The sequence below is a fragment of the Dipteris shenzhenensis genome, chromosome 4 (genome assembly GCF_047967505.1).
Source record: "Dipteris shenzhenensis isolate YYH24624 ecotype China chromosome 4, Dip_SZ_1.0, whole genome shotgun sequence".
Taxonomy (NCBI): Eukaryota; Viridiplantae; Streptophyta; class Polypodiopsida; order Gleicheniales; family Dipteridaceae; genus Dipteris; species Dipteris shenzhenensis.
In genome coordinates this window covers 53190724-53459693 of record NC_141599.1, presented here as the reverse complement: position 1 = coordinate 53459693, position 268970 = coordinate 53190724, and the positions used below count along the sequence as shown (strand labels likewise).

Here is a 268970-nt window from a genome sequence, read left to right as displayed (position 1 = left end):
TACTATCCAGTTTGTCCACCAGGGAAAACTTATTGAGCTAACTGGTTCTAGGGATTCTCCTTCAACCCCAGTTGCCTCTGCCCTACAAGTAAAGAAGTGGGTTCGTAAACGCCAAGCAAAGACTTCACTTCTGTTGGTTACGGCAGTCGAGGAGACACCAACAAAGGATCCTCCTGAATACCTCAACCAACCTTTTTTCCAGCCTTACCTGGATCTTTTTCCACAGGAATTGCCAAAGCAGTTACCACCTCGACGACCAGTGGATCACCCAATCGACCTTATTCCAGGCAGTAATCCACCGTCAAAGCCTCCCTATCGGGTTTCTTACACTCAAAATGAAGAAATCCAAAGACAGGTCACCGAGCTACTCGACAAAGGTCACATTCGGCCCAGTCGCAGTCCTTTCGGATCTCCTGTACTACTTGTGGAAAAAAAGAACAAGTCTATGTGCCTCTGCATCGACTACCGAGCCCTCAACAAGCTCACTATCAAAAACAAGTATCCATTGCCTCGCATTGATGACCTTTTCGATCAACTTCTACATGCAACACACTTCTCCAAGATTGATCTTCGTTCAGGTTATCATCAAATTCGTATACGAGAAGGCGATGAATACAAGACAGCTTTTCGAACAAAGTATGGACACTATGAATGTTTGGTCATGCCTTTTGGGTTAAACAATGCCCCGGCCACATTCATGACATTAATGAACGACATCTTCAGGCCTTTCCTCAATAAGTTCATCATCGTTTACCTCGATGACATCCTCGTTTTCAGTAGATCCCTACATGAGCACAAACAACATCTTCACCAAGTTTTTGAAGTTCTCCGCGCAAATTCTCTCTACATCAACATTGAGAAGAGTGAGTTCTTCAAGACCCAACTTGAATATTTGGGACATGTTATTTCAGCTCAAGGTATCTCTGTGGATCCCAAGAAGGTCGAGGTAATCCGAAACTGGCCTACTCCTAAGAATGTTCATGATGTCCGCTCTTTTCTCGGATTGGCAAACTTCTACCATACAAAGGTCTATCAGTTTTCCGAAATCGCAGCTCCTATGTCCGAATTATTGAAAAGCACAGCAATTTTTCAGTGGCTTCCCGAAACAGAGTATAGTTTCCAACAACTCAAGCGAGCACTCACTACCACACCAGTTATGGCTATTGCTGACCCAAATCTTCCATTTGAGGTCATGACCGACGCTTCCGACATCGCTACTGGAGCAGTCTTGATGCAAGAAGGCAGAGTCATTGCTTTTGACAGCCATAAACATTCTAATATCCAAACCCGATATCCGGTTTATGATAAGGAGTTTCTTGCTGTTGTACATGCTTATCGCTCTTGGAAACATTATCTCATGGGTGCCGACTCTGTGGTCAAGACAGACCATCACTCTCTCAAGTATATCTTTACTCAGCCAGTCATGAATGCTCGACAAGCACGCTGGGTTGAGTTTCTGGCCAACTTTCACATGACCATTGAGTACATACCAGGACTACGCAATGTAGTTGCAGATGCTCTCAGCAGGTTACCTCTAGCATCAGCCATGGTAATCTCTACATTATCTGTGGATGTTCCGAACTCCTTCAAAGGCAAGTATTTCAATGATAAAGACTTCGGCACCGCAGTACAGGTTCTTTCCAAAGATCAACCTTCGATTTCCAAACAAAAGATTTTCTCATCCTATTCTTATACGGACGACCTTCTGTATTATCAAGATCGCGTCTGTGTACCACATGACAAGGATGTTCGACGTCTTTTGTTAAAAGAGCATCATGTAGTTCCTTATGCTGCCCATCCAAGCATCAATAAGACTTATCGGTTACTCAGTGCAACATACTACTGGCCTCAGATGAAAAGAGATGTCATCAACATGGTTACATCTTGTCTATCATGTCAACAAATGAAAGCAAGTCAACGACTTCCAACAGGACTTCTTCAGCCTCTTCCAGTTCCAACTGAAAGGTGGGAAAGTATTTCCATGGATTTCATTACAACACTACCGCGATCCTCCAGAGGTAATACTCAGATTATGGTAATTGATGATCGCTTGTCCAAAATGGCACACTTTGTTGCTTGCAAAAGCAGTGCACAGGCCCCGGACATAGCCAAACTCTTTATACAACACATCTTCCGACACCATGGATTACCCAAGAATATCATATCCGACAGAGATCCTAAGTTTACCAGTCACTTTTGGATTTCCCTGTTCGAATCTTTGGGTACTACTCTACTGTTCAGTTCAACTTACCACCCCGAATCAGATGGACAGACTGAAAGAGTCAACCAAGTTCTGGAAGAAATGCTTCGACATTATGTTCAGTCACGCCTCGCAGCCTGGGAAGAGTATCTACCACTCCTTGAGTTTGCCTATAATAACTCTTTCCATAGTGCCATCAGCATGACTCCGTTCCAAGCAGCTTATGGACACACTCCGATTGTACCAACAAATTTTGTACTTCGACATCGAGTGGCCCTAGCTGATCAATTGGTTCAAGAAATGCAAGATATTCTACTGCAAGTCAGGGATCATATGCGAAAAGCGCAAGAGCGGTATCAACGGTCTGCCAACAAACATAGACGTCACCTGGAATTTAACACTGGTGACATGGTGCTATTATTTGTAGCCCCACATCGCTATAAGACGGTTAAGTCTGTTTCCTAAGTTGCGACCCAGATACTATGGACCTTTCCGGATCGTCAAGAAAAATTCACCTTTAAGTTATAAATTGGAATTACCACCATCATGGGGTAAAATCCATCCAACATTTCATATTTCTTGGCTAAAGACGTACATTCCAGGCGATGAAGCAGTTCCTCCTGCAGGTGATTATGTCCCAGAAATCGAAGACGATTATGTTCTCCTTATTCCTGAGCGTATTCTGGACCATCGACAGCGAGAGACTCGACATCGACTTATCACGGAATTCCTTGTTCTTTGGCGAGATCTGGACGACTCCGACGCTACTTGGCAGTCTGATGAAGACTTACAGCAGTACCCTGATCTGTTACAGCAGTATTTTCAGCATCTACCATGATATTTTCTACATCAGTTCATTATCTCGACCAGGGTCTTCTTTTGAGTGGGAGGGGATGTCACGATCTGTGACGTATTCCTTTCTCTTTCTAGACTTATGGATGGTTTAATGAATGGACACTTGTGGAAGGGTATGACCTTTCGACGGGACACTTGCCCTTTCGACGGGACACTTGCCCTTTCGACGGGACACTTCCTAATGAGGCATAACCCTTCACAAGAGGCATTCTAATGAAGAGACATTCCTATTGTAATGTACCCTCTCATCAAGGGTCACACCCTTCACAAGGGGTACACACCTCTTCATGCACATACCCTTTGGAGTACACACCTTTTCATGTGTGACTCTTCACTCTCTATATAAGAGAGGCCAAATTGTATGGATGACAATCACATCCACCCTACAGACATTCAAGCAATACAGTTATTCCTTTGCTCTCTGCTATCTCAGTCTCTTTTCTGTTCCTTAGCACAGTTCTAAATATAGTAAATCTAGGATTTCTTACACACAAGCTCAAGGTCTAACGAAATGGCATTTGCTTATCTACTGCATCGGAAAATTGTCATATGAATTCAAAAGTAAGACATTTGCAGCAAGGTCTACACAAGAAGGGTGTCCTTCGACCACCACTGCTATTTGCTTTATGTACTGCCCCATTGGTAGCCAGTGTTAAGAAATGGGTTCAATCTGGGGAGAGGGCTTGAAATTATCTTTTGGGAGGCTATTGGTTGTACAGTTGTTTGCAGATGACATGGTGGCACTTCTGATAGCAAGCAAGAAAATGTTATCTTGGTGGCTATGCAGAGGTTCTGTGATGTGTCAGGCTTGGTGTGCAGTCTGGAGAAGAATTATGCATCTTGGGTGTCCAGTGGTGATATGCCGGCATGGGCTGTTGCTCTTTCGGTAATGCGGATCTTGTGGTTAGATATGTTGCTCCTCTAGGCCTTGGTAGGCAGCAGATTCTGTGGTTTCTGAGTAAGATCAGGGAAAAAACTGTCCCTGGTTTGGGAAAAGTTGGGCGGAATGCCAGAGCACTGGTTTTGCAGCATGTGCTTTCTGCCTCCACGGTGTATGTGGCTATTGTGTGGAATACAATTTCAATAGGACCCAATGGTTTCAAATTGAGAAATAATTCAAGAGTTTTGGGTGGGCTGAGGAGCCTGGTAAGAGGAGGCTTCATTCAATCCCTTGGGATTCCCTTTCAGTGCCTAAGGGAGCCGATGGACTAAAGACTCTTGATTTCAGGTTAAGAGGTATGGCTTTAATGTCTTATTGCGATGCCCCATGGGCAGACTTCGTCAAATGGATTATTGAAAGAGGGAGTGGGCAGGAAAGTGGGAACCTGAAGGGGTTTGATTGGTATGATAGGCTGATGTCAGCCTTTCCCTTCAAAGTCCTGGGTTCTGATTTTTTAGCTGACCTAGTTTCTGCATGGAAATAAGCTGGGGAGCTACTCCAGTGGAATGGTAAAAGGGCCTTCAGTGGTTTGAAGGAGGGCGTTTGGTGTAGTGCTATAACCAAGGATGACAAGCTGCTGGCAAAATTAAATGTGTCTAGTGCAGTAAGGCTGCGTAAGAAGGGGATATGTAGATGGGAGCATTTGTGGGATACAAACAAGTGGATTGGTTCTGTACAAGGGAGATGAAGTGTCATTATAGGCTAGATGAGAATGATTTATATTTGCTTCAGCAGGTAGTTGGTCAGGCTTGGCCTACCAATTGCATCATGGCTGATCGTTGGTGCGTGAATCAGGGGAGGCTGTCGCAGGGAATAAATCTAAAGAAACACATGATAGCCAAGGCTTATAGGTGTTTAGTGGATGAATTTTCTTATGGCAAGCCAAATTCTGAGTGGAGTACTCAACAGCGATTAAGTGGTGGACGGATCTGTTTGAGGGAATTTGGTAGGTTTGCCAATTCAGAAGATTCATTTTTTTCTTACACGACTGGCTACCTTTTAGGGGAGGCATTGCCTCATGGTGTTGGATATCGAAGCCTTGGTGTGAGATGTCACGGGGGCGTGAAATTCTAAGTACTTTAATGTGCTACAAGACCGTGACAACTTTGGTTTTAAAAGTCCAAGCGTGAGTTGAATAATGTGTAATTAAACGCGGCATGGTGCCTAGCACATAAGCGTAATTAATCCCTAGGCCCAAAGGCATTCCAAGGAATTAAAAGAGTGGTTGTTGGGAAATGATGATGTGGCATTTTTAATGGGCTCCCTAGAGGGCCATGTACCTTCAGTGGCCCCCCTAGAGTTCCAATTGGCTCTAGTGCCTTCTACATGCTTCTTTGTCATTCCTGGACCTTCCTGGGCCTTCTAAACTTCACATGTGTGGTTTTCTCTCTCATCTTCTCCTGTTGTTGAGATTTTGGATTGGTTTTTCAGCCTCCTTCAGCTGAAGTCCGTTTTTCTTCATAACTCCTCACCTGTTTAGATTCCTCGACTTCCGTTTGGCCCGATGGCTTCCCCTCTGCCTCCCCTTTGTAGTGATATGCTTTTCCCTCCGTGCGTTTGATAGAACGGGCAGAGCTGAGCACTTCTTTTGCTGGTCGAATTTGCAAAAGTTGCTTTTTTTGGACCTTTTTGCTTCTATCGCCTCCTGGGCCTCTCCTCTTGCAAAGCTATAGCTTTCTGTTGAATTTCGAGTGGTCCCACGCGCTGGTTGACTGGTTATTCTCAGTTTTGGAGGACTTTCCGACGATGAAACTTTTCCAAAACCTTCTCAATGCATTCCTCTCTGAAGCATGCTTCTTTTGAGCCCAAGAACCCCCACTTCTTCGCGACAGAAGCGCTTCTTTTCGCATTTTTCAGTGGAATTCTTGCTGGTCGGCTCTTGTAAATGCTCTTTTTTCATGCCTTTGCACTCCTCTTTGACTGAGAATGCAATTGGGCATTGGCTACTATGTCCTCTTGGCGATTGAGGACTTGGTTCGAGTTTTCAGGGCTTGGTGAGTTGTGATTTTGCTACTGCAAATTCTTTTTGCCATAAGCTATTGGTTGGCCTCGTGTGCCGCCTCTTTCTTGGCTCACAGGTGTCCAGGCAGTGCTACATGAGTCATTCTTTGGTTGGGTACTTTGCTGATTTTATTTTGAAGCTTTGAAAAGCTTTGTGAATGCCATTTGGAAACCACTCAAAGAGAGTGCAGCTGGGGTGCAGTGTGATTGCATCTGGACAGCCAATGGAATTGCACTTGGAAAAGAGAATGCCTTTGGGTTGAGCCTATGGGTTAAGTGCACTTATGTGATGGTGTTCTATGCTTGAAAGCCTTGCGAAGGCTTAGTGAATTGGGGCTGCGTGCTCAGTTGCAGGGAAGGTCTCCCAGATGCAACTTGTAATCATTTCTCTGTGAAATATAAAGAAATACCGAAAGGGGTGCCACGGTGTTTGGGGCCAATCAGGTGCACTTGTCTATGTTTGTTGAGCAGGGGCATTCTAGCCTCCATCCCTTTTTCAGTGGTTTTGTTTGTGAACAAATGGGTAAATGCCAAATGGTGATCATGCAATGGTTAATGGTTGTGATATATGCTTTATGACCTGTAAATAAGTGCTGAAGTGATTAAAGGTTTAGTTCCACTGCCCTCTGAGTGATTAGAGGCCGGTTTCATTGGTTCCATTGCCGGGACACCACACACTCTTTCTCAAGAGGTGGGCCTCGGTAGTTTGGTGGAAGGATATCTTTCCTGCACTTTTTGACAGCTGAATATTACAACCATAAACATGGTGAGTACCCATGAGCAAGAGAGCTCCACAACTCCTCAAAGGAGAAGGCAGGAAAGCCTTAATGATCCAGCTAGTGTACAGTTGCAGAAAGCACAACAAATGCTTTTTGAGAAGGCCACACATGAAGCTACAACTGAGCTCAACGGTGATACTAGTTCTAGTAGTGAGTCGGATGATGCTACTATGTTGAATGCACAGCTTGCAAGTGCAGTGACTGCTTTGACTCAGCTGGCTCAAAATTTGGCTTAGATTGTGCAAACAAATGCCAAGAAGAAGAAGAAATCAAGAAAGCACAAGCACGAAAAGAGTGAGTACACACATGCATTAGCTTCTCATGGCGGACCGCACACTCATGCATAAGTTTCCCATGAGGGACAACCATCAAAAATGACTCAGAAAGTGACTTCCAAGAGAGAGGAATTGCCCAAAAGAGCACTTGAGAAAGAGGTACAAAAAGTACAGCCAGTGCAACAGTATGAACAACCAGCACAAGGCCTTGGTTTGGGTACTTCTACTACTCAAAATAATAATGTGCAGTCCATAAATGTGGCTCAACCACCTCAGTCATATTTGAGGCAGCAACCTGAATATTTTCGTACAGATTCTATCTTTGATGTTATGTTGATTTCACCGCCAATTGGGCATAAAAAGCAAGCCATGTATGACAATGTGGGAATGCAGCCAGGCATGCAAGCCACAGCATATGCTCCCATGCCTAATGTTCAGCCAAGCATGGCTCTCCCTAGTGAAGGGAATGCTGCAAATATACATCCATCTTTGGGACAGCCAATATCAAATGTATATAAAGAATTTAAGGATGGTGGTTCTCATGTCAAGTTTGATACATATAATGGAGTACAGGACAGGTACAAAGCCCTCACCTTCCTTCAACAGTTTGATGCTGCATTTCTTGGGGGTTTGTTTACAGAAGCATCCAAGATGAGGAAGGTTGCCACATTTTTGAAAGGCAATGCACTTAAGTGGTACACCAACCTTATGCTTCATGGAGATGCACTTGCTACTTGGCTGGAATTTAAGCAAGTGTTCTCTTCTACTTGGCTTACTCCAACTTTTGAAGTTGAAGTACTTTCACACTGGCATGACTTGTCATACAAACTTTGCAAGAATCTTGATGATTACACCCAGAGGTTTTGGGATGTTTTGTTGCCATTGAGCTCTTACAGGCATGTTTCTTTGAAAGAGCAAATAGAGAGGTACTGTTGTGGATTGCCTAGTGAGCTACGTAGGTGGGTTCTGTGACTCAATTAATTGAGAATGCAAGGACAGCATATGCATGGATGCAGGAGTAGAATTTGGGCTTTATGGACAGCAAGAAAGAAGACAACAAATGGGCTGCCAAACACCAAGATAAGGACATCAAATATGAAAATAAAAATTATGGCAAACGACCGTTTCAAAAGGGAGGAAAAGCCTAATTAAAAGCTGGTCAAAGGCGTGGATAGCCTAATAAACAACCCCGTACCAAGTTATCTGATGAAGAGAAAAAGTCACTCATGGAGCAAAACAAATGTTTTATATGCAAAGGAGAGGGACACCGCTCTTATGATTGCCCATTCAAGAAAAGAGACAGGTCAGATGATGATAAGAATGATGATAAACAGGCTGATCGGAAGGGCAAAAAGCCTAAACCTTTCGTAGGACTTCTTTCAGATGTGATTGGGAGTTTGCCACATGCACATGATGAAGAGGAAATGAAAAAGACAGAGATGTGCAGAGCATGGGGAAAAATCAGAAATCAGAATTGTTTGTTTTTCTTTGATTCTGGGGCAAAGGCAAATTTCATAACTCCTGATATGACAGGAAGGCTTGGCATCAAGCCTGAGGAAATGGGGCCATCCGGCATGTGTGATATGGCCAACCTTGAACTCAACACACCTGTCACTCCTATCATTGGCAAGTTGAGGATGCATGTCTAGGGATATCAGGATGCAGAGGACTTCTACATTATGCCTTTGCCAGAGTGTGATGCTTTGCTTGGGATGCCTTGGATGTACAGGGTGGGGCCTGATGTGCAGATGAGAAACAAGAAGATTTCTTTAACTCATAGAGGCAAAAATCATGTACTTGATGTAAAGTTGAAAGGGGAGTCCATCCCTGTAGTTTCAGCTTCTTGTATTTCCAATGTAATAAAGCGTCATATTTCAGCGTACTTGATTTTTGTCAAAGAGGACAGCCAACCAGTTCAGGAAGGCTCTACTCTTTCTGCTTTAGATAGAGAAAGGGTTGCTTTTATTTCAGATTTTCAGGATTGTTTCTGAGATGCACTTCCTCAAGAATTACCTCCCAAGAGGCCCGAGGATTATCAAATTGATATAATTCCAGGAAGCTCACTGCCTAATATACCTCCCTATCGTGTCAGTAAGGCACAACGGGAAGAGATAATGTCACAAGTGAAGGAACTCTTGGAAAAGGAATTAATACAGCCAAGTAATTCTCCTTACTGTTCCCCTGTGTTGCTTGTGCAAAAGAAGGATGGCAGTTGGAGAATGTATATTGATTATAGGGCTTTGAATAAAGTCACAATTAAGAACCGTTTTCCAATTCCATGCATTGATGATATATTGGATCGGTTGGAAGGTTCCTCAATGTTCAGTCGTATTGACCTTAAAAGTGGATACCATCAGATAAGGATACGGCCTGAAGATGTCTACAAGACTGCCTTCCGCACTTCATTTGGCTTATATGAGTTCCTTGTGATGCCTTTTGGTTTGACTAATGCACCTGCCACTTTCAATAGAATGATGGACATAATTTTTAGAGCACACAGAAAGTTTGTGGGCACTTTCTTCGATGACATCATTGTGTTCTCTAAAAATGAGCAGGAGCACAGGAAACACCTCACTATTGTGTTTCAAGAGTTGAAAAGACACAAGCTATTAATAAACACCAAGAAAAGTGAGTTCTTTATGCATGAGATTCATTTTCTCGGTCATATAGTGTCAAAGGATGGAGTCAAGATGGATCCTACAAAAGTTGAGGCCATAAGGAGTTGGCCAATTTTGAAAAATCTGCATGAAGTCAGAAGCTTTCTTGGGTTGTGTTCATACTATCGGAGGTTTATAAAGTACTTTGCAGAAATTGCTTCTCCCTTGCATGCTTTACAAAAGAAAGCTGTACCGTTTCAGTGGGGACCAAAGGAAAATGCGGCTTTTGAAGAGCTGAAGCAAAAGTTGTGTTCTGAACCCGTTATTATCTTGCCAGATCTTGCAAAACCCTTTGCTGTAACTTGTGATGCATGTGGAAACAACATAGGAGGCACTTTGATGCAGGATGGCAGAGTGGTTGCATATGAGAGTAGAGTTCTCAAAGATGCTGAATTGTACTTGCAGACATACGAGAAGGAAATGTTAGCAGTGATACATGCTTTGACCACATGGAAACATTACCTTCTTGGAGCTGATTTTTATGTACAAATAGATCATCAGTCACTTAGATATTTTCTCACACAGAGAAAATTATCTAAAAGCACATGAGATGGGCTAATTTCCTTTCAATGTTTCATTTTTAAATTGTACATGTGCCGGGTAACAAAAATGTCGTGGCTGATGCACTTTCCAAGAAACCACAGCCTGAAGCAGTCTCCAAGAAACCCAGTGTTTCAGCAGTGAGCATTACTTACAACAATGTGTTAGATGTGATGAAAGATCAGTATGTTAATGATGCTGATTTTTCAACTATTTATGATCAGCTTTCTAATGGTCAAAGGCATGATCACTATATGTTGAAAGAGGGTTTCATTTTGATGCATGGACGACTCTGTGTCACTGATCAGATGCGACAGAAAGTCATAATGGAAAGTCATGCTCCTCCATATGCAGGACATAGGAGAATTTGGTTTGTCAGAAAGTAAAGTTTGACAGGCAGACCATGGCAAAGCATAGCTATGGATTTTGTGTTTGGTCTTCCACGTACTCCTACTGGACATGATGGATTGTGGACAATAATTTGCAGGTTTAGCAAACAAGCCACTTTGTGCCAGTAAGAAAGAAAATTACAGCAGATCAAATGGCCAAATTGTTTTTGCAGCATGTCTTCAAGGATTATGGGATGCTTGAATCCATAATCAGTGATAGAGATCCGAGGATGATCAGTCTCTTTTGGAGAGGACTGTTTGAAAATATGGGCACTACGCTGAATTTTTCGTCATCTTTTCACCCTCAGTCTGATGGACAATCAGAGCAGGAAAACTCTACCATCTTGGATATGTTTAAATGCTATGTCTCAGACCACAAAAGAAAATGGGAGCATTATTTGCCTTTGCTCGAATATGCTTACAATAATACGGTGCACACATCCACAGGTAAAGCACCTTTTGAAATAGTGGAAGGTGCCAGGAAGATACCTCCCATTTTGCATACAAAAGAGAAAATCTTCGAAGCTGATCGTTTTTTGTGGAAAGCCTTGAAGAGGCTTACAAGAAGATCAAATATGCCTTGCAAAGAAGTCAGGACAAGCAGAAAAGAGCAGCAGATAAGCACCGCAGGGAATTGGTATTCACAGAAGGTGATTGGGTTTTGCTGCATTTTCAGAAGGCAAGGCTGAAAAATAAGAAAGGCAAGGAAAGGTTGTACACAAAGTTGAACATGCGTTACTATGGTCCTTTCCAGGTTTCTGAAAAGATAAACGAGGTAGCTTACAGGCTGAAGTTGCCTCTGCATTGGAAGATACATAATGCCTTTCATGTGAACTTATTAAAGCAATATCATGGAGATATTCTCGAGGATTTACCTGATGAGGTGCAGCCTGAAGTGGAAGAACAGGATGAACTTCTGGTCCCAGAGCAGATTCTGGCACACAGGGATAGAAAGCTCAAGGGTAAAGTTATCCGTCGCTACTTGGTAAAATTTCAAAATTACCCATCACTTGATGCGAAATGGATGGAGGAAGGTGAACTGGCAAATTCACCTGGGATATTGGAGCTTTACCTTGATGCTTTCCAATTAGAGCTGACTGCGGTCTGGGCTCCTATAGGTAGTTCAGCAGAGCGAGCGTTTGGAGCATTACCTAGTGTTTGAGAGGGGGGTAGCACCTCCACTCCCTCAATATAGACAGTGTCACTGTGATTTCATGAGGTTGCTTGATGACACTGTATGTTTCATCCGAGATACTGAGCTGACAATATTTCTGCTGTGAGACTTCATGATATTGATGCATCTTGACTATTGATCGCTGAGGATCACATAGATTTTGAGTAGTGTATATGGATGGATGCATGCCTCTCCTAGCCATATTTTCACTGTCTCTGTATACTATAGCTGCGGCTTTCTTGTATACTCTTTTATGCTATATTTCATGCTCGCTCTTGTGTTTTGGGGTAGCAAACTGTGGTTTGCTGTTTCAAGAGAGGGGTATATCACGAGGGCGTGAAATTCTAAGTACTTTAATGTACTACAAGACCGTGACAACTTTGGTTTTAAAAGTCCAAGCGTGGGCTTAATAATGTGTAATTAAACATGGCATGGTGCCTAGCACATAAGCGTAATTAATCCCTAGGTCCAAAGGCATTTCAAGGAATTAAAAGAGTGGTTGTTAGACAATGATGATGTGGCATTTTTAATGGGCCCCCTAGAGGGCCATGTACCTTCAGTGGCCCCCCTAGAGTTCTAGGTGGCTCTAGTGCCTTCTACATGCTCATTTGCCATTCCTGGACCTTCCTGGGCCTTCTAAACTTCACATGTGTGGTTTTCTCTCTCATCTTCTCCCGTTGTTGAGATTTTGGATTGGTTTTTCAGCCTCCTTCAGCTGAATTCCATTTTTCTTCATAACTCCTCACCCGTTTGGATTCCTTGACTTTCGTTTGGCCCGATGGCTTCCCCTCTGCCTCCCCTTCGTAGTGATATGCTTTTCCCTCCATGCGTTTGGTAGAACGGGCAGAGCTGAGCACTTCTTTTGCTGGTCGAATTTGCAAAAGTGGCTTTTTTGCTTCTACCGCCTCCTGGGCCTCTCCTCTTGCAAAGCTACGGCTTTCTGTTGAATTTCGAGTGGTCCCACGCGCTGGTTGACTGGCTTTTCTTAGTTTTGGAGGACTTTCTGGCGATGAAACTTCTCCAAAACCTTCTCAATGCATTCCTCTCTAAAGCACGCTTCTTTTGAGCCCAAGAACTCCCACTTCTTCGCGACATAAGTGCTTCTTTTCGCATTTTTCAGTGGAATTCTTGCTGGTCGGCTCTTGTAAATGCTTTCTTCATGCCTTTGCAATCCTCATTGGCTGAGAATGCAATTGGGCATTGGCTACTATGTCCTCTTGGCGATTGAGGACTTGGTTCGAGTTTTCAGGGCTTGGTGAGTTGTGATTTTGCTACTGCAAATTCTTTTTGCCATAAGCTATTGGTTGGCCTCGTGTGCCGCCTCTTTCTTGGCTCACAGGTGTCCAGGCAGTGCTACATGAGTCATTCTTTGGTTGGGTACTTTGCTGATTTTATTTTGGAGCTTTGAAAAGCTTTGTGAATGCCATTTGGAAACCACTCAAAGAGAGTGCAGCTGGGGTGCAGTGTGATTGCATCAGTGTGATTGCATCTGGACAGCCAATGGAATTGCACTCGGAAAAGAGAATGCCTTTGGGTTGAGCCTATGGGTTAAGTGCACTTATGTGATGGTGTTCTATGCTTGAAAGCCTTGTGAAGGCTTAGTGAATTGGGGCTACGTGCTCAGTTGCAGGGAAGGTCTCCCAGATGCAACTTGTAATCATTTCACTGTGAAATATAAAGAAATACCGAAAGGGGCGCCACGGTGTTTGGGGCCAATCAGGTGCACTTGTCTATGTTTGTTGAGCAGGGGCATTCTAGCCTCCATCCCTTTTTCAGTGGTTTTGTTTGTGAACAAATGGGTAAATGCCAAATGGTGATCATGCAATGGTTAATGGTTGTGATATATGCTTTGTGAGCTGTAAATAAGTGCTGAAGTGATTAAAGGTTTAGTTCCACTGTCCTCTGAGTGATTAGAGGCCGGTTTCATGAGATGTCCTAGAGTGGATGTCCCTCACTAGAGTCTTATGGTGCTAATGGGACACTTGTGCAAGTTGAAAAGTCTTAGATTAGAAAGACTTGCATCAATCACCATAAAAAAATATTGTGCATGGCTTTTGTGTCCAATTGTCTCTCCTTCTACCATGAATGCTAACATTGTATGAGAGCCTCTTCAGCCGGGATGAGCCACGTTCCTGCTGCCCCTCTTACTCATCGTCACTGGTCCTACGCATACCTCTTCTCCTCTCCAACTTTGTCTCCTCCCGCCCTTATACACTGCCATGCTGCACCGTTCTTCTCACCTCAATGCCTTCAGTCAGTGTTTGTAGGTCCACGCCACTCTTGCTCGTGAGTCGTGACCATCCATTACTTCAGTGTTGACTTCTGTTTCTCCTTCTCCGACCATGAATTCCAACGTTTGCATCTGATCAAGATATGTGCCGCCCCTTTTGTTCACGCCTTACTACACAGCAGCATGTCTACATGCTCTTGTGAGCTGACTTTGAAGAAAATGCTTTCCTAATCTCATTGTCACTTGAAGAGTAGCTTGCAATCGACTGTATGAACAAACATTCTTTCAAGCATCAGCCTCTCAAGCATACCAGCAGATTCCACAGAAATGTCTATTGTGGAAACGATGGATGCTTTCTTGGTATGTACATTTTGCTGAGAAGCTTTCTTCCCTTGCTTGAAGGCATCAAACCAAGTGAAGGAAAGTGAGTTTACGTGCTCTCGCTCGTTCGATATTTCAAAGGGCTATTTGAAGTATCTTTGAAGGAGATCACGTCAAGCTTCGAAGGACGGCGCTTCGCATCTGCTGCATGCAGTGCAAATCTTCATCGTTGTCAAGAGCGCCACGTTCACAATAGTACTGAATGGAGAATCAATAGAATTCGTCTTCTTGTTCTGAACGACGAGCAGGATATGATCAGAGTCGCCATAGTTCAGAATCACTATTTTATGATAGAATCGAGCTTCAAGAATGGAATTTGAGCAGCGCGGATCCTTTCCTAAAGACTTTAGCAATTGAAGTACTGACGGCACTCTCTCTAGCCTCCTCCATGATTTCATAGTAGAGAGCAGAGCTGCTGCCTGCGTACATTTTTCAATAGCTTGCTCCTAACGTCTCCAGCTAGCTACCCGCTCCCACATTTCTTTCCTTACTCCATACTCTTTTGTCTTTTAATAAGTCTTACGCTTGGGTATTTGTGACCTTTAATTTTTGTTAGTCCCCAAGGCCACTTTTGATAGGTCAACCATAGCATTGACTGGTCATTTTTAAAAGGTCTTATACTTTCGTTTTTTTATTCTGGGGAAATTCAAATTTGTATTAAAAGAAAAAGGAACTGTATATGAAAGGAAATTCTGACTGCCTTGAACAAAGGCAAGATCAACACACGACATTTACATCCAAAGAGAACCTATAGTTCTGAAGGTCGAGCTTGTTCTTATGACAAAAATGCTGAAGAGTCCGCTTGACATCTTGAACTACTTCAGGCGCTATTTGTCTTCGGAGCTATCCCAGAGTCGTAGCTCCAAATATTAGCCAGGGTTGTAGCTCTAACCACCTGCCAAATGGAATACAAACTTTCATTTAGTCCCCTAGAGTCCCCTAGAAGGGCCATCTTCCACCTTCCCTTCATGTAAATATGGATTGAACTAAGACTTTTACTGATTTCCTTCCAAACTTCTCTCGTGTAAAAACACTCCCATAAAACATGCATATGTGTCTCCTTAAAAGCATTGCATAAGGGGCAACAAAGGCTAACATCCGGTTTCCATTTAGCAATTCTTTCTTTGACCGGTTGTTGTCTTATGCTCTTGTTGGCAACCTCGTTGGAGTTCTATTTCTCACATTAGCAGCATCTATCTACTTTTAAGTGCTGGGGATTCAAGCATATATATTGATCTTCTATGAGAGATTTCATCCATTGAAGGTGTCCTATCGAATGCTTAGGAAGACACTTTAAGCTCACGGGTTATTGTTTGAGGATGTGAATCCTTATTAGTAGCACATTCACAAAGCTTTCTAGTATTCCCAACCAAAGCTATTGTGAGATAGTATATGTTTTTCTTTGTGGTAGGAAATAATCTCCTTGCCTTTTCTCCACCCATGGATACTTTGACAAATGATTTTGTGGCCCCATTCGTTTGCTCTTCTACCTTAAGCTTCACATGTCCATGGAATCCCATATCTTGAAGCAACTCCCCAACTTGTGCAATGCAATATGTTTTAGAATCAAATTCAAAGCATAAAATGTGATGCAAATATAGCAACCTGTCAAGTATGTGTAGTTCAACGTGTATCTAGTTGTATGGACAAGATGAGATCCTACTTCAAATCCTTGCTGTTTTGATTGCGGGCTGGATAAGAGAGAATGTAATTCTCTTGATGTAACTCTTCCTTTTGCATCCATTGAGAACACATGCACTGCAAGCATTATTTTGCATCCTCATTGTATAAACTAAGAGTGTAATGATAAACTAGTATCGAAGCTTGATTGGGAGGGTGAGAATTTGGATGATGAACAAAGTCTTGCCCTTTGTTCAAAGGGATCAGGAAGTTGTGCAACAATTGTTTAGTCAAACTTGAGAAGGAAATATAATGGCTTGAAAATTTGAGACTCCAAAAGAGTAGAGAGAATATGCATCCATTAATTATTCAAAGACAAGAGGCACCTGACAAACATTGTCGCTGGATGGAAATGGAACATTTCGAGTTAAATGTTGTGTTGTTGACAATTTGAAGACACAAGTGTAAATGGAAAATATGTATGCTTGTATTGTATGTGTTCTCAATAAAGAATATGCATGCCTGTATTGCATGTGTTCTCACTATGACAAAAATATGGAAGGGTACAGTTAGGATCCAAAAAAAGAAACTAAGTGCAATGCAAAGATGGACTTCCTCTTACCATCTCCTCTCATTCCATAGAATTTGACCATGCTTCTTTGCAGGTTCTCAACATCCAAGGAAGAAAGCAGTCTTCCCAATTGATTAGATACCATATATTTTTAGACTATTTGAATTCCTTGTTTTGCTTACACAATGCCATCATACAAGCATTTCTCTACCACATGAGTTTGTTTCTTACTGCACTAGCTTACAAATTGAAGTTTTTGTAGTGTCACTTAAGTTTGTTTCATATTGCACTAGCTTACAGACCAAGGCGGTAGTGTCACTTACTAATATCATATACTTTCCCACAATAGTAGACATGAAAATTTTAAAAATAACTATGTAAGTTTTAGGACTTAAACAAGCCCCCCAAAGTGCACCCCCCCTCTCCCCCATAGTCCCCCCACCAACTCCAAGCATTTACTTCGCATCCACAATGCCCTTAAAATCTTGCATCACCTCTTCTCACCTCTTCAGCAACAATTGGCACATGCAGGACTTGGGGTCTTGGGTCCTTTAACATTCCAATGACATCACTTAAACTTTTCAAAGGGTATGAAGAGTTAATATCATCCATGCTCATTGTTTCCATCACATCCTGCATGAAGTTTCAAAAGAAGAGCATAAGTGAATGTAGCACCATGGATATTCGAAAGTAACAATTTCATTGAAATACTAGAGATCGAGCCTAATAGCCTAAATTCTTCTCTATTGAGCACCACTAATGGGTGCCAATGCATCCATATGTTGTAATATTATTTTCTGATCCTTCAATCCCAAACTTGTTTCGTTCAATTTTTGCACTCATTCTATTGTCCTCTCCAAGGAGAGTTGAATTTGGACATAAATAGATCTTCCATAGACTGTTTGCTTTTAGCTAGCTTATGGAGTGAGTCTTGGAGTTCTTGTCGGTCCAAATCCAATGTATTGGCTTTGACATGAAGATGCTTGTTCTACATCTATGGAGTTGTGCATTGTAAAAATCAGTACTATTTCCCAAATTTGCTAGTTGTTTTGTTTGGGCTTTGAGTACATTGGTTGCTTGCATAGCCATTTTCATAGCATGTTTAATTGTTGCAATAACCAAGCAATCCATAAAGTCCATTTTCAAACAATTGAACAAGGTCATTCATTGTATGCATACAAGGATTCTTTTCAGTGGCAAGGTCCATAGGATACTAGGTCCCTTCCACCCAAAGATCAAGATGCTTCTTTCCTTCATGAAAGAAGATTGTGGAGCATGCAAGAAGACTCTAAGGCACATTTTTAGGAGTTTCCCTGAATCTCAAGCTACATGTGCTTTCATATTGAGATTGAAACTATAATTTCACATGTTGCTTATTTGAGATACATCCTTCCATGATTAGCCGTAGAATGTAGCGAGACCATGGGAGGCCCTGAATGTAAGGCAGGTTGAGGCAGGAATGACGAGGAGTCAGGAAGATGAGAAGGCAATAGCAAGTATGAGCAGGAGAGAGAAGACACATGCATGAGAAAGAGGGAGGAGGAGGAAGCGTGAGGAGGAGGGAGGGGGAGCAAGGATGAGGAGCAACATGATTAAAAGGAAGGAGGGAGGGGAGGAGGTAGCAGAGAGGAGAGGAGCAAGGACAAGGGAGGAGAGGAGGAGGTAGAAGGGAGGAGAGGAGGAGGGAGGGTGCTAGAATGAGCAGGAGGGGGGAGGCACATGCATGAGAAAAAGGGAGGAGGAGTAGGCAATAAAAAGCATGAGCAAGAGGGAGGAGGGTAGGCATGAGAAAGAGGGAGGAGGAGAAAGCATGAGCAAGAGGGAGGAGGGAGGGGGAGGAGGGGAAGGGAGGGGAGCAAGGATGAGGAGCAGCATGATTAAGAGAGGAAGGAGGGAAGGGAGGAGGAGGTAGAAGGGAGGAGCGGAGGAGGGAGGGTGTTGGAATGAGCAGAAGAGAGTATATATGAGTAGGAGAGAAAAGGGAGGATAGAAGGGAGAAAGAAGGGAGGAGGATAGGAATAGGCATGAGTAGAAGAAAGTAGGGAGGGGTACGAGGAGGGAGGGGAGATTCCACATGGATAAGTGATCTTAGAGTCCAATATGCAAATAAACGGTAATTGACTAGTCAAGGATTTGAACTAGGTAGATATGGGGTGCATTTTGCTTAGCTCATATATAGTGCAATAGGTCTTCGAATGAGCTAGGAGGGCATGAGATTATGCCTTGTATATATGAATGAAAAATGTCCACCATCACCCTTGATGCATCTAGCAAGTCATGTTCTACTCCTTCGAGACTCCATCTGGCTCTTCTTATATAATCAATCGTGACATGTGATATGCATGTAGTATTAAGAAATATTCTTGTTGTAGTAGAAGCCATCACGTTATCTGACATGTGGTACAAGGATCATTAAAGAGATGCAACAAGACATGATGATCAGTGTAAAATACAAAGTCAATTGCCAATAGATAATGTCAAAATTTCTTCACAATGTAGACCATTGCTACAGCTTCTCTTTGTGTGGTGGTGTAATTCACCTTTGCATCATTCAAGTGCTTGCTTGCAAAAAATATTGGGTAGTGTTTAGTGTATTTTCTAGGCTCACATAGTACACTACCTGCTGCATTCTTGGAGCCCTTAATATTTACATGGAATTCAATGTCCCTGTTTAGGGCCATTAATATGGGAGCTATGATCAATCTCCACTTGAGGCTTTCAAATGCTTGCTCACATTCTTCTATGTAGATGAAATTTACCGATAGTCTATATAGGGGTCTTGTAATCATGGCATACCTAAGGATAAATCTTTTATAATAGCCTGCATCGCCCATGAATACTTGTACACCTTTACTATTTTGTGGGGGTGGCATTTCCATGGTTATCTAAAATTTTTCCATGTTGGTAGCAATCCCATGTCTAGAGACTATGTGTCTCAAGGCTACTTTGTATATGTAACTAAGAATTGGCATTTCAAAGGGTTCAAGAAGATGCCATACTCCTTGCATTTTTTTAGTTCATATTCAAGACATTTCAAGTGATGATTTTGACCTAAATATATGCACCAATCATCGAGGAAGACTTGTAAAAATTTGTTAAGGAATGCTCTGAAGGCTATGTACACGAGCTTTTGAAAGGTGGCTGGGGCACTACAGAATCCAAATGGCATGACTTTGTATGCAAAAATTTCCCATTTTGTGGGAAATGATTTCTTTGGCTAATCTTTGAGAGAAATCTATGCTTGGTTGTACCCACCGAACCCCATGAAGCTATATACTTCTAACTCAGCTACTGGTTCTAAAAATGCTTCTACCAATGGTAGGGGTAAAGAACTCTGATTGTACTTGCATGGAAATTTCTAAGATTTGCACATATTCTAAGCTTCTTGTTCTTTTCTGGCACAATCACAATTTGTGACACCCAACCCATGTGCTCAATTTAATGAAGCCAACATCTAGTAATTTTTCAAGTTCTTCATAGACATGGGTGGCATACTTTTTGTATGGTTCACATACCTTAGGTTTGGATCCTTCCCTAGTAGGTATGGTATGTACTCAAACTTTGAGGAAATCCTTTTCATTTCTTTGTAGGACCAAGCCATACAATCCCTATATTCCATTAGTAGTGCTAAATTTGATTAATTTTCTTTCTCTTGTGTGTGTTCTTCACTGATGTACTTTCTTTGGCCAAAAGAAAGATTCAATTTTATTGTCTTGGCTGGTCTCTCATACACTAGGATTTTTGACTCTCTTATTAATCTAGACATTATATTTTTGCTCATACACTAGAGTTTCCCATACACTATCTATTTCCTTGAGTTTCGGCTCTCTACTAGTCTATAGACATTATATTTTGTTGCATCGTGCCTTGTATAAGTTTTGAAATAGTTAGGAACTTCTCTTAGGCCCTTATAGCATTGTGAGGTGCTTGCGTGACTAGTTTTTCTACTCGATATTCTTGAAGATGCTTGATTCATTTCTTTGGAATTTTATTGATTTTTTATTTTGATTTGTGTTTGCTCTTTTAGTCTTCATTCTCACATTGGTTTGAAAGTTCAAAATTTCTTACTTTGTGAGACTAGTGATGGAATTTCAATGGGCATATGGCTTGCAAGTAGTGGTTCCTTTGTCATGCATGCACCCTCAAGTCCTTTTTGGGTCCTATAGTGGCTCAGTGCTTGTGCGGGATTTGTTAAGTACAATTCCACCACTCTCTCTTGTATGCTTTCAAGTGCCAAATAATTATCAAAGAGTTCACCTTCTAATATGGCATTGTTAGCTTCTATTTCTAGGTCCCAATCAAAGTCTGCACCATAGCTTTCAATAATGGCCTCTTCTTAATCACTATCCTATTCTACGCTTGCCATGAAGATCAATGCTTCCATCACATCTAATTCTTTATCCCATATTGTTGGGTCTAGCTATATCATTTGTGCATCTACATCTGGCAACATTGGATGTGTTGTCTTGTACATTATCAATTGTGGCCAATGTCTATATACAATTATTGATGTCATTTTAGGTATCACCTTCGGTGGGCTTGAGCGCTTTCAATGCTAAAAGTGATGCATGACTGGTGGCTATGGTGGAGGAAGTGTCATCAATGTTTTTGAGATAGTGGTGGAAGAAGTGTCATTAATGTTTTTGAGATAGTGGGTTTAATTTTCCTATTCCCAGATGTATTTTGATAGCAGTATCTCTATTTTTGGTTGTGATCCTATTTGTGCCCTAATCATGCAGAACCAAAGTTTCTTTAAGCCATGGTCTTCCCAAAAATATTTGGTATGTTGTTAGTCCCTGGGAAGATCCATATAGTGGGCTATGTAGTGAACCTAACTCCAACAATTTTTGTTGGCACATTATCAACAATTCCCATTGGCTTCATCTTGTTGTGGTCAATTATTCATATATTGAATGTGGAATTCCTCACTCGTGGTATTCTCCATTTTTCATAGAGCTCTTTTGCTGGGATGTTTACTCCTACCCCAAGTCCATTATTGTAGGATATTGGCCAAAGGCTTTATGCTTTTGATTGAGATGTACTTATCTCTTCCTCTTCTAGCAATGAGGGACCTTGTGTGGATTTAATCCAACACTTGAAGCTCTCTCACATTGTAGGATAGTTTTTTAGCAAGGTTCCAACTAGAGTTGTGATAGTGAAGCTAATCAGGCTAGCTAATGTGGTGCCTTCTAATTGGCACAAGGTGCATGTAGATCCCTTACCCTTTTGTTAGTGACGAGTTCAATAATTGTGTTCATATTAGCTAGCATTAGCACCCTTGCCTCTACTACTTCTATTTTGTTTTCCTGCAATTGCTCCTTACCCATTACTTGAAGGATTGATACCAAGATTCTCAATTTTTGGCATTGGGGTAGACTTCTTTTCATTCTTGAGTAACACTAGGGGAAAATGTGCTTGGCATTACTTCACACTTTGTTTTGGGATTGGAAGGTCCTTTCAGCTTTTGGAGTCTTCGCTTGTTGAGCACTAGCTAGTTTTTGTCGTGCTGCTTCTTTTTGCTTGCTTGTTATCATAAGTGTAGGTTAAGTTAAAAAAATTTGCAGTGCCACACTTTGATTTTCAATGCCAATGATTCCAAGGGGTACATATAGTTTTACTTCATCGCTTTATTGAGGGTTTTCCACGAGTAAACAATCCATGCATGCAAGCCCAACTCCACAATCTTTGCACACAAGTTGAAATGTATTCGGACTACCCCTATGTGGCAAATATGATATTTGGTGGTTTTCCCCACATCTTGAGCACTTGATTTGTGTTTGGTACTTGGTCTCACTTGATTTCAAAACATCAAGATGAGTCCTTCTACACCTTCCTGGTATTATTCAACTAGGACTATTGCTAGAGTAGAATTGGGAGCTTAGAGTACTGAGGAGGATTGGGATTCTTGATAGTTGAGGCTCTTGTGTCCTCATAGGGATGGGGTTAAGCCTCATCATTTGTACATTGGGGCAAGTGATTTCTCGATAGTTGAGGCTCTTGTGTCCTCATAGAGATGGGGTTAAGCCTCATCATTTGTACATTGGGGCAAGTGCCGACTACTTGTATGCTAGGATTGGTGCTTGTTGGTATTGTTGCAGCTTGAGTTATGAATCCCTCATATTGCAAAAGTAGGTATCTACATCATGGCCTAGAACATTGCAAATTTAATACCATCGTCTTGGTGGTTGGGGCATTACTAGTGGGTAGACTCTATTTCTCAAGATTGGGCACTCATTTGCAGTGTGATTAGCCATATAGTGTGGACATTGCACATTCTCTCTTCTTCAGCATTGTGCCCAGGAGACTCATTAGTTCTACTATATGGCCTACATAATTTCTTCTTTTACTCTTGAGGCCATGGCTTCCACTTGGTCCTCGTTGGTGTAGTCCTTGGAGGAAGTACTTCCCTTCTTGGAAGACTTACTATCATGCCACTGAACCAAACCAATAACCTTAGAAATTGAAACCACTCTAATAGCACTAGGAGTTGCACTTATTGCACATGAAATCATAGGCACCTTTTGGGCATTAACTAAGGCCCCTGGCCTAGCACCCTAGGCTAAACTTAGTGACAATTAGTTTGGACACTTCACCATCACCACCATGTCCCCGTGACAGTTGCCCCCCCTCAATGACAAATTCAGCGAGGTATGGAAACCGAGATAGGACTCAAGAAGAGAATTCAGAGTGGTGGTAATCATCTCTGAATTTTGAATAATCTCATCTATATTCAGCAACTGTTCCCTCAAATCCTAAAGTTTTGTGAGGTGAGCATTCATAGAATCTCCCTCTTCCATCATTTCTTGCTACAAACATGCTCTCTAAAGTCTCCCAAGCTGCCTTCGAGGTCTTGCATGACCGAATGTGAGGAATGATAAACCTCTTGACAGAAAGAGAAATAACTAAAAGAGTGTGCATCCTGTGAATTCCACCTTTTTTGTTCTGCTGTGGGAGCCACCAAAGTAGCAGATGTTGTTCCTATCACTTGTCCTACATTTTGACCTCACTCTTCCCCTCCACACAACAAGATTCACCAAAAACTTCTCTCGATCCCCCTCCACCAGTAGGAGTGACAGATGTAGTCATAGTTTCTAGCCTTGTCTCATATCCATTGACATTATCCCAGAGATGTTTGCCAACCAAGATGTTGATGAGGAACACACTTGGGTATCACTTCATTCTACCCAAGTATATTTTGACTTTCTTTTCTCTACCCTATTTGATACTCCTAAGTTGGAGGGCAAGGTCATCTTGTAATCTTTTGGTTTGGAATCAGATTTCAATTGATCAAAGAGAAGATCCCATGTGGCTCTTTCCTCCATAAAAAGATCCAAATACCATTCAGAGGCCTGGTCGATCAACGCCATGGAAACGCAAGCTACTTTTGTGTCACCTAATTGGTCCCCTCTAGCATGGCATGTTATGCCAAAGAGTTGGAGGAATGTTTTAGGATTTCCTTGTCCATTATACTTTGTCATGTCTAGTTTGCCAAAGTGTCTTCTCCCATTGTTATGTCATTAATTAAAGACATTGTCAACATCGGTGTCTTTATGTACTTCTCCTTCATCATGCTATCCTAAGGCTTTTGCCATGTTGCTTCTCAAGGGAGAGAGGTTGAATTGTTGGGGAGCATTGAGGGTATAAGGATCTCCTCAAAAATAGGTAGGTTCTAGCTTTCTTTTAAACAATACTTATTTGTAGCCTCCTTATCTCTTAGGTATAGATAAGCATAGACATGGCGAGCATCAATAGAAATTGTGGGAGCTAGTGAGTGGAGACAGAGAGGTAGAGTGTGGGCAGGAGGTGGCAGATAGGCGATGGCAAGATGGTGGCACATGGTGGCATGGCCAGTGGATGGTGGAGGTAGCAAAGATAGAGACCAATGGAGGAGGCATGGCAGCATGAGAGGCAAGCACAATGCCCATAGGATGGCAACAATGCGAAGACGATGTGGCAGTGTGAGATGGGCATGATGCCCAAAGGAGGACAATGATGTGGAGGTGGTTCATGTGGAAAGACATCCAAGGTAGCAAAAATGAGCACAATGTCTGATAGGACTTTAACAATGGGCAGTGTTGTGCCCACGTTAGGTGGGTGGAAAATGAGAGGGGGATGCTTGAGGTGAAGAGAGGTGGCCATTGATGCGAGGGAGGAATTTTAAAGAAGGGAATCTGATCGACATGGAACCAAAGGAGGTGAGGCAACTACCTAGTGCCCAAGGAGGAGGCACCACATGACAATGCACAAGAGGCATGTAAGGCATTGCACACACTACCCAAAGAGGCACACCTAGTGCATTGGTGTGAGGGTGGGACACTAAGGCCATACAATAGCATGTATGGAGTAGGGAATCTCTAGTAGGGGTTCATTCCAGAGAGAGAACTGCCAAAATCGACGATTGTCCAATAGACTGAGCCTATTTCATTGGTTTTCAATTGAGAATTGTCGACCATCATTGATTATAAGCTATCGATGGATAAGGATGTGGGTGTCTATTTTGCAATGTGGCATGGCGATGTTGTTGCATGGGTGGTAGCTACATGTGGTTTTGTGTTTGTGTGGATAGTGATTGGGTGGTTGATTGGCACATGACATGGGCGGAGTACCAAGTGGTGCTTTGTGGTTGTTTTGTGTGGTGGTTGAGGGGAGGCTTGCACGTGAATTCCACCATTTGCCATGCTGAGCATTAAACCTACTTCTTAGACTTTAACTATTCACTCATTTTTAATCAAGTACTAGGATTGTTGTAAATCAATGGATTGTCATCTTGAATCGCATATCCTCATTATGCAAATTTTTTTATCAAATGGATCTAATTTTCATTGATCCTAGCCATTGAGAGTGGATGATGGACGTAGCTCCACACAGTGATGGCATGGTGCCCAAGAGTAAGCTAAGTTGCATGAAGGGATGTGACAATCAAGTGGAGGAATGGAACCATGAACAAGGGGTTACAAAGAGGAGGAGGGGTGGGAAGGGAAAGGCGGTGGGAATACGGGAGGGAGTAGGAAGGGAGAGGGGGTGGGAAGGGAGGGCAGAGTGAGAGAATGGAGGAGGAGTGAGAGAATGAAGGGGGGAGTGAGGGAATGATAAGGGGGTGAAAGAATCGAAGGGGGAGTGAGAGAGTGGAGTGAATGAGCGGGAGTGAGCTAATGGAAGGGGGAGTGAGAGAATGGAGGGATGAGAGAATGGGTGAAAGATAGTGAAAATGGACCGGGGTTGGATGGAAGAGGGGGGGACAAGATAAAAAAGGGTGTGGGAAAGGAAAAAAAAAGGGGATGATGGAAAATAGAGAGGAGGAAATGAAAAGCAATGAAAAAGAAGGGGGCAAGGAGGAGTAAAAGTAACATAGGGTAGGGTCTACAATGGTTGAGATGCTTGAAGGAAAAGTGGGGTGATAAAATGTTGAAAACGGATAACCGGAGGCCTAGAAAAGCCAAAAAGCCCAACAGAATGCGATTTGACACCTGTCAAATCGCATTTTTTTGTTCACTTTTTTGCATTCTGCTATACACTTTTTTTTGGGGCCTTTTTGGGGCCTCCGGTTGTTTGTTTTCAGCATTTTCGAAGCCATTTTAGAGGTTTTGGTCCAATCTAGATGCACTGGGGAGGTCAAAAACACCAAATTCTGCACTCTATGTCAGATATAATAAAGTAGCTTAGGTATCCTCATTGAATGCATGTCTTCCTAGAACACATACTTTGTCAGTTTGCTTGTTGATATTATCCATTTTTGAAGCACAAAAAAAAGATAAATACAAAAATTTCTCTCAGGGCCCCAAAACGAGTTCTCATTTTTCCTAAAGGATTGAAGGAGCCAGAACCTTGTCAAGGGTTTTCACCTCCATAGGAGTTCAAGGATTGGAGGAGGTTTTCACCTCCATAGGAGTTTGTGTAGTCTCAATGGTGATTCACGTGTCGTGGGGATCTTGAAGGAATGCTGATGGAGCCTCCACTCCAAGCTACTACTTGTGAGAGCAATGCAAGGCATGAGCCATCTGCATGTGTCACGGCGGCTCTCGGATTGTTGCAATGTGTTTCCACAAGAGAAAGTGGGAAGGGGGAGAAGGGAGAAGAGAGGGGAGAAGGAAGGCAGGAGGAGAAGGGAAGAGGAGAGTGAAGGGGGATGGAGTGGCAAACACAAAGGCACTACAAAGGAAACAAGAGAACACCCAAAGACACTCTTGGAAGAGAAGAGGGAGCTTGTATTCCAAACTTGTGCATACAATAATGAAGACCAAAGTCAACCATTTGGCCTTTTATATGTCACCTTTTGAAGGTAGGGCCAACCCTAATCTCTTTATACCACTCTCTCTTCTCATTCTTTTACCATCCTCTTGGGACCATCTAGCTCCAAGACACAATCCTGGCTCTACGAACTTGCCATTGTCAATCAAATCACATCACTAACCAGTGGTGGCATATTGTTAACCAATATGTTAACATGCGCCCCTTCTTGATCTCGATCCAGTACTCTGGATCGAGCAACGTTCATGGTTGAAATCTGAAGTGTTTTCTAGATTTTAAGAATTCAAAGCCATGGTAGAAAACCAGACAGGCAGAAAGATCAAGGTCATGAGATCAGACAGACGAGGTGAATACATGTCTTCAGCATTCATGAACTTTTGCAAAAATCATGGCATTTGAAGACAGTTCACATGTGCAGATACTCCTCAGCAGAATGCAATAGCTGAAAGGAAGAATGGGACTTTAGCAGACAATGCTAGAGCAATGCTTAGTGAAAAGCATCTTCCAAATCAGTATTGGGCAGAAGCAATAGCTACAGCTAACTACTTGCTTAGTCAGCTTCCTACCGAACGATACATGGTATGACTCCCTATGAAGCATTCACTGGACATAAGCCACGCATTGGGCATCTCCGCATATTTGGTTGCATAGCATATGCCCACATACATGATGATCATCGCAGGAAATTGGATGCGAAGTCACGCAAATGCATCATGGTTGGCTACAGTGAAGAAGGCAAAGCATACAAATTGTATGATCCCATCAACCGCAAAGTCATTATCTCCAGAGATGTAATCTTTGATGAGGAATCAGAATGGAAAACCTCACCTATATAGGAGATAGAAGCATCGACTTCACAGTCATCTACTGAACAAGTTGATGAAGAAGAGCAAGAATTGCCAGCAACACCATAAGCAGAGCCACAGCAGCTCAGATGGTCTACTAGGAAAAGCAGACCACCAGCCAGATTGACATATGCTCAGAAAGGCAAAGCATTTCAGGTGGAAACCACCAACTATGCTCTTATGACTACCATCATGGCTACAGAAGAGCCAGTGTACTTCAAAGACATAGTAGACAAGCTAGAATGGCAAACTGCTATGAATGAAGAAATGGATGCTTTGTATAAGAATACTACTTGGGAATTATGCAACCTTCCACCAGGAAAGAAGGCCATAGAAAACAAATGGGTATACAAAGTGAAGTACAATCCACATGGAAGTATTCAAAGATACAAAGCAAGACTAGTTGCAAAAGGATTTGCATAACAATATGGTCAAGACTATGATGAGACTTATGCTCCAGTAGCAAAGATGGATTCCATACGGTTCTTGATATCACTAGCGACACTCAAGAAATGGAATGTGTATTAGCTCGATGTCAAGAATGCATTTCTCAGTGGTTATCTAGACAAGGAAGTCTACATGCAACAACCAGTAGGTTATGTTGAACCAGGAAAGGAGAATAAGGTTTGCCATCTCAAGAAGAGTCTCTACGGCTTAAAACAAGCACCCAGAAGTTGGTACAGCATAATTGACAAGTATTTTGCTGATCTGGGATACATGAAGTCCAATGCAGATCATACTCTCTACTACAAAGTCCAAGGGGAAGAGATTACTATTGCACTTTTGTACGTAGATGATCTGATTGTGACAGGAAGCAAGGATAGCTTCATCAGAAAACTAAAACAAGACTTATCTACAGAGTTCGACATGAAAGATCTTGGACTTATGCACTATTGTCTTGGAATTGAGTTCTGGAGAGATTTAGATAGCACATTCATGAGTCAGCTCAAGTATGTTGATAGTCTCCTGAAGAAGTTTCATATGGCAGATTGCAAGATTGCAGCCACTCCCATGGAACAGAGTTTGAAACTTACTAAAGATTCAAAAAAGCCTATAGTCAATGACAGATACTACAGGCAGCTCATTGGATCTCTTATATATCTGACAATCACACAGCCAGATATTTGTTATGCAGTAAGCTCACTAGCACAGTTTATGGCAAATCCAAAACAGTCTCACTGGAATGCAGCCAAAAGAGTCTTGAGATACATCAGAGGTACAAGACAGTTTGGGATAGAATACAGAGGAAGTCATTCACGGTTGCATGGATACTATGACAGTGATATGCCGGAGATCATGAGACTAGGAGATCGACACAGGGATATGCATTTTTCCTTGGTCAAGGTGCTATATCATGGTTGTCCAACAAACAACCAACTGTTTCTTTGTCTTCGACTGAAGCAGAATATAGAGCACTCACTACAGGTGCATGTGAGGCTATATGGCTCAAAAGACTATTTTCAGAAACAGATTACTTTGATGAGTCAAAGCCAACAACAATATATTGTGATAATCAATCGGCTCAAGCATTGGCCAAAAATCCAGTATATGACTCCAGGACAAAGCACATTGATGTTAGAGAGCACTTCATCAGAGAAAGAGTGTTACTTGGTGACATCACATTGCAGCATTGTGATAGCAAAGAAAATGTTGCAGACATCTTTACCAAACCACTCGGTAAAGAGCTATTCGAGAGACACCGACTAGCTCTTGGTTTGACGCAAAGGAAGGACATTCCCATGAAAGGGGTGTGATGGAATGTAATGCTCCGTCCTTCTTTGATTCCCCAGAATCATCATCTTGAGGGAAGGCCTACTTTATGATTTTGATCTTGAGGGAAGGTGTTGAGAGTTCATGCTCAACATCATGTGATCATGTGTGCATAGCACCATCACGTGATCATATGTGCATAGCACTAACCTTATAGAGTGCTATAAAGGAAAGGGTTAGATCCCCTAACCCTAACCCTAAAAGGGTTTGTATATATTCTATTGTTTAAACTCCCCCTCGGCTCCCACCTCCATCCCCTCACAACCCCCTTCCAGTCGCGACCCCCCCTCTCGCCACTGCCTGGTGGCCCCCCCTCTTTTTAATCAAAAAAACTAACCCTAAAACTAACCTAGGTTAAGTTATGTTAGTTGACTAAGTTAGGTTGGTTTAACTATAGGTTAGTTTAAAGTCAACTAGGTTAGGTTAACTGAGTGAGTTTAAGTTAGGCTAGTGTAAGTTAGGTTAGAGTAACTAACAGTTAGTGTAATTGCCAGTTAGAGTAACTAGCTAGTTACAGTAACTGGCCAATTAGACTAACCAACCTTACATCTTAAGTCCATTCACATTGCACTTTTAGCCAAAGGATGACCCCCCCCCACACACAAAAAGGCCACATTTTAGATGGTCCCTACAACACTAATGCATCTTTAACCCTCCTAACACCTGCACTTGCAACAGAGGAACCCGTTTCACCTCTCGCCAAATCTGCATGCGACCAATACCTCCGACAACTACACTCGCCAAATTTGCACAACTACACTCCGTCCAATACCTCCGACAACCCTCTTCCCTAATTCCACCCTTGAAATTCAACAAATCCCTTTGAATCCTCCATGACACGACATGGCCATGCACACCATCGCGATGATGAGGACCTTGAACTCGAAGCAAAGGGGAACAATTTCTTTAGTTCCCTTGCAATAATTTTGGCAACAATAATAACAATCAAGGCAGGCGCCCCCTGGGCAAACTCAAACTTCCCAAATACAATGGTAGGGGTAATCTAACCCGATTGCTCTAGCATTTTGATGTAGCATGCCGAGAGGGTGGAGATCAATCCAATGAAACCAAGGTCACCTGGTTCCCCATGGCCTTAACCAATGAAGCCTCAGAAACAACAAATGAACCCTTACTTGGGAATACTTTGCTAGTGGAAAAGTTACCGCACAGTTTCCAATGTAAGAAGTTTCAAAAGTATAAGCCACACATGTGGATGAAGCTCAATCAAGACACTTCAAAAAATAAAGTCCCCAAGAGCCTCAAAATTTGATTAATGATACTATGCCACCCAATACCTATAGCACATGTCAGGCTAGTTCAACTCCATCAGAGGTTGATCTTTGAGAAGTGCTGGAGTACTTCAAGAACCACACAAGTGGTAGTGTCCCCATAGCAATGCCAAGACCACTAAGAGAATCTGAAGTTCAAGAAATTGATAGCATCGGAGAGATTCCAATCTATGAGGGACTGGCAAAATCTCGAACAATAAACCTCGCCCTTGAAGGGGAGGAAGAAAAATTGGTTTTCATTGGGAAACAGCCTACACAAGAAAATGAAACCAAGCTCAAAGTCCTCCTAATGGAATATCGAGACTGCCTAGCATGGTCATACAAGGAAATGAAACGAATTTCACCAGAAGTGGTAGTACACACGATACCTATAATGGAAGTGCCCACCCTAAGGTATGTGGACCTTATCGAACAAATCCAAAATATGACACCATAGTTTATGAAGAATTGGAAAAACTCTTAAATGTCAGATTCATCTATGAGATCAAGCACAATGATTGGGTTTCACCAATCATCATCGTGCCTAAATGCAACAAGAAGCTAAGAATATGCATTAACTTAAAGAATGTGAATGCTGCCACAATCAGGGATCACTATCCCCTACCCTTAACAGAAATAGTGTTGGAAAAGGTGGCAGGTTTTGAGATATATAGCTTCTTAGATGGCTTCAGTGGCTATAACCAAGTGCAAATTGATCCTGCTGCTGCTGTAGACCAATCAAAAATAGCATTTGCTACTATAGAATGGGGTATTTTTGCCTATAGAGTCATGCCATTCAGCCTTTGTAATGCCCTCAGCGAGTCATGTTCAAAGCTTTCAAGCCATTTCTGAATAAGTTTCTATAGGTGTTCTTGGATGATTTGTGCATCCACTCAAACAAAAAAGACCCCTTTAAATGTCTTGAAGTAGTTCTAATCAAATGCAAGGAGCATGGCATCTCCCTAAATCCAACAAAATGCCAGTTCATAGTCACCCAACGAAGTTGTTTTGGGACACATCATTTCTCAACATGGGATTGCAACAACTAACATGGATAAAATCAAAATCATCATGGAATTTCCTCCTACAAATTCCAAAGCCATACATGTCTTATTGGACATGCTGACTATTATAGAAGATTTATCTTGCAGTATGCCATGATAGCCAGACCACTTTACAAATTATTATTGGAATTCTTATGGATAGAAGAGTGCGACCAAGCCTTTGAGCTTTTAAAGTGGTGCCTAATCATAGCACCCATCCTTATATCTCCTAATTGGGATATTGATTTTCATGTTCATAGTGATGGACCCAAGTATGCAATTAGGAGTGTGCTTTGTTAAGCTAGTGAACATAAGAAAGACTACCCATTCTACTTTGCCAGTCATCAACAACTCAATGATGCGGAGATCAGCTATACGACCACAGAAAGAGTAGCCCTAGCAATGGTGTTTAGTGTTATGAAATTTCGGCACTATCTATTGGGAAATGAGTTTATCTTCTACACCGACCATCAAGCATTGCTTTATCTTATGAATCGTCCATGTACAACAGGAAGAATAACCAGATGGCTCCTCTTGCTTCAAGAAGTCAACTTCAAAATAGTGGTCCGCAAAGGTGCCCAAAACTACATTGCCGATCACATGTCTCGTGTCAAGTTGGGAGAAGAAGCCACTAGAGTAGAAGATGACTTGCCAGATGCCACACTGTTTCAGATAGATGATATTCCAAATTGGTGTGAAGATATCATTGGGTACTTAATGGCAAGAAGACCACCCCCTGAAATAAAAGTAGTGGATGCCAGAAAAATAATTTTAAAAGCTGCACCGTATCAACTCATTGCTGGATAACTATACAAGATGGGCAAAGACCAAGTTTTAAGAAGATGTGTAATGCCTCATGAGGTCATGCCAATCCTGAGTGAAGTCCATAAAGGCATTGTAGGAGGACACTTCCAAGGGAAAGCAACATCAAGGAAAGTCCTCCTAGCAAGCTACTGGTGGCCAACACTTTGGGTAGATGCCTATGAATATGTCAAAGGCTGTGATGTATGCCAACGGACTACTAAACCACAACACAAGGACTTCAATCCCCTAACAACAGTTGTTGCAAGAAAACCATTTAAAAAAGGGGGGATTGATTATGTACGTCCCATCCATCCAATAGCAAAGGGAACATGGGCATGCTACATCATTGTGGCCATTGATTACTTTACCAAATGGCTGAAGCTAAAGTAGTCAGAAAGGCAGATGCTAGAAGCATAGCAAGATTCTTATACGAGAATGTGATCACCTGATTCAGATGCCCCATTGAAATTGTGTCAAATAGAGGCACACATTTCGTAAGTGAGGTTATCCAAGAAATCTTGTGTGGCTTTATGGTAATCCATAGAAAAAGCACACCCTACTACCCCCAAGGGAATGGACAAGTCGAATCCACCAACAAACTATTATGCATTATCCTCACCAAGGTAGTAGAACCACAATGTTTTGATTGGGCAGAGAAACTAAATGCAACCTTATGGGCATACTGAACCACACTCAAGGTCAGTACAACGAATACACCTTTTCAATTCGTGTACAGCCTTGAAGCTATGGTCCCACTAGAATTTGTAATACCAAGTCTACGCATAGCAGTATAGGAACACATGGGAGATCATGCATCCCTAAAAGAAAGACTCTATAAATTGGAGAAGCATATAGAAACCAGATTAGTCGCCTACCATGCCATGACAATAGAAAAACGTAGAAGAAAGGTATGGTTTGATAGAAACCTTAAATCAAGGAAGGTGACCTGGTCTTGTTATACAACGCCAAAGTACACAAGGGAAAACTCAAGTATCTAGTTCAAGGACCCTACCGAGTAAGAAAAATGAATCCCATCAAAGCTATGCTGCTAGAAACATTGGGACGGAGTCCAATTAAAAACAACAATAAACGGGAGCCGATTGAAGCGATACTACATCAACACGTAAGCCATCCCTAATAATAATGAAATTTTGGAACCCCAAGTCTTCAATAGTTAGCACTAGATTGTTACACGCACACTTACTAGCATGTGCATGCACACTCACTGGCATATGCATGTTTTTGCACATATAGGCAGACCTAATCAATCTCCACTTAGATATAATTGAGTCTTAGTTGCCCTATGAATCCCACAAATAAGCATATAGTTAGTCCCTAACTAATCGATAGATCACGTGCACTCACACCATTTTGCATAGGCACATAATATATTGCATGAACAATAGTATCCCACAGTTTCATTCCATACTCTCAAAGCATAAAATGAATTCACAAGCAGGACAAGAAGCTATGCCAAAACTCAAGATGACTTGGCAAAAGAGTCTGCAGCCTCAGCCAATGAGACCCCCACCAAACATCACAACCGTCTCCTAAATGCACAAATATCACACTTGCATACAAACTGATCTACAAGCTCAATGGTATGGGTGCAATCGCATCCAACATGTATGCAAGATAGCAAGAAATGCCAACCTCAGCAACAACGAGACCCCTGCCAAACCTCTTCCCAAGAAGATTTGATGACAAAGTCTGCAACCTCAGCAAAGAGATTCCCTCCAAAACTCATAGCCATCTACCTCTCCTCAAGAGGAGATCAGCTTCTTAACTACATACCATAAATTGTATGGTGCAAAAGCATTATAGCATGAGCGACTAGCATGCCACAATCTCAACAGCCATTGGGTTACCCGCATGGCATCCCAACTACGAAATCAAAATAAACCATAACCTTAGGACGGGTAATAAAATGGATCTGAGAGTATGTTGTCTCTATGCCAACATGGACTTAGGTACCATAGAATGTGTGTGTAGAGTAGCAGCAAAGCTTTGCTTGTACTTGCATAAGGCTAGGAATAATCCCTCTTAGGAATCCAACTTGCATGTTCTACATGCAAGTTCTACATATGATTCCTAGAGGATTACCAAAGTTCGAGTGACTACGTTCGAGCGAGGTGGAGGTTTGAGTGAACATGGCTATTGATTTCCACATTTCAATGCAAATATTTATGTTGCAAAAGTATCATTTGACTTTGAATAAAATATGTTCTTATGTAGAAATGAAACGGCACCCTTATAATTTGGAAAATGAAAAAATTATTTCTTAGCATTCAAAAAAAAAAAAGGTAGCAATGTCCTCAATAGAGCAATTCAATCCATGATATATTCAATACTTTCTTAAAGATAGGAAATAGGAAACCTTTAAGCATCTGATTTAAGCATCTAACTAATACTACAAGCATAAATTTTTAACAAGTCTAACAACATCGGCCAAATAACATTAATTAAGTAGCATTATCCAAAATAGCTTGAGCATACAATATGCTTCCATAAGTTCCCAAAGATAATCCAAAGCTTCCCCAAATACATTCCAAAGCCACTTGAGAGCTTAATATACTTGTATATGTCCCAAATTGACACAAGAGATATGCCAATTGTACAAAATGGTTTTTCAAAGATAAACCCAATCTCAAAAATCAACCAAGCATGTGGCAAATAGTTGCTTGGTTTCCTTAACAACTACAAAGGTAAGCTTATGCAAAATAGTCCCAAAGTTCAACCAAGTGGATGTGACACACTTGGCTGGTTTTTGCGAGAACTAAGGGCTTGAAACAATTCAACTTTTGTAAGAGCTACCTGATGCATAAACTGATGCACTTTGTCACTCAATTGCAAAACACCAATGAAGACAAAGTACATGTGTTTGCATGGAATATACATCCCTTTCTTTGCATCTCATTGAATGAAGTCCTTGCAAGAACACCATGGAAACTCTGATATTATCGCGGCGTAGGTAAGGCCCTTTCCAATAGAACTTTATGCATTTCATTAGGACATATAATTTTCTCTTGCACCACTTTTGCAATCAAACATTGAGGTTTTTTAATCCTGTCTTGAAACTCCTTACTTAGCTTGGATCTCCATCTCACTATCCTATTATCGCTTCTACTGGCCCGATCGTGACTCAATGGTGTTGTAGTCCTCTGCAAGTTAGGTCCTTGCACATGAAAACTCTCATCCTCCTCAAGCACAAAACCTGCCTCCTTCAATTGATCCTTTTCATGTTGCTTTATGGAAGTCCTGAGGTCACCTTCCACACCCAGGCACACCAAGTATAGACTGATCAACACACCACGTATGGGCAATAGAGGTATTGCAAAACCACACAAACTATTCTTTGATACTGCTAGGATGTTGTCTTCTCCCCTTGAAGCAAGGTGCAGGTACACCCTCAGTTGCACTTCAACCCAATGTATTTATGAGTGCTCCACAACGAGACTTAGATTCTGGCACGGCTTGTATTCTAGGTGATACTAATATTTCTATCCACCCTAAGATTTTATTGTTATGAAAAGCCTCATTGATTGTCTGTCAATGCTAAAAGGTGCATTTTGGTTGCTTTCATTATGTCTTGCAGGTGAATTTAACACTAATGTCAAGAGAGCTCTAGAGAGGATCAAATCTATAGTTCCAGTAGAGGAGCGAGCAGCGGCAGAGAAGAAGGAGATAGATGCAGTGCAAAGAAAAATATCCGATCGGATGGGACGGGTAACTTCACTCTTGGTTTATGGCTCAAGGACATTGGTCAATTTAAAAAGTTCCAGAAATCATGCCCAGTAATGTTTTGTAGGTGCTCAATTGTCTTGACCCCCAACTAGGGGATGTTTGGAAAGCCAAGTTATTTTCTTTGAACTTTGATGCTGCGGAGAAGGTTAAGATTAAGTGCATTGCCCTTGCACCATTGAAATTGGAGAAGAAAATTTAGTACTTGTCTTTGTTGGAGGCTAGCACAATCATGCGGAATATGTATCACATGCCTCCTTCAGATATTCCATACCCAGCATAAGCCAAACAAGTCTCCTATTTTTGTGCTATTTATTCGGCAATCATAATATTACTTCTTGTGTTTTGTTATTCCAATGTGATGGCATATTGCTATTACAGGTGGCTGGCTCAAGAAATTTTCTTGGAGAAGATTGAAAATCATGCCATTGGTGTGCTTGAGGAGCTAAAAAGCATTGGGCGGTTGTTTTCCCTACCTTCTGATTATAGTCTTGGTCAGTATTTTGATGACATCAAATTGTGAGAAGAAAGTGTATTTTTACCTCTTTGAAAATTAGAGAGTCTAGTGAACTCAGTGGTGTTGGGAAGGAGAAGGTAGCTACCAAGATGACATAACTAGATCAAGCAACACACTGAGTCATCTTTAGGTGAACACTTTGTCGATTCTTCCAACATGTAATCTTTTCCATTCATTGTTTGCCTCATAATTCTAACCACTATTACCATTGGGAATGGATCAAATATCTCACATGTTTAAAGAATGAGGGCAAGATCGATGAGCTTCTAAGACATTGCAAGGGTTGGATAGAGATGGCCAATCCAACTACTTGTATGTATCCTAAGTCCATGCATTGACACTCACAGTGGGAGCTTGTCAATTGCCCTTGGTGGTTAGATTTTTCAGGTGGTAATGTGCTTACACGAGAGCTTGATTTATACAAGCAATATTCTACAACAAAAAAGACCAAAGAAGTAAGCAAGGATCAGGATAATCCAAGAAGAACAACACGAAAAATAGAGAAGAAAGACTGCAAGGAAGGTTGGTTTATTTGGTGTGTTTGAAACATGCTACAGGGGGGTAGGGTAAGTCAAACTAGTTGTAAATCAAAAGTATTTTGAGCTCATTTGCCCTTTTTTTCTTGACAGCCAAGGATGTGGAGAGGACACCATCTCCGCCGCCTACAGAGCCTTCTATTGACGTTGGTGATGGGATAGATAGTATTATTTCAATTCCATCAACCTTTGAGTTTTTTTATTTGAAGTGCATGACTTGGGATGAGCTTCTTGCATATGTTTAGCAATGGATTGTTTTTTTCAATAGGAAAAAAGATAATGAAAGTTGTCACTCCATTTATCTTCTGTCCACCACTATCGCTAGAACATGCTATGCAATATGGAGGGTTGGCTACGTATGGATGCTCTGTGGGAGACTACATTTTGATGGGCCATGACTTTGCATGTGCTATGCTAAGATTCATGAGTTCTTTTTGTCTGCACGTGACCCTTCTATGGAATACAAGAAAAAGGGGAGAAAAGTTAAATGGGCAGCAGATTTTATTTTCCTAGACTTTCCCACGACAGAACTTGGGTGTCAGTAATCCATTACCTCCCTGGAATATTCTTTCTGAGGACCATGTGAAGTATGGTTTGGCCACAGCCGTAGCCACCATAGGAGACAATGGATGGCTTGCCATGCTTTGTCCCATTGCAGGTGGTGTAAGATGTTAGTAGGATTCTTGATATGTATATGTGCATTTGTTAAGATTTCTACTATGATTTGAACTAATGCAACAAATTTCCAGGCCCTTGCTTGACATGGATGAGAGGTATGTCAAAGTCGAAGACCTTCAGATTAGCAAGAAGAGTGATGGTGTTAGACAAGAATGAGTACGGCTTCGTTAAACAATCAGGGGAGAACATGCCGGTATACGCTTCATCTACTTTTTTGAAAGCCTTTCGCAATTGGAAAAGTGAACAATGAAGCTGATTTAAGTATTTTTATGTAGATTTGTACTTCCATGCTGGTATTTGCATGTTGCAATAGAGCCTCCACACCCATTTTCAAGGCCGAGAGCCATTCTCTGTTTGATATACATGGGGTGCGAGTGAGCGATGACATGTGGACCCACTACATGCCTGAGATAGAGTGGACTCATGGTGCCTCATCTTCCAGCTGGCAGCTTCAAGGTGCTAGGAGTGCTCTCGAGCACTCCTTAGGATTTGTCTCTATGATTTTGGCTTTGGTATGTGTGCCAAGAGGTCTGGTTCTAGAGATGGGATATGGCACAGGCCCTCTCATGAGGGCATGCCAAGCTAGTGGAAGATGTTGTTATTCATTTGATGTGGATACAATCATGGTGGATACATATGTGCTGCCACTAGTGCAGGCATCCCTAGCAAAGAGGCCTCATAGGGATGAGAAGGATATGGGGGAGGATGACTATTCTTCAAATCCCACTTATAATCCCTTTGATGACTAGTGAGACACTTTGCTTTCCTATTGTCATGCTTTACATTGGCTAGTGGCACACTTTTTATATTTTGTGCTTGAAAATTACATTTTCAGAGCTTATGTCATCCTTGAAGTTAGACGTTTGATTTTCATTGGCATGGTGGAATGGTTGACTTGTCTTCATTATCTTGTTACTCTGTGGTCAATGTTATGCAGTTCCAACTTACTCTCTATTAATTTTGCCCCTGTAGTGCTTTGCCTACATATGCTAAAGGAATGGCTAGAGCCATGGCGAACGACAAGCGGTTTGATCAACTTGGAACACAACATTCACGCATTTGTAGTCCTTTTGTAGATGATGAGTGTGAAGATAGTGGTTGAAGTGTTTTGTGAATCTTTGTGCCTTTTGGAGTATTGAGTATATTGTAGGCCCCAAAGCCATATTAGCATTGCATAATGTAGAATGACATGGATTGGATGAATGAATGGATTTATATTGTATTAAAAGCTACTCTTTATTTTGTGTTAAAGAGTATATTGCTGTCTTGGACTCCATTGGGAAACCTACACTATAGAACACCATGGAGTTATAAACCCCAAATGCATATTGTGCCATTTGAGTGCATGGAAATAACCACCTGTCATGCTATGTGGTTTCATTGAGATTTCTTGTTGGAATCATGTCCACCTCTCAAGAAAATAAACTTCAAGAATGCAATCTATTTCCATATGATCAATGTGTCAAAAGAATCAATTGGAACCATGGCTTTAAACAAAGTTCGTCACAAGCATCGCTCAACTCTGGACTCGCTCGAATGCGGTCGCTCGATGTTTTGACCGATTCCTACATGCAACATGCAACTCCTACATGCAACTTGCAACTCCTACATGCAACCTCTATATGCAAGTCCTACATGTAGAGAGAGAATGTCTTACAATTCCTACATGCAGAGAGAGAAGGTCTCCAACATGTAAATACCCCATAATGGAATGAAGTCCACACTCTTTGGGGACATTGTGTTAAGTTCTACTTGGTATGCCAAGCAATTGTCTCCAAGTGTCCATGCTTCCTTGCACTCCACGTCCAAAAGCATGTCCTAATCTTGCAACTCCTCCTCCCCTCTCCTCCAACCTTGCAACCCATTCTCTCCCTCTCCTTCTCCCCCCCCCTCCTCCTCCTCCTCCCTCCTCCTCCTCGCTTCTCCTCCTTCTCCTCCTCCCCCTCCTCCTCCTCCTCCTCCTTTCTCCTCCCTCCTCCTCCCTCCTCCTCCCTCCTCCTCCCTACTCCTCTCTCTCCTTTCCTCCCATGCTCTTACACCTTCTTCCTATCCCACTCCTATGCTCCCCCTAAACCCGTAGTCCCTCAACCCTTGACCCCCATGATCTACAAGGGAGACAAGTTCTCCACCATGTACTCTACCTTGAACCTTGGATCCTCCTTCTAACCCTTAAACCCCTTCTAGACCTTGGAATTTTTTCTAAACTTTGGAACATCTCTCTGAACCTTGGAACCTTCTTCTAAACCCTGAACCTCCCTCTAACCCTTAAACTCCTCCTAAACCCTTCAACCCCCAATGAAGGTGAAAGCCTTCATTACCCCAACCATGATGATGCACGTTCCTGTCACACATGCATGCACTATGTTTTCTTACCACACTTAAGCCTAGGTCTCTCACCAAAATACGACCTGAGGTGGTAAGCTACACGTATACTACAAAGGACAGCACCAAAATATCTGTAGGTGACAAAAAGCCTCGAAACACTGCATACTTAGAATACTCTGCTCTTCATGTGGAAGCCATGGGAAAGAGCCAACAGGACTCCCCGATGGGATGAGCCGTGCTTCCATCACAGCTAATTTAACTACCAAGGAAGTACTCTCTGAGTTGGGACTTCCCCACTTTTCCCAGCATTGTTTCATGTTGATGCTAACACTTGCTCCTCCATCTAAGATTGCCATAGCTTTCTGATCATGGAAGAAGATGGGTAACACTGCATTTGTGTCATCACTCTCAAAGTATTGGCCCAATTTGTTGACTGGCACCCTTGGAAGGTCTTGAGCTTGATTGGGAGATTCAATATTCGCAGGATTTATGGATTGGGGTGTTACTATTTGCCCATTCATCCAATCAGAGAGGTCTCTCCATAGAGTAGGATTACCCATAATAGTGTCGCGATGGGCATGTTGATCTCAGTGGACAAGAATGAGGCTAATGCTATGATATCGTGAGGACCAGTGGTAGGTTCCCTCCCTATTTTATTTCGACTCTTCTAAGCCATATAAGGACATGTTGTCATCCTCCTTTAGTTGTTGCAAGGTGGGGTCTTCTTCAAACATCCGTTTCATTAGGGTGGATCCCTCTGTTGAAGGGCATGACACACCTTCCTCCTCTACCCTTTTAGGTATTTGCAAGGATTTTGAGGCTCGAGCATTCATCTCATGTCTTGGATGAATTGTAATGGTACTCTTGCTTGCCTTGAGCCTCTACTCACATTCCTCTTGGCACTTGTGTTCCAATTTATGCGCCTTGGTGAGACCTTGTTTCCCCATCCATGGGTTGGGATATTCACCATGACCCTTAGGTGTTGTGGCTTGGCCATAGGTTGAAGCCATTATCATTGCCTCATTGCCTCATTTGCCTCATGCAGTTGCTTGTTGATGCTTCCATTTGAAAAGATACCACCAGAGGAGGAGGATGTTGCTAGGGAGGCCGTGTCTTCATCCGACCCATCTTGGACGATGACCTTATTTTTTCCCTTCCCAATCTTTGTTGCACCCTTGGTGCTTACTCGTGCTAATTCAGTTCCCTTTAAGGAGAAGGGAAGAGGAGAGTGAAGGGGGATGGAGTGGCAAACAAAAAGGCACTACAAAGGAAACAAGAGAACACCCAAAGACACTCTTGGAAAAGAAGAGGGAACTTGTATTCCAAACTTGTGCATACAACAATGAAGACCAAAGTCAACATTTGGCCTTTTATACATGTCACCTTTTGAAGGGATGGCCAACCCTAATCGCTTTATACCACACTCTCTTCTCATTCTTTGACCATCCTCTTTGGACCATCTAGCTCCAAGACACAATCCTGGCTCTACAGACTTGACACTCTCCATCAAATCACATCACTAACTAGCGGTGGCATATTGTTAACCAATCTGGTAACAGAGTTCAAGGGTGTAGAAGAGATTTTGCAGGGTTTACAAGGAGGATAGGATTGAGAAACCTAACTATGGATTTGAGCTTGAGAGAGGGTTGCAGGGTGGAGATCAATGTTAGGGAGTGGAGACCTAGTGTCTGTTAAGGGATCATAAGGTTAAGGGTAGAGAAGAAGGGAATAAGGTTGAGCAGGAGGAAGGAGAGGAGGGAGGAGGAGGATGATTAAGGGAGGAGGAGAGAGGCAAAGGAAGGAGGAGGAGGAAAGAGTTTGGGTTACAAGGGAGAGAGCATGCTAGGACATGATAGTGTAAGGGAACATGGATGTGAGGAGATCACAAGTGAATCGAAAATTGAGCCCCAAAAGAGCGAGAGATTCTTTGCATTAAGAGATATTTATACATGTTTTTGACTTTTCATCCCAACACAAAGTGTATGGAGTTCCTCTCTCTAACACAAATTGTATGGAGTTTCTCTCTCTGATACAAAGTTTATGGAGTTTCCCTCTATGATACAAATGATATAGAGTTTCTCTCTCCAAAACAAAATTATGAATTGTAGGATTTCTCTCTCTAGAGATCATGATTTTGCAAATAAGTATAAATCTTTTCTAGAGAGCACTTTGCTATCCCTCTACCGTGTTAGATCCACCAAATCCACCTTCAAGCTCAAGAAATTTACAAGTGAAGCTTTGTCTCGCTACACCACACACACAATGATCTCACTTTGGTTGCTTTGGATTATGCTTTTGGCCCTTTTTGCCACAGGGTTAACACCTCAGAAAACCATTTATTCTCTTGTTGGTTCACTAGTGGCTAGTAACGTTGTTATTGGTGGTGTTGTCCTTGTTGTCACCATTTGTGTTGTACCACTAGAAAAATTTGTTAACCATCTCCATTTAGCAATATCAAGGATCTAGGATTTTAATTGTGTAATGATACTAAGTTTAAGCTAGATAGTGACTAAGAGCATTTTTAAATACTAAAGTAAAGTGATGTAAATGTGTTATTTACATGTGATAATTGTACTATTGAATGCTATGATGAGACATTGCTTTCCATGAAAGGATAAGATCAATTTTTAATAGAGGGTCTTACTAAAAGAACATTTCATTGTGGTCATACTAAAGTCATTGTGACCCATGGAGAGAAAGAAGACACTACATACATAGTTTATCCTATGAGAAGCTAGGACTAATTGGGGCCTATAAGAAAAGAAGCTTCTGGTCATCACAGTGAACACAATTATGACACACGGTAATGGAGTGAGGGTGATTTTTCATTAAAACAAGAACTCAAATTTCTTTTAGCAAGTGTAATAACAAAATCTATGAGCGATGTGAGCTTTCTTTAAGAGCCTTATTACATGGTTTGTTCTAATAATATGTCATAGAGCGGACTGTTGTTGCAACTTCATAACTTTTTAAACCAAGTTTGTCAAATGTATTTGTGCAAGTTGCATTAAATGTTCTTGGAGAGTATTGAGAAGCTTCAAAGTCATCTACCTTGGAGAGAGAATCACTCATTGACACTTCTTGCATTGTTGTCACAACTTTACAAGTTTTTTTGTCAAGTTTGTCAATTGTAGTACATCCACTTGCATTAAGTGTTCTTTCATAATGTTTACAAGGTTGAAACACGTCTACATATGAGAGATAATCACTCATTGAACACCTTGCATGGTTGTTGTAACTCCACAACTTCTTTCACCAAGTTTGTCAATATACATGAACTCATCCACACCTGATAAAACATTACTATTTGGAATCTTCTCCTTTTTCAGTGTGTGAAGTTATCCACTCTAGATAAGGCATCACTTTTGGAACCTTTTAAATCCTCAAATTAAAGTTGTTTTTTCCTTTCCATATTGTAATATATCTTGCCATTGTCACTGAAACACGTGTGCCTAGAGATTGCATACACTATCATAGTAGGGATCAACATCATCTTTAGTGACTTTCACAATTTTCATCTTTGCAAATGAGAACTCCTCCACTTGTTCAAACACCAATACTTTTCCTTCTCCTATACCCTGGTTTGCAAATGACTTCATTTGTACAATATCTCCAACGGTAAAATCCAATGAGATATGTTTTGCATCTATGATGGAGTCCTCTAGATAAGTCTCATCATTGTCCCATGCAATGAAAGCTTTGTTTGATGTATTATAGGCCATAACATGTCCAAGTGATTCCATAGCTCTATACTTATGCTTTTGCTCAACATGCCGGCTAAGAATCCTCGATACCATAAGAACCATCTTATCTTCGCCAAGTTTTCTAAAATGGCAAATAGAATTTGGATCCCTATCATGGATAGTTGCAAAGGCAACTACTTCTCTCGTGTAGCATGAAATCACCTCCATCCCAAAAACAAACTTTGTCGTCATATCATCGCCATCTCCTTTGCAAGATGCACTAACAACTAGACAAAAACATTTCTCTCTTTTGATTTATCTACAATTTTATATGATGTCAAATTTTCTTTTCATTTCAATTTCATTGTGATAGAGGGAGGGGGATGAGCATGGAGGGAAGGGGGGGGGAGAGAGAGAGAGAGAGAGAGAATAAATTAAAAAATAAATACACATATAAGTGTTGCAAATCTAGCAGTGCCACACGTCAACACATGACACGGCTTGGACATGTGTCACAACTGGGACCATCCAGATACCATGCCAAAACTCAATTTATACCGTGATATTTTTGCATAAAAGTTACAAAAAGGTCCCTTTCCTTGTTTTCTCTCATTTTTTGTCAAAATCTCGCTTCACTACTAACCTTTTTACTCTTTTGGTTTTGGTGAGTTCTTTACCTTTTCTTGTTGTTTTTGTGTGTCAGTCGATCCATGTGATGGTCCGCTTTGACCAGTCGGAATCACCTTGCCCTGGTTGACCATACGATGCTAGTAGAGAGAGAGAGAGAGAGAGAGAGAGAGAGAGAGAGAGAGATGCATGTTTGCATCCGAGTTAGTCGAGCCAGGTGATGGCTTGCTTCAGCTGGTCAAAATCGCCTTATCCTAGCTAATAATAGGATGCTCTCTCTCTCTCTCTCTCTATATATATATATATATATATATATGTATATATGTATATATATGTGTATATATATATATATATATATATATATGTATGTATGTATGTATATATGTATGTATATATGTATATATATGTATGTATATATGTATATATCTATATCTATATATGTATATATGTATATATCTATATCTATATATGTATATATGTACATATATATGTATACAGGAAAGGGGTCTCAATATCATTGATCCAGATTTACAGTGTAGAGCTTTACTTTGCAAGATGGTGGTGCGAGGACTTATGCTAGGGCAGGAGCCGTAGAAGGCATTTCTTATTAGCAGCATTAAGACGTGCAAACCTTCTTTTGGAGGAGACTGGATGAGCTGTATCAGGTGGATTTTCACCACAGCACACCTCAGATCACCTTCGTTCCCTTTCATGGTTGCCATATGGAAAGCATGGGCTAGTTTCAGGAGCACTCTTCAAAGGATTCCTCCTTCCTCTCGTCAAGAGATTGATAGGCAACCGATCGTATGAAATGAGAGTATATTACATGATCATGGCAGACCACTTGGTGCCTCACTCTACATACAGTGGTCCAGGTGGGAGAGGGGATCCGCATCATCTTTGGGGTCATGGAAAGCTTTCCGCAGGCTTCCAGAGGAGACTCTCAGTTGATAGGACATCTCAGAGGGAGTGCAGGATCTTGCAGATTGAGGCAGCCCTTCTAGTAGATTGGGTAGACACAGATGATATGTCATATATCTATATGTAACACTTTAATTATATTAATCATAAAAAGGCAAAACTGAGGTTAATACATTATTCATAATTTCTATGTTGTTTTATCTATAAAATTATTAATAATTTTATCTCTATCTATATCATGTCATAGCTCATCTTATTTCGATCACAAGAAAGTAGGAAACATTCAATTAGAGTTCATGGAGCAAAAGTTATGATTGATTTAGTCCTAGTGGGGAAAGTCAAATACCGATAGAGGAGAAAGGAGATAAAAAATAAAGACATCAAAAAAGTTTTTAGGAGGGATGTGCATGAGAGCATTAATTTAGGCCAAGAAAAGCTTCTTATCTTGGCATAAATCACATCGACACACATCCAAATAATTTTATTTCAAAATTTTCTCGTTTTTCCTTTCAGACATTCAACTTCTTCCCAACATGTTGCTCCCAAACTTTGTTTCTTCTATGATTGTGATGGGAACGAGATGATCTACAATGTGATAGGATAATAACTAATATTTTGAGTTTGTTATCATTGACCTATGTAGATTACAAGTGAAATCAAAGTAATCCTTCATGCAAACCTTGATTGATCTTAACACACTATATCCACTTGATGCATAAAAACTTTCAAAAAAACCTTATTTTATATTACTAAATATGACAAAAATAAAACAAAGAATTAATAATTTAATTATATTGATCACAAAATTTTGAGAAATAAAATTGTTGACAATTAAGAGCAATTTATCCCAAAGTGTGGACAAGGTTTTTTTTTATAGAAGACTTGGTTAAGAGAGACATGCAAATCTTGAATACAGTATGAATCACCTTGAAAGGTAATTTTATTTTTAGCCTTCTATGATGTGGATTCTAAATCCCTTTTGTTATTTGGAATTATACTCTTTCTTTCTAAATCATGACCTTCATAAGCGAAATCACAGTAAGAATTTGAAGGTAACGAGTCGGGGAAAGCGAGTGAGGCTGCATGCAAAGATGATGCTTTAAAGCTACGAAAGTTGATTGTTAAAATAGAACTCCGCCACCATTTTCCCTAACACTTGAAACACTAACCCATACATTAATGCACCACTACATTTGTTTCTTGTTAAGACTCCCCAAAAAATTGACGGATGCATTTTCTCAAGTATTGATGGCAGATAATGATTGAATGAAATTCAATTTTTGACCATAATAAATGGATGAACTTTTTCCTTCAAAAGTTTGAGCTTGGACCAAAATGCTTGTGTGGTGGTTTTGAGGATATGAGGAGCACAAATACATAAGTGGGATACATGCCCTTGATGCATTAGACAATCTTTCCTCTCCAATCCCTTTCTCAACCTCTCCCATGTCTATATTCTTGCTTTCATCTTTTAGAATAGAAGAAATATTAAACTCTTATGGTTATTATTTTTTCCATTCCATTTCTTCAAGCCTCTCCCCAAACATGAATACGTTGCTCATTGAGGCTCAAATCAAGTTCTTAGATTTGCAGAAGCCCTTTCACTTCCAACTTCCCCGTACCCATGCTATCCCATTGCATGCATCCATGCCTCACTATGGTCTCACTTTGGTTTTGGAATGTTTTTCTTTAGTCATGCAAATTCACTTTCTTCAAACTTTGCTATGTAATCTTGCTTCAAGTTGGGTGTTTGATTTTTGACTTGGTTCTTTTGTCAGTTCTTTGAAGTTGTGGAGGTTTTGTTACTTTCTTTAGTGGTGTCTTTAGAGGGGATGCTCTAGAACATGGAAAAATTCTTTTGCCAACTCTGCACCTCATCGTCATCCTACCGAAAGCTTGCTTGTTTAAACTATCTTTGTTGCTTTTAGTTCACCAAAAAAAGCATTAGCAAGTCAAAATTTGGGAAATGACAATGCTTAGGGAGGGCAAGAGTTTCATGATGATAATAAGACCTAGCAAGTTCTCAACCTACAAATGATGTAAGAGAGTGCAACTTCTCAAGAGGAGGTGGTTTGTTTTGAAGTTTTCTTTTTGGCAAAACGCATTTAGTCCCATTGGTCATATGGATGTTCTCTCTCTCTCTCTCTCTCTCTCTCTCTCTCTCTCTCTCTCTGACAAATAGTGACACTCATTCGTCGTAGGGCCATAGCCAAGAGACCACAACAGACCACACAAATCAATCGTCGTCATCGCTTTATAGGTTTTTTGCCACCACAACATCCTTGCTCATCGCCGACCCCGTCTTAGGTTTGACATTCCCGCACGGATCGTCATCACAACACCACCAGCCTTCATCCTATTCATGAGCTTGGAGATTTTTCTCTCTATGTATTGGTATAGTTAGGATTGTGACTGAGTTTTCTTTGTATTCATCATGGGTGTTGATGCCAATTTCGTGGCTCCATCCCCCAGTTCACTGTATCAAGTTCTTTTTAGTCTCATAGACCTTTTGGTCTTCTAAAGACTTTTAATAAACTCTCTCTCTGACCAGGAGGTTACATGAGTTGCAACTCCCAGAGATCATGATTTGGGGGGAGATGAGTCTATATGAGTCGTGTCAGAGGGAGAGAACGTGCCCCAAGAGGTCTATCGAATTGGGTTGAGAGAACTGTTGGAGTGAAGCAAGGATGCCCCCTCTCACCAACTCTCTTCGGGCTCTATATTGATAAGATTGCATCCTTTGTGGATCGTCTAGGTTGAGAGGGTTCACTTCTGGCTGACCTGATGGTGCAGATACTATTGTACGTAAATGACATTGTCCTCATATCATCCTCAGAAGAGGGATTGCAGAAACATCTAGAGGCTCCCTCGTGATAGGAATTATAAAAACAGACCCTTTGGGGGAGAAGTGGGAACTGTTAAAAAAGCATTTATTTTTTATAGAAAGTGTGAGGACAAGTAGTACTTTATAAATTGAATGGCCTGTAAGAAACAAAGAGAGAAGAAAAGCCTATTTGTACAGGCAGAACCTTTTTTTTAAATACCACTCAGTTTTAGAGGACAAGTTCCTATTTGGACTCTTGAGGATGTTGATACACGCATCTCTATTTGTTTGATCTTGTTTGACAATATTTTATATGCTACCAGACTCCTGGTTAGAATTGGAAGGGGTAAAGTTCAAAGTTCATTTCTGGGTAATCTAATGCAGCCAAAAGAGCTCCTTTCACCACAGGACCTGCAAGAACACCGCCTACAGCATAGCAAGAGAGCAGAGTCTATCTCACATTAAACCTGCAGAAGCAAACATACCTGATGATTGCATCACCTGAAGGCTGGTGCCTATCGTCCGCACACTTCTTGGTCTATTTTACGATGGGCCACCTCCATTTGAGGATGAATTCCCCTTTCAGCCGTTGAAGCAAGCAAGAACATATACTGGTCACCTGTATATATTGTCCCTCAAATCCTTTGCATCCATGGGATAGCTCATCCCAAGTCAGTCCCTTCCTGTCCTACATCTGATTTTTTACCACCAGAATGGTCAGAACATATTGTAAAATTCTTTCGTTGGACCACAGAGAGATGTGCCCTATCTAAGCTAATATATTATCCTGTCGCAAATGAGCACGATGCCAAGAACCCTCGGAGAATAATGATGCAATCACCATCCCACACAACAGAACATTAACTTAGCAGTCCATTAGGACTCATTGAGAATTGACATGGGATCTTGAACCATCTTTGAGAGAAATAGGTTCAGTTTCAGGAAGAACCCATTTCTCCAATCAAGATAGTGCTTAAGAACGCCTTGACTTTTGTAGTGGTATTGGAGCTGCCTTAATTAACACATGAAAGCCAGCTTAACACACCCAAAAAGAAGCTGACAATGACATTCCTGAAAAGTACATCATCTGAGTTTCAATATATTACAAGGAAACTAAGTCCAAACATAACTTATTTGGTCGTCTCTCCTTGTTCACCCATGTTTACAAATATCATTACCAAAGGATGACAAGGATTGTGAAAACTTGATCATGCTGTTCCAAAACTTGGCTCAGTGTGATTTTCTGGGCAACCAATTACCGTTCAAGTTTGCTTACCAAAGCATCTAAGGGAGGAAGTTCCTTTGTAAGTTCTTGCCAGTCGGGCATGCCCTGTATGAAAAAAAATGAAAGAGAGCTAGCAATTAGAACCTCCTCTCAATGACACCCATCTTTTAATATCAAATGATTTTATCTTTATGTTGACTAACTTAAAATGCAATTTTAAAGGCACTGATAGCATCCCCAGAATTCAGAGCTGAGGTGACAAACTTTCACAAATTTTCAAAAAGCTGGGCATACACGTTCAGGATCCTAGTCTTGGACTCTCCCATCCTAATTCCCATCCAAACTGCCTGTCTAGGGATAAGCTCGCCCTGATCATAAACCTTTGGGGCCACTGTCTGTGAGACTGAGATGCAGACCCCTCTGCTCCATCCTACTGTAGGGGACCACACCTCCGGGCCTCTCCCTGGAAGGAGGTGGTGTCGCCCTCTAATGTCTGATGCTGAGAACATATGCTCCTGAATCAAAAGGATGTCCACTGCCCGCCACTACCACTGCCCTCTGTAGATCCTGCTGAAGGATCAGGTACTGTAGTTGACTACGAGCACGGTCATGGAGCCCATGCACGTTCCAACTCACTATGGTCCAACTCATGAGGATGGGGATGCAGAAAACAAGGCTCTCCTGTGAGTGGGTGCTTGTTTCAGAAAGACTCCCTTATGTGACTTTGCCGGGGGTTTGGAGGGCGAGTAGTCTGTGTCTGTACGCGAGTGTACCAAGGTGGACATTGGCTCAATGCCAATCTTCCGTACCCACTCATCATGAAGGAGACTTCCACCCCGAAAAACTCCGCAGACATTTGGAGTGGCCAGTAGTATGCTTGATCAAACTTTGCCTCAAGCGGCAATCTGATAACACCTACCGCCAAACCGCACATCGGCTTCTCCCGCGTGAAGCACAGCTGAAAATTCACCTCAGCACCATGGGTGTGTCAAAGGTTAAGTCCCTGTGGCCCCATCCACTCGTCCATTATGCGTGAAATCTTATCTCCCAGCATAGCATCAAACACCACTGGGGACCACGTCTCCAACCCAGTGGAGGCGAATTGGGTGTGTCTGGGAACCCACTTCGTTGATCAAACCCCCTTTTCGGGGCTGCAAGATGACAAGCATTACCTCCAGCAGGGTAAGAGTCCGGAATCTCTAGATAATTCTAGGGTCCCAATCCCCTGAAGTCCCGTGGTAAGGGACGCCCAGGCTGGAAATTGGAAGCTGCTGGCCAGGATGACGAGCTTCTTCCATGTGGCTCCCTCCCCGAATGGAGAGAGGGGACGGGATGCTGCGATGAGGAAGCGAAAGGGGGCATTGTCTTACCCTTGTCCGCTGGCAGGGGAGGGGGGGGAGGCTGAAGAACTTGCTAAGGAGATGGAGGGAAGGGCCGGGGGGGATGGGGGGGATGGGGAGGCCGAGGGAGGGGGATGGGTGGTGAGGATGACCATAGCAGGAGGGCCAAGGGGGGGGGGAGGGGGCAGGGGGAACTCAAGAAGAAGGGGGGGAGTGGAGAGGGAGCGGGATCTAGGGGGAGTAGGGGCGACTACAGGCTCTCCTTACTCATCAAGCTTGCCGGGGCTCTGAATCCGCTTCTCCTCAACCACTGTCGGTCTAACGTCCTTAGTCTCCGCCATCGCAGCATCAGGAGCACCTGGGGCTTGCTGTTGATACAAGGGTGAATGCAGACGTTGGACCTCCATCACGGAAAGTTCACCTGGCTGAGCAGTGGCTCTTGCTGTTTGGGGGGGAGGGGGGGGGTCCCCACGTATGGGCTCCTACTGCTCCTCCTCCTCAAGTGCCTCTCGAAATACTCTCTCTCTCTCTCTCTCTGCATCAAGGCCTCTACCTGCGGTGCTTTCGAGCCTGTTTGCTTGGTTTCTTCTTTTTAGCCTGGGTCTAGTCCCCTTCTGAAGGGGTCACCAAGGGGTCTGAGACTCTTGCTGCTCCCGTCTAGGGGGGTACTGGGCTCTAGCCTACTGACTTTGCCTGCTCTATGGGGGTGGAGGGGGAGGAGCTCGGCCTTGTCCACGGGGGCAATCTTTGGCTAGGTGACCCATCTGTCTGTAACGAAGACATTGGCTTGGTAACCCAGAAATCTCCACTCGCTGGCAAAGTGTACTCCCTTCAAGGGTCTCTAGGAGGATCAATTTTGGGAGGGACTCTGAGCTCTCAACCACCAGTCTGATCCTGGGGACCCCGTCATTTGCTACCAGTGATGTGGCCGAATTTGGCGAAGACTCCAGCACAGTGCCAAATGCTCAACCAATGGAGGGGAGGATGGCTCTGTATTCCTTTGGAAGCCCCAAAAGCGAAGCGTAACCGAAAAACGGGGAACATGGTCTGTCGTGTCCATGTCCTCCACTGTAAAGCCATGGTACCAAGGAGAGAGGTACACCAAATGCGGGCCAAGAAGGAAAAAGTCGGGGAAGAAAGTGGGAAAGGGGCGGTGGGGTGGCAGGGGAAGGTAGGGAGGAGGAGGCGAAGAGGCGAGGGGAAGGAGGTGGAGAAGGCGGGGAGGAGGAGGCAAGGAAGGCAAAGAGGAGGCGGGGGAAAAACGGAAGGAGCAGGAGGGGGGCACGGAAGAGATGGCGGGAGGATGGAAGAGATGGCGGAGGGTGGTAGAAGAGCAAGCGGAGGAGAGGAGGCGGGGGGGAGGTCGAAGAGAAGGCGGGGGAGGGGGGCGAAAGAGACAGGGGGGACGGAAGAGATGGCGGGGGGGAGGAGATGACGGGGAGGAGGCGGGGGAGGAAGAGATGGCAGGGGGCAGCAGGCTCAGCCAGGCAGCAGCTCCTCCTAAAGCTTACCTATCACCAGCATACATGTAGTGAAGCATTTTTCTAAGCTCGCATTGCCCTAAATTTGCTTGTAGTTGTCGTGCCAGAATCTGTTGTAAGTCATTTTCTAATAAAGCAATCCTACCTGATAGTGTGTGGGCCGCTAGGCGCGACACCTGTGGGGCTAGTTGGAGACTCGATTCTACGGGATCCACCCTTGAGGCCTCTTCTTCAACCTCCATTGCTATAGCTTTGCCTTTATCCATAGAGCCTTAGATCTAAAGTTTTTAAAAAAGAAAACACTCATACTAATCAAAGTGAAATCTTCAAGAAAAACTCACACCACCATTTCCCTGTACTAGGGAATGATCTGCAATACTAAACAACTAAAAATAATAAAACCCGCACTTTGAATGCACAATGAAATTTCGAAACTTAAACAAATCAAGTGCATAAAGAAATAGAGAGCTCCCTGGTCCAAACTTCTGTGTACAGCTCCCCAATCACCTTGATTCGACGTCAAGTCCTTTTGTGACAACAAAACCCACCTAAAAGCGCCTCCAAACTGGTTTTTGTCAAGTTTCGTCCAATTCCGTCAATTTATGGACGGGAAAAAGCAGGATTCCGTCACTCACTAATGGAAATTCCTAAACCATGAAATTTAGGGCACTTTCTGATTGAAATTTCTCTACTCATAATCTGCTCATGATCTCACTAGATCTAGACACCCAATATTGCTTTGCAATGGAAAATGGTGTACTCCTTTCTAATATAACGCAAGCTAAGTCAACAACCACAACGTAGGTCACATAGACATAAATATACCTCTCATCAATCGAATTCTTTGAGGCCTGTCCGCTAATTCACACTAATCATGTACGACATGGCACTGCTGTTTGAAGACCCTTAACCAAAGGCAATCAATTTCATTTACAAGACTCTGACGTCGATACACCAACTGAGCCTCTACGTTGCGCTACAAAACTTCGATATCACACTACTGTGCCATGCTCGTTGCCACGCAGTGCCCACATCATTCCACTTCATTTGTCTGTGTGAGAACTGACCCCGATATACAAACCCTTTGCTCACCGATAGTCAGTAACCTATGAGCCCTCGTGGCACTCACGCAAAAATTGCAAGTGGCTTTCACGGAACAGATCGTGAACAGAAGGAAAGAAAAGTCAGAGGTAAAGTTTTCCATCGCTATTTGGTGAAGTTGCGCAATTATTCACCATTGCAGCGAAGTGGCTGGAAGAGGGTGATCTGGCAGATACACCACAGTTGTTGCAACTTTACCTAGAAGCTTTTCAACTTGGGAAGGACAAGCAAGGCGGTGTCTCTTTCTCTGGGGTGGATTTGTTTGATCCGGAAAGGGGGAGATAGATCAAATGTCCAACAGTGGAGATCGATCACTTTGCTTGATACTACATACAAGATCCTCGCCAAGGTCTTGATTTTGCAATTACGGCCTCATCTTACCGACATCATCCACGACACACAGACAGGGTTCGTTCAGGAGCGTAGCATCCTGGACAACATCTTCACATTTTGGGAGGCAGTGGATTGTTCTAGGGAGGAGTCACAGCCGTTGGCCGTCGTCCTCTTGGATTTTGAAAAGGCTTACGACAGGGTGGAGTGATCTTTCTTGGAGGGTACTATGCGGAGATTGGGTTTCTCCGATAGATGGATTAGAGGAGTTTCTGCGCTTTATGCGGGGAGCTTTAGTCAGATGCTTATTGGTGGACACATGGACGAGGCCTTTCCTCTCTCTCTCGCTTGGTCCGCCAAGGCTGCCCCATCGGTCCCTTCTTCTTCTTGTTTGTTGTGGAGTCTCTGGGCTACTACTTGAGATGACAAGTGGCGGGCCTCACAGGATTGAGGCTCCCAATCAGACAAGAGGAGCTCCTAGACTAGATGACACAGCCTTGTACCTAGAGGGTACCACAGCAAGCTTGTAGAGAGTCAAGGGAGCCCTGGCTATCTACTGTGAGGCCTCCGGTGCGCGGATCAACTGGACAAATCCCATAGGTTTCTTCACACGCTCTAAGGAGACACAGGAGATTCAAGAGTGGGGAAGCGACTTGGCTTCCGTTGGGATACCGCGGGGCCAGACAGCGAGATACCGCGAATGCCAGGTGGGTATTGATATCACAGTAGAGCAACAGATCACCCCAGTCCTCGAGAGTGTTCGGCGCAAGCTTCTCTACTGGAGCTCGGCCAAACTCTCCCTAGTAGGTTGTGACTTAGTGGTATGCCCATCTAACTAGGGGCAAACATTTGTCTACATGGCCCTCCCGCTATTGTCTTGCCCTAGGCGGGCTCTACATGTACTGCATGGTAGGCTTTTACAAGATACCCCCATCCGCTTGTAGTGCTTGAACACTGCCTTAGAAGTTTAAAAACCTTGACTCTCTGGAAGAGAGAGCTCCTCTTGTCTCTCCTAAGCTGTCCAATGGAGTTGGCCCCACAAACAACATAAATAGGTCCAGTCACTCAGATGGACAGCTGATCGATTGGTAGATGACCAAAAGCTCCCCCTCGATGTTTTCCCTCTCTCTCGATGACAGCATGATGTATTTACGTTTCTCTCATCACAGACATCAAAATTGTGTATGGGTGCTCGTTTAGTGGCCTCAACCTTAGCTTTCATTGTATCTTGTTTTTCTCCAATCTAATAGACACTTTGGTCTTTTGTAGATGTTAATAAACTTTCTTTCTTTTTTCTTTCTTTCTTTCGAACCCATGCTAGTTGCCATGACAAGGCCTTGTTGATAGCTACAAGTTAGTTGGCTCAACACACGCTTAGTCAAAGTCTTGCCATCCAGTAGCTCTTCAAAGATCCCACAAAACCTTAGTCTTTGGTGAGGAACTCTTCCATACCTTAACCCTTCCCATCTTGTGCGAGTACAACTAGTTTTAACGGTTTAGGATCCTCATTGAGTTGTCAGCGGTCTCATACCAGTTTTTCAAAATATCCACACCTCGTGAGTACTGGGAGCCATCTAGATCAATGACTCTTCATCATCTAGGTGAGAACTGCATATTGATCTGTGCTATCCTCCTCCCATGCTTGCCACACAACTAGACCTATAGGCACCGAGGTGGTGCTTGTCCCCATAGGCAAGAACTTTGAAAAGGTACCATAGTCTTTGTGAAGTCGAAAGACTCTTTAACTTACCTTCCCTAAAGTGTGAGATAGGTAAGATCTTTGAGATTGCAGCCATCTCACTTCTTGCTGCAAATAGAAGAACTAACAGCTTGTCCAAAAAAAGTAAATTGAAGTCACCTCTTTTTGTAGAAGGGTGTGTAAATCCCCCTGATGAAACATGCAGGGTTTGCTGCCCAGTTTGGTGTAACTTTCTCCTACGGATAAGTGCTCCTTGCTCTTGGTATGCCATCAAAATCTCTTGGATGAGTTAGATCAGTTGGCTGAAGTAGATCAGCCCCTCAAGCCCAAAACTTGCAAAAATACTTTTGGATGTCCTCGATCTAGCCAACCCTAATAACAAGCTTCTCGTAGACATCCTCCCCAATCACCTCAAGTGAAAACCATGCACTTATGCAAGACAATGGAAGCAATCCAAACTCGTGAATAATTCACACGCATGATGAGGATGAAGATCAGTAAGTGAATCTGAATAGATGCTACCCAATCAAGTTGACGTAGAAGCTCCATTAATACAACAAGTAGCCATGCTCTCCTACACTAGATGATAGTAGCCGCAAAAACACCATCCTGAGTGTTGTCCAAGTGCTTACTTGCTTGTTCTCTCTACTCTTCAATTGATGAGGGACTGATGTGAAACTGTGTAGAAGGGGAGTGAAACCCCCACTTTATATAAACCATGTGAATGCCAACTTGATCTAGAAGTAGACCAACCTATCACGTGGCCTGATATGAAGTATGCTTTGCCTCCGCTAGAGCTTTCCCATTATTATAAAATACAACATCATCCCCATTATATAACAAGCACCACACAATCCATCATCACCAATATGTTCTGAGAAGTTATTCAACTCATGTTAAATACAAATTAATTTAAGAGGGCTATCAACATGCTAAAACGCTAAAACCATAGGCTCACCTAGAACTCCAACAATCTTCAGTCTTTATAATTCAAGAAAGTTTCACAACTCTCTAAACTGAGGGAAATGTGAGAATTTGGAGATGGATAAAGCTCAAAAACTTGAGCTGAATTAAGAATGCAAGAATGAGATCAAGAGAGCTATCAACATGCTAAAACACTAAAACCATAGGGGGAGAGCCTAGGGTGAATTAGAACTCGCACAACGGCTAATTCAAACACTAGTTGTGGTTAAGGGGAAAAACCTTGAAAAAGTGCCCCTTGCCTCCTAATTAACTAATATATTGGCCACTACCTAATGACAATATTTCCAACAGCCCCCTGCAGTGACAATGTCCTAGTGTACAAGAAATCATCTCAATCACCAAATGGAAGTCAGCCCAAAGCTTTGTGGAAAGCTTCAAAATTCTCTGTGAATAAGGCCTTGGTGAAAAGATATATAACACTAATGTCTGATCCTCCTACATGTAACCTCTCTCTAACATAACGATATTGGATCTCAATGTGTTCGTGCGTGTAGCAAACAAAGGATTCCGTGCCACCACAATAGCACTCTAGCTATTAGTGAGTATAGGACTACATGGCTGCAAACCACCACGAAGATCAGCCATACCTATTCAACTGTAGCAGTGAAAGCTGCCATGTATTCAGCTTCACAAGTTGAAGTTGCCACAATGGATTGTTTCTTGCTCAAGCAAGAAATACATGAAATGCAAATGAAGAAACAATTTCCCCTGGTGGAATATCTAGTACAATAGCCCAAGCTGAATCACTGAAAGCATGCAAGTTAGAGTTGCCCCATAGAACAAACCAAGAGACTATGTACCTTGCAAATATCTGAAAACACACTTTACAACACACCAATGTTGTGTCTTTGGGCTGTGCATATACCTGCTCAACTGGGATGTCATTGGCTGTCCATATACCTGCTCAACTGCGATACACTAAGCTGAATATCTTGAAGGTATTGCAAAGATCAATACAGCATCCAATAGCTTAACGGTATATATGGCTACATGGGAGTTGAAATAGGTTTGCAATCCTAAAAATTGAGCCTTTGTGACAGTCCCTGAATGTATTTTGACTGGTCAAGCACAATGCCTTTGTCTGTTTGCATAAACTGAATGCCCAAATAATAGTGTAACAAACCCAGTTCAGACATCTCAAATGAAGCTTCGAGATACTTCTTGAATTCTACAATTTTCTCTTCATTTGTGCTTGTAAGCAGCATATCATCCACATATAGGATGATAATCAAAAAATCCTTCTTGTCTTTCTCGACCTAAAGGATAATCTCAGTTGGACAATTCTGTAGACCTTGATTGGTAAAAAATGTTTGTATTTTCTCATACCATGCCCCCCGGAAGCTTGCTTCTCCCGGATTGTGATTCTAATTCTAAGCATCTTTAAAGATAACTGCACAAACAGTCCCAAAGATTCATGTGCTGGGAATTATACTGCAACAGCAACAGAAAAGTATTCCATAATCCAATACTCAGTTAGGCAAATGCAGCCAGAAAATCTCAGTTCTGAACTTATAAAATGGAATTTTCAAACACTACGAAAGAGAATCAAATCTGCCCCAGACAAACCAGTGCTTGGCTCAAACAAAGCACCTCCAAAAGTGATTCAAATGTAACTAAATCGAATCAGAAATTTTCTGTTCCGAAGGTGCCACCACTCCCAACGCAAGAGCTCAACACGGCAGACCTATAATTGCTGATTTGCAACTGTTTTCTCAATTGTTCAACTCCTTGAACTGTGGTCGATTCTGTTAACAACAGTAATTTAGCGAATAAAATCGAGCTAAAAAAGGAGTGTATGTGCTGTTTCCAAGATGAAAACACCACCAGCCAGTGGAACAATTGCTCCAACTCAAGGGCAATCTTGAAAATCAGTCAAAACCCTCCTGAAAATGGATAAACCAGAACCAAAACAGAGGCAGAGGTCGCCTAGGTCAAGGAAGGGCCTAAAACAGAGCATGCCAACAAAAGTATAGGTGCTGCATTAGAAAACCCCAAAGAAACCAGTCAACCAGCTACCAAATAGCTCAAATCAGCTCCAAAAAATGGGGTTTTTGCTGTAGGTGTGTTGCCTCAATCCAACCAGAATCATAGCGCAGGTGCCTCGATCCTCCCGACCACCCCCGAGCACGTGGGCTACAGCTCGACTCATCCATAGGCCCGTTTCTAACCCAGGCGTCCCATACCACCTGAGCCCGTCCAGAGGACCTTCGTTACACCACCTATGATCCGCCATGTAGATGGCCAGAGTCCCGTCCTGTTTATGCTGTGCAAATGCACCATAGGAATGTATAACTATTTCTCTTATGCTATGCAAATGTTTAATGCACCATGGAAAATAAGTGGGAAATAGGGTGGGACCATGGATTTGCACAGTGGGAATGTATAACTATTTCTTTTATGCTATGCAAATGTTTAATGTACCATGGGAAATAAGTGGGAAATAGGGTGGGACCATGGGAAATAGCACTCCGTGCTCTAGACCTCAAAGTGCTATTTCCCACACGCTTGAGAACCATTGAGGCAACATTTCCTTTAAAGCATGTCTCATTTTCCCTTGGATCCTTATGTCATGCACCAAGGGAAAAACATCCAAAGTATGCTTTTAAATAATCCAAAATAGCCATCCTTATTTTTGTTGGGATATCTCAAGGTGTATGCCCCAGGCACACCTTGGTTTCTATGTGTGTGTGCTAGAGGCACAGTTAGGTGCCCATAAGCACTATTAGGTGGTGGTAGAAGCCACATAGGATGATTGAGAGAATTTAGGAGCAGATTGAGGAGATGATTGTGGAGCTCAGAGGTCATCAGTGATGTCAGTGATCATGTAAGAGATGCCTACTTAAGGACCTCATCTTTCTTCATTCCAAAAGCAAGAATTCTGAGTTTGTGTTCACTCCATGCTTTCCTTTCAGTTTACCAACATGGTATCAGAGCCCTTTGATCCCTCCTTGAGCCCATTTGTGCCACATCATCTTCTTCTTCTCCATCTTCTTCTTCTTCATCTTCACCATTTCTTCCCCTTCTTCCCAAATCTTGCTAAAGCTTGTTCTCCTCTGTTTCTCCGCCATTCTCCAAGCCCTTCCTGCTGGAGATACCTCTTGAAGGGGCGAACTTCCACCTACAAGCAATTGAGGAATCATCGTCGCTACTAGTCGCCATTCCACGAAAATCGGCGAACCTGTCTTCTGCGATTTCTCTGTATCTGCTCCGTCTCTCTCTAATTCCTTTCAGAGAAAGCTTCTCCATACCTTGGGCTATCTTGTGTTGAAATCTGAGCAGCAATGGCTGCATATTCAAGGAGAAATCAAGCAAAAACCAGTCGACTTTGACGACGCTCCAGCCAACAATATCGCGCACCATTTCGCCCAACCTCTGTGCTGGATCCTTCAGAAAGCCCCTTTTTCTTTGCTTTGGAGAGTGAGATACAAGCCCTCCAAGTTCAGGCCTCTGTTTTGGACAGTTTTGACAAGGTTATGAGTGTGATGCTACATTAGATGCTACTTTAGCATTTCTAATGTTTTAAAGTGTTAAATAGCATCAGTACAACTGTGGCTACAGCTTTGCTTTAAGTTGCTACACCTGGATTTGCTTGGAAAGCTTTCTTTTAGCTACCTCTGTGAAGCATGCAAGTGAAAGCATCATTGATTTGTAGTATGAAATTCGGTCACAAGTCTTTGCTACATTAAATGCTTATACTTTGAAGCTTTTCAGTTATTTCTCTAGCCTTGTAAGAGAGAAGACACTGCCCAATTCTTGGGTTAGACCCTCTCATGGCTACCATCTTGAATATGGATAAGTTCAATGGTAAGGGCTTTCACACATGGCAGATGAAGGTTAAGTTTGCATTAATGAGAAAAACCTCTGGGGGCTTGTCAAACCGGCTTCAACTTCTTCTTCAACAGCCTCCAATGCTGAAGAATCCTCAGCTCCGACACACCCAGCAAGAGATCCTGCTAGAAAGAAGAAAGCATATGGCATCATTGCTCTTGCTTTAGGAGATGACTATATTCATCACATCTCTGACTTAGAGTCTCCTTCAGAAGCTTTGCAGAAGCTTGACATTATTTTTTGTGCTAGCTCTCACATCTCAAAATTATCACTTAAGATTGCTTTCTTTGAATTGAAGATGGTTAGTGGCACTCCTTTGGCTGCCCATGTCAATTACATGTGGAGTCTCATGACTCAACTTGCTTCTATCAACTCTCCTATCACTACAGATGATGCTATGGCAGTGTTGCTCAAGAGTATGCCTGAAGATTATGATCATGTTGTTACCACTTTGAAAAATCTTCCTAATCCTAATCTTGAAGGTCTTATCTCTGCTCTTCAAGAAGAAGAAAGGCACATGGAACTCCGGAGAGGCAATGACAGCCTATGTCATAAAAATCCAGAAGGGCAAGTTTTCACCTTGCAATCATTGTGGGAAGTCTAATCACCTCTCAAAAGACTGCTTCAAGATCAATCGATGCAAACACTGTGGCAAAAACAATCATCATGAAAATTTTTGTAGAGCCAAAAAGGAAGCAACTTCAAAGACAGAAAATGCCAATCTACTTTCAGTTGATGTGCCTCCACAAGATGAGGCATCCTTTGAAGATTATGCTTTTTGAATCATCTTCATATATGCTCCAGATCTCTCTTTTTTATGTTGAGTCAAGGTACTCAGCCTGGATAGTCCTCCAAAATGAATGAAATAAACTATTGTGTTTTGTAAACACCTCTGGTCACCATATGATGTAGGCCATGTGTATGTGTTTTTTGCTCCATGGTACCTCCTGCAGACATTGTGTGCATGTACATGCAGGGGAGATAACCATTGGAAGGTCTTTTGTATCCCTTTTGTTTACCTTACACCCATGGGGACCCTTGCTAGCTTGAGATCCTAGCCATTGATAGATCCATGACCACCATGAGATGGCATGTGACACCTTGTGCTAGCTGTATCCTTGACATAGCCTGAGGCATTCCCTTGAGGGGGGGTATGTTGGGATATCTCAAGGTGTATGCCCCAGGCACACCTTGGTTTCTATGTGTGTGTGCTAGAGGCACAGTTAGGTGCCCATAAGCACTGTTAGGTGGTGGTAGAAGCCACATAGAATGATTGAGAGAATTTAGGAGCAGATTAAGAAGATGATTGTGGAGCTCTGAGGTCATCAGTGATGTCAGTGATCATGTAAGAGGTGCCTACTTAAGGACCTCATCTTTCTTCATTCCAAAAGCAAGAATTCTGAGTTTGTGTTCACTCCATGCTTTCCTTTCAGTTTACCAACAATTTTCCCGTTTTTTTCTCCATGACATAAGCCCCTAAGTCCCCTAAACTTTCAAGAAAGGATTTGAACCTAAAACCTTCAAGTACACACGATTTTATTTCTGAATGATTAGTAAAAGCAATGAATCTTAACCAACACATTAAAAGGATAAAGCTGCTTTTACTGAAGCTAGATATAATTGTTTGAGTGACGTGAAAGATTTAGAACTCACAATTAATCCATACAAAGAAAAGAGAATTTCTTAGTGGCTCCTCTAAGCGAAAAAGATATAATTATGGGAATGCCATGGCGACATCAATTTAATCCTGGTGTTGACCAGAACACTCACCAAATATGGATCACACATAATGATAGAAGAATTTGTTTAAAGGAACAAATAAAGAATGAAATGAATTCTTTGTTGAATCACACAAAAGCTAAAAGGACTTTCAGGAAAGGTGAAAGATCATTTTTTATTTTGGTTAATTCGATTACGGCCACACAAATTAAATCAAATGACGATTTTAAAGATTTTATCTCGTAATTTTTGGATTGTTTCTTGGACAAATTACCCCCAAGTTTACCCAAGTTTCACCTCCTTGTAGAGCTCCATATCGAGTAAACATTTTAGAACTAAAAGAGATTCAAAGACAAATAGACGAATTGCTAGAAAAGAAGTTGATTAGACTAAGTAGCTCCCCTTATGGTACTCCAGTCCTTTTAGTGAAACAGAAAAATGGCACATTTAGGATGTGTGTGGACTATAGAGTACTGAATAAACTCACCCTCAAGAATCGGTATCCAATTCGAAGAGTTGATGATTTACTTGACAAGTTGAGAGGAGCTGAAGTTTTTAGCAAGATTGATCCTAAATCTGGTTATCATCAAGTTAGGAAGATGTTTACACAACGGCTTTTTGAACACAAACGGATCATTACGAGTTTTTGGCTATGCCATTTGGTTTGACCGACACTCCAACTACTTTTAGTAGAATGATGAACCGAATCTTTCTAAAGCATCAACACTTTGTAGTGGTGTTCTTTAATGACATATTGATTTTTAGCAAGAATATTTATTGATTTTTAGCAAGAATATTGAAAATCACAAGGACCATTTGAAATTGACTTTTTCTCTTTTAAAAGAAAATCAATTATACATCAATCTTGAGAAGAATCTATTCTTTCAAGATCACATTGAATATTTGGGTCATATAGTTTTAAGTCAGAGTATTCAAGTAGACCAAAAGAAAGTGGACACATGTATTTTGAAATTATCTGCACCTAAATTCTCTCAATCATCCTATGTGGCTTCTACCACCAAAAAAGACATTGTCTGCACCACATGCTGCACACATGTATTTTGAAATATGTTTTTCTACATCATGAATTACCAAAAATTTTAGTATCAAATCGAGATTCCAACTTTTGTAGTACCTTTTGGAGGACTTTATTTCAAAATCTTGGTACTAAAGTAGATTTTACTTCAGCTTTCCATCATGAAGCAACTGGATAAACAAAAGTAACGAATAATACTATCTTGGATATGCAACAGATATATGCTCATTCTCAAGGCTAAAATTAGAATAACTATTTCCATTCATTGCAATTTGCTTATAACAACACAATCCATTCTGCTACAGGAAGAGCTCCATTCGAAATAATATATAGAAAGTTATTAACAATTCCTATTATAAGAATTAGTCAAAAGATTGAAGCTGCTGATGATTTTATAAGAAATTATGATCAAATCATGAGAGAAGTAACTGAAGTCATCAAGAGAGCTCAAGAAAAGTATTCTAAACAAGCAACCAAGAAAAGACAACATATGATATATAAAGAAGGAGATTTTGTCCTTTTACGAATTGAAAAGAGGCGTTTAAAGAGTGTTGATAAATGCCCTGCAGTGAAATTAGCACCAAGGTTTTATGGACCTTTCAAGGTCCTTTTCTAAGATAAATTATTTGACTTATCGTTCGGAATTACACGATCATTGGAAGATTCATAACGCATTTCACATTCATCTCTTGAAACCTTTTAAAGGAGAATTACCAACACATCCTATTTATGAAGAGCCACCTCTAATTGTGGATGAAGTTGAAGTTCTTGAGCCTGATTGTATTGTAGATGCTCAGCAAAGAACAACGCGCAAAGGAAAGATTTATAACTCTTATTTATTGAAGTTTAAAAATCATCTAAAAGAAAATGCACAGAGACCATCTTGATATCCTTAACTCATATAAACAAAACCACAACTGAGGTCAGTTGCACCTTAAGCAAGAGCAAATGTTACGAGAAAGTATTTCTCAAAACTCTTACTTCAAATGACGTAAAGTATTTATAAGATCGCACCAGACATGACGGGGGTTCTATTTAATACTTTGGTTTACTCAAGGACACCTAACTAAATGTGTGCCATTAATAATTATCATGGGTGATGCCATTAAGAAATACTCACATTAATAGGTAGTCATTTGTAAAGACCATTACTTAGCATGATTGGCTAATCATTTGATATATAGCATTGCGTTAAGTATTTGACTAATGGTGAATTGGTTTATTGAGTATAGGATATGAGAGTAAACAAGCTCGAAAGAATAAAGGCTAAATGCCATGGTTTTATGCTAGTACTACTAAATGTATTAAATGGCCAAGAGTCATTACATTTTGATAAGGCAGAGTGCTTAAAAGCCTTCCCACTTTTTGGCATGTAATTTTGGATGAGAACGTGAGTAAAGGAGTGATAAAGAGAAAAGTATGGTAAAAGGATGCTCAAGAGAAAAGCATGGAAAAGAGATGTTCAAGAGATGAATACGTAACTTTGTATCAATGGCTCATGCTCTTATTTCAATATTATAAATACTCTTGGTGTGGGATCATGAGCCACACATCTCGAAGGGGGAGATTGTACCCAGTGATTGTCTCTTGTCTTTTCATGAGTTTCCGTGCATATTCAATTTTTGATGCTATTGTATGTGTAGAATTGTTATTCACGTTTCAGTGGAGCTGCGCTGAATTCAGAGATACAAGAGAGCTATCAACATGATACAACCCTAAGGTGAGCGTAGAGTGAGTTAAAACTCACACTGCTACTGAGTCTACCACTAATTGTGGATAGGCGGGGAGACCTTGGAAGGAAAAAGTGCCCCTAACTATCCTAATTAACTAATCGATTGGCTATTTCCTTAACTATTACAATATTTTCAATAGGAAAGCTTGGTCTACAGTTTATTTTTCATCCAAAGCATATTAGCATGGCACACGCTCTTTGAATTAGGGAAGCAAGTTCAGGCCCAATTGCTGAAACAATATATATTTTAAATGAAGATCAATAAATTGGCTGCCACCTCACTGCTATGTTATAACTGGAAGAAAGGCATATCACTTGTATCTAAGAGGATGCCATGCAATTGCAAGGCTACCAAGCTTCATCCGTCTGTTTAAGGGGTAACAACAGCAGATACCCAAGCAGATGTATTTGCACATGAAGAGTTTTTCCTGCACCTGGGGCAGAAATCAAGGATCACAAAGCCGGGTTGCAACAAATCCATCTAGAAAGCTAGCAAGGGCCGCATAATTGTGCTAGCCCAGAGGTGGCAGAAATCACCAAAAGGAGAAGCTCTTATTGCTGCCTGCTCTTCAGCTAGACGGCCTTGAGAGGGACCTTTTAAGAGGAAGGACAATGAAATTTTCAATTAGGACTAGAGTTGCAAGAACCTCAGACATGCAAGGGAGTGAAATCGAAGGACAGTTAAAAATAGAAACAGCCAGGAAGACCGAAGACACCACAAAACAATGACCCTGGTAATCCCAGCGGAAGGGTGGATCATCCGTACTAGGGTTTCTTTGCCATTCACGCAGCCTCCATCCTACCATCTCCTTTACTGGCACATCTAGCTTGCAAATACCAAAACAAGGTGTACAACAATTAAAACACTCTAGAATTTCAGAACAGTGACCCTTGTTAATCACATGAAAGTAGGTAACGTCAGTGCACATGTGCCTGCTTATAAAGTCACAAGAATGTAAGGGATGATTGGTGCAATTACACATAGCAAGTCTTCCAATTACATAGCAATAAACCTTTTGTCTGGATATTCAAGAAAGCCCCAAATCAGCTATAAGAAATTGCATACTGGGTTCTAGTAGATACCACTCCAGATTTTCGAACACGTCCATCAAGGCGCAAAACAATGTAAACATCCTCCCCAGGTTTCAACCCTTCTGCTTGTTGTTGCTCCTGGATCCATCTAAACATATGAAAGTAATGGTGTTGCTTAAAAATTGCTTATTAACGCCTGCAATATTGCTGGGGTCTACAAAGCACTCGAATAGCATGAAAGTGAGGGATTTGAACTTGCACGCCTTATGCTTGCAAACAAAAGGCATTTAGAGTGGAAGCAAAGCAGAATCAAGAATGAATAAAGCGCACATCAATCAGATTTAACTTCCATAACCTGTAATACATCAGTTTTTTCATTTTCCCTCATGCCCTTGACTCCCAAAACTTCAACTTTTAAACCCATAACATAAGTATTCCAGCTAAGTCAATGGGCCTTATGGATGGCAGTTTAGCTCTCTTCCCTAGTACTTCCATGTATTGTCGGAGACCTCATTTTCTGTAGAAAAGAGGGGGCACAGAAAATTAGAGGAAGGGGATAGAAAGAGCAAGAGGCAGAGAGAGAAAGGGGACGAGGGAAGGAGATAGGAGATGGGGTAGAGGGCAGGGGGGCGGTGAGAGAGAGAGAGAGAGAGAGAGAGAGAGAGGGCAAGTATCAGGAGGGAGGAGGGAAAAAGGATTAGATGTCACATCAAAAAGTACCTACATGAGTGGTGGATGCGGACGTATATACTAAATAGTCCCTCCACATTTCCCTCTAGCTCCCACTAGAGTACTACTAATTTAGCAGCTTTATACCCCTTCATTACAGCCATCCCTTCCCATATAATTTTGGACTCAAAATTACATTGTCCGGCTATCACACAAGGGTGCTGAGACAGCAAAGTGATGGTGATCAGCCTAGTAAACGACAGCCGTACTTCTAGGCAAGGCTCTCTGGCTGCCATGATTGTGCATCCCCAGGTATCCTTTCGATCTGATGAGGTATTCAATGTATACCTTGTTTGTGGAGTACTCTGTCTCTGCAACCCACAATGTGCGAGAATATGACCCTCCTTGTCCATAGGTGGCACTCTGGAAGAATGTGCACATGCTGACCCTGAAACACATTGTGGATCTATAGGTGCTTGGTAGCTCCAATCGATACGCTACCTCCCAACCTTGCGGATGATCTTGTAAGGGCCATAACACCGATGAGCTTCAGCAAAGCATAACGATTTTTATGGAGACGTAAATGTACATAATCTCTTTCCTTGAAAACAAAGTGTCTATATATCTAGATGAATCCAGGAACATGCTTAAACTCATCCTCTAAAAACACAACACAGTGCAGTTTCAATCTCATGATAGTCACTCATAAGGTTGAAAACCATAAACTCCAGCATGTATAGCAAGGACTAGCTACTATCACATCCCCACTGACGTCATTAGCGCCCAACAATGGGTGTAGACTATAGTACAAACATATGCTCTCGCACAAACAAATCCACACACCCACACATACTCGAGCATCCATTTATACAAAGTCTTTGTATTGAGTTTCTATAGGCACTCGGAAGGTGAAGGCTAATCAAAAAATTGTCCAAAATCTCTTCATTCAAGCTAAAACTGACTAAACGATTTGATTTTAGTCTCTCCCAAATGAGCATCTACATCTAGTTGATAGGGCATCTAAATCTAAACCAAGTATCTCCTATTTCTGCTTGGCTTGGGCATCTTGCATATTCTCCAAGTCATCCCGTGCTTCCTGGTTTATTACAACCATGTTTCCAATCGAGGAAGGCATTCCCACTTTGCACCCATATATTGCCTCAAACCAGCTCATTCCAATCAAGAGACCTTAGTGCTGTTGTGGCAAATTCAGCAAGTGCAAGACACTTATCCCACGACCTCTAGGTGTCATGACAAAAATGCCTCACCTATTCCTCTACCCATTTGATCACTCTTCCAGATTGACCATCAGTCTCAAGGTGGTATGCAGTGCTAGGGGTGAGTAAAGTCCCCACTACTGTAAATAATTCCTGTCAGAATTGACCTATAACTTTTGCATCTATATAACTGACAATTTCCTGAGGGAATACATGATGCTTAAACAAATGGTCAATGAGCTGCCAAGCAACCTGCAATGCTGAATATCGGGCCTTAATGGGTATGAAATGGGCCTGTTTTGTCAACCTATTCACCACTGCAACAAACCAGCTGGTAGTTTGCTGTCCACTTTATTTTGCTGGCATGGCTGATTACACCTCCCCACAAACCTTCCTAAAAGGCACTCTATCTTACCCTCCCATACGCCTTTGTGACACCTATATGTCCTCCTTAGGGGGGAGAGTGCATTTCCCTCAACACCAGCTGCCTATATTGAGAATCAGGAACCAGGTAAATTTAGTTCAAGAACCACGACAACCCGTTATGCAATTTAAAGTTAAGATGATCCTGGCTTTAGGGCTCCTGCAATTCTGAAAAGATGGCTGCTGTCTTTGAATTCTCTTCTTGAATGCTTGAGTTGACTTCAGTCAAACTGACTTGGCCTTGGTCAAAATGGCTTGACCCAAAGTACTAGTTTATTTTTGCATTGGGTTGCCGAGCAAGAATTATTAGCCATAGTGCATGCCTTAAGCACTTGGAAGCACTAGCTTTTGGGAGCTGAACTTACGGTCAAGACAGATCATCAAAGTCTTAGATATTTCTTGGCATAGACTAAGCTCTCAGAGAAGCATATGAGATGGGCAGATTTGCTGTCCATGTTTCATTTTCACATTATTCATACACTTGGGGCTCAAAACAGAGTGGCAAATGTACTATCTTGAAGGCCTCAAGTCAATAATGTCACTGTTGCTTATCATCAGAACTTAGCAAATATGCAGGCTCAGTGTGCTCAAGATACAGATTTTGGGGAGACTATGCAACGGCTGCAACGTGGGGAATCAACCAGCCACTACTCTTTAAAAGATGGATATCTCATGAGGGATCATTGTTTGTGTGTCACCCGGAATATGAGAATGAAAATCATAGAAGAGTGTCAAGCTGCACCATATGCAGGCCACACGGGCATTGTCTCCACAACCCAAGCTTTGGAAAGATATTTTTTTTGGTCAGGAATGCGAAAGAATATACATCAATTTATTTCAGAATGCTTGGTTTGTCAAAAGATGAAGCATGATAGGCATAAGACACTTGGCTTGCTAATTCCCTTACCACCAAGGCGCCCTAGGAAAGTATAGCTATGGATTTTATTTTTGACCTTCCAAGATCAAGGCATGCAAATGATGGCATATGGACTATCATCGATAGATTCACCAAGCACACACATTTCATACCTGTGCGGAAGACCATAAAGGCAGACCATATGCCAAGGTGTCTCTAGCACAAGTTTTTAAGAACCATGGTATGCCTAAGTCCATAGTAAGTGATAGATACCCCAGGATGACCAGCCTATTCTAGACCAACTTCACAATGCTTTATTTACTGAAGTGTTATGTGGCTTATCAGAAAACAGAGTGGGGACAGTACCTCCCACCGATTGAGTTTGCCTGCAACCACACTATCTACAGCTCCACAAGAAAGCCCCATTTGAGGTAATTTATGGGAAAGTGATTTTACCACCTATCTTGAGGACTAAAGATGAAATATTCACAGCTGATCAGTATGTCAAGGATCTCAAGACAGCATTCAGCCAAGTCCAAACAGCAATTGAAAGATCTCGTGAGAAACACAAAAAGGCTGCAGATAAACATAGGAGAGCACTTAAGCTCCAACAAGGTGATTGGGTACTTCTAAAGTTTGAGAAGGCTAGGCTCCAAAAGTTAAAAGAGCTGAAAAAAAGCTGTCTACCAAGCCTTATAGTCCTTTTTGTGTCAAGGGAGAAATCCATGAGGTAGCTTATAGGTTGGAAATGCCAGAGCACAGGAAGATTCACAATGCATTTCATGTGAGCCTTCTTAAAAGTGTCATGGACCCGAGCCTATAGACCTGTCTTGGAAGAGCCCCCAGAGGTGGATGAATTCGAGGAAATCCTCCAACTTGAGTAGATAGTTTATCATACAGTAAAAGGGTTTATCAATATCTTGTCAAGTTTAAAAATTATTCAGCTTCAGATGCCAAGTGGATGGATGAGGATTCACTTTTAGAATATCCATCAATCCTCAATGTGCATGTCACGAGGGTGTGATTTATGGCACATGCATGTTGCCCTGCATGTGGGCAGGACCGTGGGAAAACAAGAGGCGAGGTCAAGGGTTGCTTGATGTGCTACAACCCTAGCATTTGTGCCTTGGGGGCAAATGAGAGGTCTATGGCCAAGAGGGGCCCAAAGAACCTTAGGAATTGAAGTTAGTCATTGGTGGGGTTTTAAAAAGGCCCCACTAGAGGGGGCCTAGGGGCAAATGAAAGCCCATGGGGGCAACGTAAGACATGGGCTGCCACGTGGCATGCCCGACAAAGTTGGACTCTTATGCACAAATCAGCCGTACAGTTTGCATGGGCCTGTGAAGGGGCTGGTGTTGGCTTACTTCACAGCTCATGTGAGCTATTTGCAGAGGCTTTGGGCTGCATGTACAAGCATTTGGGTCAAGGATGCTCGGTGCAGCTAACTACTTGGCAATGTGAACAGAAAACTAGCAGGGAGTTGTGCATTGGCTCGTGGAAGAGCTTGGGATGAACTCCGGGCGGTAAACGGTTCACAAATGCTCTCTTGTGTTTGCTCGTTGTAGGAACTCATGCATGCATGCAATAATCAGAGAACTAGAAACACAAAAGGTGGCAATCCTTTATTCCAAACTTCACAATGCAAAAGCACTCCACTCACTCTAACAGATGCTCATCCATACGGGACTTGTTGCATCTGTGTACAATCAATCTCCTATCACAAGAGAAGACTATGAGCTTCTAGCACTCCGAGCTCATCCACAAACAATCAGAAACGATAGCTCCAAGATCGATGTTGATATAGAAGTCATGGAGGATCTGCATGCAGTCGTAAAGAGGCAGAGACCTGTGCCTGCGCTTCCATCAAGTAGCAAGAAGAGGTGTGACACCTTAGCCGCTTCTAGAGTCACCTGAAGGTCAACTCTCATGAGAGCTTAAGGGCTCACGACCCTTCCATGTTGCATACGCCTCAGAGAAAATGACCATCACCTTCTTATGGAACCACGTAGAAGGTCCTTCTAGATTGTGCCACATGGCACAACTCCTCCATCCCTTCATCGACCTTAGCAAAGCCCACTACTCCTTAGAGGTTTACTTATCACACTAATCATCACAAAAGCTAACATACCCCCCAAAAACCGAGAAGGGGTGAAACACAGAATACTATGAACTACTACAAACAATTGCCACGTATAGCAAAAGAACTGCTCTCAATCAAAAAGTAAAACTGTTGTCGTGCTCCAGATCGATCACTAGCATTGCAAATGCACTTGATACATTTTCTTTTGCCAGACACGCTTGTTTTCTCGTCCCTTGCTTCCAATCAAAAGCTTTCTTGTAACAATTTTTCTCAATGTGTCCTTCTCGTCCATAGTAGTTGCACGTAAATTCCTTCTTACCTTTGGCCTTGACTTTTACTGAGAAATCTTGATCTCCTGCACCTTGTTGGATCATTAATGCCCGTCTTTCCTTGCTCAGTAGCATAGCTACAATATCATGAAAGGTAAGCGAATCTGAATTGAGCTTGTGACGACCTCCGAATACCTTGAAAAAAGACTTGTCAGTAAAATAGCCTTAGCATCATCATCCTCAATACGTACATTGAGCGCCTATAGTTGCTTCATAATGTCTTGCATTCTATTCAGATGAGTAGCCAGAGAATCTTCATCACCCATTTGCAATGCAAACAATTCTTGCTTCAACATTATCTTCGAATTTCGTATTCTAGATCCGAATAGCGTCTCAATCATGCTCCAATTTTGAGCAGTAGTCTTGGCAATATCAACATGATGAAAGAAATCAATCCCAAATGCTCGACCCAACAGACCTAACACCTTTTCATTCTTTAGATCCCAGGCTTGCATTTTTTCAAGCCCTTGATTGGTTGTTGACATGACCCCCCACAAGCCCTTCTCCATGAATACTAAGCGAACAAACAGTTGCCAAGAGGGAAAATTTCTACCATCAAACTTTACCACCGAGGTATCGGGAAGACCAGACTTGGTGGGCTTCGACCACGCATCCATTATTGCAACAATAGTTGTCCACACAAATCAGCAAGTAAGTCTATTGCAGGAACCTTCCTCCTATGATTGCTTCGAGGTCTCTTGAGATGTCTAGGAACTCTGATAACCTCAAAATGTGGTGACCTTCTAAGAATTATTTTCTTCACATGCAGATGTCGATTTCTCAAACGCATGAGACCTACTCTCGACTACTTAGAGAATCGTTGCAACACTCTCCCTACAAGTCGACTTGCTCTGATACCATATGTAGGAATTGATGCATGCATGCAATAATCAGAGAAGGAGCAACACAAAAGGTGGCAATCCTTTATTCCAAACTTCACAATACAAAAGCACTCCACTCACTCTAACAGATGCTCATCCCTACTGGGCTTGTTGCATCTGTGTACAATCAATCTCCTATCACAAGAGAAGACTATGAGCTTCTAGCACTCCGAGCTCATCCACACACACTAAAGAATGACAGCTCCAAGGTCGTTGTTGGTATAGAAGTCGTGGAGGATCTGCCTGCAATCGTGAAGAGGCAAAGACATGTGCTAGCGCTTCCATCAAGTAGCAAGAAGAGGTGCAACACCTTAGCCGCCCCTAGAGTCACATGAAGGTCGACTCTCATGAGAGCTTAAGGGCCCACGACCCTTCCATGCTTGCATACGCCTCAGAGAAGGTGGCCGTCACCTTCTTATGGAACCACATAGAAGGTCCTTTTAGATTGTGCCACATGGCACAACTCCTCCATCCCTTCATCGAGCTTAGTCTGGAGTTTAGGGCCTCTCAATTAATTAAAGAAATACCCCAAGAGGCGCCAAGGTTTGGGGCCACTCTGTGTCTTTGTCTTGGTACAGGGGCACTCTAGCTCCCAATCTGCTGGTAATACTTTTGCTGAATTGTTAATGTAACAGTGTTTCTGGTTGCTTGTTAGTTTTTACTGCCCCTTGATTTTATTGAAGGCCGCCTTTAGTACATAAAGAGACTTTTCAGTAAGGAACAACTGACTAGAGCCGAGTGACTAATAAAGAAAATATATTAACTTTCACCAAAGAGCAATTGCATTGAACCCAGTCAAAGACCCACCCTTGGCCACGATCAAGGAGGGTTGACTATGATCAATCGAAGAATTAAATAACTGACTGAGTTGACTTCGATCAAAGTGACTTGTCCTTGGCCAAAATGGCTTGGCCACAGTCAAGCACGTTTGACTTCGGCCAACCAAAGTAACTGCTTATTTTTGCATTCGTTTGCATGGCGACGTTTGACTTCGGCCAACCAAAGTAACTGCTTATTTTTGCATTCGTTTGCATGGCGGGGACGCTCACAGAGACTAGGAATAGTCTAGAGTATTTATTTGGAAGGGACCCTTGGTTGGAAAATGTTCTAGGAATTGGTCAAAGGCACCAATTATAGTAGTTCCCAAGGGAAGGCATGGGCAAAGATAGCTACTATTTTTAGAGCCCTGTGTCGCAGCACCTGATTCAGTTCTGGCGGAGGCTTGTTTAGTTGGCGAAGATGTCGAAACCATTGTAATCCTTCTTCCAAGCTCTTTCTATAAGCTGTATGTAATAAAAGTGCCTTCGGGAAGGGTCCAGCCCCTTTAGTTTTGGGCCCTTGATTGGTGCACTATGAATAAATCTCTCTCAACATTCTCTATCAAGTCCTTATTGCTTGCGCTTAGGAGATGGAGCATGAAGGTGAGTGATTGATGCGAATGTTTAATAGAGCAAGCAATGGGATCATGTGATAGAAACCCTCTCAGTCGGGTGTGACTACGAACGCATTTTACCCCGCGAGGTCCACTAGAATCCCATCTCTGCTCCCCATGTGCCATAAAGGTACATTTGCTGGCTTTTGCATAAAGCTGAAGCAACCTCAAAATTTCCAGCATTTGGTTGACATGCTCAATGTGCTCCTATTTGCTCTTGCTGTATGCCATGCAATATTTTGTTCATGATTGCCTAGAAAGTAGCTAGTACATTCGTAAACATCATCTGCAAAGTCATAATCATGAGAGAGTTGGATCCTCACATTTTGGCATCTGCTAATCATATGATGTCCATTAGCAACCTCAACTCTCAGCCCATGGTCTAATAAGTTCCACCTTCTACAAGGTCTGGTGTCGATGAAACTGTGTGCGCTCCCGCTGTCCACAAGGATGTGAACAATCCTGCCCTTGATGTCACCTTGCGATCTGAGTGTCTTGATAGTCCTAACACCCATCAATGCATCAAAAGATATTGAATAAAGTACCGGCTGAGCATCCCAATATTGCTCCTCCTCATGGACATAGGGGCATGCCCATCTACTAGTATCATTCCGTGCATGTCATGGTACAGCAGCACGGTGCTGAACTAGGAGTGCGACAGAGAGTAACTCTGTTGGGCTGAAACCTGGGTGTGCCCTCCAAGCTAAGTATTATTGCTTGGATCAAAGGGAGAATCAGAAACACTCCTTGACTCAGGTGCCTAGAGTTTGTCCCAACTCTTGTGCTCCACCTGTCTCCTCATGAGTCCAATCAAGGATCTCAGAAGCATCCACCAACTCCTCATCATCAAAGAGCTCAATGATCATGCTCAGTTTGGCTGTCCTAATGTTTCGCATTTTGCAAATCTCCTTGTGCTTGGGAGTCCATTTCTCGCCACACTGAACGGATTGATTTGTCTCTTGGCTAGGGATTAAGCATGTGAAGGAATCTTGTGAAAAACCCTCTCCCTCAAATTCTCTTTTTAAAAAAATTTCATCTACATATGTCTTAGCTCTATCCATAGCTTGGCAGATGATTGATCTAGCCAGTTCCAACATTCTCTGCATCTGGATTATACCTCCGCGTCACTAGGTACTTTTTGTGGAACTCCCACTGTAGTTGGATTAGCTGGTCTAAATCCATAATTCAGTTAGATTATGGGTCTCATATTATGCATAATGTGTAACAATGCATCAGTGACTTTAAAATCCTTTCCTCTTCAGTACTACTGAATCTCCATATGGAATTCTTGCATGAGTTCTGTGCACCTCCCTTGGCAGCCACTCAAATCAGGTTGCTTACAAAAATATTTCAGAGTATCATGATCAACATAGACATAAAGCTCTATCCAAGAATGTCTTCATGCTTTCAAGCATGAATCACGGAAAAAACAACTATGTTACATAAATTGGCTAACCTTGCTTCATCTACGCACAAGTAGAATCTGATATCAAGCTTCCTTAAGAAACATTCAATAATTACAGGTTGACTCCCAGGCTTGTACACACATGTCGCCTCCTAATCTGCAATATATTGCTCCTCATCACAAATCCACCCAAAACCTCTCATACAATTGTTCATTACACACTTCATTTCCCTAGCGCCCATGCTGCAATGGCATTCTTTGTAGCCGGTATCTTTCCGATAAACCAGCTGTCACTAATATGAAAGATTTCCATTAATTCGGAAATGATCACAAATCATCGGCCCTTTCTACAATCTCCCACTCCACTCCTCAAGCTCTCAGCTATCCAGATAGGCGTCCTTGCCCCTTGAATAAAATCTCTAAAGAGTTAAGGCATAAATTTTAATGGCATTGGCATTATGTGTCAGCATCCTATCCCATCAGGAATATAAGGTGCATTCTAGAAAACCTTTTTTCTCTCCCCAAACATTTTGAAAGAAAGGAAAACTCAAGCATGAGATTGATCCTGTACAAACAGTAGACCCATATCAAAGGTCCATGCAATAGATCACATTATAAGAATTTATTATCTGTTAGAATTATAGATATAATTCAGCAGTGACCAATGTAATTTAATAAGCTAGTTAGGGGCACTTTTCCCTCTTTAAGAGGTTTTTCCCCCTAACCGCAGTTAGTCCACTAACTATGGTTAGTGACTACTAAGGTTTTGTCACTAGGACAAAACCTTATCTCACTCCTTCAGTTGTATCTCTCTTACTCTCATCTATTTGCAACTAAGCTTTCAGCTCTCACTCTCTCCTGCTTCTTGCTCTCATTTGCTCTCTCTCTCCCATTCTCACATTTGGTATCAAAGCAGATCGTGCTCTTAAACCTGCTCCCTGCTCCCAGACTCTAGCTCCCGCGAGCTCCCTTTGCTGGCCGTACCCTCTGTCTGCTGCAGTCTCGTCATCCCGTACAGTTCTGTACTACAGTCCGTGTGCCGTACAGGTCCGTACGGCCCTGCTACTCCAGTTCGTACTCTGCTACATCTCGCCCGTACAAACCTGCATTCGATCGTACAGATCTGCTCGAGCTCCACGATCTGTAGATCCGTACTGCGCCGTACTGTTTCCACCATCCGTACATTTCCATACGATTTCGCTCAGTCCGACTCGATCCGTACTGCAGATCTGCCGTACCTGCTCGTACCTGCTGCTTCCGTACTGCACGACCGTACTTCTCAACCCGTACTGCATTTCGATGGTACTGCCGTACAGTCCACTCCGTTCGTACTGTGTTGTACCTACTCGTCCGTACATCCGTACCTGCAAGGTCCGTACTACACACCTGCATCAGCCGCCGCACTGTATTTCGTACAGCCGTGCTGTAGGTGTACGGATTCCGTACAGGATTCATTGAGCAGATTCAGAGTTTCAAGCTCAAAATTTGGGGCTTTCACTTTTGCTGTACAATTTCTTGCAGAAATTTGAGGATTTTGTGATTACACTGCAATTTCGCAGTGAAATTTGGGGCTTTTGCAGACAGAGCGCAATTCTTGCAACATTTGGGGCTTTTGTTTAATTTGCTCCTTTCTGGTTGCAATTTCAGGTCTATTTTGGGGCTTTTGTGTTGGAGAAACAATTTTGGAGATTTCACACTGCCTTTCTTGAAGTGTTTTGCAGCACATTTGGCAGATTCTGGAGAGTTTTTGATGCTTGGACAGATTTCTTGTTGGAATATGGAAGCAAGAACTAGAACTAGAAACTGGAAATGAAATAACAAGATTGAAAGACAAGAAATACCTTGAGAAGAGTGTAGACAAGACACAAGCTAGACAGATAGATTACAATGATGTGACCCATGAATATATGGGCCAAAGTACAAGACATAAAGCAAGAGTGCTTATGGGATAATTGTAGAAGTGCCACATGGCACACACTCAAGACATAAAGACTAGACTTAGACTTACACAAATGTAGACTAGGAAATAGTACACTTAGTGTGCACTTATCTCCAACACCCTCCTTAAGTGGACACTAAGAGTAAGACAGAAGGACAAGACTAGAACACAGACATAAAGACTGATAGACTGAGAGACAAGATAGAAGACATGACAGACAAAAGATCCTGAGACACCCCTCCTCAAGTGATATCCTCATATGGGTCCACAAGGGTAGGGACAAGATGGATCTAAAACAAAACACAGTCAGATTGATAGACAAATAGACAGACACACAAGACTAGATAGACACAAGACTGACTGTAGACTAACAGAAAGACCAAGACACTAGAACTCCTTGACCTACATCATCGGTGGTCAAGGTGATAGACAAGACATAGAAGCAATCAGAAAGCCCACTTCTCATCATGTGAGGAAGGAACAGCAGGATCAGCTGACGGAGATGTTGCAGCAACATGGGCTGAGGTAGATGCAGGGGCTGATGTAGAGGTTTTAGAGTAAAAGTCCCTCTCCCAGTGATTATCACGGCCACAAATGGTGCATGGATGAGCCTTGAAACAGTCCTTCTCCATATGATTAGTTTTGCCACAATGGGTGCAAGGCTTTCTTACCTTAGAACTTCCTTTCTTTGCTAAAAATGCAGTGTCAGTTACCTTTCGTTGTTGAGTTCTTTCTTCCTCTTGGAGAGCATTGATGATACTCTCAAGAGAAGGATTATTATGATACTTGAAGGTAGTGACAAGAGTAGCATAGGTGTCAGGTAAGCTTTTGAGAAGCACAGCAATAGCAATATCTTCGGAGATGGGAGACTTGACTGACGCAAGCTGAACCATAAGACTGCGAAGATAATTGACATGAGAGGCTATAGTAGCTCCTTCCTGCATATGTAGATCAAAGAATGAGATCATAAGTGCAATCTTAGAGTTTTTAGATCGGGCTCCAAAAAGGGTATCCAAAGTGATCCATGCTTGAGGAGCAGACTGTATGTCGGAGATGTGATGAATGTAATCATCTCCAAGGCCGAGCAATATGATAGCATAGGCTTTGTCGTTCTTGGCAGTGACAACTTGCTCAAAGGGACCTTCGGGAGCAGCACGGTGAACAATGTCCCAAAGACCTTCTTTCATAAGATGGCACTTGATTTTAATTTGCCAAGTATGAAAGTTGGACCCATTGAATTTGTCGATAGATATGAGAGAATGAGAGGAAGATGCCATGTGGGAAGGTCTTACCTCTTGCTAGGATGCAAGGGCAGTGTCTATTCCCTTACAATATTGCAGAAATAAATGAGAGGAGAGATCCAAGAAGCCGGTTCTCTCACCACTTTGTCAAGGCCATAGCATATGACAGCCCATCGAAGCAGGAGGAACCAACAAAAAAGAGAGACTGCTCAGCAAACTGAAAGAGGCAAAGCACAGTACCTTAATCCCAGGCAGAGGTAGAGGTGCAAAAAAGGGCGCAGTCCAGGAGGTCGAACAAATGGCGCAGATCTCCGTGAAGATGGAGCAGATTTCGAACAGCAGCCGGAGAAGTCGGCCTGTGCAGGTACGGATTCCGTACAGTCGTACGGAGTGCGGAGTACGGACGGCGTACGGAGTACGGACGACGTACGGACGGCGCTGATCTGTACGGATAGCAGGTACGTTGATGCAGGAGTGACAGCAGGACTGCTCAGATCTGACAGAAATGGCGCTCAGATCTGTGGCTGAACTGCGCAGATCTGGCGCTCAGATCTGGCAGAAATGGTGCGCAAATCTGGCGCGCAGATCTGGTGCAGATCTGGAGCGGAAATACACAGATCTGGCACGCAGATCTGGAGCGCAATGGCGGGGCAGAAAGAGGGAGAAATGAGAAGAGGGAGAAATCTGAGAAGAGGGGCAGATCTGCAGCGGGGGAGAGATCTGAGAAGAGGCAGACTGAGGGGAGAGAAGAGGGATCAACCTAGCTCTGATACCATGTTGGAATATGGAAGCAAGAACTAGAACTAGAAACTGGAAATGAAATAACAAGATTGAAAGACAAGAAATACCTTGAGAAGAGTGTAGACAAGACACAAACTAGACAGATAGATTACAATGATGTGACCCATGAATATATGGGCCAAAGTACAAGACATAAAGCAAGAGTGCTTATGGGATAATTGTAGAAGTGCCACATGGCACACACTCAAGACATAAAGACTAGACTTAGACTTAGACAAATGTAGACTAGGAAATAGTACACTTAGTGTGCACTTATCTCCAACATTTCTGACAGTGCAAGTGCAGAAATCTGAGTTGCATTTACAGCCAATACTTGGCTGTGTTTTTTGGAAGTTGTGCATTTCATTCCCAGTAAGGGAATTCAGTTTTGTATCTGCTAAAATCTCTTTCTCAAATATGGCCCAGCAAAATCAGAATGATTTCCCGTTCGGTGGTCTTTCACAGGAAGACAAGTTGGATGGTACCAACTACTCCCTATGGAGTTTTATGGTACGCAATATTCTGATTTCTCGCAATTTATGGAATTATGTGAATGGGGATGAGATCCGACCAGCAGGTTTGGCACCTAATACCCCTCCCTAGCAAGGAGGTGGAAGAGGTCGTGCACAAGATGCAGTTGCAGGACAGGTTGTTGGTGCAGCTGTAGCCACCACTCCAAAACAAAAGAGATGGGATTCACGGGATGCCTTAGCTTTGTCATGCATCTCTCTTTCAGTGAAAAGATTTATCATTCCGCATATCCAGTCGTGTTAGACCTCGAAGGCAGCGGTAAATCCTTAAAATGATATAGAGAAGAGAGGGGGAGGGGGGGGTTTAAAACTAGTAAATTAGAAGGTAGGGTGTTTAAAAGAACTAAGAAGCTATGAGTGTATGAGAGGGACACGTGTCTTTGAAGGCGGCATAGAGAAGTGCAGACGATGTTCGGAATACATGGCGTGGATGGTGCTAATAGAGTAGCCAGAGGATGGCGCAGTCAGAGAAGCTCGAGGGACGAGCAACGTGGCAGTGCAGAGCGGGGACAACGAGTCGGGCAAAGCTCAGTGGGATTAGATGGCGGGGTATCACAGTCCATCAGTAATCATAGAAGAGGCCTCTTATATAGGTAGGCGAAGATCGCACCATTAATTGGCCAATGATCGAACCATACTCTGCTGTAGAATGGAATATCCAAGGCACAATGATCCAAGCACTTCAGCAGCATGAGCAAATAATATGTGGCAACATTGATTACTTCCTTCGCTTAAGTGCTATCTTCTGCAAAACATTGGAATTCATTCTGGAGGTCCCATGTTACCTCGATACCCATTTGCCTCCACTCAGTTTCAATCCCAATGAACGAGTCGATGCTCAGATTCCAAGCCGACTCTATCAAAGAGTGATCTTGTTAGAAGCACGCCACATATCTCTGTTCGAACAACTGGTGGATACAGGCTACCTGGAAATTGAGAAAAAATTGTATGGTGCCAAGGCATTACAGCAAGATCGACTGGCACAACACAAGTTCCACAGCCACTGGACTAAAGACATGGCAACCCAGCTACATGCTTGCAATAAGCCATAACCCGAGGATGGGTAATAAAATGGATCCGGGAGTATGTTGTATCTGTGCCAACATGAACTTAGGTAGTACAGAATGTGTGTGTAGAGTAACGCAAAGCTCCGCTTATACTTGCATAAGGCTAGGAATAACCTCTCTTAGGAATCCTCAACATGCATGTTCTACATATGATTCCTACATTCATGTTCTACATGCGAAGAGGGTGACTCCATGTCAGTCCATCTCACAAAGCTACAGGATCTCAGAGAGCAATTATTGAACATTGATGAGATTATTCCTGATTCAGAGATGATTACCACCACTCTGAATTCTCTTCCTGAGACTTATCTCAGCTTTCATACCTCGCTGAACTTATCATTGAGGGGGGGTGCAAATCCTCTAACTTTTCATGAGTTGATAGAAGACTGTAAGATTTGGGGGAGAGAGAGAGCAAGAGAGTGAGCTGAGAGCTGAAAGCTTGAAAGCTTAGTTGCAATGAAGAGTGTGAGAGTACAACTGAAAGAGTGAGAGATAAGGTTTTGTCCTAGTGACAAAACCTTAGTAGTCATTAACCATAGTTAGTGAACTAACTGCGGTTAGGGGGAAAAACCTCTTAAAGAGGGAAAAGTGCCCCTAACTAGCTTATTAAATTACATTGGTCACTGCTGAATTATATCTATAATTCTAACACCCCTGCAGTGCCAATGTCATGTACAAGTATGATCAATCACCAAACGGATATAAGTTCAGGGCACTGCGAAATGCCTCAAACTTTTCACGTGGTAGTGCTTTGGTGAAAATATCTGCAACGTTGTCATGTGTGGACACAAAGATCATATTGATCTCTCCTACATGCAACTTCTCTCTGACGTAGTGATAGTGAACCTCAATGTGCTTCGTGCGAGCATGAAACACTGGATTCTTTGCCACTGCAATGGCACTCTGACTATCAGTGAGAATTGGAGAAGGACCCTCCAATGACAGATGAAGATCAGCAAATAGACGTCGCAGCCAGACACATTCAACTGTTGCTGTGAAAGCTGCCCTGTACTCAGCTTCACATGATGAGGTAGCCACTGTAGATTGTTTCTTGCTCAGCCAGGAAATGCAAGATTTACCCAAAAAGAAACAATTGCCACTAGTGGACTGCCTAGTGTCATAATCACCAGCCCAATCTGAATCACTGTAGGCATGCATCTGCAAGTCACCCCCCCTGGGAAATAACAAGCCAAAAGACTTCGTGCCCTGCAAATAACGGAAGATGCGCTTAACTGCCTGCCAATGCATAGTTTTTAGGCTGTGCATATACCTACTCACCTGAGATACTGCAAACTTTATCAGGTCTAGTGTTGAAGAGATATATGAGGCATCCAACAGCCTGACTGTAAGATGTGGCATCAACTGATTCTCCTGCATCATGCATTGTGAGTTTCAGCCCCGGCTCCATGGGAGTGGCTATGGGCTTACAATCATGCATGTTAAATTTGTCCAAGATTTTCTGCACATACTTGGACTGAGACATAACAGTGCCACGTCTCTCTTGAGAAAACTGGATCCCAAAATAAAAGTGAAGCAGCCCCAAATCTGACATGTCAAAGTTGGTTTGCAAATCAGCTTTGAAATCTGCAATATTATCTTCATTGGACCCTGTGAGCAGTAAGTCATCGACATAAAGAAGGATGAAAAAAATTTCCCCCCATCCATCTTGATGTAGAGGGTGCTCTCAGTAGGACTATTGTGCAGCCCCTTGCTGGTCAAAAAGGCATGAATCTTGGCATACCATGCACGAGGGGCCTGTTTCAGCCCATACAAAGCTTTGTTTAGCTTGCATACCTAAAGTGCGTTTGCTGTAATTTCAAAGCCTGGAGGTTGTTTGACATATACCTCTTCCAACAAGTCTCCATTTAAGAAGGCTGTTTTTATGTCCAACTGATGAACATTCCACTCAAAATGTGCAACCATTGCAATAACAGATCGGATGGTGGTCATCCGGGATGTAGGAGCAAAAGTCTCCTCATAACACAATGAGCATATGCAAGGCATCCAAAGACTCAGAAATGATCCACTGAAGGCTTTCTCCCATTCCATACCTCATAGGGAGTTTTTGTTTTCAAAGCCTTAGTGGGAGCCCGATTTAAGATGTAGTTGGCACACATCAGACCTTCAAGCCACAATTTGTGAGGCATGTGTTTGCTTTTCAGCATACATCTGTCCATCTCCATAAGAGTTCTATTTTTCCTCTCAACTTTGCCATTTCGCTGAGGGGTCAGCCTCATTGTGAGCTGATGCACAATACCCTTGCCTTTCAGAAAAGCATCAAAATCTACAGACAAGTATTCCCCACCTCTATCTGTGCGCAATGTCTGTATCTTGAGTCCAGTTCCATTTTCAACCATGGCTGAAAAGTGTTTAAACACCATGAACACTTATGATTTGCGCTTCAGCCCAAAGACCCAAGTGAAATTGGAGTAATCATCAATAAAAGTAACAAAGTAGAGATGACCACCCAATGATGGAGTCCTCATGGGACCACAGACATCACTGTGTATATATATGCTGTAATTTGCGGACAGCTTTAACTGAACCATCCTTTTTGAAGGGGAATCTATGCATCTTGCCTAAAATGCACCCTTCACAAGCATGTGGAGGAGGTATCTCAAGAGGTGGCAATGCATCAACCATAGAGTGCTTCTGAAGTGTCATCAAGCTGTTGTAATGCATGTGGCCATATCGGGCATGCCATAATTCTGCATTCTGCATGGCAGCAGTAGGAGTAGAAACTGCAAGAGCATGGGCTGCTCTTTTCTCAAAAGGATCAAGCTGAAAAAGCCCACGCAGCAGAGTACCAGATAATCTCAAGGCATAATCATTTTCTCTGTCTCGGACAGCAGATTTGTCATCCTCAAAGATGACCTGAAATCCAGCCCTGTTAAGAGTGGACACTGAAAGGAGATTTTTGGTGATACCAGGCACATACAAGACATCTAAAAGTCTGAAAACTGAGCCATCAATGGCGGTAAGCTCAACTTCTCCTGTACCACGTACTGAATATGACAAGTTGTTGGCACAAGTGACTTTCTTACCAACGGGAGGTGGATGCAAGGAAGTAAAGAGACACTACCTAGAAGTGATATGCTTGGAGGCACCGCTGTCAAAATACCAAGTATTCAGTGTTTCATTGACACTGAAAGCTGATGCATCCGTAGAGGGGTCATAACTGCAAGTCAAAAAGGCATATGTATCATCATTACAAGTGGCTGTACTGTCCCGAGCATTTGGAGCAGCCAGCCTAGAATCTGAAATGCAAGATAAAAAGGCATAATCCTGTCCAATAAAGTTGGCTGCAACATCCCCACTGTCAGATGCATGAGGAGCTGAATCCGAAACAGCCATATTCTCTTTTGCAAGCCTTTTCCTGCATTCTGCAATGCGATGATCGGGCTTTTTGCAGTAATGACAAAAACCCTTCTTCTTGGGCTTACTTGCATCATTTTTAGCCTTTTGTGAAGGCTGTCCTGACCCACTGGAAGGCTGATTTACTGATGTCTTTGCCTGTCCCTTTGTTTTTGACTTGAACTTTGAGAGCATAGCTTGTTCACCTGCACGTGAAGCCAAGTTTTTGCTGGTCTGCTCTTCCTGAAGCAGAAGTCCTATCAACTCATGAAAAGTGAGAGGATTTGCACCCCCCCTCAATGATAAGTTCAACAAGGTATGAAAGCTGAGATAAGACTCAAGAAGAGAATTCAGAGTGGTGGTAATCATCTCTGAATCAGGAATAATCTCATCTATGTTCAATAATTGCTCTCTGAGATCCTGTAGCTTTGTGAGGTGGACTGACATGGAGTCACCCTCTTCCATATGTGTATTACTTAACTCTCTTTTGAAAAAAGAGACCCTTGCATCATTCCCGGCTGCATACATGCTTTCTAAGATATCCCACGCTGCCTTTGAGGTCTTACACGACCGGATATGCGGAATGATAAATCTTTTCATTGAAAGAGAGATGCATGACAAAGCTAAGGCATCCCGTGAATCCCATCTCTTCTGCTCCAGAGTAGTGGCTATAGCTGCACCAACAACTTGTTCTGCAGCTGCACCTTGTGCACGACCTCTTCCACCTCCTTGCTGGGACGGGTATTAGGTGCCATACCTGCTGGTCGGATCTCACCCCCAATCACATAATCCCATAAATTGCGAGAAATCAGAATATTGCGTACCATAAAACTCCAGAGGGAGTAGTTGGTACCATCCAACTTGTCTTCCTGTGAAAGACCACCGAACTGGAAATCATTCTGATTTTGCTGAGCCATATCCGAGAAAGAGATTTTAGCAGATACAACACTGAATTCCCTTACTGGGAATGAAATGTACAACTCCCAAAAAACACAGCCAAGCACTGGCTGTAAATGCAACTCAGATTTCTGCACTTGCACTGTCAGAAATCTGTCCAAGCATCAAAAAACTCTCCTAAATATGCCAAAAGTGCTGCAAAACACTTCAAGAAAGGCCATATGAACTGAAATCTCCAAAATTGCTCTCCCAACACAAAAGCCCCAAAATAGGCCTGAAATTGCAACCAGAAAGGGGCAAATTGATCAAAAGCCCCAAATGTTGCAAGAATTGCGCTCTGTCTGCAAAAGCCCCAAATTTCATTGCGAAATTGCAATGTAATCACAAAATCCCCAAATTTTTTCAAGAAATTGTACTGCAAAACTGAAAGCCCCAAATTTCGAGCTTGAAATTGTAACCAGAAAGGGGTTACTAAAAGCCCCAAATTTGCAATTTTTGAACAAAAGCCCCAAATTTCAGACCAAATCTGCAGATCTGTCTACAATGTTTGCTCCAAGTGCAGCCCCAAATTTCTTCAACACCTGCAACTTGACCCTTGCAAAGAATCCTTTGTTGAAAAAGACCCTACAAAGAAAACAACTGATGCAAGAGAATCTATGTACGGGCATGCTGATACGGTTGTACGGATGACAGCGTTTACAACTGTACGATTGTACGATCAAGCTGTACGGATGAGCGCCCTGCTATGTACGGACGACCTTTTACGGCAACTGTGCGGACTGGCTGCAGGAACTGTACGTTGTACGGGAGTTCCTTACAGAGCAGCTATACGGCGAACTGATTGCATATACGACTGGTACGGCGAACTTATTGCAGGTGCAAGCAGGTACAGCACGTATTGCAGGTACGAAATGATGCAGGGTATGGCAGGTACGCGTATGTACGTACGACGCTGATGTGGGATGTACGGCGACGACAGGCTCTACGGCAACGACAAATCGTACGGTCGACAATGTACGGACGGGACTGGCGCTACAGTTGTACGATCGTGCGAAGCAGCTTCGACTGGCTGTACGGAACTGACAAAAAAATGGTACGAATGGCGACCACACGTGCGGTACGGCCGACGATCACGATCAGTACGAACATCGCAGATGGAGCAGGGAGATGTTGGGCTGGAGCTGGAGGCAGAAAGCAACAGCTGAAGGGAGCACGGAGCACAGAGCTCTTGAACCTGCTCTGATACCAAATGTGAGATTTGGGGGAGAGAGACAGCAAGAGAGTGAGCTGAGAGCTGAAAGCTTGAAAGCTTAGTTGCAATGAAGAGTGTGAGAGTACAACTGAAAGAGTGAGACATAAGGTTTTGTCCTAGTGACAAAACCTTAGTAGTCACTAACCATAGTTAGTGAACTAACTGCGGTTAGGGGGAAAAACTCTTAAAGAGGGAAAAGTGCACCTAACTAGCTTATTAAATTACATTGGTCACTGCTGCATTATATCTATAATTCTAACACAGACCAGGAAAAACTTGCCTTCACGTGCAGGTGAACAAGCTATGCTCTCAAAGTTCAAGTCAAAAGGAAAGGGACAGGCAAAGACATCAGTAAATCAGCCTTCCAGTGGGTCAGGACAGCCTTCACAAAAGGCTAAGAATGATGCAAGTAAGCCCAAGAAGAAGGGTTTTTGTCATTACTGCAAAAAGCCAGGTCATCCCATTGCAGAATGCAAGAAAAGGCTTGCAAAAGAGAAGAAAAACAGCTCCGGTATGGCTGTTTCAGATTCAGTTCCTCATGCATCTCACAGTGGGGATGTTGCAGCCAACTTTGTTGGACAGGATTATGCCTTTTTATCTTGCATTTCAAATTCTAGGCTGGCTGCTCCAGATGCTCGGGATAGTACAGCCACTTGTAATGATGATACATATGCCTTTTTGACTTGCAGTTATGATCCTTCCACGGATGCATCAGCTTTCAGTGTCAATGAAACACTAAATACTTGGTATTTTGACAGCGGTGCCTCCAAGCATATCACTTCTAGGAAGTGTCTCTTCACTTGCTTGCATCCACCTCCCGTTGGTAATAAAGTCACTTGCCTCCTCCACATGCCTGTGAAGCGTGCATTTTAGGCAAGATGCACAAATTCCCCTTCAAAAAGGATGGTTCAGTTAAAGCTGCCCGAAAATTACAGCTTATACACAGTGATGTCTGTGGTCCCATGAGGACTCCATCATTGGGTGGTCATCTCTACTTTGTTACTTTTATTGATGATTACTCCAATTTCACTTGGGTCTTTGGACTGAAGCGCAAATCATAAGTGTTCATGGTGTTTAAACACTTTTCAGCCATGGTTGAAAATGAATCTGGACTCAAGATACAGACATCGCACACAGATAGAGGTGCGGAATACTAGTCTGCAGATTTTGATGCTTTTCTGAAAGGCAAGGGTATTGTGCATCAGCTCACAGTGAGGCTGACCCCTCAGCAAAATGACAAAGCTCAAAGGAAAAATAGAACTCTTATGTAGATGGACAGATGTATGCTGAAAAGCAAACACATGCCTCACAAATTCTGGCTTGAAGCTCTAATGTGTGCCAACTACATCTTAAATCGGTCTCCCACTAAGGCTTTGAAAACAAAAACTCCCTATGAAGTCTAGAATGGGAGAAAGCCTTCAGTGGATCATTTCCGTGTCTTTGGATGCCTTGCATATGCTCATGTGCCAGTTGAATTTCGGCATAAGTTGTCAGATAAGGCAATTAAGTGCATATTTGTTGGGTACAGTGCAGAAAGCAAGGGGTACCGTCTCTACAATCTTGCTACACGCAAGATCATTGTCAGTAGAGATGTGATATTTGTAGAAAATTCAGCTCACACTCAAGCTGAATTTCATATGCCTTCTTCTTCAGAGGATGTTTTTGAGGGGTTGCTACCCATTGCCTTGGGTTCCCCTGCTGATATTTCTGATGCAAATTAGAATTTACAGCCACCTCCCAATGCTCCAGTTCAGCCACAGGATGTCTTGCCACCTCCACAGGCAGTGGAACAGGTGGTTCAGCAAGAAATTGCAGACATACATGCAGCAAAAACAGTCCCAAACTGGCTGTTACACACTCTCAAGGAGAGTAAGATTGATGCTCCATTACCTGACAGGACTCGTAGTGCAGCAAGGCACATGGAAGGTGCTAATTCAGTGGAATCAACATATGCAGGTACTCTTCTCGATGAGAAGGAGCCTGCAACATTCGAAGAAGCAAAGGACAATGTGCATTGGATGAATGCCATGCACGATGAGTTGCAGTCCATTAAGAAAAATCAGACTTGGGATATTGTAGACTTGCCACCAGGTAAACATGCCATTGGCACACGATGGGTTTTCAAGGTGAAACGGAAGCCAGATGGCTCCATTGACAGATACAAGGCAAGGCTGGTTGCTAAAGGCTATGCTCAGAAAAAGGGCATAGATTATGAGGAGACTTTTGCTCCTACATCCCGGATGACCACCATCCGAATTGCAGTCCATTCAGAAAAATCAGACTTGGGATGTCGTAGACTTGCCACCAGGTAAACATGCCATTGGTACACGATGGGTTTTCAAGGTGAAATGGAAGCCAGATGGCTCCATTCACAGATACAAGGCAAGGCTGGTTGCCAAAGGCTACGCTCAGAAAAAGGGCATAGATTATGAGGAGACTTTTGCTCCTACATCCCGGATGACCACCATCCGATGTGTTATTGCAATGGCTGCACATTTTGAGTGGAATATTCATCAGTTGGACATTAAAACAGCCTTCCTAAATGGAGACTTGTTGGAAGAGGTTTATGTCAAACAACCTCCAAGCTTTGAAATTTCAGGAAATGCACTTCAGGTATGCAAGCTGAATAAAGCTTAAACAGGCCCCTCGTGCATGGTATGCCAAGATTCATGCCTTTTTGACCAGCAAGGGGCTGCATAATAGTCCTACTGAGAGCACCCTCTACATCAAGAAGGATGGGGGGGAAATTTTAGTCATCGTTCTTTACGTCGATGACTTACTGCTCACAGGGTTCAATGAAGATAATATTGCAGATTTCAAAGCTGATTTGCAGACCAACTCTAACATGTCAGATTTGGGGCTGCTTCACTTTTATTTGAGGATCCAGTTCTCTCAAGAGAGACGTGGCACTGTTATGTCTCAGTCCAAGTATGTGCACAAACTCTTCGACAGATTTAACATGCATGATTGTAAGCCCATAGCCACTCCCATGGAGCCGGGGCTGAAACTCATAATGCATGATGCAGGAGAATCAGTTGATGCCACATCTTACAGTCAGGCTGTTGAATGCCTCATTTATCTCTGCAACACTAGACCTGATATTCAGTTTGCAGTATCTCAGGTGAGCGGGTATATGCACAGCCCAAAAACTATGCATTGGCAGGCGGTTAAGCGCATCTTCCGTTATTTCCAGGGCACGAAGTCTTTTGGCTTGTTATTTCCTAGAAGTGACTTGCAGATGCATGCCTACAGTGATTCAGATTGGGCTGGTGATTATGACACTAGGCAGTCCACTAGTGGCAATTGTTTCTTTTTGGGTAAAGCTTGCATTTCCTGGCTGAGCAAGAAACAATCTACAGTGGCTACCTCATCATGTGAAGCTGAGTACAAGGCAGCTTTCACAGCAACAGTTGAATGTGTCGGGTTGCGTCGTCTATTTGCTGATCTTCATCTGTCATTGGAGGGTCCTTCTCCAATTCTCACTGATAATCAGAGTGCCATTACAGTGGCAAAGAATCCAGTGTTTCATGCTCGCACAAAGCACATTGAGGTTCACTATCACTACGTCAGACAAAAGTTGCATGCAGGAGAGATCAGTATCATCTTTGTGTCCACACATGACAATGTTGCAGATATTTTCACCAAAGCACTTCCACGTGTAAAGTTTGAGGCATTTCGCAGTGCCCTGAACTTATATCCGTTTGGTGATTAATCATCCTTGTACATGACATTGGCACTGCAGGGGGGTGTTCAGCAGTGACCAATGTAATTTAATAAGCTAGTTAGGGGCACTTTTCCCTCTTTAAGAGGTTTTTCCCCCTAACCGTAGTTAGTCCACTAACTATGGTTAGTGACTACTAAGGTTTTGTCACTAGGACAAAACCTTATCTCACTCCTTCAGTTGTATCTCTCTTACTCTCATCTATTTGCAACTAAGCTTTCAGCTCTTACTCTCTCCTGCTTCTTGCTCTCATTTGCTCTCTCTCTCCCATTCTCACATTATCCTCATGCAAACATTCACATAGCTAATAGTATTACTTCATCTTAACTTATGAATATATGCTCATATAACAAGATCTGAAATGTGCATTCCTCTGAAGGGCATCTTTGTCACAACCACCAGTCGCATGAGACGAAAACCCACTTAATGCACTCAAATGGTGATTGTCACACATGGACCAAAATTCAACACCCTTGACTACTATGATAATCAAGCATTTTCCTTTCTTTACAACTAGATGTGATAGTAAAGTTGGCAATGTGGCCTTGTAAAAATTCATTTCCAGTGCAATAATAGATTCACCTTTCCCATTCTACTGGAGAGACCACATCAGCTTTGAAACGCTTCTCTGCTTGTGCAACTGCTTTAGATGCAATATCTCTTGTTCTTGTTTCAAAATCATCCTGCCACACAAAACCTCGAATATGAGTCATTGTCACAGTCCTTAAAATTTAAAAAGAATAAAAAACTAAAGAAAAACATTAAACAAGGAAGTTCCAACTCCATGAAGGGATCCACATCATTTTACGTACACATAATAACAATATTAGCCCCAGAAAATGCCTAGGTTCATCATGACAATAAGAAGTGCAAGAAGTGCAGCTGCAGCTTTCAACCTTATCACAAATGCCCACAAGGTTATATAGCATCTACTCCATCACAAATAGCAAGAACTAGCTAACATCCTCCTGTTACAAAACTGAGGAGCTGATCTCTCAACCTCCCTAGCAGTGAATAGATCTAGAAAACTTTCTTTCACTCGCACATGAGATGCACACAAACACACACACACACTAATCACCACACAAAGAAGAGAGAAGATTTAGAGAAAGGATGCCAATAGGTATTTGTCCACAACTGTGGGAAAGACAAAGCTCAAGAAAGCACCGAACCTCTAGCAGATCCTCGCCTAAACAACCACACAAAATCTAGCCAAGGCTAAGCCTCTCTCTCTCTCTCTCCTCCTACACTGCCAAAGTAGGCTTCTGTGGGATGGGAAAACAAGAGCAAAGGCATTCATTTACAAGGAGGAGGCTAGCCTGCCCCCTCCTGCTGCCAGCCAATCATCGAATCTATAGGGTCAACTAGTCAGCCTGCTGACCCGCCAGCCAACCAAGTGGCCGACCTGCCTTGATCTAGCCTGGGGATACCAGGCCTACAAATAGGCCATGCTGCTGCGTTGCCTGTCCACCCTGCATCTACCCTAGCCTACTGCACCCAAATCCTCCTCATACTAGGGAACACAGTTGGGGCACTGACCTCTTCTAGAACCCTTTCTCAACGACTCAATGTGGGCCTATAACCATGCATCATATAAGGTGCTCCACCTGGTCGTTTGAAAGAGACTTCATGAACACATCTGAGAGGTTGTCAAAAGTCGAACAATACATCAGCTCCATTATCTCATTAAAGATCAGCTCCCATATAAAATATTAATGGACCCTTGATATGTTCCATTTGTGCATGAAACATGGGCTCTTGGCAATCGCTATGGAACTTTAATTGTTGCACATAATCACCGTCACATCCTCTTTAGGAACATCCAAATCTTCCAAAGACCACTTGAGCCACTACAACTAGCATGCTGCAGCATACGTTGCCTTGTCCTCCACCTTCATTGACTGTAGCGAGATTGTTGCTTGTCTCTAGCTGAGCCATGAAATAACACCTACGCTAACATCAACATGCTATGGAGAGAATCTTCTCTTTATATGTATCAAGTATTGCGAGATTGGAAGGAATGGGCATTCTTCAAAGGCAGAACGGGAAGTGTGAGTGCTTCTTCAAATCTCGGACACAAATTGCTAGAAAATAATGGACAAGGTGTACTGAAGCCAGAAGAGTACTTGCTTGAGAGCTCGAGTAAGAGTCATGGTCCAAGTTATCTGGAGATATGTATACAGGCTTTAACGATACGGAGTTAATTAAGATGAAGGGGCAAGTAGCCAATCATGACGTCATTGTGTTGTTTGACTGAGCGTCAACGCACAATGTAATTAACTCCAAGCTTGTAAAGAGGCTGAAATTAAAGACTAGCCCATCTGACTATGAATATATAGTCAAAATGGTAGACGGAAGTTCAACTGAAGTATGGGACCAAAGGGTTACCCAGTTGGAACTTCGAATTCAGGACTATGCAGAGAAGCTTGATTTTGAAATGACAGTGGTCTTAAATAATGAATCTGTTGTACGTTAATTGATAGTAATATTTGGTTGTTCACTCAATATGAGGGGGACAACTGGAAGATAGTGACCTCTGGATTGCTCAAGTTCGAAGACGGGAACATGACTAAAGGTTGTGGTGCCATCTGGTGTTACAGTGGTGGACCTATGTACCAGGATGGTTTGCTTGTACAGGACCGGACTTGAAGGAGCAAGAGCCACCGGTTGAAAAGCCATAAACCGGAATCGACATTGAATTGTTGCAGAGAGTTCCATCATGGGAGCTGCTAGGGCAACGTCATCGACGTGTTGGGCCTAGATGTGTCGGTGAGAGGGGGTGTTGGAAAGGTCACCTCCCCATCTATAAGCCCCCAAATGAGGGGAGCATGGGGGAGGAAGACCTACGGCAAGATCTGCCTATAAAACAAAAAGGAAAGTACCTGGACGCATCAAAGTGGCTGCAACACATGGTGTCAAGACCATTGCAGATGGCGATGCATACGTGCTAGAAGAGGCAGATCTAGAGCAGCACAAGATGGCGGGGTATCCTAGAGTACAGGCACATATGAGGCAAGTGTTTGGCGAGGCTTTGTGAACAAGACCAGACCCTTTGGGCTGCTGCCTGGCCCCATTACTTTGTGCAGGGTGCACCCCTTAGTCCAGCCTTCAACCAGGCCTAGTTGGCTGGCTATAACCAGCCCAACCAGCCTGTCTACCCAGGCCAATCCTCCTGCTGTACTCTCACCATCATAGCGCCATTTCTAGAGATATCCGGCACATAGTAGAAATACGTGGTGGTAGGACCAACGGACCACGCTCTGGTGGGACTTTGGAGCTAGCTCTCTTTGTATTGTGTCCATAGCTTTGGAGAGAAATATATATTCTTTTGGTAGCTTCTATATCTGGATGGATCATTGTCTATTGATGAGTCTGCACATCTATTTGAAGTACATATGTTAAGAAGTTTGTGATTCCACACCCACACACACTGTATAAGCTCCTGGGCTATTCTATCAATCTTCCGCTGTGCGTACCCTCTGTTGGTTGATTTCTAACATTTCACACTTGGGCATTGCTTCCTTTAGACCAAGGCAAAAAGAGCTGGAGTGAGCCGGCATCACACAAAGCGTAGACTCCCTTACCCTCTCCAAATCTTTGTATACTCACCTTCATTTGCTGGAAGACGAGTCAAGATTTTTTGAAGTTCCCCAAGAAGGTTCTTCAGAGAGAAAGATAGATTCGGACGACTGTGGTGGAATAGAAGCTGTTGGCGATGTCTTCTGAGGCCTTGCAGGAAGGCTTGCGCTTTTGCACAAATGCACTGATGTTCTCTACTACGGGGCCAAGCAACCTGACCAGGGAAGCCAAAGGGGGTGCAGTTCTCATTGTTTGTGTAATGATTTCATTTCCTCCCTTCTCACTTGAATTTAAGAGCAATGCTTTGATGAATCACGGAAGTCTTTGTGCAGATTTCATGCTTGGATTTCAAGAAAGAGCTTCGTCAATGATGGATATATTTGATTTGGTCTAGAGTTTGATGATCCATAGGGCCGTTTGTAGGATCTCCTAGTCATAGAGAGACCTGACATTAAGTACTGAGTGGGAAGTAAAGGGATTCTTTTGTAATCTGTGCCTTGTAGAGTCTCTGAATTGATGACACTGAGAATTAGGATTAAAACATTAGGTTCCATGGATCGTGTATTCCTTGAGATATCTCGATTGATTAATGTATATGATTTGCATAGTGCCTCTACAAGCCTGCTATGTCGAGGCAACTACTGAAGAACACTATTTCAGGCACACTTTAGTAACTGCAGTCCAGTTTTGTATGTCTTTTTGCTCATGGGTTGAGGTGAGAGGAATCCAAGTAGTTCCTAAGTATCTTCAATCGAAGGGAAGGTAAAGAAAGAAAAATAAATACCAAGAGATACGCCAAGATGGTGTTGGGATATCTCAAGGTGTATGCCTCAGGCACACCTTATGTTTCTATGTGTGAGTGCTAGAGGCACAGTTAGGTGCCCACAAGCACAGTTAGGTGGTGGAAAAGCCACATAGGATGATTGAGTGAATCTAGGAGCAGATTGAGGAGATGATTGTGGAGCTCTGAGGTCATCAGTGATCTCAGTGACCTTGTATGAGGTGCCTACTTAAGGACCTCTTTCTTCTTCATTCTACAATGCAAGTACTCTGATTTTGTGTCCACTCTACTCTTTCCTTTCAGTATTCCAACATGGTATCAGAGCCATTTCATCCCCCTTGAGCCCATTTTTGCCACATCATCATCATCTTCTTCTTCTTCTTCTTCACCATCTCTCCCTCTTCTCCAAAAATTTTGCTTGAGCTTGTTCTCCTTCAATCCTCAACCATTTCCCACACCCTTTCTGCTGTAGATCCCTCTTGTTAGGGCGAACTTCGGGCTGCAAGCAATTGGAGAACAACCCGCGCTGCTGGTCGCCATTACAGAAAAGTCGTCGTTTTTCTCTTCTGCGTTTTCTCTGCACCTGCTCTGTCTTTTCTTAATTCCTTCCAGGGCAAGCTTCTACATGCCTAGAGCTACCTTGTGCTGAAATCTGAGCAGCAATGGCTGCATATTGAAGGAGAAAACAGAGAAAAACCAGTCGACTTTGTTCAAGAAGGTGAAGGCGACCTGACGCGTTTTTTCGCCTCTTCTTCCCAGAGGATCTACTGTGGTATATCAGCTTTCTTTTGCCTCAGAAAGCCCCCTTTCTTTTGCTTTGAAAAGTGTGCTATGAGCCCTCCAAGTTCAGCTCTCTAGTTTTGACAGTTTTTACATGCTTTTGAAAATGATGCTACATAAAATGCTACTCTAGCATTTCTGGTCTTTTGAAGTTTTTAATAACTTCATTACAAGTGTTACTTCAGTTTTGTTTTGACTTGCTAGACCTGGTTGTGATTGGAAAGTGGTTATTTCATCCACTTCTATGAAGCATATAAAAAGTAGCATCATTGTTTGAAAACTAGTCACTACTATTTGCTACAACAAGTGGCTATACTTTGGAAGTATTGCAGTTCTTTTTGCCTTGTAAGAGAGATAGACACTGCCCAATATCTGGGTTAGACCCTCTCATGGCTACTTTATATAATCTTGAGAAGTTCAATGGAAAGGGGTTCCATACATGGCAAATGAAGGTAAAATTTGCATTAATGCGGGAGAACTTATGGGGACTTGTCAAACCTTCTCCTATCGCTTCTTCTACGGCCTCAAATGCTGGGGAATCTTCAGCTCTGACACGACCGGCAAGGGATCCAGCAAGAGAAGAAAAAGCATATGGTATAATTGCTTTAGCTTTGGGTGATGATTACATACATCATATATCTGACTTGGAGTCTCCATCGGAAGCATGGCAGAAGCTAGATTTGATTTTTGGTGCAAGCTCTCATATTTCTAAACTATCACTTAAAATTTCTTTCTTTGAATTAAAGATGGCAAGTGATACTACTTTAGCTGCCCATGTCAACTATATGCGGAGTCTTATGACTCAGTTAGCTTCTATCAACTCTCCTATCACCCCTGATGATGCTATGGCAATACTACTTAAGAGTATGCCTGAAAGCTTTGATCACATTGTAAGCACTTTGAAGAATCTTCCAAATCCAAACCTTGAAGGCATTATCTCAGCTCTCCAAGAAGAAGAAAGACACATGGAGTTAAGGAAAGGCAATGACACTGCTTATGTTATGAAATTCCAGAAGGGCAAGTACTCTCCTTGCAATCACTGTGGAAAGACAAATCACCTTTCAAAGGACTGCTTCAAAGTTAATCCATGTAAGCACTGTGGCAAAAACAACCATGGTGAGAAGTTCTAAAGAGACAAAGCAAAGACAGAAAATGCAAATCTACTTACAGTGAATTTGCCTCCACAAGATGAGGCATCCCATGAAGATTATGCATTTTAAATCATCTCTATGTATGCTCCAGATCACTCTTTTTATGTCAAGGTACTCAGCCTGGATAGTCCTCCAAAATGAATGAAAATAAATTATTGTGTGTTGTGTTTTGTGTGTAAACACCTCTGGTCACCTTATGATGTAGGCCATGTGTATGTTTGTTCCATGGTACCTCCTACAGACATTGTGTGCATGTACATGCAGGAGAGATAACCATTGGAAGGTCTGTTTGTATCCCTTTCTGTTTACCTTACACCCAAGGAAACCCTTGCTAGCATGAGAACCTAGCCATAGATTTATCCTTGACCACCATGAGATGGCATGAGAAACTATGAGACTAGATGTATCCTTGACATAGCCAGAGGCATTTCCTTGAGGGGGGGTTTGTTGGGATATCTCAAGGTGTATGCCTCAGGCACACCTTATGTTTCTATGTGTGAGTGCTAGAGGCACAGTTAGGTGCCCACAAGCACAGTTAGGTGGTGGAAAAGCCACATAGGATGATTGAGTGAATCTAGGAGCAGATTGAGGAGATGATTGTGGAGCTCTGAGGTCATCAGTGATGTCAGTGACCTTGTATGAGGTGCCTACTTAAGGACCTCTTTCTTCTTCATTCTACAATGCAAGTACTCTGATTTTGTGTCCACTCTACTCTTTCCTTTCAGTATTCCAACAGATGGGGATCCACAGGAAACTATAGGGAAGGACGCCATTACATTTGCAACCCTAAAACGAGGAAGTCTTTGTAGGATTGGGAGTTGGAAAGGTTTAGTTTTCTCGGCATGGTTCTGATTGGTTGCATGGTTGTCCTCGAATGAATTCTATGTCTATGTATTGATAGGCCTAACTCAGAAAGATTGAAAGGCTTGTCGAAGGTCTTCGACATCAAATATGGTATCTGGTGAAACATATCCAGCCTAGCTCCATCTATGATGCATTGCTCCATGCATGAAGTTTTGAACAAATGAAGGGTGATCTGGACCCTCATATTATCTCCAAGAAGAGAGACAAATCCCAAGTTCAACCAGTTGGACTTCAAAGACAGCAAGGTTTGTTGGAGGTCTTCGACATCAAATATGGTATCTTGCGAAACATATCCAGCCCAGCTCCATCTAGGATATGAAGAGCGATCTGGACCCTCATATTATCTCCAAGAAGAGAGACAAAATCCCAAGTTCAGCAAGGTGGACAAGAGGAGGGAATTTTTCCCACGAGCATCTGGTGACTTTGCATCCAAGTTTGGAAACCAAACAAGGATGAATCAAATGTAAAATGGATGTCAGATGATGATAAAAGTAAAGCCTTTAAACAAGGTTTGTGTCTTGAATGTCTTGAACTAGATCACCGAGGTTTTGAGTGCCCTAATGTCAAACCTTTATGTGCCAAAGCTGGAAAAGGGAGCAAGTTGAGCCCAGCAAAGGCAAAAGCCATCACCCTGGGAAAGAAATGGAGGAACAGGCTTGAGTCTTTGTTGTAATCAAACAAGAGAAGGCACACCACAGGTCAACAGGCCTCAGTAATAATAGCACAAGGTGTGATCTCTTCAATACCTTTGGACCTTCTGATTGACAAAAGGTAGTACTCACTCATTCATTTCCCCCAAAACGCTAAGAGTTTTAAATTTGAAAATTGAAAAGAGACTTCCTTGAATGTTGAACTGGCTAGTGGAAGAATGAGTGTGACCACTGGGGTTGTGAGAAATTTACCTATGATATGGACTCAGAAAATTTACAGGCTACCTTTCAAGTTTTTCCATTAGGACAATATGATGCGATATTGGCGATGGATTGGCTCATTTTTCCCATGAAGCCCAAATCTTTTGTTTAGAAAGGAGTATCTGCCGTACGTGTGGTACCTGTTGTACCTTCTGCGTAATCGTCGCCGTACCTGCCGTACCATCGTGTACCTGATCTACCTGCTGCAGTCATCACCTGCGTCATCGCCGTATGTAGCAGTTGTACATGCGCGTAAAATCCGTACAGCAGGTCTTCATTCCTGCTTCCGTACAGGCTCTACTTCCGCACAGCAGGTCTTCATTTCTGTCCTCCATTTCTGCTTCCGAACAGCAGGTCGTCAGTCCTGCTTCCGTACAGTTCCAGTACCAGCAGATCTCGTGGTACTTGTGCAGATATTTGCAATTCTTTGCTGCCATTTGGGTATTCTCAGGTTCACAGTTACTTGCAAAGCAAACATTGCAGACAGATCTGCAAATTTGGTCTAAAATTTGGGGCATTTGTTCAGAAATTGCAAATTTGGGGCTTTTAGTGAATTTGCCCCTTTCTGATCGCAATTTCAAGCTCGAAATTTGGGGCTTTCAGTTTTGCAGTACAATTTCTTGAAGAAATTTGGGAAAATTCTGTGCAATTGCAATGGCAGAAAGGGATGTTTTTGGATTGCTCTCTGCAGAAGATAAATTGGATGGGTCCAACTATCCTCTCTAGTCGTACATGATGCGACATGTGCTTGTGGCCAAAGGTTTTTGGGGCATTGTGGATGGCACTCAGTTGCGTCCACATGCACCAACAAATACTACTTCACCTAGTTCAGAGGGTGAGTCATCTCAGATTACAGAGATATCACAATCACCTACTCCAGAGCAGAGTCGATGGGATGGCCGAGATGCCAATGCACATGCCTTGATTGCATTATCTGTTAAAAGAAGCATTATTCCTCACATCCGGTCATGCAAAAAGTTGTACCAAGTCAGGAATGAAGCCCGTGTGGCATACTTGAAGAGGAAATTGGAGACCCTTCCTATGCTTGATGGTGATTCCATGGATGATTATCTCACGAAGGTAAAGGATTTACGGGAGCAATTAGCATCTGTGGATGAGATTATTCCGGATGCCTCGTTGGTTTCTACAGTGTTGCAGGCCATCCCCGACACGTATCAGAATGTGTCCACTACTATGCGGCTTATGATGAAGGGTAATCCCAATTCAATTACCTTCGATGAGCTTGTTTCTGTACTCTTGCAAGAGGAGCAGTCCAGATATAATAGGACCGTGATGCATGTGGCTGATCAGGCTGTTATTGCCAGCCAGAAAGGCAAAGGTAAGGCTGCGTTTCAGGGGGGCAGCAAGCCCAAGAAAGATGCAGGCCAGCCATCTGGCAAGTATGAAAAAGAGGGTGATAAATCCAAGAAAAAGGGGAAGTGCAACTATTGCAGGAAACCAAGACACTACATTAATGAATGTCGCAAGAGGCTTGAGAAGGAAAAGAGCAAAGGGGCCAGCATGGCAGTGACGGATAATGTCCCCAAGTCGGATAACAAAGAGGCTGCAAATTACACTTATACATCCTCCCATGATGAGGAATGGGCTTTTGCAGTGTTATGCAGTTACAATCCGTCTATTCATGATGCATGCCTATCTGTGAGTGATGCCAATGTATGGTATTTTGACAGTGGTGCTAGCAAGCACATTACCTCACAGAAGGATTTGTTTACATCTTATGCAGCTGGTTCTCATGGAGGCACGGTGACATGTGCCAACAACTCCTCCCATCCTGTGCAAGGAGTGGGAAAGATTGTACTTACCGCAGCAAATGGTGGTGCATTTACACTGTCTGATGTGCTATGGGTGCCTGGCATCAAAAAGAATTTGCTTTCAGTTTCAGCCATTGACCGTGGTGGCTTAATGGTGAAGTTTTTGGATGACAGATGCACCGTACATGACATTAGTGATGGTGATACAATTGTGGCTGCTGGAACTTTATGCCACGGTCTTTACAGACTTGATCACTATGAGAGTGCTTTGCATGATGCTCTATTCACCACCACCCCATCACAGTTGGCAAATGCTGAATTATGGCGTGCTCGATTTGGCCATCTCAATTTCAGAAGTTTGCTGCGTTTACACAGCCATGAAATGGTGTCCGAGATGCCACACATACATACTCCAACTCGCCATGTATGCGAGGGATGTATCTTGGGGAAGATGCATCGCACACCGATTCCCAAAGATGGGACTGTCAGAGCTGTCCGTAGATTACAGCTTATACACAGTGATGTTTGTGGTCCTATGAGGACTCCATCTATTGGGGGATATCTGTATTTTGTCACTTTCATTGATAATTTCTCTTGTTTCACGTGGCTCTACCCATTGAAGGAGAAGTCAGAGGTGTTTACAAAATTCAGACATTTTATTACTCAGGTTGAGAATTATGCCTCAGAAAAAGTGGGGACACTTCGCACTGATAGAGGGGGAGAATACATGTCCAAGGAATTTCATGCATATCCTGCAGAGAGAGGCATCATCCATCAGTGTACCACTCCATACACCCAGAGCAAAATGGGCTCGCTGAAAGGAAAAACAGGTCGGAAATGGAGATGGGTAGATGTATGCTCAAAGGCAAAGGTTTGCCCAACAGGTTCTGGATGGAAGCTCTCATGTGTGCAAATTATGTACTTAACATATGTCCCACAAAGGCCTTGCATAATCTCACCCCGTATGAGGCATGGCATGGTAAGAAGCCTTCTGTTGCTCATCTCAGAGTATTTGGTTGCTTGGCCTATGCACGTGCCACAGCAACATCGTACTAAACTTGATGATAAGGCTCTCAAATGCATTTTCGTGGGGTACAGTGTTGAAAGCAAAGGGTATCGGCTGTATCATCCATCCAGCAGGAGGATTATTACAAGCAGGGATGTCATTTTTGCTGAGGATTCCACTCAGCCATTGCTGTCCTGTCAAAAACAGCCTCATGTCTACTCCAGGGATGTGTTTGAACAAATGCTGCCCATGACAACTGAAGGTCCCTCATTTTCAGAACATTCCAGTTTGATTCCCCATGCTGTTACGCAGGCCGGTACAGCAACTAATCAGCCTATTGTGGCTGAACCACATATGCCTATAGATGAGGCAAATATTGACCAGGCAGTTGATGAGGAAAGGACAGCCATTCAGTCATCCAAACGGGTGCCCAGGTGGCTGATTGAAACATTACGGGACAGCAGGTTACATACTCCTTTACCTGCGAGGACTCGTGCAAAATCTCATCATGCATCTGGGTTGTTTACTGATTATGCCTTTCACAGCACATGCAGTGATGAAGAACCTCTGACATTTGAGGATGCTGCAGAGGCCAGTAATTGGATGGCAGCCATGCATTCAGAATATGATTCCATCATGCAAAATGAAACATGGCACTTAACTGAATTGCCTCCAGGCAAAAAGGCCATTGGTACTAAGTGGGTCTACAAGATTAAGCAGAAGGCTGATGGTTCAGTAGACCGCTTCAAAGCAAGACTCGTTGCGAAAGGGTATTGATTTTGATGAAACCTTTGCCCCTACCTCTCGCATGACCACTATCAGATGCATGATCGCCATGGCAGCCCATCATGGATGGCAAGTACATCAGTTGGACATCAAAACAGCGTTCCTACATGGAGACTTGCATGAGGAGGTTTATGTTACACAGCCTCGTGGATTTGTGCAGGATGGACAGGAACACTTGGTGTGCAGGCTTCGCAAAGCTCTGTATGGCCTTAAGCAGGCACCTAGAGCTTGGTATGAAAAGATACACACATATTTGGTTGCCCAGGGATTCAGCAACAGTCCAACTGAGATTACCCTCTATGTTAAAAGGACTCAGGATGTTTTTTTGGTCATTGTTTTATATGTTGATGACATGCTGCTCACAGGCCCCAATGAGCAAAATATTGCAGCCTTCAAGGCTGAATTACATTCCTCATTTGAGATGAGTGATCTGAGCCCTCTGCATTTTTATTTGGGCATTCAGTTTATACAGCGGGATGATGGTATTGTTCTGATACAAACTAAGTACATCCAAAAGTTGCTTCAGCGGTTCTCTTTCCAAGATTGCAAGCCAGTTGCAACTTCTGTGGAGACTGGGATGAAATTCAGCATTGAAGATTCTGGGGATGCTTTTGATCACACATTGTACCAGCAGGCTGTGGGCTGTTTGATTTATTTATGCAATACACGGCCAGATATTCAGTTTGGGGTCTCCTTATTGAGCAGATTCATGCATTGCCCAGGAACCAAGCATTGGCAGGCTGTTAAGCGGGTGTTCCGCTATTTGCACGGTACTATGCACCTTGGTTTATTCTTTCCCAAGGGGGCTGATCCACAGCTGCATGCTTTCTGTGACTCCGATTGGGCAGGATGCTTTGACACAAGAGTGTCCACTTCAGGTTTTTGCTTCTACTTTGGGCAGTCATGCATCTCCTGGTTGAGTAAGAAGCAACCCTCCGTGGCCACTTCCAGTTGTGAAGCTGAGTACAAGGCAGCTTTCACAACCACCGTTGAGTGTGTTTGGCTCAGGCGATTATTTGCTGATTTGGGTATGAGACAGGAGTCTGCTACCTCTATTTTTACAGACAGTCAGAGTGCTTTGGCAGTTGTGAAGAATCCCGTCTTCCATGCTCGCACAAAGCATTGAGGTTCATTATCATTATGTCAGAGAGAGATTGTCTGCCTCAGAAATCAGCATGATCTATGTGCCTACACATGACAATGTGGCAGATATATTCACCAAAGCATTGTCTCGTGAGAAGTTCGAAGGCTTTCGCAAGCTTCTGAACTTACTTCCTTTTGGTGATTGATATCACATTTGCCTTGTACACTGTCACCACTTCACTCCAGGGGGGTTTGTTAGCACCTATGTGTTGGGAGTGTAGGGTGACACCTTAGGTGTAGGCCCGGGGCACTTTGTACTCCAACTAGTGGAGGTTTTTTCCCCCGAGCTTGGCAGGCACACTTCCATGTGACCTGCAGGGAGTGCTTAGCAAGCACAACCTTATCCATGTATATGATGTGACTTTAGTCACATCTTCTGTATCAATCAATCATTCGAGCTTTTTGTGCTTGCTCTCTCCTCGTGTGTCTCGTCTCTGCACCAACAACCCCGTAACACATACACCTGTTGTAAGTTTCAAAAAAGATTTTATATGACTCTCTTAATTTTAATTCCTGTTTGGGATATTTTGTCTATATGCATATGTGAAAGGCTAAAAGAACATGCATGACATGATGTACTCCCACATTTGAGCTTGCTCTTGCGGCTTTCATTCATACTTAATGAAGTAATATTTTTTGGGGGGAAAAAAGGCTAAAAGAACATATCAACAAGAAGATGATTTCACATACACATGGAACACGTGATTTTGGTGCTCAACTCGGATCTATTATTACAAGAGGCATCCCAAAAATCAGGATAGCTGGAAGTACAATCAGTATGTTTCCTTCTCACACCATGTGTGCTCCTCATGAGCTTCAGAAGCTTCACATAGGCTGACTAAACAGTCAACTTGGTTGACTTGTTGGCCTATTTGGCTGTGTCCTATACAAAACCAGCACAAAAAGTTGAAAAATGAATACCACTTTTATGAAACATCTCTGAACTCATTCCTACACAATACTATCTCTTGATCTGTCAAAACTGAGTTTCACACACTGAAAGACAATTCTGCTCCATATACTCGATATTTTTTAGCACTTTGCTTGGATATGCGGTGTGTCTCAATGACCTATTTCACTAAAAGAATGTCCAAGTGAAGATGTTAGCAAAGGTAGGAATTATTTGATCAATGGTAGAGAGCCACAGTCCTGCAATGAACACATTAATTCTACATCCCTAAGTCAATAAAGAAGCATGTCTAAATAAGATATAGACTTCCAATCTTGCATTTCTGAACAAAAAAGTTTCTCACTGCTTAGACCTTCAAGTCCTCATCTGCTAAAACCAGAGCTTTTGTACAATCATTGCATGGAGAGTTTGGCCTACCCCTACTGACATGCTTTGTAGTAATGCTTTTCTAGAGGTTCCAAAACCTCTCTTCTTACTAAGTTCTTCCTTTGTGCTGCTCCAGACCAGAGGAACCAACAAAACCCCTCTTTTAATGAGATCGTCTCGATACTTTTCAGCTCGTTGAACAGCTCTAGTGACTGTATCCTTCTTACCAGCCAAAATCACCTGAAGATGGTGGAAAAACAATCACCAATATCATCTTAGGACTCCAATATTATAACCATGATATAGAATACCCAGCATCCACAATCTGCACCACAACATGGAGACAATCATATCATGTTTTACTTTGACATGTGTAATTTGGAATGGTAGCTTGCTGATAGTATAAAATATAAAACAAAACTAGACAGAGATTGAGTCTACTCAAATGGATCTTACAGGGCGGGTTGTCTCTCTGAGCTGGACGAGTTCCACAATGCGTCTACTTGCGAGTCGCAATGGCAGGCGAGACAAAGTCTCATCACGAGATATTCTAGCAAGCTGTTCCTCTTCTTTCTTGCTATCCCATATGAACAAACCCACAAAAACAACAATCCCTGCAGAAAATCTATAAAGGATGATTTTATTTAAGGTTGCATGACAAGCAGTCTCTGACTTGCACAAAAACATGGAGCACAAAAGACAGTAATTGCTATGCCATCAAGAAATGCATGCATTCGTCCCGCACACTGCAATCTAGGATGTTTGAATAGGATAGTCTCTCATAAATGCTCAGGAAAGACAGGTGTGTGACCTACAAAGCTGTCAAAGTATCTCTATCTTGTACTGTGCAACAATAACCACCCCTAAGAAGCAGCAAGAGAGGCCTTTGTGTTCTGGAATAAAGAACCTTACAATTCAACAGCAAATCACACAATGACTTGATAGCAAGTAACGTTTTGCCTTGGCAAAAATGCAAAATTTTTGTTTAAAAACCCTAAGTCATTACCTTTTCCCTAAAAATAGCTAAAGTGGAGGCTGATTCTGGATCAACCCAATCCAAAAGAACAGAAAAGAGAAAAAGCAAGTTCTACACACCCGGAGAATTGTCACAATAGACACTCATGTTGATAGGATAAAATAACACATTGACAGCAAAGAAGATGCTCAAAATAGTATAAAGGTGCACCTTTTTCATACACGTCAAGCCAAGAATTGGATGGATTCGCATAAGCTGAGGAATGGCGTTAGAGTGCTACCAAAGGTGATGTAGTAAGGTCAATTTAGGCACTAGATATGCTGACTCCTTGAGGCATGTCTCACTTCGCTTGCCAGGTTGGGACATTGGAGCCATCAAGCTTCCCATTCCAACGATGCTTCTGTTTGGTCTCCATGATGCTCCAATACATCACACGATTCGATCCATAAAAGGTGGTCGCAGCTTATATTGGCTTCGTGAAGGTTGCCATTGGAGTCGATGCACAAGTGGTCGATGCACTACTGAGAACAAGACCCAACAGAGGGCACCCATAGAAAAGTGTGGCGCTTGCAAATGGCTAAAGCAAAAGAGGCAGTTGCTCAAAAGAAGCCGCTGCTTCGGCTGAGCGGAGGCAGAAGCATGCAGTGCTATAGGCTGGAAGGTAGTGTAAAGGGGCGCAAAAGGGCATATAGAGTCACACAAGGTGCTACATCGGCAAAATACAGCACCAACCTCAAGTTGGCAGACAAAAGCAAAGAGGTAATGAAGATAGCAACAGTTTTATATGTGCGACAGTAGTGCAAGAATATTGTTTTCACAAGTGCACAAGAGGCAGGGCAAGCTTGAACTTGGCTATGCTACCAATTCATGATATCCATGCAAGAGCATGCTATCAAAGCAGAAAGCAAAAACGAAGCACATGAAACATTATGTATTCCAATCAATGTAAAGACTCAAAAATTATGACTGATTTAGGGTTAGGTTTCTAAACCCTAACCTAAACTTTTTCTTTTTTTTTCAAAGAAAAAATTTAGATTTTCTAAACCCTACTCAAAGGGTTACGGTTTCGAAACCCTAACATAATCCTAAAAATTAGTGCAAACCCTAACTCTAACAAATACACTAAGACTTAATCACACTGAGACTCTGATTTCTAACACAGCATACACTACTCTCTCTCTCTCTCTCTCTCTCTCTCTCTCTCTCTCTTTATGCACTCCCTCGGAGCTACCCTCCCTAAGCTGATGTACTAATTGGTTTTCATGTTGTCCCATAGACTTCTTGGTCTTCCGTGGACGTTAATGTAACTGTAGAGTTTGATGCAAAGGTAAATAAAGCTGACATCCAGGAAGAGATCAATGAACATGCAGCTCGACATGATAATGATTTGAAGATCAGAATTGGGGGACTCCCTAAAGGATGGTACAAAGAGGATGATTCTTTTAGTGATAGTCTAGCACATGTCAAGCAACCATGCCTAGTATTGTTTGGACAGTGGACATGGACCTTGATGATGAAGATGAGGCCAGAGCAACCCATATATTACACTCATGCCATGCTATTATTACGCTTAACTCACCAGACCTACGGGTCAAGCTTCTCCGACAATCCTGTAAGTTAAAAGGGACCAAGATATGGATAGCTGAGGAACTCACAGCTCAATTGAAGAATAAGGCAACAGAATTAGCCAAGGTCAAGGCTGCTACGCAGGATAGAAAATGGGCAGTACATCGTGAAGGCATAGCAATCATTAAAGCGTTTAAATCCAAACCAAAAGACTCTCAGTCTTAAACTGATGTATGGCTGATTATGTTTTTAGACTTTCATGTAGGAACTCTAAATAACTGGAGTTGCTTTTTCCGACTCCTTGGTAGCTGCCATGTGCCCTCCCTAAGTAGACGTACTAGATGGTTTTTGTTGTCCCTTAGACTTGTTGGTCTCTTGTACATGTTAATAGGATTCTTTCTTTCTTTCTTTCTCTCCCGCCCCCCTTTCCCCTCCTCTCTCCCTCCCTCCCTCCCCCCATCCCTCCCCCCCCCCCCAAAGTCCGGACAGGTGCCGGGTGGACAGAGGAGATTGTGACACCCCCGAGTTCGGACAGGTGCCAGGTGGACAGAGGAGATCGTGAGTACCATTGGGGTCAAACAAAGTTGTCCAGTGTCACCAACCTTGTTTGGCCTCTACATAGATGAGCTCGAGACCTTCATGGGAGCACTTGGGGGGGCTGGGTGCTCCCTTGCCGGTACCTTGATTCAGATCCTCTTGTATGCCGATGATGTGGTACTCATGTCCTCCTCCCTCGAGGGCCTCGAGAGACATTTGGATGCATTGCTTTGTGAGTCACATGATTTGAAGGTCAACCTTGGCAAGACCAGGGTTATGATCTTCAGCACATCTCGAGCAGCCATGCACAGGGAGCAATTCACATTTGATAGATCCCCGGTTGAGATCGTCTCCTCATATGCTTATTTGGGTGTTGTCTTCTCTTGCCCGATTTTCACAATGTGACCGGCGATGCAGACCCAACTGAGCAAGGGATATGCAACGCTTGCCCGACTGGAGTAACAGTGCTTCCACTCACACTTTCAGGACCCTCGGACCAAGGCTCTCTCCTTGGTTCGACCAGCCGGCATGTATGGTAGCCCTTGTTGGGGACCAAACCTCTCACACACAGAGTGGGCTTAAGTAGAGCGACTACAGATTCTCTTGCTCTCATGGATGATCCAAGGGAAACAATTGTGCCACGTCATATCATTCAAGCCGAGTTTGGCACTTCCCCATTGCAGCTAGATGCATCATTCCAGACCATTACTTATCTACACCGTGCCAGGCAGTATGGAGATTGCACATTGGGGAGATGTAGGCTGCCATGGCTAGCTCTAGCTTCCGTCCATGAGTCTTGCAGATGGAGGGGACGAGAGAGGCTGGTATGCACAAACATGCAGTTGGTTCAAGTGGGGCTCAACTAGGTTATTCGAGAGAATCTCTCACAGCTACACACATTCAGGACTTGGTTGGAGCCGAGAGAGCTTCGAATGAAGCCCAGCTTCTACAAAGATCACTACCTTCCCATCTCTAAGGAGGGCTTCATTGTCCTGCCAGAGTACACTCGGATTCACTTACCGCACTCATTGGGGATCTCCATCAGGCAATTTCGAGTATCATTACATCGACTCCGTATCGAGAGCGGACGAGATGAGGGGATACCTAGGGAGTACCGCATATGTACGCTATGCGATCAGCAAGAGGTTGAGTCAGAGGAGCGCTTCGCACTTCAATGCCCCATGTACTACAAGATCCGTGGTCGCTATCATTGTCTCTTTAGAGACGGCTTTGGGCCCCTCTCCAATCTCCTTTCGTATCCAAACCAGGGTTGCCTCGCTGCTTTCATTCATGAGGCGGTTCAACATAAAGAGCACTTACTCAGGATACAGAGTAAGGCCTCAGACACATTGTCCGACTCTTCTCAGAGCAAGATCACGGAGTTCTTTCAGTCGCATCATACGGACCACATAGTCATCGACTGCAGACACAATAGGGACCTAGGGCTCGAGGCATGCCATACTCGGCAGGGAGAGACACGTAGATCACATTGGGTGACCTCCCATCCTTGTTTACACCTATGACACGACCCACAGATTTACATTAGCCTTGGTTAGGAGTAGAGTCATTGCCAAGAGATCGAGACGGACAGCGCCCACAGACAATCGACAGCACTCCATCATTGGCTACGCATCAGCAGGACCTTGCCCCCTCTCGAGCTCCCCTTGACATTTACACCCTGTGAGGCCACATTGTACTGGCCAGAGCCGGCATAGCCTGGTGACATGGATTGATCGACATAATGATGAGGATTGTGATGATAATGATTTTGTCATTTTATGGATGATACGACAGCATGGGTGATGATGCTCGTTTGGTAGCTCCACCCTTTCACTTGTTTTATCAAGTTCTCTACCACTCTCATAGACCCATCAGTCTTACATAGACTATAATAAACTTTCTTTCTTTCTCTCTCCCTCCCTCCCTCCCTCCCCCCCTCCCTCCCTCCCTCCCTCTCCCTCTCTCTCTCTCTCTCTCTCTCTCTCTCTCTCTCTCCACATGGACAGACTACCTCCTTTCCAGTACAGCATGGATGCTCCATTTTCTCCCCTCCTATCACACGAGGTCAACCAGGTTATCCGTGAGGATCTATTACAGCTACACACATTCTGGACTTGGCTAGGCCCGAGTGATCCTCTAGTGAAGTTCAGCTTCTACAAAGATCACTTCTTACATATCACAGCGGGAGGGTTTCATTGACCCACCAAGGTACACGCAAATTCTTACTCCACTTACCGAGGATCTCTCTTGGGCAGTTCTGAGTGTCTCCACATAGACTTCGTATCGAAAGTGGCAAAGCAGAGCGACTACCCAAGGAGAGGCGCATATGCACTTTGTGTGCAGGAGGTTGAGACAGAGGAGCACTTCATCTTCAGGTGTCCTATTTACTATGAGATCCGCGGACGTTTCTACTGCCTCTTCAGAGACAGCTAAGGGATTTTGGTCCGATTCATCTCCTACCCAGACCAGCGTTGTTTGGCAGGTTTCGTTCATGAGACACTCAGACACCGCGAGAGGATACTTCGAGCACCGAGACAGAGGTAGACTTTTTCCTTGGCTGATCCCTCTCAGAGCTCTATCACGGAGTTTTTCCAGCCAGATCACATGGACACCCACAGGACAAGGCCTGGACATGACCGTGACACGGAGGAGCTTGTGCCTCGACAGCTCAGACAGAGGGTTGACACACATATCAAACTTGGGGACATCCCCTCACAGTTTAGAGTCGGGTCCCGCCCGACGGGGGTCACAGTAGCCCTGGTTAGACACAGAGCTATGACCAGGAGACATGCTAGGGCTGTACCTTTGAGTGGACGACAACACTCTATCGCCGATTTCATGCCCCCATTGCCTCGTCCACCCTGATGTCCTGATGTTGATGATCATGATCATGATCATGATCATGATCATGATGTTGAGATAGTCGATTATCGACATGACTATGTTGTACTTAGGATTTAGTACTGACATTCTACATTTTAGCATTTGCATTGGTGTGGATGCTCGTTTTAGTAGCTCCACCACCACAGCTCGTTTGTGCCAGGTTTTTCACAGTCTCATAGACCCATCGGTCTGGCCTGACTTGATATGATGTACTACATTAGTATTTCAATTTATGTGTTTTCTAGTACTCAGCGAGGGCCTTGGCGAGCCCTTCGCTCCAGCCCACAATGGCTTGTATGAATTTGCATTGATTCCGCACTTTTGTCCCATAGGCCCGCGAGGCCTCCAACGGACGTTAGTATATATTTCTTTCTTTCTCTCTCTCTCTCTCTCTCTCTCTCTCTCTCTCTCTCTCTCTCTCTCTCTCCGTGAGATAGAGCACGCCCAGAGCACATTCTATTGGGGTCCGACCTATCACAGCTTTCCTCAAGGGGGATCGACAGAGATGAGGGGTCACTCTGGACGTAGCCAAGAGAGTTCACAGAGATCAAGGAGACCGCGTCCCCTGTCAGAGTGTGAGACAACTCAACAAAGACGCAGATATGAGATATTTTCACAGCTCACTAGAGAGCCATCACTGTACAGGGCTTCAATTTCTGAGTCCCAACTCCGTGACTAACTTGATTCAGTTTGTACTTGATTGATTATGATCATTTATGATTTTGCTAGTATAGATTCGTACTCAGCAAGGGCCCTCCTTTGCTCCAACCCACTGCGGCTTGTATGAGTCTACTTTTTGTGTGCACTTTGTCCCATAGACCTGCGAAGCCTCGCGTGGGCGGACGTTAATACATCTCTCTCTCTCTCTCTCTCTCTCTCTCTCTCTCTCTCTCTCTCTCTCTCTCCACCCAGCAGCCCCTCCGCTCTCGCCTAAAACTTATCCCTCCACTCTGTTGTTCCCTGCCCACTGCAGCTCCTCCCCCGCTGTTGCAGCCCCTTCGGCCGCTACAGCTCCCTCGCACCACCTCCCCTCCGTCTCTGCCCTCGCAGCCTCTCCACTCTTCATCTGTAGCTGCCTCTCCGCTCTCGCAGCCCCTCACGCGGCCCTATGCCCGGCCACCTCAGACCCCCCCCCCCACGTTTTTTCCTTCTGCCTCTCCTTGCTGCAGCCCCTCCTTGCTCCGCCCCACCCCCCCATCAGAATCAAGACTCGGAATTGGTTCAAACCCTAATGCGTATTCCGAATCAAGTGTTGCCCATACATCCGCATCTCCAACACAATGTGCAAGTGTAAAACATCAAGTTTGTTTTGCCGCAACCTCCAAATCCCAATGGCTGCACCTTTCTTAGATCTTTTGGCACAAAGAATGACAAAAGTATAGGTGTTAGGCAATGTCCATGACTTATCCATATCCTCTATAAGCACATTTAATCATTCTCCCCAAAAGTCAATAATAACTTGTACCACAATGATGTGTCCCATCTAGTACAAGTCTTGTCCAAACAATCAAAGTGATAAAAATATTGTACCCTTATACTAGGACACAACCGTGTTCACCACATGATGCAATTTAATGTCAAAAGACATAGCCAACATCTACTTGTATATTCCTCAAATAAGAGTCATCCATGCAATCCATTGTACAATATCACCTCATGGGTGGTGCACATCTACTAAATGCTTTCCGTATTGCATGGTTCCTACCCCTATGTGTATCCACTGATCTTAATGGTATCTACATGTGGTGGCATATTCGCTTGAAAATCATGTATCTACCTATGTGGTTAGTGTCTAAATTTTTTTTTTTTTGCAAAAAGAGACTTCTGTTAAGTATTAACGAAAACCGTTAGAGCAAGCTCCATACGGGATACACCATGCAATGCATGAAAAGCTCAAAAGCCAAAAAGAAAGGATTGGGGCTGATAGTGCCATCTCAATCCTGTAGAACCCTCCAAAAAAAAGAGAGAACCCCTCCAAACTCATAGGAATACAGTCCTCCTAGAAGAGGCTGCCCGTGAAGGGCCCTGCATGCTAGCCCAAATGGCTATCAAAGTATGAACCGTGTCAGTCCAAATACCCGTGAACACCTATGAAGGGTGTATATGGGTGCCATCCAGAGCCTCTATACATCTGGCTCTCCAGATGTGCCAAGAGGAAATGCTAGCCAGAATCTCCCAGGAAGTGTCCACTAAAGCATGAGAAGCTCTAAAGGGAGTAAATGGTACATCTTGAAGAGAGCAGGTCTCTATCACCTACCTGCGAACCGAGAGTGCCCAAGAAGAAGGCTCACCCTCATAAAACATCTGGGGCCCAGTAAGGGATAACCAGGCAACCGAGCCCCAAGTCATGAAGAAAGGGGAGGTATGAAAAATGCTGAGTATCCGAGCAACCCCTTTCCAAACAGTCCTCGCCTGACTACAGTCCCAAAGGCAATGTCGCACTGACTCCTCTGCAGAATGACAACAAGAGCAAGTAGGGTCAGGCCGAAATCGTGATCTCCACAAGTTCACTGCAATCCCTCCATGAATAGAAAGCCAAAAGAAAAGAGTGATATTTCTATTTCTTAGGGATTTCCAGAGCCTCCTCCAGAAGTTCCTACGCAAATCTGCGGTGATGAAGAAGCTGTCCTAATGGGGGGCTCTGGAGGGAATACCCCTACTGCTCAGCTGAAATCTCCTGGCATTACCAACCGTGAAACCAAAGAAGGGAATCCCCCTCTCTCGGTGCCCATGATCTATCCACTCCCACTCTCCTACGTCCCACTCTAAGCACCTAATAGGTACACCTCCATATAACCACAATCTCCAGGATCCCAGGGTCAAGAGCAAAGGGTCGGGGTCTAAATACCAATGCAAGCCCGCTCCATGATCCACAAAGCCAACAATCCTGACAAGCTGAAAGCCAACCTCTAGAAGAATATCATCCGTGGATCTAGAAAGTATACCCCCATCCCCAACGTCAAAGACAAGTGCATCCTCCCCAACACCTTGAAGAGCGATCACCTGAAGAGGAACTGCTGTCCTCAGCTCCCATCCAAGTGGCAGAAGTAATAGGCATATCAACTGTCCAGTCCACCGGGATGGCTGCATCTATCTGCTGAATCATGCGTGCTACCCCTTTGAGGTGACTCACGAACTGTAGTCTCTGATCCTCACGTAGCCTGATAAATCCAAGACCACTACATGTAATGCGAAGTGCCTAGTCGTCTACCATGCTCATCAAGAATATTGTCATTCCAAATGATCGGCTGCCTGTCAATCTCTTCGAGGGTAGAGGGCGGAGGGCGGAACCTTGCGAAGTGTATTCCTGAAGCTGCCCCAAGCTTTCAGGATGGCAGCCATGAGAGGAGATGCAGGAGATCTGAGAGGGGCGGAAGTAGAAAACCAGCAAGGACTGTCCACCCAATCATCTCCCAAGGTAGGTGTGCAAGCCTGAATGCATCCAAAAAAGAAGTCCTTCCAAGGTTCTTGCCCAGGCATGAGACCCCTCACCACCACCTTACAAAGCAATGCCCTGCATTGCAGGTCAATGATATTAAGGCCCCCTTCACATGTAGGGAGAATAATGGTCTTCCAAGCCACCCTCACTGCAACATCTACCGTGCCATCGAGTCCACTCCATAAAAAATTTATGATTGGTCTAATGAGCTGAGTGATGCACTCTCTAGACCAGCACCACCATGAACACAAACCAGGCAGTGGCCAAGAGAACCTGGTTCACTACCACAACTCTAGATGCAAGGTCAAGTTTGGCTGAGCTCCAGAAGAGAAGCTTTTTCCTTATACTCTCCAGTACTGGGGTAAACTGTTGTGCTGGAGAGATGCCCAACCCTACCTAGCATCCCAAATAACACCCCTCTAAATCCACGAGAAGCCAATGTCAACTCCCCATCCTGGAGTGTCCTCATCGCAGATCCAAAAGCCAAAGGATTTATGCCAGTTAATGTGTGCTCCTGCAGCTGAGCAAAAGATATCCAAAGCTGTTCCGAAAGCATCCAGTGACTGCGAGGAGGCCTCAATAAAAATGGCAGTGTCATCTGCCAACTCACAGTCCAGAAGCTCCTGCTCCTATCTCAAGGGCAATCCTAGCCCATATAAACCAGCCTGAGATCTAAGAAAGATACTCATAGCTTCAGCCACAAAAAGAAAAAGGAAGGGGGCTAAAGGGCATCCCTGACAGACTGATCTGGAAATCTGAAACCTATCACCCCTTACCGCTCCAATCAAAACCTGGCTGTGGACTGATCTGTAAAGGGAGGCTACCCCTCTAATCCATGCATCTGAAAATCCGAATCATAGAAGAGTGCCCTCAAGAAAACCCCAATCTACTCTGTCATAGGCTTTCTCAAAGTCCAAGAGTAGAATTGCCAGCCTCTGCCTGCTCTGCATAGCCCACTCTGAGGCTTCCCAAAAGGAAAAGATGTTATCAAATATGCTCCTGCCATGCACTAAGCTTGTCTGAGTATCATGGATGAGGTCTGGAAGAAGGGGCTGCAATATGATGCTGATCGCCTTGGCAAGAATTTTGTATAGAGTGCCCAAAAGAGTGATGGGTCTCCAATGGGATACAAAATTCATGTTGCCACCTTTCAGGATAAGGTGTATACGTCCCTCGATGAGTGAGTCAGGCATCTCACCCGAGTCCCAAATGCCCTGCAGGGCTTAAGTAATATGATCACCTATCATATCCCAAATGGCTATAAAAAAAGATGGAGTAAGACCATCTGAACCAGGGCACTTGCCCTTATGAAGGGCGGAGAGAGCAATCCTGAATTCTGTGTTGGTAAATCGTGCATCAAGTGAGCATATCATCTCCGGTGTGACCAACACAGGTAAACGCTGCCAAATCGCATCTCTAGCCTGTGTGTCAGGGTCTATAGAAAGAAGGGAGGCATAAAAGTATGTCGCTAAGTGCATGACGGTATCCAAATGAGACTGCAAAACCCCGTCAGAGTCAATAAGCTGCCTGACACTCTCTCTACTATGTCTGGGACCAAGTGTAGAGAAAAATTGTTTATTGACTCTCCCTCCCATCTGTATCCAAAAAGACTCCCGGGCATGGAAGGCATACTCTGCTCTCTGATCTAGCAATGTCTGCAAATGAGCCCTTGATGCAGCAAGGCGCTCCTGGATCCAAGCATCTGAGGGTCGTTTCTGCTCCTCCCTCTGCAGGGTTATCAACTGCCGACAGATACCGATCTCCCGCCTGAGTACCTCACCTCACCTAGTACTAGCAACTGAATGATAAAAGTCGCTAATACTCGCAAGTGCTGTGGCCACATGTGAAGGTGCGGCCACCCCCCCCTACATGTGCGAAACCCAAATCTCCAAGACTGCCTCTGTGAGAGTATCATCTGTGTATAAGGCATTGAGGATCCTGATACTGAAAGATCGTCCTCTCAGATGGGGCTCTGAGATGGACAAAACTACCGAAAAATGATCGAAGGTGGAAACACCAGGTACAATGCAAACTGTCCCCCCTCTATCAAGAGCCCAGTCATCCACATAGAATCTGTCAATCCGAGCATGGATAGGCATCTACACCCTACGGTTCGACCACGAAAACAAGAGTGACTGAGACTGAATATGAAATGCATCATCTGACCAAACATCTCTACCACTAAATCTGAACAAGAAGGCATCCCAAGCTGCTCTCTCAAGGGAGTGAATACCACTTTCTCTTCCCCCTTTCTTATCGGATGGTGCCTCAACCATGTTGAAGTCACCTCCAATAATCCAAGAATTTGCAATGTCAGCCCATGAGAGCAACTCTCTCCAAAAAAGAACATGGTACCCTGTTCGGAGCGTAGAGGTTGAGGAAACCAACCTTACGTCCGTCAACCATAAGCAAAATCCACTGGGCCCTAGAGGGGGTGATGGTACCGTGTCCAATGACAAGAGGGAGGATAGAGTCTGAAACTGATATGCAAGTACCTCCTCTAGTTCCCAAGGCAGGAAGTCAAAACGTCCGGCCTGAAAGCAGCTTACCTGACTTGGAGCAATCTCTGGCATCCAGTTTGTGTTCCTGTAGAAAAAGAATGTCTAAGGAACCACCTGACACACCTGGATGAAGCTGATTCCTTATTAGCTGTCTGCGACGGCGATGAGGGATGCCGCCCAACCCCTGTATATTCCAACTGGCTATCCTCATCGGCGAGAGGAAGCGGGTTGGAATACCTTACCCGACCTCGTGGTGGAAAAAGAACCCTCTACCAGAGCTGACCTCCAGCCATACACACGAGGTCCAAGGGGAGGAAAGTCCACTGGTGAGAGAGAAGGATCTCTCAAAGGGGATGCCGATAACTGGCTCTCCGAAAGTGGAGGGTATAAAATCATCATCTGGGAGGTCAGAGAGGTCCTCAAGTGCGAAAAAGAAATTCCGCTAAGCCAGTTCTGGATTCCTAATGAAGCAGGGAAAGAATGTAAGACCCCTTTCCCTTTGTCAATAGAAGAGGCACCTGTGCTGTGTCCTGATCAACAAGAAGTGCTGCGGACGAGGTGCCAACAACCTGGGCTGCTGAAGAAGGCACAGCCTGATCCTGTGGTGAAGCGGAAGAAGGCTCCTTAACAATAGGCTCCACAGCGGTAGCCTCCCGAGGCTCCTAAGGGGTAGTCTCCGAAGCGACGGAAGTATGATCGGAACCCACCGGGGGCCAGAGGTAGTGCGGTGTGCAGGAGGGACTCGGGCAGCCCTAGGAGGAGGGGGAGCCCGTGTCTAAGGCAGTGCCTGTGGAGCGTAGGTCCTGCTCCTGCTGATCTCTATCGTAACCTAGTACGAGCTAGTTGCTTTTTTGGCCTCTTCTTCTTCTTTGGGCAATCTTTGGCGAAGTGCCCGGAGGATCTGCAAATCCTGCACTGGTCCTAACGACATGCAACCTCAAATATCTGGCGAAAGAACGACCCATCGGGTCGCTGTAGCATGATGTGGTTATCTGAAATGTTAGGGTCCTCGACAACGACCCTAACCCTGGGTACCCCATTCATCCTGACCGCCTCAACAGCCGACGACCTCTAGCCCAACCTCCGGACGTACGTGCTCTTGTTGCTGTTGTTCGTCCGTACGCTTCCGTCACCTACTTCAGCATGTTGTCCTCGTCCATCCCGCACGTCGAAGCTGTAAGCCGTACAAGCTACACCCCATCCATACGCCGTACACGTTGCATCCCGTCCGTATGTCATACACGTTGCATCCCGTCCGTATGTCGTACACCCGTATTGTTGCCGCACACACCGTACTGTTTGTCCCGTACAGTGAATGTGCACCAGTCCGTACACAGTATGGATTTTCGTACATCTTGCAGGTGTCCGTACATTGTGTATGTTTTCTTTGCAGGGTCTTCTTGCAGGATCACTTTGCAGACAACTTCCTTTGCAGGTTCTTCTATTTGTAGAGAAATTGGGGGTTTTGAGTTCTCTACAAGCACATTGCATTTTTTGGAGTGCTTTTGTGCAATTTTTGGTCAGACATTGCAAGCAGATTGCAGTTTGTCCAAAAATTTGGGGCTTTTGCAGGCAAAGTTCAATTTGTGCAACATTTGGGGCTTTTGGTCAATTTGCCCTCTTTCAGTTGCAATTTCTTACAGGAATTTGGGGCAATTTGGCAGTGGACAGATAATTTGGGAGCTTGCAAGCAGTTTTGGACTCAGTTTGAGTCTCATTGCAGACATTTGCCATTTTTTGCAGGCAGATTTTGTAGATTTTGGGCATTTGCATAGCATTTTGGTGCATTTTAAGCCTTTGATAGGTTGTGACTGCAAATTGTCATTTTGGGCAGATTTTTTGCAGACTTAGGTTGTGCATCTTACATCCCAGAAGGGATTTCACTTGTCTAGTTTGCTGCATTTTTTGAGTTGTCTGGCAGATATGGCTCAGAACAATCCCAATGAGATCTTTGGTGTCCTCACACAGGAGGATAAGTTGGATGCCACCAACTACTCCTTGTGGAGATTTATGGTGCGCAACATCTTAGTTTGCAGGCATCTATGGGATTATGTCATCGGAGATGAGACAAGGCCAGAAACTGTGGCTACACCTGTCACTCCTACTCAAGGTGGAGGCAGGGGTAGAGGTTAAGGTGTAGGACAAGAGGTAGGAACATTAGTTGCTGCTTTGGTGGCTCCCACAATGGAACAGAAAAGGTGGGATTCACGTCATGCACAAGCTCTTTCAGTCATTTCCCTCTCTGTCAAAAGGTTCATCATTCCTCACATTTGGTCATGCAAGACCTTGAAGGCAGCTTGGGATATTTTAGAGAGCATGTTTGCAGCCAGAAATGATGCCCAAGTCTCAATCCTGAAGAGAGAGCTATCTCACACACATATGGATGAGGGTGATTCCATGAATGCTCACCTCACCAAGCTTCAAGATTTGAGGGAGAAATTGCTGAATATAGATGAGATAATTTTTGATTCAGAGATGATTACCACCACTCTGAATTTTCTTCCTAAGTCGTATCTTGGTTTTCATACCTCGCTGAATTTGTCATCGAGGGGGGGTAGCAATCCTCTTTCTTTTCACGAGTTGGTAGGACTCTTGTTGCAGGAAGAGCAAACAAGGAAGAACATGGCCACACAGGCTGGCGAGCATGCCATGCTTTCAAAGTTCAGGCCCAAAGGGAAAGGGCAACAAAAGCAACATGGAAATCAGCCCACACATCAGCATAAAGCTGATTCTGGACAGCCCTCTCATAAGGCTAAAGGTGATGCAGAGAAGCCAAAGAGGAAGGGCATTTGTCACTACTTGCAAGAAGCCGTGTCACTACATTGGTGAATGCAAGAAAAGAATAGCAAAGGAGAAGAAAAAGGATTCGGGTATGGCTGTCTCAGATGCATCAGGTCATGCACATGAAGAAGGGGATGTTACAGCCAACTTTTTGGAAGAGGATTTTTTGTCTTGCATTCAGATTTTCCAGTGGCTGGTCTAGATACTACAATCCCTCTTGAGCATGACTCATATGCTATCCTGACTTGCAGCTATAACTCTTCGAAGGATGCATGCTCTTTCAGCGTCAATGAGACATTGAACACATGGTATTTTGAAAGTGGTGCATCCAAGCATCTCTGCACGGAAGAGTCTTTTTGCATCTCTGCATGCACCAGCCGCTAAAAAGAAGGTGACATGTGTAAAGAATTCTTCTTATTTCGTGTGTGGAGTGGGTGATATTATACTTACCTCCACGGAGTGGGTCATCTTTGATGATGCTAAGTGTGTAGTCCGAGACAAAGAGAATGATTATGCTTTGATGTTGTTCGGCACTTTATATCGGGATCTTTTTCAGCTTGATATTTATGAGAAAAGATCCGATCTTGCACTTGCAGTAAGCACTCCCATTGTTGCCATGCAGAATGTGGAGTTATGGCATGCCGGATATGGGCACATGAGCTATGGTAGCTTAATGACACTTTAGAAGCATGCTATGGTTGATGCATTGCCTCCTTTGGAGTCACCTCCTCCTCATGCTTGTGAGGGATGCATGCTTGGTAAGATGCATAGATCTCCCTTTAAAAAGGATGGTGCAATATGAGCTACTCGCAAATTACAGCTCATACATAGTGATGTCTGTGGTCCCATGAGGACACCTGCTTTTGGTGGTTATCTGTATTATGTCACATTTATAGATGGCGACACAAATAATACTTGGGTCAGAAAAAATCAGATGTGTTTATGCATTTCAAACACTCTGTGGCCATAGTTGAAAATGAGACAAGACTCAAGGTGTAGACACTTCGCACTGACAGAGGGGGAGAGTATATGTCTCATGAATTTGAGGCATTTTTGAAGGAAAAAGGCATCACACATCAGCTTACAGTGAGGCTTACCCCTCAGCAAAATGGCAAAGCTGAGCGGAAAAATAGAACTCTCATGGAGATGGATAGATGCATGCTCACTAGCAAGAAGTTGCTTCATAGATTTTGGCTCGAAGGCCTTATATGTGCCAATTATGTTTTGAATCGGGCTCCCACAAAGGCTTTGAAGACAATCACTCCCTATGAGGCTTGGCATGGGAGGAAGCCTTCAGTGGATCACTTTCGTGTTTTGGGATGTGTTGCATATGCCCACGTGCCTATGGAGTTTCTACATAAGTTGTCAGATAATGCACTAAAGTGTATCTTTGTTGGGTATAGTGCACAAAGCGAAGGCTATCGTCTCTACAATCCTGCCACACGCAAGATTTTTGTGAGTAGAGATGTCATTTTTTCAGAGAATTCAGTTCATACACATGTTGAATTCACTATTCCAGCTTCTTCAGATGATGTTTTTTAGGGGATGCTTCCTATTGCTTTTGGTTCCCCAGCTGATGCTCATGCTGAAAATCAGAATTTACAGCAAACTCCACCTGCTCCACATGCCCATATTCAGCCACATGCTGATTTTGTTCCTCCACAGGCAGTGGATGATGTTTTTAGGTAAGAGATTCAAGAGATACATGCAGCAAAAACAGTTATGAATTGGTTGCTACAAACTCTCAGGGAGAGTAGACTTGAGGCACCTCTGCCTGGAAGAACTCGTAGTGCAACAAGGCACGCAGGGGGGGCTCTTTCTATTGAATCAGCTTATGCAGGTACTCTTCTTGATGAAGAAGAACTGGAAACTTTTGAAGAAGCCAAGGATAATGTGCACTGGATGAATGCCATGCACAATGAATTGCAGTCCATTGAGAAAAATCAGACTTGGGATGTTGTGGATTTACCATCAGGAAAACATACCATTGGTACCAAATGGGTTTTCAAAGTTAAAAGAAAGCCAGATGGGTCTATTGAAAGGTACAAGGCACGGCTGGTTGCCAAAGGCTATGCTCAGAAAAAGGACATAGATTATGAGGAGACTTTGCTCCTACATTCCGGATGACCACTATCAGATCTGTTATTGTTATGGCTGCAAATTTTGTCTGAAATGTCCATCAGTTGGACATAAAAACAGCTTTCCTTAATAGGGACTTGCAGGAAGAGGTTTATGTCAAACAACCTTGTGGATTTGAGCTTTCGGGCAATGCACTTGAAGTTTGCAATCTGCATAAAGCTTTATATGGGCTGAAACAAGCCCCACGTGCATGGTATGCCAAGATTGATGCCTTCCTGGCAAGTAAGGAGTTACACAATAGTCCCACAGAAAGCACCCTCTACATCAAGAAGGATGGGGGGGATATTTTGGTCATCATTCTTTATATAGATGACATGCTGCTCACAGGGTCAAATTAGGAAATAATTGCAGATTTCAAAGCTGAATTGAAAGCTGAATTTGACATGATAGATTTGGGCATGTTAAATTTTTATTTGGGGATTCAGTTCATACAAGACAAGCGTGACATTGTTATTTCTCAATCCAAGTATGTGCAAAAGCTCTTGGATAGGTTCAACATGCAAGATTGTAAGCCTACAGCCACTCCCATGGAGCCAGGGCTGAAGCTTACTATGTATGATACAGCTAGGCTGTCGGATGCCTCATTTATTTGTGCAATACACGGCCCGATATTCAATATGCAGTATCTCAGGTAAGCAGGTATATGCACAGCCCAAAGACAACACATTGATAAGCTATAAAACCCATCTTCCGTTACTTGCAAGGCACAAAGTCTTATGGCTTGATGTTTCCCAGGGGAGTGACTTGCAGATGCATGCTTACAGTGACTTAGATTGGGTTGGAGACTATGACACTAGGCAGTCCACAAGTGGTAATTGTTTCTTTTTGGGCAAAGCTTGCATTTCTTGGGTGATCAAGAAACAATCTACTGTGGCTACTTCCTCATGTGAAGCTGAGTACAGGGCAGCTTTCACAACGACAGTTGAATGTGTTTGGCTGCATCATTTGTTTGCTGATCTTCATCTCTGATTGGAGGGTCCTCCTCCAATTTTCTCACTGATAGTCAGAGTGCTATAGCACTAGCAAAGAATCCTGTGTTTCATGCTCGCACGAAGCACATTGAGGTTCATTATCATTATGTCAGAGAGAAGTTGCATGCAGGGGAGATCAGTATGATCTATGTGTCAACACATGACAATGTTGCAGACATCTTCATCAAAGCACTTCCACGTGAGAAGTTTAATGCATTTCGCAGTGCTCTAAACTTCTCCTTTTGGTAATTGATCACTTCCTTGTACATCATCACATTGGCACTGCAAGGGGGTGTTAGAATTATTGGTATATTCTAGGCAGTGACCAATGTAATCCATAAGTGAGTTAGGGGCACTTTTCCCTCATAGAGGTTTTTCCCCCTAACCACAGTTAGTGGGTTAGTGTGGTTTTGTCACTTAGACAAAACCACCTCCTCACTAGTAGACTGTCTATCTTATCTATTCAAGCATTCTACGTTTTGCTGTCTACTCTCTTGCTTCTTGCTTCCAACTTCAACAACGATGTGTGACCATTTTCTCCTTGAGGCTCAGTGAGATAGAGATTTGTTCATGCGAGCACATGTTGGATCATGAAAGCCCAACTTGAGGACAATTACAGACTTTTTCTCCCATGACGCGAACCAGGGAAAGAAATGGACTAGAGACCTAGAATGCATGACTCTTCAGACTTGACCTCGGGTGGGCTCTCACATGAGGTCCGCAAACAGTATTTGATGTGGGGAGATAGACCACTTGAAGCGGCAGCATCACTTGTTAGGCAATGAGCCACCTCTCAGAGACTACAGAGGAGGAGGGAAGGACCTTGACAGACTAATCATGCTCAGTATCACCAACGCTCCATTAATGGTTTTCTTCCTTGGCAACACTAGCCCTCACCAAATTGAGAACCACTAGTAGATGAACTCATCTTGTCTATCCTCAGCCAACTAGTGGAGTTGGTCCCATAGACAACATATACAGGTCTTGTCACTTGGATGGGTAGTTCGTTGATTGGCCAATAGCCAAGGACCTCCCCTCTTTGTCCTTTGCATTGGGTTCTCTCTCTCTCTCTCTCTCTCTCTCTCTCTCTCTCTCTCTCTCTCTCTCTCGCAAGTGACAATGTGAGGTACTTATTTTCTCATCTCAGACTGGTACCAGCATTGGACGATGCCCATGTTTAGTGGCCCCGTCCCTTAGCTTTCATTGTATTCGGTATTTTCAGTGTTATAGACCCTTTGGTCTTTTGTAGATTTTAACAGACTTTCTTTCTTTCTTTCTTTCTCCTCTTAAAACCGAGTCTAAAGAACAAAACCTGTTTTGGTCCTTAAAACCTGTGAACATTCTTCCAAACCCTCCTTCACTAGAGGACACCCTCAATTTAAAGCAAACGTGACCCTTCCTGCCCCCTTCGGACTTGTGATTGCACTTTAGAAGGCATAACAAGCAGGTGTTACTGCTATTTTGACTTGTTTTACAACTCTAAATCAGGCTTCCAATAGGTACATTATGCAAACAAGGCGTGGACATTGAAAGCCATAGAAGATCAAAGGTCATGAAAAGGAACTCTCGGCATTGATGAGGCACATATTGAGAAGGTATTGCAGTCGTAAAAAGATGAGGAGAGCTCTTTATTGTCAAATTCAAAGATATAAATGGAGAGTGTCAAAGAAAGAGTGCATAACAAGGGCATATAAATGAAGATTTTGCGCACATGCAAGTAGAACAAAAAGAATGAGCACATAACGAAGGTAATGGAAGCGAGAACACATGAAAATGGGCAGTTTATGGGAATGCAAAGGCGTTTTCTTAGTACCAAAAGCCACCCTCACCAAATAGGGTTGTTAATCCGTGGGACCATCTATACCTTGTACATGGCAAGCTAGAATTTTCACAGGACTCTATGGTCCTCACTAGGCAACTTCGTTGAAACCTTCCAAGTGAAAGACATCATCTTGTACATGGAGACACTCCAAAGCTCAGCTGCCTAATGGTAAATGGTTATACTTGGGAATCCACATATCGAGTAGAGACTCACACAACTAAAGTGGGGCATGTGTTAGAACTTAGGAGAGCTGGGCAGTGGGCATGCTGTTTCACTATCATGGTCATATGCAAGCTACATGTGGGTTGGTATTTAGGCGACTATTGATAAATGGTATATACTTTGTAGGACTGCCACACTTATAGGGGCATTTCTGTTTACAACATTTTGCCGTCATGTAATGGTTCCCATGATTGGGAAAGATTTTGTTCGAGGGGACTGTAATATTTAGACCCTCCTCCTCTCCTCTACCCTCTCCTCCTCTCCCCTCCTCCTCTCCTCCTCCTGCTCCCTTCCCTTCCCCTCTCCCTCTTGCTGCCCTCCCTTTCTCCTTTCTGACTCCTCCCCCTCATTCATTCTCCCTCCTTCAATCTTCTCTCTCCCTCCCTTCTTGCACCCTCTCCCTTCATCAGGTGTACCCCCTATTTTTTGGGGTCTCCTGGGCTTCAAGAAAGCAAACGCAGTTTCTTTGTGTTTAAGTCGGCCTTTCCCACCTCGATTGACGAATGGGTACCCATTCAGTCAATCCGTTACCGCACACACCGGCCGCGAGAACCGTCACTTTCTCAAAAGATGAGGTGCATCAATTGCAAAAGGATTTGGAGCATGAGTGTTTCACGACTCTCTTCGCACGCATCTTTCGCTCCCACCCCTCCAGATCACAAGCTAGAGATTGGATGCTTGCGGCGCTTCCTCAAGAGCTCGCTCCCCACCTTAAGGATGTATGTTTGTTGGGACGAGGTTTCTTTCAGGTGTGCCTAGATTCCTCGGACGTCATGAGAGACTTGCTACAAACTGGGTTTCTCTTTCTAGGTTACAAGAGGATTTTTTTGTTTCCCTTTCAACTGGGCTTTGACCTAGTTGAAGAGGACAAGCACGAAGTTTCCGTCTTCATCAGGTTCCTTGGTCTACCTTCACTTCAGTTATTGGCGAGAGGTTTGGTGTGGTAGCAGAGATCCCCCCTCTTCCTGGCGAGCCTCAAGAGCTCAACAAGGCTCTGATACCAAATGTTGAAGTTGGGAGCAAGAAGCAAGAGAGCAGAGAGCAAAATGTAGAATGCTTGAATAGATAAGATAGAGAGTCTACAAGTGAGGAGGTGGTTTTGTCTAAGTGATAAAACCACACTAACCCACTAACTGTGGTTAGGGGAAAAAACCTCTATGAGGGAAAAGTGCCCCTAACTCACTTATGGATTACATTGATCACTGCCCAGAATATACCAATAATTCTAACAATCGTTGATCAGGATGTGCCAAGAACTCCATTATCCTTTTATGAATTCTGAGTGAACTCCGCTGGTTCGGTAAATCCCTCCTTTGAGATCCACAAGCAATGATCTATGTAGCTAAGTTTTACCAAAAGATCATGAGGGTGCTAACCAAGTCCTGTACATGTAATAAATCCTCTCTGATCACCTAGTGCAACTCATGATAGGTGAGCAGATCGTATGAAGCCTCAAAGCTATACTACATGTCTGTCCATATGGAGTTCTAATCTTGCAAACCATCTATGTGTCCAAGCATACCAACTCCTCTGGTCCCCCCTCGCTTCTAATACAATAGATGAAGTCAAGGCCACCCATGGCAATCTCTGTCATCTGAATGTCGTGGAGCAAAGTCCCTGACTCTATGAAGAGGGCTAGTCCCAAACTCTACTAGCAGAATATGATATGGACCAATGGCTTGCTACGGATCATCCAAGTAAGAACAAGATCTATAGTCTCTCTATGCGGGACCAGTCTCTGTTTGTTTCCCAAAAGGGACTACTATATATTCCAGTTGGACCGACAAGCAATTCAAAAAGAAGAAACTTGGTTCTAGGGTCACGGAAATGGGAGTGAAAGCACTAACGCTTAATCTAGCTAGTGCGGCATACCCTCTACTCAAACATAACTGGTCTCATCATGAAGATCGGGACTAAGAAAAGGACCCTCAAGTATGTATAGGATGCAACGATCTCCACCAATGCCTGTTAAAGGTAAATTACTCTCAATGTACAGTTGCCTGAGATGTGTTGAAGATCATGAGCTTGCTTTTACCAAGACTCACCTTCACATCAGGTGTCTCACAAAACGTCTGGAGTGCATCCAAATGCCGCTGGAGATCCTTGGCTGATGAGGAGAGTAGGACCACATCATTTCCGTATAGTAGAGGGATTAGGGAATCAACCAAGGGTGAACTTGCTCCTCTCAATATCGTGAGAAGGACTTGAGCTCGTCAAGATATAGGCCTAACAAGGTCAGTGATAAAGGACAACCTTGTTTGAGCAATCATGCTCATGATCTCCCCTGTCCACCCAGTCAACGTCCTAACCCTACCTAAACCCACTCATATACTATCGAAGCTACCCAAATGATGTCCTAACTGCATCCTAGATCAAGTAGTCAGCTGAATAGTCGGGTTGTGTCAAAGCCTGAAATCCACAAAGCAAGCATAAACTCTCTACTTTCGTGCTTGGTCCAGCGTAACTGAAGCCTGATCTACCTAGAGACCTACTTGCCTCATAGCTGTGAATCCCTCACACTCCGCAAACTGACTAACCTACATGTCAAGTGTTAATGCATAAACCTTAGAAATAACGTGTCCAACCATGATAGTCCTATGGGTCATGGGATCCCTACCTTATGGATCAAGACAATGGTGTAAAAGGTCCACATATGAGAAAAACCTATGCAAACCCCTTTGTTGAATAGCTTTGCCAAAATCAGGGCTAGGGCACTAGGCACAAGTGCCATATGCCCACTACATAGCCCCTCGTGATCTTTGGCTTGGTCATTGTGTAGCTTGAGAGTTCCAAGTTTGATATCACCGATGGGGACAAGTGAGCAGGCGGTAGGGCGAGGTAGGTGTGGAAGGTCTAGTATAGGATGGTAGGGATGTCATAAAGGGTGCATGCATTAAGTGTGCTGGATGATTGTATAGTATGGAGGTGAAGAGCAAAGCATGAGTTGGAGAGAAACCAGTCATAGTCTAGTACGGCATGGGAATCTATGGGAGATGGGACCTAGGGTGAGAGAGAATTTTTCTGTGAGTGGTAGAGGGGAGAGCCGGAGATTGGAGTGAGTAAAGAGGGACCGTCTCAGGGCCTTCAGTCCAAGGGAGTCCCAAGAAGATGGGTGGGATGAAGTGGAGCCATCACGTTATGTGGCAATGTTGCCAGCGTAATTCCCAATGTGAGTGAACCTTGTGTTGAACTAGTCCTTCGTACCTTTTCCTTGTCCTTGTCTCTCTTGCCTTTGGGCTTCTGTTGTCGATTGTCATTTTCCATATCTCAAGTTATGTGGAAGAGTCCTAGACGCAGGATAAAGTGGAGGGGGAATGCCCACGAATCTCGACTTCTAGACTCTCAACTAACCATCGACGGCAACGGACGACGAAATAGAATGCAACTGTATGGGGCAAGGTTGCAAGGTGGTGGGTGTTGGGAAGAATAGGCGGGACAAGAAACAAAGAAGCAACAAAGCTGAAGATGCAAAAGCACAAGGGAGAGGTAGAGGCAACAGCAATGGAGGTGGAGCGGCAATGGAGAGGCAGCGATGGAGATGTAGGCAACAGCGATGGAGGTGGAGTAGGCAGCCGCATGGTAGAGCAGGCATTATGAAGGGACATGCCATGATGGAGGTGGAGCAAGCAAGGTAGAGGAACAGTGCAATGGAGGGGCAGGAAACACTAGAGGTGAATAGGAAGCAAGCAATCGCCATGCAAGAGACCTCAGGTGGGGAGGTAGCAAGTGCGCGTGGAGGAGGAGCAAGGAGTGGGGAGGGGGAGCTAAGACGCGGAGGGAGCAAGTATACGAGGGGCTAGGTGGGAGGGAGCAGGTACGCAAGGAGGCGCAGCACGGCTAGGCGGGGAGGGAGCAGATGCACAATGGAGTGCAGCAGAGATGGGCGAGGAGGGAGCGACCTGCGCACACCCAAGCGCGCACGCGTGAGAGAGAGAGAGAGAGAGAGAAGGGAAGGAGGGGGGGGGGGGGGGTATATGAGGGGTTACTGATATTTGCGGAAGACTAAGAAGGCCTATCAAACTAAATCATATGGAGAAAACACACCCTTGGTGGAGCTCTAGGTGTGTCTAGTTCATCCCTGAGAGTCTAGTGTCTGAACAAAACTGAGACTCGAACTAGAAAAAGCAATAAACTCATGTCGGAAGTGAATCATGTCATGTGTCATCCATGAGTAGTATGAGCTCTACATACACTTGTGACTAGAGGCCTTGTGCCTCTTGAACATGTCCAAGATCTGTTGTTCGGCTCCTCTTCATGTGACACACTCATGGACATCTGTAGCAGCCTTGCACTGTGATGGGACGGGAGCTCATTGGGCTGGTGTCTATTCTCCTACTGATCTAGTGTCTCTAGAGGATAACATCGGGTTTCCGAGGCCAGCAACCTCTATCCCCAAAAGATTGGAGAAGAAGCTTGATTCGTATATTCCATGTGCTAGGTGTAATTACGGCATGCCCTCCAGAGTGGCGGATATTAGTTGTGGAACTTGTTCTATCTCGTCGTCTTCTGGCCATTCAATGCTAGGGGTGGCTGCATGAGAGAGAGAGAGAGAGAGAGAGAGAGAGATGATATGATAGAATTAAAGTCCTCTTGAAACCCTACAGGATCTATGGGACTAGTGACCACTAGTAGACTGAATAGTGGTCCGTTACATCCAGTGAAAGACAATTCTCACAAATCTTTTCTATAATGTAGGTATTTGCTGAGCTAATTTGTATGCTAATCTGAGAACTTTGCAGCAGCCGTGTTCCACCATTTCTTTTATGTAGCTTCCAAGCTTGTGGGCTGGCAGTTCCAATAGACACTTCAGATTATTGCTACTATCTCCATGTCTCTCCCTGATTTGTACATAAGCTCTGCATTTCAAGAGCACGTGCTGCTCATCTTCTATTTCACCTGTAGGACAGATTTTGCAGAATCTTTCCTCTCTTGGAATTCTGGGCCTCCTGCATCTGCCTCTCTCCGCTTCTAGCTCATGTGAGCAGGTCCTTAGTTTCCAGATTTAATCGGGTTGATTTCCCGTTTGTAAAGCTGCATTTTTGTTCCTGGGTCGTGCCATATCTTCTGTAGCATTTTCTGCATTACTAATTTCAGCAGCCTTTATTCCCCATAGCTCCATCCATTCCTCCCCATCTTTGTGCCAGCCCGTGGTTTTAGTGGCCTCCATTGCATCATGTGGTATTCTGTGTGCATCCATCTTCTTGAACTTGTATATTCTCCCTCCAATGGGATCATAGCTGTTTCAGCTAGTAAGATGGGGTATGGTGTCTCTGCCTTTACCCCCATCTCTCCTATGATAAAGCATTTGTGAATTGTTTCTATTCTTTTCCAATTGAGAGAAAGTGTGCATGCGTGCGTGCGTGCACACGCGTGAGAGAGAGAGAGAGAGAGAGAGAAAGAAAGAAAGATGTATTAACATCCACGGGAGGCCTCGCGGGCCTATGGGACAAAATACACAAAAAAGCGAACTCATACAAGCCTCAGTGGGCTGAAGCAAAGGGCACACTAGGGCCCTTGCTGAGTACTAATCTATGAATGTCTATCGGAGACCAACAGGTCTATGGGACAGTTAAAAACATGCTAATATATCCGGTCAGGGAGGGTACAAGGCAGCTCCCAAGAAGTGCATATAGTGACTCTGAGTAATTATAAAGTACATACATTGTGTGTGTGTGTGTGTGAGAGAGAGAGAGAGAGAGATTTCCATAATCTTCAAAGGGTCTCTAAAGGGGTAATGACATGGTGGGAAACCAGATTCCCACGTTGAATGTCATTTATGTCATTTTCAGCCCTTAAATGCTTCACAAACTCTTTTTCCCACAAAACCATTGAGCTCAAGTGTCACATGCACCCCTACGCTAGGGAGCATGGTGAGACACAGTCTGACCCATTTGTTGTACGCCATGACCCCATTGTGAGCACTAATCCAGGGACGAGTCAGGCACGAGCTATGGGGGTCCGCGTTCCCAGCTCCCAAAGTCACAAGCCACGGCGGAGCAGTTCGGGTCGCCAAGGCAAAGTGTAGCGAGGTATCCACCTAGCAACAGATTCAGAAGAGGGGAATGTCACATGCACCAGGGTCAAGCCCAAGTAGCAGTGACAACTGGCTGTCTAGCCTTCCTGAAATGACCCACCTAGTTTTTTAGGCAAGGGCCAGGAGCCTGGTCAGCCAAAACCGACCAGCCAGTCAGTTGTGCTGGCCCAAGGTTGGCTGGTGGTTCCCAGCCCTATACAAGGGGCCTTCAGACCCCCTTTGAACTCACTCAGCTTCCTCAGTTCAGGGCTCAGCTCCCAGCCTCCAGCAGCGCTTCCAGCCAGCATAGGTGTGAGGTTTGGGTGTCCTATTTCCGCAGCATAGTTCCATCTCCCGCATGTCGTAGTTAGGAGAGTGCTCTCAGCACAGTTTGTATGCCAATTTGGCAACCATGTATAAATAAAGCAGTGTACTATAGTTAGGTAAATCTCTCGTGTCTCTCATGCTTGAGTTAGCCTGCCTGAAATGACCCACTTGGTTTTATAGGCAAGGGCCAGGAGCCTGGTCGGCCAAAACCAACCAGCCAGTCGATTGTGCTGGCCCAAGGTTGGCTGGTTCCCAGCCCTATACAAGGGGCCTTCAGACCCCCTTTGAACGAACTCAGCTTCCTCAGTTCAGGGCTCAGCTCCCAACCTCCAGCAGCGCTTCCAGCCAGCATAGGTGTGAGGTTTGGGTGTCCTATTTCCGCAGCATAGTTCCATCTCCCGCATGTCGTAGTTAGGAGAGTTCTCTCAGCACAGTTTGTATGCCGATTTGGCAACCATGTATAAATAAAGCAGTGTACTATAGTTAGGTAAATCTCTCGTGTCTCTCATGCTTGAGTTAGCCTTGTATATTCATCTATTTTCCGCACAGCAAGTCTCCGCATGTTACATCAAGTGCTCCGTGGTTTTGTGGGAAAAAAGGCAGAAAAGGTAGGGGACCACTTGCCACCTTGCCATAGAATTTCCCATTTCCCACAAAAGTACCACAATGTCATAAGACCTTAAGCATACTAATTTAACGGTTCAAATAAACGTGAAGAGGCAGAGAGAGAGAGAGAGAGAGAGAGAGAGAGAGAGAGAGAGAATTCCATTAGGTGTAGTAGAAATTAGCCATTATCACATCAGTGCTTTTCTGCATGCTTGCTTATGAAGCTACAACCAATGCAATCAAGAAAGCTTCTGAGAGGCAGAACAATTACCAATTATATTTATGCCTAGATTCTGAGCAGTTTCCCATAAATCTGGAGCATTTTCTCCTCCTTGGATGGCACGAAACAATCGAGGACCATTAATTATAGTTGATATCCCTGCTGCAGCAGAAAACGCAACGTAGAAGAATTTTCGAACCGCCCTAAAAGGGGCTTGAACCTCTCCAATGAGTTTCAAGTCCCGCCTAAACCCTTTGCCGGTACTTTGCCCTCCTTTTCTGGCCTACAAAGAACCATTTACAATCATATCATTATAAAGCCCAACATAGCACAAATTCCAAATTCATTTTTTAGACATACAACTATAGCAAGATGATGGGCAGTTATAGCAGCAAACCTCATCTTGCAATTGCTTGAACTCCTGCATCGCTCTGAAAGGGGCCAAATCAGGATCATTCAGGATGACACTAAACTTGAGACCATAATCTCGGAGAGCCCTCCGTAGAGCCTCTGAAGCTCTTTCTCCTTCTTCTCTGATTTATATACAAACCACCATATCAATGTCCATTTTTCCAACTTTAGTCAGATATGTGTTAAGAAGCTTGATCATTTATTTGATCCAGGGAGTGATAAACACTACCAAGCAGGTACATAGTTTGTATTAGTTAGTTAGCTGCAATCCACGTTCATCCTTAAAATTTATGTGCTACAGCACCGGCAATCACAGAAAACTACAACCTTCGCAACAACGTCAAATGCGGAGGGAAAGCAAACCGATATGCATGACAGCATGCTTTGTTGTAAAGAGCAGCCTGAGCTTCTTCTGGCTGCGGATTCATTGTCAAAGCTGCATCAAACTGAGCCATTGCATCCCTCACCTGTTGTAACACGAGAGTTCTTAAAGGCATATATATACTCAGTTACATGAATGTTTTAAAAAAAAGAGTTCCAAGGAAGAAAATTTACCAAAAGCAAAAAGCACATTCAGTAAAGAAGGGAAACAACCCAGTAAAATTAAAAGAAGTATAATTTTGTAAGACTAGAATATATCCAACTGTACAAATTCAGATTCAGTAAAATAAAGAAAAGAATGTGAAAAACGAGGAGACAAAAGGCAACAAAGGAACCCAAGTGACGGTGGCAATTTTATGACCTCATCAGTACCAAGCACAAGTTCTCTACTCATTTAGGTAAACCCACGTGATTAAATTTACAAAACCAAAAACCTCCCCAACCCATGCATAGCCAAAAAAACTGATGACCTGCCTAAGTATCGGCACTGACAGAATAATATTCAGATGTTGCAAAATATCGTCACAAAGACATCTCTTTCATACATTCCCCTCCCAGATTTAATCTACCAATGCGCTCTCCGTAGTACCTTTCATTTACTATTGTCTTGGTCTCGTTTGTGAGTTGCAAATTCTATTCCGTTGATGTCAGGAATTTTGTAGTCATGCATGTGGAACTTTTGAAGATACTTGTGTTTGACTCATGAAAGTGGCTTTTGCACTCTCTCCAAAATTCCATGCCAAAATAGTAATGCATTAAGCATAGATCTTACAAGTCAAATTTTGAAAACAAATCTCTTTGAGATTGCTAATGAAGTCTTTATTACTGCTTATGGCAGTCATATCATCTGTATATAAAAGTATAATGGTAATGTCCTCCCATTGAACTGTGTAGTAACAATCTCTGGTGTCTCTTGTGCTTGAGTTCTCCTTTGTGCCTTCATTTATTTTCCGCACAGCAAGTCCCCGCATGTCATATAATCAGCATTGTGAGGAGACGCCTGTCACGGGGCCGTGAAATTCTAAGTACTTTAATGTACTACAAGACCGTGACAACTTTCCTTTTAAAAGTCCAAGCATGGGCTTAATAATGATTAATTACACGTGGCATGGTGCCTAGCACATAAGCGTAATTAATCCCTAAGCCCAAAGGCATTCCAAGAAATTAAAAGAGTGGTTGTTGGGAAATGTTGATGTGGCATTTCTAATGGGCCTTCTAGAGGGCCATGTACCTTCAATGGCCCCCTAGAGGGCCATGTACCTAGAGTTCCAGGTGGCTCTAGTGCCTTCTACATGCTCCTTTGCCATTCCTGGACCTTCCTGGGCCTTCTAAACTTCACATGTGTGGTTTTCTTTCTCATCTTCTCCCTTTGTTGAGATTTTGGACTGGTTTTTCAGCCTCCTTCAGCTGAATTCCGTTTTTCTTCATAACTCCTCACCCGTTTGGATTCCTCGACTTCCGTTTGTCCAGATGGCTTCCCTTCTACCTCCCCTTCGTAGTGATATGCTTTTCCCTCCGTGCGTTTGGTAGAACGGGCAGAGCTGAGCACTTCTTTTGCTGGTCGAATTTGCAAAAGTGGCTTTTTCTGGACCTTTTTACTTCTACCGCCTCCTGGGCCTCTCTTCTTGCAAAGCTACAGCTTTCTGTTGAATTTCGAGCAGTCCCACGCGCTGGTTGACTGTTTTTTCTCAGTTTTGGAGGACTTTCCGGCGATGAAACTTCTCCAAAACCTTCTCAATGCATTCCGCTCTGAAGCACGCTTCTTTTGAGCCCAAGAACTCCCATTTCTTCGCAATAGAAGTGCTTCTTTTCGCATTTTTCAGTGGAATTCTTGCTGGTGGGCTCTTGTAAATGCTCTTTCTTCATGCCTTTGCACTCCTCTTTGGCTGAGAATGCAATTGGGCATTGGCTACTATGTCCTCTTGGCGATTGAGGACTTGGTTCGAGCTTTCAGGGCTTGGTGAGTTGTTATTTTGCTGCTGCAATTTCTTTTTGCCATAAGCTATTGGTTGGCCTTGTGTGCCGCCTCTTTCTTGGCTCACAGGTGCCCAAGCAGTGCTACATGAGTCATTCTTTGGTTGAGTACTTTGCTGATTTTATTTTGGAGCTTTGAAAAGCTTTGTGAATGCCATCTGGAAATCACTCAAAGAGAGTGCAGCTGGGGTGCAGTGTGATTGCATCTGGACAGCCAATGGAATTGCACTCGGAAAAGAGAATGCCTTTGGATTGAGCGTTTGGGTTAAGTGCACTTATGTGATGGTACTCTATATTCAAGCCTTGCGAAGGCTTAGTGAATTGGAGCTACGTGCTCAGTTGCAGGGAAGGTCTCCCAGATGCAACTTGTAATCATTTCACTGTGAAATATAAAGAAATACCGAAAGGGGCGCCACGGTGTTTGGGGCCAATCGGCTGCACTTGTCTATGTTTGTTGAGCAGGCCTCCATCGCTTTTTCAGTGGTTTTGTTTGTAAACAAATGGGTAAATGCCAAATGGTGATCATGCAATGGTTAATGGTTGTGATATATGCTTTGTGAGCTGTAAATAAGTGCTGAAGTGATTAAAGGTTTAGTTCCACTGCCCTCTGAGTGATTAGAGGCCGGTTTCATTGGTTCCATTGCCGGGATACCACACGCTGTTTCTCAAGAGGTGGGCCTCGGTAGTTTGGTGGAAGGATATCTTTGCTGCACTTTTTAACAGTTGAATATTACAACCATAAACATGGTGAGTACCCATGAGCAAGAGAGAAGCTCCACAACTCCTCAAAGGAGAAGGCACCTGCCACTTTCAATAGAATGATGGACAGAATTTTTAGAGCACACAGAAAGTTTGTGGGCACTTTCTTCGATGACATCATTGTGTTCTCTAAAAATGAGCAGGAGCACAAGAAACACCTCACTATTGTGTTTCAAGAGTTGAAAAGACACAAGCTATTAATAAACACCAAGAAAAGTGAGTTCTTTATGCATGAGATTCATTTTCTCGGTCATATAGTATCAAAGGATGGAGTCAAGATGGATCCTGCAAAAGTTGAGGCCATAAGGAGTTGGCCAATTTTAAAAAATCTGCATGAAGTCAGAAGCTTTCTTGGGTTGTGTTCATACTATCGGAGGTTTATAAAGTACTCTGCAGAAATTGCTTCTCCCTTGCATGCTTTACAAAAGAAAGCTGTACCGTTTCGGTGGGGACCAAAGGAAAATGCAGCTTTTGAAGACCTGAAGCAAAAGTTGTGTTCTGAACCCGTTATTATCTTGCCAGATCTTGCAAAACCCTTTGCTGTAACTTGTGATGCATGTGGGAACAGCGTAGGAGGCACTTTGATGCAGGATGGCAGAGTGGTTGCATATGAGAGTAGAGTTCTCAAAGATGCTGAATTGTACTTGCCCACATACGAGAAGGAAATGTTAGCAGTGATACATGCTTTGACCACATGGAAACATTACCTTCTTGGAGCTGATTTTTATGTGCAGACAGATCATCAGTCACTTAGATATTTTCTCACGCAGAGAAAATTATCTGAAAAGCACATGAGATGGGCTAACTTCCTCTCAATGTTTCATTTTCAAATTGTACATGTGCCGGGTAACAAAAATGTCGTGGCTGATGCACTTTCCAGGAAACCACAGCCTGAAGCAGTCTCCAAGAAACCCAGTGTTTCAGCAGTGAGCATTGCTTACAACAATGTGTTAGATGTGATGAAAGATCAATATGTTAATGATGCTGATTTTTCAACTATTTATGATCAGCTTTCTGATGGTCAAAGGCATGATCACTATATGTTGAAAGAGGGTTTCATTTTGATGCATGGACGACTCTGTGTCACTGATCAGATGCGACAAAAAGTCATAATGGAAAGTCATGCTCCTCCATATGCAAGACATAGGGGAATTACAGCAACAATTACAGCAGTGGAGCAATACTTTTATTGGCCATCTTTGAGGAAAGATGTGGAAGAATATGTGAGAACATGCATGGTTTGTCAGAAAGTAAAGTTTGACAGGCAGAAGGCACCTGGGTTGTTACACCCTTTGCTAATTCTGGATAGACCATGGCAAAGTATAGCTATGGATTTTGTGTTTGATCTTCCACGTACTCCTACTGGACATGATGGATTGTGGACAATAATTTGCAGGTTTAGCAAACAAGCCCACTTTGTGCCAGTAAGAAAAAAATGACAGCAGATCAAATGGCCAAATTGTTAAGGCAGCATGTCTTCAAGTATCATGGGATGCCTGAATCCATAATCAGTGATAGAGATCCAAGGATGACCAGCCTCTTTTGGAGAGGGCTGTTTGAAAATATGGGCACTACGCTGAATTTTTCGTCATCTTTTCACCCTCAGTCTGATGGACAATCGGAGCAGGAAAACTCTACCATCTTGGATATGTTTAAATGCTATGTCTCAGACCACAAAAGCAAATGGGAGCATTATTTGCCTTTGCTGGAATATGCTTACAATAATACGGTGCACACATCCACAGGTAAAGCACCTTTTGAAATAGTGAAAGGTGCCAGGAAGATACCTCCCATTTTGCATACAAAAGAGAAAATCTTCGAAGCTGATCGTTTTGTGGAAAGCCTTGAAGAGGCTTACAAGAAGATCAAATATGCCTTGCAAAGAAGTCAGGACAAGCAGAAAAGAGCAGCAGATAAGCACCGCAGGGAATTGGTATTCAAAGAAGGTGATTGGGTTTTGCTGCGTTTTCAGAAGGCAAGGCTGAAAAATAAGAAAGGCAAGGAAAGGTTGTACACAAAGCTGAACATGTGTTACTATGGTCCTTTCCAGGTTTCTGAAAAGATAAATGAGGTAGCTTACAGGCTGAAGTTGCCTCCGCATTGGAAGATACATAATGCCTTTCATATGAGCTTATTAAAGCAATATCATGGAGATATTCCCGAGGATTTACCTGATGAGGTGCAGCCTGAAGTGGAAGAACAGGATGAACTTCTGGTCCCAGAGCAGATTCTCGCACACAGAGATAGAAAGCTCAAGGGTAAAGTTATCCGTCGCTACTTGGTAAAATTTCAAAATTACCCATCACTTGATGCGAAATGGATGGAGGAAGGTGAACTGGCAAATTCACCTGGGATATTGCAGCTTTACCTTGATGCTTTCCAATTAGAGCCGACTGCGGTCCGGGCTCCTACAAGTAGTTCAGCAGAACGAGCATCTGGAGCATTACCTGGTGTTCGAGAGGGGGGTAGCACCTCCACTCCCTCAGTACAGACGGGCTCACCGTGATTTCATGAGGTCGCTTAATAACACTGTATGTTTCATCCGAAATACTGAGCTGACAGTATTTCTGCTGTGAGACTTCATGATATTGATGCATCTTGACTATTGATCGCCGAGGATCACATAGATTTTGAGCAGTGTATATGGATGGATGCATGCCTCTCCTAGCCATATTTTCACTGACTCTGTATACTATAGCTACGGCTTTCTTGTATACTCTTTCATGCTATCTTTCATGCTCACTCCTGTGTTTTGGGGCAGCACTCTCCCTTTGTTGAGATTTTGGACTGGTTTTTCAGCCTCCTTTAGCTGAATTCCGTTTTTCTTCATAACTCCTCACCCATTTGGATTCCTCGACTTCCGTTTGGCCAGATGGCTTCCCCTCTGCCTCCCCTTCGTAGTGATATGCTTTTCCCTCTGTGCGTTTCATAGAATGGGCAGAGCTAAAGTTCTTTTGCTGGTCGAATTTGCAAAAGTGGCTTTTTCTGGACCTTTTTGCTTCTACTGCCTCCTGGGCCTCTCCTCTTGCAAAGCTACAGCTTTCTGTTGAATTTCGAGTGGCCCCACGCGCTGGTTGACTGTCTTTTCTCAGTTTTGGAGGACTTTCCGGCGATGAAACTTCTCCAAAACCTTCTCAATGCATTCCACTCTGAAGCACACTTCTTTTGAGCCCAAGAACTCCCATTTCTTCACGACAGAAGTGCTTCTTTTCGCATTTTTCAGTGGAATTCTTGCTGGTCAGCTCTTGTAAATGCTCTTTCTTCATGCCTCTGCACTCCTCTTTGGCTGAGAATGCAATTGGGCCTTGGCTACTATCTCCTCTTGGCGATTGAGGACTTGATTCGAGGTTTCAAAGCTTGGTGAGTTGTGATTTTGCTGCTGCAATTTCTTTTGGCCATAAGCTATTGGTTGGCCTCGTGTGCCGCCTCTTTCTTGGCTCACAGGTGCCCAGGCAGTGCTACATGAGTCATTCTTTGGTTGGGTACTTTGCTGATTTTATTTTGGAGCTTTGAAAAGCTTTGTGAATGCCATCTGGAAACCACTCAAAGAGAGTGCAGCTGGGGTGCAGTGTGATTGCATCTGGACAGCCAATGGAATTGCACTCGGAAAAGAGAATGCCTTTGGATTGAGCCTATGGGTTAAGTGCACTTATGTGATGGTGTTCTATGCTTGAAAGCCTTGCGAAGGCTTAGTGAATTGGGGCTGTGTGCTCAGTTGCAAGGAAGGTCTCCCAGATGCAACTTATAATCATTTCACTGTGAAATATAAAGAAATACCGAAAGGGGCGCCACGGTGTTTGGGGCCAATCGGCTGCACTTGTCTATGTTTGTTGAGCAGGCCTCCATCCCTTTTTCAGTGGTTTTGTTTGTGAACAAATGGGTAAATGCCAAATGGTGATCATGCAATGGTTAATGGTTGTGATATATGCTTTGTGAGCTGTAAATAAGTGCTGAAGTGATTAAAGGTTTAGTTCCACTGCCCTCTGAGTGATTAGAGGCCGGTTTCAAGGCCCGCACATCAGGACGAGTATGGGGATCTGGAGCAGTAGCTACATTGTTCAGGAGGCCACATCTACGGAGGATACTCAATGTAGTCCCGAACGACCAGGAGGGTAGACATATGTGGGTAAGAGTGCAGGCCAGTAGTGATCGAGTTATCCACATCATTGTATGCCAGTTTCCCCCCTCCACTTTGGTGGGTCTAGCAGTGGATCACTTGATGGGATCCCCATCATTGATGAATCCCATTCCGGATTTCGCTATCCCTGCCCCTCCCTGGGATCCCCATCATTGATGAATCCCATCCAGATTTCGCTATCCCTGCCCCTCCCCCAGAGCTGGTCATACCTGTCTAGCCTTCACCCTCACAAGGAGCCCATCAGTCATCCTGCCACCATACCCATCTCCCGCTTTACCCATGTCACCTCCTAGCTCACCTCCTAGCTCACTAATGCTCTCCACATCCAGCCTCTTCCTCCTGCCTGTGCAGGTAGAGATTCACCGCTAGACCACCTTTGGAAACTATGCCCCGGAACAATTGGTACAATGACAAGTGTCGGACTACACGAGCCCGCTAACAAGGCAAGGAAAAGCAAGGGAAAATTCAATTGAATTAGGGAAAAGAATTTTTCAGCACTTGGCTCATCACAAAAAGCGGGGTTCACAAGATCTAAGCAGAGGATACATTTAATGGCATGTTCTTGGGCAAGGACTACAAGGAGGCGTGACGCACTTACCCAGCCACTTGGTACTCACACACCCACTCATTCTACTACATCCCTAACCAGCTCCCACTCCTTGCCTCCCACAGGATCCCCAACCCCAGCTCGTCGTGACACACTTACCCGGCCACTTGGTACTCACACACCCACTCATTCTACTACGTCCCTAGCCAACTCCCACTCCTCGCCCCCCACAGGATCCCCGACCCACCACATCCACATTCTTCACCAAAGGGATGGCGCTTAGTGCCATTCAATGATTCTGACATGGAAGAGCTCTAGATCATGAGGGACTTGTAGTTGAGCACATCTCACATCCACCAAGGGCCCTGGCTCCTCTCCTGGCTCACATGTTCAAATGTGTTTTGTGTGAGGGTTTCCCTGCTAGGTGGTCAAACAATATTACTACCACTATCCTTAAGATGGGCAATCCCTTGGAACCCAATAACTACCACACCACTACAATTAGGTTCGGTTTTTTCCTTGTTCTTTCTTGCTTTACAGCTTTTTGCAGTGCATGCCTGTTGTGTGCAATCCTTTCAGGACTCCAACAGGTTCTAGTAAGCACCCAAAGGCCAGGGTGATCTTGATGCCTGAATGCCTCTAAGTTGTGTCAGATCACAAGTGAATGCCTGAGTAGGCCTTGCCAGTGGGAATTCTAGTGGTGCACTGGGATTAGATGCCTTGAAGACAAGTAGAGGATTTGCAAAGAGGAACAGTGCAAGGTTGAGCCCTTGTTGTATGTACCAATTTCATTCCTAAAGAAATAAATAAATACCGGAAGGGGCGCCAAGTATTTGGGGCCAATGTGGTGTCTTGTACTTGGTTTCATTGAGCAGGGGCACTCTAGCCTCCATCCAGTTATTTCTCCAATTGTTTCTAAGTGGTATTGTTTAACGTTAAGTGGTTGGAAATGATGCAATGTGGCTGTGAGTAATGAAAATGCAATGCAAGTTCTAGTCTACTGCCCTTTAGGAAACTGAAGGCCCATTTTAGTGGTTCCGTTGCCGGGATATCACCATCTTCCTACAGAGGTGAGCCCTAGAAGTGTTGGGTGAAGAAAGCCCCATTGCATTTTTTTTGTTACAGCCATACCATCACAATCATGTCGCACCGCGAGAGATCACTGACTATCTCCGAGCAGGAAACAGACAGCTTTGATGAGGAGCACAATACCAGTGAGGGTGAAGAAGAACAAAATGATGAGGGACAGCATGTTTCTCTCGAGCATGCCACTGAGGATTCGCAGGACGAGGAGGATGAGACAGAGGAGCTTGATCCCAATGCCCTTTTTCAGTTACAAATGCAAAGTGCAGTGGGAGCCCTGTCACAGCTGCAACAGACTTTCTTGGAGATTATGCAAGCCTATTCTGGTGGTAATGCTCCCCCTGGAAGCAAAAAGCCAGCTGAGAAGAAGCAGACAAAGCATAAGAAGACTCAGAGGCGTGTATCTTTCAGTAGACAGCCACCAGAGATGCCCACCATCACCCTTGTAGCGGATAATGTCAATACTTTTCATTCAGTTAATCAAGGACAGCAAGTCCTTCCTCAGCCCATGAAGCATCCAGGATATTTTGGTGGAGGATCGGTTTTTCAGTCAATGGTGGGACAGGCCACCGAAGGGCTTGGTATGCCTGGTACATACTTGGGCAGTTTCCAGCCAGGAATGCAGAATTTGCAGCAGCATATGGAGGGTGGAATGCCCCCTGCAAATGCCAATATGATGTATGCAAACATAGGGATCCAGCCCGGTATGCAGACAGGGATGCCAGGGATGATAAGCAACACTTGGAGTGTGCCACAGATGCAAGGAATGGGATTTGGAATGGTCAACCCCACCATGGGCACAGGCGATATGGTACAGAATATGGGATCCACGATGCCTCCACCATATTTACAGCCCCCAGTTTATGATAATCTTACTCCCAAAGGTAAGCTGAAAGATTATAAGGAGAGAGGGGCAGTTGTGAAGTTTGAAACCTTCAATGGGATGCAGGATAGATTGAAGGCTCTGACATTTGTGCAACAGTTTGATGCTGCCTATTCCAGTGGTCATTTCACAGAGGCTTCCAAGGTACGAAAGGCAGCCACCTTCTTGAAGGGTAACGCACTCCAATGGTGGACCAATTTGCTTTTGCAGGGCAAAGCCCCTAACACTTGGATTGAGTTCAAGCAAGTTTTCTCATCTGCTTGGCTTACCACCACTTTTGAAGTGGATATAATGACAGCATGGCATAAGTTGGATGCCACAAATTGTAAGAATCTTGAAGAGTATAACAAAAAGTTCTGGGAGGCCTTATTGCCAGTCAGCTCGTATAGGACCGTATCATTGTCTGAGCAAGTGGAAAAGTATTGTTGTGGGCTGCCAAAGGAGCTTCGTGATTATTGCACCAAGACAAAGGTCTCCAACATCTCTCAGCTGATTGAGAATGCTACTACAGCCTATGCTCTCATGCAAGGGATGACTCCAGGATTCAAAGATAAGCAGCAGGATGACAAAGAAATTTGCCAAGACAACCAAAGTCAAGTTTAATGTGGACCAGCGACCTAATAGTAAGCCCAATACCAGAGAGAGATTGTCTCCTGAGGAACGGCAAGCCCTATTTGAAGCTGGAAAGTGTTTCCTTTGCAAAGAAGAGGGCCATCAGGCCAAAGATTGCCCCAATCGTAAACGGAAACAACCTATGGGAGCACAAGAAGCGAAAAAGGACAGCCACGCGCGCTAGGAGATTTGTTTTCCTTCATGCCCTTCCCCCACCTTCCATCTCTCTCCCCTCATTCTCCTATAGGTGTAGGACGTTTTCAGTTGTTCTTGTGCAGTCTTTGAGCTGTTTGAGCTGTTTCAAGCCTGTTTTCAGCTGTTTTAACACTGTTTTGACTATTCCAAGGCTAGTACGCACTTCTAGGAAGTGCCAGAACTCATTTTTGGACTTTCATAAAATTTTCGTACGGACTGTACGGACGTCCGTGCGGCTGTGCGGAATCCGTAAAGGCGTGTTCAGCTGCCTCCAGCAGGTGCCTGGGGTTGTCTTTTGCTGTGCTGGACCTTTGTGCACATGTTTTTGGCTGCGTGGTGGCTTCTGGAGCTGTTCTGGAGCTGTTTTGGACCAGTGCAGGCTGCAGGAGGAGCTTTCCCTGTTGCTTTTGGCACCTTCTCTTAGGAGAACTCAGGCACAGATCCCGAGGCAATCATTTTGGGGCAGATCTGTGAACCGTCTTCCCTCTATAGCTCTTTCTTGTTCACCCCTCCGCTCTCTACCTCCATTTCTCTCTTCTCCTGATTGCTGGAAGACACCTGCACCCTGCGGGGAGCTTGGATAGAGGATAGGTACGAGGAAGGAGCTCGCCCCTCTGCCACAGTTAGCAGGAGTTGGTTCCAGGTTCGTTTTTTCCTTGTTCTTTCTTGCTTTACAGCTTTTTGCAGTGCATGCGTGTTGTGTGCAGTCCTTTCAGGACTCCAACAGGTTCTAGTAAGCACCCAAAGGCCAGGGTAATCCTGTGGAAGGCCTAAGGACAGTGTGGATGCACGTGATAGCTTTGAGGCTGCCTTGAGCTCAGTTTGCCAGTGGTTTGGATGCCTGAATGCCTCTAAGTTGTGTCAGATCAGAAGTGAATGCCTGAGTATGCCTTGCCAGTGGGAATTCTAGTGGTGCACTGGGATTAGATGCCTTGAAGACAAGTAGAGGATTTGCAAAGAGGAACAGTGCAAGGTTGAACCCTTGTTGTATGTACCAATTTCATTCCTAAAGAAATAAATAAATACCGGAAGGGGCGCCAAGTATTTGGGGCCAATGTGGTGTCTTGTACTTGGTTTCATTGAGCACGGGCACTCTAGCCTCCATCCAGTTATTTGTCCAGTTGTTTCTAAGTGGTATTGTTTAACGTTAAGTGGTTGGAAATGATGCAATGTGGCTGTGAGTAATGAAAATGCAATGCAAGTTCTAGTCCACTGCCCTTTAGGAAACTGAAGGCCGGTTTCACTACTCTCTCCTATTTGGCCCATACATTGATGAAATCTCAACCTTTATTGACAGATACGGTGGTTCCAAGGGGAGCCTAGCTGACATATGGATTCTCCTCTTGCTATATGCAGATGGCAGTGTACTCATCTCAGATTCGGCTGAGGGCTTACAGAAACATTTGGATGTGTTGCAGGAGTTCGGTACACGGTGAGATTTATGGTCAACCTTGGCAAGACCAAGGTCGTGATCTTTCATATATATCTGGTACATCTCCAAACCTACACTTTTACATATTGAGATTGTCACATCATACACGTACCTTGGGGTGGTTTTCAGTGGACCAATGGATGACACCAAGGACATTGAAAATGAAGACGATAATGGAGCTGTCGTGTGGGCAGCAAACTAGCTGCCATGGCTGATACCGACAAGGGAGGCCCAATTTACACGAGGATGCACAGCATCAGCCCCCCTTGAGCAACAGTGCTTCCAGTCACACTTTTAAGAGCCCAAGACACGGGTTGGCAGCTTAGCCACATCTGCCTCAGCTGATGTAGTAGGGCATCCTGTTTTGGGAACCTAACCCATCAGAGAGGGTGTGGCTGAGGATAGAGAGGCCCCAGGGCATGACATTCTTGCGCATGATTAGAGGTAAGCCCTCAGAACCACATGCAATGATCCAAGCAGACTTCACCACACCACCGAAGACGATAGATGCCCTCTTCTAGATAGTCACTTGTACCAGATGAGTGCAAGAGATGGATGCTTGGGGATACCAAGCCTAGCTATGGAATCTTCACAACAGCACAGCAAGGCACACTTCTTGGTTTGCCAGAGTATCCTCACGAACACAGCATACCGCATACAGATGGAACACCTCCCGCCACTCAAGTACGATCTCAACTCTCCCTTCCTTCCAATCACTCATGAAGGGATTAACCATCTTATTCGGTTGGAACTCTTCAGGTAGATACTCGGGTGGCGTCGTCAAAGGAACTTGGCACCAAGATGGCCTTCTACAAGGATCACCTTCTTAGGCTTAGAGAGGACGGGTTCATTCACCGACCTGAATACATGGAGGTACACATGTCACATACCACAAGGATTGCCATCAAACAAATTTGGATATCAGGGGCACTCTTATTGGTTCGCCAGAGTCTCCTCATGATTCACAGCATACCGCATATGGATGGACCACCTCCCACGACTCAAGTACGATATTAACTCTCCCTTCCTTCCCACTCATGAAGAGATTAACGATCTTATCCAGTTAGACCTCTTCAGGCAGATACTTGGGTGGTATCAGTGCAGGACCTCAGCACCAAGATGGCCTTCTACAAGGATCACGTTCTCAGGCTTACAAAAGGATGACTTCATTCCCTGACCTGAATACATGGAGGAGCACATGTCACATGCCATGAGGATTGCCACCAGACAAATCTGGATATCAGCACAGACTCCGCAATGGGACTGGAAGGTTTGAGGAGATGGGCCAGGTGGACAGGATCTGCAGGCTCTGCCTTGTTGAGTAGAGCACTACATATGTCAATGCATAGTGTATTATGAGATACAGGGGAGATTCCACTATCTTTATAGGGAGGGATTGGCACAATTTCCATGGACTTCCCAGACCAGAGATGCCTTTGGATGTTCTTACTTGAGATGTGTTAACATAGGGAGATCCTCCTCAACCTCAGCTACCGCCCGCCCCACTCCACTGATTTTTTAGAGTTGGGGGACCTAGATGTTGAGGCCAACCCTGTACATGCTCCAGCACCAAAGAGAGCGGCCCCACTGAGACGTCCGCGAGACAAGATCCAATCGCACCCCGAGAAGCAACAAATGGATAATCTTGGCAGCCCAAGTATCTTATAGAGACACCCCTCTAAATCCAAGTGAAACCAAAATGAGTCCCCCAATCTGGAGTGTCCTAGTTGCTAATCCAAAAGCCATTATATTTATTCCAATTAATATCTGCAGCTGCTGCATAGCAAAATGAGTCCCCCAATCTAGATATCCTCCTCAACCTCAGCTACCGCCCCCCCCACTCCACTGATTTTTCAGAGTTGGGGGACCTAGATGTTGAGGCCAACCCTGTACATGCTCCAGCACCAAAGAGAGCGGCCCCACTGAGACATCCGCGAGACAAGATCCAATCGCACCTGAGAAGCAACAAATGGATAATCTTGGCAGCCCAGTGAAACCAAAATGAGTCCCCCAATTTGGAGTGTCCTAGTTGCTAATCCAAAAGCCATTGTATCTATTCCAATTAATATCTGCAGCTGCTGCACAGCAAAATGAGTCCCCCGATCTAGATATCCTACAACAGCACCAGACTATTTTCTCACAGATAACCGATCTAGAGGATCTCGATGATCTAGGAAACCTCTTCGCTGCTGTGGCGGTTGATTCTGATGATGCACGCCTATTGCAGTCCCTACTTGGTTCTTTCCATGATGAGACATACCATGGATATCCTTGTAACACTTTGGGTTCATAAACCATTCGGCCTCTTGTAAACGCTTAATACCACTTTCTTTCTTTCTTTCTCCCCTTCCATGCCCCCCCCCCCCCCGTCTCTCTCTCTCTCTCTCTCTCTCTCTCTCTCTCTCTCTCTCTCTCCTGCCAAAGTGAAGTTTGTCAGCCCTTCAAGCTATTTCATCCCATATTGATCAGACGAGCATTAAATTAGCATTTACAAAGGTGGCTTTTGCCTTTCATCCACGTGACTTAAGTCCAGATTTCGTAGCTTAAGAAACGCTACAAACTTGAGGTTCTACCTCGTTTTCTCTGTTCTGGTAGCTCGACGGAGTTAAGGCTCCAAATAATCGTCCTACTGATTTAAAGTGTTGCAAAAAGAGCTTGGAAAGGGCTTTTATACCCTGCCTCTGCGAAACAGAGAGAGACCCAAATTGACTGCATCAGCTGCTGTAGTCGGGGTGACAATATCCGCCTCTGTTCCTGTCTCCTGAGCGGAGGCTCTGCATTGTAAAGTAAGCGGCCTCCTGGACTTTCCAGTACCAATGGTTTGACGTTGCTCATGCCCAACACAATTCTTCGGCAGTAAGGAAAGCGAGGAGAGGTGTGGTAATAGGACGGGGTCTGCCTGAATAAAGGGAACGGATGGGGTAAGTGTGGGAAGCATGGCAGGTCTAAGAAGTAAAGAAAGTGTGTAAGATGGAGTCATTCTCTGTCTCTCTGATGTTCCTTTCCACTCCTGGAAGCTCCTCTCACAGGGAACACTCTGCTCAATGTTTCCTCTCTCTCAGTCAAGGTTCGATCGGCAGCAGTAAACCAAAATCCAAAAACATTCTCTCTCACTCTCTCCCTCCCCCCTCCTCTCTCTATAGCTAAGCAGCACAACCTTATGGATAAACCCACTATAGTATGATAGATACCACTATAGTATATATATCTATCTCTATATCTATCTATGTCTATATAAAACTGGACACCTTCAAAAAGCTCTAAAAGTTGCTAGTGAGGAGCAACAAAATTTGTAACGCCAACCCAAGATCAATCACGAGCAAGCTTCATTTTGTACATCCTTCACCACTTTCCAATTGGCACCAGGTAAGAATCATGGTATGCCACAACAACTCACAAAATCATCTAACCCCCAATCAAGACTTTTTAAAAGAACAATTTAACGATGAAACTTGAACAACAACAATTGTGCCTTGTACTTGTGACTTGGAAAAAATGACCTTACAATTTTCCTTACACTTGTATAAACAGAATTTTTTTAAGAAAAGTATCAATCTTTGGGTACATACTCTGACACTTGGAAAAGTATCAATCTTTGGGTACATACTCTAAGTGACACTTGGAAAACATAGTTGTGTTTTTTAAACATCCAGGGATTATAGTCCAATCTTTTAAGTGCCATCTTTTATGCACAAAAATGCTCTATTAATAATAGATTGTAGTAAAGATTCTGTATAGATACATTTAGTAATCCGATTAGCATAAAATAGTTATTCCTTAAAGTCCTACCCTTGTGAGGGCTATCCCACAACATGTCAAAGAAAAATGTGCAATATGGAGACTTTTATCACACTAGGTATACAATTGGCTTATATAACCTATGCTAATATGATACACCACATATGCAAGCACCCTTTCTTGGCTTAAACATAACCTATGCTAATATAATACACCACATATTCTACTGGCCTCAAAAGGGGACCTTCACTTTTATTTGAAATTTTAGGAAAATTTTTCTTAAGTGTTATAGTTTACGGGCATGCTTGCTCTTACAAGAGTTTGACACTAATGATAGATGCATTGAATCCTATTAATGGAAACACATAAAATATTAGAGTTACAACAAGCAACAAGAAAGCGTTTCAAATCATCAACGAGAAAAATGTTTCATATCCATCTAAATGTCATTAAAAGTATCACATCACTTAACTAAATAATGACCAAGTCTCTATCAGTATTGTTTGAATATTTGCATGATTGAAAATTGCAAGCAAGTAGAAATACAATGATTGGAAACTTAACAACCTTATAAGAGATTTTTCTTAGGGGTGAAATATGAGGGGCAAAGTGGATCGCATCCTCCACATCACTGATTGTAGGGGGAAAGAGGGGGACATGGGGAGGCATATGGCAAGGAACTCTAAGCTTGGTTGTATTTGAAGTGTATATTTTGATTATTTAATAGATTGGAGGTCCTTGTGGTGTGCCATCTTGACCTTAGCACCTCTTAGGGTTAAGGACGACAATAGTTTAGGGGTTAATAGCCCACTCACAAATTGAATATCATTAAGCCTTCAAACTCTTATCCATGTGTGATAGTTTAGCATCGCATAAATCTTATCCTCTCTTAAGTAAAGGAAACAATGTTCTCTCAACATCGCGCCCATTGTGTCACTAAAATTAAAGGGCATCTCCTACCTTGACATATAGGATTCATGTAGAGAGATACTTAAAGGGTTTTATGTTCACATAGAGAGATTCTCAAGGGTGTTCATCTTTATCCATGAGTCTTTAAATATATACTAGATCAATGCTCATGAGTCTCATCTCCAAGGCATCTCGAATATTGAGAGTCAATGCTACGATGTCAACTTATTAGTCAAGCTCTATATCTCCAACCTTCAATTACCTTGTTACTCACCCACTTATAGTTAAATTAAATTTATGTCACATTTATTCAAATAAAATCAAAGAAAAGAAAGGTTCATATTAACTAAACCAATTGGATTCAAGCTAGTTGAATTTATTTTAATCCAAATTTATTGTTTGTGTGATATGTTTGTATGTGATATTAATTTTTGTTTCTATTGTATATGTGTCGGTGTTATTTACATTCATAAATTATTTTAACATGTTTGATACCTTCATTAGATAGTTTCTTTTAAATTTTGATTTGTTTTACATGCAATAATTTTAACAATGTTTGTGATATTTAAATGCATTATATGTTGTTTTTATGTAATTTACTCAGTCAAGTGTGGTGTCACTATATTTTTATAATGCAAGGTCATTTTGTTTATTGTTTTTGTGGTATGTATATGTAATATTAATTTTTCGTATGGTCATTTTATGTTGACATCCATACTTTTATGTTAGCATGAGGTAATGTTGACATTTAAAATTTTATGTTAGCATGTTGAGTTGGGAACCATCATTAGATAGTCATGAGGTACTTTGATTATTGTTCTTATTGACAATTTCAATTCTTATATGCGTATTTTTGAATTTGTGGATTTGAATCATTAGTTTTTGTGTGCAGTTGGGATTTTATTTTTGCTTAATTTGATACTTTTTTGAAACATGTCACGTTTGTGTGTTGTTTGTTGATGTCAATGCTATGTTATATTAGGTGGAAAGTGTACGAGACCTTGGAGGTCCTTAGGAATAAGAAAAAGGCTAACATCCATTTTCAAATTGATGCAAAGAATGCACCATTTCTAAAGAGGAATGAATCTTCCTTAGAAAGTGAAAGTGATTTAGCAACTCTTAGAAATCAAGAAAAAACACATATCGATTTGTGGATAGATGGGAAGATATATCCAGTAGATCCACAAATTTGTCATGCTCTTTAATTCCATAGGTTCACCAACTTAATAAAGTTTTTGTGTAAAGGTGAGAATGATTTGTTAGGACATTGTCAAAAGTGGATTGCTCATGGAGCAACTAATCTTCACACCCAATATCAACCGTTTCTTAATGAAAGAGACAAAAGGATTGCAATGTTAGAGGCTTAGAATCAACATTTGGTATCATCTATGCAAGCTACAAGTGTTTAGATGGCTACAAAAGAAACTTGGTGTGCTGGCATAGAGAAGAATAATTAGGAATCACAAGAGAAAGTTCAAACATTAGGTGTTCAATTGGGAGAAATTATTGCAAATGCAAAACACATCTCTGAAAGATGAGATTGGGAAATTGGAAAAAACACTAACATCCATGAAAGAAACTCCTATGGGTTCAAGACTTTGTCAGAGGAAATTACATCTAAGAGATGAAATATCCAAGAAAAGTGGTCATTAGAAGCATTAAGTGAGGGCTTGTAGGACTATTTCAAAACTCATGTCTATCCATGATGAACACTCTGGGGCTATGGGGGACATGTTTTCGAAGAAAACATAGAGTCTACTATACAACATCCCAAATTCAAAAGTCTAAAATCAGAGATAACATGTAAGTCAATGAACAAAGTTGTGGAGCAATTCAATGCAACAATGCATAGGGAGTTTGTGATGTTGTAGGAATAAGTACAAGGGCGTATCGGCTCATATTTAAGAACTTTTAAAACACCTGTCTTTCTATGGGAACAAAAGTTAAAGCCTCGCTTCCAAAACCAACCAATGTAGAAAAGGCAAGGCATGCTATCAATCTACATGTACTTGATTTAGTCGGTGAGCCTCAATATGTATGTAGTACACTTGTCACTAACTCTGACAGGGAAGGTTAAGGAGTCTAAAGAAGTAGAACCTACCTCTATCTCTCCCTCCTCCCTGCCTTTTACAAAAAATGTATAAACAAATTCTGAGATGAAAAACTTATGTACTTAATAAAGATACAACTTGCAAACCAAAATCACTTTATTGCCTTGAAAATATGTGTTCTTTCCTCTTGACTCTTTATGCTTCAATAAGACACAAAAAGGGATGAAGATGATAAAATGCTTATTTTTCTTCCTCCTTCCAAGCAGAGTCAGGTCGAATCTTTGATTTCTAAGAGAGAGAGGAGCAAGTAGAGAATTAATAGAAGTGAAAATGGAGTAAGAGAGACGAGGGATGCATGAACTGAACATATGGGCCCCATATCTCTGGTTTATGGGCTGAACATATGTGCTCCATATCTTTGGTATACGCTCCATATCTTTGGTTTATGGGCTGAACATATGTGCCCATTCTTTAGTTTATGGGCTGAACTCAAGCACTCCATATCTCTAGTTTATATATTGCACAAATGTGCTTCATGTCTATTGGCTAAATATATGTGCTGAACATATGGTTGCACATTTATCTCTATGTATGGGCTGAACATATGTGCTCCATAATTCTGTGTATAGGCTGAGCATGCATGCTTAACATCTCTAATTTATTTGCTGAACCCATGTACATATGCCATCGATATCTCTTATCTATATGATGAATATATTTTCTTCTTTTCCATCGTGTCTTATACATGAGTATCTATGGAGTCTATATGAATTTATTTAAAGGCCTCCACAATTTCATACCATCACAATTTTATGAAAAGTAGGTTGTTCACCTTAGAGTGCTACTTTATCCTATTCAACTCTATGCTTAAAGTCAAGCTGCCTTTGAATTTGCTATTGCTCGTGCCTTTGTTGTATATGTAGGATACTTTTCACACACCTAAAACTTATTAACTTTAAGTTGTGTGCAAAGTATCATGCCCATCGGACATCATTTGCATCGTCTAACCCCCTATATACGGTCCATGTAGCATAATAAAACACCCCTATTTAACCTTATAAGGATACCACTAAAAGCGCACCATGTCCCCTCTTTCCTTAAATCTACGTTCGTTCTCAATTATTTAGATTAGACCATAAGAAAATTTTGATGATATAGATAGATTAGACCATCTTCAAATATTCACCAATGGTGGGTGATATTCTTTTGTTTCCCTAGCATGGCCTAAAACTAGCCATAGCTCTTTTGTTTCCCTAGCATGGCCTAAAACTAGCCATATTCTTTTGTTTCCCTAGCATGGCCTAAAACTAGCCTTAGCTCATGCACACTTGGTACATGACTAATTGTCATTAGTCAAATGTGTATGTATGTGTAATTTTTATGTTTAGGGGGTAACCTGGGGGTAAAAATGTGTATTCCCTACACCCCTCCCTCTCCCACCCCAAACATGTCAAGGCCCCCCTAGCTTAAATTCAAGATTGAGAAAAAGTAAAAAGCCCCCCCACCCCTAATGTATAAGCTTATGCCTCATCTCAAAATACACCCCTATTGTACACTCACGTGATATCATAAGTTTCCCCTTGTGAATCCCTCGAGATTGGAATGTCACATGCACCAAGGTCAAGCCCAAGTGCCATTGACAACTGGCTATCTTGTCAGCTAATCGCATCTCCCTATGCAACATGTTGGTTTGGCATAATTTGGGGCCTCAAAAGAGCACCAAAATGGATAGAAAGTATGCTAGGGGAGGCACCTTTTATAGGCAGCCTCAACAATATTTTGGACACAAGCAACATGTTAAAAGTTGATGACTAATGGCTATGTCTTTAGCCTTTTGGAGCTTCAAGCGTGTGTCATAGTGTCACCAGTTCTTTATTAAAGCAGGCCGTTTGTGCTAAGCACATCGACATATGGGAACATCAAGTGGCCCTGAAGAGCATTTTCTTTTCATGATTTAGCAAGGCGTGGTCAAAGCTAGATCAATGTGGTCAAAGCTAAGCTAACCCAGCATGGTCAAAGCTAAGTCAATGTGTGTTGGGTTATTAATGCAATGTGTGTCGACTTAGTATCCCATGGGTTAGCAACCCGGAATGTGTGGGGTTAAGGTTAACCCTTATTTTTGCCAAGATTTGCTCATTAATTATGCTAGCTGTCAGATATTTTGCCAAGCTATCAATCAGTGTCAAGTGATGTCAAAGTGTTAGGACTCAGAAGGCTAACCTTGCGAAGTCAACCTATCACCACGTAGTCAATGCTAACTCGACGGAGTCAATGCTGACCCAACAGAAAATAACCCTGTGTGTTTATTGCATTAAGGTAACCTAATGCTTCTCTCTGGAAACTCTCTAGACGATGAAATTTTTACTTCAGTAATGTGGGGTACATGCCTTGCATAGTTTCTTCATTGAAGCTCTTTGTGGATTGTTTGATAAGTAATGCATGGTTGAGGGAAAGATTTTGGGACATTGTATGGTAGAAGGAGAGATATCTATTGATTCCATGGACATAGCCAGCAATAATTTTTAGCGTGGTCTCTTCTCTTGGGCTTCTCTTGACTTCATGATTTTGTATTGAACTTCTCCCTCGATTTTGTTTCACCTACTATTTCTCTTTTTAACTTTGTGCTCAACAATTTCTTGTGATTGATGGTGATTTATTGACGTGCTTTGCCTCTAGATATGGAGAAATGATGCAACAAAGGTGTACATGAAGAATAGGACGATGCACAGTCTATTGTCAAAGCTAGTAAGGACTTTTGGATTCCGTTTTCATGTTGTGTCTGGGTTCCTATATTATATGAGCGGTAACATTATACGTTCTTTTAAATGATAAGTGCCTGGAACATCATTATCTCAAACAAAATCCATGCAACAACATGGAGGTGAAGGTGGTTGGTTCACCCATTCTTCTTTTGTATGCCTTAAACAAAACCACGAAGAAAATATTGTTGAGAAAAGCTTTTCAAGAGACAGCGGCTCACGAGGCATTTGCAAAAGGCATAGTTGGCCATTTAGGCATATGCTTCATTAATGGCATCCCTTAAAATTGTGTAGGTCAATACTACAAAATAAAGAGGCTAGTTGCCTACTGTTGCATATACAATATACGTAGAAAATATGTTTTGTCAATGGAAATCTAGTCTTCATAGACTGTTCTCTCAATCTGTTGCTAAGAAAGTAGGTGCTAGTTTCATGATGCAGCTTTTAGTATGTTTGGAGGCGATGTTTAGTGTAAATTGTTATTGCACATCAACAGTTTTTTTGTGGATTTCTATCGATCGTAATAGGGGGACAAAATAAGTGAAGTGAATTTTGTGAATGTTCTTTGGATTTTTGCTGCATATCAAGACTTCGTTGTGGATTTTTGTTGAGCATAATAAGAGACCGAATTACTAAGGTCAATTTGTGAATGTTCTTTTGGATTCAACATGGCTATTACTATCAAACTAGACATTGCCTTTATAGTTCATTTGTTGGTAGTGATTTTTTGTTTTGAACAAGTTGTCCACAGTTTTGCTTTTGAATGAAAATTGTTTTAGTTTCATAACAAAGGTTTATGGCAAGAAATTAGTATAGGTAAGAAAGATTTTAGTTTAACTCCCAATTTAAAAACTTAAACTCTATTCCAGGCATGAGAAATGGCACGCAATATGTAGTTTTACATTTCAGAGAGGTCAGCTATGAATGCATGTTTAGGATTTCTTACGTGGGAAAGTAATTTTCAATGTAGAAATTTTATTTTTTAAACTTAGAGGGATTCATAAGAAGATGTCTTTGTGAACTTCTTCAATTTCTTATAGGTCTTTTCAATATGTTTTAATAGATATTTTGTTATATATTTTAAAGAAAAATTTCCAAGATTATTAATATTTGTCATTTTGAAGTTTTAATATGCTCTTATGCTAATTTTTATCATTTTGATTTTAAAAGTACTAAATTTCATGTGATTTTTACAAAAACCTACATAAGATTATTTTTCAAACTTAGAGGGCTTGATAAGAAGACGTCTTGTGTATTTCTCCAATTTATTATACATTTCAGAGCAAAATTGTATGGATCTCAGGTTCACACTTCTCAGACATTGGCCAGTGAAGAACATACACTATACATGCTGGATGGCAAGCATCTCGAGCCCTTTTGCTAGGAGGGTTAGTTTCTTTAGGGAATGGAGGGGCTCCCCCTTCTTCTCTGAGTCTTCTGCAAGGACCATGGGATGAGGACGGTGCTATAGTTAGTACCTTTGCTTGTGCAATGACTTGATCACATCTTAATGGTGTTTTCTTTCTCGTTCTCTCCTTTTCAATAGCAATGTTCTCCTCTCACTCTCTCCCCTCTTGTTGCAGGTGTACTTCATCAGTGAGCAAAAAAATGTGCTCACACGTTTAATTAGGAGTACAATGATGATGGTATTGTCATGGACACCTTGAAAAACGTTTCTTATTTGAGCACAAAAACATGCTTAGTTTTTTGACTTCTCCATCCTTTCATAGATACCTGATGGTGGTAAAAAGGACATGCATCAGAAAGCTTTCTTTAGCCAAGTCTCCAATCTTGGCTACAGCCAAAGGGCAAGTAGTTTTTGATTTGCCATTCTATTGTAACCTTGTAGGAGGTTGCGCTAACACTACATTGTGCTCTTTTGGCAGATTTCTGGCATTCTACACTTCATGAACCTCAACTCACACCTCCTGGAGTATCAATGTGGGGCATTCGATGAGACATGAGGTAGCCGAGACCCAAGCTATCCTTTCTACTAGACTTGTAACTCGATCCAATTCACCTCGCAAGTCCCATTGTTGAAAGGGCGTATACATTTGTGCGATAGCAATGAGGTGTCAGTCAAGATACATGGTGCATATGTAGACATGTTGCTTTCACTTGAAGCATCGAATTTGCACAAGAAAAGTGTGTTTTGCATTCACTTTCTGTTACTTGGCATCAACCAGCTGCGATAGCTTCATAATCAATAATTTCGGCCATTTCCTCACTTTTGAAGCCAATGCATGATTTCTCAAAGAAACATATGTAACCCTTTTGGTCTACTGCTTCAGCCATATGCTATTGGATATTTTCTTTGTGCATTTTCTTGAAGAGCAAAATCCTTTGTCTTGAATGCATTGTTGAGTTGGTTCTTGCCTAAGAACTTTCAAACTATTTACTTCTATAAATATTTCATGGCCATTGAAGAAGATCTTGCTCTGTATGACTTCTCCAAGCAAAGAACACTCAAGACAAAGTTTCTGTGTAGCACTGACTTGCTGCAGTCCATGCTTCACTTTTTTTCCCATCACATACATACGAAAGCTTGCTTGAAATGCTTCACGAGCCAATATTTGAGTGTTCACTGATTGTTAAGGCTTCTTGGCAAGAGCTGCTACACAAACAACCAAGCATACTCAGCTCTTTCTCATATCGAACTCTTGGCAATCATTGTGAAGGGTATCGCAAATCACGGACCTTGCTTCATGATTGTTTGGTGCGATTTAGTGGTGTTCTTGATTGCTCATTCAACGTTATTTGTCAAGACATTGTGGGCACACATTGCATATTTTGTACTGATGCTTTGATTGTTTCAAATGCATAGGCACTTCTGGTTAATGAGCTTATCAAATCGACGGAGATTACCCCTCTGCTAACAAAGCAACACAAACACGAATACATGCTATAGCCTAAAGCACATGAAGTCGAGCTTGTACAGCTCCTTTCTTGCTTGTCAAACACTTTTGCGAAAGATATTGCAAGTGGCTATATGTCATTGCATCCTCACTACCATTACTTGACTAAGCGATAGTAAAAAAAAGTATAGGATGTGCAAGAAAATGGCAACTGTTGTAGCAAAATGTGAAGTTGTCACCCTTTCTACATCTTTAATCCATGGAGTACCAACGATGCAAAGCTTGAGCAAAGAAGGAACACATGCCAACTACAAAAGCATTCTAATGGCCTTGGAGGACCCATGCATATGCCTGCAGGACTTTGACACATTTTTAGGTAGTGTCAATTACATAAAAAGAGTACATAGATGTTCTAAGATCTAACATTTGACAACCAACACTCTTTCTTCTGAGGCATCCAAAAGACCTTTACACAAATAATTTTAAGGCTCAAACAGCAAAGCTATGGGAAGCGAACACTGACATACAATTTGTATAGAACCCACAACAGCTTACTACACATCATATATCACCAAGACAAACAAGAGCACAAGTGAGGTAGTGAAACAAGCTTTATGTTAAAGCACATGGACTGAGCTCTCCTATGGACCCTAATCTACTCTAATGACAACACTAATCTAAGGTGGATGAATCCTAAGAGTGATCATGATCTATAACTCAAGTCAATTAGGTTCCAAGATAGATTAGCTTGAACTCATAAAGAGAATCTTGAGATAGTGCAAAGTGCTTGATTGATATTACTTCAAATGAACCTCCCTTTTATAGGAGTGGGTACTTACATCCATATGCATGCTCAAATGTGGGATATCTCATCCATGCCATGTGGCAACTTGCCCTTTACTCATACCTTTGCTTTACATGTGCTCATGGCACCACAACTCTCAACACCTTCCCTTGGCACCATGACCCTTTGGCTATTGCAAGGTGGTCAAATGTGATATACAAGATCAAATCCTCCCCTGGGTGCTTACATGGCTACTCTCAGGTGGTCAGGTTTAATTACAAGAATATAGGCTAAAGGTGGAAATGCTTTTGCTTTTCTATACATGTTCTTCTTGTCATTCTGCTCATGGCTTGATGATGACGACTCCACGTAGTGTGACCTGTTGGTTCTTCAATCTGCAATCTTCTTCCTTTTGTCCCAGCTTCTTGCAATGGTGACACTTTGGTTTGTTCTTCCGTCTATAGTCACTTTGATAGTGACCCATCCTTCTGTAATGGTAGCACCTCGTTGCTGTTTTACTGAACAATTCTTGTTCTTTATTATAGCTGTTGCGTGTTGATGTAGATATAGATGTCGATGCCTTCAACTCTCTTTCTTTTTCAAGAAGAGAGGATACACATTCCTCAATTTTTGGATCTGGAAAATTCTTCAACAAAGTGGTTGTCAGTGCAATGTACTCTGCAGGCATGCTTTTAAGGAGGATTGCAAGTGCATCTTTTTCCCCTACTTTTGCATTTATGCCTTTTAGTTGGGTCGTAATGCTTTTGATTTTGTTGACAAATTGTGCCACAGATTCATTGAAGCTCATGTGCAAACCATAGAATTCAATCTTAAGATGAATTTCTTGGTTTTTGGCTGTTGTACCAAACACTGTGTTCAACTCATCCCATGCATCTTTGGCATGATCCTTGGAGTCTATATGATGAATTATGTTTGGACACAAGTGCAAACCAATGAGTGATAGTGCTGCTTCGTCTTTTTCCTTCCAGGCATCATTTTGTGCAGTGGGTATGTCTTCTTTTACAGTCTTCCAAAGCTTTTGATGCATCAAGAGATACGTCATTTGTGTAGACCAGGTGTGAAATCCTTCCCCGGTGAACTTCTCAATAGTTGGGGTGCGTATTGCCATTACAAAGGTCTTTACTAGTTGAAGAAACTTTCAAATCTGAAGTGTCTTAATGCATACAACAAAATTAACTTAAGAGGTGCCTAGAGCTTGAAAAGGCGATCACTTTTCTCTTTTGGAGCGTGTGCAAATTCTTCCTAGGTTGGAAGTTACCGCTTATCGAAGTTTTATGAAGAAGAGGGGGCCTTGATGATGTGGCACAGTGATTCATATGCTGAATTCCAAACTGTGCTTTAGTAAAGCCTTTGTGCTTATGTGGCACTTAACTAACCCTAACCTTAACCATGGTTTATTATGGGTTACTTGACCATTGACCAAGCTAAGGTTAAACTAATCTTAGTGTGACCATATACTTAACCAAAGGTACTTCTAACTAACCCTGGTTAGTTATCATCTGCCATGTGTCAATTTTGGGGAACCTTAGGAAACCTTACAAAGAAGTTTTGAGGAAATCGATGGCGTCACGACTCAATTCTCTGCCTATTCAAATCTGCTATGGTGAAGTTGCTCTATGACAAAGGAGTGGACTGGGAGGTAGCTTGCATGGGCCTTTAAAGGGTTGTAGCTTCGAAGCGGCTATCATGAGCTCGGTTAGGAGGCAATGTAGCATCATTGTGGGCATCCGTCCTATTGGTCTGCCTTGCGAGTCAGCTGTGTGTTGATCGTCGGGCTATAGCAGAGAAGGCGTTGAGGGGCAGCGTTGGTGCAATGCTGTGGGACTAGAGTCATCGCATTTTGGAGCGTGTTGCTAGTCACTGGAGGCCCGTCCGGTGTCCCTATTGTGTAGCACTGAAGTCAGCCGCTCATCATTAAGATCGCCTTTACTGGAGTAGACTGTCTATGAAGGCTTTTGAAGGCTAGTGGAGTGTAGTAGGTTCGTTGGCCATTGAAGCGCAGTTGGTAGTGGAGCAGCCGTGGGTAGTGTGGTAGGTTGAGTAGAGGTAGCTAAGGCGGCTAGCACTACTCTGCTGTGTCAGCTGCTCGTTGTCTGCAAGTTGATGGAGCCCGTTGATCTACCTTGCCTTGAATGGCTTGTCATTGCTTGAAGGTCAGGCCGAGTGCAGGAGTGGCACAGTTTGTAGCATAGTTGGAGGGCTCATTGAGCTTGAAGATGGCGGGATTTGCTTGTTGATGAAGCTATGTTCTTAGTGCCTTAGTGCCATACTTTGGATCTCTCAGGAAGAATAGAGAATAGTCTCTCTTTCTCTTTGAAAACAAGCTCTCTCTTCGGATGAGAAGAAGAACTCACCCTCTTTCACAAAGGAATCACTCATGAACCTCTCAAGAAATATGAACGGAAATTTCTAATGCATGGCAGAAATTTCTCCAGGTAGAAGAGAACTCTTAATAAAAAATCTACATCTAATATAGGAGAGCTAGGACCTAAGCTCTGATACCATGTTAAAGCACATGGACTGAGCTCTCCTATGGATCCTAATCTACTCTAATGACAACACTAATCTAAGGTGGATGAATCCTAAGAGTGATCATGATCTATAACTCAAGTCAATTAGGTTCCAAGATAGATCAGCTTGGACTCATAAAGAGAATCTTGAGATAGTGCAAAGTGCTTGATTGATATTACTTCAAATGAACCTCCCTTTTATAGGATTGGGTAATTACATCCATATGCATGCTCACATGTGGGATATCTCCTCCATGCCATGTGGCAAATTGCCCTTTACTCATACCTTTGCTCTACATGTGCTCATGGCACCACAACTCTCAACACTTTGAACCAATGCCTAAAAAACAATGCCCCTGCCAACAAGCATGTGTAGGGTGAGTAATGCTATCTTGAACACACAACACATTAAGGCACAGCAAGCAAGATACTTATCCTTGTTCAATGCCTCTCACGAGTACTACTAGAGAGTTTTTCTACATCAATACAAGCCCATTGGGATGAACACACACTCCTTTGAAAACATCGGGACAAGCTGGAGAAGATGGACTAGACATAATAAGTAAATACACAAAGAGAAGGCTAGAACTCCAAGATGCTTGCTTGGCTTTGTTTGCCAGCAAGTACGCCAACCCTAACCAATCCCTTAAGAAATGCAGGTGACCAAGGGTTATTCGATTCACAATCATAGCAAACCAAAAGACCCATAGAATCATTACAGAGAGCTGTCACAAACCGGTTGGAGGATGCACGTGTGAAAGAATGATGCAGAATTTTAGAAGCATTGGCCCTCCTAATGGGGTGGAAGGAGTGCCCACGTGAGTGTGTTTTTGCTATTGACAACTAGAATGCTCATGCAATCCACAAACCACATATGAATGCATAATGCCTCATGCACACATTCCATGCATACTCTCGAGGTCACAACCTCTCATGCCTCTTGGGATCCATCCCATGGGCATACACCATCATTCTACCCTTAACCTATGACTCTTTTATGCCTACCATTTATTAATGCATACCCATGCATTCCTACCCATTCCTATCCTAAGACCTACATGTGTGAGAGCCCCATTTATATTAATTAATTAACATATCCAATACATTATCAATATGGCATTTAGCCATTTAAACCTACCTAGCCTATCTTTTAATTATTACATTTGATGATTCTAGCCTAATACATTCTAGGCCTAAACATCATTTCATAACATGCCCTCTTGCTTGGGGCACACATGACCTCATCTGTAGGTAGTCTTCTTTGCCTTCATGGACTTAAGCACTCTTTAGGTTCCTGCATAAACTTCCATACAAAAGTCTTCAATATTTTTCTCCATGTTTGGTACTCCTACCAAACACGTCCAACATTAGTATGTTCCTTTCAATCCATTTTCAAATAACCAATAAAAAGACATAATACTTATCTTTCCATATTGGATTGTCCATGTACTCCTTTACTTCAGAGATTCCTGCAAATACTCATCAACTTTACCCATTAGGGTTAGTAGGAAAACTATTTCCTTTCTATTTTTCTTTTCTGCTAGGAAACCATTTCCTAATCTCTCTCTCACATACACATAATAGTCTAGAGCCCAAGTGACTAGCTTGGAACCCTTAGTTTTGAGTTGGTCAGACCCAAAGCTTATAAGATCTCCAGATCTTGATGAGTATCATTGTAACTCTTTATAGACCACTAGGTCACACATAGTGAGCATGTGTCCATAACTTACCATATTATTCTTACCTAGAACTTGTAAGATCGCCAAAATTTACCAAACTTGTAAATTCACCAAATCTCACAAATCCACCACCTAGGTAGGACTTCCTGCTAGTGGACTCCTCAACGATCATCCAATTGAATCATTGGTTACTAATCAATGTTTAGTAACCAATGTCCTAATTGCTTGAAATCTCTTCAAGGTCACCAAACCTATGGCCACGTAATCTTCTATGCAAGGTTACCAGACGTATAGCCATGTATCGGCCACCACTTGCTATACTCAACAAAGAAAATACCGTCTACTAACTTTCCTAACATAACTTCTAGCACCCTCTTGCTTGGGAAAGCCAAAGTACTACTTTGCCTCATCAATCCAACCTAAGAGAATGACTTAACCATCTCTAGTTCTAATTTTCACGCTCTTGGAACCATTCTTGTTTAGTGCACACATTGTACACAACCAATTTGGTATACCATTGTGTACTTTTCCAAGGTAATAAATATGGTACACATGGTTGCTTCTTGATCTTCTCATGATCCTACATGCTAATGCAACTTCTACTTGGTTATTCTACACACACGAATGCATTGTCTAATTCATTTGTTATCCTAAGTGCACCTTAAGTATCATGAGATCAATCCTTTGACTCTCCCATGTTGTCACCATTTGAGCCTTATCTCTAACCATGATTTTTCTCCCATGTCTAATCCTATAGGGACCAACTAATACTAGTGTTCTTGCCATTCTTGAGCTACTCCTGTGCATACTAATGTTCCTACATGCCATTGTATATCTATACTTCTAGTATCGTTCCTTCCTAGATGGTAACTCATATTCTTCATTCTAGATTCCCCCAACTACACCAAGTTTGTTCACCATCTTTTGATATCCAAAGCATACTTTCCTCATTGTTATGCTATGAAGCATTCTAACTCTTGCTATAGTTGATCACTACTCGTAAACTTGCCTAACCTATTCCCAGGTCTACCCCTTCAAGTTGATACATCACTCGTTATGTCTCCTTCTAAGATTCATGATCTCTTCCCTACCCCGACAACTAATCTAATTCCATCCTCTAAATGTTACTACTCTATGTTTCCATCATGGTGTTAAGGTCTACCCCCATTGAATGTCTCATCTCTCTTCGTAACTTTAATCTACCTCACTTTGTGGCCATTCTTAGGGTAATATAACTCATCCTTGTAGCGAGGAGGATCATGGCTAGTGAGCTACTAAGGGAGGGGCTGAAAATTTTCCTGATGACGATTACTTGGACGTGCTCGGCCATCCGCAATCGCCTGCTAAAGAGTCTTTAATAGGGAGGTTGGAGATCTATGTGGCTCACAGATTCAAAATCACTAGAGCATATTCCCTACACAATGGTTATGGAACAATCGAAGGAGGATTACCGATAGCGGCATGGTGGAAGGCTAATTATTCATTGGGGTATATTATTACGGAGGCTCTAGATGGTAATTAAAGGCATGGCAGTGGCCAAGATTGTGATCATAGAGGCTAGAGCATGAGGCATGCGAAAGGATACATGGAAGCTCAAGAATCGTAGCATTTACAATTGATTTACTTAATTTCCAATAGTTCTCGTAAAGATTGTAATTTAGTCTCTCCGCTAAGACAATCTGAAGGCATAGTAAATGCTTCGATATAGAGATGCTTGCAGAACAGAGCGACTAGACTGCACCGGAGCATAGTCAAACGTGGTCGACCATATTGCACCCGAGCAGTGACATCGGAGAGGTGGGTGACAATAGGAGTGGCCAGTATGAGACAACATGCTATATTTACAATAGGAGCAACCAGTATGAGATAGCACGCTATATTTAATTAGCATGGGATCGTGGTAGACTGTACCAGATAGCAGGGGGTATGCGTGCACTCATTTGGCCGACGTTGTCACATTGGCATGAACAACCAAGAAGAAAAAGGCAAAGGAAATACCTAGCAACAACTGCTCAGCAGGGACCAACGAATGGCGATGGCTGGCTTTGTTGGCACGCAGGCTTTTTATCGATTTTGCACAAAGTGGGGGAACCTGGCTTTGAGTTCATGATTCATGAAAAGATGATCCCCCACCAATTTTTACACCTCATTTCATTCTTAGTTTCTTTCTCTCATTTTATTTTTCACGGGAATCCAAAATTAACTGCAAAGAGTAAGATGATCAAGAAGCCCCCTTAGGAAATTCTTGAAGATTCGATGACAACATGATGATGTCAATGTCTGCTACAGCTTCCTCATGGCAGGTCCACATAGTTAGAGGATCACAGCTTTGATACCACTTGTCACAAATTGGTTGGAGGATGCACATGTGAAAGAATGATGCAGAATTTTAGAAGCATTGGCCCTCCAAATGGGGTGGAAGGAGTGCCCATGTGAGTGTACTTGCTATTGACAACTAGAATGCTCATGCAATCCACAAACCACATATGAATGCATAATGCCTCATGCACACATTCCATGCATACGAGAGGTCACAACCTCTCATGCCTCTTGGGATCCATCCCTTGGGCATACCCCATCATTCTACCCTTAGCCTATGACTCTTTAATGCCTACCATTTATTAATGCATACCCATGCATTCCTATCCTAAGACCTACATGTTTGAGTGCTCCATTTATATTAATCAATTAACATATCCAATACATTATCAATATGGCATTTAGCCATTTAAACCTACTTGGCCTATCTTCTAATTATTACATTTGATCATTCTAGCCTAATACATTCTAGGCCTAAAAATCATTTCGTGACAAGAGGTCTTTCTACTGTACTTGCCATTCATCAACATTGAACATGTCCTTTCTGACGAGCTTCCTACATGGCACGACTTGTACAAACAAAGCCAACACACAATTGAGATAAGTAGGTAGAAATTCAACAAGCTAATCCCTTCCAGCACAGACATCACAATCATGAGCAACACTTGCATGTCTACACAACTACCTCATGTGCATAAGTTTGACCTACAGCAAGAACTTGGCACAAAAGATAGAGACCTTATTTCACCAGTCGACACACCTCACGTATAAAATCATGCCCAGCAAGGAGTACTATTATTGCATCCGTAGAGTAAATATGTTGTAGTGTGTCCTTGTTGAAGAAATACTTCTAAAAATATGTGTGGAGGTCAAAACACCACTGTGCCTACTCTTATCCAAGAACATAGGGACTAGTAAGACATTCACTGTGCTACTCTTAGTCCAAGCACTTGTCTCCCACTACACATAATGCAAGACATCAGACATGGATTTGCCTAAGGCCTTGTTGTTGGCCTATACATGAAAAGCAGTGTACAACATTGGTGGCACCACAACACATTCTACTCTTAATTTGCCTCTGTTGACCTCGAACTACAAAGCCTATCCAGTGAAATACTTGAGACATGGTCTCAAACGTACATAAACTTGCAAGTGGTTGTGTTTGACGAAGTCACCTTGATAGGTCAAAACACTTTCATTGTTGCAGCAGAGATGCACATGCACAAAATTAAACACAACCACTCGTAGTTCAAGGATGTAGGTGTAGACGTACCCTTATGTGGTGACTTATGCCAAGCAAGCAACGAAAGACAATTGGATTTTCTCGCACAACATTGTATCATTGGCTATTCTCCCCTCTATCTAGATAGACAATGTCATATACTTTGAGCTTGTTGAGCCTATGTGGCAAAAGAATCAGTAATCCCTAGAAATGTTGAATTGCGCACATGTTGGTGCACACACTCCTGGAGACATTGAATCGCTTAACCTATGATATTGCTGGCAACCACTCTGTAAAGAGATTATCCCGCATCTTTTTTACACAAACATTAGCAAGGAAAAACATAATGATGAGGAAGTCTTCAATGCACTCACCATTACACCATCCTTCATAAATGATGCTAGAGACATAGAGTATGCAACAAGATAATAAAACTCCACAACAAGACAAAGCACCCATAGACGCGCGCACAGACGCGTTTCATGAACTAAATAAAAAACTTACGGGCGCGTCTATTTGCACGTCTATTTGTGCGTCAGGAGACCCGCGTCTATTAGCGCGTCTATATATCAGACTTACGTGCGTATAGACGCGCTCATACACGCGTTAATAGACGCGCAAATAAACGCTTTGATAGACGCACGTATAGACACATATCGAACAGACAGACGCGAATATAAACGCGTTTGTAAACGCACTGATAGACGCGCCTTTTTTTTAAAAAATTTTTTACAGAATACTGTGTATGTTGTGTATGCTATATAGTTACAAGAATCCCATATCCACATTCTGTAATTCAATTCTTACAGCCAACCTCATTTTAATTACAATTCCAAATAAAATATTACAACTCCAAAACGCAATAAAATTGAAAGCTCAAAAAGTGCTTGTATATACATATAACATGAAGCTAAGCCACGTCATGTGGCTCCAAGTACAAAAAATAAGGAAGCTAAGCCATGTCATGTGGCTTCAAGTACAAAAAATAAGAGGAGTCTATATACAAGAGGCACGAAGCCAAGCCAATGGCTTTAAGTACAAAAAAGAATAGTAGCACTACTTCTACGACTAATCCTCGCTGCCTTCCACGCTCCCTGATGCGCTGCCTTTTGCGCTCCCTTCTGCACCTCCTTCCTCGTCTTCCTCGTCGTCTTGTGCAGGGGCGCCCTGTAAACAAGGGACAACATATATCAATGTATGAAAAATCAAATCTTTACTTATAATTTTGGCATTATTTAATTACTTTCAAATACCTGGGGGGCATGTCCAGTCGCTCGGGTATACTGCTCCTCAGTAATCAACCCGTCATCATAGAAGTGCCTCCATGTATCTCCTCTGCGATGGTGGCGGTGGTAGGCTGTCTCCACTGGAGTAGGGTATCTGCCCATGATCTCAAGCTGCATGACCGCGATACACTTTGTGGAAGGATTAGTACAAAGAAACAACCAACCTCCTAATAAACTACATAAGCAATATAATTTGAGATCGATACTTACAAATTGGGCCTCCCATGATTCAACACCCCCTGCTCCAAAATACGCGCTCCCATACTCCTCCATCTGGATCCTCCGTGCCTCCACGTGCTGCAGACTGGGCTCCTCCCTCGCTGACTTCATTGCCTTCTTCCACTCACGCTTCTGAGCGGTGTGGGGCGGGCCCCTTGGAGGTTGACCTGCCTCAAGTCTGGCAAGCTCCGCTAGTGCCTGCCTCTTAAGGGAAGATCTTTTATTGCTAAGTATCGTAACAATCTTTGACTTCCCCCATTTATCTGTGAACTGGCGATTGGGGGGGTTAGGATACCTAGAGCGAACAGTAGCGAGGGTCTCATCAGCCAACCTCTTTGGGTGGTCTTTATAGTGGATAAAGCAATCTCTGTAATTGTTAGCAATTACAGAGCGCATGAAGGCCATTATATCCTTCCCCCGCGCATCCATCAAGATGCCTCCTGTCTGGGTGATGTCATAATAAATCGTACCATCACCCAGAGGCACATCTAAATCATCGGAATCATCATCCTCCTCACCACCACATGGCCCAAAGCACTGTGCCATGCATCCGCCACCGCTCTCCCTGCTACTACGCCTGCCACCCTGTCGTGTCGAGCTCGTACGCTGGCCACTCGTAGCTGGGGACTGCGTGGGACTACGCTGACCACTCGTAGCTGGAGAACCGAGTCTCGACGGTTGGGGAGTACGTCGACGGCTCGCTGAGGCAGAAGGACCTCCTGAAGGCATGGGGGAAGGGGCATAAGACGGGATGGCAGAAGGGACATAAGACGGCATGGGGGAAGGGGCATAAGACGGTACGAGGGAAGGGGCATAAGACGGCTGTGCGGACTCCGTTGGGGTGATCTCAGGCGGTGTGGAGTGGCTCGGAGTCTGTACTGCCGACTCCTGGGGAGTGTTAAGGGTACCCGTCATGTACCCGTATAACTCTGCAGGACTAGGAGGGTGCCCTAAAATATTATATAGATCCTTCCATATCGATTCACGCGGATCAGGTGAGCTAGAAGCACTTCCTCCCCACATGTTAAACTGGAAAAAAATAAACAAATCTATTACTTTGGGAGCTGAGAAGAAAGGGGAAAAAAAAAAAGAGGCTCTGTCAGAGCGCGTCTATAGACATGTCTAATCTTCGCGTCTATAAACACGTCTAACAGAGCGTTTAACAGTTCAAGTAAAAGCGCGTCTATCACCGCGTCTAACAGACCGTCAAAACATCCGTCTAACAATGCGTTTAACAGCCCATCCAAACATCCGTCTAATAGCGCGTCTAAAAGCGCGTCTAACAATTCGTTTAAACTTCCGTTTAACAGATCGTCTACTTGAGCGTCTATATCCGCGTCTGTGCGTGTCTGTAGCAAGCCAGACGTGCAAATAGACGCGCCTATAGACGCGTGTTTAGATGCACCCTCAGACGCCTATATACACGCGCTCCGACAGTCGAGAATACTCAAAAGTGGAAAAGGACGTTTCACCCGACAAAAGAACGTGTCGCTCATACCTAGATGCTGCGTTTCGTGGATGCGAAAAAGTACAAAACTGGAAAGAGCAAGCAAGAACAACTTCAAAAGGACTTACTTGGAAAAAGGTATGGAAGGATCTTTCTTTTCCAAACTTGTTTCTTCTCCTTGTTCGTACTCCTCCTCTTCTTTAGGCTTGGAAGCAAGCTGTGTAGGTACGGTCCCTTTGTCTTGAGTGAAAGCTTGGAACTGTGTGTGTATGGGAGGCTCTCTCTTAAGCTTCGAATCTATAGAACTGCTAATAAAGAAGGAAGAAAGCCGCTCGCGAAGTTTAAGTAGTTAAAAGAAAAGCAAAGCGAGCGGCGCGCCGAAAAGCAGGTTTAAAAGTCGTGGGTATAGTCGCGTCTATTAGCGCGTCTATAGTCGCGTCTGAATACACAGAGAAAGCGCGTCTAATGTCGCATCTATTAGCGCATCTACAGGCGCGTTTAAATACACAGAGTAGACGGGCATTTAGACGCGCAAGTAGACGCGACATTAGACGCGACGATAAACGGGCATTTAGACGCGACACAGAGTTTTTAAGTTAAGCATTTGAAGAAGAGCAAATTTGGTGGGTTGTTTGTTTGTAGGATGTCTCCATCTTCAACAAGCAGCTCCAGTGAGGATGAATCCCTCCGTATCCACCATCGCGAAATGTGGTTGGAGCAAAAAATCAAATGTCTGTGTGATCGATGTCGAGGAAACATGTATCGTGCACGCAGGATTACGCTCAATCATATCTCAAAGTATGGAGAATGGGATGTGACCGTAAACAGGGTAAGGATTTGTAAGTTAAGGTTGATTGAGATACCTATGGGTGTTCATATGTTTGAGTTATAATGATCCCGTTTTAATTTGATACAGGATGCAGTGCCACACCCACACATGTTACCCTATGCCTGTCGTGAGGAGGCGAAGCGTCGGCGATATGAGGTGGGATCTTCAGGAGGGACCGTTACAGATGCATGGAGTGATGGTGATAGTAGCCCTCCACCATTACCTCATGAAGCCGTGGAGGAGGAGGTGTTTGATGATATGGTGCGGGATTTATATGTCCATCAAGGGAGGGATAATAGCATGGAGCAGGATGATCTTTTTACCGCAGCATCGACTCCACTGTTTGAGGGGTGCACATTCTCTGTTCTACGTGCCTCCCTTGAGTTACTAAACTTGCAAACCATCTATGGATGGAGCAATGCAAGTTTGAATGCATTACTCAAGTAAGCTTTAATTTAAAGTCGATTTTGCAAACATGGTGAATTATGCGCGTGGGTCAATTACTCGAATGCTTTTCCTCATTTATGGTCTTCACGTGCAGGCTATTGTGTAAAATGCTTCCAAGGGAGAATAAATTACCGACCTCAAGAGATATGGCAAGGCAACATGTGACCTCTCTTGGAGGATTAGATTACAAGCGCATCCATGCATGTGTCAACGATTGCGTTTTGTTTCGTGGACTACATAAGGATGAAGAGAGTGTCCTACTTGTGGAGAGGCAAGATATAGAGCAGATCTCAAAACCTTGGACGTGCCTCGTAAGGTATTGCGACATTTTCCCATAATCCCTCGCATCCAACATATGTTCAAGTGCAAATCTATTGCAGAGCTCATGTCATGGCATTCCTCCCATCGATCAACCAATGGCAAGTGGAGAATTCCCGCGGACTCTCCTGCGTGGAAGCATATTGAAGACACATGGCCAAGCTTCAAGGAAGAACCTAGGAGCTTGAGACTTGGATTGGGTATGGATGGTGTGAACCCATTTGGTCTCAAAAGCACGTCTTACAGTGTATGGCCAGTGGTATTGGTGAATTACAATCTTCCACCCTCTATGGCTATTAAGAAAGGACATGTCATGCTGTCCCTTCTAATTCCAGGGAAACATAAAGTCAAAAACCCTGATGTTTATTTGGAGCCTTTGATTGATGAGCTAGAGATACTTTGGAGAGGTATCGAGGTGCATGATGTGAGCAGGCCTCCCTCGTCACGAGACTTCAACTGCAAAGCAGTCTTGATGTGGACGATGCATGACTTCCCAGGCTATGGCGAGTGTTCAGGTAAGAATTGCATTTTTTAATTATGAATAGGCAAGGACGTGGCACCCTAAACCCACCTTCCACTCTTAATTGCATCTATTGTTTTAGGTCTCACTACATCGGGTTACCATGCATGTCCTGTTTGTGGTCCTTCGCTAGTTGCCTCACGGGCAGATGCATTAAATAAGGTCATCTATGAGAATCACCATCGATTTCTCCCACCTGATCATCCTAGATATGTTGCCCCTTGGAATGAAGTCCTCCCACAATCACTCACCGCGGGAGATTGGATGAGAATTTGGGACGGATCCACGACTCCTCCACCACTTGGCATGAGCCGGTAAGGATTTGTAACTATTGGCTGGAAGTAAAGATTGGCTATATTGGTTGAAAGTGAAGATTGCACGCTAACACTTTATTTTGTTTAGATACTCCATCTTTTATCGTTTACCATATTGGTCCCACCTCAAGATCAATCACCTGCTCGATCCCATGCATATCTTCAAGAATGTGGCATCTACCATTTGGGAGCATTTGAATGGGACACGAGATTCGGCAGGCATAAGGGAGGATCTACATACCACAGGGAGGATGCGTGAAGCTTGGCCTCAAGAGAGACCAAATGGGCGTGTTTTTTTACCTCGTGCACCGTGGATGTTATCAAAGCTAGAGATGGCGACGGTGAAGCGTGCTATTACTACAATTCGTACTCCCACTGGATGCATGAGGTGTTTGAAGGGAGCCTTTACAAAGAGCAAGAAAGAGGTGTAGAGCAATTATATGGCTTGAAATCTCATGATTGGCACAAGATGCTCCAAGTAAGTATTTTATATGCATAATATCTTTTTCCTTTCAAATTTGTGAGTGAATAGCTATAAGCAACTAATCAACCACCTCCTCGCGGGTTCAGTTCATACTACCTACTAGCATTTCACGTAGTGCATCAAAGGACGTGAAAGATTGTATTTACAAGATGGGCGAGCTTGTGAGGTATGTGAGCTCAAAGGAAATAGATCCCACCACGCTTGAGAATGGTCGAGTTATGTCAGTGGAGGCAGTTTGTTTAGTGGAGGAGACATTTCCACGTTCTATTCTCACAAGCCAACTACATCTCATAGTGCATTTGGTGGATGAGATTGCTATATGCGGTACTATACATGCACGATGGTTGTTCTTCCTCGAGCACTTCATGAAGACCTTGAAGGGCTTCGTGAGACAAAATGCAAGACCCGAAGGTAGCATGGCCGAGGGTTAATTGGTACAAGAGTCACTTGTATATATTTCTGAGTTTCTTGTTGATGTGGATAGCTCTCTCCCACGACTATGGAGAGATGATGAAGACCTAAGGATGAGCTCTATTGTGCCTCAAGGAAGAGGATGCAACAAAGTAATAGACAAGGAGTTGCGTAATAGTATCAACCTCTTTTGCGTGCTTAATAGTGATGTGATGAAAAGATGGGTGACAAGATACGAGGATGCAAAGGCAAGAAGACAAGAAGAAAGGGCCCTCTTTCGTACACACCACGGATCTCGTGTGCCATACCCTCAGCATCTAAGAGCACTTCCAAAGGATATTCATGTGGATTGGCTACTTGATGAAATGGAGAAAGCAGAGAAAGACGAGGGGATGCATATCACAATGGAAGAATGGGAGTATGCTAGGGGATGCATGAGCAAGGTCGGTATATAGAATGTTATGCATAAGTTAGGAGGTTTTTATAATTTAGATTGCTTATTTAATTGATTTTTTCTTGGTGTAGTGCACTATGTTCAATGCTATATGGTGTGAGGGCAAGCATTTTCGAACACAACGGATTGATGATAAGAGAAACACACAAGATTGCGGAGTCATTGCTAGCTTTGAGGGAGACAATGGAGTCATGGATGATTATTGTGGCATAATCCAAGATATCATTATGCTTGACTTTCGACGCTTCTTTGTGTATGTTTTGGATGTAAAGTGGTTTAAGGACGTGGTGGAAAGAGGCCCTAATGCAACAATCAAACGCCATGCAAGTGGCTTTGTAACTATTGACTCCACAAAGTTTTGGCAAAGTAGGAAGGACACACTAATACTACCGCAACAATGTGAACAGGTACTGTGCACACACATAAAAATACTCGCTTTTAAATATTTGATGCAAGAAAAGTAACATGATTGTATTTGTGTTTGAATTAGGTTGTCTATCAACCAATGGTGGATAATAATAGGTGGTGGCATGTCATACCTATTATGCCACGTTCCAAAGTGATGTATAGTACATTTACTAATATGGAGCGTATGGAGGATGATCATGCCCATGGACGTGATGATGACCGTGATACAAGAGAGGAGGATGATCATGAGATAGGAGATATAGATATTGAGACCGGCATTACCCGTGAGGACGAGCCTACCATTAGAGATCTTGATTTCGATGAGCACATGAGTGGCACAAGTAGTAGTGGGTTGAATGTATTTGTAGATCTAAACACTTGTTTGGATTTTGAAGTAGATAGTTTGGCAAGGGTTGATCTCATTGAGGATGAGATTGAACCGTAGCCCCACAATTGATATTGGCAAAACTATTTTACATATTGTCTCATTCTCCTCATTTCCCTTAATTCTTGTATATGTGGGCTTGCAAAAAATTATGTGCTTTGGTAATCATGGGCAATGTTTGGAAAGCAATGATGTACACCACAATCTCACTTTCTGTATTCTCTGGAGCGCGTCTAACCTCGTGTCTAAATGCGCATCTGAGTCTCAGTGTAAACGCGCAAATACACGCGCAAATAGACGCGCTAATAGACGGGATGTTAGACGGGCCCGTATTTTCTCAGGTCTAACGTGCAAATAAACGCGGTTATTGACGTGCAAATAGACGAGCATTTAGCCGCGCCTATAGACGCGCCCGTAATTTCTCTACTAGAGCAACGCCTATAGATGCGCCCGTTATTTTGCGCGTCTACCAAGCGCGTCTATAGTTGCTTTGTGTTGTTGTGCTCCCAACTGACCCAAAGTCAATTGGGGTTTGCACGAGGAGTTGAGATTGAAGCCTGGCATGATCGTCGAGGTGTGCTCTGGCAAAGGATCATTAATGGATCTGATGGCATCTTCAAGCACTTTAATAGTGCCAGCACCCCTGCAACAGTTTGGATTGATTTCACCAACATTAACATAGGGAGGCAAATGTGCCACAAACACTCTTTCTTATACAGTGAGAATATTCTTACACAATGAATGCCACTCTTACAAATTGCTCGTGAATTTTAGGTGGGCAAAAATAATCTAAACACAGTTTGGTAATGTCGTTACCAATACCCAATACACCTTGCAGCAGTAAGAACAATACACCGTTCTCAAGCTCTCCATGGACTCCCTTGCATTTGAGCCTTCCAACATCAAGGCACATGGCCTTATCTACATAGCCTTATCTAACGTTCCAACCTGGCAAACCTTTACATGTTGCATCCACTATAAAAAAAACAAGTCAAAGTGGGTCATATAGTATTGGTAGAAATAGAGCGACTCTAACAAACTCGCACATAAAAAGTGCTTCAAATCTATTTTAGCACAATGTCAAGGAAGATACTTTCTTTGCAATCATTGAACACAAGATCCTCCCGTGCCCACAAGTAAAACATTCTCTCTTCTTCTAGCATGCTAGCAGCAACCATCCTTTGCTTGCAAGAACTATGAGCCAAGGAGACAAAGCTTTGCGGCTTCAAACATGTTTTCAACAATGCTGAGTCAGAGATAGCCACATAATACAAGGATGCCTTGGTGCTCCAAAAAAAAGTAGTTACCCACAAATGCCTTTGTTAACTACAGTCAACAACAGCTCCGAGTTGGAAAACATTGCCATAATAAATGTTTACAAGTCACCCAAAGCAAAACATAGACATCATTTTCTTAGGTTCTTGGAGTAGAACCTGAGGAAAATATAAAAGAAGAATCGGTACAAAGCACCCCAAGCAAGGAGAATCATGATATCCTCGAAGATGCTATGATTATATATGTCCATGGTGTGAAGTATATCAGGTCCTGCGACCTGGCACCCTGGTGGGCGGCGTAGACTGAACGTGGGGTCCTGGCTAATAGCACTTAAGGGTCCAGCAGACGGATCAGTCGTATTATTGTAGCAGAAGTCCGGGTCAGCTTTATATGAAAATTGATTAATCAGAAGGGCTTCGAAAGTATATTTCATCGTGGACATGTAGTGCAGCCATTTCCAATAGGGTGGGATTTGTAATCTCTTTAGGAAGAATCCGCAGTTGAGGAAGAAGAGCGCCGTGGAAGCAATTACGACAGCATAACCAGTGATGTAGTTGGGAACCACTGCGCTCACAAACATGACAAACGAGTTGGTGGTGATAAGGGAAACGTAAAGGATGAGCCAGAAGGTGATGAAGCTGCCCTTCAATTTCATCGGAAAGAAGGTGATGATAGCAAACGTGAGGGCCTGGACGGCAAAGAAGGGGAGGTAGACGAAGAAGCTGGAGAGAACATAAGAGGAGGCACGGTAAGCGTTTTGGGAGGTCTCACGGATGAAGATGTAACGCTCCTGGATGAAGGTGGGCACAGCATCGTTGGAGGAAAAGAAGAGGAGGGAGCTAGAGAAGATGAAGAAATTGAGGAGGTTGTTGGCGACGGTCATATCGTCGTGGCGGTTGAGACTCTTGAAGAGGGAGGCGAGCATGGCGGCCATGACGAAGAAGACGATTTCACGGGAGAGGAAGAGTTCAGGGGTGCGGGTGACGGTGAGGAGGGTACGCCAGATGAGGAGACGGAGCTCACGGTGCCAGGGGTTGGCAAACTTGGGGCCGAGGTGATAGAAAGCGGAGGAATCAGAGTCGAAAGAGGTGAGGTCACTCGAGCGTGAGGGGTGGAAGGTGGGTAGGGAGATTGAGGTGACGAGGTGCTTAGGAGTGGGCGTGGTGGTGGTGAGCTGGTGGCGAGGGGTGCTACATGTCAAGAAGCCGGCGGGGGTGGTGGACGGGGTGCGACCGGGAGTGGTGGCTAGGGTCGGCCACGAGGGGAGAGCAGTGTTGGGCCAAATGCTGTCGACCATCTCCTGATAGAGCCAAAGGGAGAAGTTCTTATAGAATTGGGAGGCGAGCTTTGGGTTGCCGAAGTTGTTGATGGGGGTGGCGCGGACGAGCGAGGCATCAAAATTGTTCTCATCGACCTTTTCCTCTGCTTCCACCTTCGCCACTGTTGCCAGCGACGTTGGCATAGTTGGCGGCATTTTAAGGGTCGTCTTCGGGGACGATTGTTGTTGTTGTATTGTTGGCTTGGTCCCATGCATATGAAACTCCACGAGTGCTTCCACCCCCAACGTTGAGTCATCATATTCCTTTATTATGTCAATAAAGTACTCCACTGCATCCTCTCCTTCTGGTACTCCCCTCCCCAATGCCTCCAAATGCACTGCCAACCCATGTGGACTCCCGGAGTAAACTAGTTGTCCCCTGCCCTCCACACCACACCCATTAGCCAAATTCACCATTTGAAGCACTCCAATTTCACAGAGAAGCACATCTCTCATCGTGAAAAAATCATATCACATAATGAACATGGAGAATAGATACACACTTTGGAGTTTGTTTATTGAGCTAGGCTAGATGTGCATTTTGTGCAGCCTTGAAATATGGTCGAAGTCATAAAATTCTATTGTATCTTAACCACATCTAGTATTTGCAACTTCTTCAAATAATGTATGTAGTTATGATACTCTCGAACTTTTATGATGGACCATATTTCAAAGGACAAAAGCCCCCACAAAATCCACATCTAACCTACCTTACCTTAGCCCTAATAAACAATTTTCAAGGTGCGTAACTAACTTGCACAAATATTATTGCGGCCGTTGCTTACAAATATGTTTCAAAACATATTAGGATAGGCATTCGTCTAGCTACTTTAGTACATTTTTGCAAGAGAAGAATGTCCATCTGGCAATTAGCATTTCTGCATAAAAGTAGTGCTTGAAGGGAAATCAATGGATTAATTTCACACCTGGCTAAAATGATCATTTTGTTGAGGAGCATTTGGATGCGAGAGGAAGGTTGATGGATGGTGAGCACCACAGTACTCCCATCGCGTGCGATTTCTGTGAGCTTCTCCACAACACTATAAGCACTTGTAGAATCAAGACCTGATGTGGGCTTATCCAAGAAGAGCAGTGCACGCCAATGAATTATGTCCACACCAATGGACACTCTACGCCGCTCGCCACTTGAAATCCCCCATTTGCCCTCATCTCCTATGTAGGTGTGAGCCACGCTCTGCGTCCGTTAGGAAAGTGGGAGTGTCATTTCTAGGCACCATGAATGACCAAAAAAAGAATGATGCTAAACAAGCAAACGTGGCACGGAGCCAATCAAAACATTTTTCGTTTTCAAGATTGAAACTCGTTACTAAGACCTACCCTTAAGAGGGCAGGCCAATGAGGGTGGCTAGTGGAACATCCATATATATAGCAGGGAATTGAGTCCATAGTCCAATTCGGCGGCGTAGAAGCAGCGTTTACATTTGCGTGTGAATAAAGTTGCCAAATCCAACTAGTTGTGGGCGGCGACGGAAGTTTTACCTGCAGCCCCAGCTGAGTCATAAGTCGATCCACCCTAGCTCGCTTCTCCTTTACGTCCATCTGCGGAGACAACCGTACCTCCGCCGCGAACATGAGCGTCTCGTAAACTGTGAGCATGGGGAAGAGCTGATCATCCTGCATAACGTAGGCCGAAATCTTCTTCATCCCGCTCGTACTGATCTGCCAAAATGCACTTTAACATCAGCAAAGGAACCCAGAAACAATCGCCAAAGAATTTTTTGTATCGAAGGCGGAGCGACTGAGAAACCTCCACCATACCTGCCGCCCCCCCACCCTTACGCTTCCCCCAAGACTGCCCTTGGCTATCCTTCCCGCCAGTGCGTCCAACAGCGTCGATTTGCCTGCCCCGCTCGGTCCCATCACCGCTGTCACCTCTCCGTTCGTTGCCTGCCCTGTAATCCCTTTCAGCAGGTTTACCTGCTTCGACACCCGCTTTCCATCCTTCTTCAGGTTCCTCGACACCACATATGATAGCTCATCGAACTCAAGCGCCACTCCCCCCACTAGCGGCGTCAGATGCTCCTTGTCCTTGTAGGACTTGGTCCCATTTCCGTTTCCCACGTCCGGTTTCCAACGATCATCCCCATCTATGGCAGGATATTCCTGCTCCTGCATCATTATGAACGTCTCCAACGTGCGGGAACCCGACCGTTGCTGCACCTGCTCTTTGTGCAACTCTTGCTCCAGCTGCATCTCCATTACGGAGAATTAACCCGCACGTTGCTGAAAAGGTTGACCGTCCGAGACAGATGGCAAAGAGGTTAGGGGAAGCCACGTTGCACGGGGTAGGGAGGCTACGAGAAGGGGGCAATAAGATGAAGGAGCCAAGACGGAGGCGAATCGACAGGAGGCACCATGGGGTCTAGGAGGGAAAAATGAAGGACGATGATGAAGGTAAGGGAGTGTTTTTTTGGAGGAAATGTGACGCTGTTAGCTTCGATTTTTGCAGGCGACAAAAGGCGAAAGGGTGATGTCCGCCGTGGGCTGGAGCTTCCGAGGCTCTTACCCTGAAACCTAGGCTGCTTCGCACTTAACGACCTTATCTTTGAGAAATATACTCTGGGTCCCGACTCCCGAGGGTTTTACTTTGTTCTCCCATTACGACAAGATCACAGTCTTCAGAGGTTTCTATTCATAATTCCTGGATCGGTTTTGCGTGCCGCAAAAACGAGGACTCGAGAGGACGAATCAAGGAAGAGGTGAATTTTCCAAAATGGGATGGGTTAATTTTTGATATTTTGAAAACGTATGCAGGTTTTACTCAAGGTACTTGCAAAGTGTTTTGACTAGTAAGGTAAGTTGTAGCGCCCATAATGCGCAACCACTTATGGGCAGCTCGAGTTTCTGGCCTTGGTGTTGGTGCACAAATGCTCAAAATGAGCCCTTCATTTTTGGCCTGTCCTATGTGGGTAGGGTATATCGATGGTTGTTCTCTTTTGAAAGGTAAAATAATTTCTTTGATTATTTGCAAGAAGTTTATTTCAAGTATTGGTCTACATTTGCTTGTTTAGCATGGCTTTAAAGGAGGAACTTGCACAATGTTTAACTTTCTTCACATCTCCTTTGCTTGCTTAGCTGTCGACGATTTGCTGACAAAATCTCATTTAGTCTACCGAATTGACCTCTGACAGCAAATTCAAGGTTTTATTTTTGTTTCTCTAATGACCCGCAAGATGCATGGCCTGTTATTGCAGGCAAAAAGTCTCAAGCATAGTTGAGACGGTGTCAAGTCTGCGGAAAACGGTCATCACCTAGATCACCACTGCGAAGCTGGCACAATCGTGGTTAAGTCAAAAGGATGCACAAAGGAGAAATAGCTTAAGTTCAGCTGCTATCCTCCGGTCCATCCATAAGAAGCATGTTTTCGGGTCCATCCACAAGAAGCATTCGACTTCGCGATGCAGGAGTAGTGGAGATCAGTTTTTCATGTTCGCTGAGTTTAGACATTAGCTTCATGATTGGACTACATTCTTTCGAGTTGCATCCCTCCCACATTGGCAACCCTTACATCCCTCTAGATGCTCTTCTTGTGGAGCAACAGCCTCACAGGACCCATTTCCAACCAGTCTAAGCAATTGCTCGCAATTTCAGGCGATAGATGGGCTGACTAGTAATACTCCTAACGGGATCTTTGGGCTCCAAAACCTCAAAAAGCCAATTTCACTTTTGACTAATCTCTCTAGAAGGTATGACTCCCGAAGCATGTAATCGTAGATCACTGACTCATCTTTGTCTCGAAACCAATGCACTCAACGGTATGCATTCTAGTGAATTTGGTCAGCTTCAAGGCTTGGTGTTTTGTGAAGTACATCTTCTCACATCAGCATTAGCTGTAGTTTAATTTCTTGATCAGCTTTGCGAATATCACTGCTCTCATAGTATGTCTTCTCACATCCGCATGAGTTGCCTGTTTTATTTCTCATAGTCCTATTGTTGGTCTATAACATGGTAAAGGCATCTCAAGAGCTCGACCTTAGATAGTGTAACACATTTCTAACCTTATAACTGATGATGTGCTAGACGGGCTCGTAGACCATAATATCATCAACAGAGGTGTTTGGGGGTGGTGTACAAGGTTCAGATACATTATGGTAACCTTATTGTTGTGAAGAAGCTTTAGGCATTTACGAAGGACGATCTACAGAGCATCGTGACTCCTTCACCTCAGAGATTGAGACTTTGGGCCACATCTATCATCAATATCATAAGGCTATTGGGCTACTGAACGAACTGTACCCAGAGGCTTCTACTCTATGATTACATGCACGAGAATTATTGTTTGAGAAGAGGGGTACAATGGAATGGGAGACGAGCTACAAGATCGTGATAGGGGCCACATATGGGCTGGCTTACTTACATCATGGTCGAGTTCATGCCATCCTACTTCGAGATGTCAAGTTCAACAACATTCTCTTGTATTTGAGATTCCTGCCATATCTAGCAAATTTTGGACTTGCAACGCTCGTTGAAGCTTCTGAATGCAAGGATAATATATTGTAGGTTATGGGATTCTGCCCCTTAACAGATCCTTTCCAAATTCTAGTCAAATAGCCCAGGGGCAACAAAAATCCGTGTTAATTTCTCATGGCTCCAACTTTCCTTACCAACGTTTCATTTTGCTATTTGTTTTGCTTTTTATCTAGCTCCCTTAGAATCTGGCTCGAATCTGGCTATACCTTGAAGATAACAGAGAAGAGTGATGGTTATAGCTACGGCATTCTTTTCCAAGCAGGCCTGATGAATATCATTCAACTTGTTGAAGGTGCGAAAACAAGCACAAGTGTGCCATTTTGTCTGGTCTTTTGAAATAAAACGCATGAACACAAAAGGCAATCCTCTCTGGCTGCGTATCCATTATGAGCATGTACATTGAGCCCAACAATTGAGATCTTACCTCTGAGCCCCAGTGATTTTGACGATGCTTTCCAAGTTGTCAGTAAAGCAAGGTAAGTATTATTCAGATAGGGTTCATTTGCTAAGGATGGAAGGAGAGATTAAAAGGCTTAAAGATACCATGCATCATCTCCATTCAAACAACTAACCCAAGAACAAAAAGAACTTGTTGATTTTGAACTTGCAAAAGTGAAGTCCCATATTAAGACAATCACAGTAATATTTGATGATAAGAACAAATTGTTAAAAGAGACTTGGTCCCTCCAATAACAACTTGCTACATTGACTAGGAGATTAGAAAAAATAAAAAGAACCCTCTAGGTTCTAAGCATAGGATCAAGCTTGTGCAACCAATGGAGAGATTGGCATTTGGTGGTGGAGCAAGGAAGCTCAGGGTGCAAGCTACATGGTATGTATGTTTGGACTATGAAGCGTTACTTGCAAATGATGTAGTCATTTATTTTTCTCATGTTATCATGCTTTTTGGATTTTTTTAATGAAGAAGGTTATTGGAAGAGATTCATCCAACAAACTTTATGCCATAAAGAGTGTAGTAAAGAGGAAAGAATTCATTTCTATTCTTAAGGATCCTCGTCAGTGTGCATTACAACATGCAATATTACAAGAGGTTGCAACTGATTTAGAGAGTCTTGTAGATCTCCATCATAAGTTTTCGATGTATGTGATGCTACTAGCATTAGTCGACAAGGGTACTTAGCTCTATATAATGTCTTTGTTAATGCACTTTGCGGTTATGGTGTAAATAATCTTATTGCCAAGACTAGTACATGCTAAAATTGCAAGGTAAAAGACAAATTCTATTGTCTAAGATTTGTTGGGTGTATTTCTACACAAAAAACATGATGTTGGATGACATAAACAAGACGAAAGGCCAACAAAGAAGAAAGAAAGGTAGACAAACTACCAAAGGGACAAAGCAAGGACCAAGCACCTTTGAATACATGGAGAATACTTAAGTAGGTTAATTATTATTATTTATTCTCATTATTTCCCGACCCATCAAACTTATTATTATACCGGTCATGGAAACGGCACGTTGTATTGATATTGTGGGTCCAAAGCTACTCTCCAAACCACCTCTCACAGTAGATTTTTAAGCCAGCACCCAATGTCTTTCTAGATGTATTTAGGGTCCAAGCTGCAATGAAGGAATTTTACAACATGAAATCTTGGGGTAGGTAAAGTTCTTTTTTTTTTAGCCACAAATTTGAAAAGGTCTTTTCTAATGGTGTAAATCTTATAATTTTTTAGATTGTGAAGGAAAGCTAGTGTTTGTTATCAAATTGGATGAGTGTGAGGTTGTAAAAGGCCATAAGTCGGAGAGAGTTAGTATATTACTTTGATGAACAAAGCCCTTAGACATGCCAAAGATAAGGAGGTTAGAGAAGATTTTAGTGTGCAATTGGAAAGACACAATTAATAGCTTACCACATTTGAACTTCCTAAAGAGACAAACTGGTTCTTGAAATGGGTCTTTGATAGGTATCCAAGTGCAGATGTCATAGATGCCTAGAGAAAAGGAGAGTTGTTTCAATTGGAAGGGTTAAGATCCTTCAAATTTGAATGGAACGTGATCTAGGAGACCTTAAAATGTTGAATTGTATGTTTAGAACGGAACTAAGTGTAAATGTGATAGATCCATGCCTTTTTGGATGCACTCACAACAACTTCGAGTGAGTAACGACACGAGCATATGACAACGTAGAGGGAAAGGGAAAATAAAAAGAGGAAAAGATTTTGGGAATGGTAAAGATGTGATGAATAACATCATAGATGACGAGGCTAACAAATGAATGTACTAGACTAATGGAGTAATGAGCTGCAATTAGGATGCTATACCCAATAGATATGAAATTGATGAAAAATGGGATCCAATTTTAAAATTTCCATTACAAAGAGTGCATTTTTGTGTGTTGCATGCCAAGATGTGTCTCGTTGTGATAACTTTCTATACTTGCACATCGTATATATATGGAACACGAAATCGAAAGAGAGGGCAACATCATATATAGCAAGGATCAAAGCTCTTCTTTTGAGCATGGTTATACATGGAGGGAACGTAAAGCTATCCAAATACACACAACTCTCAAGAAAATCAAGAAATCTTCCATGGGAGGCTTAAAGGCATTAAGTTTCTTGTCCAATCATGGAAAAGATAGATTAAATATGTATTTGGGTTATTAGAAAGAGTTATGTGGTTGCACCACTAGTTTGGAAGCTGATCCTCATGTGAGAGCCCTGAGAGTATGTGTTTGGAAAGCAATGGAAAACATGGTAGATATTTTGAGAGAGCCTTCCATAGACAATGAGTATGTGCGGCTATATAAAGTCATTGTGAAAGCATTCATTGAAGCCATGGTCCATGGATGGGTGAATCATACATTACTTATTACACACATTACTCATTACATGAAATGTTTGGTCTTCTCTTTTTCCAAAAATTTAATAGCAATTACATTCATTTCAGTGGTGTTTACCTCTTGCACCTTTCTTATGGATGCAACATATTCTTATGCTCACAGTCCATGATTCCTAGAGCAAGATGGTTTATTGAATGTTTGGAGCACCCAAGGGATGGAGAAGTCACATTACAAAGCTCAAAGTGCTTTTTTCAAAAGCGCAAGGCACAGAAAGGGGGTTGATGGAAGTAATTCTTTTCATGAAAAGTTTGAGTGGTTCTATCATGGTATAATTGGTCCCTCCCATGCAAGGGAAAGAGCTTTGCAAACAAATTTAGACCAAGCAATTCGTTAAACTCAATGAGTAAAAAGAGAAGTTCATGGCAATCTTTGCAAGCTTCCAAAAAACATGAGGTGGCTAGCAACCGGAAGTTGTGTAGAAAAGCATTGGATTGCCAAACAAAATGTATATGGGTGGATGCAATCTCAAGTGGACCAAATAGCAATGTTAGGGACATGAGGTGCTAAGTCCTAAAAAAGCAGTCCAACCGGACCTCGCTGGAGCAGGTAGTCATGCTGATCGGGTACTTTGGTTATTGGCAATAGATTGGGCACTCGGTGAATGGCAATTAAACTTACAATCAGTTGTTAGATTTTTTAAATTTTGCTCCTACTTCCCAAGGTCTTTTCTCACGTCCATTCTTCTCTCTCTCTCCCTCTCCCTCCCTCTCTCTCTCTCTCTCTCTCTCTCTCTCTCTCTCTCTCTCTCTCTCCCTCCCCCCCTATTACACACTCTCTCTCAAGCTCTGCTATTGTATTCTCTCTTTCCCCAACTCTCCTACCATGATCTCTATCATTATCTCTCCCCCTTTCCTCAATTGTTGCTCCATTGAAGGTGTACACACATCAAAAGCTTTGTAGATGACTTGGCCATGATTTGAGGAGTTGCAAAGGGTAGCATTCACACAACGTTGCGTGTCTGGGGAAGGTATGCACCATCACAGTGTCCTGTGATGTAATACATGATGTCTCAAACTTGACAGAACGTGCAGTTGGTTCTCTCAATGGGAAACCATTATAAGACACCATGAGTCTTCTAAGAGGAAAGAGCGATGCAAAAAGGAGAAGGAGAGAGAGCTTAATAGTGTTGGTTGCAATGACATGAAGAAAAGAAAGATTACAACTAATGCTATCAAATATTTCAACACCTTGGCTATTGATTTGGATCACACTACTAGGAGGAACTTTTTTCAACTGCTTCTATGTCATCCACCTGGGGCGTCAACTCCCTTTAGTAAGAAAACCCATCAAAATCTTGAGTATAAGATAAATTTAACAATATGCCATGAGTAAAAATTATTCAAATTAACATGGTTGTGTTCCACACTAAAAGAGCTTCAAATATGTCTTTACATGTTGAAATTTGGGTAACACATGAAAAAGTTACATTAATTTGAAAGGAGATGGGTTTTCATATTTTAGTGTATTTTTTGTTTAACCCCCCTTCATCCAAAAGACCCCCCCCTTGGGCCTCACATATTATGAAAAATATGTACAAATCTTAAAATCTTTCATATTTTTCAAGGTATATACCTTATATTTTGAGGGTGGGGGGACATGAAATTTTTGATATTTTTCCCTTGCATATTTGAAAAAGGAAATCCATGCATATTATATATGGACCTTGTCCCCCCCTACCCTAGATGTTGGACAAGGGTAGTAACATATTACATATTGAGTTGGCACCCCAGGGTCATCCACTAGTGAAGGACCTTTACAAAAATACCAATAAGGATTCCAAAACCATGAAGGATACTAAAACCCATTCAACACTCATTTTTGGTCTCTATAATTCATTGCAAGTGGTCAAGGTTCCAAAACCTTGAAAACAATTGATTCCCTAAAGGAGTATCGTGATGATGTTGATGAATACAGGAAGTGAATGTGAAATTAATGTTCCTACAACTTCAAAATTAATGGATGTCCATAAGAGAGATTTATATGTGGCTTAAGATTGTTTACAAAACAAGGAGGAAAACAATTTGCCTCTATAGTTGTGTAGAAGACTGCAATGAAACAATGTGATTAGCAAGGAGTTGCATATTGTTGTTGTGTTTTGGATTGACTTGGGTCACCTAACAAAAAGGATGTATGTAAGTTTTGAATAGGTAGGAAGCAGTGCATTCAACATCCCACTCATCTTTTCGGATGGGTCATCTGTCTTATTAGTAACATGTAAAATAGGCTTGATGATAAAATTTTGTGACAATGGTGTAAAGTTTTAATCTTCATTATAATTAAGGAGGAATGTGGTATATATTCTTCTTCAACCATTGTAGTTCAAGCTTTTGATGATTCTGATCCTTACTCTCATGGGGAACGATGTTCAACAAGCTGTGTATTTGCTGTGAAATGGAAATAGAATGGTAGAGTATTGAATGATGTCAAGGGACGATCAAATGGAAATATTGAACATAGCAATTACCATATAGCACTTCTATACTATCACTTAGCACTACTATATATAGCAAGTAGAAGTTATAGTAGTGCTATACTATCACTTACCATTGCTATGTATAGCACATAGCTATTAGAGATGCCACACTATTGCATGGATAGCGTATAGCACTAAGTATAGCAGTGGTATACTATCACTTAGCACATAGCACTTATAACAGTTACCATATAGCACATAGAAATTATAGCAACTTAAAACTTAGTAGTTCGCACTGCTAGCAACTCAACACTTAGCACTTAGCAATGCTAGCACTCAGCACTTAGCAATGCTAGCGCTTAGCGCTTAGCACTTAGTACTATGCAATGCTAGCACTTAGCACTTAGCACTTAGCACTTAACAATTAGCGATGCTAGCACTTAGCAATAACCGCACTTGGCACTAGGAAATGCTAGCGCTTAGGAATTAGGACTTAGCACATATAACACTTAGCATTGCTAGCTAGCAACTTAGCTCTTAGCACTTAGCACTTAGCAATTAGCACTTAGCACATGGCACAATGCTAGCTTAGCACTTCTAGCAACTTAGTGCTTAGCACTTAGCCCTTAACACTTAGCATTTAGTAGTTCTAGCACTTAGCATTTAGTAATGCTAGCGCTTAGTGCTTAGCAAGTACTTAGCAATGCTAGAACTTAGCACTTAGTACTTAGCAATCATGGGCATAAGCATCAATAATGTCTCATCCAAGAGAGCATAGCACTATCAGTGCATCAACTAGAATGTGTCAAAGCTGTCCCTCAGCATAAAATAGCATTTGTGTGCTAAATGTCCATCAATAAAGCATCCCACAAGGCAATCTGGGCCTATCAGCGCATCCAACAAGGATCACAATGCATCGAAATATCTTGTAAAGCATCCACTGCAACCCAATGCAAACCACGAATGAGCGCACAAACACAGCTCAGACTGTAACCAAAGTGATCTGCATAAGGTATGTCCCAAAAAATCACGACCTCAAGGAAATGGCCCATATTGCAAAGCAAATCTGAGATGCCTCAGAATAAGGACGTCATAGCATATCCGGACTCAGCAAGACAATCTGTATATATCTCTTTTGTGCTGCAACTCCAAAATCTCATCCGAGGATGGAGTAAGAGCCAATCAACGCTTGCATAAAAATGATCCTTAGGCAAATTAAAACATAAGGGGTACCCTTATCTACCATGTGGCAATCAATGAGAAGGTCTTGGAAACTTTGAGAAATTTCTTGCAAAGAGACAAAGGAAAAACACAGAGAATCACGACTCCCTCAATTCTTCACAGAATGGCAAGTAGCTTTACAGATAGATGTTTCAGGCAACCTCAAATCCAACAGGACAAACAACTCTGCAGATGGAGGCCTGGGTGTTGAGATCCCACTCACACAGGAAATGAGGAAATGAAGATGTCGAAGTAGACAGAGCTTCACCACAGCTTTAGAAATTCATGGAATCAGAAGCATCTTCACAGGTGGAAGTTTTGGACCACTTTGGATCCACTGGGAGTGTTGGAACTATAAATGGTGGGCTGGATATGGAGATCCAACACAAAAAATCCATGCAGGAATAAATTGTCACTTTTTGTAGGAGCTGTTACTTTTAACTAAAAACTCAGATGATAGATATGAAAAAACAAAAAATGATGTACTCAAACTAATCTACAAATTTTCTTTTGATGTCAGGTAGAGATTTAGCTTCTATAGATAGATATCTTCATCACAAGACTCTCAGGTCTAAAATAGACTGTCTTTTACAGCTTCCTCTTGTGAGTTAGAGATGGCCTTATCTTCCAACTCTGATACCAATTGTGAGGACACAACAAAAGTTTTGGTGGGTGCTTCAACACCCTAATCTTTAGTATATCCATATATATATAGTTTGAGTATACATAACTGGGTTAGGCACAGGGGCCTTTAACCCCACATGATCCATATAAGGAAGCATGGAGCAATGGGCAAGGCTCAAAATTTTTTAACGAGGAGTTCTAACCTTGGAGTGGCTCCACAATGTTCAAGTTTCCTTGATGTGTCAAAAAGCTAGGAACACAATACTACACTCAAGAACACAGGGTTCTTATGCCCAAGAATAGTCCTATGTAAAGAATCTATGGATCTCCTTCTCACTATTCTTCAAGCACATGTTTAATAGGTGAGAGAGTATATTGGTGTCTCAAGTGCCTTTTGAGATTCATGCATATCCTTATCTTCCCTTTTCTTTTTCTAACTAATATAATGGAGGATACACAATAACTATGCTTTCTCATAGAAGATTTTGATCTCTATTAGCATTTATAGTTTATGCTTAACTAGCATGTCATATTTAGGATTCATGGTGTGGGATTTATTGACATAGTTTGGCATTCTCTTTCATGAGAATAGCATGTGCTACCATTGAGAATTTCTTAACAAATTCCTCAAGCTAATTTGTGCATGCTATGCACATCTATGTTTGGAATAACCACAAGGTGGTGACAGGGATGTTTATGCATGGTGTCATATATAAAGGCTCCCAATTCAGTGTGGCACTTGTTGCATGGCATCATATGTAAAGACTCCCAATTAAGTGAGGCAAATTTTGTGCCTATCTTTTGGATCAAGTAAGACCTTCTATGCTAAGGATCTATTAAAGAAGCTATGGATCTCTATCTTTACTATCTTGAAGCACATGTTTAGGGGATAGTGGTGCCTAAAGTGCCTATTGAGATTCATGCATACCCTTATCTTCACTTTCCTTTTTCAGTGGGCGATAGACATTTAATATGCTATATCTCATATAAGATTTTGACCTCAATTAGCATCTATAGTTTATGCTTCACTAGCATGTTATAGTTAGGATTCATGGGGTTGGTTCTTATTGACTAATTTTGGCATTCTCTTTCACGAGAATAGCATGCACTACCACTTCTAGTGGTACACCTTCATATAGACTAAATAAATCATTACACTCTAGGAGAAAGTATTTAAAGTACTAAATCATGTGATTTAGCAGGCCCATAGACCCATTATTATGGTATCCTTGTCATTTTTTGGGCCATCATATATAGTATGCTCAGTTTATTTTGGATTTCTCTTTGCTTTAGGTAAAGCAAGGGTTACAGCCTTGACTTATGTTTGGTGAAATAACATGGAGTTTCATGTATTACTAATCTTTCCATTTAATCATTCTCTCATCCTCCTTGTAAAATAAAAAATAAAACACACACACACACACACATGCATGCATGTGTGTGTGTGTGGGGTGGGGGGGGGCTTGTTTCACTTGACAACTTTTTCTTCTTGTATAGGCACGTCTTATGTTTAATTTGTGGATCTGTAGAACAAAAGGGTGCTCATCCTTATTAGCTAGGTTCAAGTCATGCTTTAATATATCTAAGCTTTGACACAATTAAATCTCATCTTCATGTAGGACTTCTATCCATATAATCATTTTTTTGGAGGTCATATTCACTAGGTTAAAGCAGATCATTAACACTAGTTTTCCTTTTAACACTATATTAGAGAATTTGGGAATCTCCCAAGTCCCACTTTCAAGTAAAGGGTGAAGATTTAACCATGTGGCCAAAACATGTACCCTTCTTTGAAAGTGGGACGTAGGAGGATTCCCTAATATGGTGTTTGGGATGGATTCCAATTTCAAGTAATGGGTTTAGATTTGACCATGTGGCCAAATCTTAACCGTGTTGGGAAGTCCCAAACTATTCAAAAATTCCCAAATTCCCTAATATAGTGTTTTTTCATGTTTTGGCCAAAAATTCACAACTTGATTTGGATACATCTGTTAAGTATTCCCTTTCTTCAGCTTAGGGTAGACTCATAAGGCTATTTTTAAAAAATATAAGGAACAAAAAAAGCATTACACATGATTACAAAGCTCACACAAAAATATGGTAGCAAGGTTTTTCACCCAGGAAGAATTCAAAATAGGTTTCATAGCCAAATCTCACGTTTATAGTTTTGAAGTATCCATAAGTGCTCTACACATAGTAACTTTGTGTTGGTATCACCCATTCATTACTAGAGACACTCTACAATATATTTTAGACCTTTAAAAGACTTAATCCTATATCGTCAAATTAGCATACCTACAACATAACCAACAATAAAATTAACGTTTGAATTTGTTGTTCTACATCATATTCGGTCACTTAAAAATTCATGCTACTCCATAATATCATATTGAAGACATATATGAAGTATGGTTGAGATTGGAACCTGTTATACATGTCAAATTATGTGCAAAATATCAAATTTTCCCTAATTATTAGCATTTCATAGAATTTAATTTTATGTCCATAAATCATTATAAGTATGATTATCTAACTCCAAAAGAAATGTAAACATATGTGTTATACTTATTATTAGGCTATGGGACTTAGACGCTATGAGAAAACTCATTCTAATCAAGAAGTATGTGCTATCATTATTAGACTATTGGACTTAAAGGCTATGATAAAAATCATTCTAATCAAGAAGGATGAGAATCTTACCTAAAAGTTGAGAAAATAGCTTGAAAATTTGGTGATAGTTTGACGTTTAAACTTTAGGTAAAACTCAAAGTCATAAAAGTCATAGGTGTGAGTTCTTGTCCATAATAATTACAATTTTTTCCAACACGTGAGCTATTATTATCAATAATAAAAACCACAGAATACCTTATTAATGCATTAGAATAATTCTAGGAAGTGGCTAAGCTAACAAGACATACAAATGTCCTAGGACATTTTTTTGTTTTTCTACCAAACTAGTGTTAATGGTGAATTTTTATTTCTAACTCAATACAATATAACTTAACCCTATAATTTAGGTGAGATTTGGTTGTGGTCCATGGAAGATTATGGTAGGGTTGAGGGATTATCGTTCCCAATAAGAATGAATATTGGTTCCTTTGTAAGGTAGCAGTCAAAATTGTATCATTGATTTTTAAGTGTCCTTTGTTGTCACTATCTCAAGTCTAGGTTCCGAGGATGTTGGTCACATAGAGTTACATCATAGCTCATTGTAGCATAAATGTTCATGTGTAGCATAGGTCCTCGATCGTATCTTGGACAAAGGTGTAGGTTGAAGCATGGAAAGCAACTCTCATACTTGCTTAAGTGAGAAAGAGGATTTGATCACAACGATGGATGGCGGCTATCAGCTCCATGGAAATTCAAGGGTTTAAAAGGGGGTTGTAGGGTTTAGAAGGGGGATAAGGTTGAGAGAGCTAACTAGGAGTTCCCGGTTCAGAGAGGGTCGTAGGGCTTAGGAGGAGTCCAACTTCCAAGGTTGACGAGTGGAGAGCTAATCTCCTTCACGACTTCAAGGGGGGAAGGATTGAGAAGGAGGATTAAGGGAGGAGGAGGTGGTGGAGGGAGGAGAAGAAGGGTGGAAGAGGAGGAGGAGGGAGAAGGAGAAGGGAGGACAAGGAGGGAGGAGGAGGAGGAGAAGAAGGGGGAAGGATGAGAGTTTGCAAGGTAGCATGCTATCACACGATAGTGTTGGGAGAGCATGGGCCCAAGGAGATCAAGCACATGAACACCCTTGTGAACTTGAACACTGATCTCCAAAGAGTGGGAGCTTCATTCCATTGAGACAGATTTATACATGTTGGTCTCTACACAATTGGTAGAAACTTCCCAGAAACCTCAAAATGGTGGGACGTCTTTTGTAGGAGACCTCTTGGATAAGAGTCCCTCCACTTTTGGGGGGAACCTCTTGAGTCTCTAAACTTTGTGGGGGAGCCTCTTGGGTCTCTACACTTTGTGGGAGGACCTCTTGGGTCTCTCTACACTTTTTGGGGGGACTTCAAACAGTGTCGGCTTTTAGTATTTTTCTCTCTAGTTTTAGTCTCTCTCTAGGTCCTGATTTTGCAAGTATGATTGAATCTTTTATAGAGAGGATTTTGGTATCTTTATCCTTTTATATTCATCATACCATGTTTCAAGCTCAAGATATTACAAGCGGAGCTTTGCCGCTACTCTATACACACAATGATCTCATCTTAATTGCTCTAGACTGTACATCTAGTCCTTGTTTCCATGCGGTTAACAACTGCTCCTAGCCCTTGTGGCCACAAGGTTAACAACTCCCCCAGATGGATTTGATTACTCGTCCTCAAGTTATGGTCGAGTTTGCAAACGATGTTGTGATGCAGTTGTTTTTACCCAATGAGTACAGTTGTTTTTACCCAATGAATATGATAAATGTGGAGGTTGTTTTTACCCAATGAATATGGTGATAGATGGATCGAGCTTGTTGTCTATCTTTTCCTTGTAATGCACAAAACATCGTAGATTGCTTGCTTAGTTTTAAAGAAGCCAATATCAAACATTTCTTCAAACAAATACACATATTGCCCTTTAAGAGATATGGATCTTTGAAAGAGGCAATTGGTGGTTTGAGAATCCATCTATTCATTCGGGTTGAAACTGAGCATGGGTAGATGGTCATCAATGGTGGCAGACACCTCCAGGATCATTGTTAGAGCTTCATTGTTGGTGCTTTCCTTGAGTGTTTTGTCATAGCTATCTCACATCTGTGATGCATGTTTGCATAAGGCTCTAATAAGTGTTTCTTGGCTTGTCCATTTGACTTTAAAGTATCTATTTAATATGGGCCAATTGCGAGGCGCATCTTCCTTGTCTAGATCATGATCAGCTATTAACAGGATGTTTACGCTAAGTTACTAGTCGTATCAACACAACATTTTACATACACATCCGTGAGCCAAAAACGAAGCAAACATTGGGAAGTTTAACGGTAGATGTTTGAGTCGAGTTGATTAATCAAACAAGATGATGAAATACTAAAAACAAAATAGAAATGAAGGAAAGTTCCCAAGGCAAAGTACTATGACTCAACCGACGGGTCTAACTGAGCAAAGTCACTTGTCTTTCAGAAGTCTAGAATTAACAACTTACAAAGAGGGGTGCCCCTTATAAATCCTACTTCCCACCAACAATCATTGTCAGATACCGTGGGGTTTGAAATAACAATTGTTTGAATGAATGGCTATGACTACGTAGGCGGCACTGCATTAACCAAGTGCGGTGATGCATCAAACAGGAAGCAGCCGCCCACTTGACTACACCTTTAAAGGGCATGTTAGAGGCGGCTTCAATTCAGATGAGTCCAACAGTCAGACTTGCCATGTTATTGAAATGCCCGGTCATGGTGGTCAAACTGGTTAACACATTAGCACCCTCAAGGGAATAGGTTTCCAAAATTGAGAACTCTAGAAGGCTTGGGAAGAAGTCAAATACCTTGAAGGGGAGCTACTACTAGATTAACCAAAATATTGATAGAAAAATTACAGCATTTTATGGAAAATCTAAGGCCGATAACCCCAATAATGACTCAAAATATGTGGCACTTCACTATATCAATAATGTGGGTCACAACGAATCTAGTCTCGCTAAGTTGCCCATGCGGTATGTGAGTAATTCTTCTTGGCTCAGCCGCTCTGTGATCGCGATTCGGAGACCTGGCATCAAATACTCCATAGGCACCACTGCTCCAATTCCATACACCATCTTGAAAGAGGTGAGGCTGATTACTACCTTATATGCTATTCGAAAAGCCCAAAAGACAAAATACAACTTTTGGTCCAAATCCGTGCGGTTCTCGCTTGAGGATTTTCTTTAGGACCTTTTTCATGATCTGCCTGGCCATTTTCTTCTGCATAATAGATGGTGGATAGCTTATGGATAATCATATGGCGCCTTATCATCTTTTTTGTTAAATCATTCATAAAGTGGCCAACTTGGCCACTGACTATCTCAACTACACAATTGAATCGTGTGATGGGCAGCTAGCTTGAATGGGTTGACAAAGTCATGGTCCCAGTTTTGGACTGGTTCCAGAGGGAGAGTCGGGGTATGTGGCATACGATCCTTAATGTTGCGTTCTCTCAATCTTTGGCATGCATCGCATTGATTGGCAAAAGCGAACGTGTCCCCAATGACTTTACGCCATCACAAGCGAGCCTGAAGGATTTTTTGACTAGTGATATCTCCTGTAAAATGGCCACTGGCCAGACCTTGGTGGGCTTCTCGCATAACTAATTGATGTTCATGCGGCGAAACGCATTTGCTAGGGACCTTGTATAGGCTAAGGTGGTACAAGGAGTCATGGATGATCTCAAAATTTTAGCTCTGAGAGTGTCGCTTGCGCTCGTCTTGGGACATGGGACGGCATGGCAAGCCAATTGACAAGAATAGGTATATGTTGTCATACCATGTTGATATCAATGCCGGGGTGTTGCCTTGTGCTTCTTCTTGGTCCCTCAATAGCGATTATGATTTTTATGGCACATCGGCTAGCGTGCATCCCTCAACCACTGTCTCAAACAAGTCCCCATCTAAGAAATCATCGATAAAGAGGTTAGGATTCTTGCCGCCATCCAATCGAGATAGGTAATCTGCCACTGCATGTGAACTACCCAGAGTATGAACAACAGTGAAGTCAAACTCTCAAAGTAACAACATCCAATGAGCAAGCTTATCTACCAATTTAGGCTTCCGACAAGAAATCGTAGCGCCAAATGATCGACATACAATACAAAGGGGTTCTTGAGCAAGTAGTGCTGGAACTCATTGATGGAATAATTCATCCTGAGCTCCATCATTGAATAATATTTCTTGGGCTTCGACGATTGGCGGCTTGCATAGTAAACTAGATGATACCAATTCTTCATCCTTCCCCACATCAATACCGCACCAATTGCTATGTCAAAGGTGTCAACGAAGACATGGAAGGGAAGCTTCCAATTGGGGGGGTTGGACAACTGGGGCTTTGGCCAGCATCAACTTGAGAAATCAAAAATCATGGTTGTAATCCTACATCCATATGAGTGGCTTTGTGTTGAGGAGCACATTGAGAGAGGTAGCCACATCGGCAAGGTATCAGAGCATGTGAAGAAAGTGGGCTAACTGCTTGCTAGTCGTGGGTTGATCCGCCTTGTAGATGTGCTCAACCTTATCTGGATCCAAGGCAATGCCATCTTTCAAGATGATATGGCCAAGCAAGTGTCCAGACTATGAAGACACACTTTGATGGGTTGAGGGAAAGCTATGCAACATGGCACTTGGTAAGGCATAGTCTCGGAGGTGATCAATACGCAGGCTTTGCTCTCTCAAGATGGTGAAGTCGTCTAAGAAGATTTGTGTGAAAGAATTGAGATGCTCATCGAACAATTCTTGTACTAGGCGTTGGAATGCCGTTGGTGCATTTTTTAGGCCGAATATCATTACGTTGAAGGCAAAGACCCCATTCGGTGATGAATGCCATTTTTTCTTGGTCCTCTTTGAACATTCAAACCTGATTATACCCGCGTTGAATCCATCAAGGAATGAGTACATTTCGCACCCAGCGGCGGACATCGTCCAACATGGAATCCATGAAAGGGAAAGGGAAAGGGAAAGGGAATGGAATCCATGAAAGGGAAAGGGAATGGATCAGTCACGGTTGTGGCATTGAGCTTGCGCAGTAATCCACACAAACCCACAACTTGTTCTTCTTCTTAGGTACAATTACAATCAGGGAGATCCAAGTCACAGTATCGATGGGGTATATGAAACCCACTTGCAATAATTTATCAATCTCTTCCTTGACCCGTTTTGCATAGTTCGGGTTCATCCGACAATGTTGTTATTGGATTAGTTTGGCATCATCCTTATGAGATTTAATACCCTTCATATCCATATAACTCCATGGAAAGGCATCGACAATGTCCCAAGGAGGCCTTGCAGTTCCATCTGAAACTCGGGGTTGTTGAGCTGGGCGCTGACAGAGACCATCTGTGGGTCATTCTCAATGCCATGGTTAAGGTATGTTAGGGTCGGTCACCCTTCGAGAGTGTTGCAATTTCCTCTCAAAATCTTATTTTTCCAGAATGAGGTTCAGAATATCTTCTACGGTATCTTCGGTTACTTTCGATACGGATTCGAGTTAGCCTTAACCGCAGATCATCATTTAGTAGTAGTCTTTCCTGAGGGAAATGGTACTTGTCAAGTATGGAAACTACATCCACTGTGAAGAGAGTAACAATGTCGGGGTTGTTCCAGAGAACATAATCCTCTTTGTCGTCGTCAAGTCCTTCAATCATGTGGACTCCTTCAGCCACTTGTGGGTGGATACGTGTGTGAATTGGCCTCTTGGCCTTGACAGTGAGCTTCAGCTTTTTCTTAGCTTGCTGGATCATGATCCAATCATAATGCCAGTCTTGGTTTACACCTACCTGCCACAGCCACAGCCTATCAAGCAATATTGGGTAGGCACTACTGATGTCTTCTATCCAAAGAATGGTGATGGCAACCATAAGCATTAGGTGCGCCACCATAATTGGAACACTATGGAGGAGGCCCATTAATTGTACACGCCGCTGATCTACCATCCTAACCACAAATGGCACTGGCTCCCATTGGATAAATCCAAGATGCTGGCACATATCATCCGATATTATGTTGACACCTGAACCCATAATGCGCTTAGAACCACTCGGCCCTTCAGTGTCACTATAATTAGAGCAATATTTCTCTTGTAAATTGGTGCTTTCCAATGTGTCGATGATAGTTCTGGCTAGGCAGCGCACACCATCAAACTAGTTCAAGACAGTCATGCGATGCACACGGGCGGACTGGTGCTACTGGTAAAACTAGAACATTGAGCTGGTAATAGAGCTGCTAGCAAAGCTTGGCACCAGATCCAATAGTTGCTTCACTAACACATTGATGTGTAAATCTTTCAACACACTTCAAATGTCAAACTCAGCCTGGGATGACTTGCTCACCCACAAGAAAGTAATCTAGTATAATGCTAGAGGTAGTGAGGAGAAATGAAGGTGGTAAGCCACTAGGAAGCAAATCAGAATATAGACCTGGGTCGCATTTGTGGTCTAAGGCTATGTGCTCCTCCTCGAACTATGTGAAGGCTCCTTCTCCCAAGGTGTCAGGTTGCTCTGTGTTATAGGTTATCTAGGTTGTCAGATCTAATTGTTGGCAACTTCAAGCCAAACTTTCCATCCAAGTTGTCGTTTTTTAGCCAAGTGAGGGCTAGAAGGCTCTGCATTCAATTGCCCTCTTCTGCTCTAGTGGTCCATGGTTATTTGGGGGGCCTTGCATTTCATCCATGTCCCTCATTTTTTTGCTCAGAGTGTTATCCCATACCCAATCTTGTGTGAATCCATCGTTAATTTCATTTCTTTTTTTTATTCTCCATTTTCATATATACAAAGTACCCTTCTAATTTTTATAACGTTCAATATCTTGTGTGGATCCTTTGCAATTTTAACTACCTTATTCTCTTATTTTCCATATTTGTTTGCAAATGGATTCCCTCCAATTTTTGCAAGGTACAATCTCTTCCTAGGGGGTTTGAGACTAGTGGAAAATAATTAGTGTTAATTTGCCAAAGTAAGTCCTAGTTGCTGAACTATCTAATTTTCCACCGAGTGGGTTCTTTATTGGCCATAGGTATAATAAATATGTGTAACCCTGCAGATCTCATTTCAAGGTTCTAAATTTAAATATTATCATGTCATGCCTATATAATATATATATATATATATATATATATATATATATATATATATATATATATATAGTAGGTAGGGTCCCGATATCTCTAAGCTGGAGCTCCACTTTAATATAAGCCTTCATAATTCCTTAGTCTATAATGTGTGGTACCCTTATGGCTATAATGCTCCTTTGTACTTTCATTCGGATGCAACTGGTATAATATAGAGGACTATACTGTTCCTTAATAGGAACAATATAGTATATAGGATACAACTAGTATAGTATATAGGACCATACCATTCCTTAATTAATAGACCCTATGGTAGGGGTTAATGGTGTCCCCGTATGGATATTTCTGGGGGTCACTAAATTTGGGATGCAATCCTCATTTCTAGGTCTCGGCTTGTGTTTAATCAAGTAAGCTTTACCAGGTCTTTTTCGAGTATATAATATCTCCATTGGTTGTTACATACTTCTAGAGGTTATTCCCTTCTAAAGTACTCATCATCAAGGTCAATATATGCTAGTAGTCAGGGGTGCTTAGTCAAGGGTATTCCTTCATACCCATATAGGGTTCCAATCCACCTCTCCTAGTTGGTCATGTCTTATGCATGCGTGTGTGCATGCCTACATGCATGCATGTATGTGTATGCATGTGTGTGCACGTGTGCATGTGTGTGTGCGTGCACTCATATGTGTGTGTGTGTGTGTGTGTGTGTGTCCTTCCCCCCTTTTGCCTTACTAATTTCAACCATGCAAATTATAATAAATTTGTACACAAAAATATTGAAAAATGATTCTTTTATGAAAGGGGCGAAGTCCTAATGCATACAAAGGCAGTTGATATGCATTTACAAAAGCACAAAATAGTGAATTGAGTCATTTTGGTAGCTATAAGGAATATAAAGGGAGCCAGTATGCATTTTACAAAAGCACAACACAAGGATACAAGGAAGTAGAGATGAGGGTAGAGAGAGAGGATAAGGGTGTTGGCAGAGGTGGAGACAAGTGTGAAGACAAGGGTGAAGAAAAGGGTGGAGTTAGAGGATGTGGATGGGTGAACTGTGTTTTTCACTCACTTTTCCATTGCATGCAAAGTCTCCATTATGTAGAAGCTCCCACCACAATACAGTAAGGAAAAGGAGGATCCCTTAATAATACAATTTTCAAAAGGATACCCCCATAATATTTAATTTCCAGAAGGAGACTCCCTAAATCTATGTCAAGGTAGCCTTCCTTGTAGCCATCTAGCAAGATATCATTTACATCATGTGTGCCATTTAGGAGTGTGGGACTTTAAGGCCTAGGGAAACCGTCAAAAGGCAAATGCGTTTCTCCAAGGCTTGGCATATAGGCATCTTTTATGTTTTACCCAGGGAGTTATTTGCTGGATGTATAGATTTTCACTGTGGTTGTTAGCCCCTATTCCAAAGATTCCCTAGGTTGAACTGGGTTCTTTGGAAATAGGCTAGTTTTTTCTAGCAACGGGTTGTTTTTTCTCTTCCCATAATCAATGCTTTTCGGATTGCTGATTTGTATGGTTGGCTTCTCAAGCATTAAAAAAATTTATTATCTCCGACAAGGTGGAAAAAAAAGTAGGTCATGTAAGATGTATAAATGGTATGCATTTTATTAATTCTTTTAGATGCATTTTGATGATACTAGAGGACTCTTTAATGTTTGTTTGCACCATAAGTGACCTCATTATGCGCTCATCATGTTGCACCATGGTCTTCCTTCTTGTGTGTCGTAAGTCAGTCATTAATAGAGGTTTAACATTTGTTTCATTGCCTTCCTGTATCCTATAAATGATTGATTAATTGAGGTAAGGTTTGGGCATGTGTCTTAGTTAATAATGGTTTACAATGGTCGAGGGTTATATATGGCACAATTCGATGTTCACATCTTGTGTTTTTCTATCATATGAATTGTGTCATCTTTTAATTGGGTGTCATATCAATTGTGGCATTTTTTTTAAATATAGGAGGGATGGCAAAAAGCTGCGTGGTGCAGAGCACAAGCAAGCTTTTTGCGTGGGATAAGGACCACGTGCATTTTTTGGGTGTCATTGGAGCTTGCGTTACTGGCATTGCTGCAACAACCATCTAAGTAACAGACGACTGCCCTAGGCAACACCAAGAAATAGCTCTTTAAAATAGAAGCTACATGAAGCCGAACATAAAGATGCAATTGACAAGGAAAGATTGTAGCGTGATGTGGTTGAAGCAAAGAAAGCCACTGTAAAAAAAATTTGAATATGGCTTCACGAATGAATGAAAAAATTATCAATTCTTGTAGAAGCGCAGCAATGTGACTATCCAATGTAAGTGGTTCTATCTGAGCTTGATTTACAATTGATTGAGCCACAATAGCAACAATTTCAATGTAACAAACAAATCAACCACAGTCTCGAATAGGTGCATGAGTGATTGAAACCATGTGAAGCCAACTAGACTCACCACTACATCACCACGTAACCAGGAGAGCCTGCTTTTACTTAACTCTTACTCTAAACGACTAACAAGTCACTACTCACCACAAACAAAAGATCAAAACCTCCCATGAATTACTCGAGACCATATTGATAATAATAAAAAGTACCCTTTTTTTTGTGTGAATAAGTAATCGAGAATAGTAAGAGAGTACAAAAAGATACAAAAGGAAGTTTTATTATTAATTGAGAAATAGTAAGACAATTTAAAAAGTAACAAAAAGGAAGTTCGCTCTTTAAATAGAAATGATGTTTGTTTGTGAAATGGTGAACGTTGGGCATGCTTACATCATGATATATAGAAGATAGCTCATTAGCTGCTCTATTGAACTGAATGTGTATGGATTTTATTATTCACTATGTTCTAAAGAAGCTTTGTAAGATTAGTTTGCTTGCCATAGGTTGCATTAATTAGACTCACCGGTGAAATATCTTGGAGCCAGATGGATCTCCCTTTTCAGGAGATAAAAGGTAAACGTGGTAATTTTTTCATATCAAAATGTAGATAGAAAATTTTCATGTTTGTTTAACAAAAATGTGCCTTTGTGAGAAGGGAATGTCTTGGCATTTCATATTAAATGTATTATTTGGTGTAGACATCCTATATTAAAGTCACGCAGGGCACAAAGGAGTAATTCATATTACGTAAAACCAAACAAAGGTAATTTTAGAAGCACAACTGCACATGTGTTGCTTCCACCAATTTCCAAATTCTAAGAATTCCAGTCTTGATTGTACCAAATTCAAACCGAGTTAGATATATGTATAATTGCCCTACATTATAGCCTTGAAAAAGAGAATAATCTAATCCTTTTTTATCCCCCACCAGTGATTGCTTCCAACTATAGTCGGCTCCCCCAAATATGACTTTTACTTAGGCAAATGGAAATGAGATTCACTATGCACCAAACAAATTGGACAATAGCATGACTCTCTTAGGACAAGCACACGTCTACCCATTCAACAGTGGTCCAGTAGCGACCTATGAGCTGGTCAGGTGGCACATGAGCGCATCCACTTGCGTGCAACCCCACCATCGCAATGTCGGTTCAACAATCCCCCTTCAAGCATTATTCATTAGTCATTGACTATCATGTGTTTGACTATTCGACTATGTGGTATTACGTACACAGCAAATCCCCATTTGTGTGGGTGAAATTACAAAGTGCGCTACAAAGGAGCCTATTCAGCTTGCTGGACAGTAGTCTGCTAGGCTAAAGGCATTCGGATAGGCATTGGATCTAGCCATCCATCCATCATATGCCAAGCTATCTATGGAGAATAGATATTTCTATCTTCCTTGTGAGGAAGAGGTTATCTCATGGGCTAGATTCTCACTGTATTGTCCAATTTTTGGTGCATGCACAGCTTGAAATGTATTGTAAATTTATTCCCATGTAGCATAGTTGATAACGATCATAAATGTGTTGTATTGATTATTTTATATACGATATCTTCGTGTATGAAAAGTTGTTCATCATGTCACACTATGGTCTTTATTCATGACTTACAAATATCAATCTCAAAGTAGTTTGCTAATAATATAGCAATCTACTTCCAAAGAATATTTTATTTTGTACCAAAAGACAAAAATTTGGAAGCAGATATACGTATAATATTGATTCCTCTTAGCAACACAAGCCTTATAAGTTATGACTTCCAAAATCTCAAAAGATAAAACATGTTGAATTAAATACACCAATATACGTCAATAATTGAGTCTTGCATCAAATTAGTAATTCACAAGGCAATGATAAAACATATATTAGATTTATCCACACTTGAAAACACTCATATTCAAAAAAAAAAATCATTCCTCTTTATAATCGTAATCCTAATTAGATCACCATGAATCGCCCCATATGCAAGATGCTGATGTTGCTCATTGATTAACTTCTTCCCAAGAAACATACTAAACATACTTTCTTATTTTGGTGGTTTTCAAAGGGACATACATAAGTCTCAAATGGCACATCTCCGTGAGGAGACATGTCCTCCTAAAACTTTCTTATCTTTTAACAACTTTTTTATATCATGAGAGCCCAGTCTAACTTTTATCCAAAGACTTTACTATTCGTAGTTATACTTACTCAATTCGCTATTGCATAGTTTCATCAAATTATGTCTACCCACACAAGAAGACCATTTTCAAGGCCCTTCAAATAAGTCACTAGCATCAAAATTATGTCAATTCCTGACATCTCTGTCCCATACCACGAGTGCCCCAATCACTATGGAAGCGTTGAACTAGCTTGCCGACCTACCATGCTATGGTCAAGATCCACAATCAAAGTATGTATAATTGAATGCCCATGGCCCAACCCTCATGTCAATACGTATATGACCTATGCCATAGCTAAATATAGCCTGAATGCACTTATCCTTCCAACCACTATTGCAAATGGTATTCCTTAGCTGTCAACCGAACCTAGCTCTAGCTACTTATAAACCACGTGCAGCCAAGGATTTAACAAGACATGAACTTTAGAGTATGTGCAGTTAAATCTTTGAAAAAAAAAGTATGCAGTTAGAATTCCATTGCTCACAGCTATCAGCAATGATATTCGAGATATCTAAACTTATACAAAGAAACATTTGAGCATGCATTAAACTAGTTACAGTTAAGATTGAAATATGTAGATTACTTCAACACAAGGCTCCCTAGAATATAATAGGAGCAAGAGACACAAATCTCCAACTGTCTCACTATACAGCTGATAAGAAGGCAGGACAAGCGACCTTAAATTGGTGATTTTCTCAATATCAAATTCTATCCAAGCAAAGGAAATGGTTACCACTAACAAAAGCCTAGGAAGACTATGTTAAAGAGCAACAGAGCCTCTTCACTACCTATACTAGTTGAATTAAGTTTACTTTTACAGTTTTTGCTGCAGATATTAACTGAGTTTGACATCGATAATGGTAAGCTACAAATAATGCAGCAACCCTATCAACCTTCATTTCTGCTAGCTTGCGAAAGTATGTTCATACGACACGAGATTTCATCGATATATACACTCATCTCCCTTTCCCAGCTTCACTATCCATATAGTCAACCCAAAAGCCTAGTGATCGAGCTCATCACAAACCTTTATGCTCAATACCTGCATCTGCTAATTGAAAGAATTCCATAGTCCTACGCTGATAGCAACAGGTGCACCCTTGCACTTCCTTTTAATCTATCCTTTTCTCTTCGTCTTTTCTTTTTTTAAGACCCCTAAAATCTACAAGCACATTGCATTCCTCGCATATGTTGTGTAGCAGATGGAAGGGGTATTGGTAACATACCATAGGCTGCAAAGAATATCTTAACAGAGGGGAAATAACTGGATGACAAGCTGACCGTCTCATTTCATAGGTTAAAAGAAGGTGCACAAACTGCATATTCTCAAAACATGCCAGCTTTCTTCACATCATGACTTATGTAAATATTACCAAGTACTAAGTTGGTGGCCAAACGACCTGAAAATTCAATGCCTTGATACATTTCAATAGCCAGCATGCGCCCATGCGCTTCATGCCATATCCTTCTATTTTTAAAATACATTTGGGACGTTGTTATAAGTCCCACTGAATATATATTACAAGAGCATCATGATCCCATAAGTTCTCAAGTGCGTGGATTCCATTTTGCTTGCCACTTGTCAGCACAAGTAATGGCATGAGCACGCAACTTTGGAGATAGTTGCTCAAGAAGTGCATCCCGTAAATGAGTGGCAGCTGTTTCACCAGCACGTGTTGCCAATTCAAGAAATACTAGGGCAAGGCCCCCATCACTTTCCTGCAAAATCAATACAATAACATTATCCAGCCAGAAAATCTATCCAAAGTACCATCAAGAAGCTAACTAACCAGTAAAGGCAAAACTACAGTTGAAAATCACCATGCCAAGTCTGCTGGAGCAAACAAAACCAATGTCCTCTTTAACTCCTTCAATCAAAAGGACAGAAAAGAGAGACTCACAAATCACTCAGTGTGGCCTGCCCCCTTGAGTGAAACAAAAAAGGAACCAGGCAGTGTTCGTGGCGGGAGGGGGGGAGGGAAAGAGAGGAGGGGGGGGGGAGTTGGGGAGTTGGCATAAGGAGAAGGATCTTCACAATTGACAACCAAGCCACCCAGAAGTCAAATTATACAGATCTTCAAGCTCAAAAGAAAAAATCAAATTTTAAGTATCTTAGCTAGAAATACGTAGCTTTTATGTCTCATAATGTCAAGGCCCTGAAAAACATATATGTTAGACTATATACCTTCAGAAACATGCCAGACTCATCTAGTAAACAATGCAGGTTTCCACCATTACAAGTTCCCCACAACATTAAATACTGAAAGCCCTTAGCTTTGTCATACGTATCAGCAAACAGTCATCGTAACATAGCCACCAGCATCATCTTTTAGTCGATCAGGAGCAACATTCAATCTGTATCCATAAGCTGATAGATCATCTAACTTATAGACAGAAAGTGAAATGAATGAATTGTGCAGTCACCATGAGCGGTATCTGCCACCCTAACTCGTGTTCTCCAAGCTGTGCTTTATTTCAGATGTTTAATTGATGACAAGGTCACATAAAGCGATGATAAAGTAGTTGTAAAATAAAGATGCTCATGCTTACTCAACAAAGTAACACAACTTATGTAAGTAAAATGAGTAAAGTAAATAAGATTAGTAAAACAAGTAAAATAATAGCATGTGGTTAGGTGTAGAATGTGAAATGTGTTGTTACATCAAAAGTATTCTGTGTTATGCTATGTTCAAGAGTCCCCTCTACAACAAAAAAGGGTAAAAGGAACAAGCCTTAACCAACAACCATGGTATTTCATGTCACCATAAGCCAATTACAAAGTGCCTCATTGGAATAAGTCATCAACTCATACAAATTCCAAAACAATGTTAGGATATGGATGCTCAATAAAAGCACAGCCACCGTCTTCACATAACTACCACGCTATGCTATATCTACAAGGTTCACTTGCTCGTTGATGTGTGTCATAGCCCGTAGGCATCTCGTCTATAGGCCATGTCCTCTGATCGTCTCAAATAGGCCTTAAGCAAACAGTTAGCTCACCCAGTCCCCTCCCCCTCTGTGATACTTCTAATGTCACACATAACTTACGTCTAGAAACATTTTTGTCACACAGTCAGCCTTGAGTGAATAATTAGTCAACTAATTAACCCCACGCCCCATAAGCAATCTTCTTCTTGTCATGAATGATCTACCTCACCACATATTTTTAGGCCCTCTTAAACAATTGGAGAAGTATGGACTCCAAGATCGACAAACATACTCACTTCATTAGGGAAAAATTACAAATCTTCACATTCCACAAATATTTTCTCCAATTAGTCAAGAGAGAAAATGGACAATGCACAAGAGAGATGAAAAACCAACAAATTTATACTTCCGTCCACAACGGATGCAATACAAAAGCAATGTCCACTATGTCACCCTCTAGTAGCAGAGTGCTATCTAGATGTGAACCCATGTACATAAACAACAGTTGTTCTCCTATCTCTGTGACGTAGCTGAGGAAGAACTTGGACATGTCCTCCTACATGCAGCTTCAACAAGGACACATGGAAAACATTATAAATCTTGGAGGTACTGGGTAGCTCCAACTCATATGCCACCTCTCCAACTTTGCAGATGATCTTGTAGGGACCGTAATACCTGTGAGAAAGCTTTGTGTTGGTGTTACCTTTCAACGAGACATAACGGTTCTTATGGAGGCGTAACTGTACATAATCTCCTTCAAAAGATAGATACCTCCTGCAGGCGTAACTGTACATAATCTCCTTCAAAAGATAGATACCTCCTGCGTTCATCCGCATACTTCTTCTTCTTGGCTTGGGCCCACCGTGCATCCATACATTACTTCAAAAGGGCTCATGCCAAAAGAAAGGCGCTTAGTACTGTAGTAACAAAATTCAGCAAGAGCCATGACTTCTCTGTATGACAAAAGTGCCTCAAGTATTCCTCCACCCATTTGTTCACCCTCTTTGGCTGTCCATCCGTCTCAGGGTGGTAAGCAGTGCTAGGTGTGAGGCTACTGTGAATAACTCCTACCAAAGTGACATAAATTTTGCATCTCTGTCACTAACGATTTCTTGAGGGAAGCCAGGATGCTTAAAAACATGCTCAATAAATTGCCAAGCAACCTATGATATGAGTGGGTATGTTTTGTCATTCTATCCACCACCGCATTATGCTATCCCATCCCCTCTCTATAGAAGGCAACCTTGTGATGAAATCCATTAGCTATGTGAGTCCATTTTCCTTCTAGAAAAGGCAATGGCTGTAAGAGACCTGCGGTGTAGCTGGCTGTCCACCTTATTCTCTTAACAAGGCAAGCCTTTAGAGACATATTTAACCACATTCCACCACATGCCATTCCAGAAAAAACTCTGTTTGATCTTTTTATATGTCTTAGTGATACCCACATGTCCTACCATAGGAGATGAATGCATTTCCTGCAAAACAAGCGGTTTATACTTTGAATCTGGCACAAGATAAATTCTGTCCTTGCTGTACAACAGCCCATTATGCAGCTTAAATTCAGCATGCCCTTGGCTTGTAGGACCTTGTAACTCCAAAAATATGGGAGCTGCCTTTGAATTTTGCATCTATTCTTCTTGAATCCCATGAATCCACTCTTGATAGATGGAGGAAAAGGCAGACAAACTGCAAGCCCACATTCTAGACAAAGCATCGGCAACCACAATTTCTTTCCCCTTCCTGTACTTAAAGGCCAAAATCGTAGGACTGAACTGCAGCCAACCACCTCTTCTGCTTCATGGATAAATTGCGCTGCATAACTCCATGCTCTTGTCTTAGAACAGTCCCCAAGCCTTTGCCACTTGCATCTGTCTCTACAATGAAGGGCCGTGAGAAATCAGGGCATACAAGTACAGGTGCATTAGTCAAGGCATCTTTGAGGTCCTCAAAACTGAATTGTGCTTCTTCCAACCACTTGAAGGCATCCTTTTTCAACAAATTAGTGAGAGGGGCTGCCCTCTTGGCAAAATGTCTAATAAATCTCTTATAAAAAGAAGCAAGACCCCATGCGAGAGAGCGAGAGCAAGAGCGAGAGAGAGAGAGAGAGAGAGAGAGAGATGACCTTCGCTGGATCCATCCGAATTCCATCCCTGCTCACAATATGACTAAGATACTCAACCTCTTCTGCCATGAAAGTGCACCAGCTGGCTTTAGCATAAAGCTGATGAAACCTCAAAATTTCCAACACCTGCTTGACTTGTTTGATGGGCTCCTTCTTATCCTTGCAGTAAATAAGGATGTCATCAAAAAATACCAACACACATTTGTAAAGAAGAGGCTGAAAAATCTTGTTCATGAGTGCCTGGAAAGTAGCTGCTGCATTGGTTAATCACTTTGAACTCATATAAACCTCTCTTTGTGCGAAAGGCTGTCTTGTGCTCATTTCGTTCTTTCATTCTGATTTGATGGTAGCTTGACCTCAAATCAATCTTAGTGAATGAGCATTCTTGAGTTCATCCAACAGGTCATCTATCTCGGGGATAGTCCTTATTCAAGTGTCTGTAAATCAATGCACATGCCATATAAACTGTCTTTCTTCTTTACCAGGAGTACTGGGGATGCAAAAGGAGAAGTGCTATAAGAGATAAATTTCTTCTCAAGAAATTCTCGCACCTATGTTGCCACTTCATCCCATTCTACCTTAGAGAGACGGTAAGGGGCCTTATCAATTTGGCTTACTGCCAAGTTCTAGGACTATGGCATGATCAACATCTTTCCTTGAGGGCAACTGTGAAGGCATATCAACAAACACATCTGCAAATTGTGAGAGCGATTTCTGCATATCACAATCCTCAACATGGGCAATGCTACCCTCCTGAGATACTAACACATTCAATGCATAGATGGCACTGTCCCTCTTCATCTCGCTAGCCAGCTGAAACTGCATCTTACACACATCCCGATGCTCAGAGGTCCATCTCTCCCCACACTTAAAGCACAAGTTTGCTTTCTTCCTACTATCCATTATGGCTTGGTATACTGCTTTCCAGCACTAGGCTTGGCTCCTGGCTTGGCATCTGATGGCCTGTATGAAACATTAGGAAACCGTGGAAAGGGTGCTGCTGCATATTTCTTATCATTCCAATCACCCAACTTAGGCTTCTTCTCAGCCGGGATGCAGTCCCATAATAAAACGCAGCAACTTGCCTTTCTCAGAAATGTCATGCACAAACAATGAGAGCCGCCAGAGGCGCTGCAAGTACTCTTGGACCAAGAGTCCGGTCTGAGATAATGCATAGGTTTTTAAGGTGAGTCCCTCATGTACCGCCACCAGGTGTGCGCATAATCCTGAACATGCACACCTACAAAAATGATGTGATCCTCATCAGTCTTGGGGTAGAAGCGAAAATAGTCTTCCAGCTTCGTGAGCCACTCCTCCAACTCATTGGGAGTGCGAGTGTCTCCTTTAAACTTGTGCATTGAAAGCTTATCCTTCACGTCCTTGGCTGCATAATTCTGGTTGTACCCATCAGAATATTGGGCATCCTCACGCTTAAGACTCACATACTGAGAAAAAGGCATCTCAGCACACACATCCTCAGGCAAAGCCCCGTAAAAGCGTAAGGCATCTAAAAGCATACTTGCTGTCCATTTCAAGCACTCTGTTGCATAGTAAAACCACCCGCCTGATGCACGGGTTGTGTTTGACTAAAAGTATTCACTATCGAAGCCATAAAAGCATGCACCCCTGGCTGAGTCTGCCTCCCAAAGGCATCCCCTTGAAAAGATGGCGCAGCAAAAGCCTGAGAAGAGGACTGACTTCTCCCCTAGCTGCCCTGCGACCCAAAACCAGATCCAGGCATATTCTCACAGGTGCAGTAATGGACAGATGCATACCCATAGGTCAGCCCAGAATAGACTGCTCAGCCTGGTAGAAGCATAAAACTGTGAGACAAAAGGTGGCCTGGCATCCGTCAAGAAAGTGCTATGCAGCATAGAAAAGGCATCACCCAAATCAATATAATCCCCATGCTGGGGTACATGCAAGGAACCAGAAAACAGGTGCTCATAGGCACGCCGTGCATCAGCCATAAACCCAGAAAATGGGTGCTCAAAGGCATGATGTGCATCAGCCATAAACCCTCTGCGTGGGCCCGAAAACTCATCATGGCTATCTGACTGATCCCCATGCTAGGGTGCAGGCTGCTTACCCTTGTCCTGCATAGCAATGCCAGATGTGGTCTGCTAACCAATCTGATGTCCCATCTGGGCAAGAGCGATATCCTGCATAGCCATGGCCATGGTAAGCTACTATCTCATCTGGTGGAAAGCACCGAGAAGCATAGAAGCAATCCAAAAACTGTGCATCCATGGCTGCTGTAGAAGTAGGATGAATAGTGGCCACTATCCCTCCAGTAACCTCAGTAGCTGGCACTTGCTCCTGCTGAGCAACCTCGTCACCCGCATGAATCGTCTCATCAACACAAGGTGCGTGCCTAGGAGCCATCCTAACAGCCGCGCTCCTGAAAGGTCTCATGCAAGAAAGGCTGCACTACATGCAAGAAAATCCAGAAACTGGAGGTGATGAGAAGCAGAAATAGAGCCAGTTACGGCTGAAAAAGAGGGGGGTGGAGGAATAGCCTGGCAAAAAAACTCGAAACTTTTTTTTTTGTTTTAGGGGGGGGTCCCTAAGTCACCTCGGACTGATAGGACACTGACTGTTAGGATGGTTAGACTACGACTAGTTAGTCTCTTAACCTAACCTTAGTTAGATTAACCTACCCTAAACCGCAACCTAACTAACTGCTAACCTAACTAGACCTATGCCTAACTTACCCAGTTGAGTTCTATACTTGGTTGGCTATCAGGACAGCAAGGAGGGGGAGCCTGGGCCTCACCATTTGGCTGCATTTCAGAGTAGCAAGGAGGTCAAGCTGCCAGGTCAAGCACTACCTTACTGTAATTAGGTGTTAAAATAGCGGGGAATTAGGGGGGAAATTGGAGGGAAAAAAAGAGTGGAAATCAATAGGACGATAGAAGGAAAGGGGGGGGGTCAGGACAATAAAAGTCAACCCCTAATCATTTGTATGAAGTGACATCTGACCCTATTGCCTTATTGCTACCTCTCCTTCACTACCTCCCCTCTACCCTTTCACCCCTCTCTCTAACCTAACCAGACCAAGCTCTTTATCTGCAGCACTGGTCCTCCTGGTTGATGCATCACCCAAGTGCTGCTCCAGCCTGCTCCTGAAGTGGCTCCTCCAATGGATAATCAAATGGATGAGAAGTGAGCCCTCTAGGCTCCCCTTTTGTAGGGGCCAAGAGCCCCAAAAAAATAGCCGACTGGATCAGCCAAATTAGCCGACCCGGCCAACCACAGACTTAGTCTGTCAAACTGACCTGTCCCTGTAGTTCCAGCCTCCAAAACAGTCCCATCTGGCCACATGACAGTCTGCCAATGGCCCAGGCTGTTTCCAGGCCCTTTTCTGACCCAGATCTCTGCTCCAGTTAGTCGCCATGCAGCTCCTGCTCCTTCCTGGACCTGACCCTGACCCTGCTCCAAAACCACTGCTACTGCTCCATACAGCCACCTGCATCCCTCCGCACAGATCCGTACAGATGTACTAGGCTGTCCGTACTGTGATTGTGGGTTCCTTGGATGCTGACATCACTTTCCACGCTCCTACGCATGCTGATTAAGAAGGATTTGATCTCTAATTGAAGGTAATTGAACCTGTCATCCATACAAAGCCTCAAATGGAGACATGCCAATAGTAGTAGAGTTATAACAGAATTCTGCCAGGCACAACCATCTATCCTAGGACGTTTGTGTCACAAGCAAAAGTGCCTCAAGTACTCTTCCACCCATTTATTGACCCTTTCTGATTGGGGATGGTAATGCTGTGCTAGGCACCAATTTTGTCCCTACTGTAAGAAAAGCTCCTTCCAAAAATCACTCATAAACTTCGCATCCCTGTCACTTACTATCTCTTGTGGGAGACAATGCAACATGAATATGTTCTCGACAAAATGATTGGCCACTTGTGAGGAGGTATAAGTAGTTTTGGCAGGAATAAAGTGGGCTGTCACACAAAAATGTTTTTTCATCCCTCTGCTGTAGTGGGCAGACCCGTACACTTACCCTCTGGAATAGGAAAGTGGGCAGCAGCCTTGTCCTGTGTGGATGGCCAGTTTTTTCAGAAGACCAATATTGCCTTGTGTGGGTGACCTGATTTTTGGCATTGTCCTTTGTGGATGGCCACTTTTTTTTCTAATTTGGTCTTTCATTTATGAGCTTGCTCTGGACAGACGTCATTTTCTGTTCAGGAGTCTTCTACTATTTTTCAACAGTTGTTTTCAGTCCCCTCTTCAGCTCATGGGGGAATGTTGGATATGTGAGCTTCATGGGTGACTAAACCCAGGAGAGCTTGGTGGACTTTCACAACGTGGCATCCAAGCATGCATTGCCTGGCCTTACGTGGTGCATGGTGACTATTAATCAACCAATTACATTGAAGAAGTTCCATGAAAATCGTGATCAATGTAGAAGCAGTGGCAATTCAACAGATCTACAAATCAGCTGCTCTATGTTTGGGTTCACTCTCTTTGTCCATCGACTCCATGAGAGTCATGAGTCGGTTATGGAATCTTGTGTATTGGCAGCTGCTCCTAGGAGTCAAGTAGGTTCCTTAGAGTCCCTTTCTCTGATGTACTGCCACAAAACTCGGTAGAGGTGAGGCACGGGGGACCAAATAAACTCTGTCCACATACCATAGGAGCCCATTCTTCAGGGCATACTAAGGATGGTCCATGCAATGGGGTCCTGAAGGGCCATTAAAATAGCAATAGATTCAAGATGCTCCAAATGCTCTTCTTGAATATCAGGAATCAAATCTTTATAAATAGTGGAGACTGCATGGCATTCACATGACCATGATCTAGATAGAACATCAGCTCCCACATTCTCTTCCCTCTTTTATACTCAATATCAAAGTCATACACTTGCACAAACTCCAACAATCTCCTTTGTCTAGGGGTGGGGGTACTCTGAGATTTAAAAAAACCTCAATGACATTTAATCTGTCCTTACCTTAAAATGGCTACCATCCAAGTAGTGATGCCATTTCTTGATAGCATGTATGATGTCTCCTCACCATGGGTTGGGAAGATATACTTCTTATCAGTCAATTTCCTGCTCTCATAAGCAATTACTCCATGGCCTTGTTTGAGGACAGCTCCTATGCCTTTTCCGCTTGCATCTGTCTCTACCAGAAATGGCCTTGAAAAATCTGGACATCTCAAGAATCGGGTTGTCGTAAGGGCTCTCTTCAGGTCTGATTGAGCAAAAGAATCCCATACGATATTGAGCAAATCAGTAAGTGCAGCTGCTCTTTTGGCATAATGCTTGATGAATCTAATGTAAAATGATGTCAAGCCAAGAACTGTGTGAGTTGTAGAAAGGATTGGCCACTGTTTAATTACTAGTATCTTAGAAGGATCCATTAAAATACCTTCAAGAGTGATACTGTGGCCTAGGTATTCCACCCTTAGCACCATAAAAGAACACGTGGAGGGCTTGGCATAAAGCTGCATCCTGAGTACCTCCAATACTTTGGCAACATGCTACAGATGCTCCTCTTTACTCCTTGTTGTATATGAGGATGTCATCAAAGAACACCAATACAAACCTGGCGAAGTAAGGGCCAAGATTTGAGTTCATAAAATATTTGAAGATAGTAAGGGTATTAGTGAGCCCAAAAGGCATCACTTTGAGTTCAAAAAGTCCTCTCTCACTGCTAAAAGAAGTTTTATATTAACGCCCTCTTTAATTCTTATTTGGTTGTACCCTAACATGAGGTCTATCTTAGAGTAGTATTTAGATCCCTTTAGCTCATCCAACAAGTCATCCACCCTAGGGAAAGGGAATCTATTTAATAGTCATTCTATTGAGCTCCCTACAGTCAACACATAATCTAAAAGCACCATCTTTCTTCTCACCAACAGTCGCAGCATGTACCTAGATGAGTCCAGGAACATGCCCAAACTCATCCCCTAAAAACACAACATAGTGCAGTTTCAATCTTTGATCCTGAAGGTGGTAGGACTGCTTACACCCTTCAAAGCATTGGCAGATAGTGTACAATTCTGGCTCCCATGACATAACCTCATCAGTCACAGCCCCATTGCCCTCAGCTTCCCTGCAGTGTTCACAAGAATCAAAGGAACTCTCAAGATGGTACCCACTGCTGCAAATGGACTGTGTACCAGCTGTGGAGAGCAAGATAATAAACTCCAGGTCCTAAAGATATTCATAGCTCTCAGCTCACAGTGGTTGTGGCCCCTTGGGTTGAACACATAATTCTCATCATCTGCCCCATCATCCCTTAGAACTTCCTGCCCACAGTCAGGAAACTCTTCTGCATCTTTAGAGTCTAGACTCATCCTCAGATTCCGGGACCTCTACAATGATACTTAGTTAGCCTGGGACTGATTTAGCTTTGCATTCTTGTTGTGCTCCAGAGTCCACACTCCATTTCTCACCACATCTAAAGCAGAGACCCTTCTTTCTCCTCTCACCATTATGTGTATCTCCTCATCATTATCTTGATGTCTATCATCAGATTTAGACCTCTTGCCAAAAGAATTAGTCTTTGAAACCTTAACACTAGGATACTTAGGAATCAGCTCACCTTGTACCCCATAAGTTGGTTCAGATGGCTTAGAACCCAAATGAAATTTCTGCTCACCAATGGGCTTTTTTCATATTTTATGCACATGAATCAATTCTGGTTGTGTTCAGAGATAGTAAGCATCCCAGAGCTGCTGCTCTTCTGACAGCCCCTCTTTTGCAATCGTCCCTAAGTCCTCTAGAGCATGATGGCAATACTCATGCAGATGCAGACTGCCCAGAGGCTCCAACAAAAGCCTATCCTCAAGCAACAACAGGACAAAGAGGACCCAATCCCCAAGCACTCGCAAAAGAAGGGTTGATCCAACAGCTTTTGCAACAGCAGAATCCAGATGCGGGCTCTCTTCCTCGACATCCACCTAGCCACAATACCAAAAAACGAGCCAGCACCTAACAGGCCAGTAGCCTGGTCAGCCAGGGACTGTCCAGCTTGTCAGCATCATCAGCCAGGAACCAGCCATTTATATCAGGTATGGATTAGTATAAGGGAGCGGATCAGGCAGCTTATGGATCAGGCTAATCCAGGCCATTCCCACCACCTATATATAAACAGGGTCAAGTCAGGTCGTTTGAGGCAGCACTCAGCCGTCCTTGCAGCCCCATTCTATATCAGCACAAGCGGTCCTTGTGAAGCAGCAGGAGAGCATGGGGATCAGCTCAAACAGCAGCACTCCATGGAGCAAATCTGCTCAAAGATATTGTGATACACTTATTCGTGTTATATACAGCAAATATTCCCCAAGAGGAGGCCCTGCTGTAAGCTGTCTTCCCCTTCTTCTTTCCTTTCATTTTCCTAGTTTCAAGCGAACAATTCATAATGCATAGAAGCATAGATTGGTATAAGGCTGTTTCTTCATAAACACAAACTTTCAGATAAAAAGCCAGCACAAAAAAGTAAAACTTACAAAACAATTATTAATCGACACCTGAAAATCAAAGTTTGTGTCAATCATAACATAAATCTGCCGTTAGAGTTTCATAAATAGAAGTGAACTGCTATATCCCCAAAACATCCATGATATAATCAATTTGTGAAAATGGTTCCAAAAGCTTCAGTCATACTCACTGCAAATAGTGTCAGTCCATGCTCAAATTGTGCTTTCCGATGCCCTGAAAGTGCTGCTCGTTTCATCCACTTCCTGGCTTCTCGGAAGTCTCCATTAATACCCTCTCCTTTCTTGTAACACAAAGCCAGATTATACATTGCTCGAGCACTGCCACCTTCCGCAGCACGTTGGTACCAGCGAGCCTGGGCAAACATTCACCCAAATATCTTCAGCCACTTAATAACCTTTTCACCCCCTCTCTTGAACTCCAAAACTAATTGATAGGAGTTTAAATTTTTGCATGACAGGAGACATAATTAGTAAGGACCAGGGTGTATCAGCACAATGGACTGTGTATGCCTATTCAGCTGCGGCAGGATGTTGCAAATGATGAAATCTTGGTATTAGCAATTCTCTATATGCAGGGAGCAGGAGCATGCGTGGGAGGGGGGGGGGGGGGGAGAGAGAGATTCACACTCCCATCTTCATGGATTTGAGTGGAAGGACATATTTATGTTGTGTCTGCCTGTTTGGATGAAGCAATTGAGGGAGAATTCAGGGGTGTTAACCAACCGTAGCCAACAACAAGCCCAAGCATGTTACACCATGAGAGGGCTTTATCGAAAGGTCCCTTGTGGACCAAGTGAAGAAGCCAATCGGCGAGTGCTGGGCTCGGTGGTAAAACTTTGTGGAGCCTTCATCTATGAAATAGGGAATGTAACACTGGTATCACAACCTAGGTCCCTTGCCTGCATTCCACTTTCTTGCTGGTTTTTTGCTGCCACAGTTTTGCCCAGCATTAGAGCTTCCTAACTCAGTGGCCGCTCATTTACTTAAGAGTTTTGTAGAAGTGCTTACGAATTAGCATTACCAGAAGGATGTAGAGTACCTGCCAACATCTAAGCAGTTTTGACCAAGAAAGAGCTAAAGTTCAAAAATGGCAAGAAAAGGAGAAACGTAGACTTTTAGGGGGTTTTGACACTTTTCAAATCTGCCTCTTTAGAGGTTATTGCAATCTACTAGTTGGCTTGTAAAACCAGAATCGTTAGGAGAGTTCCAATACTGGTCTAGAACTTTCAATGGATATCATTAGGATAGACACTTCTTATGCAACAAAATCCAAATCTGAACCTTTTTCCAAGATTCGTCTGGAATTTTGCCACATGGATATCTTGTTGTATATTTCACATCTCATATCCACCTACATATTCTTATGGACCGGGGCCTCCTTTTCCAGAATACATAAAAATATTGCAGTTGGTCCCACTTCTAGCGATTAATTTTTTGCAGAAGCTGCTCCAAGCGAAGATCTATCTCTGCTCCAAATTGCAGAGATAAAAGACAAACCTAGCCCCGAAAATGCTGCTCTGATGTCATGTATCCAAACGAAGACATGGAATGCAATGTAGTAACAGCAACAAAGGTACAAAGAGGGCATTGAAAACAAGTACATGTTGTGCCATTCAAAAGATGAATATATATCTAGATGAATGCAAGAACATGCCCACATCCCCACCGATGTTATCAGAGCCCAATAGTGGGTGTAGACCACAGCATAAACATATGCTCTCACACATATGAATCTGCATACCAACACATACTTGAGCATCCATTTATACAAAGGTCTTTGTACTAAGTTTCAGTCAGCACTCTGGAGGTGAAGGGCATGAAACCTGTAACTAGAGCATCGCAGTGAGCACCCGCTCTCAACCACAGCACATGAATCGTGACCTCATGGCTTGTGTAAAGCCGGAAAGTAGCCAAAAGATAGAATCTAATGTACTTAGGAGGACACACCCCTATGCACTATGGTTGATAAACCTGCTTTAAACAGTATAATAAGTGCTGTTACATTGTGAAGAATTTAACTGAGCCTAGAAGTACCCATAGTCCAATCCGAAAGATTGTGTGGGCTTCCCTAGAAATGGACATCTTCTCCGAGTCCATGACACAGAAAGTCAGAAGTGTAACACAGCCTCATACTGGTTGTTGCACGTATTGGCTATGATGCTATTGTGATTTGAAATGGTAGTTCAAATTCCAATATGTCTTCAGATTGCATTTGATGAATAGAAAACTGTATTACCTAGATGGCACCTTAGAAAAAAAGTTCCTTGCAGCATCACATATTTCATAAAAAAGGGACCATTCTTGGCTGGTTCACAAAGATGAAGATACAAAAGACTGAAAATACATACTGCTTTCATTGCGCTGCATTCCATCCCCCGTCCCTGCTGCAAACAGAGGGCCAAACTGTACTGAGCACGTACATGTCCTGCTAGTGCTGCTTGTTGAAACCATCTTACTGCTTCAGATGGATTGCTTGGATCTGTTTGCGAAGGAAGAACTATGGTAAACTATAACAATAAATTGCCGCTCGTTGCATTAAAAACAAAGCCTTTTCTTACATGATGAGTTAGCACCGACTTACTGTTACCTTGCAAATATGCAAGTCCAAGGTTGCATTGTCCGGCAGGATCACCCAGCTCAGCGGCCTGCTTGTACCAAAAAATTCCTTCTTGTCTTCTGCCCTGCAAAGCCTCTAGCTCTTTCAGCTCAGTTCAGCTCCTAGCATCAAATCGCTTGTACATAAAAGAGCATGAGGAGAATATAGGTACCATTTCCCACAAAAGAAGGCCAGCATCCACCATAGCAGCTGCACAACCACGCACTGCTCCTTTCAGGAAGGAATCCAAAGCTTTATCGAGATTACGTGCCACACCCCCGCGGCCATGTTTGAACTTCTTTCCCCAGTGCACAAAAAGCATGGCCTCGCGGAGAGGAGCTAAGGCCTGACTCCAAGAACGACAGACCCTACTTGCTGACCATAAATTCGGCCATGAAAAAGACCCAGCGATTCTGAGAAGGATATCATCTGGGAGTGAAGCAAAACTAGGACCGCAATCCTGGATCGGGGCTAAGACAGCTGCCGTGCGTGGAACAGACGACAAATTGGCTGTCGAGGATTTGTGTTTATTCTTAGAGTGACAACCTTCGGACCAAAACCTCTTTTCAAGACCGGAAGGCTCCAGATTCTCCCGACGAGACGATCTCCTAGGGGACCAAAATTCGAGGCCACTGTGAAAAGCAGAGGTAGGCTCGTGCAGCAGATGCCTCTCTCGCTCTATCTCCCCGCTGGCGACGTCGCTCGAGTTCGAAGCTCTGCCCTCGTGCTGCGATCGATCATCGCAGAAAGGCTCCTCGGGCTCACCAGGAGGCCGCTGAGGTTGACAACGATCTCTGCCGTACTGATGCTGTCTACGGTCGGAGTCGAAGGGCTCCCGATGGATGGCAATGGGCCGTCTGGGAGCAGGAGCAAAGGGGGCAGGAGAGGCATCGTGGGCGGTTCGACGAGGACAGGTACCATAATCGGAGGAGGGGAAGGAGGAGAAGGGGTGAGCAGAGGAGGCACGAGGCCAAGTGTGCTGCTCCATGGCAGCTACGCTATGAAGAAGACAGTGAAGCAATTATCGCCATAGGCAAAACTCGAGCAGATATATATCTATCTAGATAGATATACACAAGATGAACGAGGTGAAGATTCTGCTTTTCCATTTCACACTAAACCTTAGTATCCCACCCACACGGCCAACCCTTCTTGGAGACGCTCAGACTTGGACCACCAAAGATACCAACCAAGCCCATGATGAACCCAAGTGCCCCGAGCCCGCTTATGCTTGCAGCTGCCCTTCACGCCCCGAAAAGGACCCAGGTTGGCTTGACAGGCTCCCGACTACCGCCGATCGAATGCAAGCCTCACCTTAATTACGAATAAATGTCTTTGGTTTTGGCCATGCCCTTAAGGAAGGATGTAGTATTTTTGTATGACATGTCTCCAACAAACTTGGGGTTATGATTTGACTTAACTTGGCCACTTTTGTGCCTTCAATGCAAGTACAGGCCTCTAGACGACATGATTTGTTCACATGAGGAGAGCCAGTAGGGCCATTACTTAGCACACCTTAAGCAAATTTTATGTAAACAAGATGGTTTTCCATAATGCTAATGCTTGCATTATGAGCAAACTTAATTTTTCGAATTGGTTTGCCATATGCTAAGAGTCTCTCAACTTTATGATCATGTAGTTGTAGCTAATTACATGGATGCTTAAGCCATGAACTTTAATGATGTTCTTGCTTTATGTAGAAAGACAAGTGTTGAGCTCATATCTCCTCTCACCTTCAAGGCTAAAGCAAAATTTTAGCATATAAAGTTGATGTTAAGCAAGCATATGAAGGGCATTTTTTACAATCATCAAGAAGCAAAGTTGAGTCAAACAACAAGCATGTGAAGAGCCTTTTATGCAAATTTAGGCCACCATTTCATGGCATTCTATGTGAAGGATGATTAACCAATAAAGAGTTCTTGCTCATCAAAAAATTTCCTTTCTTATAAAGTTTTTGTATTAGCATCAAATGTATCAAATCGTGATCCTCTTTATCGACAATTCACATGTGAATGTCAAGACCGAACACTTGCAAACAAAGGGCCAACATTAGGCCTTGTGATGTGATTGCTCATGGGAGCATTAATAGGGCTCCTTAGTTTCTGATGAAGATCATGGTCTATGTGACAACATGCTATTGCTTGTATGCAAGCAGTTGTTTCACTCTGATTTAGGAATGCATACTCTCTCTCTCTCTCTCTCTCTCTCACACACACACACACACACAAAAGTTATCCACCATATTTTCCCTTCAAAACACTTATTAATAAGAAAGTATCCATAACAATTTCTTGAAATTAGGGCCCAAACAAGGCCCCAATATTTCATTTGATCATGGCATTGAACATGCCATCCTAACACCATACAATTTCACAATAGAAGAAGGATATTAGAGAACGAATCTTAAAGTATAGAAATAGACATCTTAAACCATTAAATGTCCACTTTGAGGTTCACTCCTTTTAAAAGGTTGTTAGGGCCTTTACCTTGATAGCAACAAGTAACCCTTACAAAGTTATTGATCCTACCTTCCTTGCAAATCCCAACAATCACTCCTTTATAAAATTGAACATAGTTGCATTGCAAATTATCCATTTAAGTTATCGATTGGGACATAAGAGCAACATTTAATTTGATAGAATCATGCATTGGCTTTATTTGAAAACATACAATGCATTATAAGCTTGTTTTTCTTTTCTTTAAATAAATATACCTCTTCCCCCAAAATGACATCATTATTATACTTGTGTTTGCATTTGACATTATCAATTTGGCCAAAGCATTTTGACTATAAGAAAGTAAAATCTAGGGATTTGTTAGAGGATTGAGCAATATGGCCTTATTTGTCATGATGTGCATAGATCTCCATCAATGGTCTATCACCTTCATGGACCTACTTGTAAAACATGATGTTTTATTGAAACGAGATAGTATTCTCTATGGAAACACAAGACACATCTAGCTTTATTGAAGGCGATGCCATGTTCCTATGAAAATACAACAAGACTAAAAGGAGATAGTTTCTACATTCATGCACAATGGTAGCCCCGCTATTTTCCAACCACTCTGTAGAGATTGTGGCATAGGACATGCTTGTATGAATTGTCCCATGAAATATAAGTTCCCACAACAAACGACATGATGGCCATAAAACCAGACGCACATGATGGATCTTGTAAATCCTCACAAAATTTCAATGACAAAGATTAGAAAGAGGCATTTTTCTACAATCATGCGAGTTTTATTTGTGGTATCATATGCATAATTGACCAAGTTTGAACTATAGTGGAAAGAAGGGAGTCCATGAATCCACAACCAGAGGGAGATGAAGCCTTACAGCAAGAGCACATTGTCAATGCTCTAACCTTCAAGAGTAGAGTAATGAAGTTTGCCTCCCTAACTTGATAAATATGTAGCATTAAGCTCTTAGTCATAAAGCTAATATTAAAAGCGTTTTTGACTAAAAGTTGGTGCAAAATTGGTGCTCGTCTATATTTAAAACCTAAGTAGCTACTTTTTGTTTGTTCTTCTTGGTTTCACCTCTCTCAACTTCCCTCTCTAATATTTACTATGTATCCATCTTGTGTTTTAGCTCATTAGCCACCAATTTCCTTTATGATTGATTTCCTTCTTCTTATTTCCTCCCTCCCCTTTTTAACCCTTGTTCATGGTTGAAAATGGCCAAAGCACACGCACATAATAAATACATTTATACTAAGGAAAAGTGAAATGTCAAATAAAAATGTAAGGAAAATGCCCTAGTGCTAAAGGTTGGTGTGAACAAGGATAACATACATATTAGAGTATTTAAATAGGGTCCACACATTTTCCATGTTACAATAAATGGCTAACCATGGAGTTTGGGTTTCAATAAGAATAGTTTTTTAAGAGGCTCAAGAATGAATGGAGCTTTGAGATATTTATTATAGCTACATTAAGTTGGAATCTATTTGTATATTTGAGCAGTTAATTATAAAGTTTGCAAAACTAGGCATTGGGACATGTAATGAAAATATTAGTAGTCTTCTTATAATTTAGACCTAAAAGAGAATTTAGCCTTGGAATGGGGCATTTTGTGAGTCGATACACTCGTCACTAGTTGGATGCAATAAACGTGTCACTTTGTGATGCTTGTACCAATGTAGCATTGGGTGCAAAAATTAAAAATATGTTGCTTAGTGATGCATGTAATAGCTCATGACTTAACATAGTATCAATGCATTCTCTTCTCCCTAATTTTAGCACACCGATTCAACTCTTCACTTTCAAATCTAACAACATCTAACTATCCTTTCCATCTCATGTTGCCTCTTGGAACCTCTTGCTTCGAGGTTGCTACCTATATGTTGAGCTTATTAGCACTTACTTTCAACCTCCATCCTCTCAACTTTATCTCATGCTGTCATTCGTTCAAACTTTATCTCAATCTCCATTCTGAGGATCCTAGTCCAAATTAGGATCTTTTAGCCATTATATATGCTTTATCTATTTGCAAAGGCCTTACAAAGGAGAGCTTTATTATTGCATATCATCATTTAAGAATTCAAGGAAGTATTACTAGAAATACTTGAATCCTTTCAATCCCCACCCCTTCTCAAACAATGTGCCTATTGTAGTTATTTAAGCATTTACAAAAGATTCTCCAAACCTACAAGAAACTCACACTCAACATGATGTTTGGGGTAAAGGCAAAGTGATTCAAGAGAGCATCCAATCAACTTTGTAGTTTGAAGGCATTGCTTCACCCATACCTATGCCATCCTATTTTTTCATTATATCTTGTTGTTTCACTATCAAGTGGGACATAACCGCCATATGTATGTCTGAGGGGACATACTGGCTCCCCAAAAACAAATTCAATTAATCAGTTTCCCAAACTACCCAGGTTAAGCTAAGGTAGTAATGCTCAATTACCCTAAGAGCCTCTCCCCACCGCTCTGCCTCTCCCTCCCTATCCCTTGATTCGTCTCTCTTGCTCCACGCCTCACTCACCCTCACCCTCCCTCGCCCTCTCTCGCTCCCTCTCCCTTTGTTTCACCACATCCACTCTATTGCACCATCCTACATTCTGGCTCCTCCTTTTAGGTGCTCTCAAATGCGTGGGCTCCTCGTTTTGGTAGCCTCCTCTACTTGCCTCTCTGCCACTTAGCCTTACTCTACCCTCAGTCACTTTGCTCACTCTCCCTCCCTCTCATCTCCCTCGACTCTCCTCTCCTCTCCCTCCCCTCTCTCCTTCCTTTTCAACCCTCCCTCACTCCTCTCCCTTGGCTCACTCCCACCCCCTTGCTCCCACTCCCCTTACTCCACTCCCTCTCCTCTTTGGATGACTTGATATTTCTTGAGTGAGCTCAAACTTAAGACTCGAGAGTCTGGTATCTAGAGAGCGATAGATATTTACCAAGGAGGGAGATCTTTATCCAAGGAAGGAGAGATATATTTTCCTCAGCAAGATATTTTGAGAGCGACATCAATAGCAAGGCGAGGGAGGGATACCTTACATTAATGAGGCAGGGGTTGATTAATGGGCTTATAATATCTCTAATTCTTAGACTAATTTTTGAGGGGGAGGGAGAGGCTAAGTAATTAATGGGAATTTTCCATTTTTCACTATCAGGGGGACATACTTGCACTCCCTATGAGTTCATGTGGTGGCACCCTTACTAGAGACCCTACCTCTCTTCTCCTTCTTTAGGGGCTAATATGTCAAACCTAGGGAGATGCATAAATAGATGTTTTTAACAGTGATGACAATTTGTGCAACGTTGCTAGGGGAAGAAGCTATCAATGTATTCATGTTGCAAGCCCATCTTCCACGGGAGTAAAGGACATTTAAATTATCATTTAATCATATAATTTATCTTCTAAGCATATCATTTATCTTTTAAGTCTTTTAAGTAAAATTTGTCTTATCATTTAAGTATATCATTTATCTTTTATGGTATAGAATAAGTTTTTTTAATAGTAGCCCTTATATGAAGTTATTAGCTTATGTCAAATTCGATGTGCAATTGTAGCTTGCAATGGTTCTCATGCAACTAAAATGAGAGTATGGCACTAGATGGTGCCTCAAAATACGATCAATCGAGTTGCAAATTCTGCTAAAGCATTAGTGCAATAAGGCCAAATGTAGACTACGTTTTTTAATTCTTATGTTGTTGTGGTTCAATATATCCATAGTATGCTCCTTTCCTTCTCTCCAATTCACCTTCTTCTTATGTATGCCCCCAATGACATAGTATCTCCTTGTTCCATATTATCTCCTTTTGTGTGTGTATATGTCCACAGAGGCTATCCATCAATCATAATCATAATCACAAATTGGCATAGCCACTATTGAGGGAGTCTCTATTATGAATGCATGTGTAAATTATGGAATGGTCTTTCCCTATGGAGTGAATGTCCCACCTATGCTTGTCATTTTATTCCATTATAGCATAAGTGGCCTAGGCATGAATTATAAATTAGTGATTTAGTAAGAATTGTAATTGTAGTGATTTATTGGAATTAAAGGTAGATAGTCTATATGTTTGCATAGGCATTTATGTTTGTTTGCATATGTTGTGTATAAAACTAATATATAAATATGCCATACTTGTAATGATTACTAAAGCACTATGACAATGTCAACTTTTACACATGCACGAGTGCATGGACACACACACACACACACACACACACACACACACACACACACACACACATCCCTTCAGATACAAGTTTGAGTCCAAAAAGCTAGAGCTCTCTTATAGCTCCTGCTATAGTCGCTACAGCTCCATAGCTAGCAAGTGAGCTGCCCCCTGTTGGCTCACACACAGGTACAAGCTTGCAGCTCGAACACATGTAAACTAAAGCTCCTTGTCATCATATACATCTTGATTGATTTAATTATCTACACCAACTGATGCTTCTAGGCATAGAGACTCATAGAGCTAGGCTTCTAGGCATTGGTAGGCATGTACAAGACTCGAAGCAATTCTTAATGAAGGTTGTTGGCCCAATAGTAGGCTTACTCAAGCCTTACATTGCACTCCTTGTACACTCACAGAAGGAAGAGCCTTAACCGAGCATTAAGAGAGAGCATCGGAAGCTCCTCCTCCATGGAGAATATTGCAGCATTATTTGCCATAGAGGCTTGCATCAAGTATGTTATTGAATAAGACCAAAGAGGTCCCCTTGAGTTTGATGGTCAAAGCGGAACATGGAACTCCAAAGACGCAAAACATTGTATTGAACTTAACTTCTAGAATCTTTTAACCCGTCCATGTTATAGGTTGGGCAAATTCTTAAGGCTCCCTACTACTGAGGTTGTAGTAGTAATTTTGGCCGATCAGGTTACACGAAACTTTGATCTCTTGGCCCTTTTAGATGACATATCAATGGAAATGCACTCACACATGATCGAGACTGTTTGACATGGGTCCCTAGTGGAGACTAGCTCTAGTATTGTTGGTTCTCTTTTACATTGGCATGAGTTCCTAGTGGAGACTCATTCAAGGTCCAGGAACCTTTATCATACTAATGGAGAATCTCTTACAACATTGTGTATTCAAATTGGGATGGAAGGAGCATAGTAGGAAAGCTTTGCTATGAGCTTTTAATAGACTTTTGGTTGTAGTATAAACACCAGACATAATGCATGGGAGAACGAGTATATGAGCCACATAGTTGAAAATCCCTCTAGAGTCATTATTATTCAAAGAGCTCTACTCATAGCAGCTCTATCATGAGTCATTCATATTCGTGCAGTTCTATTCATAGCTCGTTATTATACGTGAAAATCGTATTATTTCCTAGCTTGGAAAGGAAAATACAAGCTTGGAAACATAGATGAGCCGTGGCAACCAACTACCAGATGATTGTCGTTGTCACCACTCCCAGTATAGGGAATCGATTAGTTTTGTTGCTTTGCAAAATCATAGCAACTTGAAAGAGGTTACACCTTCTTGGTGTTGTCTCAATGTTCAACAAGATACATTTTGTTCTACTAGCATTTATAGATTGACTCTTTTCCCCATAGTCTGATAATAGGAATGCAGGCTATGTTTGGTACAAGGAATGCTTTGAAATTCTAGACATTCTTGTTGCCTATTGCAACTTTGTGAGCCTTCTAAGATGCCTCAGAGGCTATGATGACTTCTCATTACCTCTATAGTAGGATATGGACCATTAGCCACTCACAATTGACACTGTATATTGCAATAATAACATCTTCTAATTGGTTTGCATTCAAGACCTAGGCTCTTTATAAGCAAGTATGAGTATATATTACAGCTATGATACATAAAACTGAGGTCACTTTATATAAGAAATTCTTTCATTATGAGTAATTTTGGTTACAAAAGGTGGAATGAATTATCAAAAATGGATGTACGATGTTTGCAGATAGGCATTAGGGATAAGAAGAGGGCCAAGAGAAAGTTTTCTCATGGTTGGGATCTTTTAAATGAAGATCATATGTTAAGATTGCCCACATAATGTGAACAGGATAGAGTTGGAAATACCTTGGACCCTCTTGTCATTTGCTTAAATGGATGAATAGGGAATTTATTTTTCCATGCACAATTTATATCAACATGGAGTGTCAAACTATTGTGTAAGTATAGCAATGAGGAAATTTCCTTTGAATGGATATTATGAAAATTTGCAATATACATACATATACTTTATGAAGTATGACCGTTTATTTCAAACGGCATTTCTTTAAATTTCAAAGAAAATGAAAAAATGGAGTTGTTTTCTTACACTTTAAAGCTTTCTTATAAAATGTTGTCCTACTTATTAGGTGACCCTTTTTGTTTACTTTTTTTGGTCCTATGATGGAATGTTAAAGGGCCAAGGATTCAAGTCTTTCAAGGATTCCATCTCACTCTGTAATGTGAGAGAGATCTTGGATTATTTACCCCTTAGATTTGGTTACATGGTCTTGGGTTACCCTTGTTGCTAGATAACTATTAGAGGTTATCCCTGTTCGGGTCATCATGAGGTATATAAAAAGGCATGTGATAAGTGTATTTTATTTAATATTGTAATCCCATTATTGAATAGTCCCTTTTGCTAAGAATATTGATGGAAAAAGAATCTCCGTGGATGGTTAGTCATTGAAGGGACTTACTCAATTAATGGTCATATGATGCAGGGAATGATACTCATTTTCTAGGGGGATATGCTCATTTAGTGGTCATAATTTTCTTAAAGAATGTATTTCTGAGAAGGAAAAAGGAAGTATAAGTGCTTCCTTTTGGACTTTTTGAGATCTCTCTATGGAAGATCAAGATGGATTTCTTTAAACTTTTTAAATGCCAACATTTGATTACTTTTGGAATGTTTGAATGCCAAGATTGGATTAGTGCTAATCTAGATAGAGTGATATGGATAACAACTGTGTGCCAGCATTGAAGCCTGGCTTCCACAACTCAAATGAATAGTTCTAACTTTCATTTGGTTGTGATGGTGTCAGGTGAGTCGGCATATCTCTCCATCGGTTTTGCATTGATAAATCTAAGGCTAGAAGATACGATGTTGGCAACTTTGAAGAGTATACTACGGCAGATTAGATCCAACTACTGACAATTGGAGACTAGTCATGAGTACTATTGTACTTTTTATGATTTATTGATGTAAATGTGAGTATGAAAATGAACTCCCACTTTGACAATTTGTCAGAAGGGATGGCACAGTAATGGATTATTCTTACTTATACAGGGTTAAGGACAATGGTATATGGTTGCTTTTGGTTTACTTGTGCATTGGAGATTGGACCCAGTACTAGAGTTGACACCACCCACACACACACACACACACACATAATTCTCCTTTTTCTTTTGCATCTACTAATTTCTTAATTCTCCTTTTTTCCTTAGATTCCTTATTTCTCTTCTTTTTATTAATTTCCCTTAATTACTCCTTTTTTACTGTATTTTATCTTAATTTCCCTTGATCTCTCCTTAGTTTCCCTTAATTTTTTTCTATATTTCCCCATAATATTTATAATGTTTCCCCTCAAATTCCCTTATTTTCCCCTTATTTGTCTCTAATTTTCTTTGTATCTTTCCTCAATCTTCCTTATTTTTTCCTAAATTTTTCAATATATTTGTTCTATTTTTTCAAAATTTTCTTATTATTTTCCTAAATTACCATGCGTTTTCCATTTTCCAAGCTCATACTTCACCTATTTTTCCAATTAATTTATAACTCATTATTGTTTCTTTCTTTTTCCCTAGGTCCTTAATTATTGCTTATTGTTTTTTTTTCCTTTTTAATTTTTAAATTTCCTTCATATTGTCCTTTCCTCCTAGATAATTTCCTATTTTAATCTATTCTTATTTTCCCTATTTTTCACTTATTGCTCTTCCTTTTTCTAAACATTTTCCTTATTGTTTGTTTTTACTTACTTTACTTTAATTTTTTCTTTAAAATTTCCCTTAATTCTTATAGTACTATCTCTGTTTTGGATTGTGATCTTATTTGTGTCCCAATCATGGAGTACCGAGGCTTCTCTAAGCCATGGTCTTCCCAACAATATTTGGTATGCTATCGATCCTTTCGGAAGATCTAGCATAGTAAACTGTACGGTGAACCTGACTCCAACAATATTTGTTGGCACATTACTAACAATTCCTTGGCATAGTTTAATGTGGCATTCTCCATTGGTGGTACGTAGCATTCTTTACATGTGTTTACTCCTACCCCACCATCTACTATTGCAGGGTATTGGCTAAAGGCTTTATGCTCTAGCAAGATGGTTACATCTTTTTTATGCCATCCCTATCACCAAAGTCTATTAAGATATCCTTGTCGTCATCTTTTAGCGTTGGGGAGCCTGATGTACATTCAATCTAACCCTTGAAACTCTCCAAACTGTAGGGCAATTTCTTAGTAGAGTTCCAATGGGGATTGATATTGGGTAGCTAATTAAGTTGGCTAGTGTAGTGTCTTCTAATTGGGGTTGAGGTGTGTGTAGATCCATTGCCCATTGGTTGGTGGTAGATTCAATCATCGTTTCTCTATTGGGTGGCATTGGTACCCTAGCCTCTACTATTGCTATCTTTTCTTCCTCAAACTGCTCCTATACTTATTTTACCCATTGCCTCAAGGCATCATACTGGGATTTCTCTATTTTGGCATTGGGGTAGACTTCTTTTGCTTCTTGAGTAGTGCTAGGGGTTGATGTGCTTGGTGTTGGTTCACTTTGTTTTGGGGCAAGCATGTCTTAGTGTTGGTTCACTTCAGTTTGGGGCAAGCAAGGCTTGGTTAGCTCTCAAAATCTATGACTTTTGAGCAAAAGATAGGCTTTGTGGAGTTACTTCTTTTTGCCTCCTTGTTATCACAAGCACCAACTGGGATACAAATTTGCATTGCCAATTTTGACTTTGGAACCAATAAAGTAGAAAGCTATTCTGCCAGGGGAGCAAATAAATTGGAAAGCTATTCTACTAGGGGATTCCCCTAGGACTAAATAGGAGAATTGGATGCAGATCAAAGCACATACATTGTGGTTCATCTAGATTTCCTAAAATAACTTTCAATTCAATGATGTTATTATGAATATTGATTATCTTCATGTCTTGGTGGGATATGAAAAAAGAAGACTCGATTTCCATATAGATGCTTAAAATAAGGAACACACCATGCTCAACATTAGTAGGTGCAACCTGGATGCCAACCATGCCAAGCCACCCAAGTATTACCACAGAGATGCTTCTGCTGTTGCTTAGGGTTTTGTTGCTACTTGTTAATTTGCTACCAAGACTCATAAAGATGGGAATCCAACTTCTTCTCATAAGAAAGATAAAGATGTTAACTTGTCTGCCCCCTCTCAGAGGAAGCATAGGCTTTGTTTGTGGTTTCCTTTTTGCTTGTCAAACTAGTTATAGTACTTTGGACATTTTGTCAACAAAGGTCCTTATGCCCCCTTTTTCCTCCTGTGAAGTGGAGGCTGATGATGTATAAAAACTTTATGTTGATTATCTCAATCCTTTTTTTTCTGCTTCCAAAAAAGACAAGAAAAGGCTACACACAATTATGTATTGGCCCTAAAATTGCAAGTGACTGATAATTGTTATGCATAGTTAAGATTCCTAGCTAGCAACACAAGCGATTTGCTATTGTGGCTAGGTTGGGAGTTTCTTTTCATCATGTGCTAGGATTGGGTACACTGTACACATCGCACATGCAATGTATCACACTTACATAGGTCCCCAACTAGAACCAGCATGGTGGTTGTTATCTCAAACACTGGGCTTGGAAAAGAGTATTGCCTCTCTCTCTCCCTCTTCCCAAAATTTCATAAGATGCAAATGAAAATTAACCATCATAATGATCTATGAGGAAAAATGATAGCCAACTTTCAACATTGCAAGTTTGACTACTAACGGACACTATGTCAAGCATGTGTATGATGTACTCCTCGTATTGCTTGCGTCCCCTCTACAGCCTAGAGATGCCCTTCTTGTTTGGAGAAACTCTCGTGTTATTGTACTAAAATAATGTCATTGTAGTGATGACTTCCTCACTTCCTCTTTGCAACTAGCTAATCTAAGCTATGCACCCCTTTCACATTGTCGAGGCCATCCCTCAGTTTGAAAGTATGTCTCCTTGGCATGCAACTCTCAAGCATTGGAAGAGTGGACACTTGATGAATCCCCAAGTGCAGGGTAAAGCTTCTGAGGGCACTAGCCTAGTAGTCCCCCAAATGACATGATGTTCTTGCCTTGAATGCTCCCACTAGTTTTGAAACCAAAGCTCATATTTTTTGATTATGATAGCACTGCTCGAATGGGTGCATCTGTTGCCTCCGAGGCCAGCTGCTTAGCAAGGAGGTGTTTTTCTTGGCATTGTCTCTCCATTGCAAATGTATCTTCCCTTAACATTTGGGTATTGTATAATTGCTTTCCATAGCCTTAAACCTTCTCCTCTTACCTTGATCAAGTATATCAACTTTCCTATCTCGCTGCATTTGCCTAGTTCTCTTGCAACCCATGACAAACTCCATCGCACCATGTGGTTCCTTATTTTAAATGAAGAAAGCAATCGACGACACAAGATTTGTTATTAGACGAGCTATTTTGTGAAGAGAAACAAGCACTCGCCTAAAAGCTTTGTGCCACGAATTAAAACTTGTGCACATTCTAACTTCAAAGAGAGCATGAGGAGCATGGAGAGCCACAAGGACAAATGCTCTCGAGAACCATAGAAGCGAGAGAAACAATATTGAAAAAGAAGCATGGAGAGGAAGAAGCCGAGGTCATGGATGCAAGCGAGAATATGTTATATTTAAGCAAGGATAACTTTGTTTTCTACCCAAGGGTTCACTCCCTCCAAGGCTCATCAATCATTTCCTCATGTTGTGGATATCAAGTGTCCTTCCCATGAACTTTTACCACTCATAGATAAGCTACATCCTATATATGCCTTTACCTAGTTACTCCATTCGCTTGTACATTGCTACATTCCACCTATCTATTCTAAGGGCCTTAATATCGGCAAAGCATTCCATGCATGTAACTTAAGCTAAGGAGAAAAGGCCTTTATTCTTCAATTGAGAAATTCGATTGATTTCTTTGGTGAAATGGTGGAGCATCCCAATTAAGCTAAGGTCAAAGAGATAGCTTTAAATTTTCATGCACAGGGCACTCTTGAGCATATGCGCTCAATTCAACTCTTAACCAGACGTCCCACAATATCTCACAAATCAAAGTAGCCTTGTTTGCGAATGGTGAGGGACTTCCTCAAATCTTATTAAGTTGTGAGGGAGTAAGTCTTATTGATATTAACAATTCTATACTTTGAATTGAACCTCCATTAAACACTAGGGATAGAAGCTCCAAATGTGCACAAGGTGAAACCATTGGCATCAACAGAGAACCTAGACCAAATCTGAAAAAAATGACACTACCACATAACCAGAACAAGGAGGAGTAAGCACATTCTAAAGAATCTCCTCTCTCACAACAGTTGGCTAGAGATAACCATCACCTCGTCATGTTCGTCACTCAGAAGCTGGACTTTGCAGAACAGAATTAACTGCCATTAAAGCATGCTGCTGAGAAGTTCTGATGTTACAGGGATGTGATATTCTAAACGAGGCATGAAGGTCTCCCCTTCTTAACAAAGTCGAATCTCCAGACAGGTTGATGAAGTGCTTGGTGATGCTTCAAGAACGTCCGATCTATAGCACACCCTGAAGTGTTGGGTATCTGAGACCATGGCCTCCGACCATGGGGGAAATAGTGACTGAGAATTCTGGAATGATCACCTGATTGATATTCTGACATTAAGCCCAAGAGATAGGATAGGAACAACACCATCGGGTCACCGAACTTTGCCCAAAAAGGGCGACGTGGTGTTCCAATGAGGTACCGCGGAGCTCTATCAAAGGTGCCTCACTCCAGCTGAAGTCCCAAACGTCCTAGAAGAGTTCCATGATTAGAATACGGGGACCACTTCGTGCTTACAGCCCAGAAAATACTGCGAGGAGGTTATTGGTGGTCCACGATGATGGACTGCAACAACCCTATCAAGAAATTTGATTCCTGCCAGCGAGTCACAAAGTCCTAGCTAAGATCCTTCTACATCAGCATAGCCACAAACTACTTCACAAAATTGGTCATCACAAAAACGATCGGAACCCTGCCGCAGCTTTCATCTTGGAGAACATCATTCGTTAGTTTTTAGCACCTCAGGAAAATTGTATGGAGGTCACCTCCAGTTTTGCTCTTATTCACCCAAAACTATTACAAGGTGCTGGTCACACTGTTGACCAAGAAGAATAGACACCAAATAGACTGACGATGGACTTAACACAGTTTAAATTTTACTCAAATGTTATAAATATTCCTTCATGTGGACAACATCTAGGATGGTTGTAAATTTTTAAGGACACTTCTAAATTAATGCCAAACTTAGATGTTTTAGAGGTTCCTGACTCTAACACGACACATAGTTGACGTTATGATGCTTGGTAACCCAGAGTAACATAATGACTTCGTACTTAAGTTGCTTTGCTCTAATCACCTTTATCAATGACGGAAGAAAGTTTACTCAATACACCAAGGATATCATAGACGAGGCTAGTTTACCCTGTTATATTCAATTGAGGGGAGGGCTAGTAAAGGGTTGCATATGGGATAGTTTTAAACAGCTGTAGCATGTGATTTGAGATAGCTTTAAAGGTGGAGGCTATCGACGTTCACAGTACAGATGGTTTTTTAAAGGTGTGAACAGGAAATGAACATCTAAAAGATACAAGTCCCCTGCAAGAATAAGGGGACTATGAAACAATGATATTTTGCATTGTAGACAAAACGGCAACAGAGAAGGGGCCTTCTTGGACCTGATTTCAAAAGCTATAGGGCACACATTGTAGTACCATGTGACCCTCACTCCAAGCCTCCATTTGACACTTGCTGGTTCTTGCTCTGTATCTCCTTGTCATTAGGATCGGCAAGGTGACATAAGACTGAAAATAACCCAACTCTCTGTGACTGATACTAGGTCAACAGACATTAAGGGTTTCTTGGTAAAATTAAATCTTATCCAGAGGGTACACCAATCAAGCAACCTCTGATTTAATGTCACTAAAAGTAAGCTCGATCTGTGTGAATATCTGAGAATTGCATGGATTCGTGATGGCAAAACGCATTTTACAGATGTGCAAGAGAGCCAAAGTAGTGACCGAATTCCCACTCCAAATTGCAACACCTGGGACGGCTCCATCTTATGACAGACCAACTCTACCTCTGCACTTAATGCTAGCTTAAGCTCAGCCGCTCAGCATACACCTCCTCTTCTTCAGCATTTCCAGCAGCAGTTAAGATACGTGATAACACAAAAGAAGGGGCAGTATTCTCCGGGTCCAACTCAAATACATGTTTTGCAGCGCACTTGCCGCGCTCTACATCTACTTGATATCTACAAGCACCAAGCAATGCCATAAAGGAGATGACTGTTGGTTGAAATGGCATTTGATTGATCAAAACCTCTGCCACCTCCAACCGTCCAGCCCTGCCGAGCAGATCAATCATGCAGGCATGATGTTCGAGAGAGAGCATTTGTTGCTGAATCATAAAAGTAAAGCAGTGACAACTGTCACTGACTAGACCAGCATGGTTACAGGCAACAAGAATGTTGACAAATGTGACCTGGTCTGGTAAATATCCCTCCTGCTGCATGTGATCAAAGAGGTGGAGGGCCTCTTTGCCCTGCCCATGCTCAGCATACACTCCAATCATGGCATTCCATGAGACAACATCCCGTTCTGCCATATTCTTGAATATCTTCCATGCACATTCCAGGCTGCCACACTTGCCATACATGTTGATCATAGCATTCCCGACAGCAGCATCTGAATCAAACCCATTATGTAGTATGTAGGCGTGCATTTGCTCACCTTCACCTAGAGATGTTTGACTGGCACATGCATCAAGGATACTGACAAATGTCACACTATTTGGTAGAACTCCTTTCTGCTGCATTTGGTCAAACAATTGCAACGCTACCATGCCCTGGCCATGTTGGGCATATGCTGCAATCATTCCACTCCAGGAAACCACATTCTGCTCAGGCATATTATCAAATGTTCTCCGTGCATCTTTCAGGCTGCCGCACTTGGCATACATGCTGATGAGAGCATTCCCTACAGCCACTTCCAACCCATATCCACCATCCAGAATGTAAGCATGTATTTGTCTGCCTTCTGTTAGGAGTGCCTGACTAGTACAAGCATTTAGAACACCTACAAAAGTGACCTGATTTGGGAAAACACATTCCTGCTGCATTTGATCAAACAGTTGAAGGGCCCTCCTGCCCTGCCCGTTCTCCACATATACACCAATCATGGCGGTCCATGAGACTACAGTCCTTTCAGGCATGCAGTCGAACAATCTACGTGCATTTTCTGGGCTTGCACACTTGCCATACATGTTGACAAGTGAGGTGGCAATATTGACATCTAGTTCAAATCCGTTACCCACAACACGGGCATGCATCCGCTCACCTTCACTTGTGGTTGCTTGGCTGGCACATGCTACGAGCAGACAGCCAAAAGTGGTCCTCTCAGGTATTATTCCTTCCCCCTGCATTTGGTCGAAAAGTTGGAAAGCCTCCTTGCACTGCTCATTATCAGTATACAAAGCGATAATGGCAGTCCATGTGACCACATCACGCTCATGCATTTTGTCAAAGGTTATACGAGCATTCTTCAGACTGGCACAGTTGCCATACATCTTGATGAGGGCAGTTCCCACAATCACATCTGACTCAAAGCCCCTGTCTAGAATGCAGTCATGCACCTTTTTGCCTTCAGCTAGCCCTGACTGTCCCACACATGCACCGAGGATACTTGTTAAGGTGACTTTGTTTGGTACAATTCCTCCTCGCTGCATTTGGTCAAACAATTTGAAGGCCTCCATGGATTGCCCTTGCTGAACATAGGCTGCAATAATAGCAGTCCAAGAGATCACATTCGGTTCACACATTCTGTCAAATACCCTTCGGGCGCTTCCCAGGCTGCCACATTTACCATACGTGTTGATGAGTGCATTTGCAACAACTACATCTAGTTCAAATCCTTTTTTTATAATGTGGCTATGCATGTATTCTACTGCTGGTATATCTGCCTGGGTAATAAACATGGTAAGGATGCTTATAAAGGTGACCTTGTTTGGCACAAACCCTTCCCTCTGCATGTGATCATAAAATGAAAGGGCCTCATTGCTCTTCCCATGCACAGCTAGTACTGTAATTAAGGAAGTCCATGAAATTACATCCCTCTCTTGCATAGTGTCAAAAATCCTCTGGGCATCCTGCAAGCTCCCACATTTGCCATACATATTCATGAGAGCATTTGCAACCTTGATGTCTTGCTCAAGCCCACTATTAACAATGCAGGAATGAATCTGTCGGCCTTCTATCAGCATTACCTGGCTGGAACACGCAGTAAGGATGCTAACAAAGGTGATTTTATCTGGCTGAACTCCTTCTCCTAGCATTTTCTCAAAGAATTGCAGGGCCTCCTTGCCCTGCCCATGCTGGGCGCACACAGAAATCATGGCTGTCCATGAGACCACAGTACGCATTGGCAATGTTTCAAACGTTGCTCTTGCATATATCAAGCTACCACATTTTCCATACATGTTCACTAGGGCTGTCCCAACAGCAACGTCTGATTTGAATACACTACACATGATGCGCGCATGAATCTTCTTGCATTCACTTATGGGTAACTGGCTTCCATGTAGAGAAAGAATGGTCATGAATGTGCTCCTGTTTGGAACGACAGCTTCCTGCTGCATTTGGCCGAATTGTCTGAGGGCCTCCTGATGCTTCCCTTGCTTGGCATATGCTCTAATGATAACATTCCAGGATACAATGTCCCTCTGATTCATGTCGCTAGACGATTTTAGAGCATCATCCTTGGCTCCACACTCAATCGTACATCTGCAAAGGACGTGATGAAGTCCATTCATCACGATTTTAGAGCATCATCCTTGGCTCCACACTCAATCGTACATCTGCAAAGGACGTGATCACCAGCTAAGAGATAGATTGTAAAGGTCTCATATCCCCACACCAACCTAAGCGAGAGGCAAAGGTAACGGAATCCACGAGTTGGTTCAAAAAATGCTTCCAGGGATGCCTGCCCAATTTGGTAAGAGAAGTAGCTTGGAGAAGTGGAACCATCCTTACTAGAAGCCAAGTTGGAGCGCAGCAGCTCCGAGCTGCGCTTCCCCTAGCTGGGGGCGACCTTTGCAAGCCACACGACAATCCTCCAATGCGCTTCACGCTGCGCCGACAGAAGGTAACCGGAAGGCATAACGTTGCGAGTATCCAAAGGGCGCGGGATCCAGGAAGGACCCCAGTTATGGATTCATTCAAGACCTTCATAGTGGTGAGGGCAGAGACGAAATGCAGCAAGTGACTGGGGGTTAAAGCAGCACAAGACGAACTTGCCACATGTCCTACATCTCAGGGTTCCACGAGTCGTTCGACGACTGGTCCACATAGACAGTCGAAGATCTAAAGCCCTCATGAGAGGTCATGATTAGAGGGACCTCATTTGGCTCAGTTTAGAGATCAATTCACTTCGTCCATCTCACCATTTAAATGGTGGTTAGTGTGGTAGTTTAGGGGTTCAATAGTCTATATGATAGGGTTTAGGGTTTTGTCTCTCTGTGAAGGTCATAAGGTCATGTCTTTTGCATCGCCCATTTCCTCACGTGATGCAGATCTGCCTGTGTGTAGCAAACTCCCCTCAATCCGCCGTCACTCTGTATTGCTTCCAATCTGCGAGAAGCTATTGATGGATCTTTGTTTGGAATTTATAGGAGCTCTGCCTTATTGTCAGCTATGGATACCTCAATTAGAAGTGAAGAGAGGAGAATAATTTTGTATGTGAGCGCTCAGCTAACTGTTTGTCGTGTTTATTGGTGTGGAACTCGGTGGTTGCCACATCTGTGCCCTCGTGGAGCTTCATACTACTATTGTATAAATGTACAATCGGCCATCTTCATTTCTCTTGCTGCGACTACAGATTTCGTAGAGGTAGAGGAGGTTGTTCCGCCGTTTACATGCAGTAGTTGCACTGTTCTGTAATATGATTCTCTCTATATGGAAAGGTAAAGATTTGTTAAGTTCTCCTGTTTAGTCAGTTTGCATGTTAACCCCTTTCGCATGAGGAGCATATTATTTTGCTTTCTCGATGATATGGAGTCAAGTCATTAATACGGGGGGGGCGTCGTATCAAGCAACTTGTAGCCGCTCTAATACAACTTAGATTAGGTAGGATTCACACTTGTCTGCAGACAACAGCAAAGAAAGGATCTCCACCAATGAAATTTGAGAGCTGATTTGCAAGCCTTTCACACGTGTCCGCAAACAATTTGATGTGGCCGCTCAGTCATGGACAAGAAATCCATTTTTCATTACCGACCTCCCAAGGCTGTCCGTGAGCTTGTCCAGTTGCAAAAAAACAATACGATTGCCTCTAAAGATTTGAACCCATATCGTCATTATTGTGAGCCCAAAGTCCTACCACCATGCCATCCTTGATTGGTGGCGATAGTCTAAAACATTTAATATTTAACACAAACTTGTCCGCCCCTTGTGAATTGTATGGCGGACGAACTACTCCAGAGTGAGTGGACGTGCAATTTTTTAGCCTGCCCTTTGGGTAGCCTTCCCAACGCTTCAAATTTGGCAAAACATAAATTAGGCATTTTTAGAATTTTTGGAAGTGCATTTTTCCTATTGGACAATATGTTGACTCTTCTTCATTGGACTTGAATGAAGACTTTAAAGTGGTTGACTCTCTCTCTTTCTCTCTCTCTCTCTCTCTCTCTCTCCCACCTTCTTTATCTCCTCAAGTCTTCTTACACACCATCTCCACCTTTTCTCCCTCCCCCCCCCCCCCCCCATCTCTCTCTCTCTCTTTGTCTCCTGTAGTCTTCCTCCACACCATTTCCTTTTTGTTTGCTTTTTTGATCTTGGGCAGGCCTTATGAATGATTAAATATCATTCACCTTGTTTTTTCTTTTGTCTGCGGATGTTTGTGAATTGGGTCTTAGGCCAGATTCGCATGTTAGCATGCATTTCTTGTTGTGGGTTTGCATTCATAGAGGTGCATCATGATGACGAATCTCGTGTGTACATGCATTTCTCATTCCATTAATAGATGATCGCTATAAAAGCTACCTTATGTTCTCTAGGCCAGTTCATAATCTTTATTACGATACGGGGATGGCTGATTGTGAAGGTCTCTCTCCTCTTTCAACTTTTTGCTGTCTGCCCGTTCTTGGCTGCGTATGTTTTTCGATGTAGAATGTTCCTTGGACATCTGATAGCACTGAACAATGATTGTTCTATTTGCCTCCTTTATTCTATTACGTTGTCTTGTACGTAGACATTGCTCTAATCTATAAGATGCTTCTTTGTCTTCCCCGCTAGATTTCGGCATACATCTGAAGTTCCAAGTGTGGCTTATCTCCCGATTCTCCTCATTTCGAGTCATCTCAGGTTTTCTGCTAGGTTTAACTGTGTGAAGTTCTTAAGTTGGAAGTCCATTCTCTTCTTCACCTACTTGTTTGCTGGCACTGAGCAGAATTGTTTGTGTGAAGTTCTTAAGTTGGAAGTCCATTCTCTTCTTCACCTGCCTATCTACTAGCATTGAGCCAAGTCATTTGAAGTTGTGAACTTCGAAGTTCATTCTCTTTTCACTTGCTTGACTGCTTGCATTTTCATTTCCTATATGTTCAATAATGTTAAACCTGCACCTTGCATTGGAATGAGTTCATTGTTAGTTTCTATCAATAGTTCAATACCTCTTTCGACTTCCCTATCTGTTAGCATTTTCCTTTGCTGCATGTTAATCCATCTCAACTGCATCTTGCATCAGAGTGTCTGTAGTATGTGTCCCACATTTGTAAACAAGCAGAAGTTTACACTTATGCAGGTACTTGAAGGGACAACTACATCTGCTGGAGTATAGAATGTGGTTCATTCCTTGTAGGAAAACTTCTTGCTGCAGTGGTTTGAAGGATTTTCTAAAGAATATTTACCTTACTTTGTCTTTACGAACAATTAGATTTGTGAAAATATACCTCTTTGAGGTCACAAACGCTTTCATGTCTAGTCTTTCCATTATTCTTCATTTGGGTACTATATACTAGTAATTCATTATAATAAATTTTAGCTTGATATATGTAAGCTATTATGGCAACACTATTAATTACATTGCTTGGCAATTTTAATCAGTTAACTTAGACTTTATCATATGATGATACGTTAGTAGATTCCTTGATCTAGCAAATGGATGTATCACCTTATCTTTTCCGTTGTATTGGAATTATAGATTCTATGCTTTAGAATTGAGTTTCAGTTTAACCTACAAGCAATTAAAGTATCATTAGAAACTATTGATGTTAAAGTAAAAATGTTAAGTAATAATTTGCATATTTATATTTCCATTTTGTTACACTTGCAAGAATTATATTGAAATTGCTTAAATATTTTAGATTTCATTTTCTAAAATTCCGTAAGAATTGCACTTCCAATAAAATATTTTGTTTCCTTATTCTCTGGCCTTGAATACAACTCGCATTTTGGAGCAACTGGCACTTCGGCTCCCTAAGTTGGCTGAAAAGTTCAAGACCTTTGATGAAGCACAATTTGTTATGCATAATGTGGGTTGTCAAAAGAACACTCAACCAATAGTTCTTAATATGTTGGACATCACTATCATTGCCCCAAAAAGATGTCTCTCTTACAATCTATCTGTCAAGAGTTTTCAACACCCACATTCAACAAATTGGTTATGGAAACCATGTCACGTCATCCATGAAACAATTTTCTTGCTATCTTCTCTTTAACTTTTTGTAATGTCATCTGGATTTATTAAAGGTTTGATTTTAAAATCTTTTGATTTGTTTATTGCAAGTCCTTAGCACACTTTCAATATTGGAATCAACTCAGCATTGTACGAGCCAACATGTTGTATTTGGGCAAAAAAATTTGTGTTTATATTAACAAAAAAGATTTATACAATACTACTCCATAATAGCCATGAGGGTCTTGTGACATCCAAAAGAACCCTAGAGCAGATATATGAGGATGACATATGCCAGAATATTCAAAGACACCAAGAACTGTAAAGCCTCCATGGAGTTTCTTCCTTGACAAGAAAAAGAGGAGGGATATCTTAGTTTTGTAGTCCCTATACAAGTCCTCTATAGTTGTTCCTCGACTTCTTCTTGCTTCTATGCCAAAGCATCATGTTTTTTGCTCAAGGAGCAACTTAGCCTGAGAGAGCAATGTACATGCACAGTAGTAAACAACAATTTGGAAAAATTATTTTTGAAAAAGGGAGACATTTATGTTGAACCATTGAGAAAAGATATCAATAGCATTGACAGACTCATCTTTAAAATGAAAAACACTTTTGGCAATCCAAATGAACCATAAGGCATGAGCTCTTAAAACAACCCAGATAGCATAAGGCATTCTCTGTGAATCCTCAAGAAAACTTGTATCTGCACAAGCTTCCAAACCTTTTTGGCTTCAGGATAAGTGATGAATAGATGAAACACATCATCTTTAAGTGAAGGGCATCTTTTAATAAGTAGAACCTTTGCTAATCCTTTCACACTTGTGCAATTAGTCCATGCTAACTTATGAAGGATGAGCTAGAGTAGAGTGGAAATTTTTTATGGTATTTAATTTTCCCAAATTAGAAGAAACATGTGTTGCCACTTGAACTTTTTGTTTATAGTTTTCCATTTGAGGTTGAGACTTCTAACAATTTCTCCTATGTCACTATAAGGAGTTGGAATTGGGGGAGATGAGAAAAACCCACCCAATTGAATTCTTTTGGAACATTTAGGACATGTCCTCCTTTCCATGTGAAGTTTTAATTCCACAACTCGATTCATCTCAACATCATGTGTTATCATATGTGCATAGCACTAACAAATAGAGTGCTAAAAAGGAAAAGGTTGAAAACCCTAACCATAACCCTAAAGGGGCTTGTATATATACTTTATTTTCAACTAAATCTAGTGTACAATTAGTTATTTGTGGTGTGCTCTCTAGCTTTTCCCTTGCTCCTCATCTCCACTCTTCTCCTCTCCTCTCTCCATATTTATTCTTGGTATCAAATCTCCCTTGCCTTCTGCTAATGCAACACGATCCATGTGAGAGAGCTTGAGAGATTGAGAGATTGAAAGGTTCTCTTGAGTGCTCTTTGAGCGAGTTCACTTCCATTGAGGGAAGATTTCCATTTATTTCTTTGAGAAATTTATGTCCTTTTTCGTTCATTTCTTGAGCATTTGAGAGAGATCTACCTTGTGAGAGATCTTCTTCAAAGAGAGAGAGAGATCATTGAGAGCTTATAGTTCATTGAGAGATTGTGAAAGATCTTCTTCAGAGAGAGAGAGAGAGAGAGAGCAATAGTCTTCTCAGATTGAGGTCTTTGATTGACCTCTCCACAGGCACTACATGTGCACATAACTGCCACATCGCAGTGTGCTCCATAGGCACATCCCTTGCCAGGAATAGTTTTTGCATGTGAACATAGCTACCACATCATCATCTCATCCTTTTTTGCCCCTCCACCTTGATCAAGATGTATCTCTTGATCCAAGGAGAATTTTATGGTGCTCCACAAAAGGAAAACGCTCGATTTTTGGTGCTCTATGCACTCGTCACATCATGCACACATTTTGGCATATGTATCACACACTTTTTAGCCTCGTCTCATCAAATCCACTTCTTGCACATGTTTAAGCCTCTACATTGATGCATCTGACCCAACACCTAAAAACAACAAAAGAAAAATAATTTCTTTGCTACTTTTGATCGCTCGAACGTTGGTCTAGCTCTAGATCAGAGTAGACTAGTTCATCCACCATAGAGGAGAGAGCTCCAAAGCAGCCAATCAAAGCCATGCCCAAAAATTCCCCTGACTAGTTCCTACTTGGAGTCAGTCCCTACAGCTAGATGCGGTTTCACATCATCACATATTTTGAAACCTAACCATCTACACATCAGTGAGTAGATTCTAGAGTATTCAGAGGTATTGGCAGATTGATTAGTGGGCAGATTTCACATCATTTCTTTTTGCACTCACATGCCACCATTCTAAATTCTTGTTGGCTATTTTTATTGCACTATGCACATTATTTCAAGCCTTGTAAAGCCTCTTTGCTATTCCCGGCATCATTTTCCACATAAACCTTGTAACATATTTGAATATATTGTAGTTAGATCTTCATTGACAATTTAGATTACAGTTGATAAAGATAGTGTTTTGCAGTTGATTCAGGCAGTGTTTTTCACACGCACTTTGAGTACTATCTTGCATCACGTCTACCACTAGTAATCTCAATTTGGAGGCATCTACTAAGTTAGACAACTCCAATTACGGAACATGGAAATATTGAATGAAGACCATTCTTGTACTTCAAGACAAATGGAAGTATATTAATGGGTCTACACCTTGACCATCTGATGGTCCAGCAGCAACTCCCACCATCGCCGCAGCACAAGTAGAAGGATCTACACCTACACCAATAGTGTCCACATTTGCAATAGATCCTACCTTTACTCACCATAAGTAGATTGGGACAAGAAAGACAAATATGCATGTCATTTGATCAAACAGATTGTGCAAGATGTCATGATTGGAAAGCTCAACACAGTGAACACATCCAAAGAAGGATGGGATATGTTTATAGCTCTTTATGAGTCAAAGAACACATCTAGGATTCTCACATTGAGAAACCAGATCAACCACAGTTTCCCCAACAACAATGAAACTAGTCATGCTTACGTACTCAGGATCAAGGATTACAACAATCAACTTGCAACAATAGGAGAACATTAGGAGAGAATGTGAATCCCACAAAAATGGTTCAAGTCATCTTGAATGGACTAGGAGAGGGATACGAGAATCTAGTCCAGAGTATTGCCATTCAAAGGCTGGAAGAGTTACAGTTAGTGTTACTTCATGAAGGACTCAGAACTCATGCCATTCAAGCACACAAAGGTCATTCCAATGATCAAGCATTCATAGCTTTAGATAGAGGTAAAGTCAAGGGCAGAGGCAGAGGTAGAGGTAGAGGTAGAGCATCTTAGTGGTCATCAACATCATCCGCACAGTAGCATCCAAGAGGACATCCAAGAGGAAATCATTTTAACTGAGGAAGATTTCAAGGAAGAGGGAATGTATCCACCAACATGTCAAACATTTAGTACAAGTATTGTTGTAAGTTTGGACATTATGAAAGAGATTGCCACAACAAGAAGGAGTACAACCAAGGAGATTAATCTAGCAGCAATCGAGGGAATTTTCGTGGAAGATGAAATCACCGTGGTGGACGTTCAAGTCACAGTCATTATGCTAATGAACCTTAGAATATGTATCTTGTAAATGAGGATATGCAAAAGACTGACATAGTGTACATTGACATAGATTGTCATTACAAAGGAAAATGCAGTTATCAAGTTGATCAAGTAGAGCAAGATCCCTGTTACATTGACAACGGTGCATCATCGCACATGAAAAAGCATCAGGAATGGTTCATAGAGATGAAACCATTAAAAGGATAGAAAAATGTTATCTACACGGTAGATAACACACCAAATCCAGTGCAAGGGAAAGGCATTGTCCCTATGAACAATTTCATTGGAATGAAAGGATTAGTAAAAGATGTACTCTATGTTCCAAAGCTCAGTAAGAACCTCTTGTCAGTTGGGCAAATGACAAAACACAATTGCAAATTCACGATGGAGATGAATGCACTATCAAAGAAAAATCTAGAGGATATCAGAGAGTAGGAAAAGCAGTCAAGGCAAGGCGCTTGTTCAGAATGTTAGCTTCAGTACTAGATTTTCATGCCATGTCATCTTAGCAACAATTGATGCCACTTTTCACAATATGGCATAAGAGATATGGCCATGTCAATCTCAAAAGCTTGATGCAACTAAGCAACTGGGATATGGCAACTAGAATTTCGAAACTACGGTTTTTAGGAAAAGTTTGCGAAGAATGTTGCGCGGTAAATAGAAAAGAAGCAATTTGGTAAGCAAGAGGTATTCTTGATTTGATACACATAGATTTATGGGGTTATGCACAGACCCATAGCATCAATGGTTCATCTTACTATGTGACTTTCATAGATGACTATAGCAGATATTGTTGGGTCGACTTTTTGAAAGAGAAATCTAAAGTCTTTTCCAAATTTTAAGAATTCAAAGCCATGGTTGAGAACTAGACAGGAAGAGAGAACAAAGTCATGAGATAAGATAGAGGAGGTGAATACTTGTCTTTAGCATTCATGAAATTTTGCAGAAGTAATGGCATTCGAAGACAATTACATGTACTGATACTCCTTAGCAAAATGCAATAGTTGAAAGGAAACAATCAACAGATGGAATGTGTACTAGCTAGATGCCAAAAATGCTTTTCTCAATGGTTACCTAGATGAGGAAGTCTACATGCAATAACAAGCAGTGTATGTTAAACCAGGGAAAGAGCATCAGGATTTCCATCTCAAGAAAAGTCTCTACAGCTTAAAGCAAGCACCCAAAAGTTGGTATAGCAAAATTGATAGATATTTTGCTAATTTGGGATACATGAAGTCCAACGGAGATCATATTCTCTGCTACAAAGTTCAAAGGGAAGATGTTACTATTGCACTTTTGTATGTAGATGATCTGATTATAACAAGAAGCAACATTATAGCTTCATTAACAAGTCGAAACAAGACTTATCTAGCTATTGTTTGGTATTGAGTTTTTTGGAGAGACTCAGACAACACCTTCACGGGCCAGCAGAAATATGTGGATAGTATCCTGAAGAAGTTTCATATGGTAGATTGCAAGATTGCAACCACTCCCATGGAATAGAGTTTCTAGAAAAGCCTACAATCAATGACAAGTACTATAGGTAGCTCATTAGATCTCTTATATATCTAACTATCACAAGGCTAGATATTTGTTATTCAATTAGTTCACTTGCAGAGTTTATGGCAAATCCAAAACAATCTCACTAGAATGCAGCCAAGAGAGTCTTAAGGTACATCAGAGATACAAGATAGTTTGGAATAAAATATAGAGGAAGTCATCCAAGGTTGCATGGATACTGTGACAGTGAATATGCAGGAGATCATGTGACTAGAAGGTCCACACAATGATATGCATTTTTCCTTGGTTAAGGTGCTATATCATGGTTGTCAAACAAGTAGCCAAATGTTTTCCTTATTGCCAACACAAGCAAAATATAGGGCACTCACAATAGGTGCATGTGAGGCTATATGGCTCAAAAGACTATTATTAGAAACATATTACTTTGATGAGTCAAAGCCAACTACAATATACTATGATAATCAATCCGCTCAGGCATTAGCCAAGAATCTAGTATACCACTCTAGGACAAAGCATATTGATGTTAGAGAGCACTTCATTAGAGAAAAAGTGTTACTTGGTGGCATCAAAGAGAATGTTGCAAACATCAAAGAGAACATTGCAATGTGACATCCATTGTAGCAGTGTGACAACATCAAAGAGAATATTGCAAACATCTTTACCAAACCATTTGGGAAAGAGCTTTTTGAGAAACACTGACAAGCTCTTGGTTTGACTCAACAGAGGAAGGACATTCCATTAAAGGGCTATGATGGAATGTAATGCTCAGTAGTTCTTCGATTCCCTATAATCATCATTTTGAGGGAAGGCCTACTTCATGATGTTGATCTTGAGGGAAGGTGTTGAGGATCCATCTCAACATCATGTGTTATCATATGTGCATAGCACTAACACATAGAGTGCTAAAAAAGAAAGGGTTGGAAACTCTTACCCTAACTCTAAAGGGCTATATTCTTTATTTTCAATTAAATCTATTGTACAGTTAGTCATTTGTGGTGTGCTCTCTAGCTGTGCCCTCTATCCTCATCTCTGATCTTCTCCTCTCCTCTCTCCATATTTGTTCAAATCTTGGTCCTGCTTTGTAAGCCTAAATTCTCTTCTAATTTCATTCCAAAATTTCCACCTGAGTTCATTCTTATGCCAAACCTGATACCAACTTTGTAGGCCTTTTTTAAATATTAGATATGCTTTTAGCATATCTAAATCATTAAGAGGATTTTGTTTAAAGAAAAAAAAACACAAATGGAGTCCAAACCCATAAAGTCACCCTTTCTAGTGAAAACAAATTGACTCTTTATTTGCTCAAAAGTAAACCATAGAGATCTCTGCAAAGGACTCCTCTTTGTCCTAACAAGGTTTAGGATTGCATATAGTACAAAGACTTGGATATTTTTTCCATTTTGTTGCGCTCAAGGGTATGACAAATTTGAAGTTTCTAAGAAGGAGACTTTCCCAATCCATATTAGGATGAACAATTGCTTTGATCACCCATGTGGCTGCTAATTTGTAAGCTACTTGTTGAATGTCTACTACACTCAGACCCCTCCCTCAACTTTTGACCTTGTACAAAAGGACCATCTTACTTGTAATCCTTCTTCTAGTGTCATTACCTCACCACAAAAATGTTTTGCATATCCTAATGAACTTTTAGTCTTTAAGGGCACCATCATGAGACATAAAAGATAGAGATGGGGTAAATGCAATGATTTAAGACTACCCTTCTTCTAGCTAGATTAGCTTGGGATCCCCTCCATATATCAAGTTTTATTCTTAATCTATTGAGAAAACAATCCCATCTCTCCTTCATTATGATAAGAATACCCAATAGTTTGAATATTTTTCCTTTAAGAAAATTTTTATATCCAAGTTGATTTAATAATATCTAGTCATTGTTTGATCAACACTGAAAAACCTATTCTTTAGTGATTTATGATTGAGCCAAAGGCTAAGAAAAATGTATCCAAACATTTTAGAGCCATGGTTAAGTCCCAAGGACTATTTCTCAGAGTAAAATTTGTATCATAAGCAAATTGTTGATTGATCAGTTGCTTACTAGAGGGGAGCTCAACACCTTTGAGTTATCCCTTACCCACTTAACCTTGTGTTAGCCAGTCTAGGGCATCTACAACTATTGCAAAAAGTAAAGGGGCTAAAGGACAACCTTGCCTAATCAATCTCTTTAGAGTCATCTCACCATCAACACAAAATTTTGAAGTAGCATTAGTGAGGAGTACTTTGACACAATTTTTTGCAAAAGCATTAGTGAGTAGTTTAACACAAATTGTTGCAAAGTAGCTCTAGGCTTAAACTTTCCTGCCAAACTTTTAGTCAACATGGACCAACTGTGTCCCATAAGAATTTGTAGAACTGAAAAAGAGATCCCATGTTCCCCTGGAGTCTTGCCATCTACCATTGAGAAAACAACATCCTTGAGTTCTTGAAGGGACAATTCATTGTCCAACAACAATCTATCTATATTAGGTACTGTAGCCTACCTTGCTTGATGGTAGCTAGTCCTTCTCGCTGTAACTTTTTCATTATTATCAGAAGTTGTGTTGAGCAAGCTCTAAAAATGTTGAAGAATAATTTCCAAAATTCTTCATTGGATTTAGCCACTGTGGCATCCCCCTTTTTAAGAAGAGGAATCTCTTCTTCTAGTCCTTTCCTTCTTATAAATTTAAAATTTTCTTTAGATGGCTTGTTGATCTTGCCTGCCCACCATTCTCCAAAATATATCTTAGCTTCCCTTATTCTGATATGCTCTTGATGTCTAAACTCTTTTGTCTTTTGCAACAATTGCAATTGATCCTGAGTGTCCTATTACCTAGCCTTTTGTTCTAGGATTTCCAACTCCTCTCTGAGCTTTTCCCTCCTCTTGTCTCAAAAGCATTGCCCTATTTTTTAGGCCTCCTTTAGGATTTTTTGAGTGTTTGCAACTGCTAGGCATCAGAGGCTGGTGTCTGAGAGGTAAAGACAAGTGTCCAAGCTCTGTTGATGCCTTGTTGCACTACTTGAAGTTGAAAAAGATGAGGGTCTGCTTTAAACCAAGAAGGGATCTTTCTACCTAAACCAAAATAAAAGATAGCATAAAGTGGTTTATGATCAAATAATGTTAAAGAGGACATTGTACGGCTCTTGTGGTGGCAGAAATAGTTTGGTCTAATAAAGCCTTTGAAATGTATGTCCTGTCCAATTTGGCTTCTCTACTGCTAAGATCCCCTACCTGCCTATTACACCAAGTGAAAGTGCCTACTGTACACCTAAGTCAATTATTTGAAGATTCTCCTAGCTTTGCAGTTTGGTACCCCCAAATTATTGAGAGATTCTCAAGTATTTGCCCTTGCTTTGTGACCCAGTGGGAGCATAAATTGAAGCAACTATAAAGAAAGTGTTTTTTATTTTGCAGATGACGGAAATCCATTCTCTCTCTCTCTATCCTATTAAAAATTGATAATTTCATTCTTTATGATGAGACAACACACCCAATGCTATTCCTCCTCTACCTTCCTCATGTTTAGAGTAGAGCCAAGTCCTTCTCTTGTCAACTGTGTTGAGTTTTTGTTCTAGTAAGCATCATAACCTTAACTTCTTGTAAGGCTAGGAAAGTGGGAGAGAGAGCATTTCATGTCAGCTGTTTCTAACCTCTAAGAGGATCAGTAAGACCACACACATTAAAAGGAAGGAAATAGGCTTACTTACCATATTTAAATTTCCCCTTTTTAGCCTTAGGGATAGGGCTTTTAGGTGGGATATTCTAACTTTTCACTTGAGACAATCTTCTCTTATTGTGCACAGTAGCTTTGGATTTTTCTTTAAGAGTAAAGTCATTCTCAACTACCTCATTTGGGGATGGGAGTTCTTCTTCAAAATCCTCATTTAGGGATGTGAGTTCTTCTTTAAAATCATCAACACTCTCGCTCATATTTGTATCCTATTGATCTATCTCATTTTCAAATTCTTGAGACTATCCATGGTCTACTTCCTCCTTCTCCATATCATTTTTTTGTACCCACTAATCTGTCTCTTGATCAATTAATCCCTCATAAGTATTTTTTGTCTCAATGAACTAGAAGGAGCCTCCATAACATGCTGGGTGTTGAGAGTCTTATTTGGTTTAGTCACTTTGGAACTAGAGCCAGGTTCAAATTGAGATTTGTTAGCTTATATAGTCCATCTTGTGGTGCATTAAGAGATACCTCATTTGTGTTGACCAGGTGTGGAACCCTTTCCTAGTGAGCTTTTTAATAGTTGGGGTAATAATGCCATTGCAAAGGTATTACCAATTGAAAAGACTTTGAATATTGGCAGTGTCTAATTGCATACAATAATTTTCATGTTACAAGTGCATACGGCTAAAAAATATTATCATTTTTTTTTAAAGAACACATTCAAATTCTTCCTATATTGAAAGTTATGGCTTGTCAAAGTTTTGATTAAGAAGAGGGGTCCAATTGATGATCTGGTAGTGAGAGGTCACATAAAGAATAGAAGACTATGCTTAGCAAGGGTCTTTGTGCTTAGGTGGCATGATTATGTGTTAGATGATGTGGGTCTACTGATGTGGCATGTGTTGAGTAATCAATGGACCTTATGAAGTACTAAGGATATGCATGAATCTTAGTCTACATTGAAATATAATTCTTATGGTTATGAGATAAATCAAAAATTTCCTTGGGGGGCTATATTCGAATACGCACATTAGTAGTGAACTCTATGTGATGACCCACGCTTGTGATATTATATTGCACATATGTTAGTAGGGACGATTTTGATATGGTTTGAGCAACCTTAAGGATTATTTCAATTATCTTAAATCTTTGTAGCAATATTGAAAACTAGTTTCTACATGATTTCCCCCTTAGTCCCATTAGGTCAGCAGCATTTAGAAATGAATACTGGAAGTTAATGTGGGGGAAGAAATGACTGGGGCATTCCATGAGTAGTGGAGTACAACAAATATCTTTTTGTTTAACAAGCAAGCGAGTTCCTAGAAATATTATTCCAATCAAGAATTAGAAAAAACATTGTATTAGTAACATCTCAACAAAAATATACACCAAGGGAATTTTTCTAGAATTTATGGTAGGATGATATGGATGACAACTATACACCAACATTGAAGCCTATGTTCCCACCATGGAGTGACATTTTGTTGTTTTTTGGTGGATGGTGACAAGTGAGTTGGTGTATTTTTCTACTGCAAAACACTGGTACCTTTACTTGGAGGAGTCTATACAAGAGGTTTGTATTGGAAGTTTCATGAGGACCCTAGCTAGCCATGGGGAGTTATGGATGTGTGACCCTTTTGGGAAACTGAGATGTGGACCTTGCTACACTTAACCCCTTAGTTTTTGGTTAAATATAACTAAGTTTGGAAGACTCTTGTAAGTGGATGTGGGTCATATGGGAAGTATATTTTTTTGCTAGTTAACATACATTCAAGTGTGCAAATTCTAGCTTCATAAAATGAGAGAGCAAATCTTTTGAATTACAACAATGCAATGGGAGATTGGACCTCGGTGCCATTCTCCCATTACAAAACACTCAAATTTTCAAATTTGCAAATAGAGAGTGGCACTAGTGCCATTCTCCTATTACAATGTCCTAAATTTTTGCTTTGCAACCGGAGAATGGCACTAGTGCCATTCTCCCACTGCAATGTCATGATTCAAAATTTGGGCTTTGAGATGGGAGAATCACACGAGTGCCATTCTAGCGTTGCAATGTCCTAGTTTAAAAATTTTTCTTTGCAGAGGGGAATGGCATTCTCCCCATGCATTGACTTGAGAAAAAAATTTGGCTTCATAAGGGGAGAACAAACTGGTGCCGTTCTTCCTTTGTGAAGACAAAATTTTAACTCGGGACTTTGCCTTGGGAGAATGCCACTGGTGCCATGCTCCCTTTACAAAGCCAAAATTTTATATCAGGACGAGTTGTGAAGCCAAAATTTTGAATCAAGTCCAATATTGCATTGGGAGACTGGCACTTGTGGCATTTTCCCTTTGCAAAGCCAAGATTTTGAATCATGACATTGCAATGGGAGAATGACACTAGTACCATACTGTTCTTGTGAAACAGAAATTTTGAAACACGACATTGCATGGGGAGACTGGCACTGGTGCCATTCTCCAGTTTTGAATCAGGACATTACAACGGGAGAATGGCAGTGGTGCAAATTCAAATTTTTGGCTTTGCAATAGGAGAATGGAGAATGCCAGTGCCATTCTCTCATTGCAATGCCAGAAATTGAAACCATACATTGTGTGTGTGTGTGTGTGTGTGTGTAAACGTGGTATTCCTTTGAAACCATACACTATTTTTATCTTTAAATATTGTCTTTGGAATCTCTCTATGTAATCTTCTCTTTCTTTTTTGTGTTGCCTTTTACTTCCTCGTTTGTGCATGTCTTTCCTTGTAACCTTTTAAAGTACTCTCTCCAAATTCTTGCATGCAAGATTCTCTTATGACCTTTCATTCAATTATTTTCTTGGTCTTTGATTTTGCTTTTTAATTTCTTTCTTTGAGAATGATCGTTATGTAGCATGTTCTTATTTTGTTTCTCTTGAACTCATCTTGTGACATTTATCTTTTTTGTCTTCTAATATTATTGCTTTCACATAATGTTTTAATTTCTTTTTGGTCACCTTAGTTTGACTTATCCTTTCATGTATTTGTCTTCTCATGCATTCACTTTTAAGATTTCTTGTAAACATGTTTTAATATATTTTTTGTTTTTCTCTATTATTTTTATGTCACAAGTCATTAAACTTGGGGGGCAACATATTAAATATTTTTTAAAAAAATCAATGCGCAAGGAATCTCATTAGATAAAACACTGATGTAAGATGGCATTATCATAGTATTCGACAAAATTACTGCTTAGTTTACATTACTTCAATATTAGAACCAAAAAGGTGAACTAATATTTTGTACAATTGAACGTATAGAATAGAGCATACTGGGTGGCCTTAACTTACAAATGGTCAAAGAATCTTACTATAAAGACCAATTCCATGTGATATACATGCTCCTGCTACATCAAAAATTTTGTGCCAAAGTCTCAAGGTACTCATAATACTATAAAACTACTTAAAGAATTTCTTCATGAAGGGCCTATTGATGCTCTAAGTTTAAATGTAATTGTTGGTTTTTCTTGGGGTAAGGTAGTCCCATCTTTCTAATAGCTTTGTGAGTCTTTGTGAGTGGGTGTCAACTACATATTAAATCTTTAGATGTCCTGAAATTTGTAGCAACTCGTTTAAGAGATGGGTTGAAGTCTTTCAAGAGGATATGAGCTCAATACAGTAATGAAGGTCTTTAATATTATTTCTGCATTCATTACTTTAAATTAGACAATGTAATAGTTTTCGTGTTTAATTTTTTAGGAGTCAACTCTATTTTCCTTCAATATTTCCTTTTTTTTAAAGGGTTATTTTTCTTCTTTGCAAAGTCAAATATTCTATTTATGCTTTTCAGCCTATCAGGGTTGTAGGTCTCTTAGTGCAGGGATCAGATTCAAAGTGGTTCCTAGACCCAAATCCCCAGCTACTCTCCACCGGGTCTTGGAGGCTCTGGCTCTATGGGGGAGTTCCCATCAAGTATTTGCAATGGGACCGTGGAGAGTGGGAGTGGATTGACACAGGGCATCGAGAGAAGAGCATCCCCCACCCTATCTTGGATATCATGGAAAAATATACAATATATATATTTCATCAAATTGTATTTTGATAGGCCAGATAATTGACTAGGGTTGGACGTGTTACTCTAGTGCTTAACAGACATTAATGTAGGTAAACTTTATTAAATTCATCACCCAATGCTAAATTATGCCTTAGTGGAGACATGCCTTAGTGATAATTATTAAGATTTGTTGGACAAGGATGCCCTATCACTTCTTTGACATTCCTTTTTCTATTTGTAGTTGCTTTAATATGCACGCGTGCACACGCGCACACACATGTATGTATATATCTCTATGTGTGTGTGTGTGTGTGTGTGTGTGTGTGTGTGTGTGTGTGTGTGTGAGAGAGAGAGAGAGAGAGAGAGAGAGAGTACATACATACGTAACACACACACACACACACACACACACACAAGTGCTTTGTGATCGCTTATAAACTATGAAGTCTAACAATCTAGGCTAATTGCATGATATGATGATTATGATGGTCTAAAAGGGTGGCCTTACACTATCCCTTAAGACAGTATGTAGGGTAGCTAAGGTAGCTACCCTTTTGCCACTGCGTTTTCTTATAGGATGGTTTTATAAGGCCACCCTTTCTTTGTAAAGGGTGTGTCTAGGATGGCCGCTCTTTTCATCAATATATCCAAAATAGGATGTCCCTAGGAGCTACCCTTTAATCCAAGGCATACTTGCAACCTTCCCAAATTTTGATTATAGCTTCAAGAAGATGTCTATCTTTGATGAAGCCTTCTCCTTATGTCTTGTTCTATACCTTGTCTTTGATTCTCAAAGCTAATCATTTGGAAAATACTTGTAACAATTGTTAGAGGCCTTTAATTGCTGAATTCTTTTGTGGACCCTCCTTTTAGTATAATCTACGCTCGTGTTGAGGGTAGAGGTTGATTTCCATCACTTTTACATTGTATGTTACCACCAACCATAGCTTTAACAACTTTCTCTAGTTCTTGTGAAGTCAAGGGCTCTTCCAACTATGGAGCCGAAAAGTAAGAAAGTATCAATTTTTCTTTGAAACCTGGATCTTCTCATAAAATATTTTTGTAATATTAAATAAAATATTTAATTACTTGGTCTTTTAATTAAATAAAATATTTCGTTACTTAGTCTATCTATTTTCCCAGACCACCATCATTGACCAAAAGTTTAGATATAACTCAAGTTTGCATTATATGTATCTTCATTAGAAAGACATCAAGCTATATGGCACGTTCATGACACAAGTGTGGGGGTTAAAGGTCACTGTGCCTTTACCTCGGTTATGTACAATACTCAAACACATATATAAATGAATGAAAAAGAAGATTAGGGTGGTTCTGCACCCACCAAAACTTATGGCTCTCTGTCTCTCTCTCTCTCCTTCTTCCATTCTTGCTTCCGTTCTTCCGTTCTTGCTTCCGTTGAGAGCACTCTCAACTGGTATCAGAGCCCGAGTGATCTAGCTGAGCGTGCGTGAATGCTTGAAGCTCAGCAGCTCAGTGGGAGGAAGGAGAAGCTCTGTGGGAAGCTTTGTGGGTGACTTTACTTGCATCCGAGTGTGTAGAGACCTTGGAGGAACCTTTGGAAAAGTTACTTTGGTTTTGCGAAGTGGTTTTGAGAGCCTGTTAAGAGTTTTCAAAGAAAAAGTCGTTTTTTGAGCTTTTCCCTGTTCCGTTCGATGACAGAGACTCCGTATTGACTTGTAGAGGCAACTATTGCTTGCTTTTGGTATCCACTTCACTTCAGGAGCTTGGAAACACCTTCATTCTTGAATCGGGGATCATTTCATTGGATTTCTGACTCACTGTGTCAGTTTCTGCGTTTTTCTGCTCAGGTGTTGGAACTCAAGTTTGGAGCAACCATTTGCAGATCTGTTAGTTTCGGTGGACTCAGGAGGTCCTAAAGCTTCTATGTTGCTCATCATTCGCACTCCGGTGGAGTTTACAGATAGCTCTGTTTCCAAAAACGTTTTTCAGTCCCTATGTTGGACCCAGTGATTGAGACCATGGTTTCCAAAACCGTCTGTCCCATTGCATTTCGGACACCCAAAAACCCCTACCTGTTAGTTCTTGTGCGATTCGGTGGAGGATTTTTAGAGTTATAGAACTGTGTGTATTCGATTTCGTCTCTCTGTTATGCATTTTTCATTCTAAGGTTTTGAAACCTTAGATTTATGCCACATGGCAGTGGATAAATGTTGACTCCCATTTCTCACTCATCGATTGGGATTTTGGAGTTCCGGCAGAAGAGAGATATTTGCAGATTTTCTTGCTGAGTCTGATTATGCAGTGGCACCCATGTTTTGAGGCATCTCAGGTTCTATTTTCAGTAGCGGTCATTACCGTGGGACTATGATTTCTTGAGCATACCTTATGCAGATCACTCTCGTTACAGTTTGAGTAGTGTGCACTCATTCGTGGTGTGCATTGGGTTGCAGTGGATGATTGATAGGCCATTTGGATGCATTACGGTCCTTATTGGATGCGCTGATAGGCCCAAATTGCCTTGTGGGATGCTATTTTTATGGACGCTTTGCACATGGATGCTATTTTATGTTGAGGGACAGCTTTGACACATTGCAGGTGATGCATTGATAGTGCTATGCTCTCTTGGATGAGATATTATTAATGCATATGCCAGTGGACGGTGTTTATGCTTGAGTCATTTGGCACTTATTGGCATTTTGGATTGCCATTGTAGTTGGCATTTTCTTTTGGGCCAGATTTGCTCATATGGATGCATAGTATATGCACATGAGTCAGATGCTTTGAGACATGAGTTTTGGTGATATTTCACTCTATTGTGGCATACACATTTGGGTGCACCTGGTATTTGGTGTGATTCTCTCTTGTAGGCACTAGCATTTGGGATTTTTTGTTTCATTTGCATCATGGCATCCTCTTCCATGTCTGAAAAGGAGTTTTTCAGCATTAAAAAGTTTGATGGGACAAACTTTTCTTTGTGGAAAGAACAGATAAGGGATGTGCTTATTCAAAAGAAGCAGATTAAACCCTTGGCAGGGATTGAAGCTAAGCCTACAAATATGTCTGAGGATGATTGGAATGAGTTGGATGCATTAGCAAAGTCTACTATTAGACTTCATCTTGCAGAGTCAGTTTATTTCACAGTAGTAAATGAGCAAACTACAGAAGATTTGTGGAAGAAACTGTGTGCCACTTATGAAAAGGAAATTGCCTGTAATAAAGTTTACCTCATGAAGAGGTTGTTTGAGCTGCAGATGAAGGAAGGGGTCTCCATTGCTTCTCACTTGAATGAATTCAATATTATTTTCAGCCAGCTTCAGGCTCAGAAGATGAATTTTGATGCGAAGACTAAGGCAATATTTCTCTTATGTTCATTGCCATCCTCATGGGATACCTTCTGTATAGCTGTCAGTAACTCTGCACCTAGTGGAGTACTGAAATTTGATGATGTTGTGGGTAGCTTGTTGGCCGAGGAGATTAGACGGAAGTCTATGGATGGCACAAGCAGGATGCAGCCTTAAATGTGCAAAGGGGCAGATCACAGTTCAGGGGGAAGTCCCAAGAAAGAGGGAAGTCTCGTAGCAAATCCAAGGCACGGAACATTGAGTGTTACCATTGTGGCAAGAAGGGCCATATGAAAAAGGATTGCTACAAGCTGAAAAGAGAGCAAAAGGATAAGAAAAAGAATGCAAATGGGGGTGCAAATCAAAAGGAAGAGAGTCCAAGGGAGGACAAAGGAAAAGTGAAGATCGAGGAGATTAATGCAGTCACACATGATAGTGACAATGACGTTCTCTTCATGTCTAGTTTATCTGCAGAGTTGCTTACCACTTCAGATGATGCATATTCCCAGGATTGGATTTTGGATTCTGGTGCTTCATTCCATGTTACTCCCCATAGGGAATGGTTCTCCACTTATGACAGTGGAAAGATAGGTTGTGTGCATCTTGGAAATGACTATGCATGTGACATAGTGGGAGCAGGTGACATAAAGTTTTCTTTTGCAAATGGGTCTGCATTTGTTTTGAAACATGTGAGACATGTGCCTAAGCTGACCAAGAGTCTTATTTCAGTGGGTCAGCTAGATGATGCTGGTTTTCACACCACTTTTGGCTTTCAGAGTTGGAAAATTCAGAAGGGCTCTATGCTTTTGGCCAGGGGTGCCAAGTGTGGGACTTTGTATCCCTTACATGTATCAGGGGTATTTGATCATGTTGTTGCAATAACCGAGCAGCCAAGCACTTCTTTGTGGCATTGCAGGTTGGGGCACATGAGCCAGAATGGAATGAAACTCTTATGCCATTTGGGTTATGTACCGCATTTAAGTTTCTCTGATTTTGAATTTTGTGAGCACTGTCTCTATGGGAAGCAAACTAAATCAGCCCATAAAAGAAGGGGAAAGAAAGAGTTTGAAAAGCTTGATTTGGTGCAATCAGACATATGTGGTCCCATGCCTACACGGTCATTAGGCGGGGCTGAATACTATGTGACATTCATTGATGATGCAACTAGGAAAGTGTGGGCTTATGCTATAGCTCGGAAGAGTGGTGTGTTCCAAGTATTTCAAAAATGGCTGGCCTTGGTTGAGAATCAGTCAGGTAGACATGCGTGTACTTGGGTACACAGATTCAGACTATGCAGGGCATGTGGATAGTAGGAGATCCACTTCTGGTTATGTGTTCACCTTTGCAGGTGGTGCAGTGTCATGGATGTCTCGCGCACAGAAGTGCGTTGCTTTGTCTACCACAGAGGCTGAGTATGTTGCAGCCACAGAGGGTTGCAAGGAGGCTATATGGCTTGATCAGCTAGTGGGAGATTTGGGGATTCATACAGGTGTACCAACATTGCATAGTGATTCCATGAGTGCTATTCAGCTAGCACGGAATTCGGTCTTTCATGCAAAGACCAAACACATTGAGGTCAGGTACCATTTCATCAGGGAGGTACTTGAGGACAAGCACATAGAGCTTGTCAAGGTTCATACAGATGATAACCTTGCAGATATGCTAACGAAGAGTCTACCTAGTCAGTGGTTTGAGTATTGTCGTGTATTGATGGGCATTGGATAGTATGCTCACTGGTTGTTCTCCCTTAAAGGCACATTGTCCTTTAAGTGGGAGGTTGTGGGAATTAAAGGTCACTTTGCCTTTACCCCGGTTATGTACAATACTCAAACACATATATAAATGAATGAAAAAGAAGATTAGGGTGGTTCTGCACCCACCAAAACTTGTGGCTCTTTGTCTCTATCTCTCCTTCTTCCGTTCTTGCTTCTGTTGAGAGCACTCTCAACAAGTATAGTTTTATGGTCAAAACACAACCATATATGTATCTTGATAATTTAAGGATTTTACATAGTATATAAAATAACATTTGAAAAAGATGCATTGTTGTGACCTTGAAAAGATCTAGATTAGATATGAAAACTTTGACCCTATTTTTGTTGTTCATATATGGTTTGAACTAATAATTGCATGTAAAACTATGATAAAATGTTGATGCATGCCATTGTCAAAAGTATATTGATTTTTGTTGTTGCTTGTTTGATAAAAAGAAAATAGCTTTTTAAAATATGAACTATGTGTGCAAAAGAAGGAATTGGCTGGTCCCATAGTCATCTTTAAATGTACATTTAGTTGCATGGAGAGAGAGAGAGAGAGAGAGAGAAAGAGAGAGAGAGAGAGAGAGAGAGAGAGCACTATTGCCTTTGAAAGGCCCTAAGGACCAAACAAGTAGAAGTTAAGAAGATCCTATAGTGAGAACGCACCTACTTTTTCACATAAAATTTAGAAGATCTCGATTATGATCTATCAAAAAACTTTTAAATGGAAATGCCAATGTAGCATGCCTCTTGGGATAGTATACAATACTAGCATGATCCTAAGATGGTATACAAAACTAGCCACCAACTCCCTCAATTAAGTTCTCAAAGTGCATAAAGATAAGCCAACAAAAAGCTACCATGTGCTCTTTTAAATATTTGTGGGGTGCACATTAGTTGGGAGCTATGTGAGCTATTATGACCTCGTGCAATGTGCAATCTAAGTGTGAGTGTGGTGTGGCCCACCGAAGTAGGATGTGAGTGTGAGTGTGGTGAGACCCACTGAAATTAGGATGTGTGTGTGTGAGTGTGCGCATGGGTGCATGCACATCTATGCGTACATGCAGGTGTGCGTGTGCATGTGTGTGCGTGCGTGCGCATGTGCACACATTTTTGTGTACATGTGTGCATGTGCATATATATATCAATGTAGGTATGTGCATGCAAATAGACATGTGTGCATCTCATGTGCTAATTGCGATTATGTGTGGCATATTTGTGTACTTAAGACGTAAAACTAGTGTATAGTCCACATCAAGTGAAATAGATATTAGAGAAGTGCAATAATGGAAATATGCATCTACATTGGTGGACGATGTATCAAAATACATATGTAATAATGGACGCATGCATCCACATTGGATGATGCATTTAAATACATTGGACAATATAGTAGGACTATATTAGGAGTCCTTGGACCTCCACTTCTAGATTTCCTCGAGATTTGGAACTTTGGAATGGAAATTGAATAGAAAGTATTTCTTGCATGAAGGAACTAGAAGTTTGAAGAATGTCCCCAAGCACCTTTTTTAATATTACTATAAATAACTTATTCATGAGCTTTAGTGGCTCATGATAAATGCTTCTGAAGTGAGTACACTGTTGATTGTGCATATGAGGCTGATCCATCAAGTGGATAGCAATAGAAAATTGGATACCCAAAATACATTGTAAGTAGATGATCCTTGGCCTAGCATAATTCTAGAGCTTCGCAAGGGTGTTGTGGAGACTAGGAGGATAATGATGATGGGTTGCCATACTCAATGGGGTGTGAGGTCAAGCATGGTGTGTGGTCGAGTAAGTTTATATTTTGTGTGCATATCTTACTTCAACATAGTGAGCCTTACAAAGGCTAGGATGGAGTGGTCAACACACGGTAGACCTAAGGACATGAGCTCATTGTCGAGTGATGAACATGATTAAGTCCTTGGCTTGATCCAGCTCTCTTTACCCAACTCAAGAGATGTTAGAGGTGAGAATAATTATAAATGCAAAACCAAGGGGAAATGTATCTATCATTAACACATGTAGAATATCCACATGTATTCTATTTTGCTAACTCTTAGCTCAAGTTAACCAGTAACAATTGGATACTGCAATATTGATTAGGCTATCACTAGCATTTCTTATGGATACATTGTCACAAAGCTATCTCTTGGCATTGGGCATACCATAACCATAGTTTCCAATTGGAGGAGGCTAAACCGCCTTTGTTATACCCTTAAACTTTCTTTTGCAGAATTCACTATAAGATCTTGACACATCATAGACTTTCTGATATTTGTCATGTGGCACATCGATTTTCAAAGCAGTTCACTTATTAGGCTCCCGCCATCAAAGGACTTCCTTCTCTAGGAGGCCCTCCATGATATTGGTACCTTTATCTTTTGGATTTTGACTCTCAGCCAACATGGTAGGGATTCAAAGATTCCTGCTAGGAAAAGGGTCGTTCTTTTGTTATGATAAGAAGTAAACCTTACAATTGGAAGGAGAACAAAATCAATTGAGTTGCCATCGCTCATTTTTCGCTCACTTGCCAAGATTCATTGGTGCACGATTTCTTTATACCAAATGCAAGTCTCTTATGGGAGATCTGCTTCTCATCATCCCCATGAGAAGGAGAAGCTGAGAGATGTAAGAAGAAGTAAGAGCCCTTTGGAGTTGGTGCACAAGGGGATGAAGTTGGGTGCTCTAGAGTCCCTCCCTGTAGTTGTTTCTCAAGTAGCGAGCCTTACTAGTCAACCAATAAAGCCCACAAGCCATGGTAGCTATGGTGGGAGTCTCGAAGGATTTGATGGAGGCATCATTAGATTGGAGAGAATCATTAATTGGGTTGCATGAGAATTGCTTGGTTTGCACATCTTTGTTTGTGTGCTCTTAAATGCAAGGGAAGTGCTTGACCTTGAAGTTTGGAATGCAAAAGATGCTTTGAGCCATGCATTCAGGAGGCAAAATGGCATGTGCTAACATTGCTAAAATGGTGAGGTTATAGCATCTTTGGAGGCTAACAAGGGCTAGAGTCAAGCTAGAAAATGGTCTCTCTTGATAGGGAAAAATTGTGGAATCCCACACATTGTTTTGCTCTGTGTAGTGATTCTGCAAAGTCCCACTTAGACTCCCTTAGTGAATTGCTTGATCAAAGGAGGACTAAGGTGGTTGAGGTCCCGTGGAGGCTATTGCATTGAGTGCCTATCAAATGGGACCCGTTTTGAGTAGTGCTGATGGTTTCAGGAAGCCCTTGATTGGACAATTGCCATGGTTGAATCTTGCAAGCCCTTGGCAAGTATGGCGTGCAAATTTGTGACTTGGACCTTTTTGCTGTGCTTGTTTGCTTGTGTCGAAGACTGGAGTGAATATAAGCCTGAGCAGAGTGTGGTGATGGTGGTACGCATCACTCAACTCAAGCCGCGCTAGAGAGGATGGTTGCTTTGGAAGTGGTACTAAAAGCGATCCATGATTGACACCTACAAACAAGGATGAATGGGCGAGAAGCTCGTGGACGATTCACGAATCACCAACACGTCATTTCTCACCTGACCTCCCAACACTTCTCATCTTGAAGCAGGTGCACGTGGACGCGACGGCGGACGCCCAGCCAGCTCTGACTTTGCCACGCCAGCTTCTGCTGCGACCACGCTATCAGGGTGATCCGAGGTGGACACAGATTGTCGTGTACGCAGGCGTGTGGGATTGGTGTGCTTTGGAGCGCGATCTACGAGGGCAACAGTCGAGACTCTCAGAGAGATGAGAACTCATCAGAGGAGGTTAAAAAAATACAATAAAAGTCTGTTTGGATCGGTAGGCGTGATGCAGATGCCAATTATCCAAAGCGGAGCAAGCAGGACCCGTGGAAGCGTCAGCGGCGGCGTCACTGGACTGCGGGAACAGGATGGAATCGGCAGGGGATCGGAGGCGGGAGATGCCGATGAAAGGAGGAGGAGGAGGAGGAGGAGGAGGAGGGATGAAAGGAAGGGAGGAGGGGATGGAATCATGGATGCAGCAGCGATGGATTGACGCAGAGAGCTACGGTAAAAGTAGGAGGTGAAAGATGGAGGAGCTACAGCGATTGATGAGTGCAAGGGGACATGGCGAGGGGCCCTTGGTCGGTCAGGCGGTCGGGGAGTGGGGCTGGCGAGAGAGCAAAAGGGCGTAGCGGCAGGAAGAGGAAAAGCGAGCGCGATCGAAAACGCCATAGCCAGGAAGGACGAAGAAAGCAAGCGAGCAGAGCAGCAAAGACGGAAGAAAGCTCTGGACGCCATAGCCAGCAAGGAAGCAAGCTCGAGAGAGAAAAGATCTATGGAGAACTCGCAGCAGAGCGAGGGAGACGACGACCTCCTGGAATTCCTTTGAAAATCATTCATCTTCTTCTTCATCTTCTTCTTCTTCGGCTCGATTCTCGCCATGCCTCCCAGCTCCCACGCCTCTGACTTCGACTCCGACTCCCCTCGCTTCAGCGATGCGTCCAGCCTCTCCTCCCCCCCGGATTTCCCCCCCCTCGAGCCTCGCCTCCGTGGCCTCCGTTGGCGTGTCCTTCTCGCCGTCTTGCCCCCCTGCCCCGCCCCCATCGAAACCCTCCGTCGCTCCGCAGCCAACGGCCGACGACGGTCAGCTTCCACCATACCTCATTCGCATCGCACCGTTTAACACTATGAAATCTCATGAAAATTTTGTTCTTTTCCTTCCAGGTATGCCGAGCTCCGAAGACGCCTCATCGTCGATCCTCACACCATGGAAGACGTCCAAAAGCCGGACCATCTCAGCGTGGACAATCCTCTATCGCAGGATCCTGGTCAGTCTCTCCAGCCATAATTGCAGCAAGAGCGAGTTTCTTTTTAACTTTGCGACATTTCGCCAGTGCTATGTATAATCTGCTCGGTGAAACAAACCTCCCGTTTCCTCTTGCATGCGCTCGGCGCGTTGATGATCCTGTACAGCTATATGGCTCCACCTCTCTAATTACCGTTTTGTGTTTCCTTCCCTCAACACTCCTTGCTACTTGCTTTTAGGCCTCCGCGTCCTTCCTTGAGCTTTCCCACATTGTACATATACTCAATTCATCACGTTTCCGGGGTAGCATGTCTGTCGTCCTCACGTCTTCCATGACTCCGTGTTGCAGAGAGCGTCTGGGGGCGGTATTTCAGAAACGCAGAGCTCGAAAGGACAATCGAAAGTGATCTGGCACGTCTGTATCCAGAACATGGAAGCTTTTTCCAAAGTTCCGTCTGTCAAGCCATGCTCCGGAGAATCTTGTTAGTGTGGGCTCTTATTCATCCGCAATACGGCTACAGACAAGGTTTAGTTTGCTCTTACATTCCTTGCCAGGCAAAGCGCTGAATTGGTTTGCGGCTGTCTTGAAAACCTTTACGTGGATATCCTTGGTCAGACTAGTCTTTCTGTACAGCTGCCGAAAGCCTCGGGAAGTTGCATAGTATTGATATCTGTCGTATATCAGAATTTGAACTCTCTATTTGCAAGTGCATTTGTAAGTGATCTGACCCGCGGGCCACTTATTTTTTCAGTTTCTGCTTCTTTTCCTGTATTTTCAGGAATGCACGAGGTGCTTGCTCCTCTTGTTTACGTTCTTCACATGGATGTGATACATCTCTCTCAAGTAAGGCAAAGGTATGAGGATCCATTTGAGGACAGGTTTGATGCTCCTTTGGAGGAGAGTTTCACTTTTGCTAAGGAAGGAAAACAAATGGTGGCAAGCTTTTCTTCTCATACGGCTCTCCTAGCCTCAAAAGAGACTACCTTCAAGGGTGATGAGGATTGGCTCGAGAGGGTTCACCCTGAAGATTCAGCTCTTGTTGAACCCGATGATTTTGGGTTCAACCTAAAGACAATGGTCCTAGGCAGTGACAGCTATGGTGCGGAAGGGGAACTAGGCGCTCTTTTATCTGGAAGATTTGTGGAGCATGATGCATATTGCATGTTTGATGCAGTAATGAGAGGACAAGGTGGGGCAGTTGTGCTGGCAGATTACTTCATGACTGTGAATGAGATGGGATCAGCCACTGGGCTTTCTCCTGTCCTTGAAGCCTCTACAGCAATGTATCAAGCTCTTGCTGCAGTAGACATGTCCTTGTACATTCATCTGGTTGGACTTGGCGTAGAGCCTCAGTTCTTTGCTTTGCGATGGTTGCGAGTTCTTTTTGGGAGGGAGTTTGATTTGGAAAAATTGCTGCTTTTGTGGGATGCAGTTTTTGCAGCCCCAAACCTTCCTGTGACCGCTGAAGGACGCAAAGAGAGTAGTGATGTTTGCAGAAGCTCACTGCGAGGGTTATTCATCTCTAGTTTTGCTGTTTCTATGCTACTTTACTTACGGCCAACCTTGCTAGCTGCCCCCAATGCGACAAACTGCTTACAGAAGCTACTAAATTTTCCAAAAAGGGCAGATATCCGAAACTTAATAGAGAATGCAAAGGCTCTTCAGTCATTTGCAGAGGAAGGTGTGATGACTCCATCTCCAATTGCAAAGCTTACACGAGTTTTTGAACAAGGCAGGGGTCGGAAACACAGAAGTGGGTCTCTTTCTCCACCCTTTCAGAACCATCTTCCTGCTGCGAATAAGATTTTACAGCACCGTCATGCTGGTTCCCCTGAAATGGTAAGGCCATCTCTTCCCGAGTCTTACTGGGAAGAGAGATGGATGAACTCTGTCCTCCCTAAAGTCGTGCCAGACGTTTATGGTGTGCAAAATATGGAGGCAGGGATTAAGGATACAGCAAGTCCCCTTGAAGCAAGCAACGCTCTTGGGAGTAATAAAGGGAAGCATCCGAAGGAAAGTGGACACTCAAATGGATCTTCCAATGTCTATCACAATGATAGTACCGACAAATCAACAAGGCGTAAGTTACTCACTGGCATTGTGGAAGGGGCTGCACCACCTGAAGATAGGCAAGGAGACACCTTTCTAAGAAGCTCAGCAGGCTCATTGGGTAATCCAAAAGCTTCGAGCAAACTTACCAATGCAAAGGGTGAGGTTGTGGTGAATGACACCTTTCCCCATCTCAATAAGGAGAAATCGGCTTTAATTGCGAGAGTTGCATCCGATAATGTAAACTCTGCAGAAGCAGGGAAAGATTCTTCTACATCTGATGTTTTAGAGACCTCTGTTTGTAGAATTGGAGATGACAACATAGCTCCAGGTTGCTGTTCAATTGTCCAAGGTACAGGTGTGACCATAAACATGGATGAGCAATCTTCAGCTCATCTACCAGCAGCAGGAAAATGTCTTGGCTTTCAAGATGTAAGCAGTCAACCAAAACAGAATGGTTTTAGCACCAATGGAACTGCCAAGCAGTTGGACTCATCGGTCTCAGCGGTCATGAGGCATTCTACGGATTCTACTGGCAACAATCAAGAAACTACAGATTTGGTCTCCATCAAGGCTCTCAATAGCGATGATAGCATTGCCAAGGTTATGGAGTGCAAAAGCTCAAGAACTGCATTGCAGACACTTGGTCAGTCCATGATGGAAAATATTCAGGTGATCGTTTGTACTCATACTTGATAGCAAGGTTATAGTCTTATTATCATTGAATTTTGTTGTTTCTAATATAGAACTCTCTTCTGCTGCGTTAGGTTCTTGAAACTGCACTGACCCAGAGGTTTACCTTAAGCAAAGAAGGGGCTCCAGCAGCTTCTAAAGAGAAGTTGGAGCTTTTTTCAAAGAGTTTCTTAAGTGGGAAGGGCCAAGCAACTGCAGTGTCAGCGCTTGCAGAATTGAGGAAGATAAGCAATATACTCCTACAAATGTAAAGCAAAGTGCCTTCGAGGTGCTTTTTTTTGTCCAGTTGTGTATGCAAAAATTATAATTTGGAAAGTACTTCCAATTATCTGTATGCGTACTGAACACCCCCGGTGAGTTATGAAATGGAGCATGTGATTTACAAGAAGGATCCATCAAGGGGAACCCATGCGACGAAGGTGGTCATGCTGGCTGTAGCAACCATCAATTGGTTGCGTTAATGGGCTTGTAAAGGAAATGTATTATACACACGTTAGGAATTCCATGTAATTTATAGCTGTTTGGGACCATTTAATGGTGCCACTTGCCCTAAGGCTTATTCTTTGGGAATAAATGCTGTTTGAGAAGAGGCAGAGGGATGAGCTCTGGCCTGGACAGTAAGGTGAGCATTTAATACGGATCTTTGAATGTGACTTAATTTTGACCGAACTAGTAGTGCATGTTTGAAACAGAGTAGCCTTATGAGGCTTATCATTGATCTCTGACAAAGTTGGTCTTCGCTTCCCTTCTTTGATGCATGCAATGACTCTTATATTGAAAAGATGTCGCTACATCCATTACGTTGCAACAAGAAGTGTTTTTGTCTACTGATTTCATTGGAAGAAAAGGTAAGATGTCTTAGAAGTGATAACGGAACATAGTACCAATAAAATTAGTTTATTCAATTGTGCATGCAATGTGGCATAATAAGGCAACCTTGTCTAGCAAGGGCTCCACGTTGAATGAATCTGTCGGAAATTACTAGATGTATGCTAAAGACAAAGATTTGGCATACAATTTTTAAGTAGAAGAAGAAGACAGAATCTGCTATACAATTTTCAGGTGGAAGAAGTTGTCTGTGATATGTGGATGGTGTTAACAACATTAGCTCATGAATTGCTAGGAACTATACCTCAAAAAGCATTGACATGCATAAAGACCACCTTTTTTAGTTTGTGGTTCTACTACTTGCATTCCTCTAGGGGTGTGTTTTGGGGGGGATCACTTTCAGAATATGTCACCTAGCGCATATAAGGGATTCTCTCGTCCTTATGATTCACGTTGCATTATACATACACTTGGAATTTATCAAGTTCTTCCCTACGTTAATATTCAACATTAAAGCATGCTAGCATACCAAAGTCAGGTAAACAATTATGAGGAAAATGTAAAATTCGTAACTAGTGTGATATTATATATGCTTTTTTGCACATGTTATATGGATTCCTATACAGGGCAGACCTCACCTTTTCCTCCTCCCCAGTTTTGGGGAAGTCTTATGCTCACATTCAATTAAGATCGACAAGGTATTTTGATTCTACAAGAAAGAAGTGTCGATAGCTTACTGATCTATCTTCTTCAAGTGATTCTATGGACTCCTTTCAAATCAGTTAAGCAAACCTAACGTTAAAAGAACCAAGGATGCTTGGCTGGTAACAGTCTTCTTTCTTCTCACTACACAGTGCAGTCTGGGAATATAAGAGGCATTACTAAAAGACTGGCTTGTGCTAGTTTTGCTCGACGAGGCAACCCATTTCATCCTTTTGCAGGAGACTAAGTTGATTGATTCTAATTCCTCTTGGTTTGAGCAAGTTCTCACAAATTGGTACTTCAAGCTTGCATCAAGATCACAAATTGGTAAGAAGCTTTAGAAAAGAAAAGGTAGAGAGACGTACATATTTCTCAGGCTAGATCTGTACAAAGTTTACAAGCGGATAAGGTGGGATTTCCTCCTTAGTAGGTTTTGGGTCTAATGTGGGGCTATAGGTGAACTTGATCTAAGGTGGTCAATCCAGCAAGGTGTCCTTTGGTTGGCTCACTACAGAGTACTTATGTCGGAAGGGCTGGTCTCAGGCTATGTTCGGGGAAGAACCTGGGTTTCCAGCTTTTTATTGATGACTTGTCTGCTCTTTCTACAAAACCAAAAAATAAATCTCCTTAATGCTTGTAAATAAATTCTGCCTGGTTTCTAGTTCAGTTTTCTGTCTAAATTTAGCCATCGCTTTCTGGATTGGTTGGAATGCAAAGCTCTCGTGGTTGATGTATCATGGCTTTAGCTGGCAATAGTTAGGTTCCATCTTGCATCATCTTGGTTGCCCTTTGGGGATGGCAGCTTCCTCCAAGCATAGATTTAAGTGATGGCTCCTTAAGGTCATGGAGTTGAAGCCATGGACGTCTAGCATCCTTGAGTGCAATGCTGATATAGTCATCTTAAGACATTCTTTCTGCAATGCTGATATAGTCATCTTAAGACATTCTTTCTGCTTATCCTATTTATGTTGCTACTATAGGGTGCTTACAACAATGCTTTCAAAATCTTCAAGTCATTCCTTAGTCCAGCATTACAGCCCCTAGACAAGAGGTGTAAGAAAATAATACGACGTCTGTGCTCAATAGATAACAGGATCTCGTACGCAAGAGAGAAAACAAGATAGTATGGAGAATCAAAAATTTGATTACTGTAGAACTGATACAATAGATGGCGCTGCCTCCCAGCCCTGCGCTCCTGTGAAAGAAGCTTCGATGGCATGCTGGAAACAGTAGAGGACGAAGGCTGGATACTAAGGAATCAGGGTTGCTGTAGCCAGTGATGAAACGGGCTTCACGGGCTTGCTCTTATATAGCCACCAGTCGTAGTCGGTTAGGCTCAATTGGGTGACCGACCCAGTCCGTCCAAAACGGTCAACTGGGGGTCGGTCCCGAAATAGGCCACTGACCATACGATAGAACCGGTGCGCAAAACAGAGCAACTGACCTACGGGCACCGTTCGGCCCAGAGCCATCCGGGATCATCTAAGGCTCCAAATGGGCCCCGCAACCCGAGAGTGGGCTGCCCTGGGAAATGCTCCGTCTACCCTCAGTGCGGTCAATCAAGGGATGCCTTCCCGCACTTGCATGTAGCCTACTTGGCGTTGTGCCAACTCTATCTGAAGCCGTCCAGCCATCATGCCACACATGGCCCCCATCTGGTGTCCAAACTAGGACCTACCGGATAACCGAGCTACTCAAATGCCTTCTCCTCATATGGGGAGCTTACAAGTAGAGTTAGCTGGTTCCTGCATAGTTACACGAGAGTGGAGCATTGATATCTAACACCCCCCCTCAATGTCCACCCGCAAGTGAACTTACTTTTTTGGCCCAATGCCAAGTCGATGAAGATGCCTCTCCAGCAAGTCTCTTCCAAGAGCCTTCGTGAAGATGTCCGTAGCATTCTCTGTAGTCGGACAGTATAACAAGTCGACCTCTCCATCCATGATGAGCTCACGTATAAAGTGATATTGAATCTCAATGTGTTTTGTGTAAGCGTGGAACACCGGGTTCTTTGCAATCGCCATGCAACTCTGATTGTCACATGATAACTGCGTAGGCTTGTTCTGCACTGCACCCATGTCTCCTAAAATCCTCCTCAACCACACTACCTCGCAAGAAGCGAAGCATGCAGATTTGTACTCGGCCTCGGTAGAAGAAAGAGCAACTGTGGGTTGCTTCTTGCTGACCCATGACACAACTCCAGATCCAAGTGAGAAACAGTACCCTGTCACTGATCTCCTGCTGTCCACGTCTCTTGCCCAATCCGAGTCACAGAATCCGGTCAAGATGTTGTCCTTGGTATAGGTGATGCCATAATCAAGTGTGTCTGATATGTATTTCAGCACCTGCATCCCTGCCCTCCAATGGTTCTCCCGGGGCTTATTGGAAAACCTGCTTAGAACACCAGTCGCAAAACTGATGTCCAGCCGTGTGTTGCACAGGTAAATCAAGCTGCCCACAAGCCTTCTGTACTTCGCTTCATCCACCAGTGGTGATGAATCCTCGTTTGAGAGCTTCGTGTCAACCTCCATAGGGGTACCAACTGTCTTGTACTCAGCCATGCCAAATGCCTTCAGTATCTCTCCAGCATACTTCAGCTGTGAAATGAAGATCTATTTCGGCTCTTGCCAAACTTCAATCCCCAAACAGAAATGCATCGGTCCGAGGTCTGTCATTTCAAACTCTCTACCTAGCAAATGCTTCGTCTGCGAGATCTTCTCTTCATGGTTCCCTGTTATGACAAGGTCGTTCACATAAAGGACCACGATCATACACCTGCCTCCTTTTTTGAAGATATATAAATTTGCATTAGATGGGCTCCTCCTGAACCCGTTTTGCAGAAAGTAGGCATCAATTTGCTGGTACCACGCTCGTGGGGCTTATTTCAGCCCGTAAAGTGTCTTCTTCAATTTGCAGACTTTACCTTCTGAACCGGGGATCTCAAAACCTGGTGGTTGTTCCACATATACCTCCTCCTTGAGATCTCCATTTAGAAAGGCGGATTTCACATCCATCTGAAACACGGGCCAACTTCATGGGCAGCTAAAGCCAAAACGCTACGAATTATGGTTAGTCGAGTTGTGGGAGCAAAAGTATCTTGATAATCAAAACCATGTACTTGTGCAAATCCTTTTGCCACGAGCCGAGCCTTGTACTTATCCAACGTGCCATCGGACTTGTACTTGGTCTTGTATACCCACTTAGTTCCGATTACCTTGCGTTTTGGTGGTCGATTCATAAGGTCCCAAGTGTTGTTCTTCATTATGGAGCCATACTCTGACTGCATAGCCTCCATCCACCTATCATCGCCTTGTGCCTCTTCAAGACACTTGGGTTCATCAGCACGGATCACTTCTGTCATCAAAGCATAGTTGACCAAGTGTTCCTGCGTCCTTCTTTGCTCCTCTAATCTCTTGGACCAGCGGTGTTCAGATGGTTCCTCCTTAATGGCTGGAGGTTCTCTGCCGTCCAAAAGTTACTTTACCCACTTTGGGAATGGCCGTTGCCGTTGTGGTTCTATAGACTCTTCTTCATCTTCTTTGTCTTGAATCCTCTCAAGCACCGTTGGGGGAGTTCGGTCTGTTATTGGTGGCAGTACTGGATGGATATCCTGGTCTTGGTTGTCTGGGAAGGAAGCATCCTCCTCCAATTGATGCGACTGTTCTAAGAAGACCACATTGCGACTTACAATTACCTTCTTGGTAGCAGGGTTATAGAGACGATAACCCTTCGCCTCTTCACTGTAGCCCAAGAAAATACACCTCCGGCTCTTCGATTCCCATTTGGTCCTAGTAGCATCAGGGACATGCACAAAACAGTCACATCCAAAAACTCTGAAATGTGGAGCTGAAGGTTTCTTACCAGAAAAGGTTTGTAGTGGAGTCATCCCGTTCACAGCCTTCGTGTAGCTACAATTCAAGATGTATACTGCAGTGTTACATGCTTCAGTCCAGAAAGACTTTGGCAAATCTTTCCCTTTCATCATACTCCAGCCCATTTCGTAAATGATGCGCATCTTGCATTTTGCTACTCCATTTTGCTGTGATGTATGTGGCAGGGGTTTCTGCCTCTTAATCCCGTGACTTTTGCAATAACTTTCGAATTCAGTTGATGTGATTTCTCCACCTCTGTCTGATCTCAACTTCTTCACCTTCCTCCCCGATTCTTTCTCGACCATTACATGCCATTCCTTGAACCTACTGAAAGCCTCGTCTTTCGTCTTCAGGAAGTATATCCATATCCTTCTACTGTAGTCGTCGATCAGCGTCATGAAATAGTAGGAACAACCCAAAGCTTCGGTCTCCATATTTTCGCAG

General features: G+C 42.4%; 6 protein-coding genes and 1 pseudogene across 7 annotated transcripts; 3 read left to right on the top strand and 4 right to left on the bottom strand.

The window, feature by feature from the left end:
- Positions 1–48719: 48719 nt before the first annotated feature.
- Positions 48720–146666, bottom strand: LPA1 (tetratricopeptide repeat (TPR)-containing protein). Of its 2 annotated transcripts, none has more exons than XM_087373253.1 (9): positions 146164–146666; positions 131849–131952; positions 131472–131607; positions 131126–131357; positions 104528–104685; positions 104123–104311; positions 90605–90705; positions 66001–66097; positions 48720–49772 (listed from the first exon to the last, which is right to left on the bottom strand). In XM_087373253.1, the coding sequence occupies exons 1-9, from the start codon at positions 146467–146469 to the stop codon at positions 49698–49700; spliced, it is 1398 nt and encodes a 465-aa protein (XP_087229379.1). In that variant the 5' UTR covers positions 146470–146666; the 3' UTR covers positions 48720–49697. The 2 variants fall into 2 exon arrangements, with proteins under 2 accessions (XP_087229379.1, XP_087229380.1); XM_087373254.1 differs by having other exon boundaries at positions 131849–131947; positions 146164–146468.
- Positions 102224–103005, top strand: LOC147903041 (secreted RxLR effector protein 161 pseudogene; annotated as a pseudogene).
- LOC147903040 (uncharacterized) lies at positions 140426–142046 on the top strand. Its single transcript, XM_087373179.1, has 2 exons — positions 140426–141847; positions 141879–142046. The coding sequence occupies exons 1-2, from the start codon at positions 140426–140428 to the stop codon at positions 142044–142046; spliced, it is 1590 nt and encodes a 529-aa protein (XP_087229305.1).
- A 26597-nt stretch (positions 146667–173263) lies between the features above and the next one.
- LOC147903038 (ABC transporter G family member STR-like) lies at positions 173264–176879 on the bottom strand. Its single transcript, XM_087373362.1, has 4 exons — positions 176231–176879; positions 175952–176131; positions 175378–175646; positions 173264–174830 (listed from the first exon to the last, which is right to left on the bottom strand). Exons 1-4 carry the CDS (start codon positions 176669–176671, stop codon positions 173264–173266), a joined length of 2457 nt encoding a protein of 818 aa, XP_087229488.1. The 5' UTR covers positions 176672–176879.
- Positions 176880–201615: 24736 nt separating this feature from the next.
- LOC147903037 (F-box family protein) lies at positions 201616–216565 on the bottom strand. Its single transcript, XM_087374130.1, has 5 exons — positions 215610–216565; positions 215429–215522; positions 215190–215320; positions 213012–213194; positions 201616–202044 (listed from the first exon to the last, which is right to left on the bottom strand). Exons 1-5 carry the CDS (start codon positions 216423–216425, stop codon positions 201874–201876), a joined length of 1395 nt encoding a protein of 464 aa, XP_087230256.1. The 5' UTR covers positions 216426–216565; the 3' UTR covers positions 201616–201873.
- Positions 216566–231186: 14621 nt separating this feature from the next.
- On the bottom strand, positions 231187–234319 carry LOC147903036 (pentatricopeptide repeat-containing protein At2g03380, mitochondrial-like). The gene is made up of 4 exons (XM_087373997.1): positions 234122–234319; positions 234010–234071; positions 231656–233872; positions 231187–231346 (listed from the first exon to the last, which is right to left on the bottom strand). The coding sequence occupies exons 1-4, from the start codon at positions 234317–234319 to the stop codon at positions 231187–231189; spliced, it is 2637 nt and encodes an 878-aa protein (XP_087230123.1).
- Positions 234320–259705: 25386 nt separating this feature from the next.
- On the top strand, positions 259706–263793 carry LOC147903035 (uncharacterized). Its single transcript, XM_087374129.1, has 5 exons — positions 259706–260218; positions 260300–260403; positions 260731–260907; positions 261161–263103; positions 263199–263793. The coding sequence occupies exons 1-5, from the start codon at positions 260016–260018 to the stop codon at positions 263373–263375; spliced, it is 2604 nt and encodes an 867-aa protein (XP_087230255.1). The 5' UTR covers positions 259706–260015; the 3' UTR covers positions 263376–263793.
- The last annotated feature ends 5177 nt before the right edge of the window (positions 263794–268970 follow it).

What these genes read in the sequence shown, in the direction of transcription:
- LOC147903037 (XM_087374130.1), bottom strand. Translation starts at nt 216,425, where the DNA reads ATGGAGCAGCACACTTGGCCTCGTGCCTCCTCTGCTCACCCCTTCTCC. An exon ending in GCCTTCTTTTGTGGGAAATG is followed by an intron (nt 215,523 to 215,609) that starts GTACCTATATTC and finishes GAGGCTTTGCAG; the next exon opens with GGCAGAAGACAAGAAGGAAT. An exon ending in TGGACTTGCATATTTGCAAG is followed by an intron (nt 215,321 to 215,428) that starts GTAACAGTAAGT and finishes CTTCGCAAACAG; the next exon opens with ATCCAAGCAATCCATCTGAA.
- LOC147903040 (XM_087373179.1), top strand. Translation starts at nt 140,426, where the DNA reads ATGTCGCACCGCGAGAGATCACTGACTATCTCCGAGCAGGAAACAGAC. An exon ending in GCCAAGACAACCAAAGTCAA is followed by an intron (nt 141,848 to 141,878) that starts GTTTAATGTGGA and finishes CCTAATAGTAAG; the next exon opens with CCCAATACCAGAGAGAGATT.
- LOC147903038 (XM_087373362.1), bottom strand. Translation starts at nt 176,671, where the DNA reads ATGGAGATGCAGCTGGAGCAAGAGTTGCACAAAGAGCAGGTGCAGCAA. An exon ending in TAAGGGTGGGGGGGCGGCAG is followed by an intron (nt 176,132 to 176,230) that starts GTATGGTGGAGG and finishes GCATTTTGGCAG; the next exon opens with ATCAGTACGAGCGGGATGAA. An exon ending in AAAATGATCATTTTAGCCAG is followed by an intron (nt 174,831 to 175,377) that starts GTGTGAAATTAA and finishes TGTGGAGGGCAG; the next exon opens with GGGACAACTAGTTTACTCCG.
- LPA1 (XM_087373253.1), bottom strand. Translation starts at nt 146,469, where the DNA reads ATGACTCCATCTTACACACTTTCTTTACTTCTTAGACCTGCCATGCTT. An exon ending in CTCTGTTTCGCAGAGGCAGG is followed by an intron (nt 131,953 to 146,163) that starts GTATAAAAGCCC and finishes GTGTTACAACAG; the next exon opens with GTGAGGGATGCAATGGCTCA. An exon ending in GCATGCTGTCATGCATATCG is followed by an intron (nt 131,608 to 131,848) that starts GTTTGCTTTCCC and finishes TATATAAATCAG; the next exon opens with AGAAGAAGGAGAAAGAGCTT.
- LOC147903035 (XM_087374129.1), top strand. Translation starts at nt 260,016, where the DNA reads ATGCCTCCCAGCTCCCACGCCTCTGACTTCGACTCCGACTCCCCTCGC. An exon ending in GCAGCCAACGGCCGACGACG is followed by an intron (nt 260,219 to 260,299) that starts GTCAGCTTCCAC and finishes TTTTCCTTCCAG; the next exon opens with GTATGCCGAGCTCCGAAGAC. An exon ending in GCAATACGGCTACAGACAAG is followed by an intron (nt 260,908 to 261,160) that starts GTTTAGTTTGCT and finishes CTGTATTTTCAG; the next exon opens with GAATGCACGAGGTGCTTGCT.
- LOC147903036 (XM_087373997.1), bottom strand. Translation starts at nt 234,319, where the DNA reads ATGAAGGTCTTGAATGAATCCATAACTGGGGTCCTTCCTGGATCCCGC. An exon ending in TACCTTTGCCTCTCGCTTAG is followed by an intron (nt 233,873 to 234,009) that starts GTTGGTGTGGGG and finishes CGTCCTTTGCAG; the next exon opens with ATGTACGATTGAGTGTGGAG. An exon ending in TGGAATGCCATGATTGGAGT is followed by an intron (nt 231,347 to 231,655) that starts GTATGCTGAGCA and finishes TGGTGCTTGTAG; the next exon opens with ATATCAAGTAGATGTAGAGC.